We start from the raw sequence: 224,739 nt of genomic DNA, 5'->3' as shown, positions 1-224,739 counted from the left end.
TTAGGACACTATACAATATGTACATAAACATTACTGTCTAATATATTTTTCAGTGTTTTTCAAGAAATTCATTCATATTTTTATATATTATGTTTATATATATTTGATATAGATATGTGTATGTATATATATATGTGTGTAATGTGTATATGTATGTATATTTACGTATTATATGTATATATTATGTATGTACACCTCCATGCCGTCTAATTCTTTAGTCATATCTTTTTCATGCTAGAGGTTGTCTGGAAGAGATCACTCTTTTAGCGATCAGACCGCCTTTTGTACATATCTATATTTTCTTTTACGGTGTAAATTTTTTTTCTCTGATAGTGTACAATAAGAGTATTTGTATTGTATTTTATTAAACTGTTACTTATCTCATAAACAGACCAGACTTGTACAAAACTGGGTTTAAAGATACAGATGTAGAGAAAATATTTTATTGATACCAAACGATATTCTATATAGCCTGCGGCATGTTTGCAGTTTACTACAAAACGAGGATTGTGAGCAACTGTAACAGGTAATTCGCACGGCCCACCTGTCCTGCAGCGCCCGCAGCAGCTCGTGCGCGCTGGCGGGCGGCGGCTGGCCGGGCGCCGCCAGCGGCCGCAGGTGCGCGGGCGCGTCGCCCAGTCGCGGGGGAGGGGGCGCCACCGCGAACGGGTTCAACTCGATGCCTTCACCTGGAATTATTACAAAGAGGTATTTAAGCTTTTGAAAGTACCATACTGTACGTGTCACACATTCAGCAATGTGATTATCTTCATCATTATCATCATTACAGCCTATACAGTCAGTCCACTGCTGGACATAGGCCTCCACAAGTTTACGCCAAAAATAACGTGAACTCATGCGTTTTGCCCATAGTAGGCAGGCGGGTTGGTGACCGCAGTACTGGCTTCGTCGCACCGAAGACGCTGCTGCCCGTCTTCAGCCTGTGTATTTGAAAGCTAGCAGTTGGATGGTTATCCCGCCACCGGTCGGCTTTTTAAGTTCCAAGGTGGTAGCGGAACTGAGTTATCCCTTAGTCGCCTCTTACGACACCCACGGGAAGAGAGGGGGTGGCTATATTCTTTAGTACCGTAGCCACACAGTACACACACACACACACACACACAGTGATTATCTTATAAACTAATAACTTCCTAAGACTATTTCTTACAAAATTGCTGCTTGCCCGATGGCGAATAACGTCTGTACTTCTGTCTATATATACTCAAAATAATTTTAATAAGCTTAGTGTTAGATTGACTTTCATTGGGTTTGGATTCACTTATGACCTTCCCTCACATGTCATCTCTCACTCAACCGTAGACTGTACCATACACATATAAATCTACAGTTATTTATTATTGACTAGCCGTACTGTAAAATCTGCGTTAATTATAACTTCAATTAATAAACTACCACTGCCCAGTTAATAATAGTCACAGCATAATAGCTTTATATAATAAGCTATGACCGAGAATATCAATCATAATTTTGCTAAATTTATCAAATTTGGTAGCTTTGATATACAAAGTTTCATACAAAATGTTTAATGTCTTACTAAATGGACATTTTAAAGAATTTATTAAAATTAATTTTCTTCAAACACCCATAATTGAATAATGTCTCATGTTGTTACCAGTTATATCAGCAATAGAAGGAACAGCCTTCTGCATTTGCTGTTCCTCCCATTCTTCTGCTTCGCTGTTGATCTCTTCATCAGAGAGTGCTGCTTTTGTGCCACCTGTAAATTAATTTTGAATATAAGTGCACGGGCAAATTGTGTTTAAAAAAATACAATTATTTTCTTCTTATGGTTTTAGTTAATCTAAAAGCAAGACTTCCTTTTTCTAAAGGTTGTCTGGAAGAGATAGATCTTTAGTGATAAGACAGCCTTTTGTACACTTTTTTTTTGTTTTTCTTGCACATTCCTATGTTACATGTATTGTTTCTGGTTGTACAATATAGTATATTTGTAAGCTTAACGGCTTTAAACAGCACAGCTTTAGCCATAACTTTTGGACACCTGCAACACCATGTGCAACACAATCACATAGTTGACCCTATCCCTGACCCTTGCTGGAAGCTCTGGCTAACTTTCATACTACAGAAATACAACACTACTTGGTTGACTGTGGCCTTCTGCAAGATAAATAACTTCCCTAGTCAATATATGCTAGTCATAGTTCCCTAGTCAATAGATAAAGTACTTCCCTAGTCAATTAATATTCTTTCTATATTTGAAAATATTGGGCAATTCAGGTCTTTGTTTGTGTAGCACAAGTAACTGACATTTTCTTTCAGTTTGAAAATAGAATGCTTTGAATAAATCACATCTGAACTCTATTTGTTACTCAGAATATTTGAGATTTCTGATTACTACTTAAATTCTGTGTCATATGAATTAATTTTACATTTATATTTTATTGACATATAAATATTAAAATAAAATAAATATCTACACAATACACATACGGTCATCTGTTCCTAAAGTAAGCAACTTAATGCTTGTTTTAAAGGTAACAGCTGACTGGTATAGTATATTTTTTTTTCGATAAACATATTACATATATAAATATATAAAATAATACATATATAAATATATATATTACAACCAGACTCGGGATGGAAACCCACAACCCCCGGAACAGAATGCAGGGTCACAACAAACTGCTAGTCAATTATTATATGAATCTTACGTTTTGGTTTGTCACTAGGCAGTTCCAGACCCCGGACAACGATCCTGCCTTCCTCTTCATCGTCATCTCCATCTTCATCTCGAACAAGTCTCGACCCTGGAGGGGCTTCCGACTGTATGGGCACAAAGTCTCCAAGCTCCCGAGCCTGTAATAATAATACTTTGCTGAAATATCTTCACAGTACACAAGTTTGGTATTGAATTATTGATTTTGATTACCGATATGATAAATATAGTATTAGAAAAGTACAAATATTACACAATTAGAATTATATTATTTAGAATTATAATTTACAATCATTTTTGTTAGTTTCTAGTGTCATTGTTTCTTCCTTAAAACAATCTCTAGCTATCCTTTTTGACACCAATGTTAAAAAATCCAGCTATATAACTATATAATATCTTTTGAGGAGAAACTTTTTACAACATACAGTATGGAGTTTTATTTGTTTTAGTACCTATAATAACCTTTTAATAATTTATTTTTTTTAGCAAAATTCTAAAAGAAATTCTTATTCAATACCAAACGGACATTTACATATACTTTACTTATTCTGTCATATTTTACCACATACACATCACTTACCTAAAAGTCTTAAAGCTGATCTGCATACGTAAATCATTATCACATACATAGCTGTCACTGCTATACTCGATCAATTGCAGAACCGAACCTAAGATCTACAGATTTACCAAATTCACAAATACTATCTCCGGATTGATATTTATCTTTAGCACTGTTGAAATTATAATCGTCGAAAAAATTACGAAGGATTAATTTACAAACAATAATCGGTATTGCAGAGAAGAGTGTTGAAATAATAATCTGCACGGGTTATCAGGCGGCACGGACGAGTGAACCGAGACGGAAGTGACGCAGCGACGGGCGACCTCTAGTCCCTCACCTCTCATACCTGCTGTCGGGTCTTGCGTGCCGCGTGGATGAGCGCCGCGTCGGGAATGTGACCGGGCGCCACGGCCAGCGCCGCGCGCACCGACTCAGCCCGGTACTTGTGGAAACCCCTACTATCCTCTTCTGTGCCACTTTCATCGGAAACATCCCCCGTAGCGTCGGCTGCGAGGGCCTCCCGTCCGGATAGAATCAGACCTTCGAGTGTAATCTTCTTCTTAGGCTTCGTTTTCACAGCCTCCTCTTGTTGTTTTTCCTGTTTTATGAATACAGTATATTTTTAATTTTATTATTATTTATTTTGGGTAGACAATTTGAACTATGAATCTGAGTTCTGGATATTTTATAAAATATAGGTGACAGTAAGCCTTTTCTAATCTATATTAAATTTATAAAGATAGAGCTAGTCGGAGGATGTGACTTTTAGCACTTAGCAAAAACCAAACTGATTTTAGTAATTACTTTTGAGAGAAAATCCTTATATTTTATAGTTGTGTACTTGAGATGGAATGCTGTGTCTATCTACATCAGAAGATTGACACTTCACATTACAGTAACAGTACAGACATAATACAAAACTAGTCTAGTCCTTTACATATTTATATTTGCAAACTACCAATTTAAAAGTCCCCAAGCACCTGATTTATCTCATGCCAAGGAAACCACACATACATATGACGACTGTTTTAAATAAGCTTTCTACCTCTGGTTTTGATTGTGAGCATTAGTTTTTTAACATAACTAGTGGTCACCAAGTAGTAAAATTTCAAGCATAATTAATTTAAATTATATGTTTGAACATTATTAAGGTTCTGTTGTCAAAGACTATACTATAATAATAAACAAAAGAGTATTGTAGAGAGTCATTAAGAATACAAGCGTCTCTGATAACTTACTGGAAAGACTCGGTGATAAATTGTAACAAAGATTATCGAAATAAATGATTTTTATTTTTATTATTTTATTTTTAGTATATATGCTTGTTTTAAATTCAAGGTGTTGCGTAATGTTGGTTTTTATTGATTTATATGCTTAGTTTAAAAAAATATTAGCATTCTGCTCTCCTACTCTATATAAACTATATTTCGCTCACTTATAAGAGTGCGAAATTTCATACTCATCCGTCAGCGCAATTTTCGTAAAAAGGGGTACACAGTTTTTGCTTCACATATTTAATATATATATATATATATATATATATATAAAGATTTGTCTGTGCTTACATCAAAATTCTATCACTAGTAAACAAATTGAAAATCATATTAAAACAGGCTGTAAGAAATGTTAATATACGTACTATAACCTTTATTGCTAACAAGTAAAACAGTGTGTTCAGTAACCATAGCATTGTTAAGATATCTTTAGCATCAGAAATGCAAGTGATATACGCAAAAAAAAACTCTTTTTTACAAGCATTACCTCATCACTATGATTGTCAAATTTATCATTATCACCATCGGGAACCTTTTTTTTCTCTTTCTCTCTACGTTTTGCCAACCTCTTACTTTGTGAAGATTTTTTCACTTGGAATACTTCTCCATCTTCTTCTTCTGCAATTCAAGTATATATAAAATGGAGTAATTAATTACATACACAAAATATATAAATTCAGTGTTGATTAAGTTAAAGGTAACATTTTTAAAAGTAACATCATAATTGAATTTGAGATGGATTTTACTTTAAGATCTTGTAAATTTTATACCAAAATATAAACAAGACAAGTGTAAATAAAATATATATTGACTTAATAGTACAGACAACAAAGTTAGCAATTTTCAAATATTATTGTGCAAAAATTAAGGATCTTAAGGATTAAGGAAATTAAGGATTATCGCTTGCTGAGTAGAAATTTTACAAAAGCAGAGAAATTGCATTAATGGGTTAACAAATTGACGCAGAGGTTAAATTTAAAAGAAAATTTTGTTACTCTGACTGTAAATACAGTATGGTTATTATTATTTACGTAGAAATACGGTTTACTATAAGGGTTCGGTTATGTAGGGCATCATATAAGATACACTATTAAAGTCTATGCAGCATCTTCCAGCTTTGAAGATATACTGCAGCGTCCTACCTTCATCTGCAAAACTTAAAAGCTTAGTGACTTTAACAGGCTTTTCCTTTTTAGTCTGATTGCTAATAATTGGCGGCGGCGGTGGTTCAGGGTCTCCGTCATCGTCATCGTCCGCACAAAATACACGCCTTTGAATTTTCTTCGGCTTACGAAACATTGACATTTTTATACTATTATTTTCGATAGTTCACTATTATTTCTTAGAATATCACATTAGTTGTTCATAATATACTCCCTGTTAATCTGACTTCCATCGAAGCAAAAATTGAAACTTGAAAGTTGAACGTATAAGTGTATAATCTATGCTTGAACGTATAAAACCGTAAAACGTCAAAGTATATACTATAGTGTTGTTACCTTGGTTGCTACCGACTGGAGAGTATCGATAGATTATGAGGGTAAACAAAACCAATAGACTAATTACCAAATAACCAATAACAACTAAAAACTTAAATCTTTCAAGTTATCAATAACATTTCGGCATTCTTATATTTTTATGAATACGATCGATATGAACTATCTATTCGTATTTTAAGATATTGATTACGTGAATTTTTTTGTAAGAATGATATGGTACTGATTTTTTTTTCAAGGTGTGATATAAATAAATGTCAAAAATATTTGCAAAAAATTTCATTTACCGGCTACTAATTTCTTATGAAAAACCTTACCATTTTTTATTTGAATCAAGCTTTATTTTTCATTCATAAATATGCTTTTGATCACCATGGATCAAGAAAAAGTTGCCCGATCATCGATAATGGAAAATTTTAACGCACATGAATTTCAATAGGAGTTGAATAAATGCTCTCTCTGTAACAACAAGTACAATAGCAGTTGAATTTTATAAGTTTACGATATTTATTCAATTTTCTTTAAAACTTCTCCAAATGCAAGTTAAATTTTTGAGTAACATAATGATACTTTTTCATGCAGTATCGGAAGAGAACACGTATAAGCTCGTAAGGGCAACCTCGTTGCAGAGAACCCTAGTCTACCGAATTTCTCTTGTGCCAGTACCAATTTATCGCATCTTGTCTTGGCTGTTTGTCAGGAAAGAAATTTTGATCCATAGTAGTCAAATTCAATAGGATGTTAGCACTGGTTCTATGCAGGCGAACAAAACAAAGCCTCGTCACGAACAGAATTTCGCGGCTCGAAAACATTTTCGGGTGAACAAGTGTTGGACACGTAATATCTGTATGATGTTTTTTTTTTTGAGAAGGGAAGACAGATCGTTTACTTTGAAAATTTAGTTAAGCTTTTATGTATCCTAGAATTTTGAATTGGTAATCCAATATTCTGGGATGGCCACGACACACCGTCTCCCATTCTGTATGCATTTGCGCTGAATGGCATGGTCTGATCTTGACGAATTTTCCGATGTCCCGCAAGCAGAAGTGGTGAAATTCCCAAATTATAACATTGCTGCCGGTCACATCTCGTCGTTAAAAAAGGTCCATGTTCACATAGTTTTTGCAAACTATCTGTTACGTTATTTTGTCACTATTCTTATGATAAATACGATTTAATTTTTTTTTAATAATAATAATATGTTTAGATGTGACGTACACTTTATGTTATATTAATTTAAACATGAATGTTCAAATGTATGTTCGGGGATAGCTTTCGTCGTTTATGAACCGGTTATAATTATTTCTTTGTAGGAAAGAAGATATCCCTGCAGGCCTAGCATGCGCGCCACGACAAAATTTTGTCTACCCCTTTTCTCGTATTATCTCTCTATGTCTACAGTAGCTAACATGCGTGCACGCGATACTCTTCTCGTTACGTCAATAGAAGAGATAATCATTAAATTTTAGTGATCTGTGATATTTATCTCTACGGAAGCTAACATGACATCGTAATTTTGTCGGATTTTGTCGTTTTAGGAAGAGAAACTTCTCGTTTTCAATATTATCGACGAGAAAGACGATAAATAAAAAATAAATAAAACCGGGTGCCTATTTTTTGTATACCATGGCGTTTCCCTATTATAATTATATAATTTCGGTATACGAAGAGTGGGAAATGCGAAAAGTCGAGTGAAGTGTGCCATATAATGACACAAAAAACGTATTTGCGCCCTGTTGCTTCTTATTCTAAATAATAATAATAATAATACTTTATTTCAGACCAAAGTATAAGTCCATATTGGGTTAGTACAACAAGACAAGACAACATTCAGAATAAAAAACAAAACAAAATTATATTAAAAAAATCAATAACTAAAAATAAAATTAAATAGAATAAAAGTAAAATCAATAATCAAAAAAAAAAAAATTCAAAAATTAAAAAAATTTTAAAAATTAAAAAAAAAGCCAAAAGGCCGAGAACATTGTTAAATAAAACATGTGTCACTCGTTTGAAATTATACAAACTTTGGCTCATCCCGGTTTGGCACGATTGGTCAATAACCTTGTAAATTCAACTTTACGACATAAGAAATAAGAATGATATTCAGTTGTGATTATGGTTGATAATGCTTCTCTACTCGACAAGGCGAAGTCTTCGGAAGAGAATTTTGTCTCTCGTAGTGCGCATGTTAGGGTACTCGAGAAAATACTCGATGTAGACATTATCTCTCTCTCTCGTCAAGAGATATCTCGTTGTATGCATGCTAGGCCGGCTGGTGTGGTACCATGATAAGGAAACCAGGATCTGATAGAGGGATCTCAGAGAAATCGAGTGAGTATCTCGAAAATCCAGATAACTTTTTACTGGGTGTACCGATTTTAATGATTTTTAATTTAATCGAAAGCCGATGTTTACTATGTGGTTACATTTAAATTTCACCGAGATCTGATTACAACTTTTGGAGTAATTTTTGATAATGCGTATTTACTTGACTATTTTTTCTTCGATCTACGTACGTACTTGTCGATGTAATTGAAGTCGTTTTTTTTTTCGTTTGCCTACAAACACAATTATTTTTATTTATGTATTGGCGGTCGTCTATATATTTTTACGACAAATAATGGCTAATTTTCAAGGCGATTTTAACCAATACAGCATTAATCCTTATCTCATTAAATACCTTAAATAAATTGTTGATTTAATATAGATCTATATGGCTCTTTACAGCATATGATTTAAATGAATATTTTCGAAGATATTACAGATTTAAAAATTGCGGTACGTAGCGTTTGCGGCGATTCCGGCCAGCTTTTACTCTAAAGTTAACGCGTGCGGGCCACGGGCAGTAATGAATAAATCAAAACTACTGGATCGATTTTAATCATTTTTTCAGTGAATGACATAGGCTATAATTATATTTTATACCTGTGCGAAGCCAGAGCGGGTCGTTAGTTATATATAATTTAATGCAATTTTATTAAAATTAAGCTTGCAATATTATATTATAAAGAAATCAGAATCTCAAATATGTCTCTCTTCTCCTTTGCCTTTGCCGTTTTTATCAATAACTATCTACAAACAAACCGGTAACAACACTATCGCTCGGCGACAGCAACTTCTCTGAAATAGACTCGGATCAGTCGTTTTTGAATATCATAATTATCAAAAATTGACCTTTCCAGCGGTGATCGAACCTGCGTCTCCGACTGACCGTGTTGGCGCTCTAGCCAATTAAGCTATGGAACAATGCACCCGCTAGATCGAAATTTTTGATATGATGATTATATTTTCGGTTTAAGCGGATTTCGAATCAGTCGCTCGTACCATCCGCATATTGTATGAGGGCGAGCGGCCTGTGTTGATAAACAAATCCGACTGCAAACCAATCCGGCTGCAACTAGTTTTACTGTACGCGTAGGACCATTTGGACTTGACAGAGGGGAACGCCTCCGTATTGCTCTATAATAGATTATGTTTTTTATGAATATGTTTATAGTTTAAGATTTCGCCGATGTATACTATCAAAAATGGATTTTTACGATATAATTAGATAAAAAAAATCTTTAAGATTATGAAGTAATATGTATTTTATGTTATGATATGATAATGAAGAGAAAATCGATTAACTTTAATCGATTAATCGTTGATAGCCGACAACGACATGAGATTTACAAATCTTTGACACTGACACCGCCACTTCTTTTTTGTCCCGCAACGCGCACGGATTTGTGCGTTTTGTGTTTTGTCTTGGTATGTGTTAATAAATCTTTAAATATTTTATTAATCTTGCGATAGTCAATCGCGTTAATCAATTTATTGTTTATTGTTACATTGTAATATATTTAAATACTATTTATTTTTTAATTTGATTCAAAAATGTATGTGTTGACACGTATTTTGCTACATCTCAAGCTATTGCTTCATTTCCAGTCCTTAAATTTTTCGAAGTCCCTACACACTTCAAGATGGGTAGGGAGGACAAGGCTACCTGGAAGACCAACTACTTTACCAAGATCATCGTAAGTGTCCTAGTGCATATAACCTATCTGCTTCACATGTTATAAACATGAGGTTTTATGTTTGCCCTGATGAACCAACATACACGCTATCGTCATATTTTTTACCGATTTTATTGCTCTCCTAATCGCTTCTTTTTAGTTTAAAGTTATCAGTTCCTTATTACATTACACTGTAGGTAATTTTTACAGTGAAAACTTTTAAGTAATAGATAAACCGATTGAATTTCACAGCTGTATCAGAAATTGATAATATTATTCGTATATCCCATATTCACATAAATATCCCGCGGTCCTTTACGCGTCGCGTCGTCGCAGGTTTAATCCCCGCACATGGCAAGCAATTGTACAGCCCATACATCTATTTTCATTTATGTAAACTTCTGCATGTGAGTTGTGTAGTATTGTACCCTCGACACAGGAGTAAATTCTCGTTTCGAGTGTAAGGGCATTTATTTATATTTATTTTGTAGAAAGCTTGGTTTTAACATGTTTTTATTGTATTTCAGCAATTGTTAGATGAGTACCCAAAATGTTTCATCGTGGGTGCAGACAATGTGGGCTCGCAGCAGATGCAGCAAATCCGTATCTCCCTCCGTGGCCACAGCATCGTCCTCATGGGCAAGAACACCATGATGCGTAAAGCTATCAGAGACCATCTTGAAACCAATCCTGCCTTAGAAAAGCTGTTGCCTCACATCAAGGGCAACGTTGGTTTCGTGTTCACCCGTGGCGACCTTGTCGAGGTAAGAGTTCTCATTTCATGTTAGTAAGAGAATGTCTTAGAGAATTTAAATATAAGTTACTAAATCAAATTCCCTGGTGTGTAGATGTCAAATATATTAATATATTAATAGTCTCATTAAGGAACTATATATAAGACACTAAATGTTCTATTCTAATTGTTAATGTCTGTTTTAATACCAGGTTACATATATTTTGTTTCCTGGCTTCGCTTTCAGACTAAATTAATCCTTCAAATTTATCCTAGTGTTATTTTTAGTACATGATAATTGCACTGGCATTTTGAAGATACAAGACAATTCAAAGCTAAAATTCTGATAAACAAAACTGTTGATATAAAAAAATAAACTTTCTATAATTTTGTATGTTATTTAGGTCCGTGACAAGCTGCTGGAGAACAAAGTCCGTGCTCCAGCCAGGCCTGGTGCCATTGCTCCATTGGCTGTCGTTATCCCCGCCCACAACACTGGTTTGGGTCCTGAGAAGACTGCTTTCTTCCAGGCTCTGTCCATCCCAACCAAGATTTCCAAGGGTAAGACATTTACATGCAAAAAGTTAAATCAAAAAAGTACAAGCAAATAAAATTAATAAAAACACCAATGTGTTAATTGATTTACAGGTACTATTGAAATCATCAACGATGTCCACATCTTGAAGCCCGGTGACAAGGTCGGAGCCTCTGAAGCCACCCTTCTCAACATGTTGAACATTTCTCCCTTCTCATACGGTCTTGTTGTCAAACAAGTGAGTAATTTTATCTTATTGAATGTTTTTGTTTTGTAAACATTTTTCATCAATTTTCTAATATAAATAGTTTCTTTAAATGTATGCCTTTTTTAAAACTAAATCATAATCCAAAGTGTTGAGTACAGTTTGCACAAAAAGTGCAATCTGATAATTTATCTTTGGTAAAGTAGTTGCTTTTGTATTAAATATAATTTCAGTTTTTCGCTGTAATTAAATCATAAAGCAGACATCTGATCATAATTTTGTCTAAAATCACTTATTGTGAAATTTGATTGGGTATTCATATTAGAATTATCTTACAGGTTTATGATTCTGGTACCATCTTTGCCCCTGCAATCCTTGACATCAAGCCAGAGGACCTCCGTGCCAGGTTCCAAGAGGGAGTAGCTAACCTAGCTGCTCTCTCTTTGGCTATTGGTTACCCAACTCTGGCCTCTGCCCCACACTCCATTGCCAATGGTTTCAAGAACTTGCTCGCCATCGCTGCCGTTACAGAGGTTGAGTTTAAGGAAGCTACTACCATCAAGGAATTCATTAAGGTATATTTCTTTGCATTCTTTATCTGTATAATATGTAATTATTAAAAAAAAAATTATGTTATCCCCAAATGCATTAATTTGAATGTCTTATTTTATATCAGAAAATAAATTATCCTTTTTCTGGCATGCTTATCAGACTAAACATGACATGATAATTGCACACACATTGACAGATATATTCCTACTAGGAGTAACAATAGAAATTGATAGCTTGAGCGTATACATCGTATATGCACCACCCCCAATAGCAATGTCTAATAACTTTAAAATGACAAATAAAACAGTATGGTGTTTCAGGAAACATTTTATACACGGTCACTGGTTAATAGTACGGAATACTAGAATAATTTTGTTGTGTATATCCTAGGATCCCAGCAAGTTCGTCGCAGCAGTGGCCGCGCCCGCCGCCGCCGCCGCCCCGGCCGCTGACAAGAAGGAAGAGGAAAAGAAACCCGAGAAGGAAGAGTCTGAGAGCGACGACGACATGGGCTTCGGACTCTTCGACTAGACTCGCACTAATCTATCCTTGTAACCTACCCCGACTGACATATCATGGATAATGTATAGGTAAGGAGGGGTAGGTTAGAATGGTAGTTTCCAGACGTGGACATCTGGCGTTGTGTACTATACGCCGCCGGGTCTGGACACCCATATGGCGGCTATTTGTTTCAGCGTCGAGAATAAAACCACTTGAAAAAGTATTTAGTTTTGTTTTAATGTTCAGAACCTCTATCTAATCTAATGATTCATTATCTACTTCGAATCTTACAATAAAATATTAGTCCACATTCTTACTAAACAGGAGATCTGCTGCGCCCGACGTTGCATTTATAATGTCATGGCCCTATTTTACAATGATTGCCCTTCAGAGAAATCCTGTAGTCTTCCAATAGCTCACATTTTAACAAACTTGTAAGGTCTGCAAATGTGTAATGAATGGCACTTGAACCCGACCTCCAGAGTAAGTCAGTGCTGTGATCACTGCACCAGTCAACATTTTTAATGCTTTGATACTACATAATTGTTAAACTACCAATTTCAGTAGAAAAGATTATCAAAAGGAATGAATAAAAAAATTGCTTCTTGTATTATTGGCAGGCACGATATTATCCATAATTTATTAGCCATAAAACTAAACTATTATTCATTTCAAAGAAACAGTAACCGTTAAGGCTACTAGACAGTGCCGCCGGCATATACAAGCCGCGCAAAGCCGCCAAGCATCATGCCGGTTGAGTCGTGTAGAATGCTACTGAATTGCATATTTTGTTGTTGGTTATAACGAATAAAGAAATCAGGAGTGCTGTCGCAGTTGTAATTTTTATTTTAATAAGAAAAAAACATAAAAGGAGGAGGTTTTGGGTGCGGCCAAGTTTACAATATAGAAAATGGCAGAACGGTACTGTAATTATAGAAAACTATAAGAGATGATTCCATAAAATATCATTTTTTTTTAAAAAATTCAATTAATACCATCACAGCTTCATCGTCCTAATTATAGGACATTTTAATTTCTTTTAAGCAAACCGCACATCACTCTATGCCAGGAACGAACTGACGCCGGCACACCGCGCAACCCGCCGGGATACCCCGGCGGGTCGTTTGTGCGACAAGTCCGCCGGCTGGAATACCCGCTGGCAGGCCGGAGACATTGTGTGTGGAGACATTGTGCCTTTATGTTACTAAGTTGCTACTACTAATCTATGATAGTTTTTAGTGGAGATACATATATTGGTAGTTAAATAATATAGTCACGTTTATAATAATAATAACAATAATAATAAAATAAATTTAAACTATAAATTCAAAATTAAAATAGACATTTAAAATAATACTAATTTAAAATAATACTAATTTAAAATAATACTAATTTAAAATAATACTAATTTAAAATAATAATAAAGGTTATTTTATTTTATTTTCAAATTTAGAAAACTTACAGCTAAATTACAAATACCTATAAAAAAAAAAACAATAATTAAGTTACGGCCAATTACAAGTTTTTACAAATAGTAATAATGGATATATGGAATAAAATTAATTTAGTACTTACAGGTTCGAATCCTGCTTGGGATGGATATTTGTATTTGTACAAGTACTCCTTTCCGGTTTGGATGATGATTTCTGTTCTTGTGGGTATACCCATCGTGCCTTGGAGAGCACGTTCAGCCGTTGGCCCCGTTTATCATAAACACCTGATAGCGATCGTTACCTACTCATAATATAGTAGGATAGGTACATCTCCGCGATGATACAGGCTGAATGCATCCACATTTAAACTAAATTTACAAGTGAAACAATAATATATATTTTCCTAAAATAGTTTTTATTTGATTTGTTTTAACAGTGGTTTAACAGTAAATATTAGTAGAATGACACAAAATAAGGTCTAAAGGTAAATAATACGATATTTCGCTTGAAACGATTTTATTCTTTGGTTTTATCCAATAGTATGCGACAAATGCCACGTAATAGATCATTATATACCTATTAAGGAGTTTTAAACCAAACCATTTCTAACGAAGATTTTAAAAATGTTACATTTGTTAATATTAAATCTTGCCAATTTTATATCACAAATAATAGACAAAAAAATAACCATTAATACTAGTTGTGTTACACTTTGTTTTTTATTTTATCTTTCAATGTACGCTTTTTTGTGAATGAAAAAAAATATCTTACATTTGTTTCATGATTATAAGTTGGATATTGGTAGTTATAGACTAATGAAGTAAATAAAACTTATGGCTGAATTAAAGAAAAGAAAAAACTTAATCTACAATTCGAAAATATATACATACCTATGCATTTTAACCTGGAGCCAGTTAAAATAAATAATGAAGGAATTTTTTTTTAATGTATGCATAAGAAAGCAGGAAAAACAAACGAAAAGATGCACATTTCTTAGTTTTTAGCGTCTAATCAAATAGTTTTCGCATAATTAAGGTATATTCAATTTAATGTACCTATATTAATTCTTATAAAACTTTATTTTTAAATTTTTATACCGTCATCATCAAAGCTCCAAGTCTAATAAAAGTCCTGCATATTTGTAAAAACTAGTTTAATCTATATTCATGTACAGTATCCTACATATCTAAAGTAAATTACACAATCATTTTATATTACAAATATTTTTGAAGTTTCCTCCTCACACACAGTAAATCGCGTTCAGGGTTCAGAAATTACAAGATGAGTTGTTTGATCGTGAACTGAATTATTTTAAGGATGATGGAAAGTTTGATGACCTGAATCTCGTTTCATCCCAAAAAATATAAATAAAATTCTTGACATATTTATATTCAAGAAAATCCAAGTGTTAAACAATTGCTGTTGTTTCTACAAATAAAATTGTATATTTCATTTTAACAATTAAATGATTAGTTTTTGCAGTCTACTAAGAAGCGAATTTTATCAAGGGCCCGTATATCCGGCATATCTATCCCCGCCCGGTATGAAAAAAATGTGACGAGTAAAATCTAGTGAACGAATGATCTCGTAACGGAACCGATAGATGTCGTTATTTAACGTCATAGATCAATAGGTATTCGATAGATGGCGTTTTTTGATTCGTTTATTTACCATTTGATATGGTATTAAGCTTTTTCTTAGACTAGTTAGCCTTTTTTGTGCCTACTTAGACAGTCGATCTGAAGGAGCAAACTCCAGTAGTGCGTCGGAGATGACATACACTTTTTTTAAATACATTTTCAAATATCAATTACAAAGTTTGTTACTCGATAACTTTAACGGTTTAAATAAGTTTCTTTTAACAATTTAATAGTAATTTTTTCTCTCAATTCTGTCAAGATGAGCTGTTACTAACGAAATAAAAAACTTAAATTTCAGTACGAAAATTTTACGTTTTTCTTTTATTTCTACCTTATATTTTATTAACTCCTACAGTTTGACAAAATACTTAAGATTTATCGCGTTAATTATTTACGGTGGTCTAATTCTAAGCGGAGGTCTACATTAAATTCTATTCGAAACCGTCCATCACTTAGAAATTTATTTTTACCCAATATAATTTCTCTTTCTTCTTCCTTCAGTAATACGATTACAGTTATTATTAAAAAATCAGATTGTAAATGTAATATCATTTCGACGCCAACAATTTATACTAAGCTAACTCATAAAACTAAACTTTAAGGCTTATAAAAGGAAAAAACGTGATACCTTTTATAGTAATTAAGAAACTTATTTGAAATTTTAATAGTTAATTTATTCATTGCAATTTCATATTTTTTTTAGTACATATAAAAACACATTTTATCTAGTTCACATTAGAAAACCAACTTATCTAAAATTCGAGTTGGCGTAGTATAAATTGTTGGTGTCGATTTTTACTTGGGTACAGTCAAAATATACCTACAATTTTTATTTTGTCAGATTTATATAGTTTATCAAATCGTCTTTGTACCTCCTTTGTTTCTATGTTTGCAATAATTGGTAATGGCTGGTAGATATGTGACAAAAGAAATATATATAAGTCGAAAAAGAAGTCCTGCTCTATTTATTGTTACCGAACTGCAATCCAAGGCATATTCCATCCAGTCCATTTTAGTCTTAGGCATGGTCTTATACACAAGTCATGCTATGTCGGCTTAATGGTTTACAGCCGCCAGAGGCATGACGATCGCTGGGTGTGCTTTCTATCACACGTAACGCATTTATGTTTAAAAATGACCAATTACAATAAAACGTCACCCAATATACATATAATACAATTACGATGAAGATTCACTCAACCGGCGTGCACAGCACACAACAATAGCAGTGACGTACAGCGGCATTGACGCGAACGATAAGTTATTACATTATCGCACTAATCTTTCACCATTGAAATTGGGTTTAGTTCCATGACCTGTATATAAGACCGTGGTTATTTAACGCAACACATAATCTATGATCGTCTATTCTGTATAAAAACCGATTTTATCCTATATACAATTTCTAGAATAAATTTCTTTTAATATATTAATTTTTATATCGTTACATCGTTTCATATTAGGGTATTTCGAACCCATATTTTTCTTCTATATACTTAGCTCATTTTCAGGCGTCATATCGAAACTTATTGGAAATTATGAAATTACAAAGTCGATTTTATATATATTTTCGTTTTGTTAGTAAATAATACATTCGCGATAAAAATAAGTGAGTCTGTAACTTTCCTTAGTCAATTTACAATCATTTATAATACATTCATAAATTGATGTGTGTGGGGCCCGCGGGAGGGGCGGGCGCAGGAAGCGCGGCAACGCCTGCAACAAATATTTTCATTACAGATAATAAAATTAAACAAAAAGAAAAAAAATAATTGTCAAGAGGTCATATTAATAACGGATTGCTTGCTAATTATCTGATAATTTTAGAAATGAAATTAGGGTCAGAAGTACAAATATAATATCGTCTGTTTAGCTGTCGTACAATAATTGCACAATTCTCACTATTGGAAGTAACGTAACATGCTTTTGACTTCTGTTAAGCTAAGTATTTTGATCTATTTTTTTCTCAAGTGCGGTCAGCCTTTGTTATTTATTTAAAGAGTAATTTTAAAAAAAGGCTATAAGAAAATAATTTTAAGTGTCTGAAATAAAAGGCTTATATTTTTCTATTATTATAAATACAACAGTCAATCACAAATCTATGTCAAATGTTTAAATAGACGTATTCGCTCACCGATCTCCCCGTGTTCCTGCAGCGCTGGCGAGTCGCTGTCGGCCTGCGAGTTGATGGAGTGGTGCGGGGCGGGCGTGGGCGCAGTTTGGGCGGCCGTGGGCGTGGAGTGGGCGGGCCCACGGGGGGCGGAGCGGGCGCGGCGCGGGCGGCGGCCGCGTCGCCGGCCCTCCGGCTCCGAGCGGATCAGAGGGGCGGACTCGTGGCTTTCTGACACCCTGGGGGGAAGGGGGGGTTAGTGTTTGCAGTTCCATGCATAATGGATTATTTGGTGTGAAACAGGCTTTGCAGAGTGCGGGACCACTGGAAGTTATACAATAGTGTTCATACTCTTAATGAAATCTTAATTTAAAAAAAGAATAAAAAAAAGAAAAGATTTTATTTGAAGTAAAACTTCTTTACGCACGCTTGACTTGGGGAGTAAGCTGGTGAATATGTGTCGAGAGCGTCATGAAAAGTGTGATCGGGCGAGGCGAACTGAGTGTCTGTGCAGTCCTTGTGGGTCTCGCCACCGTGCCTCGGGGAGCACGTTAAGCCGTCGATCCCGGTTGTTATTATGTACACCCGTAGTGATCGTTACTCATATTAGGGAATATATCTGTCGACCCGCATTGGAGCAGCGTGGTGGATTAAGCTCTGATCTTTTTCCTACATGGGGAAAAGTGGGCTATGCCCAGCAGTGGGGTATTACAGGCTGAAGCATATATATCATTTGACTAACTCTTTTCCAAGTATTAACATTAAAAAAATTCTATAATCAAACAAGTAAATCAATGCTTACGGTTCTTCGTTGGAATTTTGTTCATTTTCTTCTGAAGGTTGAGCTACCTAAAAAAAAAGAATAATTTTAGACAAATTTGACTACATATACATATATATTTTTAAATTGTAGTGTCCGAGTATTTACCTCTGCATCACCCTCCCCTCTCTGACTGCGACTGCGCAGTCTAGATATATACCGCGCCGCTCTCACGAATGGGTTCTCTCGCTGTTCCTCGAAAGTACCACCCTGAAATATACATTTTATTTATTTAAAATACAATTTTTTTTTACTAAAAACATTATCATTTAACGGTGTGACAAAAATCATTGTTGATTTATGCCGCACACCGGTAAAATATGAAATTTAATTTAAGTGTTGGGATTGTATCAGTAATAAAACCTATGATGAATGACATTAATATCAATATTATTCGCTTTCAATAAGAATTGAGTCATAATTTTTTTTACATTTATAATAAGGACACACAAACCGTATAAAAAAATTGCCCATTTCAAAATATTTCCTACCAAAATCAATAACTCTAAACATATTATAAGTCGGGGAACAAGTTTCTTCGTATTTTATAGTAATTCAAAGTAAGATTTTACCAAAAATATTTCACAATAACTATAGTATATATGTATGTACCCTATTGTTCGATAACTTGCCGCCATCTCCTAGGTAGTGACAGGATTCCATTGTTGTACAAATTTTGGGACTTCTTATTCTTCTCCTCTTTCTTTGGCTTTAGCACCCTTGCGGAATTGCCAGTATTAGAGTAGATGTCTTCTTATTAAAAAGCCGCGACAAGTAGTTTTGACAGTTCTGTCTTGATGTTAACTTTACATGATCTAAAGAATTTTGAAGAGACCGAAACATCTCATAATTATCTGAGGGTCCAAGTCGGGCAATATGGTGGATGCATTAAGACTTCCCAGCCTCTCAAATTTTGTTGAGTGGTTAAAAAGGTATGTGGTCAGGCGTTGTCGTGATGAAAGACCACACCTTTTTTGTTAATCAATTCTGACCGCTTATTCTCAATTTTTGCTTAAGTCTCATCAGCTGTTGACAGTAGATTCGAATCGATAGTTTTGGCCGGCGTTGAAAGCTCATAATGATGCCCTTCCAATCTCATCATACGTTCAACATCACGTTATTGCGTTTCGACCCTGGTTTCGCTGTCGCCCATCTGTGCAGTTTGACCGACCTTTATTACGATCTCTTTCCTACATTCTTATATTATATTGTAGGTGATCGGTGATTTTTTCGTCACCAGCGATCAATCTTTATAAAAATGGTTCAATATCAATACGTCTTAAGAGAGTATCGCCAATGAGTACACGGTCCATTAGGTTTCATTCAGAGAGTTTATGTGGCACCGATATATCGAGCATTTTTCAAATGGGTCATAACTGTTTTATGGCCAATTCTCAGATCTTCAGTAATATCCTAACTACTCAAATATCGATTTAGCTTCACTTTTTCAAAAATTTCGTCACGTTTCGGATAAAAGACTGAGCAACCAGAGCAAAAGGCATCATTGACATCAAAATTTCTTGACTGAAAACGTTTGAATCAATTTTGTGCTACTCTCACTGACACTGCATTAGGTCCATAAATGTAAGAAATTTTTCTCGCGCAAAACTTTTAAAATGTAGCAAATATTTTCCCTGGATTCATCCATTTTAGGGGACAAAAAAAAAAACAAATAAAAAGTGGAGAGAAACCGTTTATTACTTTTTAATTTCATTTTTAAAATGTCATCTTTTCGTCATATCAAGACAATCCAGTCACAAGCAATAGAACAAGATTTTTTTGCAACTTTTTACTAGAAAATACGAGTAGACCTTTCCCCGACCTACCAATAACGGCATATCGTCGTAGCTGTAGTACAGACAACGAGACAGCAGAGCGGTAGGGTACGGTACCTGCGTGCGCGGCGCGTCCGCGATGAGCGGCTCGCTCTCGGAGTCGGAGTCGTGCGGCGCGCGCTCGCCCGCCGCCAGCACGCGCCGCTTGCACACGGGGCACACGCGCCGGTTGCGCGTCAGCCACGGGTCGATGCACTTGGCGTGGTACGCTGCGGACAACGGCGCGGTACAGCGACAGCATGGCAGCGGGGGCAGTGGGGACACGCGGGTCGCGAGTACAGTTAGCTGCGAGGGACGCGCGCTGGGGGACCAAGGGTGGGGCGCGCGGGTCGCAGTACAGCTAGCTGCGAGGGACACGCGAGGGGGACTGCGGGCGGGGCGCCTGGGTCGCCAGTACAGCTAGCTGCGAGGGACACGCGAGGGGGACTGCGGGCGGGGCGCGCGGGTCACCAGTACAGCTAGCTGCGAGGGACACGCGCGGGGGACCGCGGGTCGCAGTACAGCTAGCTGAGAGGGACACGCGAGGGGGATTGCGGGCGGGGCGCCTGGGTCGCCAGTACAGCTAGCTGAGAGGGACACGCGAGGGGGACTGCGGGCGGGGCGCCTGGGTCGCCAGTACAGCTAGCTGAGAGGGACACGCGAGGGGGACTGCGGGCGGGGCGCGCGGGTCGCAGTACAGCTAGCTGCGAGGGACACGCGAGGGGGACTGCGGGCGGGGCGCCTGGGTCGCCAGTACAGCTAGCTGCGAGGGACACGCGAGGGGGACTGCGGGCGGGGCGCGCGGGTCGCAGTACAGCTAGCTGCGAGGGACACGCGCGGGGGACCGCGGGTCGCAGTACAGCTAGCTGAGAGGGACACGCGAGGGGGACTGCGGGCGGGGCGCCTGGGTCGCCAGTACAGCTAGCTGCGAGGGACACGCGAGGGGGACTGCGGGCGGGGCGCCTGGGTCGCCAGTACAGCTAGCTGCGAGGGACACGCGAGGGGGACTGCGGGCGGGGCGCGCGGGTCGCCAGTACAGCTAGCTGCGAGGGACACGCGCGGGGGACCGCGGGTCGCAGTACAGCTAGCTGAGAGGGACACGCGAGGGGGATTGCGGGCGGGGCGCCTGGGTCGCCAGTACAGCTAGCTGAGAGGGACACGCGAGGGGGACTGCGGGCGGGGCGCCTGGGTCGCCAGTACAGCTAGCTGAGAGGGACACGCGAGGGGGACTGCGGGCGGGGCGCGCGGGTCGCCAGTACAGCTAGCTGAGAGGGACACGCGAGGGGGACTGCGGGCGGGGCGCCTGGGTCGCCAGTACAGCTAGCTGAGAGGGACACGCGAGGGGGACTGCGGGCGGGGCGCGCGGGTCGCAGTACAGCTAGCTGCGAGGGACACGCGCGGGGGACGGCGGGTCGCAGTACAGCTAGCTGCGAGGGACACGCGGAGGTATCTTACCGTGCGCGCAGGGCAGCACCCTGAGGCGCTCGCCCTCCTGGTAATCGTCGAGGCAGATGGCGCACGTGTCGTAGGGGTCTCCCTTGCTGAACTTGCACGTAGGTATCTTCTTCAACGCCCTGTTCGGCAGCCGATGCCGTCGAGCTCGTCTGCGATCTTTTATACATTTTACTATCTGTAATTGATAAAGAACATACAATTTTTAAGCTATATACGAAAAATCAGTCAAATAGGAGGCACTTGTAAGTTGTAAACGTTTCTAACAATTCTCAAAATTAAGGTTTCTTACCATAAATATAAGTATCACAATGAGACAGAGCACCACGACGATGGCGAACGGCAGCAGCAGGTGCGTGTTGATGTTGAACGGCAGGTCTCCGTTCACCATTATATAGTAACTGTAACAGGTTTGTTCAACAACGTGATTCATCATCATCATCACTTCAGCTTATCGCAGTCCACTGCTGGACACAGACTTCCACAAGTTAGCGCCAAAAAATGACGTGAACTCATGTGTGTTGCTCATAGTCAACACGCTGGGCAGGCGGATTGGTGACCGAAGACTGGCTTTATTGCGCCGAAGACGCTGCTACCCGTCTTCGGCCTGTATTTCAAAGCCAGCGGTTGAATGGTTATCCCACCATCGGTCGGCTTTTTAATATATAATATTGGGGCCAGGGCGAGTTAAGCTCGCTACGTCATTGTTATCGATATCATGTAAATAAAAGTGGTCGATATAAATACATGTAAAAATTACCGATTAGTATATATGTACTCCTCGCCGAGGATCTCTCCAGCGAGTTCGCTGACGAAGACAGACGGAATCGTTATACCATCAGGATCCTTCGCCGACATCGTCTCTGAAATGTAAGAAAATAACGTACAACACCTGTATACCATGCCAGTCATGATCTATAAACATATTTTATTCAAGCAGACATCAAAACGGTTATATTCACGTACGCTTGGTTATAACGATACGATATGTTTCGATTCAGCTTGCAACATTCTGCTGGGCATAGACCTCTTTCTCTGAGTAGGGGAAGGAAGGTGTTTATAACAGTGAGGCATTAAAACATCACGTATAATACATAATATTTTTAAGCTATTTACTATAAATCACGCGACGCCGCGTTGGCGCAACGGTTACAGCCATGGATTGTACCTGTTGTGCTGGCGGTTGCGGGTTCGATCCCCGCACACGACAAACATTTGTATTGGCCATACAGGTGTTTGCCGTGGTCTGGGTGTTTGTGCAGTCCTTGTGGGTCTCCCCACCGTGCCTCGGAGAGCACGTTAAGCCGTCGGTCTCGGTTGTTATCATGTACACCTGATAGCGATCGTTACTCATAGTAGGGAATATATCCGCCAACCCGCATTGGAGCAGCGTGGTGGATTAAGCTCTGATCCTTCTCCTACATGGGGAAAGAGGCCTATGCCCAGTAGTGGGATATTACAGGCTGAAGCGTACTATAAATCAGACTAACAAAAGCAGTAGCTCCTGGGAGAGATTGGGGATAGGGTCGGCAAAGCGCTTACGATGCTTCTGGTGTTGCAGGCGTCTATAAGCTACAGTGACCGACGTGCTTAGTATAGTGCCGACCTAGTGGTATAAAAAATAAATATTTGTACTTATTTATGGATCTAAAAACTGTACACCTACACTATTAATATACCATTTTATCTACCGTAACGTTGCCCGGAAGAGGTCGCTCTTTAGCGATAAGGCCGCCTTTTGTATTTATTTCCTTTTTTTCTTGTTATGTTCCTTATTTTGGTGTACAATAACGAGTTATATTATTATTATTGCTATTATTTTTAATATTTTAACATATTATTATACTTTTAAATATGTTTACAAAAAAAGAAACAAATATCTTTGAAAAATATAAAAAAATATTATTATTATTAATGTAAATTCATTTGTGTCTAAGCACAATGTGGTATTAATTGTTCAATAAACAGATTTTTTTTAAATTGTATCGTAATAAAATTCTTTTTTTCGTATTTATAAAAAAATAACGAGTGTGCTTTAGACCACACGACCGTAGTCAAACTTCTGCACAATAGACCAGCACTGTGTCTAAGATATACGAAACGTAACTGGCTAAGAGAGAAAGAGAGGAAAAACGTGTGCTCGCATCTCTCTCTCTTGCTCCGTTCGCCTCACCCGATCACACTTTTTGTAACGCCCTTGTCACGCATTTACCAGGTTACTCCCCAAGTCAAGCGTGCGTAAAGAGGTTTTACTTCAAAAATAGGTTTTTTTTTTTTTAATTTCTCGCTTAATTTTATAGTTTATGATTACGTAAATCACAGTAAAAATAAGTAATCAAATAGTCTGTTTATGTCAGTACAGTAGAACGATTTGTAATCATATACTTTACAAAAACAAAGTTATATTAACAAATTACAATAATTTGCATAAATATTTTTAACCTAAATAAAATATACTAAAATTCTGTATTATGTATAATGACTCTTATTTTATAATTATGAAGAGTATTCAAAAATTTAAACATAATTACGTATAGAATCATTTTATGTCTTTATCAAAGTAAATACAGAGAAAATTAAGCTTTTCCTTTGAAGAAAACCTATTATACATTGATTAAAACCAAATCCAAACAATTAAAAGGAACTAAAATAATAATTATCATAAAGAAAAAATATAGAATAAGGAAGTCTTTTTAATAAATGTCAAATAAAAAAAAAAAATATATATTTTCGAAATTCAAAATTTTTGTCATAATTTCAATTATGTTTTTCAGAACTTTTATTTTAATTAAATAATTTTTTTTTTTACTTACTGATGAATTAACACTTCACTTAAATATGTTATTGGAAAGAGATGTGGGTACATAAAGGTTATCTCAAAATTTACAAACTATTTAACATTACAATAAATACTTCGGTGACACACTCACATGACTAAGGCGATGTCCATCCATTTTTCCATCAATATTAAAATCAGTTTTATTTTGAATTATTATTACTTGATTATCAAGAAAAATACAGATAATATAAGAAAAGTGCAAGAGTTTTGGTTAGACGCGTCTGAAGCTTCTGTGATGTTTAGTTCAATTGTAGTATTATTGCGGATGACCAGATAAGGGTATAAATAATCACTCATTTATCACGGCACTTATAACAAACGCACTTTCGTTCTAGTTCCCGTATTGGAAAATCGCCCTTATTCCTATCACTATAGGTGTCAAAATAAAATAAACCTATTACATTGTTTATGTGTTATTTTTCATTATTATTTATTCTACGTTGGATATTTGTTGTAATTATTTTTAGGTACAATAAACTGGTTCATTAAAATATGTCAATAAGCGAATTAAGATACCATTTGCGTAGAACAAAATGATATTCCGGATCAATATTCTTCTAATTTCTTAATGTTTCTTTATAGAAGAAAAGCGTAAGCAAAGATATGAAATTACGGTTAATAGTATTTTTTTTCAGTATCGCACGGAACCCATGTACGGGTGATATCCAGGACGCCCGGGTAGGCAGAACTAGACCGTATGTCGGCTTCAGCACTTGAGGATGCAATACCGACCAAACCCCTGCAGCAGCCTTCAGCCGGTTTAATTGGAGGGTCCCGGATCTGCAGGTAACAGGATCCCTTCAGCGACAGGCTGGCCTCGGCGAAATGGCCAAACTTTTTCTCCATGGGGACTGTCCAGCTCGCCACTGGACAGTCCCGACGACGTCATGTCTAGCAGGATCGGGTTCCCATCCCGCCACGGGCACAGGGGCGTTACTGGAGGGGCATTAAGAAGCGCCTCCTACACACCCCCGTTCGTCGCCTGCGGAGGGAGGCCTCGTCGGCGGCCTCCTCTCTCATCCGCTCGTCGTTCTCCTTCTAGGACATTACTGTCTCGCAGAAGGAGACTATCGCCTTCCAGGACTCATCGTCGCCGAGCATCGCGGTGATGACACTCGGCAGATGGTTAATAGTAATTAAGCTTATTCTTATTTATTTTTTTAAGACCGAATGGGCCAATATATATGATAACGTAAAAATATAAGTAGGATCTTCAATGAATATTCAGTTACAATAAATAAAATCATTTGGATTTTAGTTCATTGAATTACAATTTCACTCGATAACAGTCTTTTGATAATAGTTTCTATAAACTCATTTAAAATAACGAGACTTCCTGGACGTAATCGTTTTTATGACCTTTTACCTACCTGTTTTAAAATTAGACATCGCATGGCTTTACTTTTTATCAATGTATGATTTATTTAGTGGTAGGTTAAAAAGCCTATATGGTTTTCGGTAGGAGTTTTGCTATTGCCAGCGTTTTTTTTCGAAATTTCAATCAATATTCCTTATCATTGGACTTCCCAATTTTTCGCATTCGCATTCAGCCTGTAATATCCCACTGTTGAGGATAGGTCTTTCTCCATGTAGAAGAATTTGAGCTTAATCCACCACGCAGTTACACTGCGGGTTGGTGGTATGAGTAACGATCGCTATAAGGTATTTATGATGACAACCGGGACCGATGGCAAAATGGGATGGAAGGAAATCTCATATCATTCTGATCAGGTCCAAATTTTCTGCGTTACATGCCTTATCCGGTCCAGATCAGGCATGCCCGGTCCGGCCCTTCTAAGGAACACGAAAAAATTTCTACTCGGGTGACTGACCAACTTTTAAAATATCGGTCATGTAGAATGATTATTTATTATACGATCGACGATATCAGCGGCAAGTGAATTATCATATTAATTATTTATTCAATTATAGTATTATAGAGGTAAAGTTTATAGCTTTGTTTGTATGTAGGGGGTAATCTTCGCAAATGCTGATCCGATCATGAAAATTCTTTCACTTACAGAAAGCTACACTATTCAGGAGTGACATAGGCTATATTTTATTGTAATTGAAAAAAAAAATCAGTAAATAAGAAAAAGATTAAAATATAATATCAAAATGGTAAATAAACTAGCGCCATCTATCGCTATTAGAAAAAAATTATTAGTCTTTCGACGTTATTAATTTAATTTAATTATTAATTTTAGTCTATCGACGACGTTTTCTCGATTTTTGATAGATGGCGTTGGAGCAACATATTATTTATTTGAGTGCTATAAAATTTGTTTTTTAAGGTATGTTATTTGGTTCTGTAATTTCAAAAAAAAAAAAAAAAAAAAAAAATACACGGGAGCAACATATTATTTATTTAAGTGCTAAAAATTTGTTCTTTAAAGTATGTTATTTGATTAATATAAACGCCCAACGAAGTGGGCACGGGTGGGCTAGTGGTAATTATATGTATAAAATAGGCTTAAATATTGCTCACCCAGCTCACTAGAGTTGACATTGTGTACGATGGCACAATCGAAACCCGCTGCCTGCGCGTTCCGGACTTTTACCTCGAAGCTGCAGTTATATCTAGAAATTAAGAAATTGTCATTTTTACCACGCTTTTATTAGCTTGGGTTGTATGTATGTAACGGAATCTTTGAGATTAATTTTCACCAATTTCCAGAAGTTTGATCAACTAACACTTTGCACACGTATCAAGGACCGATGACAATGCAATAATTCAATAACAGTTTCCCAATATCCTAATTAGGACCGCCAGGATTAATAAATTCTTTCGTGGATCCTCTGTAAGCAAGTAAGAGAGATAAAGCTAGCGCGCGATCTGCGCATCCCATGTCCTCAAATTATTTATTGAAAAATCGAACTAAAAAATGAAAAATAAATTATACAATCATATCACCAAACTATAATTTATTTTTAAGCGAAACAGAACAAACAATACAATACATTTTGAATAGTCCGTTGGCTCAGTTTCTAGTGACCCTGCTTTCTGCTCCTAAGGTCGTGGGTTCGATTCCCACCCCAAGTCTAGGTGTAATATATATATTTATATATTTTTTATCGAAAAAAAAAAATCAGCTATACCAGTCGGCTGTTACCTATAACACAAGCATGTGACGACCGTGTGTGTACATTGTAGAAGAGAAATGGTGTCTGTGTACTTCCGTACAAGCCGTCGGACCCGGTTGTTATCATGTACACCTGATAGCGATCGTTACTCATAGTAGGGAATATATCCGTTAACCAGCAGTCCGGCAGCGTGGTAGCTTAAGCTCCAATTCCTCTCCAACACGGAGAAAGAGGCCTAAGTCCAGCAGTGGGATATTACAGGAAAATATATGAATAGTGAATCGCGAATCGTGATTTATTAGGATATGTTTAAGATAAAATTTGTATTAGTCCTGTAGACAAACGTTCGTCATTGACTTTGAAATGTTATACAATGATAAGTAAATTGACCTTCACCTTTATTATATTCATTCATATTGAGATTTACTAAAATGATATCGTTTTATCAAATCGAAATAACTTATGTAAAAACAATTTAAACGTCGACGGTCGCTGGATCGATTCCCGCTTCGAGAATTAGTATTAATACATTTTTTTAATGTTCAATGGTTTAACGGTTAATTTCAAAACAAAGGGTTTTCTTGGTTGTAACAACGTCTCCTATGTAAACGTGATCTTTATTAGTAACTAGCTGTGCCCGCGACTTCGTCCGCGTGGATTTAAGAAAAAAATTGTTCAGTTCGCAGTTACAAAAAAAAAAAACTAAAATAAAAGTAGCCAAGTTACTCTTTATTACATCAGCTATCTGCCAGTGAAAGTCTCGTCAAAATCTGTCCAACCGTTTCAGAGATTAGCCGGAACAAACAGATAGAAAAAAATTATAAAAAAAATGTTATTTAGGTATACTTATGTACCGTTTTCTGTTGTCAGCGTCTTTTCTAGAATTTTCCATTAAATTTCTTTATTTTTATAAAATGCTGTACACTGCGCGCGTTGCTACGCTTTTTATTTTATTTTTGGTCGTAACAACTCAGAAACCTTTATGTGCTCATGTACGACACTTTGCTGAAGATTATGACATGGTCAAATGTATAGTTTACGATTCTATAAAGGACATACAGATAAACATTCATGGTATATATACTAATAATGAATCTCTCAATTAGCGCCTACCCCCATTTCGCGACTTTTTTTTACCTCCCCTCATTTAGTTAGTATTGACTATAGTTTTAGTTCAACATATATTGACATAACAATAACATATATTGATTATATAACATATGTTTGAATTGTTTTAGGTAAAGGTGTAACAATGAAAGTATATTTTGCCTGTTCTAAAAATTTAATTGAGACTGGTATCTCAACCGCACCGATTAATCTCGTTCGTGATCACTTTACGTGACATGGCCGGAATCAATAGTGCACAACTGAAAACTATTAAACCTATCAATCAAACAATATTTTACAGCAACCCTGGCAATCATTCAAAGACTCACCTAGCAACCAAGACAATCCATTTCCCAGTGAAGTTGTCTGTGTTGACGGGAGGTTTTACTAGCGGACTGCAGCCATCTTCCGGTTCGCCCACCACTAAGAACCCTCGCAGTCCGTCCGGAGGCAGCTCGGGCCCGAAGCTGGCTGGCATGTCGCGGAATTCTTCCGTTATCTGAAGAGAAGATTTGGAGTTATTCAGTATAAGATATCTAACGATCAGATTAGTTATACATATAAATTTAGTGGCGCTTGATTTTGTGCGGGACCTATAACTGAATTTTGTAAAATTATAGACAATAAATAAATATAATTGATTGAAAATAATGATTAAGCTACCGCTCTGGTGTGGTGCGCATACTCGCCTAAATATTTATGTATGTATGTATATACTTTATTGCACTCAAAAAATAGATATAAAACATAAAATAATAGTAAGGTTTATGGCAAAGGTGGACTTATCTCTGAAAGAGATTTCTTCCAGTCAACCCATGGTCATGAGTAAGTGTTTCATATAGCGAGGCAAACAGTATAAGAAGTATTCATATAATAAAATAAAAATAAATATTTATTATTATATTTAAGTATAATTGTATTTGTACAAATATTTCTTTTTGGTTTGGATGTCTGTCCTTGTGGGTCTCCCCACCGTGCATCGGAAAGCACGCTAAGCCGTCGGTCCCGATTGTTATCGTAGTAATAGCGATCGTTACTCATAGTAGAGCACATATCCGCCAATCCGCAGTGGAGAAGCCTCGTGGATTAAGCTTCTCTACATGGGGAAAGAGGCCTATGCCCAGCAGTGGGATGTTACAGGCTGAATGTCAATGCAATTGATTAAGTTTCTTGCGAACTTGTCTCAGTAAAATCTATATTCCAAATCAGTGGTAGCTGCATATTTGTGTTATATGCAAGTAATTAATTAATTAAAAATTTACACTGCTTGAATTGACGATTCAAATGTTCCTTTGGAGATCTTGGAACAAAGGCTTTTTTACCGTGTATTTAATTTCGCAATTTTATTAAAGTCTACTTAAATAAACTACAGTGTCAGTTTTGTATCTGACTCATTGGGGTCGTTGGTAGTTGTACATCATTCATCATCATCATCATCATCATCATCATTTCAGCCTACCACAGTCCACTGTTGGACATAGGCCTCCATAAGTTCACACCAAAAATGGCGTGAACTCATGTGTTTTGTCCTTAGTCACCACTCTGGGCAGGCGGGTTGGTGACCGCAGGGCTGGCTTTGTCGCACCGAAAACGCTGCTGCCCGTTTTCGGCCTGTGTATTTTAAAGCCAGCTGTTGGGTGGTTATCCAAGTGCTGGTAGTTGTACAGCTTTCCGCAAATTTTAATACCCGGACGACGAATTAAAAAAAAAACATATTATTTAATAGGAAAGTGTAGAACTTTATTTTAAATACTATTATTTGTCGTTTTAGCGGTCATAGTAATAACTAATACTATGGAATTTTCAAACATCTACTATAGTATTATTATAGTTCCTCGTGCGATAGATATGGTCGAACACATGAGGCGGTTCTTTTTTCATTCAAATTTAATAACTACGTATCACATAAATCGTAAAATCTTAATTAAAAAAAAATGTAGGCATTAAAAAAAGAAAATTCGTCTCGAGACCTGTCAAATACTCGTTTAATAATTTGCATAAAAAACCAGTTATATCAGCACTAAATCGAATATCATCATAAATTCGAATCTCAACATAAATGCATACAAAGCGATATATTCATATAGAATAAAATTAAATCTGAATTTCCAATACATCACAGTTTCGCATTAGAATTTCCAGACGACACGTTGGCGCAACGGTCACAGCACTGGTTTGTGGCTGTTGCACTGGCGCTTGGACCGGCGTTTGCGGGTTCGATTCCCGTACATGACAAACATTTGTATTGGCCATACAGATGTTTGCCGTGGTCTGGGTGTTTGTGCAATCCTTGTGGGTCTCCCCATCGTGCCTCGGAGAGCACGTTACGCTGTCGGTCCCGGTTGTTATCATCTACACTTGATAGCGATCATTATTCATAGTAGGGAATATACCCGCCAACCCGCATTAGAGCAGCGTGGCTTAAGCTCTGATTCTTCTCCTACATGGGGAAAGAGGCCTATGCCCAGTAGTGGGATATTACAAGCTGAAGCGTTCTAATACACTATTAGGATATCAAAGTGTAATGTATGTAATATAAATAATAAAATTAAATGTAATAGTATAGGTATAGGATAATGTAATTGTAATAAGGCTTTATATAATTATGTACTTATTAAGATAGGATTAGTCATATAATATATTAATAAAAATAAAAAAAAAGAAAGTTAAATGGATAAAACGATTTCTAAGCACACAAAAAAAAACCTAACTACTAACAATAACATAGGTTAAGTGTACACTGTAAGTAGCAAATAAGTGTACATATATTGTAGTTAGCAAATAAGTGTAAATATAATAAAAATAATAACTATATAAAAAAAGCAATATGTAGAAAAGTCTTGATCAGTGGACTCGCGTCGACTTTTAGAAATTTTAAGACTAGTTATTAAGATTTCTAGGATTCTAAAGTTGCAGTGAAGTACCGATGCATGTTTAAACAAAAAAAAAAATGGAATAGCAAAAGCAAGGGGCATAATAAGCATGTGGATATAGCACTTAAATTAAAAAATATATATACTATTAGGATGGTCTGGGAAATTAAAATAGTAGTTTTTATATACTTAACAATTTTAGTCACAGTAAAAAGTATTGTTATACTGTTTCTAAAAATTATTAATAGTAGCAGCCTTACTTATCTGTATAAACAACTATGTATGTAATGTATAATTGTCAATGATAAGAGCGACAGAATTTTAAATAAAAAAAAAACATACAAGAGCAAAATAAATGAGTCAGTGCATAAAATACTCACAAAATGCTGCATGCCGACGATGTGCATCACAATTATACTTTTTATAGTTGGTAGCGACATTCTTGATCGTTGAACGACTTATACTAACATCTAAACACTCTCGATACAATTGTTTAGTGTATATTGTCACCCTATACCGCATTTACCGCGTCCCGACAATCTTGCGGTATTCATGTATAACACCAATAGTTCTGAACTACACGTCTGCACAGAAACAAGATTAACACTCAAATCTATAATTCCATAGTGAAATTTAAGTCAGCAGCTATAAGTCACGTTTCAAAATTAAATTGCATAATAAAATGCGATTTAGAATAAGACCGGTCTGTAGACTCTTTCTGAATTCAAATGAATTTTTTTTAAACTAGCATTCGAATTTCAAATTCAAATTATAAAATTAATTTCGTTATAGATTATCTCACATTGTTTAATTAAGTTACAGTTAGACGCATGTTTAATGTCGAGGACTTGCACTTGCCTGGCCTTGGACCTTGCACAAACAGTATTAACACGGATTGTGTACTTGAACAGTCTGACGATGAGTTACATGTATTGACAAATGATAAATCTGCACAGATATACATAAATTGATTTGTTATACATACAATTAACCCAGATTGTATATGTTTTAATTTGTATTTTTAATAAGATATATAGACAATTTAGTAATTAATAACCTAACTATGTCAACTTCTCTTTTTGTGTTGTATAATTTATTAGCTCTTTAAACGATTTGACCCTAGGACTTTTAGCGTTCCCTGCACCTTCCTGGACGACATTTTGTTAAAAAAAATCTAATTTGTTTCAAATACACAGTTTTCTACACAAACGCATCAGTAATTACTCTTATTTCTGATATAGTTCAAAGAACGCGTGATCTGAATTGCAGTGGCCCACTACGTTTGTTCACCGACAAGTCATTTCCCGTAGTACAACTAAAATACGGCTGTTAAAAACATATTAATACGATGTTATTGTCTATATTCCGGTTATCTCGAACGATTCAAAAACCGAACGTTTTAAAGAATAAAATAATTTCAAAAAAATTATATTGAAAACAACATGGAGGCCCAAAAATTTTGCATGTTAGTGTTAATGTATGTATAAGATGAAAAAACTGTATTCTTTGATAAACCATTTTTAAAGTCTTATAATATATGCATATATATTTTTGGTTTGCTGTTCTTATCGAATAATTATTTAATCACTCAGTGGAGCCAACAGATTTTGTTTTTTATCTGTCTCGTAAGTTGTCAAATTCGTGAAGTCGAAACATATCTTACATTTACTGAATTTTTCTAGTTTTTCGCACAATATTCTTAATTTTTTTTTTAATCTGTAAAGAACTCTTTACAATATTTAGTAAAAACTTACGAACTAAGTTACTTAAGGTTTTACTTAAGGCAGAACGTTCAAGATGGCATTAAGACTAAAATTTATTGATGTGTCCTGTTGTAACTCTTACATAGACGTTGGTTTGGAGCTTTTGAATTTACCGTAGCTATCTACGGTAAATTCCATTAAAATGAAAAACTCAAAACATTTAAAAATAATTATACTCTATTAGTACTATTTTTAAACACTTTTCACACTTATTTAATCACAAAAGACACATGAGACGATGCGCCTAGACTCGAACTGAGTGCTTAATGAAACGCAAACTATCAACACCTTATCGTTATTGGTAATATTCCTTGTCGTTAGATAGCTTATCAGGACAACTTGCACATTGTCAATATTTTTAAATATTAAATTAGTATTAATTAAATTAATTTTATTACCAATGAATAAATTATTTTTTTTATGCACATAAAAAAATATAGTAATTTAAATTAATAAATAAGATGTGTTACGATTATTTCTTATCATTTACGTGGGAATATATAAGTCAAAATTATCACACAAAATTTTAAGCACAGGATAATTTTGGAGCTAAACTTAGGCTTACGCTTCAGCCTGTATATGCCTCTTTTCCCATGTAGGAGAAGTACGGACTGTACATTAATTAATAATAACTGTTATTTAAAATAACTTTTCAGGGAAAATTAGCAGTTAGAAGGAGGCCTGGCCGCAGAAGGGTATCGTGGCTAAAGAACTTGCGTTAGTGGTTCGGGAAGACTTCAAGAGCACTGTTTAGAGCAGCGGTCTCAAAAGTTGAAATCGCACTAATGATTGCCAACGTTCGCAAGGAGACGGCACTTTAAGAAGAAGTTATTTCAAAGGAGATACGGCAAACGACGAAAACGATGCATTTAATTTCATAGTTGAGAGACCACTGTATTCGTATAATGACAATCACGTGAATCAGAAATTATATGAGCAGAAGCCGAAGGCGATTTACAAAAGAGCGAGAGATATTGCAGCTACATTACTCACATACATAAAACTTCAAAATATAATAAAATAAGATTTTAAAATTACATATTGAATATTCATGTTAGCGTATTATAAAAACGAGATTGAAAATGGCCATTTCTTCCAGACAACTCAAACCTAAAAATCCGTCATGTCCTACTCAATCCGTTTCTTGAAACTATGTTTTAAGATACAACGAACGAGCAGATATCTTCACCTGTTGTGAAATTGCTACTGTCGCTTAGACATATCTGCAACATTGGAGGACTTATCAGTTTTTAGAAAAGTTGTCAGTGCACTTGAAGCTTGACAGCGTAATCAAACAAACGAGTTTTGCAATTTAAAAAGTTTATTGCTAACAGTTGCCGCCTTGAATATGGGGGCCTCGCACGACCACATTGGCATAGCTAAGTGAAGCGCTAAAAGTAAATTTGATTAAGAGTTAAATACAAATTTACATAGAAACGAGGTTATTTTGTTTCCGTCCTCATTGATAAAACATTAAAGTTCTCACTATCGACACAAAGACATTATTGTAAATAAAGACATTTATTTATAGAAATACGTTTTTATAAATAAAGAAAAAAAAAAAAACAGATAAAAATATTTCATCCGAACGAAGTCGCAAATATACAGTTGTATAGATAAAGAAACGGAAAACGATCGGATGCGAACTATTACAATGTTGCTACTTACATTATTGATAATAATTAATTAGTAGCTCAAATGTTAACAAAATACTTACATAAAATAAAATATAATTATGCTTAATTATAATTAGCACCAACTAGTATGAAATTACAGCCAATTCATTTTATCTAAAAATATTGATAGATCATTAATAGTTTTTTTTTTTTTTATATAACTAAGTCGACAAACAAGAGTAAGGCTCATCTGTTGGTAAGCGACTACCGTAACTTACTGACGTCTACAACACCAGAAGCATAGCAAGTGCGTTGCCGAGCCCACCCCCAATTCCCTGCAGGACCCTTAACTCTTACCTTACTCACCAACAGAACACAACACTGCTTGAAAGCAGTACTAATTAGCTGTGATCTTTTGTAAGGTCGAGGTACTACCCCATTCGGGCTGCTCCATTTTTTTGAGCAAGAAATTTTCTGTTGTGCCCTACCTCAGTCACAGGTTATCAAAAAAAAAAAAAAAAATGAAATTTTCAAATCCTGCCCGTCTTAACCCGTCACTTCTATTACTTTTCATAGTAATAGGTCGGGAAAAAATTTTTTTGGTAATAAGTTGCAATAAAATCTTTTTGGTAATATTGTTTGTAACTGGCGGGTTTTGATACTAGTAAAATGTGACATTTTAAAAATAGAATAAAGAGTATAAAATATTTTCCCGCAACTTTTAATTTGTGTTAATTGAGCATAAAACAGTTTTGACCCATTTGAATATTGATACCAGAGAAATCAAGAGAAACTCGGAAATCCGCATAATTTTTTAATGATAATTTTTAATTTAGTCGAAAGCCTATATTTATCATGTGGTCACATTTAAATTTCATCGAGATCTGATTACAAATTTTGGAGTAATCTTTGATAATGCGTATTTACTTGACTATTTTTTCGTCTACCTACGTCTTTTTTCGTTTGTCTGCAAACACAATTATTAAATAAACATTCGGATTAACGGAAAATGGTTCATGCCAGAAGTACATATAAAAAATTCCAGTGTCCATACATAAGTATATATGACATCACTGTAACAAGTCCGATTCTGCACATAAGAAAACATCAAATCGCTTTATTATTCTTTCCATTTTTTTTATCTGTCTCGCTGTACTTTAGTTGCGCATGACCCTGAAACCTCTGAATTAATTTGAATGAAATTTGTCATGATTTGAATATACCTACGAAGTTTCTTGGGATGAAAATTTAAATATGTTTTCGCAAACTGTATAACGCATGCATATATGAATGTATATACTTTATATACCTAATACATAATTTCAACACATATTTTCGACCGTATGTGTCGTCTGTATCCTGTCTATTGACCTTATGCCATGTATACTCGTACATCTTAATTGTCAACCGCGTCGAAATATTTTAATTGATATCACCTTTACAGTTATAGATTCAATAATTTTAAATTTCTATTCTTTCTATGCTGAAAAATGATCGGAAAGAGACTTTCAACTAGAAGTGATTTAAACTTCTATATTTTGAGAGATTGATTGATTTGAGCCGAAGACGGGCAGCAGCGTCTTTGGTGCGACAAAGCCAGTACTGCGGTCACCAACCCGCCTGCCCAGCGTGGTGACTATGGACAAAACACATGAGTTCACGTTATTTTTGACGTACACTTGTGGAGGCCTATGTCCAGCAGTGGACTGTATAGGCTGCAATGATAATGATGATGATGATTTTGAGAGATGGTCGTTTTCATTTATCTATCTCTGGTTTTGCCTACTAGCCATAGATTTTGACAATAGGTAGAGTATTGAAACGAGCGGTAAAGTTTTAGGCAACATAATATTTTTACTATTACATAGGTACCTGCTTATTATAGATGCGAAAACTATTACTGACATATAATGAAAGTGTCTACAATACAAGTTTTATTTATATACGAAAAGTTATATAAACAAAAAGTAGAACTTTGTTTGCTTTATTTAGCCTATCCTAACAATTTTAAATATATATTTTTAAAAACAATCCAAAATACTTAAAAATATAAAAATAATTTTGCAATAATAATTATTTTAAATTATTTTTTGGTAACGACACGAATTAACGATTAAGGAATTTTAACGCTCAGGCACGCACGCATTAGGGAATTTTTACTATAGTTAATTAGCGGTTAAAACTAGATTAATGTCGTAACAACTTTTACCCTAGGTCAGTTACCGCAATACAATCCCAGACTAAACTAATCGGTGACCGATAACGATCGCAATACTGTCGCCCAGACCTAGTGTGAACGCGCTACAAGTTCATCATGACAATGTAGGTATTTAGTATTTACTGTCCTTTCTTCCGTAAACTATGATTGTATATATACAAAGCATATGATTTGAGATTTTTATTAAAATTTTGTCTACATCATACTATAATAATGTAGTTATAAAAACAGCTTTTATTTTTAGTGCCACAATTAAGAGCCATTTCACAATTTTACGCTCTGCAAGTTTAGGTAAATTTGGTCGCATCGCGCGAGTCGTACGAGCCGCGCGATCTTTGTGCTAGTACGTATAGTGTGACAACCAAAAGACCATCGTGATCATTTTCTGATGTATAATAAAAATTATAATTATGGTATAAAATGTTTTTTACATAATTAATTTGTTAAAAATTTCAAGTATATTATATAACAACAGTCAATAAATTTAAAATAAAAATAAAAAATCAATTTTACGAAACAAATTTTTTTAAATTGATTTAGTTTTTTCAGTTTACGAATGAATCTAATATTTACGATATGAATAAAATAGCATTTTATGACATCGACACCGACAAACATATTAATTAACAAATAACAAGACAAACAGATTGAAATTCCTATTTGTATTGATAATGTGAGAAAAGAAAATTAAATTATACATTTGTTTACTGAAATTATCATTATATTATTTTACAGTCATTTTCGTAATATGTTTATTTTATTTATATTTTATTATAAAAGTATCAAATGCGGTTTATCCGCTATAACAACAGGCGCTTGCCGCGTGTGAGCGAAAGAGACGGCTCCGCAGAATTTGGCGTGGACCTTACCTCTAAGAGCGCTAGCGCTCGACTGATTTACTGGGCTTGATGCGTGGTAATATATACTATCTTTTTATTATTTAATATAAAATGTATTAAAAATGATTACATCTTTTAATTATTTTTTTTGTATTCCTTAATGATGTAAGTTTACTTTGATGAAGATAGTTCGTTAAAATTTCTTAGTTTTCTAAGAGAAATATCGCTTTTAAAATTGTACTTATTTGGAAAATATTCGTAACTTTAAATTTTTTTTATCGTTTAATAGAGATACAAATGGAATAAAAATCTATGATAGTGGACAACAAAATTATATTCCACATATTATGATATTTTTTTAAAATGGTTTCAACGTAGAGGTTATTGAAAAGTAGGACTTCAAAGTATACATTGCGACCGTTTACCCAGGGAGGAGGCTGATGAAAAGGTTAATAATTTTATACACATAACATAAATCAAAATTCTGATCTGACTATGGACTACAACAAAGGTTGCTCTATTATATTTCAAGAATATAAATTACATTATTGCATCCAACACTGAGATTAACGACGTCAAAATATTACAATTTCGCGGATTGTTACCGATTTTTGTGAAATGGCTTTTAATGTTAAATTCGTACGCTAGTGGATCATTATGGGCAATAGGTGATGAAAACAAAATAAAACAAAAATCTTTACACTAAATCGGCCACAAGCCACCGACATTCTGTTTACAGGTATCGGTGACCGATAACGATCGCAATACGGCCGGCAGACGTTATGTAAACGCGCCAAAAACTGAAATTAACTGACATAGCCTGTAACAGAGTGCCTAGTGCGAGTTTTATTCGCAGAAACATGAGAGAAACGCGTTTATACGTGAAGATTATTTTGCATAAGAATTTAAACACTGCAGCCTAGACGATGAATATACGATACAATCGATACAGAGTCATCTAGCGGCAAACGCGAGAACTAGGTTGAAATGCCGAAGGTACTCTGTAAGCACCTTGCCACTAGGAAAAACCCTCCCTTCTATATCGGGGTTAATTACACTGTGGGTTTAAGGATATTGTTCTATAATGTGTAAACAATAACGGTTATTAGGTATATTTTTTATACAACTAGGTCGGCAAACAAGTGTACGGATCACCTGATGGTAAGCGATTACCGTAGCTAATAGACGCTTGCAATATCGCACCAGAAACATTGCAAGCACGTTGCCGACCCATTCCAATTCCCCCCAGGGACTATGGTCATCTTACTCAGCAACAGGAAATCAATACTGCTTTAAGCTGCAGTATTATTTAACTGTGATCTTCTGAATGGTCGAGGCACTTCCTCAGTCGGGCTGCTCCAGATTTTGAGCAGCATACTACCTGCTAACCTTACCTAACAACCGGGACCGGATTTACGCCTCCAACATGCCAAAACTGTCATATTTTATCTGATATCTTCATTTTTTCCGCAATCTAATATTTTATCTCAAAATTGGGTCAATTTATTTTTATACTAGACTTATATAAAAATATGTTTTTATCTTTCTTTATCCATTCAATGTAAATCGTATAATATATTTTTTTGATAATAAAAAAATATTAGTACTAAAATTTTGCTAAAATTTCAAGGCTAAGAACAACAAAACCAATTAAGGTACACTTTCGACGGTGGGAAGATGAGATTAAGAGCGTGGAAATGAAAACATGGACTTTAAGATCGCTAAATAACAGAGTTGAATGGTCTTTGCCAAAGTTGGTCAGACAAATCGTGTAGTTGACGTTGAAGACTCGGCAGAGTCGATAAATTAGGCTGAGAATTATTGTAAGCTGTACGTCCCCAGCCCCGGTCGGGCTGTTCAGGGTTTGAGCAGTATGTTTCGTGCCCTTCTAATTTAATAAAAAATAAATAAGCTTAATCCTATACCCTATTAATAAATTATTATGATTAGTAATCAGTAGCGGGGAGATCAGTCTCCCCGTCATTATGGCGATTGAAAAATTGCCAAAATATAGGGACCTTAACAAAACAATAATTGTGGTAAGCACCTAAACAAATATAAATTTCAATATGAAAAGTGATCGCGTTAGCTTAAAACAATATAGTAGCTATAATATATTGATAACTTACAATATGTGGCAGGTCCTCTGTATATACGATGATGTTTCCATGGACGGTGGTCAGCAAGCCCAGGAAGCCCAGGAGGCAGGTGTGCAGTGTCCGAAGCATCGTCAGCGCATTAATTTGCGCTCCTTTTCCTAAATCTGCTTACTTTGCATAGCGTGGAAGCTTTCATTCTAAAAAAAAAAACAAAAGAAATTAAATAGTTGCAAGAAGAACAACAAAATATTAGACTGCGGGCCGGTTTTACTGCTTAAATGTTATCGTACAGATAAGTTACGTATAGATTTTAACAGTAGTTAGAATAGGCCATTTGGATTTGTTGGAAAAATTGTCGCGCTGAAAAGCACGTGTCGTCTTAAAAAAGAATTCATTTTAGTATTTAAATACTATTTTGAATATTTTTTATTTAAATACTATTTTTAGTATGATAATACAATTTTGAATATTTTTTTTTTAATTTATTGTTACGTACTTATAAGTACGGATTAAGTTGTCGCACTGAAAAGCACGTTTTTATGTTATTTTCCTCGCTAGAGAGCTCCGATAAACACGAGCGATCGCTGCTAATCATAAAGTTCTATAGAGCGAAGCGCGTTTTTTTTTTCGCAGTATCTAGTGCTTTTGGCCCTAGCCGTGAAGGTAAAAGTGGGGCCCTTTAGGAGGGCTCGGGATGTCTGTTCGTCCTAAGGGTGTCTCCTAGCGAGAACGCACCTCGGCTTAGGATAAAGTCGGTGTGGTGGACAAAGCGCGGCCTTCGACGTGCTATTATTTTTATTTATTTAGGCACGCGCCGCCGGCCTCCCAGCCGGTATCGCCGCAACTACCATGTCCCTCCATTTTAAAACAGTAATATCTTCGAAAATATACAAAAAATTTAAATGGAACCATATTGATCTATATTAAATGCACAATGTATTTATGGTACTTAAGGTACGTAAGGTATGGCAATTGGATAAGGATTAATGCTGTATTTCTTAAAATAGCTTCTTTAATAAGCCGTTCTTTCTCGTAAAAAGTAAAGGTTCAAAATGGTTATGGTGAGTTATCCCTAAGAGTTAGACATATACTATCTCGGACTTTTTTGCACATCTTTTTAAAGCGTACAATACTGTGGTACATTATTTTGATCTATCTCATAGGGTTCAGCCAGCGTTTGCAATATTAGCGCAAAAAAATGTGTTTATTTACGACATCACATTAGAAACCTCTAAAACTATCAGTGTTCCTCTACTATATTATGCGTGTATTATACATATAAACCTTCCTCTTAAATCACTATATCTATGAAAAAAAAATGCATTAAAATCAGATGCGTAGTTTTAAAGATCTAAGCAGACAGACAGTGGCAGCGACTTGGCGCGTCTAAAGTAATAAAACACCGTAATAACCGTAACCAAAGTAATATCCCACAGCTGGGCATAGGCCTCTTTCTCCATGTAGGAAAAGGTCCGGACCTTAATCCGAATTACTAATACCTTTTTTTACAATAATGCAGGTATTGTACAAAAAAAAAAAACATTAAAACTGAGTTTGCTCGCAAACGGAATAAAAAACGACTTCAGACATACGCAGATAGTCGATAAAACATTTAATTAAATATGAATTTTTAAGGACAACTCAAAAAGTATTCGTCAGATGTCGATCAAATTTAAATGGAACCCAAATGACAAGCACCAAATTTCGATAAAAAAAATTATCAAAATCGGTATACCTAGTAAAAAGTTAAGAGATATAAAAAAAAAAAAAAACAGAATTGAGAGCCTCCTTTCTGTTAGTTGATTAATATAAAAATACAAAGAATCAATAAATATTTGTTACAAAAGTTAACCCTGGCCTATAACTATGACAATCTGCCTTATTATTATAGTACACTATTATAGCTGACCCCGCAAACATTGTTTTGCCATATATTTTATTAATCTTCTCAATCCCCCCCCCCCCCCCTTATAACTTAGGGGAATGAAAAATAGATGTTGGCCGATTTTCAGACCTACCCGATATGCACACATAATTTCATGAGAATTGGTCAAGCCCTTTCAGAGGAGTTTAACTACAAACACCGCGACATGAGAATTTTATATATTAGGTAAAAGGTGTCGCAGTATTGAACTAGAAGTTATATAAAAAGGCGTGAAGTTCAATCCTTATGAATGGGTTCTACAGAATGAAAAGAGGTTTTATTAGTAAAAAAAAAACTTTTTCTCTTACAATAAATACATAAAAAAAAAACTAATCTTAATCATAATTTAACACTATATTTTTTTTTTTTATTAAAATGCCATATGATGTTTTTAAAATTATTAATTCATATAATTATCATATTGTGTTTATAGAAAGCTATATTGAAATTTTTAATGAATAATCTAGATTAGTGAGATAGAAAATTCAATTTAGTTGGTAATGTGTTTGATTTTCTAAGATTAGGTAAATTTTAACTGAATATTGTATATGTATATTCCACTGACTAATTGAAATTTAAAACAGGAAATCACTTGTTTGTGACTCCCTGCACACGGCAAACATTTGTATTGGCCACACAGATGTATGCCGTGCTCTGGGCATTTGTGCTTGTGTATTGTTTCCGGACCCCCGACACATGAATTTAATCCTAGTAGGGGCCAAGTGGCGAACAAAAGATAGTGATACTAGTATAGTGGGACTAAGAAAAGCGATAATTTACACCGAGACACACACAGTTTACTTTACTGACGGTTGGTAATAAAAGAAATTTTCAAAATCAAATTTTTTAAATAAACACAATTGTATCTTTTTAATAAAAACTTTATAGCCATAATATCACTATATCATATTAAGACTCATATGTTTTATATGAAAACAACATATTTATGAAAGATGCCTTACATAAAAAGGGAAGCCATTGTAACGGAAATTTATACCACAGATGAAACTACGAAGTATGTATATAACCTTATATGTTTTTTTTTTGTCTGATAAAATTATACAAACTTTTTTGAATATATAAATATTTATTTTGAATTTTACATACTTGAGACAAACAACATACGCTCAGCTACTGACGCAAATGTGTTAAAATTTATTTTATACTAGATACTCCTTATCTTTCAATGTCAATGTAAATTTTGAAACAAGAAAATGGGGAAAAAATACGTTTTTACCTGATTTCAAAAACAGAAGAGGTTCAAAATTCGATTGTGTTATTTTATTTTATTTCTGGAGGTACCAATTTTGAAGGCACTTTTTTTAATCGTAAGAAGGTGCTTGTCACATGATCTCGCTTAAATTCGATTGAGATATATCAAGTACTTTTTGAGTTATCGCTAATAATACATATTTAATTGACTGTTTTACCAACTAGCTATGTCGATATAATTGAATTTAGTTTCTTTCATTTGTGAGTAAACACAATTATTTTTATTAGTTCTCGTCATTAAGAACTATCATGGTTTGACATTGACTCGTCCAAGGAATACTATAGTAACGTACCTCAAGGTATTTTCTATCTGTTTAACGAAAACTACTCATAAATTACCACTTTTAGTATTATATTTTTAATGTAATTACACTTGTAATTTATTTCAAATATTTTAGTAATGTAAAATAATAAAAAAAAATATTTGCACTTTTTCTTTACGAGCTTCATTAAGCCTATGATGAACTAAATTGATGTAGTATTCCCTGAGGGCGACAAAATTTAATAAGAAAAATTTGTAAAATTATTTTTTACAAATTACTAATACTTTATATTTTATGAAGACCGCTAAAAAAGTATTTTTAATTGTATTTGTTTTATGAATTGTAAGAAGACTTGTTTCTACGAGTCATTTGTTACCTGAAATAAAGTTTTATTAATTTTTATTTAAAAAAGATATTGTAGAAATTTTTCAAACGTTTTAGCAGACATTTTTGAGTAACTGTACACACTAAGAACCAAATTTTATCAGTTAATAACACTGATAAAGTGTTACCAAACAAACAATGAAGCTTATTAGAAAGAGTTATTACAGTATTAAGTAATGCAAATAGTTACACGACAAAGAAATAGAAAATGAGTTGTGTGGGTGTTTATATAATTAATAAACTTTACTTTAACAAATTATAGAATAAATAAATTAATAGAAATATGTTTATCTCATACAAATATTTAAAATTCTAGCTTCTGCCCGTGACTTTGTCCACATGTAATAGTTACTTTGGGGTAACTCTAATTTTAACTCTCGACTTATTCGTCTTAGCGTGATGATATGTGCCTATAACCTTCCTCGATAAATGAGCTATCCAACACTGAAAGAATTTGTTCATATCGGACCAGTAGTTCCTGAGATTATTGCGTTCAAGTAAACAAACAAACTCTTCAGCTTAATAATATTTACTATAGATAAACAATAGTAATGAAAGAACAGAACTGATACTGTCCTACAACAAAAAGGTTGGATTATTATCTAACACACTCTGTAGGTTAATAGGTAATTTAACAAGAGAATGTATAGTTATAAAGCAATTATGACAACGACCACAACCAACTGCTTTTTATATTCTCTGTGAAACTTTGTGGATACCCAAAATAAAGTAGAACCCAAAACTAATCTTTGTTTAATAATTAAAATACGTTATGTAAATACTCTGCGTTTCAAATTAAGTATCAAATATTTGTTATACTAATAATGTTACTATAATGACATGATATATACCTATGATATCTTGTAATTATCAAATGAAACACATATAAGCAGAAATTAAGTTCACAGAGATAAAGTTAGGGTACTGTGCCAATGTACAGTAAGTAAGCATTTAGCAAATGATAATAAGGTCGTTTCGTAATCAAAACAATTGGCGATTAACGATATAGCTCGTTAACACAGTGCGTCAGATTAAAAGTAGGGATTTTTTAATCAAATAATATAGAGACATATTGTCGGCCTTGGATCACGTGTTAACAACAATAATAAATTCGTTTCTCAGTAATATCCACAACTCCGCATATATGCAAACAAAAGTACTCACAGCAAAAACTTAAAATATACAAACAAGTTCTCCGTCTAGACGTTTGAACGGTATAAACTGAATGTTTGTAATTTAGCACAACACAAAGAATTTTTATTGAGCACCTCGTTTAAATGGAATAAAAAAAGAAACATTAACTAAAACTACGACTGATTCTGATTCACACTTCAGAAAAATCAACTCAATCTCAAAGTAAATGTCATTGGGGGAACGTTTAGAAACATAGTCTCACATTAATCATACGCTCTGACACTTTATTCTTTATAATATATTTTTTCTTTCTTTTAGATCAAATATTCTTTCATTGTAATTATGTAGCTATATTGTTATAAATAATATATGTTTAAAAATATTCAGACAAGATTTCACCCGAGTGAAACAAATTAATGAAATTTACCATCGAAACTTGGTATTGGAACGTTCCGCACGTGCTTTAACGTTTTGGATTTTACAACAGCCAAAATTACTTATTATTTTAATAATGACTACGTAATGATACATTTTTTGTATGTTTTTCTACATAAATTTGTGGAAATAATTTTTTTTTAATAATTAAGTAGTAAAAATGTTACTAAAGTAAATTTTTAAAGAACATCAAAAGCGCCTGTATGTGATAATTAGCACGACTTTTGAATTAAGTCGTAGCTATGTATCATTCATAAGGTGAAATATTCTTTAAATATTTGGTATTATGAGGCGCTGTACGAAAATAATTATTCTGGAAGTCTTAATATTTTGGTCGGCACGGATTTTATCATTTTATAATGGATACAGGACAGAAAATATTTTCTGATACTTTCAAATTTATTCCAATAGGATTATAGTGATCTTCATAGTCTAAGCGCATTTTCAACAGACAGATTTGATTAACTTTCTATCTAATTAGTAGCTATGTTATCCAGACCATTCCAGTGGCGTAGTATGCTTTTGCTGTCCAGAGCCCACCGAAAATTTGGCGCCCTACCAATTTATACACATTGCAGATGCTATTTGGAATTATCTTTTCTGTCAATTAAAAAAATCGTGTTGATTTTACCGACCTCCTTTCGTGTGCCACTCGGGGTCATAGCCCCTCCGGTACCCACCTCGATACGCCACTGGATAATTCCGAAATTTTTGACAATGACCCTGCTAACGCTTGAGTATCTAGGCTGATCTTTAGGACATTTCATAAATTCTCTTTAGAATTCGTATTCTTTAACGAATATAAAATAATCTGTCGAGGGTTAGCATTATGCTTATTTACAACTCGATTTCCTTAGTTTTTCAATGTGCTAACTGTTAGGTACTATTATTAGTTTTCCGTTTGCTTTTAAACCTCACACATAGGTTCTTAAAATTATTTTGTTTCAGACTCGTCATTCTATAAATAGTTACCTATATAATACATTTATGATTCTTATAAAATCAAAGTTTTAGACTTCTTATTGCAAGATAACAATCCGAAGAGAAAAAGAAGCAAAAATAAGAAATAAGTATTTCAAAAAGTTTAAACATTTCAGCGAATACATATAAAAATTCATCGGGGATTTGTACTTGATGTGTCAAAAAATATGATGGCTCCATAAAAAGTGTAAAAAATAGCACTAGCTTAGTCAATATGTATACGTATACTAGCTGACCCCGCAAACGTTATTTTGCCTCCCCCTTATAACTTAGGGGAATAAAAAATAGATGTTGGGCAATTCTCAGACCTACCCGATATGCACACAAAATTTAATAAATTTTGTTAACCCTCTTCCCCCCCCCCCCCCCCCATTATAACTTAGGGGTATGAAAAATAGATGTTGTTTGATTCCCAGACCTACCCGATATGCACACAAAATTTTATGAGAATCGGTCAAGATGTTTCGGGGGAGTTTAACTACAAACACCGCGACACGAGAATTTTATATATAAGATTGTTAGTACATTCTTTTCAAATCAAAGTAACAAACTATAACTAAAATGTCTTATTATAGTTTCATATATTAATCTCCTTCGACTATTCTCCATTCTTCGTCACAATAGCGAAATTATAACGAATGAATGATGGTTTTAGGTAATAGGACGGTACTCATAAAACGAATTTTTTGGATGACGACTAGTTAAATTATAAGTAAAAGTTTATTTCAATAACAACTTTATACTTGGTTATTTTTAACCGACTTCCAAAAAAGGAGGAGGTTCTCAATTCGACTGTATTTATTTTTATTTTTTTTATTTTCGTCTGTACAAAGGTGGTGTGTGCTAATTGGTCCCATTTAAATTTATTTGAGATCTAACAACTACTTTTCGAGCTATATCTAATAATGCGTTTTTACTTGACGCTTTTTTCGTCGACCTACGTTGTATTATACCACATAACTTTCTACTGGATATAATAATAATAATAATAATAATATATTCTTTATTGTACACCAAAATATAAACAAACAGTAGTAATTACAAAAAAAAAAAAGATGTACAAAGGCGATCTTATCGCTGAAGAGCGATTTCTTCCAGATAACCTTTGGGCACAGGACATGATATAGTAGTGACGGATAGGAAGTGTACAATATTCTTAAGGATGAATAAAAATAGTGTATGATAGATTCATTAATTCATACAAATACACATATAAGTACAAATATCCATACATAAATAATCAAAATAGTATTAATATACGAGTATAAATGTAAAATATATATTGATAATATAAAATATGCATGTTAAAATTCTGAATATTATTATATGTTAAGGGACATATAGTACTTCTTTAGACGTTTCTTAAAACAAGCTGGAGTAGAAGCACGTCTTATTGAAAGCGGAAGAGAATTCCAAAGGCGGACAGCTTTAGCAGTGAAGGAATTAGAATAGAAGGAGGATTTATGGGAAGGAACTTTTAGAAGTAAATTGGAATCAGATCTAAGGGATCGCTCATGGGAATTGCAAAGATACGTGAACCGTTCTTTAAGATATTGAGGGGCATCAGGATTGAAAAGTACACAGTAAAGTAGGGAAAGTACATGAGTATTCCTGCGAAAACGAATCGGGAGCCACTTGAGTTTCTTGCGGAAATCGGAGACGTGGTCGTATTTGCGAAGCCCAAATACGAACCTTATACAAAGATTCTGGAGTCGCTCAAGCTTATTAAGTTGCTCCTCTGTAAGATCTAAGAAACATGCATCTGCATAGTCAAGAATCGGTAAAAGGAGTGATTGGGCTAGTGCAATTTTAGTAGGCAAAGGAAGAAAGAACTGAAGACGACGAAGTGACCCTACGGATGCAAATATCTTTCTACTAAGTTCTGTTAATTGAGGTGACCAGGAGAGAAACTGATCTAGAGTTACTCCCAAATTCTTAACATTCTTGCTGTAGTTCAGAATTGTATTGTTAAATACTATAGGTGGTATAAGTGACCAGTCTATACAACTAATCAACTTTGGACTACCCACAATAATGACCTGGGACTTTGAAGGATTGACTTTTAACCCGAACGAGTTGCTCCATTTGTGAATGTTATTTAAGTCATTATTAAGTTGATTGATACCTGAGGGTAAGTCAGCCAGCTTAGAATGGGTATAAATTTGAAGATCGTCCGCATACAGGTGGTAGAGAGAAGAAATGTTTTTGCTGATTGAATTAATAAATAAAGAAAATAGGAGAGGAGACAACACGCCACCTTGCGGTACGCCGGCAACGACGTTAGCCCAGTCAGAGTAAGTATCTTGAACTCGCAACCGTTGCCGGCGCCCATACAAGTAACTGTGAAACCAATCAATGACCGGTGGAGATATATTAAAGGAACGCAAGACAGAAAGCAAAATATCGAAATCCACAGTGTTGAAGGCATTACTGAAGTCAAGTAATGCCAACACCGTAAGACTTCGGTTATCCATAGCATGTCTAATGTCGTCAGAAATTTTGACAAGAGCAGTAACCGTGCTATGACCCCTCCGAAAGCCGGATTGGAAAGGATTTAAGAGGTTGTTCGAGGAAAGGAATGATGTTAGCTGTTGATGTACAAGACGCTCTAAAACCTTGGACAAGAAAGGTAGGATGGAGATGGGGCGAAATTCGGAAAACTCAGATGGATTAGGTTTTTTGGGTAAGGGAATTACTAGAGCGTCTTTCCAGCAGGAAGGAAAAGTACTGGAAGAGAAGGATTCGTTAAATATGTGTGTTATGATAGGAATGATGTGATCAATGATAGGGATAATCATTTTACGACTGACGGCGTCACAGCCCACTGCGCTAGAACAAACTGCTAGTACGTTCTCCTTAACACCACACTCGGATAATTGATAAAAATTAAAGGGAGAAAATTCATATACTGATACTGATAGGATATACTGATTTTGATAATTCTTTTTTTTGTTGGAAAGGAGATATCCCAAGTTTAGTATCATGATAAGGAAACCAGGATCTGATGATGGGATCCCAGAGAAATTGATGGAAATTCTTGAAAATCCGTAATAACTTTTTACTGGGTGTACCGATTTTGATAATTCTTTTTTTGTTAGAAAGGGGATATCCCTGGTTTGGTACCATGATAAGAAAACCAGGATCTGATGATGGGATCTCAGAGAAATCGAGGGAACTTCTTGAAAATACGCAATAACTTTTTACTGGGTGTACCGATTTTAATAATTTTTAATTTAATCGAAAGCTGATGTTTGTCATGTGGTCACATATAAATTTTATTGAGATCTGATAACTACTTTTTGAGTAATCTTTGATAACGCGCAGTTACTTGACTATTTTTTCGTCGATCTACGTTGTATTACTTGTCGATGTAATTGAAGTGGGTTTTTTTTTCGTTTGCGAGCAAACACAATTATTTTCGTCGATCTACGTTGTATTACTCGTCGATGTAATTGAAGTCGGTTTTTTTTTTCGTTTGAGAGCAAACACAATTATTACGACAAGAGAGACGTAATTATACCATGACGTAACACAACCTTAGCCCCTTGTTTTGCTATCACACTCTCCTAAAATTTTCTGCACATTTTTATCAGCGCAGCGATCAGATATTTTTACGGCTGTGTAAATTTATCTTTTTTATAAAATTAGTTATTTCATACAAAATTTTACATATTATCATTGATAAATAATTAGTACATGAAGATATCGTTTTCGTATATCAGGAATGATTTATTCTTTAAACCCATGCGAATACATAGGTGTTTTTTGTACATTCTAATCAATGAGTTTAGAATAATTAATTATTAATTTTTTGACATATTTTATTTAAAAATAAAATGGTAAGTATTGATTATTTTTTTATTTTTTATTTAGTTTGTTTGGCTTATTTCAATATTTTTTTAAACGTGATCTCACGGTTTATATTTGTTTTAGCCTTATGAAAATAGTTAAGAAAAAGTCAAAGCCTGTTAGTAGTTTTTTAAAAATCCATAAATTAATTTTTATTTAAATTTTTCTTTGAGTAATTACTATTTAAGTTTTTAATATATGGATAAAATTTAAGCTGACGAGATGAGAATGTATAAAATAATTACTAAGTTTTGAAATTAGAACTTTATTAAAGTCCGTTAATACAATGAAGATTTTTATAAGAATTTATTTTATAATGTTCAATATAACAATAAGTATCAAAATAAAGTTAAAAATTTTAGTAATATTTTCTGTTTTAAGGAGGGACTGCTTATAAATGTCTCAAAGTTATTATCTCTCAGTTTTATTACACAATATTGAGAAATTAAAGACTTCTAGATTTATATCTAACACCAATCAAACGTAAACCTAAAATCGCTTGAAGTATATAGGGTTACTTTTCCAACTAAGGTTACGCTTCTAAGCCTACAATTATCGAGTAGGTTATTATTTCTTGATTGGTTTAATGGCTTTCAGTTGTGCCAAAGTTATTATTTCTTGGACGTGTAAGCGTTTTTTTTCGTGTTAAAATGTCATGCGCGTTGGTATGGAAATATTCGTAAATCATAGCATTTACAGCTATTTTTTATATTATCGTTCTCTTTGTCATTCCAAAAAAAAATTGCTATAATTTTCGGCAATTAATCATGTTTGCCTCTCTTTTTTTTAAAAAAACGTCACAATTACTCTACATAAATTATATAGCATTTTATAGATAATTGCTTACACTACCGGCATCCACAACTGAAAAATTTAAACTTTTTAAAAAGGAAGGTTAGGTACGTTTTAAGAAGAAGGAAGACTATTTTTTTCCTCAAATCTACGCGGGTGAAACCGCAGGGCCCAGTTAGTTATCTCAATAATTAACATGAGTTTAATTGTAAATTTTGAAACAGATGCGCGTTGATGCATTTTGCAGTGACTCTGCTTTCTTCTGCGATGGTTGTTGGCTCGATCCCTTTCCCCAATAAGGATGTATTACATACTCATTTATTAAACGTATGTCTATTTGTCCAAAAATGTATGTCTTGCTATATAAACCGGTTGTTAACTTAAAATAATTATAAACTTACCTTCCTTACAAAGGCTTAAGTATTATCATCCGTGGAAAATTTAATGGATGGAGCTCCAAGAAAAATCCTACTTATATAAAATTAATATTTTTCTCAAAATTTTGGTAAAAATGTTAGGTCACTTCTAAGGAAGCAGCGTCTCGAGCCGGGGGTTCTGTCAGGCTGGGGGCCCGTGGAAGTTTTGCCAGTTCTGCCACCCACTACTTCCTTAGGAACAGACAATCGTGGTACGATATTGACCATATTATAATAAAATTTTAGGAAAAAGAAATCAAACAAAATACAGATGACGTCGGCCTGGCATTGGAAACAATAATAAAACATGTCGGAGAATTAGGATTGTATCAGGGTCTACTCTTCCTGATTATGATGCCCTTTGGTATGGTGTGGTCGTTCGTTTACTTCGGGCAGATGTTTATAACAGCTACACCGCAGGAACATTGGTGCCGAGTTCCGGAGTTGGAAGGACTTAGTGTGGATATGAGGTTAGTTTCAGCCAAAAATGATCTAAATTACCTTGATGGTAAGATTATTTGGAATTACTCGTAGCAGTGACTCGTGGTTTTAGTTACAGTTTGTGTGTGAACAAAACGATGTGAATATGATTTCACCACAGTTGTTCATTCAGTGCTCCTTTTCTAAAAGATGATTCAAGACACTTACACTGTTTTAAGTTAACCAGCATCTGACTTCTTGGAGTGAGTTCAGACAGATAATTTTCTAAAAATAAAATTGCTTAGTTTCTTTAGCAGTTATAGAAACTCCTAAAATTCATTTTTATTCATTTTTAATATTAAAATAGTTTTTGTAATATTAAAATAGTCGCTTTTCACTAAATGCATATGGATGTATACACGGTACATATAACAAAATAACATTTTTTACAATTTTGCCTATCTGTCTGTCTGTTTGTTCCGGCTAATCTCTGAAACGGCTAGACCGATTTAGACGAAAGTTTCACTGGCAGATAGCCGATATAGTAAGGAGTAACTTAGGCTACTTTTATTTTTAGAAAATTGCACAATAGCGGGGTGGCCTCGCTCACAACAAGGCCACCGTAACTGGGAAAGTACCTACTTCAACCGTACCGAATACTGCTTTCAATAGTGTTGTTTTCCTATTGTAAGTAAAATAATCAGAGTTCATTCAGAGACAATCGTAGGGAACATCTAAACTACTTTGAAAAAATAGCCCGATAACATGTAAAGAATATTCATTTATGTATCATTCCATTGAATCAAATGATTAAAATGATGATACGATCAAATAAATTCTTCAGCCTTGTACTACTAGGAGACTACTGTTACTAGGAGAGTACTGTTCTTTGTTTTTGCTCTATGGTTGTATTACTAGGAGAGAGGTATGGATGTAAATAAAGCAATAAAATTTGAATTAAACCGAATATTTGTTACAGGAGGCTACTGTCTATTCCAAAAACATCAGATAACGGATACGAACAATGTGCAATGTTTGATCGGAATTGGACGCAAGTATTAGAAACTTTGTCGCCTCCAGATCCAGCCACTCCGACCATTTCTTGTTCGAAAGGTTGGGATTTCTTGTTTGAGGATATACCGTATTCTACTATTGTTAATGAGGTCAGTATGATATAGTAAATACTAATAAGTAATTATTTTGTTATTTTTGTAAAAACCTTTAGACAATCTTGTGCTACCCAAATCTCTCGCTTTTGAGTTTAAAAATGAGTTTAAGGAACAACACTTGTAGTATTTGATTTATATTAATACTAGCTGTGTCCGCGACTTCATCCGCGTGGAATTAAACAAAAAAGTTATTTTTTCCCCGTTTTTATCCCGTTAGTAAAAAACCACTTAGATATAAGCAAAGATATGTCCAGGTGATAGTTTTACACCAATATACTTCTAAATAATCACTTTTTGTTGTTTAAGCGAGAATGGGTTTGTGATAACGCTGACTTGGTACCGTGGTCACAATCTATTAGTTTCGTGGGGTCTATTGTCGGTGGAATTATATGTGGAATTTTGGCCGATAGATATGGACGTTTGCCTGCTCTCATGCGTGAGTACCTAATTTTTGTAATACAAATAGGTCGGTTAACAAGCGTACGGCTCATCTGATGGTAAGCGATTATCATAGCTTATACGAGTAGACATCTATGCTGTGTGGTTATGGCAGTAAAGAATATAGCCACCCCCTCTCTTCCCGTGGGTGTCGTAAGAGGCGACTAACTTTGTAATTTAAAAAGCCGATCGATGGCGGGATAACCATCTGCTGGCTCTGAAATACACAGGCCGAAGACGGGCAGCAGCGTCTTTGGTGCGGCAAAGCCAGCCCTGCGGTCACCAATCCACCTGTCCAGTGTAGTGTCTATGGGCAACACACATGAGTTCACGACATTTTTGGCGCGAACTTGTAGAGCCTATGTCTAGCAGTGGACTGCGACAGGTTGAAGTGATGATGATGATGATGATGATGATAGACATCTGCAACAACAGAAACATCGCAAACGCACTGCCGGCCCTACTCTCGACCCTCCCCAGGAGCTGTGAGTGCCTTCCTCACCACAGGAACATAATAGTGCTTGAGAACAGTGTTATTAAGCTGTCATTTTCTGTAAGGTTTGTCGTACTTCCCCAGACTAGCTGTTTCAGATTTTGAGCAGGATTTTTCTGCTACCTCAATACAATTATTAAGTATAATTAGCCTATACTTTTTGTATTTCAAAAACATATAATTCATTTTATGTAAAGGTACAGAAGATTAAAGAATAATGATCTTGAATCCTATGCCTAAAAGTTTATTTGTAAGTCAATATTTTTTTAATTAGTTCTAAATGATTAAATCTCAGTGATGTACGTGTATTCGGAATATGCTCCTTAATATTATGTTTGTCAATCGTGATTGTTGATAAAGTTTTAAATAATTATCCAACGTAACCATGCAACCAAGGCTTTTGATATATATTTTCTTGTTTCATCAACTTTAATTTATAAAAAAATAGCTTTCTTGTAAAGAACGAATTGTGGAAATCAGTTTGATCAAAGTGTTGGAAGTTTGGCATTAATCTACTAATAATCTTGTTTCGTTTTTCTTAATATATCTAGCAACCACATTATTAGAGTAAATGTAGAACCTTAAGATTATTTTCAGTGGCCAACATTTTGGGATGTATCGGGGGCGTCGCGACTATATTTACAAACGAGTTTTGGGACTTTGCCATATGCAGGTTTATTGTGGGAATGGCGTGCGACAGTTGTTTTTTGATGATTTATATACTTGGTTAGTATTGACTTGATTTCACATTTGTTCTAAATAATCATTTTTAAATTTATTTAATTTGAATTTGGCATAATTTACAACCTTAATATTTTAAATACAAAATAAGAATAAAAACCAAGCATAAACAAAATGTAAATAGTAAGTAATAATGTAAATAGTAATCTTTATTTTATATGAAATATATAAACAAATGCTCTATTGTTTATTTTGCTGATTTAAAAACAAATGTTCACACTCATTGCCATTTCCAAAAATTCTTTGTTGTTCGAAAACACAGGAAACACCTATCTATATATACGCCTAGACCTTGACAAAAATCTGAATGGTCTATACAGACATATTCGTAATGAGCGGTGATCGAAACGACTGTTTGCGCAACAGACCATTGCTGCGATCACAGCGCATATCTAGCATCAAATATTAATCCTGATTACAAAATATGATTTTCAATGATCGTTTTTCAGTGTTGGAATACGTGGGTACAAAATATCGCTCTTTGGTAGCTAACATGTCTATAGCTATGTATTTTGGTGGCGGATGCTTAGTGCTACCCTGGCTTGCTTTGGGGATATCCGACTGGAAGAATTTATCGTTGGTGATGGCTTTGCCGATGCTGTTAGTTCTTACTACACCGTTCGTGGTCCCTGAAAGCACAAGGTGAATTGTATTTACAACTATAGCAATGAATAGATTTTCTTACAATAAAAGCGGTAAACGGCATTGCTAATTATATCTGCATTATTGTAAATATATTTAAATGACTACCTACTTTACACGTTCCTTGTTAACCGACTTGAATAACTGTGTTTGCTCGCAAACGATAAAAACCCGACTTCAATTACATCGAAGAGTAATACAACGTAGATCGACGAAAAAATAGTCAATTAACTACGCGTTATCAAAGATTACTCAAAAAGTAGTCATCAGATCTCGATAAAATTTATATGTGACTACATGATAAACATCAACTTTCGATTAAATTAAAAATTATCAAAATCGGTACACCCAGTAAAAAGTTATTGCGGATTTTCGAGAGATTCCCTCGATTTCTCTGGGATCCCATTATCAGATCCTGGTTTTCTTATCATGGTACTAAACTAGGGATATTCCCTTTCCAACGAAAAAAGAATTATTAAAATCGGTATATCCAGTAGAAAGTTATGCGGTATAATACAACGTAGGTCGACGAAAAAAGCGTCAAGTAAAAACGCATTATTAGATATAACTCGAAAAGTAGTGGTTAGATCTCAAATAAATTTAAATGGGACCAAATGACACACACCACCTTTCAATCAACAGAAAATTGTCGAACTCGGTCCACCCGGTCAAAAGTTCTGATGTAACATACATAAAAAAAATACAGTCGAATTGAGAACCTCCTCTTTTTTTGGAAGTCGGTTAAAAAAGAGGGAGTTAAATTCGACTGTATTTTTTTATGTATGTTACATCAGAACTTTTGACTGAGTGGACCGATTTCGATGATTTTTGACGTGATAACGTCATATAAAAATCGATGAACACCAGCTCCATGCACGAAAAAGGTGGCATGTCAGAGCTAGCAGTTCGAAATAATTTAGCTTTAATATTTCAATTCAATTCATTTTTTTATCGATAGGTGGTGCGTATCATATGGTCCCATTTAAATTTAATTAAGATCTGAAAAGTACTTTTTGAGTTATGGCTAATAATGGGTATTTACATGATTTTATTTTCGTTGACCTACGTTGTATTATACCGCGTAACTTTTTTCTGGGTGTACTCATTTTGATGGTTTTTTTAATTAATCAAAAGCTGATACTAGTCTTGTAGACTCATTTAAAAATCGAGATCTAACGACTAATTGTTGAGTAATCTTTGATAACGCGTATTTACTTGACTATTTTTTCGTCCACCTACGTTGTATCCCTTGTTGATGTGATTGAAGTCAGTTTTTTTTTTCATTTTAGATGGTTGCTAAGCAAAGGTAAAATAGATAAAGCCGTGAAGATTTTAAGGAAATTTGAAAGAATCAATAAATCAAAGATACCAGAAGATGTTTTGGAGAAATTTATTGTAAGTGCCTCTTAATTGTGAAATTCTAGAAGAAAAATAAACATCGATTAATATTAATAGATATAGAATATATCTATAAGTATATTATTATTATTTTCACTTGTTTCCTTTCCTTTTCCTGGAATATTTAAATAATTGAACCGCTTGTGGAAGTAAATTGCTTCATCGAGATAAAAATTCAATTTATTTGTAAAAATATACACAACAAACTTACAAACAACGGCTCTTGCTACTAAAGTAAAACTCTGTGTCGAGTGTTCGGAAACACTCAACACAATGCTAGTCGCTTTTACTTCTTAATTTACTTGTTGTCAATTACATTAAGTATTTGAAATAATAATATTTGGATCAATCAAAATTATCTGAACACACACACACACACTTCAGCCTAATACAGTCCACTGCTGGACATACGCCTCCACAAGTTCGCGCCAAAAATGACGTGAAAGGTAGTAGTGGAACTGTGTTATTCCTTAGTCGCCTCTTACGACACCCACGAGAAACGAATGGGTGGCTATATTCTAACTACCGTAACCACACAACAATTACCTGAAGCCTAAGCCTAACTCTAAAGGTTACTACGATTGCTTTGATCATGTATACAGTAATTAATTTTTTTTTGTTCCAAAGTCTGTAGCGAATAAAACTCAAGAAAAAGATGAAGGCATGCTGATGATATTCAAGACTCCTTCCTTACGAGTGATGGTGCTATTCCTGATATTTGCGTTCGTTGGCGTGGCGCTGATGTTCGATAGCCTCGTTAGACTGTCGGAGAATCTTGGCCTGGACTTCTTTGTTACCTTCACCGTAACGTCGGCTACAGAAATACCATCTATCATAATTCTGGTGCTGTTACTTGACAGGTGACATAACTCTTGTTAAAGAATTAAAGTTAAAGAGGATCGCACAGTTAAAAAAAATGCACTCAGTAGAGATGTCCACGTAGGCATTTAGTATGTCAGTATTATGAAACCCAAAAATTTTAGATAAATTAATCTTCAGAATTACCAGCCAAAGACGAAGGTAATTCAGCCTAATAAAAATTAAATAAAAAAAACCCACAGCTGGAAAAATCCTTCTTTCACAATTATAGTGTCGTGTTTAGTACTACGTAGTTCTGTCAAATTTATGTAGCTGTTCTTTTCTTGCTATTTTGATATCTATATTGAAGTTATACTTCTTTTGGGGCGTAAGGGAAAATGATGAGAGTACATTTTTACGATTCGCTCACACCGTGACAAAAACCAACACCCTGAAGTAAGCTAGTCAACGAAGAAGAAGTTAGCAACGTGAAGTTAGCTAGCCAATGAAGTGTAACTTTTTACGTGCGTACATAAGTAGTATACACATACTTATTTATTTTGTTTTTTTTTTAGGATAGCTTACAGCTTATTATAAATATAAGTGATACAGAATAGAAATAAAAAAATTAATGCTATGCTATTGTATATTGATTTATGATGACATATATATTATATTATTTGATGATATTCGTCAATTTACTTGCAAATTTAATTTTGTATATTCGTAATTTTATGATCTACATTATTTTACAACTCACTTCCTCACTTCAGCCTATCGCAGTCCACTGCTGGACATAGGCCTATAGTCATAGGGAAATTGACATTTTTATCTATATATGTATTATTCCAATTAGCTCCGTAGTGAGGTTATATATTTCTTTTATGTCACTAGGTCGGCAAACAAGCGTACGGCTCACCTGATGGTAAGCGATTACCGTATAATTATAAGACACCTGCAACACCAGAAGCATCGCAAGCGCGTTGCCGACCCAATCCCCAATCCCCCCAGGAGCTCTCGTCACCTTACTCACCAACAGGAACACAATACTGCTTGAAAACAGTATTATTTTGCTGTGATCTTCTGCAAGGTCGAGGTACTACCCCAGTCGGGCTGCTCCATATTTTGAGCAGGAAATTCCTGCTGTGCCCTACCTTAAAAGTATATTAGTTAAAGTATAGTAGTTATATGTAGTTAATTGAAAACCGCAGGAAAGTACAGTGACCTTCTAAAAAATTCGCGTTTAGGTTACTATTACGTTAGGTTAAATTTATCAAATATTTCTTTTATTCTTGAATATTCGCCAAGATTAAAGCACTAATATCTACAAAAATTAGTGAAATGAAAAAATCTCATGTATTATAACAAATATTTAAATATACTATTTTTTTTTATATTTTAGGCTAGGTCGTCGATGGTTCGTCATGGGTCCCATGGTACTGTCTGGAGTGCTTTGTTTGATAACCGCTTTTATTCCCCGAGGTTTTATTTATTATTATTATATTTTATTTTGTATTTGTTGTATTATCGATTCCATCAAATATTTCCTTTTGAAATCATAACAAAGTTTGAATAAAAACAATTGAAAATACAATTACAACAAAAAGCTTTATTGATCGTAGTTTTGTATTTCTGTATTTCTAAAATATTCGTGTATTGCAACAAGCTATGTCTTTCAAATAGTTTTAATTAAGGTGACAGTTTAGAAATCGAAGTCAAGAACTCTTCCTGAAATATTAATTTTACCATGTATTTCAATGTCGGTAGTTCATATTATAATTAAACTACTAGGGCTGGATCAATTTTTTTTTACGCAACTCATCTGCATAGTGAGGTATCTGTTATGACATCTGGAGCCTCAATCACTTTTTTTATGACTTGGTCTGCAAACAAGCGTACTGTCCACATTATGGCAAGCGGTTACCGTACCGTACCGCAAGCTCCTTGCCGACCCTTCCCAGAAGCTCTGGCTACCTTACTTAACACAGGAAAATAACACTAACAGTACTAATAGTACTTCAGATAGTGTTGTGTTTTTATAAGTCATAAGACTAATGATGGTAAGCGGTCACAATAGCCTATAAGACGCCTGCAACATCAGAAGCATTGTAAACGCGTTGTTGGCCCTCAGTAGTAGCTCTGGTCACCTCTCTCACCACAGGTACATAACACTGCTTAAGAGCAGTAACATTTAGCTGTGATCTTCTGTAGAGTTGAGGGACTTCCCCAGTCCTGCTGCTTCAGATTTTAAGCAGCAAGTTTCTCGCTGTTTGGGAAGTTTGAAGTAGAATAAAAAAAAACAGGCTATGCTTTAACTGGAAGTTGCTATAGGGAAGTACCTTGACCTTACAGAAGATTACAGTTAAATAGAACTGCTTTTAAGCAGTGTGTTGTTCCTGTGGTGAGTAAAGTATCCAGAGCTCCTAGGAGGGATTGGGAGTTCGATTAGCAATGTGCTTGTGATAGTTCTGATGTTGTAGGTGTCTATAAGCTACGACAATCACTTACCATCAAGTAGCCGTATGCTCTCTTGCCGACCTAGTTGTATATAAAAAAAAATCACCGGCATCTGAATCCCAGTTCAAGCTAGGTTAGTTGAGTCACAGTGTGTCTCCAGTGCGATGTGTGGTGTGCAGGCGTGGCGTCGGTGGCGCTGGCGGTGACGGCGCGCTTCCTCACGAACATGTCGTACGGCGCGGTGACCCAGTGGGCGCCCGAGCTGCTGCCCACCGCCGCGCGCGCCTCGGGCGCCTCCGCCGTGCACCTCAGCACCTTCGCCGCGCTCGTGCTCTCGCCCTTCATCATACACTCGGTGACTGCGCTTACTTGCATCAGAGCTAATAGTTGCCCATTATGTCTAATCTTAAGTATCAGGGTCTTTCACGTGACTTAACGTACTTTACCCTGCGGTCACCAACCCACCTGCCCGACTTGGTGAATACAATACAATACAATACAAATATACTTTATTGTACAACCAAAAACAATACAAATAACATAAAAGGAAAAGAAACAAGCGAGAAATAATAATAATAATAACAAAAAAGGAATGTACAAAAGGCGGTCTTATCGCTAAAGAGCGATCTCTTCCAGACAACCTTTAGAAAAAGGACATGAATATGGGCAAAAGACATGGGTTCACGCCATTTTTAGCGTGTTAGCTAAAATGATGATGCTGAACGTATTTTAATGAAAAAAAAACCCCTGAAAAATTACCCTTTTAGGCATAGCCGAAGTTAGACGCTCAGAAGTTAGACACAGGTTAATATTAATATTTTTCAATATCTATTGATATTATGTGTTTTTCATCAATAAATAAGTCGATCAAGGACGAATTAGAAAACAAAATGCTTAAAGAATTAAATGTAGTTACTTTGTGTCACACACATATGCTGATTTCATCCGTGTTATATCATTTAACTTACTCATCTTATCTTATCTTATACTATTAAACGAGCAATTCTTGTATATATATATCTATATAATCTGAATCTCGGAAACGGCTCCAACGATTTTCATGAAATTTAGTATGCAGGGAATTTCGGGGGAGATAAATAAATCTAGCTAGGATTCATTTTTAGAAAATGTCGTTTTATCCCTGTTTTTAGGCAATGAAAAAATGGCTACAATATCGTCAGAATAAGAAGGTAAATTTCGCATCTGTCAGTAAAGTTGTAGTAGCTCAGGGGAAATCGGCCGATCGCGCTCGCCCGAAAAGATCATGGTTCGAATCCTCAAGTTTTCCAGATCAGATTATCGTTTATTTTTCTTTTTTTTTCTAAAAAAATAAAATCGAAAAATATTATTCATATTTTATCAATATGTAATTCGTATTTAAATATGATTTTCAAAAAACACTATTTATTAAAAATACCGAGCTAAGCTCGGTCACCCAGGTCCTACATATATTATACATAATATACATATATCTATTTTTATTATCTATAATCTATAATAATATATATAAACGCGAAAGGTCATTCATCACGAAATCTCCGAAACTATAACACCTACAAACTTGAAATTTGGCAGGTAGGCTCCTTATAAGACGTAGGCATCCGTTAAGAACGGATTTTACGAAACTCTACCCCTAAGGGGGTGAAATGGGGGTTGCAAGTTTGTATGAACGTCCTATGATTTTAAAGTACGAGACTTGAAATTTAAAATGTATGCTCTATAGATGATGAGAAGGTGTTCAAATAATATATCTTTAGAAATCAACTCCCTTTTGGGGTTGAATCGGGGGATGGTAGGTTGACTCACTCATCACGAAATCTCCGAAACTATAACACCTACAAACTTGAAATTTAGCAGGAAGGCTCCTTATAGAGTGTAAACATCCGCTAAGAACGGATTTTACGAAATGCAACCCCTAAAGGGATAAAACGGGGGTTGGAAGTTTGTATGAAAGTCCCATAATTTTGAAGTAAGAGACTTGAAATTTAAAATGTATGCCTTATAGATAATGAGAAGGTGTCCAAATAATCTATCTTTAGAAATCAACTCCCTTTTCGGGTTAAAACGGGGGATGGTAGGTTTACTCACTCACCACGAAATCTCCGAAACTATAACACCTAAAAACTTGAAATTTGGCAGATAGACTCCTTATAGGGCGTAAACATTCGCTAAGAACGGGTTTTACGAAATTCGACCCCTAGAGGGGTAAAACGGGGGTTGGAAGTTTGTATGAAAGTCCTATGTTTTTGAAGTAAACGACTTGAAATTTAAAATGTATGCTCCATAGATGGTGAGGAGGTCTCTAAACAATGTATCTTTAGAAATCAACTCCCTTTCGGGGTTAAAACGGGGGATGGTACATTGACTCATTCATCACGAAATCTCCGAAACTATAACAGCTACAAATTTGACGTTTGATAGGTAGGTTCCTTATAGAGCGTAAACATCCGTTAAGAACAAATTTTACGAAACTCGACCCCTAAGGGCATAAAACGGGGGTTGGAAGTTTGTACGAAAGTCATATGTTTTTGAAGTAAGAGACTTGAAATTTAAAGTGTATGCTCTATAGATGGTGAGGAGGTGTCCAAATAATACATCGTAATCTATATATATAAAAGAGAAAGGTCACTGACTCACTCATCACGAGAACCCAAAAACAGCTGGAAGGTCCATCCATCTAGGATGGATAAAGATGAAATTTGGCAGGGAGGTAGATTATAGTTAGTAGATAATAGTAGTAGAGTAGAGAGATTTAGCGATATTCCACCGCTAAGGGGGTTTAATTGGGGTTGATAGTTTGTATGAAACATATACAGCCTGAAAATAAAACTAAAAATGTGGTGTATAGAGAGGTTTTATAAAAACAAGTATTAAATTACACTAAATTGTGCCTTTTAAAAAGTTACTCAGTGTGATAAGCATTTCAAGTGACTGAAATAAAAAAAATGCGTTAAACATCTTAATAGTAATGCATATCTTCATAGCCACGCGGATGTAATCGCGGGCAACAGTTAGTGTATTATAAAACAAAGTCCCCAAAAGTGTATGTGATTTTCATGCGGTTCAAGAGGAAAGTTTACGGAACGGCTAAGCCGATTATAATGAGAGTTTAACTGGAAGTGTGCCGGGAAAACTTTGTGACACACTGATTTCAACGCGGGCGAAGCCGCGGGCACAGCTAGTTTAATATATTCTTCATTAGAAACTTGTATAGGTGTAGGCACTATAATATATGTATGACAACAACTTATCTGGCTACATATTAAAACAATGTCAGACGAATTGATTATTTATTTTACGTTTTTAATATTGTAAGTAATTTGTTACGAACACCTGTTAATAAAATTTGACGATCTTCTAAATACCGTTGTTGCTCACTTTTATTATATTTATCTTAATTAATGTTTTTGACGTTAGTTTGTTTTAATTTTACATTTCATAATTTAGTTTCTGATAAGAATTTCTGAATTTAATCTCGAATAATCATTACTGTATGCTACATGGACAATTTTTAATTTGACTTATTTCGATGTTGACGATATTCTTAGTAACTTAAGGACAAAAGTAGGCAATTATATAGATCTCGATGTTTACTTTATTAATTTTGTATTTGTTGTTGTCTACTTGTTGACGTGTTTACTTATGAATAAATAAATAAATAAATAATCTGATTGAGTACAATAATTCATTCACAATTGGATCAAATCACTGTAGATAAAGCCTTATGCTTTAAATATTTTAAATTTGAAAGAGATTCACATAAGAAGTTAGCCTTCGGAAACTGAGAACCCCGCTTTGACGTTTTCAGGATCGCGTATGGGAGGGTCTGTCGCTGATCATAGTGGGGGTGGTGGGGGTGGCGGGCGGTTGCATGGCACTCGTACTGCCCGAGACGAAGGGTCGTCGCATGCCGCAGACTATAGACGACTGGACAAACCTCGCCGCGACCTCCTGCTTCGCTAAGTGAGTCATTTGAATTACACACACACACACACACACACACACACACATCAGCCTATCGCAGTCCACCGCTGGGCACAGGCGTAGGCCTGACAAGCTCATGTGCTCTGTCCATAGTCATTACGCTGGACAGGCGAGTTGATGACCGCAGGGCTGGCTTTGTCGCACCGAAGGCGCTGCCCATCTTCACAGCCTGTGTATTTCAAAAAGAGGGGGTGGCTATATTCTTTACTGCCGTAATCACACAGCAGCACTTGAATTAAGGCTGTGTAAATAAATACCTCAGCCTTACAGGAGATCACAACTAGATATTACTGCTCTTAAGCAGTGTTATGTTTCTGTGGTGAGAGAGATGTCCAGAGAGATCCTTCTGGTGTTGCAGGTGTCTTATAGGCTACGGAACCGCTTAGGCGCTTACCATCATTACGCTTATTTGCTGACCTACAAAAAAACATGCTTTCGAATCTGCTACATTTGTTTACAGTTCGATACAGTATCTTAGTTTCGAATATTATATATAGACAAATCATATAAAAATATTATAAATAGTAGTGTCATGTCGGGCTATTTTGATCGCCTAAAATTAATAAAAAAAAGTTGCCAATTGTACCGTAGCCGTTCTTATACGACTTATCTGTGAATCGCTACTCATTGTAAAGTTGACTACAATTAGACCTGTTTTTAATGTAAATTCAGTGCCTACTTCCTGTTAACATGTTTTTGTTATAAAATTTCGTGCAACATCCTGTGTTTTCGTGGAAAACCGTTTTACAATTGGTTTTGTGAAATGATTTTACGCTATTATGAAAACTATAATATTTTAAATTATTTATCTGAATTAATAATTATAAAAAAGGATCACTCTCAATGGCTCCTAGTAAGATATTAATCTGGTGTCAAGAGTTCGAAAACTGCACCATAATAAACGCTCAGACAACGACAACCATCACTAGGGCCCATAGATTACCTAAATTTGTTTATATGGCCAATACTGCCAATCTTTTCGGATGTCCAGTGTTGGGTCCGTTTCTGGCGACATCACCGTCAAATTTACTGAAAAAGACATTGTCACGGTTATATCATCTATGAAGAGAGGTAAGTCACCCGGCCATGACGGTCTCAGCATTGAGCATTTGCAAAGTGCAGGTGTACACCTGCCTCGAATTTTAGCTATGTTTTTCAACCTTTGTATAAGTCACTGCTATTTACCTGAAGATCTTATGTATACTGTGGTAGTACCAATTGTGAAAAATAAAACTGGGGATGCATCTGATATTAATAACTATCGGCCAATATCTCTGGCGGCAATCATGGCCAAGATACTGGACAGTTTGCTTGACAAACAATTACTTAAAAATGTTAATCTTGAGGATAATCAGTTCGGCTTTAGACCGGGTCTATCCACAGAGAGTGCAATTTTATGTCTTAAGCAGACTGTCCAGTATTATACTAGCAGATGCACACCCGTAATTGCCTGTTTTTAGACCTGTCTAGGGCGTTCGACTTGGTTGATTACGGGGTTTTGTAGCAGAAGATTCATCATGAAACCACATTACCACTTGAAATAATCAATGTCTTTGGTTATTGGTACAATAACCAACTCAACAGTGTAAAGTGGGGGGAAACATTTTCAAATGTTTACCGGTTGGAATGCGGAGTGAGGCAGTTAGGCCTGAGCTCGCCTCGTCTTTTTAACCTATATATGAATCATCTGATCAATGACTTTAGTAACAGTAGCATTGGGTGTCATGTAGACGGAGTAAACATCAATAATATTAGCTATGCAGATGAAATGGTGTTGCTGAGCCCATCAGTCAGTGCATTAAGATGATTACTGTCTATATGTGAAGTATATGCTGAAGCTCAGGAACTCAAGTACAATGCCAAGAAAAGCGTAATTATGGTTTTTAAGGCAGGTGCAAAGGGCTATAAAACCATACCTGAGGTATCGCTCTGCGGATCACCGCTACTTAGGGTGACCAGCTTTAAGTACTTGGGTCATTGGGTAACCGAAAACTTAGGCGATAATAAGGATATAGACAGGGAGCGAAGGTCACTGTCAGTTCGCTGCAACATTCTGGCTCGCAGATTTGCACGTTGTACAGAAGATGTCAAAATAATTCTTTTTAAAGCCTTCTGCCAATCATTTTATACGTGCAGTCTGTGGACCAGCTATGGCTTGCGTGCTTACAGTGACCTCCGTGTACAATACAATAATGCGTTCAGGATACTGTTGGGGCTGCCGTGGCGCTGTAGTGCCTCACTGATGTTCGCGGAAAGGCGCGTCGATAACTTTAAAGCCATCGTGCGCAAGAGGTGCGCGTCATTACTTAAGCGTTTCCGCGGCAGCCACAATAGTATTCTGAAAGTGTTTGTAGATCGATGGGAGAGTTCAATGCTGCGAAATTGGATAAAGCTCCATGTAATTTGAATAGTATAATAGTAATGTAATAGAATGTAAATACAAAAATGTTGTTATTTTAAATTTTCTGTACTAACACTGGGTTATAAGAAACATTGTTACTAACACTATATGGGCTAGTCCTGAAATAAATGTTATTGTTATTATTATTATTATAATAATACAAACATTTGTCACGTGCGCTGATCGAATCGGGGTAGAAAACTCCGGCAAAAGTTTTTACAGATCTTTCTGCAAATAAAAATAAAATTTAAGAAAAATATATAACGAAATTGCATAATAGCGTCCAAAAAATATTTAGCTCAATTGAGATATTTTTACCATTTCAAACATAGATATAGTAAAAAAAAGTAGATAATGCGCGGCCTTTGTTGTTAGTGAAGCCACAAAACTCGGCTCCTTCAAGTAAATACACGCGCTCACGCACACATATGCATCAAACTACGCTCATTTTCGTTAGTATGTCACGAGGCTTCATACAGTAACTTTGCTTGTAAAATGCCGTCTTGTGTGATTAAATGGTGCAAAAACAATACCAAAGTAAACAAAAAATCTGAAGGAATATCGTTTCACACGTAAGTACATATAAAACTTTAAATTTATTGTTATTCCAAAATAATATTGAGGTTATTCTGAACTTATAATTTCAATGTCACGAAATGACGTACCACGGAAGTGTTGCCAGTAGTTCTTTTTTTCAATACCCCAAAATGTGGGTAAGTAAATTGTACGCAATCAGAAAAATAATTAAGTAAAAAGTAGACATAGTTATTGTTTTTTTTCTCGTGTTATTTTATGTTACATAAATTGAAAATAAAAAAATCAAAATATATTTATGAATTATTAACTCGTTTGTTTTATGTTTTAACTTTTTACAATTTTTGAGTAAACTAGGTACCCATATTTTACTATCAAATTTCATGGTTTTAGGTTTCCAACGAATATTTTAATAAGAGGTGAATGGGTAGCGGCTGTAAGACTGAGAAAATGACCACAATTATGCTGGCCATGCGCATAAAGTCAATTTAATACGATTAGTGATTGAAAAATATTTGAACATAAGACTACATCATATTAGTAAAATTCAAACAATGACGATGACTCTGAGTTCTAAGCGACAAAAATTTTAAAAACTTATACAACATAAAGGATTCTAGGTTTAAGAAAAATAGTTAAAAAAAACCGACTGCAAACTGAAAAGAGATAAACAGAGGGGATAGGAAGTGTCCATTCATACGATTATCTTACGAATATATATTTTTTATTATTCTACCGATTTTTTGTTTTATTTTTAGTAAATTTATTTAAAACTATAAACAGGTTTTTATTTTCACATACCCATTTTACCTATATTAAATTAATTGTTTAATAAAAATTTTAGGGACTTTTTTTAAAAGGTGTCAACACTTCATTCACTCACACATCTTTAAAAAAGTGACTTCAGTTTTCTGTTCTAGGTGCGTTATCTACCTTTTTTTACTTGATCTATGATTTCAAAGTTATTGAAGAGTAGTCATGAGAAATTATCAGTCTTTCACATCAGAGAGGACAGTGCGTTGTACACCGGCTATTTAATTTGGCATGGTTTGCTTTTAAAATCGTCATTGACCTTTTCGAGGAAGTTGTCACTGCAACAACAAAAGTTCGCTGGTTAGCGTTAATTGCATTTTTTGTATGTTAAAAAACTCGTTTACTGTCACAAGTGATTATTTATGGAATGAATTCGGGACCGTAACGAAATGTAATTTGTTAACTGGGTTATTTTAGTGCGTTTTTTGTTTTTGTGGATAAATATACGGACGTTTTGTAGGGTTCTAGTCGTTTCTTTTAGACGATAAATTAGCTTAGTCATCTATACTAATATTATAAAGTGGAAAGATTTGATTGTTCGTTTGCATTGAATACGCTCCGAAACCACTGAACCGATTTGAAAAATTCTTTCACTGTTGGAAATTTACACTATCCGCGAGTGATATAGGTTATATTATATTTTCAAAGAATTATGTGGTGTCATGGGACACCAGGTAGCAACGAAGTTCCTTCGGATTGTATAGAAGCAACACAATTTGAAAGAAAAAAAATGTTGAATTTTATATATATTTTCTAGTTTTTGATTTTTTTAAATTTTGTTGGTGGTTTTAATTAAATACATAAAAGTATTTAGGAAATTTAGTATTTTAGAAAATAATAAATACCGTAAAATAAAATAAATCAAACAAAATAATAATAATAATAATAATAATAATTCAAACTATTAAGTGAAATAAAAAAACATGTGTCTTTATCTATTTTTGTCGATAGTATAAAATTACATAAATAATTTAAAAAAGAGTTTACTAGTAATATTTTAGTTTTACAAACGTCATATTATAGATACAGTCGTGTGACTGATATTACGTCACATAGTGTTGCTTTTAGAAGTGTTGTGTTTATATAAAGTCTGATAGTCAGAGCTTCTAAAGAAGCTTGGGATGGTAGAGTCAGTAACGTACCTGCGAAGCTTCTATAACATTCTGTAACCGGTTATAATTGAGTAGACCATTAGCTTGTAAAAAAATAATAATTATATGCTATTTCTTTTCCAGGAAACGTGTTGAAGCCGACAAAACCGAAATCACATGATATTCGGCGAAATTAAAGCCTATTTGTAAATAAGATAGTTCGTATTATTTTATCTCTAACAAAAACACCAATAATTGTGTTTGCTGGCAAACGAAAAAAAAAAAGACTTCAATTACATCGACAAGTAATATAACGTAGGTAGAGAAAAAATAGTCAAGTAAATACGCATTATCAAAGATTACTCCAAAAGTTGTAATCAGATCTCGATGAAATTTAAATGTGACCACATGATAAACGTGATGTGCTGTGTGGCTACGGCACTAAAGAATTTAGCCACCCCCTCTCTTCCCGTGGGTGTCGTAAGAGGCGACTAAGGGATAACAAGGTTCCACAACCATCTTAGAACTTAAGAAGCCGACCGATGGCGGGATAACCATCCAACTGCTGGCTTTGAAATAAACAGGCCGAAGACGGGCAGCAGCGTCTTTGGTGCGACAAAGCCTACTGGCTTGCTGGGCTGCGGTCACCAACCCGCCTGCCCAGCGTGGTGACTATGGGCAAAACACATGAGTTCACGTTATTTTTGGCGTAAACTTGTGGAGGCCTATGTCCAGCAGTGGACTGTATAGGCTGTAATGATGATGATGATGATGACATGATAAACATCGGCCTTCGATTAAATTAAAAAGCATCAAAATCGGTACATCCAGTAAAAAGTTATGAGGATTTTCAAGGGTTTCCATCGATTTCTCTGGGATCCCATCATCAGTTCCTGGTTTTCTTTTCATGGTACCATACCTGAGATATCTTCTTTCCAACGAAAAAAGAAACGACGAAGTTATCTCCGAACATACATAAAAAAAGAAAAATAACAATATATACACCTAATAGCGATCGTTACTCGTGGTAGGGAATATATTCGCCAACCTATTTATGTATGTTTTATAAACCGATTTTGATAATTCTTTTTTTGTTGGAAAGGTGATATCCTTAGTTTACATTTATGATATTTAAATTTCATCGAGATCTGATTACAGCTTTGGGAGTAATCTTTGATAATGCGTATTTACTTGACTATTTTTTCGTCTACCTACGCTGTATTACTTGTCGATGTAATTGAAGTCGGTTTTTTTTGTTTGCCAGCAAACACAATTATACTTATTAGGGTTTTGAATGCACATAACATAAAGAAATATCCCAGCGTTTACGGAAATTTTATATGGTAAATTAATTTAATAGGAGGTTAGTACGTATTACTGAAATTACATCAAATGACTTGAGAAACATGATACGCTTCATTGGGAGCGAGCTTTGCGTGCCAGTCTGGTAGTCAAAGAGGTCATGAATTGTTGTGATATAATGATTATACACTACTATAATGGCTACGTAATATAATCAATTTCTCCGCGAGCGAAGCCGCGGGTAGCCGTTAGTCACTTATATTATCATGAATAGATTGCTCTTATTATAAAATATATTAATATTTTTTTAAAAATATAAATTAGTAATTCTTAAACGGAACATATCATAAAGTTTTTGAGTTTTTACTATAGATAAAAAGTATCCACTGTCCAAGATTGTAGTACCAATATAATTAATGCCAAGTTTCATTCAAATTCGTTGAGTAGTTCATTATTTCTACTGACTTAAAATTGTGCGTTCTATATTTCTGGTTTACAAATACTAGGGACGACTATTTTAGCTATAAAAAATATATTAATGACAGTAACTCCATACTAACAAGCAACATCCCGCGCGGTCATTAGTGATTACGTTTAATGGCTATTTAATTATTTTGTTGTTCTTTTTTCTAACGATTTCGTTAAATAGTTGACACAAGAACAAAGTAAATATACTAAGTGTATCTATTGTATTTATTTACATACGAGTACATCGCCATAAATTTAAAAAGTAGTACCTGGATCTTACAGAAGATCACAGCTAAAAAATACTGTTTTCAAGCAGTGTTGTGATCCTGTTGGTGAGTAAGGTGACCAGAGCTCCTGCGAGGTATTGCGGGTAGGGTCGGTATCGCGCTTTCAATATTTTTGGTGTTGCAGGCGCTTATAACCTACGGTAATCGCTTACCATCATGTGAGCCGTACCACCGTTGTTTTCAAACCTAGTAGTACCTATAAAAAAATAATAAAAAAGGATATTTGAGATAGTATTAATTTTTTTTATATTAGAATGACAAAGAAGCGTACGATCTGCCTGATGGTCAGCGGTTGCCGTAGCCTAGTAGGTACCTATATCCTATATGTATGCCGTAGCCTGCAACACCGGGAACATTGCAAGCGCGATGCCGAATCTACCTTCGCTATCGACACACGGTATTCAGATTAGAATTTAGCATAATTTGTAATACCTATGTCATTCATCTATTTTTTTACTGAGTTAGGGCACAGCAGGATGTCATCACTACAGACTATCGCAGTCCACTGCTGGACATAGGCCTCAACAAGTTAGTGCCAAAAATGGCGTGAACTCATGTGTTTTGCCCATTGTCATCACGCTGGGCAGGCGGGTTGGTGACCGCAGGGCTGACTTTGTCGCACCGAAGACGCTGCTGCCCGTCTTCGGCCTGTGTATTTCAAAGCCAGCAGTTGGATGGTTATCCCGCCATCGGTCGGCTTTTTAAGTTCCAAGGTGGAAGTTGAACTGTGTTTTCCCTTAGTCGCCACTTACGACACCTACGGGAAGAGAGGAGGTGGCTATATTCTTTACTGCCGCAACTACACAGCAGGATATGTCCTGTTCAAAATCTGGAGCAGCCCGATTGGGAAGGTACCGCGACCTTACAGAAGATCACAGCTAAATATTGCGGTTTGCAAGCAATCAGTGATGTGTCCTTGTTGTGTACGGTCTGCACCCGCTTGCGATGCTTCTTGTGTTGTAGGTAGCTTTAAGCTACGGTAATCGTTTACTATAAAGTGTCAAAATTCCCCAAAATCAATTACATCGACCGGTAATACAACGTAGATGAAAAAATAGTCAGTTAATACGCATTATCAGCGATAACTTAAAAAGTACTTGTTAGATCTCAATCAAATTTAAATGGGACCACATAACGCGCCTTTCGAGTTAAAAAAAATATCGAAATTGGTCCACCCAATCAAAAGTTCTGAGGTAACAAAAAAAACAAAAAATAATAATAAAGTCGAATTGAGAACCTCCTCCTTTTTTGACATCGTTTAAAAATGTGTTAATCATCTCATATAATTATTACTTCGACTTTTTGATTAAAGAATGTTCACTAAAACATTACATTGAAAAACAGCGCCAGTACTTCAATATTTAAACAAGAGAGTGGTCCTAAACAGTAATGATTAATTTAAGATTGTCGCGGCCTAATTGCACTTGTGGGCCGTGGCGCTTTATACTCTCTTTACATTATTGATTCCATCGGCTGCCTCAAATGGCGCAGTTAGCAGTTACCATCCTGCTGTCCGTTTTAGGGTTGTAGTTTTCCATGTCGGGTTATGGCGGACTATTATTATACAAGTTCGTATTATATACATATACTTACTAGCTGTGCCTGTCCGCGTGGAATTTAATAAAAAAGTTATTGTTCAGATCGCAGAGTTATAAAATAAATAAATTCCTAAAATAAAAGTAGCCTAACTTACTTCTTATTACATCAGCTATCTGAGTGAAAGTCTCGTCAAAATCGGTTCAGCCGTTTCAGAGATTAGCAGGAACAAACAGACAGACAGACAGACAAAAATTTGCTAAAAGCAGCAGTGCGTATATATAAATAGAAATAACTCAAAAAGTACTATTCTGATTCCTATGAAATTGAAATGGAACCACATGTTTAAAAAAAGAATGGTCGTAATCGGTCTACCCAGTAAAAAGTTCTGAGGCAACACACATAAATAACAGTCGAATTGTTAACCTACTCCGTTTTTGAAGTAGATTAAAAAGAAACAGTCAATAACGCATATTTTAAATTTTCATATCCTTATCCATAGCATTTTAATGTGATAAATGGTTAAAAAAAAAAAAAAAAACGTTTTGTCACTGTCATTACAAAATGTTATTAGATACGTTTCATTATTGCTTTATAAAATACTTTTTTTGCTAATTAAGGGAAATGAAGGTTATGCAATTTTTAGAGCTCAACAAGTAAAATGTAATTCGTTTAATTTTGTAATTATTTATACTAACCAGGTTAAAGAACATAAATAGTCATCATTTTTTGTCAGTTGGAGGTACGTAAAGTGTAGGCATATTATAGATAGTTCAACTTATCGTCAGCTGTGCGCGCGATTCTTGTGTGCGTTGAGATTATAGAGACACAACAAATGTGTGTGCGTGACAAGTGGTACATTTAGACTTAAAAGTGCACTTTAGTATAAGAAAGTCCAATTATTATTTAAAAAATATATTTTATTTTATTTATCGGCTTACCAACTAAAGACATATAATAATTTAATTCTACAGTTTTAAACATTAATAATGGCGTTTGATTACCATTATATGCCATTAAAAATATGCCTATAGGTAATAAAAATAATATATCATAAGTTTTTATCCGTTTGATACCGTCATCAGTCAAATAGCGTTATCGGAAACCGGTGAAACAGGTCCTTGAAATATTAAACTTTGTTTAGCCTGTGTTTTGATGAGATGATTCGTATGTAAAGATTTTAGTAGCAAAATCACTAAAAGTGCTCAAAATATGGAGCAGCCCGACTGGGGTAGTACCTCGACCTTACAGAAGATCACAGCTAAATAATACTGCTTCCAAGCAGTATTGTGTTCCTGTTGGTAAGGTGACCAGAGCTCCTGGGGGATTGGGGATTGGGTCGGCAACGCGCTTGCGATGCTTCTGGTGTTGCAGGCGTCTATAAGCTACGGTAATCGCTTACCATCAGGTGAGCCGTACGCTTGTTTGCCGACCTAATGACATAAAAAAAAAAAAAACTAATGAGTATATAAAGATCTTAGTGACTAAATTCACTAATGAGCACAACATCGGTGAGCACATAAAGGGCTTTGAATTTAAGTCACCCATGAGTACATAAAGAGATTTATATTTAAATCATCATTGAGCATACGTTAATATTATGTTGCTCACGTCATATTTGGTTGACCCATTGTTTAGGCTGTTTGGCTAAGTATGTAGAGGGGTCATTTGTATCATGAGCAAGTGTTGTGCATGTGAAAAAAATTTAAATATGCTGGTTCGTGTTGTTAAAATACGTCGCGCTTGTGAGGTGACAGGCTTATGGAAGGATTCTATTTAAAATTAAGTTCCATTGTTTAATTAATTTTTAATGACGATTTGTTAATATTATCTATAACATACACACACGGTCGTGTGTTCAAAAGGTAACAACTTAATGCTTTTGTTAAATGTCAATTAATGGATATTAAAATAATAATACAAGTATAAATAAATAAATGTATTACACCCAGACTCGAGGCGGGAATCGAACCGACAAGCTCCGGAGCAGAACAAAGAAGGATTCATTAAATATAATATGTTTTAGTACAAAAATAAGTTTTTAAAAGACATTTCTAAGGAATTACTTTACATTCAATTTAATTCGCCTGTCGCTTTTATCATTGTAGTATTTTTAAAACTTCGATTTAAAGAAAATTGTATTCTCAGAAAATTACTTGAATTTGAATTCTTATGTGTATTATTTTTGCAAGCTTTGTAAATATGCGATCTTTGCGATTTTAGGCAGTAAAGACAACTACTGCAATGCTTTGCTTTTTTTATTTACCATTAAACCATGAAATCATAGCTGATGCAACAAAATTCTTCCAAACTGGTCAAACAGTTTGACTGCGGAATCAGTAGTCTCCATACATTATAAATTTTAAGTCAGAAATAGGCACAAATATAGTAATATGAGAACAGGTATCTGCGCAATTTATACTTAAACATATTTTTATTGGTCTCCTGTTGGATATCCTTGGGTAGGCCATTCAGCAAGTATGGTATTCGTTTTTTAAGGTTTAATTTCTTCTTCTAAAATCTTGAATGAATAAATAAATCAATGAATCACCTTAATCTTAATTTAATTTAGGAATAAGTTATGCATAAATCTTTTCATATTTTCTTACTTCCGTTTGGGAATTCGTTAACATTTTAAAACTGATGACAAAGAAACATTTTTTTTAAATATTTTTTTAACCAATATTTATTCAAAATACTCGAGTGTAGTTCTGATTAAATTCTGTCTCACAATAAATTCCTCTTCTTTTTAAGTTAACTGAGTGTTAGAAAGCTCGAGGCAAAGTTGTAATTGTTATAAATTATTTTCCGCTTTCGAGTCGAGAGTAGATTGCGTTTAAAATATTTCATCACCGGCTTGTATAATGATATATAATATAATATAGCTGTATGATAAGAGAAAATCGCTGGTATCAATCACTTGTCATGCAATAAAGGTTAGCAGTAGTAGATTTGTGGGTAGCCAAATAAGTAGTAACGACTAAAATTTCGTTTTCTACTTAAAGTATACGTACTCACTAAAGGTATACTTTTAAAAATCCATTGTTAACGACCAATAAAATTGCAGCATTTGTAGCGCAAAAAATGAAAACTTTTGTTAAACTTACTAGAGCCCTCAGACCACCTTAATCCGGTTCTGTCGCAATATACGTCCTTAGTAGACGTCTACTAAATATAAACAACTCTTCTAACAAATTATATCTTTACAGACTACAGGTTTACCTAATTATTTTATGCATATACAGATAATATCGTTACAATGTGATATTTGTTATGCTGTCCATATGTCACTAAAAATATACATTTTTTTAAATAAGTATCATTTTTATGTTTATTTTAAAATAATATACTATTTGCTTTTCAGTATTACTATCTTATTATACATATTTAAATATTTCGATAAGCCCGCGTGGCGCCGTAATTTCGTGTCGGCCGGCGAATAGTCGATAAAGAGATGGTCGTTTGCTTTTGCCGCATTGCTGTTAAGCATTTCTCACTTGTGAGACTTACTAAACCGTTATTTTTAGCTTTTTACGAAGCTCTGTGACGCACGGTACATATAAAATTACACCATTGATTGAAAACTTTCTATCAATTGTTGTTGTTTTTGCTGTGTTGAAGCAGGGTGTGACGATAATAGCGAAACTATTTAACTAATACTTTCGTTACATTGAACTATTATTACTAAACTAATAATAACCCAATGTTTCGTTATAGATTTTTATATCGTTTAAAAACCATATTTTTTAATATCAATAAATTTTTAATACCATAAGATTAATTTAAATTCATTATTTATATTACAATTTACAACTCTAAAAAATTCATACCTCATAAACAACTAGGTTTAATAGGTATGACTAATTTGTATTGAGTTTAATTAACCATAGTCAAAACCTTATTGAAAAGTTATCTTACCTTTTCATGATACAAAACAAATACTTCAGTAAAGCAATTTGTACTCTGTACCCTTACAATTAGGTTTAAATTATAACGTTTACAAATACCAGTACTGCATTTCACATGAGCATATGGCAGTTCACATTCGTACCGGGGCATCGCACGGTCGCGCCATGTGCTTGCGTCCACATTTAGAAACATAGAAACTTTGTTGTAATTTCGTTAGTGACAAAGGATTGTAAATTGTTATAAAAGCTACGTGTGTGGATATTGAATGAAATTATCTACCAAAATGGTAAGTTGGCCTGCTCCTGTTTTGTGCTAAATTTAGTTTGGTGTTTATTCAAAAATCGTAACTATTTTCGACGTAATCGCATTTAATTTAATAAAACTATAGGGTACGTTACGAAACTTACGAATAGTAATGTACTCTGACGGTCTTTCATGAATGATTCGTACGCTTATTACTAATGATTACAATGAACATATTTATTTTATCTGACAAAATATAAGGACATGCGTTTATTGCATACATATATTATTATGAGTTTATTAAAATAATTTTATTTTTTAACCGACTTCCAAAAAAGGAGGAGGTTCTCAATTCGACTGTATTTTTTTTTATGTATGTTACATCAGAACTTTTGACCGGGTGGACCGATTTCGACAATTTTTTTTAATCGAAAGGTGGTGTGTGTCAATTGGTGCCATTTAAATTTATTTGAGATCTAACAACTACTTTTCGAGTTATATCTAATAATGCGTTTTTACTTGACGCTTTTTTCGTCGACCTACGTTGTATTATACCACATAACTTTCTACTGGATATACCGATTTGGATAATTCTTTTTTTGTTAGAAAGGGGATATCGCTAGTTTAGTACCATGATAAGGAAACCAGGATTCACCAGGATTGTGTTTGCAGACAAACGAAAAAAAAACGACTTCAATTACATCGACAAGTAATACAACGTAGATCGACGAAAAAATAGTCAAGTAACTACGCGTTATCAAAGATTACTCAATAAGTAGTTATCAGATCTCGATAAAATTTAAATGTGACCACATGATGAACATGAGCTTTTCATTAAATTAAAAATTATCAAAATCGAAACACCCAGTAAAAAGTTATTGCGGATTTTCGAGAAATTCCCTCGATTACTCTTGGATCCCATCATCAGATCCTGGTTTCCTTATCATGGTACCACACTTACACTTTATCCCCCTTTCCAACAAAAAAAGAATTATCAAAATCGGTTTATAAACGACGCAGTTATCCTCGAACATACATAAAAAAAATATATATCAGTCGAATTGAGTAACCTCCTCCTTTTTTAAAGTCGGTTAAAAAGCTTAGGGCTTGTTTCACCGGTTGTGAAATTTATCCGGCATATAATTTATGAACAGACTTTTCTAGCAGGAGGTAGAAAAGGTCATGAGGACTTTTTTCTCCTCAATAAACAACAACTTTTAGATTCATATTGGCGAATAGAAATAGTTCACAAAAATTGTGAAATGGCATAAAAGAATAATATATAAAAAACGTTTATCTGTTGTATACCCTCATCTCATTATTATAATATTATTGACAAATTATAAAATAATTGAATTAGAAAACATAAAGTAAAAAGAGTAACGGCACGACGTTTCTTCGATTTGTCGATTTTTTTTTTTGTATCGGACCATGATCTTTCAGTCAAGGGACGACTAATGATTAATTAGGGTTTTTGCTCGAGATGTCTCGAGAAATGTTTCTTTATTAGAAATGAAAAAAAGTTGGGAGGAACTGCTTAAAATATGGAGCAGCCCGACTGGGGTAGTACCACGACCTTACAGAAGACACAGCTAAATAATACTGCTTGCAGCAGTGTTTTGTTTCTGTGGTGAGCAAGGTGATCAGAGCTCCTGGGTGGGATTGGGAATAGGGTCGGTAACGCACTTGCGATGCTTCTAGTGTTGCAGGCGTCTATAGGCTTTGGTAATCGCTTACCATCAGGTGAGTCGTACACTGGTTTGCCGATGTATATATACATATACAGGTTAAAAAAATGAACTTTGAATATTTTGTCAGTACTTTCACACTTTTCGTTATATGCATCGATGCAATATTTAAATTTAAATGCCGTCAGAGAAAGCGAGTGCACAAGTCACGTTGTGTTTCACCTTTTTATCTTTTTGACTTGTTAGTTGTATGAGGTTACAATTAGAAACAATTACATACAGACCCGATTCCTAAGTATATAAAAAAAAAAAAACTATTATAATTTCTAACGACCCGTTAAAAGTTCTAAACATCATCGTCGTCGAATATAAATGAGACAAACGAATAGTTTGGTAAATGTAAGAACCAGGCAAAAGATGATCGTATAAAATAATTCATTTTAACTATAAAGTACCTACTTTTTCAACACTTTTAAATTTTAATTGAGGTTTGAATCTCGACCGCACGGACAATCTCCTTAGTGATTTCTCCAGTCTACAGGTCTTTGACGATATCATACAAGCACTTTTGGAAGACGTTAATTCAAAATAAACCTCTTAGACTAAATATAGCCTTTATATTGTCAAGTATATAGTATTGTATAATATATTATGGTATATTATCTCTGGATCAAAGCGATGGGGTCATAGTTTTATGTATTTCGTGTCACGGTCGCTCACGCTTCGCTCGGTTGGATCGATGTGTTCAATCCTTCAGTGTCCTACTAAAAGCCGGTATTGATATCCGGCGTATAGCAAAATATAGAAACTTGTAAGTAAACACATACTTTTTTTATCGTCTCCTTTTATTTAATGAGTATTGGTTTTTGTTAAAAAAATAAATTGAAAATAAAGAAATAAATTTAGATGTTCGTTGGATATAGTCACTTCATTTTAAAATATTTTTTTATGTATGTTTAATTTGTCATTGTGTCTGTAATGTAAGAATTAGATAAAAGTAAACAATTAAAAATTCAGTAAATTAAATTCAATATGTGTATTCTATAATACATCACATAATAGAGATTAATACATGGACAGAGAAAAATACAGATTATTACACGTGCTTAACGTCAAAAAAAAGAAATTAAGGTTGCAAAAATATCAAGCAATAAAATAAAAATGTACATCTTGACATTAGGTATATTACAAATTTAGCTAATGTATCTTCTTGTTATCACCAACCTTCACAATATTTATTTAACACAAAATCTTAATGTCTCTGTAAACATTACCTTCCTATTATATCATCAGCTTTATTAAATATTACAAGAAATAAAAATTAAGTAATGTACTAAGTGGAGGCCGAGAGCAAATAAGGCTGGGGTAAGAAAAAAATTCGCAGTACTCTTTTAAAATTTAATGTCATATATACAAGAAAATAAAGCAATAGTATGGCCCTGAAATGATCAGGACAAACACGACACATATCATTGCAGTTTTACATTTGGAATTAAAAATTTGATACAATTACTTATTTTTCGATCGCCCTATCGAGAAATAAGCTATTCATGCTAAACCATTTTTTGTTCATCTCTTCAGAGAAAGAGCGTTGTTTACTTCGTCATAGTTTCTTTCTTGTCTACGCAATCTAAATATTAATGAAGTATCATCAGCAAACAACACAATCTCATGCTTCTTCTCCACTAAATATGGTTGTTGATGTATATTAGAAATAAGAATAGACCAAGAATTGGGCCTTGTGGCACTCCCTTATGAGACCCAGCCAACTTACATTTACTTCAACCCTTTGATCTATGATTAAGATAAGTACTAAGAGGTTTTAGTGCGGTATTTTTAATGCCATATTAACTGAGTTTTCTGATGAAGACAGTCAAATGCCTTGGATAAATCACAGAAACCTAAAGCAACTCGTGACTCTTCCCATGCATTGACTACCAAAGTAAAAAGCTCTACACCAGCATGAATTGTTGAACGTCCTCTAATAAAAGCGAATTGCTTGGTATATAAAGTTTATTTCTTGTGAAATGATTTAACTGCTGACCAAGAATCAATTTTTTTAAATACTTTATTACAGCCAGGTAGAATAACTTTTTGTTTTGCTTATGAACAATTTCGTGCAAAACGAAACGCTTGTAAAACGATTTTTATGAATATAGAAACCTGTCTTTAATTTATGTGATAAGTACTTTAATGACTTTGATAAAATTATTTAATTGCTGGTTTATAGATAGTTTACAACATAAAATTAAATTGATCAAAACAATTAATTCGTTGAAATATATATCTAATCTATATAATCTTTATAAATTATTTCTGCCCAAGAAAATAAATTAACTATATTTTATAAAATTAAGTAATTGCCTTTACTAGGTACTAGATATGTTAGTGATGTGTTAAGTTATTAAGCTTCCATATTTTAGAAGGATTACCTTTAAAGAGAAATTGTTAATTTATTACTTGCTAAATTTCGCTTCTTTTAGCCAAATTTACCTCACGACGTGATGAATATTAATTGCCAGTCAAAAGTTACTCGGTCATTACCCTCATGTAATTTTAAATGGAATTTCGTAGGTTTGGTGACTTCGTAATATCTTTTATTGTATTACTGCACGTAACACTAACTTATATTACTTGTTTCTAGAAATTCGTGTCAACAGCATGGTTGTAGAAATAAATTTACGTTTATCCAAAATATGTATTTAGTATGCATAAATTGATAAAAGTTATATCTTGTGGATACAAGTGAGCAGCGCCAACAGCTTAAGTTCAGTTATATACCGATCTGTTACTTATATTTGATTTATGTTTCTATATAGCTTAAAAACGGTATTTCGCCTCTCGCTTGTATCCAACGTGTACAGTATTTACAATCTAATGATAATGTTCAAACAATAATACTTAAATATTTTTAAATGTTTGTGTTTTTTTCGTTATAAATATATTTAAAAATGTATAAATTAGGATAAATAAAGAAATCAATTACATAAAAATGTTCAGTAATATAAACTTAATTAATAATTTTTCAAATTATAATTGAGGATAAAATGATTACAGCATTAAAATGTAAATTGAGTAAATGCAATTAGGCACATTGGCTATTAAACAAAATACATACGAACATAAGAACGTATCTTCATTATTTTATGAATTTCATCGCTGCTCTAAAATTTAAGTTTTTTTTTTTAAATTGTTAATACTTAAAATTCATAATACAAAATTGATATTTTCTAATTAAAATTGAAATATGAATAAAAAATCAAGAATTCAAACACCAATGTTGCCCTAACAATAAAAAATTATTTACATAGACATAGTTCAGCCTTGGGGTTACTAAGACCTGATTGAAAATTCTGCTGCGAGCTATGTTCAAATTGTTATATTGTAATCATCAACCAGAAAAAGAACGGTTATAAAAAGTGTGTAAGAAGGCAATCAAGTTCTATAACAAAAATTATCTTCTACAAAATTTCACACGTAAAATATTTTTTACACAGTACAAGCAACTTCTATGACGTCTGTTGGCCGCCTAATAAACATGCGTGGGATGAGAAGCGGTCTAGATTAATTTAATCTCACACAGTTTTGTTTACCAACTGATGTTAATGACACCATATTGAGATACATAAAAGTATTGTATATTAATATTATGGGTTATCCTTATTTATTTTTCGATAAAAATAGCGTGTGTTATACAGCTTATTAATATATCTTATGTATAAAATTCTCGTGTCACAATGCTAGTTACAATACTCCTTCGAAACCGCTGGACTGATTTTTATGAAATTTTGTGTGCGTAGATATATGTGTAGGTCTGAGAATCGGCCAACATCTATTTTTTATACCCCTAAGTTATAAGCAGGGGGAGGGGGGGGAATTAAGGGGCTTAATAACATAAATGGCACAACAACGTTTGCCGGGTCAACTAATTTGCCCTGTAAAAATATGATATTAATTAACAAAGGTCCTAAGCCAATTTATATCAGCTGATGAGACAACTACTATGTAATTATAGAAAACTAAGCGAAACTGTGCTGAGAAACTTGTGTAATACTCGTTTTCTGTTTAGCATATTATATGAAATCATATTTGAAACCAAATAGGTATAGATAAACCTTGGAAAGGTGTTCAAGAGAAACAACATTTTGTAACTAAACGCATTTCTGGTTTGGCATTTCCCCAAACACGTAGTTTGTAATATAATGTAATAGAATGAGTTACGACTTCTCATTCATAACTTTGTACACGCCCTATTAAAAATTTTAATATCTTCTGGCAATTTAATAAGCGCGGAACTTTAAGGTATCTTTGTTTTTCCTTCAGACAAATCCAATAAGCTTGATTTTTTTGGCTTCTATTACTCTTATCTTGCTAAGATAGGGAATAAACATACATACAGACAGACACAAAAACATACAGACTTTTTTTAAAGTTCCTTTCATATTCATATATATATCTGTAGATTAAATATATGTTACCTAATTTAGCGCGGATGCAAGTGCAATTGTTCGCTTTTAAATAATGATGCACTTCATATGCAGCACAATGTAACGGGTAGGAGTTCTAACTTAAATTTTGTCATTTGTTACAAGACAGAAAAATCGTCTATTAAACCAAAAGAACAAAACAGATAAAAATAACAGATTTTTTTAAATTAAATTTTTTAAATTAAATTAATTTTTTTAAATTAAATTAATTTTTTTTAATTAAAGTGCGAGTGAGGCTAACACGAAATACCAGAATTCTAAAATTGTGTATATTTTAGGGTCATAGGGTTGAATACGAAAAATATTTAAAAATTAGGTCGTAAGTAATTGAGATAAAAATAATGAAAAATTGAACTGAAATGAAAAGAAAAAAAAAAACTTTAACTATGTATTAAATTAAAATGTAATATGTACAAAACTTCAAATAACTTAGGTACTTACGTTTAAAACTATTATATATTATATTGGTTCAAAGCTTAAAATTAGGTTTTACCGTGTATTCTGCATATTAACGATGTATTTAAAAGCGGTATTATTCGTTGCTATGCGGATGACAGCACGGGTGATATGTTATATTAGGCTAATACTTTTCTGGTAGAAATGGAAGAAGGGAACTCCTTAGATCAGGTCTCAAATCGATTATTGGATGTAACTTTATCTAATTTAACCCTTGTTTAATTTAGATTTACACATTTATCACTAAGAAAACAACTTTTACTATAACGTGTTTCCAGAACAGCTTCCTGAATATGAATATTGGGATTCTTGAGGTCAATAATCTAATTTAGGTGACTCATACAAATTAAAGCCAATCTGCTCGAAGATCTGAATTGGGCGGTATAAAACTTCACATTGGGGCATCGGCTTTTGTTTTACTAAATTGGAGTCCATTCCTATTTGGTGTAGGGAGTGCGTTTTTTTTTTTAATTTTTCAAGAATCTACTTTCGGACATCTCTTCCCTGAATGCCGAAAATGCATTAGGAACTCCTTTGATGTTGCAGATGTCCATGAGTGCAGTAATCACTTACATGAGGTGGAACTGTCTGTTTGTTTGCACCCTTCAATTATATCAATAGTAGATCTAAGCCATGCCTGCATATGCATGTTGCCATCTTATATGACGTAATTCTTATATACAATAATTGGTAAAGCTTTAGATTAGGTAAAACCGAATTTCGGGACCGTGGGGGGATGGGGGGGAGAGGGTGGGGAACGCTACCCCTGGTACCACTGTCACACCTCGGAACCCCATGGTTATGGAGATATCCATGGTTAAAGTTTTGAGGTTAGAAGAAGAATTTCGAAAATTAGAGGAACGCTTGGCTCCGGCGCTGCGGGAAGTGCAGCCCTTCCGCCCTTGCGTGCGAAAGCACGCTCACTCATGCTCCGTTCCGCAGCGGAGGCTGGTCGCACGGCGGGCGAGGGCTGCCCTCCCTCCGCGCCTCCGCGGCACAAAAAAAACACTCTAGGGGTAGGACAGACCAAGACCACGTGGACAGTGGGGTGCTCCGATTCGGTTTTGGGTATTTTTCGAATTTCTAAACCTATATTCTAGCACGCAATGTTACTAATTTTATTAGAATATTATGTCTGACGCGTTATTTTGTTTAAAAATGTCGATTTGTCAGTTGTTAAGCGTCAGTTCGTATCGTTTGTTGATCTTGCAATCGAGATCGTTTTTACGTAAATTTGTTCGAAAATAAAATGTGAAAGTTGGTGAATGGAGCATATGAGTGCACTTCCCGCTGCACCGGAGTCAAGGTGGAGTCAGACACGGAGCTCTAAGGTATTGTAATATCTCTGAATCACGTAAAGTTAACCCCAAAACTTCAAACACGATATCTTCGAAACCACGGGGTTTACGCGAAACGCACACTACGGGGGGCTAAAAAACCCACCCTCCCCACCACCCTTTACCCTCCCACCCCCATTTCACCCCATAAATTGGAGGCCACTTAACTAACGATTGACCAATTCTTCTTCTAACCTCAAAACTTTAACCATTGATATCTCCATAACCATGGGGTTCCGAGGTGTGATAGTGGTACCAGGGGTAGTGTTCCCCACCCTCCCCTCCCCCATCCCTCCACGGTCCCAAAATTCGGTTTTACCTAATCTAGATCTTAGCCCAATAATTTTACTAATTTACAGTCATACATAATTGTGTTTGCAGGCAAACGAAGAAAAACCGACTTCAATTATATTGACAAGTAATACAACGTAGGTAGACGAAAAAATAGTCAAGTAAACACGCATTATCAAAGATTACTCCAAAAGTTGTGATCAGATCTCGAGGAAATTTAAATGTGACCACATGATAAACATCGGCTTTCGATTAAATTAAAAATCATCAAAATCGGTACACCCAGTAAAAAGTTATGCGGATGTTTGAGACTTTTCCTCAATTTCCTTGAGATCCCATCATCAGATCCTGGTTTCCTTATTATGGCACCACACTAGGGATATCTCCTTTCCAACAAAAAAAGAATTATCAAAATCGGTTCATAAACGACGGAGTTATCCCCGAAAATACATAATATATATATATATATATTTTTGAAGTCGGTTAAAAATAAAAATAATTTAAGTGCTAATGTTTGTAGGTAACTTATGGCTTATTGAATGACTTAAGGTTTTATTTTAAACAAACTTATCATTAACACAAGTGATATCCGTATTTTAATCCTAACTAAAGCCGTAATAACATGAAGTTGTAAAGAAATTAAATTGGATTTAAGCATTTAATAATACTTAGTTACATTGTAAGCAAATTCGTCACAATGTTCATAACTTAGATGTTACATTATATTTGCCTATGACGTCGCCTGCATTGTTAAATTATATATGTGTATATAAAACGAATTCGTTATGATTTTGCTACAATTAAGATGAAATTATAACAAAATTTAAAGTTAGACCTCCAGAATTAGAATCAAAAAACAGAATCCAATTTAATGCAGAAAAATTGCATGTGAACACAACAAACAAAAATTTTGCACGATGCGACGACAAACCTACAGCAAAACAGACAGTTAGAAGTTCAAAAAGAATGTCATGGCTCCTATTGTTCTAATATAGAGCCTGTAATTTGTTTCTTCTGAAAATCATTTACAGACTTCATGTTAGAATTTTATTATATGTACAGACTTCCGCGTATATTAAAACTTAAAGCAGTTTATTAGCTTCTATATCAACGATGACAAATTTACGATTATCTGCTTATTATTCGAGTTTAAGACAATAAAATCCAAGACATGTGACGTTACTTTGGACACTTTATTTATGCATGTCTGGTATGAATCCTTTCAGTGTACATTATATAATCATGGACTAAAGCAAGGCTTGCGAGTAGACCTTCAATGATATCGTTTTATGGATGTAATCACAGAAATTCCCTCAATTGACGTAACCGCAATGTTTTTCTCGATATTTTACGAAAATATTTTCAGACGTTTCAAGATCATCGCCATTTTTTTTTTTGTTAGATGTGATAGAGATCTTAAAACCAAAATGGGTATTCACTTTACTTTCAAACAAATGTGTGACTTAACATTTGAAACAGCCATATATTCTGGTACCACTAAGCTACTCTGACGATGGAGATTAGTAGGAGCCGAACCCCTAGACTGCCTAGTAGTTAACTGGTCAAGTTTGGAATATTTGTTTAATTTTATTTTGTATTGAGAGAATGGTAACTGCAAATTATCTAATATATAAAATTCTCATTTCATAATGTTTGTTAAAATACTCGTCCGATACGACTAGACAGATTTTTATGAAATTTTGTGTGCGTATCGGGTAGGTCTGAGAATCGGCTAACATCTATTTTTCATACGCCTAAGTTATAAAGGGGGCGGGGTGGTCGAGAGGTTTAATAATACTCGTATATGACAAAACAACGTTCGCGGGGTCAGCTAGTATTATAGTATAATATACGTCCAACAGTTTTGACGTAACAAAACATACGAACATGAACAAAACACTATTGAGTTGAAGGAAAAGCCCAAGGCTGGTTAATACTTCACATACAATACTATCTATAATTAAATAATCCATAAATGAAGATTCATTTTTAGATGATCGTTAATATCGATTCCTCGAAATGTATTTGAATATAAGACGTAATATACTAAGCGCATATCTTTCGATCGACTGCACCCAATCAGATAATTCTTTTTTGTATTCATTGTTGTTAGGAAAAGGAGTATATATATTTATGTACGAAAAAAAGAACGATCAGTCGATTAGGTAGCTTCATTTATTCGTCATTTGGCTTGATAGCTTTCAATACAGTCGAAATAGAGAAATACTTTGGTCAATGCCACGAAGAGATTTACAGATCAGGTTGCCTTCGGTTTCAAAGTAATTGAACCCGCAACAAAAAATATCCGTGCAATAATATATATAAAAAATATATCCGTGCAATAATATAAATATACCTCTTAGGTCCCGATGGTGTGTTAGTTTCACTTTCCGTGTTTCAAAATACGCACGACCATACAAAAATTAATTAGTAGTTATGAAAATTTCGGTGCAGTCATTTTAAACAGTTCAAAAAAAAAAAAAAGAAGAAAAAAAAAAAACAATCTTATCGCTATAAACAATCTTCATATTTATTTATGAATTTTTACTTTTTTATTTTTAAATTCACAATTATAAGTAGCAAAAAAAATCATTAAAATTTGTAAATGTGTATTTATGTACATAATGGTAAAAAACATATATCTATAAACACTCTCTAAAAGATAACTTCTTAAGAAAAATATAAATATAGTGCATTATAACACATGAGAAGTACAAATCAAAGCACAAACCTATATTTAGATATGACTGAAAAACTTTCCTCAGATTGAACAGCGTCGTTGTTTGGCAACCGCCAAAAGACAACAACAGTGCTATTTACGTATTTTGCATATCAATAACGTAGTTTAAATTGACTTTTTAGGTACGCATTTCGACTAAAAAAGGGTGAGGTGTAATAATGCGCACATATACCTATTCCAATATTAGTAACATTTTTTGTCCTTATCTTGTCAATATATCAATCGTTAATCAAATACTATATTCATCCATTCATAATTAAATATATATATATTTTTGTAACTTTTAGTGGATGTTAAAATAGGTTGGTTTCATCATCATCATTACAGCCTATACAGTCCACTGCTGGACATAGGCCTCCACAAGTTTACGCCAAAAATAACGTGAACTCATGTGTTTTGCCCATAGTCACCACGCTGGGCAGGCGGGTTGGTGACCGCAGTACTGGCTTTTTTCGCACCGAAGACGCTGCTGCCCGTCTTCGGCCTGTGTATTTCAAAGCCAGCAGTTGGATGGTTATCCCGCCATCGGTCGGCTTCTTAAGTTCCAAGGTGGTTGTGGAACCTTGTTATCCCTTAGTCGCCTCTTACGACACCCACGGGAAGAGAGGGGGTGGCTAAATTCTTTAGTGCCGTAGCCACACAGCACAGCATAGGTTGGTTTGAGAACTGAATTTTAATCAAAAGTTTTTATCACAAATTTTACAAGTGCAGTTTAATAAAGAAAAAAAATCTTGCAACTGAATTGAATAAATAAACGCCTCATACTCAACGACCCAGTAAAATTAAATTCTGTGTTTAAAATGTGTGTAAAACAACTCAAATAATAGTTTTAAATTTAATGAATATTTTTAATTATTATAATATTTTTTTAATATTTTTTTTTATATATTTAACTGAGGTAGGGAATAGCAGAAAATATCCTGCTCAAAATCTGGAGCAGCTCGACTAGGGGAGTGCCTCGACCTTACTTACAGAAGATCACAGCTAAATAATACTGCTTTAAAGCAATGATTTGTTCCTGTTGGTGAGTTAGGTGTTGTATATAAAAAAAAAAAATGTAAAGTACACCATGGATTACATAATATTGTTACGTGTTAGGGTTCGAAGGATTTGGAGAAAAAGACCTGCTGACTCTTTTTAAGACTTTATTCACTAGCACTAGGTCCAACACAAAGCACTAGGTTCAAACACTAAGCACTCACAATGTCCTCAGTCGTAGCCAATGTCGTAGGTTTCGCTGGTACCACTCTTGATCACTAGTTTTCACTCTTGAAGTCGCCTCGAAGATCGCTCAAACTGAACTGTCTCGCTCGCCTCCCTGCGGCTATTTATATCGGCCGACACGAGGCCCAGACCATTCTGGAAAGTTCGCGCATGTGCCCGGTTTTCGAGACTATACTTCTACAAAGTTCCACAGTAGTTCCTCTAACGCCATCTAGTATTGAGTAGAGAGTTTCATGCGGTCTCTGTCTTTGTGTGGTTTCAACGGTTGCCGCTAGATGGCGCTAGTTTCTTCGAGTGTTCGTAACACTACTCCCCTCTTAGAGATGCTCGTCCCGAGCATCGTTGTTACTGCCATGGTAACGCGCCAAACGGTCTAGGTGTACCACTTTGAATGCCCCTCTTGGTTGCTTTTGAATCCTGTAAGTCACATCATTCAGTCGGGTAACCACTTTGTATGGACCGTCCCACTTGGTCTGTAACTTTGGAGATTTCCCTTTCCGGCGGGTTGGGTTATGCAGCCACACCAGTGACCCTTCCTTGAAGCCGCTCGTGTTCGATTTCCGGTCGTATCGGGTTTTCATGTTCTCACTTGACTGTAAACCATTTTCCCGAACCAAGGCGTGTATATAGCGCATTTTTTCCTTTAAATCGCTGACATAGTCTTGTACGGTATTTGATTCCTCCGGTGACCCTCCAGTCTTGTCCGGTCCGTCTCTCCGGTCCGTCTGTCCGTCCTCTCTCTCCGGTCTACTGGTATTCGTAATTCTCTACCGTAATTGACATACGCCGGGGTAGCTTTTATGCTCTCATGCTCGGCGGTTCGGTACGACAGAAGGAAGAGCGGTATATACTTGTCCCAATCTTTTTGTTTGTCGTCTACCAATTTCGCCAAATGCCTCTCAAGGGTCTGGTTAAATCTCTCAGCCATTCCATCAGACTGTGGATGGTACGCGGTGGTCCTCGTCTTATGCATGCCCAAAATTCTGCATACTTCCTGGAATACTTGCGATTCGAAGTTCCTGCCCTGATCGGAATGGATTTCTAGAGGCACGCCAAAGCGACATATCACTTCTTCGACTAACTTAGAAGCGACTGTTGTAGCTTCTTGGTTTGGTATGGCGAACACTTCGGGCCATTTGGTGAAGTAGTCCATGACGACCATAAAGTACTTGTTTCCCGATTCCGTTACAGGAAATGGCCCCGCTACGTCAACTGCAATTCGTTCCCACGGTGCACCGACGTTATACAACCGCAGATTCCCACGGCTCCTGGTCTGTGGTCCTTTTACAGCAGCGCAAGTAGTACATTTGCGGCACCAATCCTGTACATCATCACGACAATGCAACCAGTAGAATCGTTCTCGCACTTTTGTTAACGTCCTCTTGACACCTAGATGACCTCCTGATACGCCATCATGTATTTCACGGAGAACATCTGGTACTCTCGTTCTTGGGACAATTATCTGAAGGTGGAACTCTCTGCCGTTAGTCTTCTCCCATTTCCGGTAGAGTATTCCGTTTTGAAGTATCAGACTGTCCCATTGAGCCCAGTACGCCTTAGTAACAGCGCCAGTGGGCGCAACCTCACTCCAGATTGGTTTTACGTCACCCCGTTTCTTCCATGTGATGATGTGACGAAGGTCGTCATCTCTTTCTTGAGCTTCCCTCATAGCATCATTCTCCCAGATACCCAAAGGACTTGCTCTTGTTAGCTTTAATGCTACTTCATTAGATTCTTGCTTAACACAATGTTTGCAGTCTTCCGAACACGGTCTTCGTGAGAGTGCGTCGGCATTCCCATGCATTTTTCCGCTGCGGTGTTCCGCCTTGAAGTCATACTCCTGAAGCTGCTCAATCCATCGAGCTACTTGACCTTCTGGGTTCTTGAATTGTAGTAGCCACTTCAAGGCCGCGTGATCAGTTCGCAGTAAAAACTGTCTGCCGATGAGATATTTGTTGAAATGTTGTAGCGTCTTTACAACAGCCAAAAGTTCTCTTCTTGTCACACAGTAGTTTCTCTCTGGCTTGGATAAAGATTTGCTGAAATATGCAATAACTACTTCTCTTTCACCCTGTTTTTGAGATAACACCCCTCCAATGGCCGTGTTGCTTGCATCCGTGTCGACTATAAATCGACCTTCGGTTTGTGGATATCCCAGGATTGGTGTTTCACACAGATGTTTTTTTAGTTTCTGAAAAGAATCTTCACAAGTCCCATCCCAACTAAATTGTCGTTTATCTTCTGTCAGCCGATGTAATGGCTTGGCTATCTCTGAGAATCCCTTAACAAAACGCCTGTAGTATGAGCACAGTCCGAGGAATGCCCGCACTTCGGTTTTGTCCTTAGGGGTAGGCCATTTTTGGACTGCTTCCAGTTTCTCCGGGTCTGTCTGGATTCCATCACTGGAGATAACATGGCCGAGATAACTGACCTTATTCCTGAATAAACAACACTTTTTCGGGTTCAACTTTAATTTGGCCCCCTCTATTTTAGCGAAAACTCGCTCCAAGTTTTGCAAATGGTCCTCGAAGTCACGGCCGACAATGATGACGTCATCTAAATAGACTAAGCAAGCCTCTCCAACTAAGCCTGCCAGTACACACTCCATGAGTCGCTCGAATGTGGCAGGTGCATTGCACAATCCGAAGGGCATGACTTTAAATTGCCATAAACCTTTACCGGTCGAGAAAGCTGTCTTCTCCTTGTCTTTTGGATGAATTTCCACCTGCCAGTATCCAGATTTTAGATCCAGGGTTGAGAACCATTTCATGCCACTCAGGGTATCCAAAGTGTCGTCAATTCGAGGTAACGGGTAACTGTCCTTCTTAGAGACATCATTGAGACGCCTATAGTCCACACAAAATCTCGTGCTACCATCTTTCTTTTTCACCAATACAACAGGTGAGCACCACGGGCTTGCAGACGGTTCAATAATTTTATTCCTTCTCATGTCCTCCAAAAGGCCTTCAACTTCTTTTTCCTTTGCGATTGGTATCCGTCTTGCTCGTTGACGAATTGGTCTCTCGCTTCCGGTATCTATCCTGTGCTGGACCACCGACGTTCTTCCAAGGTCCCCTTCGTGACTGGAGAAGATATTCGCGTAGCGCTGTAAAAACTTCTTGGCTTTCATGCTCTGCGAATAAGTAAGATTACTCTTGCAGTCATCGAGTAGCTCAGTCACTAATTCGTAGTTGTTGCTCTTTGCCAAGTCTGCGCCTGTCATCGAACTACACTTTTTCATCCAGACAACTTCTTCACATTTTCCAATGACGTCACCTTTGTTCAAGCAGATGTCGCGATCATCAAGGTTCAAAACCTTGACCACAGCGTTACTGCTTCCACTAACAAGGGTTCTCGCCGTCATCAGTTTTTGCGCCGATGTCTTGGTAGGTGTGTCTTCGATCAACACGCATCTGTTTGACTTTTTCTTTCCAGTTGTCGGTAGTTTCACCAACACCCGAGCTTCCGCTCTTCCAGGTATAATGACTTTCTTTACACATGCAACTTTCCCGCAAGCACCGCCAAGAATGAAGATTTCTTCTTCACCATACTTGAAAACTCCGTCAGTGACATTAATTCTGCAGTTGTGTTTCTTCATAAAATCCAAACCCAAGATGCAATCATCCATAATCTCAGCCACGATAACGTTATGAGAGTATGAGGACCCCCCTACATACATCGTAACTGACATTTCTCCCAGGACGGGTATTGGCTGACCGGAGGCCGTAAGAAGCCGACAGTTAATTCTCCTCTTGTGTCCCCTTGCGGCTTTTACCAGCTTTGGGTTCACTATTGTTCTAGAGGCTCCTGTGTCTAGAGTCATTTTGCAATCCGTCCCGTTAATAGTCCCCTGAATCGCAAGACTATTCCCGCTGCATGCCTGGGAGATAACAGTTATTGGGGCTTCCTCCGCGTCAGCCAGTACTCGCCCCTTAGTCCTGGCTTTTATTCGTTTCCCTGCTCCTATTTGTTCCTCGATCCTTTTCATCCTCGCTATCTGGGTCTCCTTCTGTGGGCAGTTGAGCTGAAGATGGCCCCTTTCGCCGCACTTGTAGCACATGACTCCATAGCTTTTCTTCGTAGGAGCCTTGACCTCCTTAACTTCCTCAGAGACCTCGCGGATCTTATGGGTCTGCCGTATGTCATGGCGAACAGCCTCTACCTCCAAAGCATGCGCCAATGCTTCCTTTAACGAGGTATGGTGTCGAAGTCTCACTGCAGCTCTGACCTCCAGGTCTTTGATTCCGTCAACAAATGCTTGAACAATATTCGTGTCTACCATCTTGGATTCGGCTCCTGGGTGTGCCTTCCTGACGAGTTTTTCAATTTCCAACGCCCATTGTTGTAGCCCTTCTCCTGAGCGTTGGACTCTGTCACGCAGTTGGGCACGGAACACGTGTTCCAGGTGTCGCTCTCCGTATCGGGATTCAAGTGCCTCCATCAAGCCGTGGAACCCGTTTCCTGTATGTGGCAGTGCTTCCAGAACCGACAAAGCTTGCCCTCTGAGCGCAACAGTGAGAGCGGTCAGGCATTGCTCTTCCGTCCATCCGTTGGCAGTAGCAACAGTCTGGAATTGTTGACGATAAGCGTTCCACGGAGTAGTGCCGTCGTACGGAGGCACTTTCACTCTCGGTCCTTGCACCACTCCGGTACTTCCACTAGACATCGCGACTCCCGTGGTTTCAAGGCGCACTACTTTCTTCTGTAATTCAGTGAGGCCGGTTTTCACATTTTCAACATCCAATCCTAACCCGGTAACTCGTTCTTCCACTACGTCGACATCTTTTCGAAGCTTGGTCACCGCGTCACTAACATCTTTTACAGCCCCAAGCGTTTTTTCTTGGAGCTCTTTTTGTTGCACTTGTAATTCTTGTAAAGCACCACGAATTTCAGCCTTTTGTTGCTCTTGTGATTTTTGCAAAGCACCACGAATTTCAGCCTTTTGTTGCTCTTGTGATTCTTGCAAAGCATCACGAATTTCAGCCTTTTGCAGCTCCATTAATTTAATTAAACTTGCTAATTGAAGAGCCACTTGAGAGTCTGTAGAAGTTACGGTGTCACTGGTGGGCGCGGTAAGGTGGACGGGTCCGGTGGGCGGGGCCTGATACAAAGTGGGCGGGGCCTGAGCCTGAGTGGGCGGGGCCTGAGCCTGAGTGGGCGGGGCCTGACTCGGAGTAGGCGGGGCCTGAGCCTGAGTGGGCGGGGCCTGAGCCCGAATGGGCGGGGCCTGAGCCCGAGTGGGCGGGGCCTGGTGGGCGTGGTCAGTGGGCGGGGCATGATAGGCGGGGTCAGTGGGCGGGGCTTGGTCCACGGTGGGCGGAGCTTGGTCCCCAGTAGATGTGGCCTCCGCAGCTCGTTGCGCCCTTGTCCTGACGCCCTTGACGTCCTTAAAGTCTTCTCTCGGAGTCAATGGCATCTCCAAATCTCACTTCCGACACCAGTTGTTACGTGTTAGGGTTCGAAGGATTTGGAGAAAAAGACCTGCTGACTCTTTTTAAGACTTTATTCACTAGCACTAGGTCCAACACAAAGCACTAGGTTCAAACACTAAGCACTCACAATGTCCTCAGTCGTAGCCAATGTCGTAGGTTTCGCTGGTACCACTCTTGATCACTAGTTTTCACTCTTGAAGTCGCCTCGAAGATCGCTCAAACTGAACTGTCTCGCTCGCCTCCCTGCGGCTATTTATATCGGCCGACACGAGGCCCAGACCATTCTGGAAAGTTCGCGCATGTGCCCGGTTTTCGAGACTATACTTCTACAAAGTTCCACAGTAGTTCCTCTAACGCCATCTAGTATTGAGTAGAGAGTTTCATGCGGTCTCTGTCTTTGTGTGGTTTCAACGGTTGCCGCTAGATGGCGCTAGTTTCTTCGAGTGTTCGTAACAATGACAATGACGTAAGACGCGAAAAACATCAGGTCGAAGGTTAAGCCGTGGTAAATACGTGTAACTATTTGAAATATCCAAAACTATTGCGCTTGTTTTTTTCACGAGAATTTTATTGTTGTACAAACAATGCGACGTGCTTAAATATAAAGATTTATATTGTAGAGATTTCGATTTTCCGATTCGTAGAATTACATTATGGTGTGGTTAAGGAGCGTGATAGCGTGTTTGGATTTTTATCAAAAGACTTTTCTTATTTATTTTTTTAACTCACTAACCGCAGGCTTTTTGGATTAACCGCTTTTTGACGAACCGTATTGATTGATTTTTTATACTTATGCGAAGACGAGATTTTTTTTAAGCACATGACAACGCTATTAATATCTTCCTGGTAATGATTCTTGAAAACACCGGATTTTTGTTGAGGTAAAATCTTTATCAGTAAGATAATATCTCTCATCTGAGCTCGACATTTCGACATAAGCTACGAATGTCTCGTTCACGAGACTGAAATTTGCGGGTAGAACTTGACGGCATTAGCAGTGTCCATACCGGACTACCTCCTTTCTCGTACCGCAAAATGAAAATAAAAAAAAAACACGGTGAATATCCCGTTTTTGAATAATTTTAGCCATAAAAATAACCTCGGTAATTTTTAAATCTTATAAAGATAACAACATGTTGTAAATTCTGTAATTAGTAAAATACAATACAATGGACAGAATAATGGTAACTTCGCCTTTTCTTCACAGCAACCCAAATTATGACATTTAACACTATTTGATAATAGAGTACCTATATTAAAGATATGTATTAATTAATAGCAAAATATATTATCCACACTTACAAACGTACGCTTTTGTACGTCCTAAACGGCTGGTACAGAATTCTTTTAGGATTGCCCCTTTTTACCGTTATTTCAAAATACTGTATCGTGCAATAAAGGCATCAATAACAAAATAAATAAAATGTGGAGTTTTAAACTCGACCTTTCCACTGGAGGTATTTTCTAACGACGTTCAAGTCTTTGTAAGTGGTCTGAATTTATTAGGCGTCGGCTTGTTCAATCAAATCTTGTCTGAACCAACATCCCAATGTGCCAAAGCTATACTAGAGTTTGAATTTAGTAATATTAAGATCTATAATAATTTAGTATTATGACTTAGTTTAATTAAAAATATTAAAAGTGTTCGTTTTATATAGATATGTTTAGTATAGGACTGTCATGTACATAATTATGTATAAAGTCCCTAAAAAAATTAAAAAAAATATATATTTGTAAATAACAAATATTTTGCTTTTTTTTTGTAGGTGTATAATAACTTAAGGATACCAACTTAACGCAAATATGCAGTATCATACTTCTAAGTAGAACCGACCGCAAACATTTTGAATATTAGATTATTCTCAGTAGAGAGATAGATTAATAGATTGATAGATAGATAATTTGAAAGATTTTTGTGTGTGTTGTTGTGTAAAATGACGATTCGAAAGTGCTCTTGGAGCCTATTTGAATAAAGCTGTTTTTTGATTTTGATTTTGAAAATATTTTTTTTTGGAAATTTCGTTTTCACTGTTAGTTAATATCCGTAAAGCTCGGCTATGTGTTATTTTTTGGTGTTATTAATTTATTACTATGAATAAAGCTATTGTTTTAGTTTTAATGTTGCATCAATTGTAATTAAGGGTTCTGACCTTATGTCTACGCTCTGTACCAAACGTAAGACACGTTTGATAGGTCACGTTAGGTCATAGTCGCAGGTCAGGTTTTCAATTGTACGTAGTATTATCGCGTGCTTTGCCGTAAAGCTAAGCAAATGAACGAATTAAATAATTAATTGATATCTGTATTATGAAGTTACTGTCCAAAATAAATGATGGGGGGTAGGGTTTTTTGTAATGTAAGTGATATACGGGCTTATAATGCCCGTGCTTTTGTCATTCCATATTTATTTGGGGATAGGGTTGGCAACGCGCTTGCTATACTTCTGGTGGTGCAGGCGTCGATAAGCTACGGTAATCGCTTACCATCAGATGAGCCGAATGTTTGTTTGCCGACCTAGTCGTATAAAAAAATCGTGAGACCGACAGCACTTCCTATTGATTACATATCCGTATAAAATAAAAGTGATTATAATACGAAACAAATAATTAGTAGATAATCTCCTTTCTCTATTTGTAATTGTCTAAGGAAATCGTGTGCTCAATTTCATATACATTTACTAACCTAAGCTATACCTACATTATTTTTTGTTTTCTATCAATAAAATCCAACGTTTATTTGTTTATAATTTTCCCTCCGTTGATTATTACCGTTTATTATGATTTCAACACTCCTTATCAATTTTTATTGCTACTAAATTTTAAATTCATCTCACTGGCTTTATTCGTTTTTTTATGAATGTAAGAAATACCGATATTTGCTTAATAACCGCCCGCGACTTCATCTGCGTGAAATTTAACGAAAAATTTATCGTTTAGTTCGCAGAGTTTTAAAATAAATAAAATTCTAAAATAAAAGTATCCTAAGCTACTCCTTACTATAATCAGCTAACTCCCAGTGAAAGTCCCGTCAAAATCGGTCCAGCCGTTTCAGAGATTAGCCGGATTAAACAGACAGACAGACAGACACAAAAATTAAAAAAAATATATTATATTTAATGTATATTTATTGTGTATACATTCATATGCATTTAGTAAAAAGCGGTTATTTTAATATTACAAACAGTTACTCCAATTTTATTTATTTGTATACATATTTTTGATGAAGACCGCTCCGGTGTAATGGTGCGTGTATCGTGTCGGCGGCGCCAAAACACAGGTGGTCGCGGCTTCTATTCCAACTCTGAGAGCAAGATATTTGTGTTTAAAGTTTTTTTTATTCCTGGTTTGTTTGTCTGTCCTTGTAGGACACATTATGGCAAGGCCATGTCTCGGGGATCACGTTAAGCTGTCGGTTCCAGTTGTTATCATAAACACCTGGTAGCGATCGTTACTCATAGTAGGGAATATATTCGTTAACCCACAATGTAGCAGCGTGGAGGATTAAGCTTGGATCTTTCTCCTACATAGGAAAATAGATCTATGCCCAGTAGGTTGTTACAAGTCTGAATCGTGATCCGTCATATTTTGCATGACCTGTTAAAACAATCGGATTATTCAGGTTTATTATATTTTTATGAAAATTGAAAGCGAGGAGCTTGTTTTTAAAGTTATAGATTTTAAACAGTAAGCATTACTTTATGTACTTTTGCATTGAATCAAAACTCTTTATCTTAGTTGCTTATATAGCGAGCGGAGAAATAGAAAAGCAGAAATCAAGTATGTTTTGTGAATAGTCGTATTCGTCGTTTACTTCTATTAAAAAAATTATATAATGAATACATGGCCTTCAACGTTTTACGAATTACGCATTCATAAATGAACTTGACAATGAACCACAGCTACAGTCGTAATCACGGTTCTAGCGATCATAAGGTCATGGATAAAGGAAGGACTACGATTAACAATTACTTCAAATTTTATGATAGTTACTTGAAAAATAAAAATAAAAATATAGAACAGTGTATACTCAGAATAATAAAGCTTGTATAGTCGCTGAACCAGCAATGAATCATATTCTGTTTAATACACCCTTGGAATATTATCTTCTAATAATCCATTCGTAAGTTCCCATTTTATATAGATATTCAAGGTAAGATTTTAAATAAAATATTTACATTAATTATAATATATATATACCATTTTGTTCGGTAACTTACGCCGCCATTTCGTGGTAGTGACAAGATTCCATTGCTGTAGAAATTTTGGAACCTCTCATTAAAAAACCGCGAAACGTAGTTTTGACAGTCCTCTCTTGATGTTTCTTTATACTACCTAAGAATTCTGAAAAGACCGAAACAGACGGAATTCCGAGGGTGCAAAATCGGGGCTATATATTAGAATTTGGATGAATTCTGTTCCAGTTTTATGATATCAAAACTAGCCAGTTACAAACAATATAACTAAAATAATTTTATTGCAACTTTTACCAGATAATCGCGTTCGCTCGCAAACGAAAAAAACCGACTGCAATTTCATCGAAAAGTAATACAACGTAAGTAGACGAAAAAAATTAATAAACGCACTAGTCGTCATTACGATTTTCGAGGGTTTCCCTCGATTTCTCTGGGATTCCAACGTCAGATCCTGGTTTCCTTATCATGGTACTACACTTGGGGTATCTCCTTTCCAACAAAAAAATAATTATCAAAATCGGTTGATAAACGACGAAGTGATCCCAGAACATACATAATATATATATAGAGCTACTTATAATATGTCACGACCCTTTTAAGGGGTTGTCAGGACGGGTATGGGCAATCACAGAAAAATATAAAAAAAAATCCATGTTCAAATATTTTGGTTTTTTTTTAATTTTATTATTATTGGTAAAAAATCCCCGAATCTATCACTTTAAAGGGCATTAAAAAGAAATTAATAGACGAATATTCGAAAAAAATGTCATATGTCACACGAAGAGTAGGTATAGCGTATGATGTGTCACCTGTTTCTCCGAACATCGAAATATTGAAAACTCGCATTATTAATGCTGCTGAACAAATCAGGCAAACTTTACGAACAAGTGTCGTAAAAAGCACGTTAAGGAAAAGAATGCGCCTTTGTATTCATAATGAAGGGCCCACATTGAAAATGAATTGAAATAACATCATGTAAGTCTTCTTCAAATTAAGTAACGACCTCGTTTTTTTGTCAAACCTCCTTTTTTGAAGGAGATTAAAATATGAAAAGACTTTCCCCGACCTGTTATACAGGATAGTCGATTTATAAGGATATGTTCTTAGGAGTAGTCGAGCTCTCGACTTTACGTCATTGTTTTTTCTTCTTTCTACAGAATAGCAAGACGTTGAGAACAGTAATATCATCGCTTGATCAATCCACTTCCATTAAAAATTTCTCACCCACTTATTAGGTATATGCACACGGGCAGTTAAGCTGTGGAACGACTTCCTATCATTTACGTTTCCTACCAATTAAAACTAGGGTGCCATAACGAAATGATAATATGTTTTAAGAACACGCAACACAACCTTGAACTTTAGTTTATTCTTTTACTTTCTTTAAGGCAGGACTGTGGTCAAGAGCAAGGTTTTTATTGATGCTATCTTTATGTCTGCGTGTTGATCCACACGCAGTTTAGGGTTCTATGATTGCTGGTATGTAAATTAATGTTCCTATTCAGCTGAGCTGATTCATTAATATAGTAATACAATCAGTTGTAAGTTTTATTAAACATGTAAATATATTTACGTAAACACATATACACAAATAAATATATATAATTTTAATCACGTCTTTCTTTAACCTATTGAGCAATCATATACAAGATGGCGACTCTATTGATATTATATTAGTCAATATTTATTGTTTGATTGTTGTAAAATAAACATATATGTCAGCAGTGGCGGTTGTCGGATGCTGACTGGATAAGAAGGGCCTACTACTGATGGTGATAAGTAACCTATACCTTTATTTAATTGTATTTATTTATTGTTATTGCAAATACTAGAGTAGCACATCTATAAATACGATTTCGACATTGTATGCTAATGTAGTAAAAAACTAAATATTTAAATCTAATAAATAGATTTGTTAGTCAAGAATCGTTTTTTCGTGTATAACGGCAAAAATTGTTATTAAACGTGCTCTTTCTTAATGACTATCATCCGAGCAAACATATGTTGTCATAATAATTATAGGTATTCTCTAACGAGTATCGTTTAACTGTATGCTATGAATTAGAAATTAATATAAATGTAATTATTTCTATTAAATACGTGGGAAAGTAAATTTTTAAATACTTTTTTTTTATGTGGAAATAATTAAAAATGTAAAAATGTTTATTGTTATACGTTTTTGCTTTTAGTATTGTTAATTTCTTCGAATATAGAATTCGTTGCTCTTTTTTTGTATTATGAATGTAAATTCTTACGATAACGGTTTTTTATTACTTAACGGTATTTATGTAAACATAAAATTTTGTTTAACGCTTATCTTGACCGGTATCTTGTATTATTTTTCGTAGGTTATTAAAGTTCTAAAGTTTTTGATTTAGATTTAGATTTGCCTACTATAGTAGAGCATATTCCACAATACATAATTCTTCTAGCGAATTGATAGATATTATTTGTGAAAGCTTTATTTAAAAAAATATTCTTCACAGAAGACAATCAGTATATACTTAACAGAAGAATTATTAGAAGAATAGATACAGATTGTACTTAAGACATAATATAATTCAATATTAATTCGCCAAATTGTAAAAAAGGCGAAATGAACTCGGGTATTTTAATCAACTTATTTGTAACAAAACAAAAGAAAGTTTATTACCTTACTCGTTACTTTTTACTCGACAACAGCTGGCTTCAATTAACTTATTATATAAATCTAGTTGTAGGTTTTAAAAGTTTTTAAGCTCTCACAGTCATTATTAACATTTTTTTACAGTGAGTTTAAATGACATAGTGGTAAGTCTCGTACGGGTAAAGTATTGATTAGTAAATGTTGTTTACATTTGTATAAAACACACAGCTGTTATTCAATTTATAACAGGTAAGTAGGTTACAGGGCCTTAAAAATGATAACTACCAAGTAGGTTACAGATACAAAATACAAAAGAGCCTTGCCTTAAAAATGTCAACAACTTATTCAAAATTGTTTTGAAATAAACTGGGCTTACTACCACGCAAGAACGTTTGTTATGTATTATGTACCATTGTTTAACAATTTATCACGAGACTAGCTGTTCTTCGCGGCTTTGATTGCGTAGAAGTATATCTAAGTATTTTCTATTGCTTTGAAAGGTGAAATTGTTTTTATTTTTAACAATTTTTTTGTAAATTAACTGAATATCCACCACATTCTATTTACTTCAGGGTGGATTAAAAAGACTAAACTAGTAAAAAAAAACTAGTTTAAAGACCCATTACAACACATTACTATTTATTTCTAATTATAATCCCAAAAAGTAAAAACTTATGGTCCATTTATTATCTTTGACGTAGATATATGTAGATAGAGAAAACATTATTACAGAGTCTACAAAAAATAGATTAACACTTAAATCAAATTTATTCAATGTTTCATTCTGTTCAAAGATAGATCTACAAAGAAAACCTGAATCATACATGTTTAATATGTATTATTATTATTATTTATTTATGTATTTCTTATCAAAACGTAACAAAATTAAAGTTTTAGCTTTAAAAATAGCAGAACGTGCGTTATACATTAAGTATGTGTATTTCTATTCAAATAATTGTGTTTGCTAGCAAACGAAAAGAACAACCCGATTTCAATTACATCGACGAGTAATGCAACGTGTACACACTTCAGCCTATCGCAGTCCACTGCTGACCTTAGGCCTCCACAAGTTTGCGCCGAACATGGCTGGGCAGTTGGCTGGGGTTGGTGGGTACCGCAACGTAGGTAGACGAAAGAAATGTCAAGTAAATAAGCGTTATCAAAGATTATTTAAAAATATTCATTAGATCTCGATATTTAAACAGGACCACAAGACAAGCATCAGATTTAGATTAAAATAAGAATCATCAAAATCGGTATACCTACTGAAAAGTTATGCGGTATTTATATTATTAGATATAACTTGAAAAATACTTGTTAGATCTCAAATTTAAATGGGACCACATGACACGCACCACCTTTCGATTAAGAAAAATCATCAAAATTGGTCCTCCCAGTCAAAAGTTCTATGGTAACATAGATAAAAAAAACAATTGAATTGAAAACTTCTTCCTTATCTCGAAAGTCGATTAAAAATGAAACATACAGATTCGATCGTATAATCGTATATATACATTATCTGACTACAGTAACAATAAGTCTATTTATTTAAACTAACGTACCAAAGTACAGAACCTACTTAGTTTGACGGTTGAATACACTTTAGGAGCTCAGCTCAAGAATTTTAAACAACACGCATGCTTAATACAGTATTTATGAATAAGAGGAATTCATTTTGCGCGTTTAAATATAAATGTAATCCGAGACAATGGAAAATTTAAGATTATAAATGAAAAAGGTTAATAGCTCTGCATCTATATTTTAATATTATGAAAAGTATGCAAAGTTAGAAGTCTGTGTCTAGATATACCAGGGATCAAAATTTTAAAGGCTTACGACTTACCAATTTCTCTTTTGAAATATCTGTACGAGATCAATTAACTTTCATTGAGCTGTTCTCAAGTGGTGTCCTTTGGGTTGACAATTGTACGTAATTACAGGAGCAATGGTCAAAACTTGGTCTCATTTATCATTGTAGCTTGAAAGTCTTTTGAGTTTTTAAAATAACGGACAACAACTAGATCCAAATATACGAATCTTCTTAACACTAAGAATCTGCTGATCCTAGTAGGTACCTACTAAGAATATTTGGATTGATATTGGTTTTACTGAATAATACACCACTGATTTTATCATTTTGCTGTGTGGTTACCCTTCCCATGGGTGTCGTAAGAGGCGATGAAGGGATAACACAGTTCTACTACCACCTTGGAACTTAAAAAGTCCATCGATGGTGGGATAACCATCCAACTGCTGACTTTCAAATATACAGGCCGAAGACGAGTAGCAGCGTCATCGGTGCGACAAAGCCAGTCCTACGGTCAACAACCCGCCAGCCCAATTTGGTGACTATGGGCAAAATACATGACTTGGGGAGGCCTATGTCCAGCAATGGACTGTGATAGGGTGAAGTGGTGAATTTTATTATTTTAATGAAGTAATAACTTAAAATTTTGGGTACCGGAGAGTGTAGTCACGGCATCATTATAAATATGTACATATGTATATGTATACAATTATACAATGATAAAGGAAAATTAAATAATGTCATCATTACATATGGATAAGGAATAATGCAGTATTACGCATATTATTACAAATATGACTGTCAGGTTAGTTCAGTTACATAAATTATAGAGTCAACTTTACCACGCGGGTCGATTAAAGTACTTATCATTCGGAATTAGCCACATCTGTCTACAACCTGGTTTGTAAGATGAATGATTTATTGAAATGAAAGTAAAAAGGATGGATGCTAGAGATATTTTAGCATTAAGCCCGCTTTTTGTACAGTTTAATAAGAAATAATTTTACTTAATTGGTATTCAAAGAATATAACTATTGGATAGGTATTCAAAGAATATAGATGCGCGGACAATTGGCTGGACTTCAATAATTTTACAGAACAATGCCCATAGTTTAGTCAGTATACACCACCAAGGTCCAAGAATATGCCACCATAAACCTTTGGGTAGAATAAAATTTAAAATTAAACCGCGATTTATCTGAGAAAAATGTGTTAAAGATACGGAATACTAGATATTTGACTGTTTCGTGAATGTTTGTGTAAGGTTGGCGGCTCTGACATTTTCTTTAAAGTTTGGTTCGGTGTTTTATAAACACGAATCTATAAACGGCTATGTGTGTAATCTATAATATCTATAATAATATATATAAAAGCGAAAGGTCACTCACTCATCACGAAATCTCCGAAACTATAACACCTACAAACTTGAAATTTGGCAGGTAGGCTCCTTATAGGACGCAGACATCCGCTAAGAACGGATTTTACGAAACTCGACCCCTAAGGGGGTAAAACGGGGGTTGGAAGTTTGTATGAAAGTCCTATGTTTTTGAAGTAAGAGATTTGAAATTTAAAATGTATGCTCTATAGAGGGTGAGAAAGTGTCCAAATAATGTATCTTTAGAAATCAACCCCTTTTTGAGGTTAAAACGGGGGATGGTACGTTGACTCACTGATCACGAAATCTCCGAAACTATAACACCTACAAACTTGAAATTTGGCAGAAAGGCTCCTTATAGGGCGTAGAGATCCGCTAAGAACGGATTTTACGAAAATCGACCCCTAAGGGGGTAAAACGGGGGGTTGGAAGTTTGTATGAAAGTCCTATGTTTTAGGAGTAAAAGAAATTTAAAATGTCTATAGATATCGAGATCTCTATCTCTATAGATATCGAGAAGGTGTCCAAATAATGCATCGTAATCTATTTATATAAAAGAGAAAGGTCACTGACTCACTCATCACGAGAACTCAAAAACCGCTGGATGGTCTATCCATCTAGGATGGAAAAAGATAAAATTTGGCAGGGAGGTAGATTATTGTTAGCAGACGTCCGCTTAGAACGGATTTTACGATATTCCACCGCTAAGGGATTTAATTGGGGTTGATAGTTTGTATAAAACATATAGAGCCTGAAAATAAAACAAAAAATGTGGTGTATAGAGAGGTTTTATAAAAATAACTATTAAATTATACTAAATTGTGTTTTTTTAAAAGTTACTCAGCTTGATAAGCATTTCAAGTGACTTAAATAAAAAAAATTGCGCTAAACATCTTAATAGTAATGCATATCTTCATAACCACGCGGACGTAGTCGCGGGCAACAGTTAGTATATTATAAAACAAAGTCCCTAAAAGTGTATGTGATCGAATCGCTCAAAATCTACTGAACGAATTTTCATGCGGTTTCACCATTGGAGAGAGGGCTCCACCATCGGCAAGAGGAAGGTTTACGGAACGGCTAAGCCGATTTTGATGAGAGTTTCACTGGAAGTTTCCCGGGAAAACATTGTGATACACTAATTTCAACGCGGGCGAAGCCGCGGGCATAGCTAGTCCGTTTATAACGACATCTCAATTTGAGTAAATAACTTTTTAGATTTTTTTTTACAAAAAAATTACCATTAATATTTAGTCACATGCCTTATTCCTTTTACAAGAATATTCGAATATAGCAAGCGTATAATATTTGGTTTGTTTATTTATGAAGGTTTTTGTTTTTTATCCAATCATCAACATAAAAAACTAAGTGTTCGACTTTGTATACATGCCATTTTTACGTTACAGAACATAAACAATCTACGCTGTTGTGACACCATTTGATAATCATTAAGCTAAAATAAGTTGAGGTTTATGTTTGTATATACAGATTATCTTTACTAACTCTTATTTATTTGAATAGCTTGTTAATTTATTAAATGACTATAGTAAATTTCTAGTATCTCAAATATATTTTATAAAAGAAAAAAAAAAAATCCATAGGGTTCACGGATATATTTACCATTAGAGGTTTTAAATTCTGTTTGTTATGAACACGATTTACCTTATCATAGTTTTAAGATAATAATTATCTTTGGTACATTAACAGCGAGTTTTACTTATCATAATCTATTTCTTTATTTTTAAACCGTACTTATTCAGTATGAGCACTTGAAACTTTACGAAGAAAATCCATTACATGTAAAACTTTACAGTCTTCTAGAAACATCGAACCTTGAACATCGTTGAGGGTGTTTTATTACAATTTATTAGTGTTAAACTATTGTTAGATTCTTATGAAATTTACTTTTAGTATAGTGTAGATCTATCTATATAAAATATTTTATTTTGAAGTTTACTATTGTATAAATAATGTTGTAAAGAGATTCAATAAACGTTCTAATTTAAATAAATAAAAAATAATTTATTGATGCGAAAACTTTTTTTCAATATTCGAAGCTGTGATTGAAATTAAAAACAAAATATTTTAAAAAAAGAAAACTTCAGATCATTGTCTAAAAATACTATATTTCCATATCGAATAATTTTGCAATTCTTTGTTTTTTTATGCTTATCGATGCACTCTGTCTAGTATCGCTTGACCTGAATAACTTACTATTTTTATTATGGTCACAATAACAATAAAAGTCATTGGTGCAGACCTTCAACTGTATTCATTTAGTTAGTATAATTTATTGAAGTTGAAACTATTGACAAGGCGACACAATCAGCTATTATCCTTAAAATGTCTGTTTAAGGATATATTGAATGAGGTTCTTGTTAATACGTGTTTTGCTTAAAAGGTGTCTCAAAATAGAAACATTCTAAAGGTCTATTCCAACGATTTCTGCTAAAGTTATCTGACGCTACCCAACAGATATAAGTTTACGTTATATTTCTCGTTTTTAGGGTTCCGTACCTTAAAAGTAACCCTTATAGGATCACTTTGTTGTCCGTCTGTCAAGACCCTTTTTCTGATGAATGCGTGGAGGTATCAAGCTGAAATTTATATCAAATACTCAAGTCTAGTGTTCTTTGGAGCTGAAAAAATAAAAGCTTTAAGCCAACGTAATCAAAAGATACAGTCGTTTATGCTGCAAATTTTCAACACTCGCAAGGGAAACAAAACCCTGTTTGTTTACAGGGTACTTCCCGCGAACTCAGAATCTTATAATTTGGTACGAAGCTACGTCTTATAGCACAGATATAGGAAAAATTGCGAAAATCATTTTAGTTACATCATTTAATAAAAAAATTATAATAATTTTATTTGTACGGAACCCTCGGTGCGCGAGTCCGACTCGCACTTGGCCGGTTTTTTTTATCATCAAATTCCACTTTACCTCTTAGAGCTTTTAAATATTTCTGTTCGTAACTTTCAAATCCTAAATTGTCTGTATATTAGTTTAAGTTAAATAGATCCTAAGGACCTGTGTTACTGTCAGCGAATTAATCCTACTAGTACCTAAATATTCCGTTCAACATATAAATCTCGATATCAGTGACCGTGAAAGCTTACAAACTTGTTTTCCTATCCTTATCCAGAATAAGGTACAGCATTCACATCAATAGCAAGAAACGTGACTCACAGATTATTCTAATCTGAAACGTGACAGCAAGACAAAAACAAATTAGAAGAAATCTGAATAAGGTTCAAAGTCCGTGCTATTCACTGTGTTAAAAACACTATATATTATATTGTGACAATGACATCATTAAATTAGTAAAATATATTATATTGATACTAGCGACCTCTATCCGTCTATATGTTTTTACACGATAATCACCAACATATATACTTTAACCTTCTCCGAAACACGCTACATCTTACGTTATAAGAATTATTTCGATCGGTTCAGTAGTTTTCGCAGTATAATCGAACAAAAAAAACGGCTCTCCGTTTATTAGTAAAGATATTTGACATTGATATTGACGTCAATACAGGGCGACTCGACTAACTTTTTAATGAATTTCTTCTAGAAGTTTTGGAAAGAGGCATTGTCGTTCTCTTTTATACAGAGGTATGTATTTCTTGTTACAGCGACAATTGAAGCGTAAAATACAACCCTGAGAAAAATAAACATTCGAATTTTGGTAATGGTTTTATGTTGATGTACTAGATATATTACTTTCATAAATAAATATCAAATATATGTACTACATTCCTTTTCTTAATCCCGCATCTGATATTTCATAGAGCGTTACCGAAAATCGAAATAAAAAAGGTAAAAAAAGGATTGTGTTGTAGACCACACGACTGAAATAAAAATTCTTTATCACCTCAGTAATATACGAAACGTAACTCTTTCTTTTTCTATCTTCACTAACTTATGTCTCCCTCTCAACTTTCGTTCGCCTCACTCGATCACACTTTTTGTAACGCTCTCGAAGTTTTACTTCAAAAAACCTATTAAATAATAACGATATAAATACATCTATAGATTTATAAATACACCAAGCCTAACAAAAATACAGTTATCTGTAGAGTACTCTACAGATAACTGTGTTTTATTTGCATTGTAACTAGGCAATGTAATTAGGCAATTGTGATCAACCTTGTACCTGTAGCACATTGTCACAGCAATCCACATTAGATAACACGCAACAACTGACACGCTCTGCCTTTTTAGGACAAAGTACTAGAAAAGACTTGATTCGTTTTTTTTTTTTTTTTGATATATAAAGTTACGTCCACGGGCTTATAATGCCCGTGCTTTTGTTATTCCGTAGTATCCCTAATGCAGACGTGAGTCCACCGACCAAAATTATGCTAACTTAATTAATATCTTACATGCAAAAAGACAGTTTTTTTTTTTATATTGTTATTATTTTTTATTATATTGCGCCTTACCTTAATTACTATTGTCATTATTATTATTGGAACGAAGTTCCTTACGGCAGGCTTGACATTTGGCTGGGCGACCGAACTGAAAAAAATGTGATACTAAAACCGTAAGAAAAATATATAACGGAAGTGACGTAATATCAGTCACACGACTGTATAATATGATGTTTGTAAAATTAAAATATTACTAGTAATTTTTTTTAAATTATTTAAGTAATTTTATACTGTCGACAAAAATAAATAAAGACATATTTTTTTTTTATTTCACTTAATAGTTTGAATTATTATTATAATTATTTCGTTTGATTTATTTTATTTTACGGCATTTGTTATTTTCTAAAATACTAAATTTCCTAAATACTTTTACGTGTTGCTTCTATACAATCCGAAGGAACTTCGTTCCTACCTGGTGTCCCATGACACCACACAATTTTTATTATTATCTATGTTTATATATACACTTACATGCTATCTATAATATATGTACACTTATTTTCTAGTTAACGTATATTTACACTTATGACCTACTTGGCCTACTTACAACATACACTTAACCTTAGTTTAAATTTAGTTTAAATTATTAGTAAGTTGTTTTTTTCCCTTGGTCCTATTTTTTTTCCTCACATTAAATTACAATTTACTCATACAAATAAGTGTGCTACAATTTATTTTAATATATTAATTATGTAGTGTTGTCTTCACACCCCAACACGTTTTAACATTTCGAGCACACCCTCAATGACGGCGGCATCCCTGTGGTGAATCGCCATCCTGAGGCTGTGCTCGATGATGTCTTTTTTAGAAGTTTCCGTTGCCTTCGCCACAAAGCGACCTGTTGCGTCGTCATGGTCGTCGGTGTAATAGACACAGGTGTTGGTGTTCTAGTCACCGCGACTACTGCGTGAGATGCTGTCGTGGATCTTGAGCCTCCTTGTCTTCGTCTGGAGGACAGTGACGTCCTCATAGGTCTGGTCCTGCGCCTCATGGATGGTTAAGACGCGCGACCCCTCACCGGACCCGTATCCCTGGTCAGTCAGCAATGTCTTCTCCTCTTGCGTAAAGACCAGGTACAAGGTCCGGTTCCTTCCTACAGGAATGCGCGCGCCCGTGAGGCTCTCCACTTGCAAAGATCAGATCTTTGTGCTTGAGCTGTACACGGTCTTGTAAACCTCACTAATGGCAAAGGTGACGTCTTTGGGATTACGATGCGTGCATGACAACTCACATGAGATGGTTGTTAACAGGGTTGGTCTGCGGTATCGCATTTCGAACAGGTTATCCCGATGTACGGCAGCTGATTAATATTTCCAAACAGGACTACCTTTTCTGCTCCCGATAGTCGGGCGGCCATTACTATGGCTACGAAATGGTTCATGAAGGCTTCTTCCACCGATGGGCGTTTGATTTTTGAGGCCTCACGGAAACCATTTACCAGCACGGATGCCATGGTGCGCACTTTTTGTTTGGCTTTGTTACCATAGCGGTGCGCCAGTTTTTCTTTTAGGTCTTTGGCTGCCTCAACTGTGGTCGTAATGACGACCTCCGTGTCCTCATCGAAATCCCTGACCATGCGAGTTGCCTTTTCGTATTCTGGTACACCGTTTATCCACTCCAGCGATGGTAGCCCCCAGGTCACGGACGGTAAACCGGCTTCCTGGTCGCCCGAGATCCCCTAGCATTACTTTCGTGCATCTGACCACTACCACCACCGGGTCCCCTTCGGGTGTGTCGAAGGTTTCTGGCTCCTCGTTACTCCCCTCAGACTCGACCGCGCTCACGAACCCTGCTGTTATGTTATATTCAGCCATATACCTACCCGCCATCTTGCCCTTGAGTATTTGTCGGGTTTCGCTGTTGTATATGGCTGCTTCGGCTTCCTCGAGGTCCACCTCCAGTAACCTTTGGTGATCGTACTGGTAGGCCTGCATGATCTTTTCTATAGGCCAAACTTACCTCGCGGTTTGCCTTTATTATGGCCAGGAACTCGATTAGGGCGTTCTCCACATGTTGAAACGGTGTGGACTAGTTCGAGCGGCCGGTGACGCATCCGGGTGCCTCGGACTTGAACGGTGAACCCGCTCAGCGCCCCCGATAGTCGCTCTCCCTGTTCAGCCTTTTTGGGAGAGAAGTGATGCGGGAGCTTACCTTGTTTCGGAGAGATTGTTGCCTGGATAAAGGTCGCCAATGACATCGAGCTCGGCTTAGACTCAGGTGCGGCCCTTGCCTTGCGTTGTTCAAACTTCTGGCTCTCGATCTTTATTTGTAGGCGCTCCGAGCCACTAGGTGCGGGTTCGCTGACAGTCGGCAATGCGGGGGATGAAGGTGTTTTGGATTTCGGTCTTAAGTAACCAAGGTCCTCCCCCCTGTCTTCGTAAACAATGACCTCACTGTTCTTTGAAGCAACTGTACCTATCCGATACGTTGCCTCTATCATAACCGACTCTCATCGAATCGACTCTGATTCTTTCGGGGATTCCCCCGGGATCTTATCGATTCGATTATTAGGGCCTGTTATATCGATTGCTGGTAATTGGAAATTAGTTTCAGATATAATGTGAATGTATAATGGGTTTTTTTTTCTATGTAAGAATAAACTAAACATTTTTTTTATTCTATTCGAATGCTAGTCAGACGCGCAGTTTTTGATTTATCCGTAATGTTTAAATTCAACTACATTGATTTTTCACGTTTTATTACTTATCACTCAAAACAGAAATATGTGTACTGTATTGAACAATACCTCAGTATATGCAAAACGTTTACATGCATTTACAGTTTAACGACTGATAAAAAGTACTTAGGATAAACAAATGAGTGCTTACTGTCAGTTTACAGTACTAAATAATGTAGTAAAGGATAAACACGTAGTCCACATAACTACACGACATAAAACAGTGAATAACTAACTAGCTCAGACCGCGTGACTAACCTAGCGACCCGCTCCGGCTTCGCATGGGTGCAATGCTGATACTAAAATGATAATAAAATAAATATTTGCAATATATGTGCGTGTTGTGCAATGTTAATTCCTCCTCTTCCTGGAACTACTTTATTTACCAAAGAAAACCGCATCAAAATTCGTTGCGTAGTTTTAAAGATCTAAGCATACAGACAGCCGGAAGCGACTTTGTTTTATGTTATGTAGTGATGATAATTTATAAAATAAATATTGCGATAGCGTTGCTGTCCTTACCTAAAACCATTGTCCCTACGAACTTGGAGTTATTCACCACAGGAATACAACACTACGTAAAACCTACTTAAAAATAGTATTACGTGGCTGTGATCATCTGTGTGAAAGATTAAGGTACTTACCAGTCGGAATACTTTCAAGTTTGAGCTTAATGATTCTTGCTGTACCCTTCTTCTGACAAGATCTTATAAAATTACTTTAAAACGTTTGTGTTTTAAACTAGTTAAATGTTCATCATCATCATCATCATTTCGGCCTATTGCAGTCCACTGCTGGACATGGGCCTCAGAAAGTTCGCACCAAAAATGGCGTGAACTCATTTGTTGTGCCCATAGTCACCACGCTGGGCAGGCGGGTTGGTGACCACAGGGCTGGCTTTGCCGTACCGAAGACGCTGCTACCCATCTTTGGCTGTGTATTTCAAAGCCAGCAGTTAGATGGTTATCCCACCATCGGTCGGCTTTTTAAGTTCCAAAGTGGTAGTGGAACTGTGATATCTCTTAGTCGCCTCTTACGACACCCATGGGAAGAGAGGGGGTGGCTATATATTATTTACTGCCGTAACCACACAGCCTAGTAATACAAACCAAAAGCCCAGAATACATGTTGTCAAAAAAATATAGCTATCGAAGTTATTCATTCTTATATACATAGAAGGTTAGTAAGTGCTGGTTTTATATAAATTTTAAGTATCGAAACACGATTTTTATTAATGAATACTTCGCCATACGAACGTAACATATACAGCTATGTACAAATTCATAGTTAATGGTGACCTTGAATCATCAACTATAAATACGCTAAGGTTAAGATGTTTGCCCCCCTTTTAAGAGAAAACTTCACAATTACTTCACATAAATTATATTTTTTTTTTATAGACAATTACTTACTCTACCGGCATTTACAGCAAAAAATTAATAATTGCATTTTTTTTGTTAATTAATTAATTATTAAAATCATATATATGACGTCTTTAATTTTGAAACAACGTCAACGTGATTGACGTACGGTATTTTTTTTTACTTACTTAGTGCGAATTATTCGCATAGGTATTGCTAGTCAACTATTATCACTTTACAAATTAAATGCGAAACGTGTATTTTTTTAACTACTGTTTATTTTTATTTATTTATTACTTTATTACACATTAAAAATTACTATTACAACTTACTCTACTTGTGATCACGGCCACACGAAAATCGCCCAAGTGCTAGTCGGAGTACGAATTCCCTAATGAACAATCATTACTTATAAATGACTTTTGGCCATAGGAATGGAAATAATTATTGAAGGAAGTCAAACCCGATTTGGGCCACGACGATTAAAGTCTAAACCAACTTTAATAAATGAATTGCTATTCTTTTTCTAGTGAGATAATATTATAACATCATTAGGGCATAGCGTTCATTATTATCAGCCTATCGCTCTCAAAAGACCGTGACAGTAGGATGTTACAAGTAAAATAGCGTTGTGGATATGCCCACAGTGCGCAGAACGGCTTATCCGCTTTATCGGTATTGATATCTGTAGCGGTTTATCCGCGTTTTTGTTGCAAAGGCGGTATTATAACTAAATTATAATTAATTGATTATCCTTTACAGACGACCCTTATCAATAGAGAATACATGTTATCTAATAACGAATTAAATTTACCCGTACCAGCCGGCCTAGCATGCATACAACGAGATATCTCTTGACGAGAGAGAAAGATAATGTCTACATCGAGTATTTTCTCGATTACCCTAACATGCGCACTACGAGAGACAAAATTCTCTTCCGAAGACTTCGCCTTGTCGAGTAGAGAAACATTATCAACCATAATCACAACTGAATATCATTCTTATTTCTTATGTCGTAAAGTTGAATTTACAAGGTTATTGACCAATTTCAAACGAGTGACACATGTTTTATTTAAAAATGTTCTCGGCCTTTTGGCTAAGATAAAAAGTGTATATCTAATTTAAAAAACTCTAATATGGAATAAAACGGCGTAAGTAAATGAATTTAATTATATATGTAAAACAATATGCTCGTGTTGTGCTTTATATCTTGTCGCACATTAGATAATTGTAATTCTATCACGCATTGTTTGTTTGTTTTTTTTTTTTAATTTTTAAATTTTTTTGAATTTTTGAATTTTTTTTTTTGATTATTGATTTTACTTTTATTCTATTTAATTTTATTTTTAGTTATTGATTTTTTTAATATAATTTTATTTTGTTTTTTATTCTGAATGTTGTCTTGTCTTGTTGTACTAACCCAATATGGACTTATACTTTGGTCTAAAATAAAGTATTATTATTATTATTATTATTTAGAATAAGAAGCAACAGGGCGCAAATACGTTTTTTGTGTCATTATATGGCACACTTCACTCGACTTTTCGCATTTCCCGCTCTTCGTATACCGAAATTATATAATTATAATAGGGAAACGCCATGGTATACAAAAAATAGGCACCCGGTTTTATTTATTTTTTATTTATCGTCTTTCTCGTCGATAATATTGAAGACGAGAAGTTTCTCTTCCTAAAACGACAAAATTCGACAAAATTACGATGTCATGTTAGCTTCCGTAGAGATAAATATCACAGATCACTAAAATTTAATGATTATCTCTTCTTGACGTAACGAGAAGAGTATCGCGTGCACGCATGTTAGCTACTGTAGACATAGAGAGATAATACGAGAAAAGGGGTCGACAAAATTTTGTCGTGGCGTGCATGCTAGGCCTGCAGGTGTATGATTAGCAATAGAGAAAAGCGGTAAAGAATATTAAAAAAAAAAAAAAAATTAAATATTCTATAATGAAAAAATGGAACCCTTATAGGATCAATTTGTAGTCCGTTTGTCTATTAAAACTCTTTTTCTCAGGAATACGTTTAGGTATCAAGCTGGATCATATATCATATCAAATACTGAAGTCTACTGTCCCTTGGAGCTGTGAAAAAATTAAACTTCTAAGCCAAAACAATCAAAAGATATTGCCGTTTATGTTGCAAATTTTGACAGTCGCAAGGAAATCAACACCTATCCTAACCTAACTGTTGAATAAATAAAATAACTACATTTTAATCTAACATTAGTATATCCAGCACCTCGCGATTTCACCCGCGTATTTTCCGATCTCATGTGAATGTCGGGATAGAAAGTAGGGTACGTGTTATTCTGGATACCAAGTTTCATTTCATTACAATCGCTTGGGTAGTTTTGAATGAAACATCCACCCTCACAAATTTTCGGAATTTTTATGTTTGTAAGACTCAACAATGCTATACTAATCTATTTATGTATATATAATGAATGTTTGTCTGTATGTCCTATTTATAGAATCGTAAACAATGCATTAGATCATGTTATGATCTTCAGCAAAGTGTTGTGCATGAGCATACAAAAGTTCTACGAACAAAAAAAAAATTAAATAAAAAAAGACGTAGCACACGCAGGGTACAGATAGTACGTATTATATAAAATAAGACATTCACAAAGTATATTAAAATCTCAATTTTGTTACGTTTAATACTATTTTTTATGAGCTTTGTTTAACGTAATTTTTCGTCACGGTCAAAACTATTATAGACAGTCTTGTACATATTTAATTAGGATACAATTAGTTAAGCTTGTCAAAGATGACAAACACTTTTTTTGCCGTTCACCCTTAAACGGTGTGTTAGTTACACGCGCAAATCGATTTATTTCGATTGACAAACAAAATTCCCGATTTGATAATTGTAATTAAATAATCCGTGTTCTGTAGATAAATTCCAATATTATGTTTCGTTCGCTTATCGCAGTCCACTGTTAGACATAGACCACCCAAAGTTCGCGCCGAACATCCCGGTTATCCGCATTCTTCATCCAGCCTTAGCCGGCGAACTTACACAGATCATATTATGTTTATATCAAAATATTCAATTACGGAGTCGTTTGTAAATTTTTTTCCACTTTGTTTCGTATATTTCAGACTAACCTTTATTGGCAAAAAGGTATTTTGACTTCAGACTTTCGTAGCAAAACTAGGAGCTTCAACGAAATGAAATGAACGAAATGACTGAAATGAATGAATGAAATGAAGAAAATGAACAGTATTATTTGACTATGATGTTCTATAAGCATTACGTATTCCTCAGTCGAGCTGCTCCAAATTTTGTATTAGATATTTTATTCTATGTTCAATTTTAATAAATTATTATCATATGGATATTTGTCCTTGTCGGTCTGCCTACCGTGCCTCAAAGAACATGTTAAGTCGTCGGTCTCGCTTATTATCATAAGTACCTGATAGCAATCTTGATTATCATATGTTATTTTTATCCCCATATTAACACGGGATCGGAAGTTACCGCTAAATTAACGAGGTATAGCTTACACAAAACAACACACATTATTATTTAGCCATTTCTTTTATCATACTTATTGTAATGTTTGGAGTTTGTCATACATTGTATACTTAGGTAATTAAATCAAAATTTATTTGCTATAATTAGTTAACAATTTTATCAAAAGTAAATATGTATTCATATTTTATTTATGACGTCCATAATTTAAACATTTCGTATACGCACATATGCATCACATGTAATAGACTGACAAGAGTGATGTTCCCTCTACAAGCGTATAAGTACGTTGTTATTTTTTAGTTAAAGATATAATATGACCTGTGATATGAAAGAACATAAACAATCTATTTAAGGCGAAAAAATTAATTTATCCCAATGTAGTCGTTTCAATAAATAAATAAATAAATAAATAAATAAAATTGAAATGTTTGTTTGTAATATTAAAATAACCGTCTTTCACTAAATGCATATGGATGTACAAACGGCACACATACCAAAATAACATTTTTTTACAATTTCGTCTGTCTGTCTGTTCCAGCTAATCTCTGAAACGGCTGGACCGATTTTTACGGGGCTCTCACTGGCAGATAGCTGATGTACTAAGAGTAACTAGGGCTACCTTTATTTTAGAAATGTATTTATTCAATAACTATGCGAACTGAACAATAACTTTTTTGTTAAATTCCACGCGGACGAAGTCGCGGGCACAGCTAGCTATTAATATATTTTATTTTCATAAAGGTACTATCATTAACTAAAATATTTTTTACGTGTAGTTAAACATCGAACTGTTTTCCGTCCACGACGTTGTTCTAACACCCCAAATTTTTTCAAGTCGAGTGATGATAACGCAAGATAATGTTTTTTTTATCTCGCTTAACTTAAATTTGTCGGTACATCTGCTCAATGAACATTTAGTTATAGGCGTACATGTATGGTGGTTGTGTGTTATGGTGGCATTAACGTGATCTCAAAATGATACTCAATGACTTATCTAAGGTCGAAGTTGACAAGGTTAGTTGTTTTCTTTATTCACAATTCGTTAGTAATTCTTATCGATTAATTTAAGCAAAGCTGTTCAGTGAACTTTGTTTTGAGTTTTGATTTTTATAAAAGTGTGTCCAACGTTCTTGACTGGGATGAAATGTTTTTTTTTTTTCTTTTGAGGTATGGTAACGTTGACCTACATGTTTTGATACAATAAATTCTTCCTAAATCTTTTTTTTAAGTTTTGTTACACTCGTGCAAGATTCATCAACATAGCACAAATAGCAGATATGAGATTGCGGTACGATTTTTTTTTGTATATCGAAGTAAGCTTTTTAAATTAAAATAAATAATGTTGTAATGATTTCGAGTCCTATATAAATAAAATGACAGACATCTCATGCCGTTGTGCGAGTATCGAGTTCGTTTAAAAAAAATACGTTTAAAGAAAAAAAATTGCGGCGCGAACTTATCTGGATCAGCTCGTTTCATATAAAATTATTATAAAACAGCAATACATGTTTAGGGGTGTTAGGAACGTTGTGAGGAACGAACGGAGCCCGTTACAATGCTAGCTCCTTTCTGTTGGGTATTCTGGAAGAGATCGCTATTTAGTGATAAGACCGTCCATTGCACTAAATGTATTTCATATTAAGGTTTGCTATGTAAGCTAGTTTTAGTTGCAAAAAAGTTTTTTATTATTCTTATTATTAGGGAACAGGTTGTGAAGTCCCTCACCCACCATAGAAAGGGAGGATCCTCCAACCGGAGGGATCTTGTGTCTGGTGGGTTGTTGTCGCGTTCTTGTATATATTGTTTAATCGCTGTGATAACTTTGGTATCGCGATTTAGAATACGTCAGTTCTTAGTTCGTATATTGCGCGATATATGTCGTTACATATGTTTTAAAATAATGATAATACTAATAAAACTCTTTATTTGGTCCAAATACTTTCTTACAGTTAATTAACTACTCTTAGCCTGCCAAACTGCGTGACAGTTTATAAGCGGCATTAGCGCTTATCAACACATAATACATAACAAACTATTTTTAGCGATTAAACAATAATTTAACTATTAACAATTAAATCTCTTGTATCACGCAATTACGTCTCACTAGCCCTTGACAAAATTCTTGATCATGCGCGGTAAAGTTTTTCTAGATCATTTTTTTATAATGACAAATTAGATCTCAGTATAAACCCTAATAGAAAAAAGGTCAGGCTCAACCAGATCATGTGTCTGGACCGGATCAGGATAGAATGAGGTATGCCAGATTAGGCAAGCTCTATCAGGACCAGGTCTGGTCCAGACAAGGATAGCCTGATGTAAAATATAATCAAGTATGGTAAGGCATACTGGATCAGGACCCGGTCCGGTCCAGATCAAGATAGCCTGAAAGAAATTACGCGAACTGAGCCTGAATCGCGCTATTAATGTTTTTAAACGCACTTAGTATATATGCAGTTATCAGGACAGTCTAGCAGGGAATTCATTTCTACACAGTGAAGCAGACGTAAGTAATAGGAAATAGTTAATTAGTAGTTAATTATTAATCTCATCTTATCCTGATCAGGTCCAGACCAATCATCTGAGTTACATGCCTTATCTAATCCTGATCAGGCATGCCTGGTCCGGTCCTTCTAAGGAAAACGAAAAAATTTCTACTCGGGAAAATCGCGAGAGTAAGAGCTAATGTCAAATCCGCCGTATACCATGAATATTGCGCGGATATGCTTGTTAAATAAGTATATATGTTATAATAATTTATAAATTAAATAGTAATAGTTAATAATTGTAATACATATAAATATAATATACATAAAAGAAATTTTTTTTTTAATTTATTTTATTTCAATATAATTACAATGGTCTTACAGCTTGATTGTCCTCGCCAAACTTTGCTGTTTGATGGCGAGACACGCTCTTATTTAACACATAACGACATTGTAAATAGGCAAAATATGACATTCTCTTAACTTAATCCAACTACAAACTATGCTTAAAACATAAAAAAATGAAAAATAATTTTTGAAAAACGAAATATTTTTTTTTTATTTTATACAATGACAGGTTTTCTAACTTTTTTCTTTTTTTTTTTTAACTTTCCAAAATATATTGTTTAAGTTTTTTCTTAAGTGAGCCAATACTAATTCCCAAATCTTGTCTTAAAAAATCTATTTTATTAAATACTTTAGGAACCAGATATCGAGATGTTCTTGCCCTATAGTAATTATGTATCTTTGGTTTAATTAATTTATTTTCTCTAGCCCTACGGGTGTTGTACTTATTTTTAACATAAATTTTATATGTATCTTTGTAATAATACTGTAAGCCTAATAAATAATCTACTTTCTTATCTACTGGTATTATTTTACAGATGGAAAACAATTTATCATAATCTTTATTACACTGCCTTTTAATATTTTTATTAACTAGGAACTTTATCAGTCTTATTTGGAGATCTTTAACATCTTTTAAGTAAGTTACAAAGGTTCGGCCGTATATAAGCAGACCATAACTAATGAGCGAGTCGGCAAGCGCGTAATATACAACTCGTATAGTAGATTTGCTTAAAACATTTTTTAGCTGGTAAAACTTTCCTAATACGGACCTTAGCTTATTACAAGTCTCATTTATATGTGACCTCCAATTAAAATGTTTATCAATGGTGAGACCTAAATATCTAAATTTATCGACATAGTTTAATTTGTTACAATTACAGTTTGATTTATACTAATGTAAGCAGTCGTATGTATGTCCTATTATAGTAAGGTCATTTTCACTTACAGATTTGGCATTTTGATTGTATGGAGAGTGTATATGTATACATTTCGTTTTTGACAAATTCAAAATAATAAATGCTTGGTAGCATACGTAATTATTAACGTCAATAATCAGCAATACAGGCAGAATCACGGCTATCCGCTAGTTTTAAATCCTAATCACGTGCATGGATAAGTAAAATAATAAAAGCTTATTTTTATCGTCTGATTGTTCTTTACAACCTGTCTGCTTTTATCTCTGTTAGCTAATTGTTCCATTGGGTTAGTATGCAATTATCTTTTGTTATCTAAAGTTCATTATCAAGTGATGAATAACTTTTTCAATCGACATTCCAAAACATATCAGGTACATCTTCATACAATTAAGCGTCACGTTGTTTGTCAGCGATGGACTCCTAACTATTTATAAAACCGATTTTAATCAAATTTGCAAATCGTTTGTAGTTTGATCCAACTTGTAAATAAGTTATATTTTATTTTGATATAAATAATTATTATATTCACAAAAAAAATATATATAAGTCGATAAGAAGTTCGCGAGGCCAGCTAGTACTATGTACGTTTTCTTTTTAACCGACTTCCAAAAAAGGAGGAGGTTCTCAATTCGACTGTATTTTTTTTTTTAATTTTTATGTATGTGTTACATCAGAACTTTTGACCGGGTGGACCGATTTCGACAAATTTTTTTTTAATCGAAAGGTGGTGTGTGTCAATTGGTCCCATTTAAATTTATTTGAGATCTAACAACTAATTTTCGAATTATATCTAATAATGCGTTTTTACTTGACGTTTTTTACGTCGACCTACGTTGTATTATACCGCATAAATTTCTACTGGATGTACCGATTTTGATAATTCTTTTTTTTATTGGAAACGGGATATCCCCAGTGTGGTACCATAATAAGGAAACCAGGATCTGATGATGGAATCCCAGAGAAATCGAGGGAAACTCTTGAAAATCCGCAATAACTTTTTACTGGGTGTACCGATTTTAATAATTTTTAATTTAATCGAAAGCTGATGTTTATCATGTGGTTAAATATAAATTTTATCGAAATCTGATAACTACTTTTTGAGTAATCTTTGATAACGCGTAGTTACTTGACTATTTTTTCGTCGATCTACGTTGTATTACTCGTCGATGAAATTGAAGTCGGTTGTTTTTCGTTTGTGAGCAAACACATTTTATATGGTCTACAATCATCGATGTTATAATTAAAACAAAAACGTAATCGGTCGATGTCTTTACAAGAAATACTCTTAGAAAAAAAAAATAGTTTTCGCTCTTTAAGGCCTCAATAGAAAACAAAACATTTTTTAAGTTTTTGTCGGAATTAAAATTCATTGCATCAAATTATATGACATTTTAGCAGTTATGACACTGCTGTTAGACAGTTGCTAACATATGTATAACAAATACAAGTTGTATTATTGCTCTTTCATCGATACATATAATAAAAAATGTAAAGGATCGCTGTCTGTCTGTACATGGAACATACACAAGAAAAAATATTATTGGGATCTTTATCAACGCAAATAGCACCCAATACAATGATTGTTAGAATTTTTCTCTGTTTGTCTGTGCGTTTGTGTACCTTAATCTCAGAAACGGCTTATCCGATTTACATGTGGTTTTCACTACTATATTGTGGTAAGCTCAGCTTAACATTTAGCATTTGTTTCATGTCAATCGGTTAATAAATAAAGAAGTTATGCCAATTTAAAGAATCACGTTGAACATTTATAGGTATAAATAACCAAAACGCGGACGAATTCGCAGGCATAGCTAGTATTAAATGTATTTGTTGTTTAATACAATAAAGTTAAAAACATGAGCGCCAAGTCGATGTCAAAAAGTTATTTCTTGAAACGTTGTAGTAATTGTACTACATTAGACATGGAATATTTATAGTAAAAGTATATACCTATTTCTTTATAACTGGCTGACGCGACCTTTGACCCGCCATATTTTTTTCGTAATTTTATCGATTTTTTTAATATTCCTACATTCGGGCATTTCGGAGATTCGTTTTTATTTATATGTAGATTGGAAAAATATTTATAACAAGTATCCAAAACGAAGTTTTCTCACGCACCCACGTGATTCATATTGTTAGAATAACGGTATTTAATTGTTCAGACTAATTCTCCAAAATAAACTCAAATTAGCTGTATATTTGTTTTTCTTTGTAACTAGTGGTCGCCTAGAGGTCGAAATTCAACCACAATTAAAAATTTAAATTAAAGAAAACCAAAAAATTATGAAAATAAAGAAACTTAAAAAAAAAAACTTTTTTTGACTTTGACAATCAACACAAGAGTACAATACGCGTGTGTGTGTCAAATACATGGTAGTGTGTGTAATGTTTTTTTATTTATTTATTATATTTTTATGCATAATTAAAAAAGATATTAGCATTCTGCACTCCTTCTTTATGTGTGTATGTGTATAAATGTACGAAATTTCATACTCCTCCGTCCGCGCAAACTTCGGAAAAAGGGGTACCTACAAAGTTTTTGCTTCACGTATAAAGATATAGGTACTTAAATGATTGTTTTTTATTTAATCAATCACTGTTTGTATGTGTACATGATTAATGCTTACTGTTTGCAATTAATTGAATCTTATAATGTAATATAATATTTGTAAAAACACAGAACATGGTGGAATTATTCTTTTTTATAATTCTACGATAAATTAGCAATGATAGCATCTATTACTATAAAGATAGCTTAATGTTGGAAACATCTACCATCGGTCTACCATCTCAAAAATTATCACGTACAATAATGTAATTGGAAAGCTATTTAGATGGATACAATATAAATCTTTATCAATATTCTAAATAGCTTAGTTACGTTAAGATTATTTTGCACATTATAATAATCCTTATATTATGATAACGTCCACGATCCACGTAATTTAGGTGAACGGAAATGTCGCAAAACAGAAACTGTCGTGCGCGAAAAAAAAAAATGGCGCGTTCCTTACCGATGACAGGATTCGCTTCATGCGACCAGCGACGACACACACCCCTCGCTGTCGCTAAGAATATTAAATGCTAAGAATTTTATATACTACCCGTGCAGAACCACGCTATGTAGGCTAGTAATATACAACTTTTAAGTCTTGCTGAACCATCTAAATTTTGCTAGATTCGCGCCAACGCGATTCTTAATGTAATAACACGTAATTATTTTTCTTGAAATATTGCATATTATTAAGTGATAATTAGCGTTTCCCGTATAAGTAGTCGTAGCATGATGTGTACGAGGCCCTATAATTTGCACAACACATGGACTTTCTTTTCTATTTTGTCATTAAATAAGTAACTAAACTACTCGTATTCGTTGCCTATACCATTGGTATAGATCTTAAATTGTTAAAAAACGACCAGCCATTGAACTTTTAAGAACTTCGTTCCGTTTTGATGGCGTGAAAAGTATCTTTTTTTTTTGTCCAGGACATCAAAGAAGAACTCAACAAGAAGAATCAAGACGATAGTGATGCTTTGGAAAATGTTCTCACGTACGTCGGCGAGTTCGGCCGCTACCAGAAACTGTTGTTCCTGGGCATGATGCCATTTGGCATTTTCTTTGCCTTCGTCTACTTCGTGCAGATGTTTATAACTGCTACTCCGCAGCGGCACTGGTGCAAAGTGCCGGAAATTGAGCATTTGGATGTTGAAATCAGGTAATATTCAACTTTCATTTACTGATAAATGAGTTCACTCTTATTAGGGTTCCGTACCCAAAGGATAAAAACGGAACACTATTACTAAGACTTCGCTGTCTGTCCGTCCGTCCGTCTGTCTGTCACCTTGCTTTATCTCAAGAACTGCTATAGCTAGACAGTTGAAAATTTTCACATACTGTGTATTTTGGTTCCCGCTATAACAACAAATACTAAAAACAAAATAAAATAAATATTAAAAGGGGCTCCCATACAACAAACGCGATTTATTTGCCCTTTTTTGCTCGATATCAATAAAGCCAACAGGTAGGCACTTTAAATATTCACAAAATACTCAGTTGTAATTTTTATTAATAATAAATTATAAAATTAAAAGAAAATATATATTTAGACAAAAAAATTGTGTAAATTTTTTACCTAGTCAATGGTACGGAATCCTTCGTGCACGAGTCCGGTTCGCACTTGGCCGGTTTTATTTATTTTATTTAACTGTCTACAGTAGTAAATTAATTTTAAACAGACGCAAAAATTATTATGTTTAAATACGAATTGATACGAATTTGATTATAGTATTTCTATTAGACATGTCGACTGATAGTTTACTTAGACTCGAATATTTTGTTATTGATTTCAGATTTGGTACTCCTTAAAAGTTTGAGATCTTTTTCGTTATATATGGGTAAATTGTATTTTTATAAAATAATAATAATTATAAAATGCCATTGATGTCTAATTTACATTATTACACAATTAGCTGTTTTGTCCTTGGTTTGGCGGGTATCATATCAAGTGTTTAGACAAGTATCTACTCGGAGATATTCTCGTTTTATTAAATATCAAAGAATCAGTCGGAAGAAATTGTGAAACGAGGTCAATTTAGTTTCTAGGGCATATACCTACTTAACTGAAATTACATAGCTGAGAATCAAGAATAAATAAATTTTCACGGAACGAAAATTTTATTTTATTTTAATGTTTAATTGTAACAACGCACTCAACTTGTTCACAAGACACAGCTATAACGCTTCTCCAAAATTGAATAGTGATGTAGGTGTAGCACAATACTCGTATAATAACCAAAGACAACATAACATCACAAATTCAAATACTAAGCGCTAATGATTTTGTATTAGCATGCTACTTTGAGCAATAATTTGACAAAAAATTTAGTGTGAATTATACTAAAAATCTATGCAAAGAAAAAAAATTGACGTCTACAATCCGTACAAATTAGTGATGGTGTACATAAAATCGGTATTTTTTGTTTTTTCTTACATTCATAGGTCACGTTGTTACTTCTTATTATTCCTCACAATGCAATATGAGACAAAGAAAATAGTCCAATAAAAAAATAGAAGACCGTCAGACGATTTAAACCATTACAGACGTAATCTTACGGCGCCAGGGACGGGGGACGACTGGGAGCGCTGCCTGATGTACAACGTGAACTGGACCCATGTGCTGATCAACAACAGCGTCTCACCAAACACGCCCACCATGCCCTGCAAGGATGGCTGGGAGTTTGAGTTCAAGGATATCCCCTATCCGACGATAGTTAGTGAGGTGAGACTTTTGCAACTAACACCACTAAATATTTCCTACTCTAACGTTACTATTAAAAGCAAATGTTCCTTTGATACGAAACCCTTTTTATTACATTTTAATATATCTGCGTACAGCTTAATTTCGATAATTTGAATATCTCCTTTTAGGGGACCATTTCATTATTTAGGGCGGTAAGTCTTTAGATTAAGAGCCGTCAAATTATCTATGCTCAAAATTTGACCGTTTATCGGCATAATTTCGTGACAAATAAGATGTTTCATAGATAAATCTATATATTTTAATTACAGCGCGGGTGGGTTTGTGAAAATGCAGGCAATATACCCATCGCACAGGCAATCTTCTTCGCGGGCTCCTTCGTTGGTGGGATATTTTTTGGCTGGGCGGCGGACTACTTTGGCCGAGTCCCGGCTTTGATTGGTAAGAAACATTTTACTCCCGTGTCACCGTCTGCATATACGCATGAAAAGTTTGAAAAAGTCTATGACTTTTTTGAGGGGAGTAGAATATACGACAGGAAAAATTTAATGTTTGTTCGCAAATAAGGTGATTTTGGAACAGAGTAAATGAATTAAAATTTTATTTTTAGGTGCCAACGCAATGGCTTTCATCGGCGGCATAGCGAGTATCTACACGACGGGTCTATGGGATTTTGCTTTTGCAAGATTTATCGTGGGAACTTCGTACGACAGCTGTTTCATGACCATGTACATTTTAGGTAAATTGAATGTTACGAGTAGCTCAATCACTGCACACACTTTGAAAAAGACGATGCCATGTGTTATTGGGAGATAGATGTAAATGAAGTGTTAAAAGACAAAATTGATGAACTTTTAATACTAAGTGATCACTTACTGGTGCACTGGAGGACTGCGTCGCATATGAGTTGCTGAGTAAGAAAGTGTTCCCTACACTTTTTTACTATGGAAATTCAACGAAAAAGAAATTTAATAAAAAAAAGCTAAGCTAAGCTATTAAATTTACGAACGAAACACCCAACGAACAACCCGCCGTTTGAACTAGTCGTATTCCTTATGACCATTAAATATAACGCCGTAATCTATCATTATCTGTAACAATCATACAAAATAATTTTAACTTTTTGGAAGAATGTTTTTAATTGAACATTGATCGAACGTGCAGTCTACTCGTATGTATATATATATATGTCTTCGATCCTATGATCGAAGACATTACATAGCTTAATATCGCTAGTCATTTAGTAATATCCGATCCCACAGCCCTCAGTGCTCGAGCGGCATTACTCTACATAGCTTATACCGTTGGTCGTCTGGGAGTATCCTCTTTAATTCAAATCTCCAGTTCTCGAGTACGTGGGTCCGCGGTACCGCACGTGGGTCGCGAACATGTCCATAGCGCTGTACTTCGGCTGCGGCTGCCTGGTGCTGCCGTGGGTGGCGCTGTGGGTGGGCGACTGGAAGAAACTACTCTGGGTCACCACCTTGCCCATGCTGGTGGTTGCCTTCGTGCCCTTCACTGTGCCGGAAAGCGCTAGGTAATACAATACAATACAAATATGCTTATAAAAAATTAATTAATTACTTAAATTGTTTTAATGGTGTTTCTTCAAAATACGTATGTAATAGATTGTGATTTTTAGACAAACTTTTGACGTTAAATTGACATCTATAAGTAGAAAAATTTAGATATACTGCTATCTAATATATAAAATTTTCGTGTCGCGGTGTTTGTAGTTAAACTCCTCCGAAACGGCTTGACCGATTCTCATGAAATTTTGTGTGCATATCGGGTAGGTCTAAGAATTGAACAACATCTATTTTTCATCCCCTTAAATGTTAAGGGTAGTCCACCTAAGATAATTTTATCATCTCAATCATTACAGCCTATACAGTCCACTGCTGGATATAGGCGTCCACAAGTTTACGCCAAAAATAGCGTGAACTCATGTGTTTTGCCCATAGTCATCACGCTGGGCAGGCGGGTTGGTGACCGCAGTACTGACTTTGTCGCACCGAAGACGCTGCTGCCCGTCTTCGGCCTGTGTATTTCAAAGCCAGCAGTTGGATGGTTATCCCGCCATCGGTCGGCTTCTTAAGTTCCAAGGTGGTTGTGGAACCTTGTTATCCCTTAGTCGCCTCTTACGATACCCACGGGAGAGAGGGGGTGGCGATATTCTTACAGCCGTAACTACACAGTTGCCCTTGTACTATGATATAATGTGTAGGTAGGTGTAACGTTATCTAAGTTGCGTACTTATAATATTCTGATGTGACAGTACAAGCTTGAAAGTGTTTGTGTTGTGGCAGTAGGAACATATTTTAATATTGGTACCTGCATCGGAAAAAAGGTGCTTATCTACGTGGTGGCAAAGAATTTGAAAAAAATTAGCGTAACGTAGGCGTTGTGTGGAATTATGTATTCACTAAATCACGCAAATATACGCACTGTCCATTAAAGTGTTATTATTATTCGATTTCTATTTATTACACCGTTCTATCTGTCATCCCTGTTATCTGAAATCATTGAACTTCCTAGGCGGTAAGTTACTTTACCTCAACACAACACAAATGCTTATGTCTGAAATCCTTTTGTACTTTCCAGGTGGCTCGCGTCTCGTGGACGAATCAATGATGCCGTAAAAGTTCTGAATAGATTCGAAAAAGTCAACGGAACAAAAATACCAGAGGACGTCATGGATGAGTTTATCGTAAGAATATAAAAATTACTTTTATTACATTACATAGCCATCGCTCTTGTGTAGTAGTGCGTGCACCGTGTGGGCACCCACACATCGGTGATTGCAGGTTCGTTTCCTGCTCGGGATTGATAATTTTATTTGTACAAAGATTTCTTTCTGGTCTAGCTGCCTGTCCTTGTGGGTCTCCCAATCCTTGGTTCCTTGGAAAGGTTCAGCGTGGTGAATTAAGCTCCGACCCTTCTCCTACACGGAGAAAGAGGCCTATGCCCAGCAGTGGGATGTTACTGGCTGAATCGTAACACAACTAGAATATGTTTAAATGAAATCAAATCAAAACAACGTTTTTTCAAATAAGCTTCAAGAGCACTTTCGAATCGTCCATTTACAAATAAATTTTTTTATAGTGATATTCTTTTTAAAAGTGAAGCTTTCACCGATTCGGAATGTAGATATTGTAGAGAAGAGTTGGCGAGAAACTTCGCAGTTACTTTTTTGAAAATAATATATAAACTGTGTTTTAGTACAATACTGGCGACCCGCCCCGGCTTCACACGGGTGCTATGCTCTAAACCTCTAAAACTATCAGTGTTTCTCTACTATATTATGTATGTATTATACACATAAACCTTCCTCTGGAATCATTCTATTTACTGAAGAAACCGCATCTAAATCCGTTACATAGTTTTAAAGATACAGACAACGGGAAGCGACTCGGTGTATAACCGAATTCCAAAAAAGGAGGAGGTTCTCAATTCGACTGTATTTTTTTTATGTATGTTACTTCAGAACTTTTGACTGAGTGGAGCGATTTCGACAGATTTTCTTTTAATCGAAAGGTGGTGTGTGTCATTTGGTTCCATTTAAATTTATTTGAGATCTAACAACTACTTTTCGAGTTATATCTAATAATGCGTTTTTACTTGACGCTTTTTTCGTCGACCTACGTTGTATTATACCACATAACTTTCTACTGGATATACCGATTTGGATAATTCTTGTTTTGTTAGAAAGGACAATTATTGTTTTGACTTTTCTTTAAAAGTAATTTAAGATCGGTGGTGGTTATACATAAATAATTGTATTTGCTCGCAAACGAAAAAAACCGACTTCAATTACATCGACGAGAAATACAACGTAGATCGACGAAAAAATAGTCCAGTAACTACGCGTTATCAAAGATTACTCAAAAATCAGTTATCAGCTCTCAATAAAATTTATATGTGACCACATGAAAAACATCAGCTTTCGATTAAATTAAAAATTATCAAAATCGGTATATCCAGTAAAAAGTTATGCGGATTTTCGAGACTTTCCCTCGATTTCTCTGGGTTTCCATCATCAAACCCTGGTTTTCTTATCATGGTACCAAACTAGGGATATCTTCTTTCCAACAAAAAAAGAATTATCAAAATCGGTACATCCAGTAAAAAGTTATGTGGTATAATACAACGTAGGTCGACGAAAAATGCGTCAAGTAAAAACGCATTATTAGATATAACTCGAAAAGTAGAAGAAGAAGAAGAAATATACTTTATTGTGCATATTACATAACATACATCTTTAAAAATAAAATTTGCAAAACAATATTATGCACAAAGGCGGTCTTATCGCTAGGTAAGCGATTTGAAAAGTAAGATACTGAAAAGTAGTTGTTAGATCTCAAAATAAATTTAAATGGGACCAAATGACACACACCACCTTTCGATTAAATTTTTTTTTGTCGAAATCGGTCCACCTAGTCAAAAGTTCTGAAGTAATATACATAAAAAATATAGTTGTATTGAGAACCTCGTCCTTCTTTGGAAGTCGGTTAAAAATACAGTACGACTGGTTAGGCTAGTGCCATCTGCCTTCTTTTAAGTTCAAAAAACAATATAGCTCGCAAAGGTCAATAAAGTTAAATTACCGTTTTACGTCAAGGTCTCCGCAGGTCAAACGCGGCAAACAAACGAGTCAATCTGGGACCTGTTCCGCAGCGGTCCTCTGAGGAAGGTGATGATTCTCATGATAATCGTGTACATGGCGTGTGCACTCATTTTCGATGGCCTGGTGCGCATGTCGGAGGGTCTCGGGCTGGACTTCTTCATCACCTTCACTCTCACCTCCGCAACTGAGATACCTTCCGTCACTTTGCTAGCCTGTATCCTCGACAAGTAAGTTCTTCACCGAATGCATGCAATGTGAGATTTCAGAATCAGGTTGTGTTTCCCGAGATCCTAAACGTATCATCGTTATATAAGGAGCTTTACGAGATTTTCTGAGATTGAAAGGTTTGTTATTTTTACATAAAATTAGGTCGGCAATCAAACGTACGGTTCACCTAATGTTAAGCGATTACCCGACCTTCCCCAGAAGCTCTGGTTACGTTACTCCTCACAGGAACATAATACTGATACTGGAATGGAGGATCTATTTTATTGAGGTAAAGCCGACCGATGTCGGGATAACCCTCCAACTGCTGGCTTTGAAATACACAGGACGGGGACGGGCAGCAGCTTCTTCGGTGCCAGCTCTGCGGTCACCAACTTACCTGCCCAGCGTGGTGACTATAGGCAAAACACATGAGTTCACGCCATTTTTGGCTCGAACTTGTAGAGGCCTGTGTCCAGTAGTGGACTGCGATAGGCTGATGTGATGATGCGATAAAGTTCAGCAGGAAATATCCTGCCCAAAATCTTGAGCAGTCCGGCTAAGGAAATATCTCGACCTTACAAAAAAAAACATACCTACTTATTTGTTTATTTCTTTACTAATAATACATTTAAATTGACAGGTGGGGTCGACGGATCCTTACGTGTGGCCCGATGGCGGTGTCTGGAATACTTATTTTAGTTGCTGCATTTGTTCCTAAAGGTAAGCTAAGGTTTTAATTACATTTGTTTTTAGTTTCTTAGAATTTTTACTATCAAATATCAGATTTTATCGAATTATAATAAGATTCTAAAAATGTATTGACTAAGGCCCAAGGACTATTCTTGTTAATGCAACTTTTTTTATATACATAATTATGTATACAGTTATATCCACAGGTTTATAATGCCCATGCTTTTGTTATTCCAATTTTTATTTTTGTTAGTAATCCTTACTTAGTACCTACACCACTGCAGATTACATTAAGAAAACCAATTATTCAATCTAATAGATGTAGATATTTAATGACTACTAACTACTACAATTTATTTGTGTTTTAAACAAATTATTTTCTGTTTGCAACCTGAACGATACGCCAAAAAACCTGCACGAAAAGCTATCCCCACTCTGTGGCGCTGTACATAAAAATATAGATTATGCAGACCAAATTCTCATAGCTACTTATGAGAAGCTATGAGATCTAGTATACAAGGTGAGATCGTGTTGCAGGTGTCCCGCAAGTGGCGCTCGCGATCATGGCGCGGTTCTTCATCAACATGGCGTACAACGCGGCGATACAGTGGTCGGCGGAGCTGCTGCCGACGCCAGTGCGCGCGTCCGGCACCTCGCTCATACACGTCAGCGGCTACATCGCCACACTTGTGTCGCCCTTTGTCGTCTACTCGGTGAGCTTTTTTTAGTATGCTATAGATCTTAACGGCCATCACTATGTCTGCCATTTGGGGACTGTGTACTGAAACCCAGGCGAGAAAAAGTGAGGTTCTTGAAGGGAACTCATAAAAGTAAAAGTTCTAGCGAGTTTAGTGGATATCAACCTAAGGGCCTCGCGTTAGGGCGTGATCGCACCTCGATTTAGAATGAAGGCGGAAGTTGCACGGTGAAGTTCTATATTTCAAGAGTTTGCATGTGTGCTCTATTCGATTCTACTCGATTCTACTCCACTCCACTGCACTCTACTCCACTCTATTCTGTTCTGTTATATTCTGGTCTATTCTATTAATTAATCTAGACAAATAAACAAAATTCGAGTTTTTTACTCAATGCATATATGGATGTATACACGGTACATATACCAAAATCATATTTTTTAAATTTTTTGTCAGTCTGTATGTCTGTCTTGGATTCTGATGGAACTTTCACTGTAGCTGATGTAATAATAATAATAATAATAATACACTTTATTGTACACCAAAAACAGAAATAATACATATCAAAGAAAGAAAGAAAATATTGACAATATATTCATTAGGTACAAAGGGCGGCCTTATCGCTAAAAAGCGATCTCTTCTGATGTAATAAGGAGTAACTTAAGCTACTTTTATTTTAGAAGTTTATTGATTAGGTATATAACTCTGTGAACTGAACAATAATTTTTTTATTAAATTCTTTAAAAAATTTAAACTATTTATTATCAATTAGCGAAAAACTTTCATGTCGGACATAAAACAGAAGCACAGAAAAAATATATAACCAGGAAAGACTACAACTTTACACGGCGTGCTTTCTTTTCTGGGTAAGAATCTATTAGCTCCCAAAGTCCGTGGCATAGCAGTTTTTATTTAGGCTAGGATCCCGAGGTCACATAGACGAACTCATGAAAGTAGATAAGTTTTAATTATTTTCAGTTTGCTAAAGCTTCGCTCACAGTTTGCAAATGTTGTTGGAAACGTGCAATAAATTCTAAGCTATATATACAGGGTGGGGATGACAATACGACAATAACTTTGACATCGTATATGTAATGATATTCCAAGCCCACATACAAAAAATCAATAAAATACATCCAGTAGTTTAGTCAAAAAATATGATTTTTCATTTTTTAAAATTACTACGTGTTGTATAACATTAATAAACGGTCACCCGCAGGTTAACGACCCTTTGAGCGCGATCAGTACAAACATAATATTACGCGTACGCGTAATTTAAAAACGTGCAAAATTGTTATCTATTTTGGTAGGTCAGTGTTGTGTTAAGACATATTAAAAACATTTGTTAAATAGTTTTAATATTCAGTATGATTCTAATAATTTTCTTTTTATAATTGTTTGTTTTTTAAAAATATATTGTTTCTTTTAATGCTTAAATTTTAAATTCTGAAAATCTAAATTCTGAATCTAACATAGTTTTTGCAAGTAGGTAATATCACGGGGAGCACACATGGCATATCAACAATATTTAATAAATTTAAGTATTTCATTGACTATATTTATTTCAAGATCAAAATATTCGCGAAACTTTTGCTCGAGCAGTTCAACAAATGCGATAAAGACAACAAATAACAATAACAACAATTATTAATAATAAAATACCACGTTATTACATTAAAATATTAAATCTTTCAACAGCTGAAAAAAACAATCAACGTGGCACGTGTGTTGCAATGACCCTGAGAACGTCTAACGGTGTAAAGGACTGGCTGTGCCAGGGCTGCTAGAAAAATTTGTCACACTAATACAAAATTTTCTGTGGTCATATTTTTTAACAAAAGAATTTGTTGGCTTAAAATTCGTATCATTTTCGTTTCTTCTTATTAATTGCTAGGCTAATAATGTGCCCTTAAGGGTATCATTGGATAAACTGTTAAAGTTTTGTTCTGATTAAATTAACTTCGCTGAATTCTCGTTCACATTACAGATTGCACTGTAATGGGGAAAACATAACAAATTTAAAGCAAATTGAGCCAGTGTTTTATAATTTTCAAATTTTTTTTGAATATCATATCAAAAATTGACCGCTCCAGCGGGGTTCGAACCCGCGTCTCCGACTGACCGTGTCGGCGCTCTAGCCAATTAAGCTATGGAACGATGCACCCGCTCGAGCGAAACTTTCGATATGATGATTTTTATATTCGGTTTAAGCGAACCGTGGCGCCGTCTATAGTGAGCTCTTTACAGAAACCCGTAACTATTCAAAGTTTCATATTACAATGAAAATCTTTGACAGGAGACGACACCGTGCTATTTTTAATATCTAAGATTTTATTTTTGTGTTACCCACATTAGGAATTCTAAACATTTTTGAATATCATATCAAAAATTGACCGCTCCAGCGGGGTTCGAACCCGCGTCTCCGACTGACCGTGTCGGCGCTCTAGCCAATTAAGCTATGGAACGATGCACCCGCTCGAGCGAAACTTTCGATATGATGATTTTTATATTCGGTTTAAGCGAACCGTGGCGCCGTCTATAGTGAGCTCTTTACAGAAACCCGTAACTATTCAAAGTTTCATATTACAATGAAAATCTTTGACTATAAACGGCGCCACGGTTCGCTTAAACCGAATATAAAAATCATCATATCGAAAGTTTCGCTCGAGCGGGTGCATCGTTCCATAGCTTAATTGGCTAGAGCGCCGACACGGTCAGTCGGAGACGCGGGTTCGAACCCCGCTGGAGCGGTCAATTTTTGATATGATATTCAAAAATGTTTAGAATTCCTAATGTGGGTAACACAAAAATAAAATCTTAGATATTAAAAATTTTCAAATTGTTTTTTATTTCAAAATGTATTTTTTTTTTCAAGTCGCAATTATTACCACAAGATAAATTATAAGTTTCATTAGAAAGCAAACAAATACAGCCTTTATATGATTTTTCAAAGAGTCCTCATTCATATAAAAGTGGTAGGTTCATTCAAGTAAGGGAAATTAACGAAATTCAAGCTTGCCGGTGAATGATGTTTCTTTAATTATGAAATGCTTCCAGGTAATAGGAATATAAAAATCGTACATTTTGCGTATGATTTTAGTCTAGCGATCGTACATGAGTAAAAATTAAAAAAAAAAATCGTATCGATTAAAATCGTACATCTGTCAGCCCTGGTGCGTAGGCTAGCGTAAACAAAACATGTTATAACCTGTTTTTGGTTTTTCCCTGAGTTGCCGCGTACGCGACTAGCGGCCAGTGGTCTCTGTGCCGTTTATTTAGGTACTCATGTTTCTTGATGTCATACGCGTTGATTTGTCAATTTTCTAATTAATTATTGGATTATCTCGAAAGACTTGGAGTGATTGTGCGATATTTTAACGCTTTATTTTTATAGTGACAAGAACATTAACGTAGAATAAATGCCTAATTTAATAGTTATTAGGTGAATTGTGCGAAATTAGGCGCTAGTGTTAATAGTAAGAATAGTTTTTATTTTATTTACAATACCACGTTATAATTACACAGCTTCGGAGTACATGATTTTTGTTTACGGAGAATACAACGGCAAGGCTAATTTAGCAATACAGAAGTACCGGGAGAGATATGGGAACACCCGTATTTGTCCAACCGATGGCCGCACTATTTCAAATGCTTTTCAGAGGATACGGGAAGATCAATGCATTTTCTGTGAGGTTTTGTAACAAACGACTTGTACTCAACAGACGTAAATACAGTTGATGAGTTAAAAAATAGAATTATTAGACCTTTTAATAAATTAAAAAATATGGCCACTAATGGCGACATCATGTCAAAATTAATGAATTAAATTATAAGAAGATAATTATTTTAGATAGAATTTAAAAATTTAGTAACCTACAATGACCGACCAAACAAACCAACGTACCTAGTTCGTAGTAGTTCGTTGTGTCACCGCGCGTCATAACAGGTCAGTGAACCTATAGTCACACATGTTGTAGTATAATTTTATTATATTTTTCTTATTTAGTTTGTTTGAAAAAATCATTTTTTTGATTTTGACGTTAGAACTTTGTTGATGGTTTTGAAATACTCCTATAAACTAGTATTACCTGTGTTATCAATTTTTGTCGTATTGTCATCCCCACTCTGTATATATAGTCCTCCTAATCGATTTCGATGACGCGACCCAGGGAGTCATGACTTATTTCTCTGATGGGCCCTAATATGGCTCGCTAATCCGCATTTAGTTTTAAATGTCCTAGAGCAAGTGCGACAGTAAAGCTGACCCGCAAAGTTATATGTGTCAGTATAGGAGGGCTTAGGTCTCTGTGAGGATAGCTTAAAAATAAAATTGTAAGTATATGTGAATGTAAAATATAGATTAGACCATTACATTGCGCAGCCGGTATGATTATAGTCTCTGTTTATTAACATGGCGTTTTGAATCAAGCGCTAGAAGTAGAGTTAGAGCTATACTGACATTTTGAAACGTTTCTTGCAAGACATGCTTTAACAGATTGTTGTAACAGGTCGGGATTTGATTTTTCTTGATCTTCAAAAATTTACTAGATAAAAATAATAAATAAATATTCTTCATTATACACCAAAGACAAATGCAATATACTTAGATTCACAACATAGTCTTAGCTAAGGTACCATAGGCGGTTTTATCGCTAAAAAGCGATCTCTACTAGGCAACCGTGTTGTGAAGGATATTATACCAGTGAATACAGATAGGCATAGGTCTACTTATAACAAACAGAATAATATTATCTTATACTATTAAACGAGCAATTCTTGTATATATATATATAGAATCTGGATCTCGGAAACGGATCCAACGATTTTCATAAAATTTAGTATATATGAGGTTTCGGGGTAGATAAATCCATCTAGCTAGGATGCATTTTTAGGAAATGTTGTTTTATCCCTGTTTTTAAGGAGTGAAAAAATATCGTTGGAATACGAAGGTAAATTTCGCCTCTGTCAATTTAGTTGCTCGAGCTCGAGGGGAAATCGGTCGGTTCGGATCAACCGAGAAGATCATGGTTCAAATCCCCATGTCCCTGATCAATTATTTTTTCTTTTTTTTTCTAATTGCACTCGTTATTTTTTATTTAAATAGGCAGTCTTATTTTTTATTATTATGTCGGTAAAAATCGAAAAAAAAATATTCATATTTTATCATTATTATTTTTTAATTATTTTTTATTTTTGATTTTTTATATTTTTATCACTGTCGGTAAAAAAAAATATTCATATTTTATAAATATGTAATTCGTATTTAAATATGATTTTCAAAAAAAAAAAAACATGATTTGTTGGAGCGCCTATCAGTTTTTGAGAAGCAATTACTCTCAATCTTGTAATTGTGTATTTTGTATCAAATTTTAATTTATCGTTATTTTTTATTTTTATTTTGCGTTAATTCATTATTAATAATTGTGTTTGCAGGCAAATGAAAAAAAATCGACTTCAATTACATCGACAAGACACACGACAATGTAGGTACACGAAAAAAACGTCAAGAAATACGCATTATCAAAGATTACTCCAAAAGTTGTAATCAGATCTCGATGAAATATGACCACATGATAAACATCGGCTTTCGATTAAGTTAAAAATAAAAATAAACATATATTAATTATAAAGATTCGATTACTTAATAAAATATACGAGATTTAAGGAAAAGAGGCTTCACTTGTTCGATATTTCAAATTCTTGTCTCAAAGATTTGACACCTCCATGAAACTGCCGCCCGGGGCAAGATCCTTAGATTCGGGGCCGTCTTTATACTAGGATCATAGAATTGTGGGTGCGCATTTACAAAAATGATCGAAACTCGGGGGTTGAATAGAACTAAATATAAATTATAGATTTAAATACAATAGTAATGTGCACAGAACAAAGAACTGCCATGAGACTAAAAGATCAAGTTTTTTTAAATTGTAATCACTAAACAATAACACGACGAGTCCGGTGCAGTGCCAAAGCAACCAGCTGTTACGATAGTAGTCGTTAGTTCAATTCTCGCTAATTTCAACAAATTTCATCCACATACAGAATTTCACCCTACTGAAAAGCCGTTGGTGTGTGATATTTATTTAGTTAAATTTACTTTCAGGAACGTGTATGGCGGTCACTACCGCTACTCATTTTGGGTATAACTGCTATCTTCGCGTGTACTATAGGAGTTATGTTGCCGGAGACAAACGGCCGGCCGATGCCGCAGACTATAGAGGAGGGAGAGAAAACTGTTAACAAATACTCTTTGTGCGGGTAAGAAATAACTTAAAGTAACTACGCTTGAAAAAGACCTATGACCTCTATAATAATATTTAAACTAAATTTTAAACTACCTTCATAGTAAGTGACATATAGAATTATAGGACATAGGTCATATCAATGCTTTTACATTAAGTTTTATCTATTTTAATTTTACGACTAATAGTAAAAATATATTTATATCAAATCACTCAGTTGTTTGGTTCCCAAATTTAGCAGTAATTTACGTCTTTAATTTTTTATTTATTTATAATTAATAACATTTTAATTTATGTATATATACTCGTAAAAACAATAGATTCATATAATTGGCTTAAACTTTCAAAATAATTTATTCTTAATCTTTTTTTAGAAAAGTGGAAGACATAGACGAGAACCAAGAGGAAAATGAAAAGGAAAAAGCGCTGATTACTTAGCGTCATCAGATTTGTTGAAAGGTTCAAGATTATTAGGTCGCCGTAGTATGGCAATGCTTCATATCAATAGAACTTGAAACAGCAGCGCGCACAGATTATATACCTTTATGGTATTATTACAGTTTAATGTTAAAATACATTACATATTTTTACACTTTGAGGCTATTTTAATCAAACAAATTATTTATAAATATATATTATATTATAATGATGGTACTTAAAATATAAATTTAATTATAAAACATTTTTAAGTAACAAATACCATTTGAAACTTTAATAATTGTGATGATAGTTTTACTAAAATAATTTTATCATACCTTAATAATATTTATTATATATATGTTGCAGTCAAAACTCTTAACCAGTCAAAAGCACTACTGACTAGCAAAATCAGTCAGAAGTACTTTTGACCGTTTGCTTTAGTCAATAATACTTTTGACTAAAATAACAGTTAAAAGTACTTTTGCCCAATGGAGCTGGTTAAAAGTACTTTTGACTAAATGGTTCCGTCAAAAGTGGTTTTGACTGGTTGTATCAGTCAAAACTCTTAAAAAGTTAAGGTGGTCGATAAAAATAACGACAAACGCACATATAAACTTTTTTTTATAATACTCATTATTAGTGGAGAACGTGCTGATATTAGAACAAAAATGAGTGACTACGAAAAGAAAGAAGGCTTTTTGCAAAGAATTTTAGCGATGGAAGATATGAAAGATAGTCATTTCAATGTGATGACAAAAGAAATATTTAAAAAGTTTGCAATGGATGTGGAAGACGCGAAATTTAATGAAAAGGAAACACCATTACAGTACAGTAGACTACAGCGCTTTAACACATTGAAGTTTGTGATATAAAAAAATTAGTTACAAACACAGAACCTGTCAAATATTTTTGCCGGCTGAGGAAATCTACAACATTATTGATGCTGCTCATATTTCTATAGGGCATGGTGGTCGCGATAGACTTAAGAATGAAACGGCAAAAAAGTACGCTAATATTACAAAAGAAATGATTAATATATATTTATCAATGTGCGAAGGATGAGTCAGGCTTAGAAACCGATCCTGCACACTGAAATGAACAGCCGCTGCCAAGTCGATCTGATTGACATGCAGTCCCAAGAAGATCGTGGGCATAAATTTATTATGGTTTATCAGGATCATTTGACTAAATTTATTCACATCTAACGAGTTAATAGTGCTTTTGACTGACGCTTTTTTGCAGTTTAAAATACTTTTGACGGAGAGCGTCAGTCAAAACTATTTTTAACCGTGAATTTGCAGTCAAAAGTACTAATAACCAATAATTTTCAGTCATAACCACTTTTGACCAACTTGTCCAGTCAAAAGTACTTTTGACTGATTTCGCTAGTCAATAGTACTTTTGACTGGTTAAGAGTTCTGACTGCAACATATATAATTATATTTTTTTTATCAAGTACAGTTAAAGTTATCTGTGATAATTTTGTAATGATGTCAATTTCAAAACGTTAATTTTTAAATATTAAAAATATGTGAAATAATAATAAATTTAAATATTTAATTCAAAATGTAGATAAGTGTAGTAGATACTTATTTTTATACATCAACATGTAAATACACGAATGACGTTCGTACTGCAAACATTACTGTACTTTTAAATTTATGAAAGAATAACTACTTTTTTTACTAAAAGCAGTCGTATTTTTTGTTACTTAAAGCGAATGTAATATTACTATCTATCATAAATTCTCGATACTTATGATAAGTTTAAGTTTGAAATTTACTACTTTATAGTAATAAAGAAATTAAGTACTGCGAAATTAGTACATAGAGAGAAATACAGGTATATATTTCAAGCCTCTTCTAACGATAAGCTGTAATTTTAATTAAGATCGATTTTTTTTTAATAAATGATATTAACTGAGTGATATCAAATATAATCGAAAAAATACCTCAGTACTTAAATGAAAAGTTCATGTTATGTTTTACAACATCAAATTATTCACAAGATTACAAGAATAATTAATTGTTAAATTCGATATAAATTTTAACGATTAACATTTAAACAAATGCAACGTACACAAGTAACGGTTATTAACTTGTGTCTGTGTTGATGTCTGTCTGATTTGTAATAATTTATCTAAATAATTAATTTATAATTAAATAAAATTTATTTTACTGCTGTATGTCATTTTATATTTATCAAACCCTGATTGACGAATTACGTTTATGATTGCCGAGTAGTTGTATATTTGTTACAATGTAGTTAAGAAAACCAATCATTAAATTACGTAATTAACATATTTCTATTAGGCTTGAAGTGTAATAGTTTACTCATGTCAGTCAATTCAGCCTATTGCAGTCCACTGCTGGCTTCCCCAAGTTCACACCAAAAATCCCGGTTTTCCGCAATCTTCATCCAGCCTACACCGGCAATCTTTCGTAGATCATCGGTCCAGCGGGCCGGAGGACGTCCACACTGCGTTTTCCAACCAATTAGATATAACCAATAGGCCAACTTGATTAGACATAAGATCTACTGTTTACTAACGAAACCCTGTGCGATCTACCACTTACATACTTTCTGAAATCTTAAATGAAACAGCATAGTTTAGTAAACAATCATTAGTATTTTTTATTGACCAGTTCCTTTTCATATCACATGTGAGATTGTTTCCTTAAATTTACTTACTTACTTACTTAAATTTACTTTGGAATAAGAGTCTGAGTTGATGGTGTTTAATCAATATACCTATATAGGTCCTATATATTAGTGTGAGCATCGCGTCAGAACATCTTCTACTAGTTTAGCATAATCAATTATGGAAATTGCCAACCTTAAAGAATCCAATGTACGAGCGTCTGTCAAGCGAGAACGGTGTTTATTTTTTGTTTGTTTTAAGTAGGAAAATGCTGTCTCATATAAGTATGTCGAACCAAAACACGTGAAAAAATGAAGTTGTTCAACCCATTTATTCAAATTTGGATATTTTTCGTTGGAAACCAACACCCAGAAATCTTGACCTGAGGATGACCTTGCATTTAGAAATATGTCGCAGCGCAGAGTAATAATTTCATTTTGTAACATCATGTGTTCCATTTGAAATGTATCTGCAAATTTTGCAGCAAATTCATAGATTGATATCTATGAATTGGCTCACTATGATCAATGGAATCATTAAAGAGATAACTAATGAATTGAATCAATTTTTCTGAAATCACTAAAGCGAATTTCGAAGTCTGCTATCACTGCTCTAATTTCTGTCGTTTACTTCTCAGAAATGAAATCGTAGGTAGGATGTTTTTCCATATGATCCTTGATGTTTACAAATTGTTCAAATTTTTTCTTCTAGTTTGACTTTCAAAATGCTGCAATAGAACTCATCATTTCTCATTCACTCATCGTTGCGCAGTCTGGTCTACTTATTTATATTTTTTGCTTTGCCACAATCGACTAGACTAACAGTCACGATCGACCGGGTGGTCAACCCTGGTCTCGACAGTTATACATTCGAGAGTGATGCGCACGGCTGTCGGCGCTGGCTCGATCACTGCGTGACGACCGACGCGGCCAGACGCTCGATTTGTAATGTTGCGATACTGTATGATGTTTACTGTTCTGATCACTTGCCTTTAATTGTTGAGTGTAATTTTCAACTTATAACGCCAAGTTGACATCCCTTAACTGCAGGGTTAATAAAGTTATTTGGGGGGAAAGAAACTCAGAACAGACCAGTATATACTTGAAATTGTGTGTGAAAATGCACCGGTGGTTTCTGTAGTGATATTAAACATAGACACGATTTAAAACGAATGTATGATAACATAGTACAAATACTTCGAGGGGCGGCTGTGAACTCCTATGTGGGCCCTACTTTTCGAAAACATAGATCTGTACCGGGATGGAATATGCATGTCAGTGACGCTCACAGGACGGCACGTTTATTCTATCACGTCTATTCTATTAAAATTGGCTTCTTATGGGTAAGCCAAGGGGGGATCGGTTTATGACTAAATAAGGGAAAGCAGACAGATTTTTAAGTCTAAATTAAGCTTGTGTCAGGAAAAAGAAAATCAAATAAAGTTAGATATAACAGCGCAATATCACGCGAGTAAAAATTTTGGTAAATTTTGGAAGAGAACAAATAAATTGAATCCAAAGCAAATAGCCGTCCTGCGAGCGTTGCTGGGTTTCACGAATCCCGTTATATAGCAAACTTTTTTAGACAACATTTCAAGGTTGATCTATCGAGCAGCTCCGAAATTCGGAAGCTCAAAACTGTGCAACCGAAGTCAATAAGCGTTAGATTTTCCGCTTACGATGTGAAGAGGGTCGTAAGTTAGATGCTACGAGGTAAGTCCGGTGACGATGGGTTCAGTATTGATCATCTGAAGTATGCGGAGCCGGACTTGTCGAGAGTTCTCGCTATGTTTTTTAACTTATGTACATATAAGTCACAGTTACCTGCCGGAGGATCTCATGTACACTATAGTAGTACCCGTATTGAAAAATAAAACAGGGGATGTATCTGATGTTTCCAACTATAGACCAATCTCACTCGCTACGGTCATAGCTAAGGTACTGGACAATCTGCTTGATAAGCAGTTAGAGGGGCATATTAAGCTTCAGGACTCTCAATTTGGTTTTAGACCGGGTCTTTCTACAGAGAGTGCCATCCTATGCCTCAAGCAGACTGTACAGTACTATACAGCCAAAAAAACTCCAGTTTATGCCTGTTTTCTGGATTTATCAAAGGCTTTTACACAATAAGATATGATGTGCTCTGGACAAAGTTAAGGAAGGAGACTGATATATCCTGCGAGGTTGTATCTATCCTGGAATACTGGTACTACAACCAACGGAATGTTGTGAAGTGGGCGGGCACGCACTCAGAAATGTACGGGTTGGACAGTGGGGTGAGACAAGGGGGCTTGACCTCGCCTCGTTTATTTAATCTGTATAAGAACGGGCTGCTTGATAAGCTTAGAAATAGCAACATTGGCTGTCATGTGGGCGTAAATAACATCAGTTACGCCGACAATATGGTACTGTTAAGTCCATCTATAATAGGTGCACTGCGCAAATTAATGCGGATTTGTGAAAGGTTTGTTGAAGCCCAAGGGACTCAGATACAACTCGAAAAAGAGTGAATTCCTAGTCTTTAAGGCCGGCAAGAAAGTCTATGCGAATGTGCCACATTTATATCTTGGAGGTGTTGCTTTAAATAGAGTAGAACGTTTTAAATATCTGGGTCACTGGGTTTCGGACAACCTCAGTGATAATGAGGATTTGGAGCGAGAGCGCAAGGCGCTGGCCGTGCGCTGCAAAATGCTGGCCCGAAGGTTTGCAAGGTGTACTGGTAGTGTGAAGGTAACAACTATGAAGATACTAATAATGGTAACAACATCTTCCGTTTATGGATTAACGAACGAGTTTAACACAACCCGAAATTATTTTAAATCTACACTATGGACCAAAATATATTTTTGATTAATCTAATATTAATTTAACTACACTGCGGGTTCGAATTATTTCTGACACGTGGGTGAAGGTTAATTGTGGTCACTTATCATAGCTGGTCTCCGTGACACGCGGCTCCGCAGAAACTCCCTGGATGATCGCCCGCCAGTCTCTCGAGTTCAGTTGTCCAAACTCTACGACACCATCTCCATCACGATGTCAGCCGGGGTTAAAAAATATTGCTCAGTTCTTTATCGTAGATGTTGGGATCCTAGCAGCTAACTCACAACATATGGCCACGTGGTATCACTGGCAACAACGGCACCGCACGTGTCCGCCACGCCTAGGACCCCAACAAAATCGCACTCTGAACCTGACTGAGGCTGAAGACAACGGAAAAGGAAGGAGCCGCACAGCACCAGCACTTATACAGCTGAGCCTAATCTACTCGCGAACCCCACCAACGACTGCTTCCGCAGCCCAAATACACGAAACACGCTAATAGCGAAACGCCTAGCAATGAAGAATAGCAACTCGACGAACGAAATAATTGTTAAGAGAATGAACAAACAATAAAAATATACGTTACACCAGATAGCTATTACTTTTACTTTTTATTGATTTTATTTGTTATTTGATATTTTTATTTGCTTCTATTTATATTTATATTGATCTACTAACATTAGATGTAAGTTGTTTTTGTAATACTAACATTATGATATGGACTATGTGTGAAACAAAATAAATAAAAAAATAATACCGTTTGTGATAAAGATTAGTTTTCTTGCAAATCGATCTAACAACTTCTATTGCCGCCATTATCTGATTATTGATAACGATATTCATCATCATCGTGATGATATTATTTATACCTAATAGAGTTTAAAATGTCATGATCACGTATGAATACTAATCAATTAGGTTAGTCATTTATATGTCTCTTTTGATAACGTATCTTGTCTTCTTGTAGTTTTCGATGACCAGGAAACTAAATCAAAACTACACTACTTTTTTGGCCGACCGTACACACGCTACATATATCAAAATAATTTTTTTTTACAATTTTCGTCTGTTTGTCTGTTTGTTCCAGCTAATCTTTGAACAGGTTTGACCGATTTGAACAGGACTCATACTGGCAAATAGCTGATGTAATTAGAAGTAACTTGGGCTACTTTTATTTTAGAAATGTATTTATTTTATAAGTAACTTTTTATTGTTAAATTCCACGCAGACGAGGTCACAGCTAGTTATCAATATATTTTATTTTCCTGGGTGACCGAGCTTAGCTTTTACCTTCTTAGAAAATCGTCTTTTTTGGAAATCATATTAAAATACGAATTACATATTTATAAAATATGAATAATATTTTTTTACCGATAATACTAAAAAATATAAATAAATATAAAAAATAAAAATAAAAAAATAATAATGATAAAATATGAATAATATTTTTCGATTTTACCGACATAATAATAAAAAATAAGAATTGGCTATTTAAATAAAAATTATGTGGTGTCATGGGACACCAGGTAGCAACGAAGTTCCTTCGGATAGTATAGAAGCAACACAATTTGAAAAAAAATAATAATTTAATTTTATATATATTTTCTAGTTCTTGATTTTTTTTTAAATTTTGTTGATTGGTTTTTAATTAAGTACATAAAAGTATTTAGGAAATTTATTATTTTAGAAAATAACAAATAAAATAAATTAAAATAAATTTAAAAAATTATTATTATTATTCAAACTATTAAGTGAAATAAAAAAACGTCTTTATTTATTTTTGTCGACCGTATAAAATTACATTAATAATTTAAACAAAGTTTACTAGTAATATTTTAGTTTTACAAACGTCATATTATACAGTCGTGTGACTGATATTACGTCACTTCCGTTATATATTTTTCTTACGGTTTTAGTATCACATTTTTTTCAGTTCGCTCGCCCAGCCAAATGTCAAGCCTACCGTAAGGAACTTCGTTCCAATAAGGAGTGCAATTAGAAAAACAAAGAAAAAAAGATCGATCTGAAAATTTGAGGATTTGAACAGTGGTCTCATCGGTCGATCGTGACCGTCCGATTTCCCACATGAGTTATTACAACTTTATTGGCAAGTGTGAAATTTACCTTCGTATTCTAACGATTTTATAGCCATTTTTTCACTGTCTAAAATCTGGGATAAAACGACATTTTCTAAAAATGAATCCTAGCTAGATTTATTTATCTTCCCCGAAATCTCCTGCATACGAATTTCTTCAAAATCGTTGAAGCCATTTCCGAAATTCAAATTATATATATATATACAAGGACTGATCGTTTAATAGTAGGTATAAGATATTTTTTACGTGTATTTAAACATCGAACTGTTTTCCGTCCACGACTTTGTTCTAACACCCCAAATTTTTTCAAGTCGTGTGATGATAACGCAAAATAATGTTTTTTATCTGGCATAACTTAAATTTATCGGTATATCTGCTCAATGAACATTTAGTTATAGGCGTACATGTATGGTGGTTGTGTGTTTTGGTGGGATTAGCGTGATCTCAAAATGATACTCAATGATGTATCTAAGCTCGAGGTTGACAAGGTTAGTTGCTTTCTTTATTCACAATTCGTTAGTAATTCTTATCGATTAATTTAAGCAAAGCCGTTCAGTGATTCCTTGTTTTGAGTTATGATTTTTATAAAATGTGTGTATTTTTTTTTTCTTTTGAGAGACGGTAACGTTGACCTGCCTACACGTTTTGATCATCATCATCATCATCATCATCATTACAGCCTAAACAATCCACTGCTGGACATAGGCCTCCACAAGCTTACGCCAAAAATAGCGTAAACTCATGTGTTTTGCCCATTGTCAACACGCTGGGCAGGCGGGTTGGTGACCGCAGGCTGGCTTTGTCGCACCGAAGACGCTGCTGCCCGTCTTCGGCCTGTGTATTTCAAAGCCAGCAGTTGGATGGTTATCCCGTCACCGGTCGGCTTTTTAAGTTCCAAGGTGGTAGCGGAACTGTGTGTTATCCCTTGTTTTGATATCTACATTAAATTTTTCCTAAAACTTTTTTTTAAAGTTTTGTTACACTCGTACAAGAAGTTTCATCAACGTAGCACAAATAGCAGATATGGGATTACGCCACGATTTTTTGTGTATTGAAAGTAAGTTTTTTAAATTTAAATAAATAATGGTATAATGAATTCGAGTCCTTTTCGAGTCCTATGTTAATAAAATGACATCTCATGCCGTTGTGCGCGTATCACAGAAAAAGTACTGGATATGTTGAAATCTATCTAAGTCTTCTAAATTATATTTTTTACTTAGTTCGTATTAAAAAAATCTTTATGAGCAAGTCTGTGTTTGTTTGAAAGAAAAAAAATTACGTTTAAAAAAATAAAATTTCGGCTCATGTCGGATCAGCTCGTTTCATATAAAATGTTTTAAGCATCAATTATTGCAGCAGCAATATATGTTTTAAAATAATGATAATAATAATTTATATCCTATTGTAATATCTGCCAACGGTTATATCCCGGTTAGCCTCGCTCACCATCTGAGGCAACTGGAGATCCGGGACGATTCGCTTCCAGCCAGGATGCAGAAGGCGATGTTACTTGACTCGGCTAGGATTGTCCGCCGGTTTCTCAGTCTACAGCCCTAACCCCCGGCCGTTTGATCTCCCTGCCGGGGCGTATTCCTCCACCCGTTTATATTTAATATTATACTACCTCTTATATTTATATAATATGTAAGTATAAGTAAATTTAATATATTATTTATATAAGTATTTATTATAATATATATATCTATTATATATTAAGCGGGTGGAGTGACATCTAGTCACATAATAATAAAATTATTTATTTGGACCAAATACTTTCTTACAGTTTCTTAGCCTTTTTTTACGTAGGGAAAATCCATCATGGATACCCTCCAGCGCGGGGGCTCCATGGGGTTATGTCAGACTCCTACTGACTAAAAAAACCACCACGTGTGAGCAGTCGTCCGCCTGGATGGGGCGAGATGGGGTAGCGCTATTCGCCACCTCGCCCCGGCGGTAACAGTTTCTTAGCCTGCCAAACTGCATGACAGTATATAGGCGGAAGTAGCGCTTATCAACACATAATACTTACAAAATATTTTTAGCAATAATTTAGTAATTAACATTTAAATCCCAGTTCAATTGTTTGCTTAATGGCTTTTAGAAATTAAATCTCTTGTATCACACAATTACGTCTCACTAGCCCTTGTCAACATTCTTGATTATGCGCGGTAAAGTTTTTCTAGATCATTCTTTTATAATGACAAATTAGATATCAGTATAAAAATCGCGAAAGAAAGAGCTAATGTCAAATCCTCCGTATATAACGTATATTGTGTGGATGTTCTGTTAAATAAATATATATGTTATAGTAATTTATAAATTAAATAGTAATAGTTAATACATGTGTCAGTCAGTCAGTTCAGCCTGTTGCAGTCTACTGCTGGACATAGGACTCCCCAAGTTCGCGCCAGAATATATGTGTAAAAATAACATATACATATAGTAGCCTACATAGTAATTAAGCTCAATATTCAGCAATACAGGCAGAATCACGGCTATTCGCTAGTTTTAAATCCTATCACGTGGATGGATAAATAAAATAATACAAGCTTATTTTTCTTGTCTGATTGTTCTTTACAACCTGTCTGTTCTTATCTCTGTTAGCCAATTGTGCTATTGGGTTAGTATGCAACTATCTTTTGTTATCTAAGGTCCATTATCAAGTGATAAGTAATTTTTTCAATCGACATTCCAAAACATACTAGGTAGGTACATCTTCATACATAGAAATTACGCCTCACGTTGTTTGTTCGCGATGGACTCCTAATCTACTTAACCGATTTTATTCAAATTTGCAAACCGTTTGCACTTTGATCCAACTTGAAAGATAAGTTATATTTTATTTTGATATAAATAATTATTATATTCACAAAAAAAGTTACGAGGTACGAAGTTTGCGAGGCCAGCTAGTACTATATATACGTTTTCTTTTATGGTCTTCAATCTACGTCATACATACAACAAAAGTGTAACCGATCGATGTCTTTACAAGAAACACTGTTAGAAACAAAATATCAGTTTTCGCTCTTCACGGCCTCAATAGAAAAAACAAAACATTTTTCTTATCAAATTATATGAGATTTTAGCAGTTATGACACCGCTGTTGTTAATATGTGTATAACAAATACAAGTTGTATTATTGCTCTTTCATCGATACATATAATAAAAAATGTAAAGGATCGCTGTCTGTCTGTACATGGAACATACACAAGAAAAAATATTATTGTATCTTTATCAACGCAAATAGCACCCAAAACAATAATTGTTAGAATTTTTCTCTGTTTGTCTGTGCGTTTGTGCACCTTAATCTCAGAAACGGCTTATCCGATTTAGCGCATTTTTTATACCCAAAACGCGGACGAAGTCGCAGGCACAGCTAGTATCAAATATATTTATTGCAAAATTGTATTAAACGTATCAGGTAATATCAGATAGTGTATCATGGGCATGTAAATCCAAGATTGAAGAACCGCGTGAAAAAGTTGTTGCTTGATACGTCGTTGTAGTAATTGCACTACAGTAGACATGGAATATTTATAGTAAAAGTATATATTTCTTTATGACTGGCTCACACGACGGTTATGGATTTGTTTTATTTTTTATTATTTGTTTTATTCTTACTTTTGGACATTTCAGAGATTCGTTTTTATTTATCTACTTAAATATGTAGAATGAACTAATATTATAACAAATATTCAAAACGAATTTTTCTCAAGCACTGACGTGATTCATATTATTTGAATAACGGTATTTGATTGTTCAGTCCAATTCTCAAAAATAAACTCAAATTTTCAATGTATGTTCGGGGATAACTTCGTCGTTTATTAACCAATTTTGATAATTCTTTTTTTGTTGGAAAGGAGATATCCCTAGTGTAGTACCATGATAAGGAACCCAGAATCTGATGATGGGATCCTAGAGAAATCGAGGGAAATTCGAAATCCCCATAACTTTTTACTGGGTGTACCGATTTTGATGATTAGTTTAATCGAAAGCGACACATTTAAATTTCATCGAGATCTGATTACAACTTTCGTAATCTTTGTTAATGCGTATTAACTTGATTATTATTTCGTCTACCTACGTTGTATTACTTGTCAATGTAATTGAAGTCGGTTTTTCTTCGTTTGCCTGCAAACACAATTATTGTATTTCTTTACAATATAGGTACTTAATGTTTCTTTTTTTTATTTAACCAATCTACTTGCGTACATGATTAATGCTTACTGATTGCAATTAATGGAATCTTATACCTAATGTATATAATATTTCTACAAACAAAGTATTGTGAAATTATTCTCTTTTATAGTTTTACGAAAAAATTTGCAATATCATTATAAAGATATAAATATCATGTACAATACTGTAATAAATAAATCTTTATCAATATTCTAAATAGCTTAGTCACGTTAAGATTATTTTGCAGATTATGATAATCCTAATATTATGATAACTCCACGAGATTTATGTGAACGTATTAGGAAATCGCAAATCAACAAGTATCGTGTGCAAAAAAAAACGCGTTCCTTACTGATGACAGGATTCGCTTCATGTGACCAGTCCCGATACACACCTCGCTGTCGCTAAGAATATTATATGCTAATCATTTTATATACTACCCTTGCACAACCACGCTAGATGGCTAGTTAAATATTACATAACTTTAAGTTTTGCTGAACCATCTAAATTTTGACAGATTCGCGCCAACGCGAATATAATACATAATTATTTTTCTTGACATGATGCATATATCAAATATTATTAGGTGATAATTTGCGTTTTCTGCATATGTAGTCGTAGCATGATGTGTACAAGGCCCTATAATTTGCACAACACATGGACTTTCTTAAGCGAAATTGAATTATCAAAATCTAATACCTACATCTGTCATCAAACTAGTTCATACAAATAAACAACTAAACTATTATTTTTCTACTAGCAATACCCGTGCGAATAATTCGCACTGAATAAGTAATAAAATTATCAACCGTCAATCATGTTGACGTTGTTTCAAAATTAAAGTCGCTATATATATATAATTAATTAATTTACAAGAAAAAAGCAATAATAAATTTTTTATTTGTTGTTGCCGGTATAGCAAGCAATTATCTATAAAATAATATATAATTTATGTGGAATAATTGTTATGCTTTTTCTAAAAAGGGAGGCAAACATCATAACCATAGCGTATCAATATATATAATACTGTTGGTATAGATCTTAAATTGTTAAAAAAGGCTCAGCCGTTGAACTTCGTTCTTTAAGAGCTAAGCTCCATTTTGATGGCGTGAATAGTATCTTTTTTTTTGTCCAGGACATCAAAGAAGAACTCAACAAGAAGAATCAAGACGACAGTGATGCTTTGGAAAATGTCCTCACGTACGTCGGCGAGTTCGGCCGCTACCAGAAACTGTTGTTCCTGGGCATGATGCCATTTGGCATTTTCTTTGCCTTCGTCTACTTTGTGCAGATGTTCATCACTGCTACTCCGCAGCGGCACTGGTGCAAAGTGCCGGAAATTGAGCATTTGGATGTTGAAATCAGGTAATATTCAACTTTCATTTACTGATAAATGAACTCACTGATCCTTATATCTTATATAACTGTATAATTAAATTTAAACAGCCGTAAAAAATATTTTGTTCAAATAAGAAATTGGATTGTAGAATTTCTATTAGAATAACAACCGCTTTGGTGTAGTGGTGTGAATAGTCGCCTAAAACACCGACGGTTTGAGGGTTCGATTCCCGCTCGAGATATATATTTTTGTATTTGTACAAATACTTTTTTCGGTTTGGATGTCTGTCCTCGTGGGCCTTCCCATCGTGCCTCGGAAGTACTGTTTAAGAATTGTTTGACTCCTTTTGACTTTGCTATATTTGTAATTAGAAGCAAAACTGCAAGTTTATTATAAAAAGTGATTTTTGATGTGGGTAATTGTATTTTTTATAAAATAAAAATAATTGTAATATGCCATTGATGTCTATATAATATATGATCAAACGAACTTTCTAATCAACTCTATATCAACACCTGCAGCTCTAGCTGTTGAGGTTGACGCATGTCGCGTACTATGAACCCCGAACACAGAAATATCAATGCCACTTACAGAAAGCACCTGTTTTATCCAACAACTAATGCTTTGGGATGAAGCAGTTTTATACGGTTTTTTACTAGTTAAAATTAAATTATCAGCATTAATAGTTTTTCTTAAGCTTTTAGTACGAGAAATATAATCTATAATAGCGGTAGCTGGACAAATAGATAGACTGCTTTTAAAGTACGGTAACCAAAGAACTGGTTCTGGTCTATTTACTGCAGAAGTTTTAATGTGGTCGGTAATAATTATTTTAATTCCATCCGAATAAAAGTTGATGTTATTCAACTTTATTAATGATAATATTTCTACTCTTTGTGTCGTGCAAAGAGCAAGTAGAGTTTTTTGTTAAGTAAGTTGATAATTCTGTGTTCGCGCCTAACTTTGATATCCATTGCAAGACAATTTGCGGGTCCCATGTATTAGAATATTTAATTTTAATCGGTTTTTGTCTACCCGAGTAGAAATTTTTTCGTCATCCTTAGAAGGACCGGACCAGGCATGCCTGATCAGGACTAGATAAGGTATGTAACGCAGATGATTGGTCTGGACCTGATCAGGATGAGATGAGATTTCCTGATCGGGTCCAGATGAGGAAATCTCATCTCATCCTGATCAGCCGGTTCGGTCCGTTCCTTTTAAAAAACACGAATGTATATTCTTGAAAAAATTGTTTAACAAAAATAATTGTATTTGCTCACAAACGAAAAAAAACCGACTTCAATTTCATCGACGAGTAATACAACGTAGATCGACGAAAAAATTGTCAAAATCGGTACACCCAGTAAAAAGTTATTGCGGATTTTCGAGAGTTTCCCTCGATTTCTTTGGGATCCCATAATCAGATCCTGGTTTCCTTATCATGGTACCAAATTCAGGATATCCCCTTTCTAACAAAAAAAGAATTGTCAAAATCGGTACATCCAGTAGAAAGTTATGCGGTATAATACAACGTAGGTCGACGAAAAAAGCGTCAAGTAAAAACGCATTATTAGATATAACTCGAAAAGTAGTCGTTAGATCTCAAATAAATTTAAATGGGACCAATTGACACACATCACCTTTCGATTAAAAAAAAATTGTCGAAATCGGTCCACCCGGTCAAAAGTTCTGAGGTAACATACATTTAAAAAAAAAAAACAGTCGAATTGAGAACCTCCTCCTTTTTTGGAAGTCGGTTAAAAAAAAGCGAATTGATATTATTGATATGTTAACTTACATAATTATTATAACTTAACATAATTATTATGATATTTGTTTCCGTTTATTTCTTCTAATGTATTATTTATTGATGTTTTAAATTTAGATATTAATTATTTTTATTTATTTTTATGTTATTAATGAATTATTATTATTTATTAAATTTTATTTATTAACTTCTAATAATTATCTACTAATTAACTATTTCCTATTACTTACGATTGCTCCACTGTGTAGAAATGGAGTCCCTGCTAGACTGTCCTGATAACTGTATATATACTAAGTGCGATTAAAAACATTAATAGCGCGATTCAGGTTCAGTTCGCGTAATTTCTTTCAGACTAACCTGATCTGGACCGGGCCGGGTCCTGATCTAATATGCCTAACCATACTTGATTATATTTTACATCAGGCTATCCTGATCTGGACCGGACCGGGTCTTGATCCAGTATGCCTTACCATACCTAATTATATTTTACATCAGGCTATCCTTGTCTGGACCAGACCTGGTCCTGATAGGGCTTGCCTGATACGGCATGCCTCATTCTATCCTGATCCGGTCCAATCAGGATAGATACATGATCTGGTTGAGCCTGACCTTTTTTCTAGTCGGGTATATACACCTTTTAAAAATCGTTTTATGTATTCATTTATTCCGATGTAGCTACCAAATAATAAAGACAGCGCGGATCGGTGACTATAAATTGTCCCATATGAAGCACCTTTATTAAATTGACACGTTAAAAAAGACAAAACTTTACTAACGGAATCGTCTAAAGGACTTACATTAAAACCATAACAACATTCCCACTAGAGCTTATAACAAACGTTATATTGCTTTTTTGTATTGTCAGCTAATGAATATAACATTAAGTCAAAGGATTCTGGAGGGATACTTTGCCGGGAGAAGGGTAACCTGAGAGCCTCGCTGCAGCCAGGGTAAGCTGCTGGTGTAATGGGTCGATCTCGCTATAACAAGACATCAAAAGATTATTATCCTTTTTAAAATATAGAACTTCAGACACTATCATACTTTGTAATAGAGGAAACCACGGTTGCGATGGCCAATAAGAAAAAACCAATATACCAGTTGCCTCATTATCTAAAATTTTTTGTAAGCATTTCATTATCATTGAAAATGGTGGGAAAGCGTAAAAATAATAATTTCTCCGGTTTACTGTGAATGCATCTACCGCTATGGCGTCTGGATCCTGTTTCCATGACATGAAAATGTTACATTTGGCGTTGGTGCGAAGAGGCGAATAAATCAATTTCCGGTTTCCCAAATTTTATAATAATTTTCTGAAAGGCTTTATCTGACAATTCCCACTCTGTATCAGGATTTGTTTTTCTAGATTCAAAATCAGCTTCTTTACTATCGCGAGTATTAATGTAAGATGCATATAACCATATATTACGCGCCTCGCAGCATTGCCAAATGTTTCTTGCTAAATCATTTAAATGAGGATGTTGTATACTCCCCATACGATTGATATAGCTAAGAGCCGTGGTATTGTCAATACGTAAAAGAATATTACAATTATAATGTGATTTTGCAAAACTTTTTATTGCTAAAAAAGCTGCTATTAACTCAAGGTAATTAATACGTTTCTCTTTTTTTTTTTATTCGTCCATCCGCCATTTGCACGCATATTATTACAATATGCGCCCCAACCGGATCTTGACGCATCGGTAAAAACTTCTAAAATATAATTTTGATTACTTTGAATATTGTTATATGTGATTTACGTTTTAGCCTGTAATATCCCACTACTGGGCATAGGCCTCTTTCCCCATGTAGGAGAAGGATCAGAGCTTAATCCACCACGCTGCTCCAATGCGGGTTGGCGGATTATTAAAATAATTTTAACGCCGTTCTATGGTCTTCCATTTTAAAATGACTTTTTGATATCAATTTATTAAGAGGTTTTAGGTTAAGTATAAATCTTTTATCTCCATTAGGTTTTGGGACAAAAAAGGTCTTAGATAAAAACTGGCCGGTTTTAAATGAGCATTGCGAAATTGCTCCTAATCAAACTAATTAGTTTAGATATTGATTTGTTCATAAGAAAATAATCTTTATCATTTAATACTGAAAGCTTAGGAACATTTAATTGTGTTACTTTTTTATCGAACGGTATTTTATAACCATGTCTAATCCAATCCAAGATTAATCGATTTGATGTAATATCACACCAAAAATTGTAAAAAGTTTGAACTCGGCCTGCATGTAACTGGATTATCGCCGCGTTGGGGCACGACTCCTGGTCGTGCTCTGGTACGAAGACCTCGCCGTTGACGCTGGTTGTTGCCGCTGTGGAGATGGGGCAGATCCCTTCTGGCCACCTCGCCCCCCTCCCCGGCTCGTTGAGGGACGAGGTCTGAAGGCGTTTCCCTGACCAATTGTTACTGATCGGGTGTATGTTTGAGTAGGGAAAGATTTAAATGGCTGTGTTTTCTTAAATTGTGAACTTGGTTTTTCAGAATACTTTGAATTTTTAATTTTTTCAGATAGATCATTTCCAAATAATGTATCATCTCTTTTAGAGTCTTGAACAATTCGTTGAAATGATTTGTCTAGTGACATCGTAACCAGTATTCTACGCCATTTTGTTTCGAGTGCATGAAGGTCTAATAAAATTCGACAGCAGTTACTAAGATGTTTTAATGCCACCAGTTTGTCACCATTCGACAGCAACAAGAGTAAAGCTTTATTTGCAGATGTTATGCCCATAGCTAGCTGCTGTTGATTGTTTTTTAATTTCTTATCGCGGGATTTGACAGTCTTCGCTAGAGCTGAAGTAATCTCGGTATTTAAAGTTGGTGGCCTGAGAAACTTAAAATTTTCAGGAACAAGGTATTCCTTGTTCAACTTTTCTTTTGTTTCTTTGGACAAACCTTTTTTAATAATAGGCAACCAACGCTTGGCCAAATCCTCATGAATGCTTTCTCCAAACTCGGGTTCTTCTATAATGTCATTTCCTAGTGCTTGAAGTAATTCTGGTTCTAATTCAAGATTTGATACTTGTATATCCGTATCATTGTTAGATAGCTCCAACGCTTCCTCATTTTCTATTTCCCGTAAATCTATCGGTACCGATATCACTGACTTCACAGCCGGAGAGTATTCATCTGATAAGAATAAATAAATATGTCAATTCTTATTTCAAGCATGAGCCATCGTATTGGGCATAGCCAATCCCCAGGAATAATACGTGTTAATGCGTATTTTTAATCATTACAGCCTATACAGTCCACTGCTGGACATAGGCCTCCACAAGTTCACGCCAAAAATAACGTGAACTCATGTGTTTTGCCCATAGTCACCACGCTGGGCAGGCGGGTTGGTGACCGCAGTACGGGCTTTGGCGCACCGAAGACGCTGCTGCCCGTCTTCGGCCTGGTATTTCAAAGCCAGCAGTTGGATGGTTATCCCGCCATCGGTCGGCTTCTTAAGTTCCAAGGTGGTTGTGGAACCTTGTTATCCCTTAGTCCCCTCTTACGACACCCACGGGAAGAGAGGGGGGCATTGTATTATCGCTCGATATTAAAAATAAAACGCTGTGTAATAATGTGCTGTGTGGCTACGGCACTAAAGAATTTGAGAAACCCCCAGGCTTAAAGTGACAATCACTTTATGTTTAAAATTATTTCTTACCTTTATTTTCGTCCGACGATTCTGACGACGACGTCACTATTCTTCTAACACGTTTATTTAACTTTCTAATTTTTCTCATGTATTTATCAATTTTTTCTTCAGCCGTACGTTTCGGCATTATGACGACTAGCAAGTACACTTACTATTAACTAGGCGTCTTGACGCTGCCTCGCAAGAAAAAGGAATGAAGTAAAATGTGAATGTTCGTAGAGAGGAAAGGTGTAAAGGTGGGGAATCAATATAAGTTGCCGCACAGTTTTATTTTACAAATACCTTCAAAATAAATATCTCTAAAAATAGCGAACGCTGCCTTGTACGTTGGGGGTACTACTCTGTTATTATATCTGAAGAATGAAGCGTTGTAATATAATTTACATTATTACACAATTTGCTGTTTCGTCCTTGGTTTAGCGGGAACCATATCAAGTGTTAAGACAAGTATCTACACGGAGATATTATCAAAGATAAAATATAATCACTTGTAATATCAGTAAAATTATCAAACAAGGTCGAGTTTTAGTTTCTAGGGCATAGACGTACTGTGTGGCTACGGTATTAATGAATATAGCCACACACCCTCTCTTCCTGTGGGTGTCGTAAGAGGCGACTAAGGGATAACACAGTTCTGCTACCACCTTGGAACTTAAAAGCCGACCGGTGGCGGGATAACCATCCAACTGCTGGCTTTGAAATACACAGGCCGAAGACGGGTAACAGCGTCTTCGGTGCGACAAAGCCAGTACTACGGTCACCAACCCGCCTGGCCAGCGTGATGACTATGGGCAAAACACATGAGTTCACATTATTTTTGGCGTAAACTTGTGGAGGCCTATGTCCAGCAGTGGACTGTATAGGCTGTAATGATGAGGCTTAACTGAAGCTAATTAGATAGAATCAAAAAAAAATTTTTTTTCACGGTACGAAGATTTTTATTTTATTTTAATGCTTTATTGTCACAACGCTCTGAACTTGTTCACAAGACACAGCTTTAACGCTCCTCCAAAAATTTACAGTGATGTAGGTGTAGCACAATACTCGTACCTTTTTTTCACGTTGGGAAAATCCATCATGTATACCCTCCAGCGCGGGGGCGCTAGAGAGTTATATCAGATTCCTACTGACTGAAAAACCACCACATGTGAGCAGTCTGCCAACCGCCTGGGTGGGGCGAGATGGAGTTGCGCTAGCATTCGCCACCTCGCCCCGGACTCGTATAATAAACCTAAGATAACATAACATCACGAATTCAAATACTAAGCGAAAGTATGCTACTGCTGTAAATATTAGTATGCTACTTTGAGTAATAATTTGACGAAAAATGTAGTGTGAATTATACTAAAAAACTATGCAAAGAAAAAAAATTGACGTCTACAATGCGTACAAATTAGTGATGGTACACCTGTACATAAAATCGGTATTTTTTGATTTTTCTTACATTCATAGACCAGATCACGTTGTTACTTCTTATTATTCCTCACAATGCAATATGAGATAAAGAAAATAGTCCAATAAAAAAATAGAAGACCGTCAGACGATTTAAACCATTACAGACGTAATCTTACGGCGCCAGGGACGGGGGACGACTGGGAGCGCTGCCTGATGTACAACGTGAACTGGACCCATGTGCTGATCAACAACAGCGTCTCACCAAACACGCCCACCATGCCCTGCAAGGATGGCTGGGAGTTTGAGTTCAAGGATATCCCCTATCCGACGGTAGTTAGTGAGGTGAGACTTTTGCAACTAACACCACTGAATATTTCCCACTCTAACGTTACTATACAAAGCAAATTTTCTTTTGATACGAAACCCTTCTTACTACATTTTAATATATCTGCGTACAGCTTAATTTCGATAATTTGAATATCTTCTTTTTAGGGGACCATTTCAATATTTAGGGCTATTGCTCTATTTTTAGCTTTCAAGTATTCGTTAAGTCTTTAGATTAAGAGCCGTCGAATTATCTAAGTTCAAAATTTGACCGTTTATCGGCATAATTTCGTGACAAAAAATAAATAAATAAAAACTAACCTATCACTAACTTCAAAATGACGGCTCTTAATCTAAAGACTAGCCAACTATTCTAATGTATTTATTTTATAGCATATTCGTGCCTAAAATCTCGCCACAAATAAGATAAATCTATATATTTCCATTACAGCGCGGGTGGGTTTGTGAAAATGCAGGCAATATACCCCTCACACAGACCATCTTCTTCGCGGGCTCCTTCGTTGGTGGGATATTTTTTGGCTGGGCGGCGGACTACTTTGGCCGAGTCCCGGCTATGATTGGTAAGAAACATTTTACTCCCGTGTCACCGCATGCATATATGCATGACAACGGTTAAATACGTCTGGAAAAGTTTGAAAAAGTCTATGACTTTTTTGAGGGTAGTAGAAAATACGACAGGAAGAAATTTAAACTTCGTTCGCAAATAAGGTGATTTTGGAACAGAGTAAACATTTTTAAATTTTATTTTTAGGTGCCAACGCAATGGCTATCGTCGGCGGCATAGCGAGTATCTACACGACGGGTCTATGGGATTTTGCTTTTGCAAGATTTATCGTGGGAACGTCGTACGACAGCTGTTTCATGACCTTGTACATTTTAGGTAAATTGAATGTTACGAATAGTTCAATCACTGCACACACTTTGAAAAAGACGATGCCATGTGTTATTATAAAATAGATGTAGATGAAGTGTTAAAATACAAAATTGATGAACTATTAATAATAAGTGATCACTTACTGGTGCACTGTAGGAGTCGCATATGAGTTGCTGAATAAGAAAGTGTTCCTTACACTTTCTTACAATAGAAATTTAATGAAAATTTGCGAACGAAACATCAACCCATCGTTTGAACCAGTCGCATTCCTTATGACCATTTAATGTAACGTCGTAATCTATCATTATTTGCAACAATCAAACAATTATTATTATTAACATTAATAGAACACGCGAAATTCTACGCGTGAACTGATTCAAAACCAATACAGACACTTTTTATTTTAGTATGCTAGAAGTCTATATGATCGAAGACATCACATATTATAAGATCCGAGCCTAAGTCGATCTTCGCCGAGCTGATAATATAATAAAACATACTTTATAATAAATTTAGTATATAAGACAATATTTTAAAAATGGGTTGCCATAAAAAAATCTGGACTGACTATATAAATTATTTTAATTAAATTGAATATCGCAACATCAAGATAATAAGAAAGTTTAATCCGTCTTGATAGTATGAAACGTACAGAATAGACTAGGTTCGGTTCTTAGACCATACCGCTAGTCATTTAGTAATAATATTCGATCCCATATCCCTCAGTGATGCTGTGTGGCTACGGAATCAAAGTATATAGCAACCCCCTCTCTTCCTGTGGGTGTCGTAAGAGGCGACTAAGGGATAATACAGTACCACCACCTTGGAACTTAAGAAGCCGACTGATGGCGGAATAACCATCTAACCGCTGGCTTTGAAACACACAGGCCGAAGACGGGCAGCAGCGTCTAAGGTACGACAAAGCCAGCCCTGCGGTCACCAACCCGCCTGCCTAGCGTGGTGACTATGGGCAACACACATGAGTTCACGCATTTTTGGCGCGAACTTGTGGAGGCCTATGTCCAGCAGTGGACTGCAATAGGCTGAAATGATGATGATGATGATAATCCCTCAGTGCTTGAGCGACATTACTCTTTATAGGTTATACCGTTGGTCGTCTGATAGTATCCTCTTTAATTCAAATCTCCAGTGCTCGAGTACGTGGGTCCGCGGCACCGCACGTGGGTCGCGAACATGTCCATAGCGCTGTACTTCGGCTGCGGCGGCCTGGTGCTGCCGTGGGTGGCGCTGTGGGTGGGCGACTGGAGGAAACTGCTCTGGGTCACCTCCTTGCCCATGCTGGTGGTCGCCTTCGTACCCTTCACTGTGCCGGAAAGCGCTAGGTAATACAATACAATACAAATATGCTTTATTTTACAATAAGAGAGGACATTTTTGCATCGAGAGAAATAGAGGTTAGTATGAAGGAAAAACATAAACATGTACAAAAGGCGGTGTTATCATTAAAAGAGCGATCTGTTCCAAACAGCTTCAATCATAAAGAGGAGATGAAAAAGAATAACTCGGCATGGAGGTAAGTGTAGAGATCCTGAAGCATTTGTAGATGAGTAGGACTGAATAAAAAAATATGGTAATTGTTTTAAAAGTGTTTCGTCGTAATACGTATGTGATAGATTGTGATTTTTAGACAGACTTGGTGTTAAATTGTCATCTTCAAGTAGAAAAAGGGGTACGAACCTTTGTGGCATATCTAGCTTTTGTTTATAACAATCAATATTTTTATATGTAGTTGCAAACATATTAATAGCTAAATATAGTTGGGGGCTGCTAATATTTTAATGATTTGGTATATCTGTATGGTAAAACCGGGATAGATGCCGCAGTGGGATAGATACCTCATGTTCTAAAAACCTAACATACCGAACTCACAAATAAAAATGAATCGCATAAGTAGGAGTCGAAGGCACCCCGTACCAGGGATATTCCGGTATGGGTTATTTACCTTTATAAAACGGTACTTATCGAATCAAAATAACGGTAAGAGAATCATTCGGTAACCGAATCATATCGGTAATACAGTATCGAAATAAACCGGTAGTAGGCATAACGTTCGCGTCGTAAGTTTAAGCGGGCAATTCCCGTTCTTGTAGCTGCGCTGCGCTAGCTCGGATTGCGGTCCGAACGTACACCATATCTCTATCTCATTCGCTCCCGTGTGTTGCGTGATTTTACTTAAAACTTATTTATTTGTGATAGACGACAGGCCCCGGGCGTGGCGCGAGCAAGTTTTCATCTCTTTTTCGCGTTAATGTTTACATTGCATATAACGAATAATTCAAAACAAAAAACTTAATTACTTTAATAGTTAAAGAAGCCAGTCTTATGAAGAACCAAGCATTATCAATAAATGCAAAGGAACATTACAGATTCTTCATTTTAAACGATGGCTCACAGATTTTGTCACCCTCTGTTACTTCTCCGAATCATTTAAAACCGAAATACATAACGTTATATTTCGGTATTACAGTTTAATCGGTAACCGTTTTATTACGGTTTTGGAACCGAAATAAAACGGTAACCTTTTCAATCGGTATCCGATTCATACGGTAACCGTTTCAAACGGTTACCTTTATGAATCGGTTTGGCGAACCCTGCCCCGTACCTCAGATACCCACAGATATTCGTGTGGCAAGGACGCGTTTGGCTCGTATGTGTAATTGTCTCCGTGGCGAAATTTAGAAACACGTCAAAGTTTTAAAGTTTAGTATTTAACGTTGTATAATTTTATAAATAGTAATAAATTCCGTTATATTTTTTATCACTATACTGGGTCATTGAGTCTGCATATAGTTGTAAATAGATGCTATTTTGTTTATAATTTATTTAAAAAATACGTGGGCATCTATCCCAATCACAAAGGATAGTTGCCCTGATTTTTTGAGGTATAGGTGCCCTTAGGGGCATCTATACCTTCATTCACCATATACAGAGTAAGTTTATATGTTTAATTTTTTTTTGTGTCTGTTATATTTTTTATGTCTTTACGTATATTTATGTTTGGATGTTTTACTAATTCTAGCAGAACTATGCCACGAAAATATAAAAGAAAGGAAGGAATGCGAGCTCGAGTATGTTCTTGGACTATAGAAAACCTAGTCAGCATTCGATGAGAAAGTATGATTGTGCAATGTGCATGTTGACACTTGATATGAATGTTTTAGACCAACAATTAAGAATATTATACTTTTGTTGAATGAATGCTTGTAAAATTTAATTAAATTTGTATATATATATATACATATCATGTTGAAACTTAAGAATTTATATTTTAGTTAAACAAAAGCTTTAAAAATTTTATTAGGTATAGTAATCTGTGTGATATAAAAATTATATTCTAATTATAACAATTAAAAGATATTAAAAAAAAAACACAAAATGTTTTTCTTTACTATGGCCCATGTTTCTTGGAGACAATCGATGTTTTAGGAGTAGAACTACCTAACATTTGGTTTGGGTTTTTCGTTTACACGGTTTAAAAGGTCATCTATCCTATTCACTATTTTTATGGTGGGGCAACTATCCATATAGGTACGCATCTATCCTCAAAAAAAAGGGTTCACGAAAAGCTAATTTCTGCTTAATCTGCATTGGGTAGGTTAAAAAAGAATAGTAATAATTCAACATAAAAGATTGAGCTAGCTACATTAATAAAAATTATTCGTATAAAAATCATATTTTCAAAATTATGTGGCTATTTCAAAAAGTGAGACATCATTCCCGGTTCTCCCCTAAGTCGATTTTCAATGATCGCCTTTGGACACAAATGGCGATCTTTACTTCCAAATATCTCGGAAACGTGACACTTTAGGATACCATGTTATATAACATTTTTTGTTTGTATAAGTGTCCTCTATCCAAATATATCACTTTTATCGTGCTCGGAAATTTTGAAAAAAATCAAGGTGGCGGCAGCTAGATATGCCAGGCTCCATACAAAAATTTTCGAACCCATTTAGACATGTTATTATACTTGTGTGTATATAATTGTTTTTATTTATTATTCGATTTTTATTTATCAAATAATTCTGTCTGTCATTTCTGTTATCTGAAATTATTTAACTGCCTAGGCGGTAAGTTAATTTACCTCAACACAAACAAATGCTTAAGACTGAAATCCTTTTGTACTTTCCAGGTGGCTCGCGTCTCGTGGACGAATCAATGATGCCGTTAAAGTTCTGAATAGATTCGAAAAAGTGAACGGAACAAAAATACCAGAGGACGTCATGGATGAGTTTATCGTAAGAATATAAAAATTACTTTTATTACATTACATAGCCATCACTCTTGTGTAGAGGTGCTCGGGATAGATAGGTATCTGTATGTATTTATACAGATATTTCTTTCCGGTCTGGCTGTCTGTCCTTGCGGGTCTCCCCATCATTCCGCGGAGAGGAGCAGCGTGGTGGATAAAGATCCGACCCTTGTTTTACATGGAGAAAGTGGCCTATGTCCAGCAGTGGGATGTTACTGGCTAAATCCTAACGTAGCTAGAATGTGTTTAAATCAAATCAAAAAAACGTTTTTTCAAATAAGCTTCAAAAGCACATTCGAATCGTCTATTTCATCACAGCAGCCTTTCGCAGTCCACTACTGGACATAGGCCTCCACAAGTTCGCGCCAAAAATGGCGTGAACACATGTGTGCTGCCCATAGTCACCTCGCTGGGCAGGCGGATTGGTGACCGCATGACTGGCTTTGTCGCACCGAAGACGCTGCTGCCAAATAAATATTTGTAATGTAGGCGCAAAAAGAATTGTTTATTTACGACATCACATTAGAAATCTCTATAACTATCAGAGTTTCTCTATTATATTATTATGTATGTATTATATATGTAAACCTTCCTCTGAAATCATTTCTATTTACTAAAGAAAACCATATCAAAATCCGTTGCGTAGATTTAAAGATCTAAGCATACAGACAGCGGGAAGCGACTTTGTTTTATACTATGTAATGATTATTAATATCTTGCATGAAATATAGCGTCACTAAGTCCACACATCTTTATCAACTTTGTAGTCCTGCACCGGCTAGTAGGCTTTATCTATTAATTTATTTATAATAAAAACTTTAAATTTATGTTGAAACGATTGCAAAATTATTTGTTGGTTTTATTATACATGCGAATACAATAAGCCAGAAAAAAGACGTTTACTTTGCTCAGTCGGAAACTTGGAGTTACAATTTTTTTATTCCCTCTCGTGTTTACACTGCTATTATTACTATTTATATCAAAACAATCAATATTCTTGTGAACACACATAATATTATTATAAATATATTGCGACGCAATTGTTAATATTTCCTTATAAAAAACATCCCGCAAGGAAACTCGAGCTCCAAGATCTTAAATGCCACGAATAGCCCTTTATTGCAAAATAAATACAGTTTTTATAACTGTAGCCCAACATTAACAGATCGTAAGATATAACACAATAGAAATAGCTAAAATATTTTAATTCGCAGTAGCAACGGGAATGCTACGGATCTGCTTCATGGATAACAAATGGGATCTCCACTGAAGTTTTGAGTACAAAATTTATCCCTAAGAAAAGTGTACAAGGTATCATTGACAATCTGTCGTAGGGCGGCCTCTAGTAAACCATAACTTTCGTATCTTTAATTTTTGTCAGAACTATATATTACCAATTTTGGAATAAAAATACTTTATATTTATACTGTATAGGTTAATCTTTTTTGTGTAGACTTTTCTCTAAAAGTAATCTAAGATCGGTGGTGGTTATACATAAAAAAAATTCAGTGCGACTGGTTAGATTGGTGCCGCCAGCCTGCTTTTAATTTCAAAAACCAATATAGTACGCAAACGTCAATAAAGTTAAATTACCTTTTTACGTCAAGGTCTCCGCAAGTCAAACGCGGCAAACAAACGAGTCGATCTGGGACCTGTTCCGCAGCGGTCCTCTGAGGAAGGTGATGATTCTCATGGTACTCGTATACATGGCGTGTGCGCTCATCTTCGACGGCCTGGTGCGCATGTCGGAGGGTCTCGGGCTGGACTTCTTCATCACCTTCACTCTCACCTCCGCAACTGAGATACCTTCCGTCACCTTGGTAGCCTACATCCTCGACAAGTAAGTTCTTCATCGAATGCATGCCACGTGTCATGTGCCATTCAGAATCACGTTGTGTTTCCCGAGATCCTAAACGTGTCCTCGTTATACAAGGAGCTTTACGAGATTTTCTGAGATTGAAACGTTTGTTATTTTTACATACAATTAGGTCGGCAATCAAGCGTACGGCTCACCTTATGTTAAGCGATTGCCGTAACCTATAGACTTCCACAATACCAGAAGCATCCCAAGCGCGTTGCCGACATTGCCCCTAATCCTACCCAGGAGTCACTTTACTCATCACAGGAACACAATACTGCTTAAGAGCAATAATATTAAGCTGTGATCTATTTTATTGAGGTAAAGCTCAGCAGGAAATATCCTGCCCAAAATCTGGAGCAGTCCGACTTAGGAAATATCTCGACCTTACAAAAAAACATACCTATATATTTGTTTATTTCTTTACTAATAATGCATTTAAATTGACAGATATGGTCGACGGAACCTCACGTGTGGGCCGATGGCGATGTCTGGAATACTTATTTTAATTGCCGTATTTGTTCCTAAAGGTAAACTAAAGTTTTGATTACCATTGTTTTTAATTTCTCAGAACTTTTACTATCAAATATGAGATTTTATCGAATATTATAAGATTCTAAAAAATTTATCAACCAAGGCTCAAGGACTTAGCTATTCTCTTTACTGCAACTTGGAAACGTAAACAAATGGTTATGTCAACATAACTGATAGTAACTTTTTTTTTTTTTTTTTTTTTTTTATAGTGAGAATGGGGGCAAACGAGCATACGAAGCCATCTGATGTTAAACAGCTACCGTCGCCCATGGACATCTGCAACATAAGAGGAGTTGCAGGTGCGTTGCCGGCCTTTAGGAAAAAGATGCCTATACACTCGACGCTTGAAAACCCCCAAATTATAGCGCTCAGGGAAAACCTCAGGAGGAAGGTCATTCCACAGTTTGCAGGTGCGCGGAAAGAATGCGCGTGAAGCTCGCACATTGGCCGCAAACCATGCATCCAAATGGTGTGGATGGAACTTAGTCCTTCGGCGAAGGGTACGATGGTAACCTTAAAGTAAATATTCGTTTTGCTGTTGTAGAGCGTGTCGTCGTCGAAATTCGACGGTTCGTGACCAAACTAATCGTTACTAACCTGCACGAAAAGCCATCCTGACATTCTGTGCCCGAGAGTTTTTATTTTATATAGATAGGAACCATATGTACCATGTATACATAAAAATATAGATTATGCACTCAAAATTCTCATAGCTATTTATGAGAGGCTGCGAATCTAGTATACGAGGTGAGATCGTGTTGCAGGTGTCCCTCAAGTGACACTCGCGATCATGGCGCGGTTTTTCATCAACATGGCGTACAACGTGGCGGTACAGTGGTCGGCGGAGCTGTTGCCGACGCCGGTGCGCGCGTCCGGCACCTCGCTCATACACGTCAGCGGCTACATCGCCATACTTGTGTCGCCCTTCGTCGTCTACTCGGTGAGCTCCTTTTAGTATACTATAGATCCTAACAGCTATCACTGCGTCTACCATTTGGGGACTAAGTACAGAAACCCAGGCGAGAAAAAATAAGGTTCTTGAAGAGGACTCATAAAAGTAAAAGTTAAAGAATGAAGACGGAAGTGTCATGGTGAGGTTCTATATCTTAAGAGTTTGCATGTGTGCAGTTTAGTGTGCTTGGATAGATTGGATGGCTATCTGTGTGTGAGTAACAGTGACAATGTAAGTGCAAGTGAAATTTTTTACCTCGATAAATGCATATATGTGCGTGTGTATTGCATTCTACGCGTATGCGTAAAGATATGGTTATATTTATACTAATGAAGATGTACATATGTATGCACTATGCATGTGCTCATTAAAGGTCAATAAAGATTTCCAATGTTCTCTACACAGTCCCGGATCTACGATTTTTTCGAACCGGGGCAAAAACTTTATAGTGGCGCTTCCTGCTTTCAACGTTTGAGAAAGACCGTCAAAACTAACAAATGAGTAGCATTTTTTGTGACCATTTGTGAAAATAATAATCTACATAAATAAATATTTCATAAATAAAATGGTTTTCACCTGTCATTAAAAAGACCATGGCTAAACGTGACAGGGTCAAATCAGCATATAAAAAATTTCCAACGGCCGATAATTTATCTAAATATAAAACTCTACGTAACCTCTGCAACAGGATGTTTAGGGATGCAGAACGTCGCTACATTCATAACTCAGTTCAGAATCTTACCCAAGCGCAAGTTTTGAGATTTTTACGGTCGCAAAGAGTGGGCAAACCCTGTGATGCTTTTCAAAGCTCAGTGGATCCTAATATTTTAAACTCACACTTCACTATTCCACCTCTCACCTTAGACACCAATGTTAAATCATCCACCCTTTCCATTCTAAATAGTTAGGCCTACCGACTAAGGTAAGGAGAATAGGTCCTACCGACCTACCTCGATTCTTCTTCAAATCAGTCAATGCAGAAGTGGTAAAAAAGGATGTCCGCTCTATCTCCACCAAGGCCATTGGCAGTGACAATCTCAGTCTTGAGATGATTCTTCCAGTGCTGGAGGACATCGCATCTGTTATCACGCATATAATTAACTTCTCACTGTCATACAATTTTTTTCCTTCGCTCTGGAAGAAAGCAGTTGTCATTCCACTACCTAAAACCTCAAATCCCTCCTGTCCTGCTCAGTATCATCCTATATCTATCCTTCCCATTTTATCCAAAGTCCTGGAATCTATGGTTCACCAACAACTAGATTCTTACCATATTTCCAACTCTTAACTCCCAATCAGGTTTCCGTCCTTCCCACAGCACTGTTGGAGCGCTATTGAATGTGACATTCGGTGGGCTATGGATAACACCAAGCTCACTGCAATGATTTTGTTAGACTTCAGCAGCACTTTTAACTCTGTAGACTATGACATTCTTCTTGGCACTCTTCGTGCAGTTAACATCTCCCCCACTTGCATTGACTGGTTTCACTCATATCTTTCGGGACGTCAGCAGTCTGTAACGACTGATTTTAACTCATCGAATTGGTTGACCCTTACTGCTGGTGTCCCACAAAGCGGCGTGCTTTCTCCAGAGGCCAGATAGACGAACTCGTGAAAGTAGATCGGTTTCAATTATTTTCAGGTAGCCGAAGCTTCGCTCACAGTTTGCAAATGTTGTTGGTAATGTGCAATAAATTCTAAAACCTATACTAACATTTAGAAACACTTCTTGCAAGTCATGCTTTTTCAGATGTTGTAACAGGTCGAAGGCATTTGATCTTTCTTGATCTTCAAAAATTTACTAGATAATAATAATACTTAGATTCATAACATAGTCTTAGCTTTGTACAATAGGCGGCTTTATCGCTAAAAAGCGATCTCTACCAGGCAACCGTGTTGCGAAGGATATTATGACCAGTGAATACAGAGAGGCATAGGTCTACTTTTAACAAATAGAATAATATTATTGTATATTTATATAAATATCTAAATAATAAAAATTGACTTAACTTACATATTTCTTATAATACATATGAGTGACTTACAAACATTTATACTGATACACAGATACACTTAACTAATGTAATCTGGGTCTTGATAAGTGAGACAAATGGATGGGTTATTAAATTTATTTTATTTAATAAATATATTATGGGTTGTATAATTTTGTTTGAATTCACGATGAAATTAACTAGGATTAAGTAGATAAAGGGTAGTTTAAGGAGCGTCTACAAGCGTCTTAAATGTGTTTATTTACTGTGCGCGTCTGATATGAAGCGGCAAGGAGTTCCAAAGCCGAACAGCTTCTACAGAGAAGGACTTAGAATAGAAGGAAGTCTTGTGAGATGGAATTTTTAGAACAGTCTCATAAGGTGCGTTCAAAAATCACTTAATTAGTACCTACGTGTTCAAAAACTAACTGGGCGTATGGAAATACAAAAGTTTGTTTTTAAAACATATTATATTAAGATTCGATTACTTAATAAAATATATGAGATTTAAGGAAAAGAGGTTTCACTTGTTCGATATTTTAAATTCTAGTCTCAAGGATTTAACGCCCCCAAGAGGATCATAATATTGTAGGTGCGCATTTACAAAGATGATCGAAACTCGGTTTTTTGTTTCAAGTTTTTTTTTTTTATTGTGATCACTAATGACTAAACATTAAAACGACGAGTCCGGTGCAGTGGTCAAAGCAACTGGCTGTTACGATAGTAGTCGTTAGTTCGATTCTCGCTAATTTCAACAAATTTCACCCACATACAGAATTTCACCCTACTGAAAAGCCGTTGTGTGTGTGATATTTATTTAGTTAAATTTACTTTCAGGAACGTGTATGGCGGTCACTACCGCTACTCATTTTGGGTATAACCGCTATATTCGCGTGTACTATAGGAGTTATGTTGCCGGAGACAAACGGCCGGCCGATGCCGCAGACTATAGAGGAGGGAGAGAAAACTGTTAACAAATACTCTTTATGCGGGTAAGAAATAACTTAAACTAACATCGCTTGAAAAAGACCTTATGACCTTCACAATAATATTTAAACTAAATTTTAAACTACCTTCATTAGTAAGTGACCTATAGGACATAGGTCATATCAATGCTTTTACATTAAGTTTTATCTATTTTAATTTTACGACTAATCGTAAAAAATATATTCATATCAAATAACAAAATCAGTTGTTTGGTTCCCAAATTTAGCAGTAATTTAAGTCTTTAATTAAGTATTTATTTATTTATAATTAATAACATTTTTAATACTCGTAAAAACAATAGATTCATATAATTGGCTTAAGCTTTCAAATAATTTATTCTTAATCTTTTTTTAGAAAAGTGGAAGACATAGACGAGAACCAAGAGGAAAATGAAAAGGAAAAAGCGTTGATTACTTAGCGTTATCAGATTTGTTGAAAGGTTCAAAAGTATTAGGTCGCCGTAGTATGGCAATGCTTCATATCAATAGAACCTTAAACTGCAGCGCGCACAGATTATATACCTTTTATGGTATTATTACAGTTTAATGTTAAAACACATAACATATTTTTACACTGAGGCTATTTTAATCAAACAAATTATTTATAAATATATATTATATAATTATGGTACTTAAAATACAAATTTATCTAATTATAAAATATTTTAAAGTAACAAATACCAATTGAAAGTTTAATAATTGTGATGATAGTTTTACTAAAATAATTTTATCATACCCAACAATAATATTACATATATTATCAACTACAGTTAAAGTTATCTGTGATAATTTTGTAATGATGTCAATTTCAAAACGTTAATTCTTAAATATCAAAATGTGTGAAATAATAATTAAATTTAAATAATTAATTCAAAATGTAGATACGTGAAGAGTACAAAATTATTTTTATACATCAACATGTAAATACATGAGTGACGTTCTTACTATAAACATTACTGTACTTTTAAATTTATAAAAGAAAAACCACATTTTTTTATAAAAGCATTCGTATTTTTTGTTACTTAACGCGAGTGTAATATTACTGTTTATCATAAATTATCGATACTTATGATAAGTTTAAGTTTGAAATTTACTACTTTATAGTAATTGAGAAATTAAGTAATACGAAATTAGAACATAGAGAGAAATGCAGCTGTATATTTCAAGCCTCTTCTAACGATAAGCTGTAATTTTAATTAGGGTAGAATTTTTTTTTTTATATAAATGATGTTAACTGAATAATATCAAATATTGCAGAAATACCCGAGTACTTAAAAATGAAAAATTCATGTTATGTTTTACAACATCAAATTATTCACAAGATTACAAGAATAATTAATTGTTAATAATTGTGTTTGCTCGCAAACGAAAAAAAAAACCGACTTCAATTACATCGACGAGTAATACAACGTAGATGGACGAAAAAATAGTCAAGTAACTACGCGTTATCAAAGATTACTCAAAAAGTAGTTATCAGATCTCGATAAAATTTATATGTAACCACATGATAAATATCAACTTTCGATTAAATTAAAAATTATCAAAATCGGTACACCCAGTAAAAAGTTATTGCGGATTTTCGAGAGTTTCCCTCGATTTCTCTGGGATCTCACTATCAGATTCTGGTTTCCTTATCATGGTACCAAACTAGGGATATCCCCTTTCTAACAAAAAAAAGAATTATCAAAATCGGTACATCCAGTAGAAAGCTATGCGGTATAATACAACGTAGGTCGACGAAAAAAGCGGCAAGTAAAAACGCATTATTACATATAACTCGAAAAGCAGTTGTTAGATCTAAAATAAATTTAAATGGGACCAATTGACACACACCACCTTTCGATTAAAACAAAATTTGTCGAAATCGGTCTACCTGGTCAAAAGTTCTGAAGTAACATACATAAAAATAAAAAAATAATAAAAAAAAAATAATAATTCAGCCGAATTGAGAACCTCCTCCTTTTTTGGAAGGCGGTTAACAAATGTAACTTTCGTTTTTATTTGATAGTAACGGTTATTAAACTTGTGTCTGAATTTGTAATAATTTGTCTAAATAATTAATTTATAATGAAATAAAATTAATTTTACTGCTGTATGTCATATTTTTATTTATTAAACCCTGATTAACGAATTACGTTTATAATCGCCGAGTAGTTTATATTTTATTAATGTGGCCCAAAGGTATAACAGGCTATAAACTCCAAAAAAAAAATTTTTTTTAATGTAGTTCAGAAAATGAATTTTTAAATTTCGTATTTAACATACTTCGATTAGGCTTGCAGTGTATATGTATTAGGCTTGTAGTAATAGTTTACTCATGTAAGTCAGTTCAGCTTATTGCAAACGACAAAGGCCTCAAGTTCACGCCAAAAAGCCCGGTTTTCCGCAATCCTCATCTAGCCTACACCAGCAATCTTACGTAGGTCGTCAGTCCAGCGAGCCGGAGGACTTCCCACAGTGCATTTTCTAACACGCGGTCTCCACTCCAGGACACATACCCATAGACCACAGAATTAGCAAGTTGAGTGGCAGTAGGCTCGTCACCTGTGTCGCGGGAGCGATGATCGAGCAACAAGTATGAAAATAAAATCTTCACTGATCTAAAAATAAAATTTACTACTGACAAGTACAAAAAAACAAACGGCCGTTTTTAACAAAACTGTTTATTAACAAAGAAACAATCAGGTCGATTTGATACTGAGGTACATCTTGCCGTTAATATTCTGCTTGACGGGATTGATTCTCTTGAGGATCTGCGTCATAGTCTCGACCAGGCGCTCCGAGCTGACGCCTGTTCGCTTGGACTTAAACTTCGTCAGCAACTCGGTTGTGGTCATAGGCTTGCGAGCTAAGTACCGTCGTACTGCTTCTTCTGTTACTCCACATTCACTGAAATATTAAAGGGAATATAATACCGATTTATACTATCAACACTACACACCAGTTACAACAGCAAATTATACAACGAATCAAATAGTTCCATTTTTCATTTTGGTTAAGTAAAATTATTCAAAAGTAAATTAGGATGTACATAAATATAATAACAAACAAAAATCCTTGCATAAGAAATTGGAGTCATGTTCATTATTCCGTGGCGTAAAGTATGTACGTGGTATGTATCCTATACTTTTTTTAAATATATTTTTCGCCCCTTCCCACACCTTCTATATCAGTCCTCTGGCCAAAGCTTGCCTGAAGGAGTTACATGTAGGAGTTACGTCGGCTATTATATAAATGTTATTACAATTATAAATGCAAAGTTTTGACGTATATTTGTTACTCAATCACGCCAGTACGGCTGAAAGGATAGGATGAAATTCGGCACGGCCATAGGTGCCGTACAATCTCGAATAGTACAAGGCTTCTTTGTAGCCTAAGAGCCCGCGAGGCGCAGACCTTCTTCCTTTTAGGAAAGCTGGAAGTTTCTCAGCGCATGCTCCCAGCACCGGTAGGATCAATGGCCAAATATGAAGTTACCTCGGTCCAACATTGGCGGTATGTTGGACTAGACGGGCGGTACTCACGTGTAGGAGGGGTCGAGCTTGGGCCGCTTGGCGGGGTTGGCGAGGTTGGCGGCGGCGTTGGCGGCGGCCACGGCCGCCATCGCGTTGGTCGGCGACGGCGAGCCCGCGCGGGACGGGCCTGCTGCGGACAGGCGCAATCACACGTCACACGTCACATGTTACACGTCACATGTCACATGTTACACGTCACATGTCACATGTTACACGTCACATGTCACATGTTACACGTCAGATGTCACATGTTACACATCACATGTCACATGTTACACGCCACATGTTACACGTCACACGTCACACGTCACTCGGGGCCTTATTGCTACAAAACTACATTAATAACTTATTCTGACTAGTCTACTTGAGTTTAGAAGGTCGTAGCTATCACTTGGCTTAGGGAACGTACTACGTGACCCATTCAAAGAGGTTTTCAAAAATACCGCACATGGTCAGTGGGTTTATTCAAATATTGCGCGCAGCGTTAAGCGCTTTTCAAACTCATAAGTAAGTTTTTTTTAACTTTCTGATTGAAAAAAAAAATTAAATCATATTTCTGGATTACTATGTAAAAATTGGAGATGGGGGTTATAGCAAATACAACGGGTGGTCACAGTGGGCAAAATATTTGTAAAAAATGTAGTAGCGGAACGTTCCCTTATTGTCAGTCACGCTCCTTGCCCAATTAAACCGTAATAAATTGGAACGCCTGTTTGTAAGGCTTACTTCGACTGGTCAATTTGAAGAAGGCGGCAATTAAATGTCAATTAAATCCCAAATATAACATGATCGAAATTTAACAGTTCGTGAGCAAGCAAAAGTAGCACTTACCTGTACTAGAATTCTTTCCATCGACATTTCCATTCTTAGCCTTCTTTGGTTTCTTAGGACTAGTTTCTGGATCTGAGTCCGAATCTGAACTGAACTCGCTACTTGAGTCTGAAAAGAACAATGCAAAACTTTAAAACAATACATCATAAAACTACAATGAAATGTATGTATATTATTTATAATGTCACGCGAAACAACTTGACTGATTATGTTAGAGTGAATACTTAAAAATATATATCTACCTGTAAAAGTAATTCATCATAATATAACAAATGGGTTGTCTGGAAGAAATGGCTAATTAGCCATAAGTCCGCCCATTGTACTTCACTGTCTGTAACTATCTTTATGCTTTGTTTGTATGTATATGTATATATATTTGTGGTGTACAATAAAGTATAAATAAATAAATAAATAAATAAATACTCGAATCTGAGTTACGATATTTTCATAACACCGTATTACTAACACCATTCAACCATACTTTAGTTAAGCAGAGAGCAAACTAGTTGGGTAACTAGTCTAGCAACAGTTTGAGCAACTATTTGGACAGGCGATTGAGAAACCATTCAGTCAATTAATTTGACAACTAATAGGTTAACCATTCGGGCGATTAATCGAGCAACTAGTTGGACAACTAATCAAACAACGATGATGAAGCAAATGGTTAGGTAACACTCAGGAAACTAGTCCTTGTTATAGTTTTAAAATAAATTTTAATAATCACGAATTAAGTTATATCTCAAACTGCATGTCATATACTATTTAAATCTTAACATATATAGTTCTCTTGAACGTGTGTTTGTCACCTAATTTCTCCTAAACGGCTGATTATGGATGGTTTGAAAAAGCAATGGGATCCGGTAAGTGCATAGAGCAAAAACAAACTTTGTTTTTGCTCTATGGGTAGGTGGCGCTGCTGTCGGTATATCAGCAATCGAATTTGTTAGCTGGTACTCCGGGCAGGACAACGTCTGCCGAGTTCGCTAACATTATATATATATATATATATACAACAATGATATAGCATACAGTCGGGCCACTACTCAAAAAGAGTAAAGAAAATTTTTTACATCTACAATTAATATTAAAATTTGTTGACTAAGTTATATCATAAATTGCTTGTCATAGTTTAAATCTGGTTTCAAGCATTTTGTGTATATATCTATCAGTAAATATACGAAATATAGTCGAGCAGTACCTCTTAAATCTAGTATTAGACTTTCTATAATATGCATGTATAGATATGTTTTTCTCCAAACATATATAACTGAGTAAGTATTAACTGGGGTAGGGCACAGCAGGAAATTTCCTGCTTAAAATATGGAGCGGCCCGACTGGGGTAATACCTCGAACTTACAGAAGATCACAGCTAAATAACACTGTTTTCAAGCAGTGTTGTGTTCCTGTTGGTGAGTAAGGTAACCAACCAGTGCTCCTGTGGTGGATTGGGGATAGGGTCGGCCAAGCGTTTGCAATGCTCGTGGTGTAGCAGACGTCTATAAGCTACGGTAATCGCTTACCATCAGGTGAACCGTACGCTTGTTTGCAGTCCAACTATATAAAGAAAAAAATAAGCAACCCGTACCTTTCTTGGCCTCATCAGGCTTCTTCTTCTTCTTGGTGAGCTTGCTGGCGCGCTCCTCCCCGTCCTTGGTGGGCTCGTCCTCTTGCTCCGACTCCGGCTTCTGTTCCTGTTCCTCTTCACTGTCCTCGTCCGATGTTAGGAGTTTTCTGACAGAAAATATTGTAATATTTTACATTTGAAAAAAAACGAGTGTGCTTTAGACCACACTACTGAAAGAAAACTTCGTAAAAACTTAACCTTTCTATCTTCCCTAACTTATATCTCCCTCTCAACTTCCGTTCGCCTCACCCTATCACACTTTTCGTAACGATCTCGTCACGCATTGAATAGCGTACTCCGCAAGTCAAGCGTGCGTAAGGAAATTTTACTTCAATATGTATGTATTATTTATTAATATATTTACGTCAACAAAAAATATGGATGAATCCATACAATAAACAACGTAATGTTCAATTCATGTGAATAGATGCGTTTGTTTCTCTTTCACGCTAAGGTTCTTAACCGCTAGCAGTGAATCTTTGTATGTACACATACACTTAAAGTACGTTTTTATTATGACCTTTCAAAGGAATTTAGACTTACACGTGTAGTGTACGAATCACGAAGCATATGTAACCGGTTATTGTAATTTTATCCCTTACTAACTAGAAAAGAATCTTAAAAACAATAATGATTTCTTACCTTAGCGCGTCTTCCTCGGCGACGCCCTTCAACTCCTTATTAACTTTAGTCTCGTGATCAGATTCGCTAAAACAAAATATTACTAATTAACAGAAGCGAGAACTTGCAAACACGCGGATATTCTCATAATAAAACATAACACATGTCAGACTTTCTTTAGGAAATGTGCCACAGAAAAATCCATCATCCAAACGTCAACCCGACACGATACTGCATTGATAATTGGCGAATATAATATATAATGCTTTCAAGCAAATAAAATTTTAATTAATTCATAATCTACAAAATTATTTTAGTTAAAATATGAATATCTATTTTATTGAGATGGGTCATAGCATGAAATACATATATTCATCAAATATCGACGCTTGAAAGGTTACTTACCAACATAAATCCGTAAAATGAGTTATATATACCATTCGAATCGCCAGATTTTTCTGCGTCTTTTGGTCTATATCTCATAGCTCTACGATGAGATTCGTTATCGCTTAGATATTGCGTGATTTCGGTCGGATCTACATTTTGTGCTTACTAAACAACCAAAAATAAGCTATTTTAAGAATATCCAGCAGTTACGACATTCTTAAACTTAGGAATATGAACTTAGTGTGGTTTTCATGTATTTAATTTTTCATTTATTTGTATTTACGTATTTTCACTTGTTATGAAATTTTCCTTCGAAACCACTAAGTAGATTTTACCTACAGAACTCAAAAGTTACCTGTCAGAGGAGTCGGAGATGTAGTCCCGCTCTCGGCCCTCCTCGTCTCCATCATCACTCTCCTCAAAAGCCTCATCTTCCACTTTCTTCTTCTTCTTCGATGCAGCCGCTGTTAATATGCAATATTTATTATTATTTATTAATTTCATTTCAGTTTTGTAATTGTTGAAATAAATTTAAAATTGCAGCCTTCACTCATAGTGTAAAATTGTTGATTAACATGTTAATTAAATATATATTTTTAGTCTGTGCTCTTTATACTCTTTGTTCCGCTTTAAAGAAAAATTACTATCTATACTTGTCAAGTTGTCACAGTGTTCCTAACTAACTTCTTGTAATTAATAAAACTTACAAACTAAATAATCTGTTTTAATCACAACAGGTTATGGGCCCAGGATGCTCTAATCTATCAATTAATATTGTGCAAGTGAAAAGTCAATCGAAATATAATAATATATATTCGGTAATAGCAATAATACCGTGAATATTAAACCACGTACATAACCTACGTTACCGGTACGCAGATTTTTAATATTTTATTTTGCTGTTACAAATATTAAACAGATAAAAATGAATAACAACAATGCAATAATGTCGATCCCTAAACTCACGGGTCGAGAAAACTGGTCAAGCTGGAGTTTTGCGGTCAAAGCCTATTTGCAACACGAGGAATTGTATGACTGTATACTGACCGAACCAACACCCGATGATCTTAAATCAATGAAGAGAGACGTTAAAGCTAAGTCAAAACTCATATTATTAGTAGATCCAATTATATATATACACATTCAAGATGCTGAAAACGCAAAACAACTTTGGGAAAATCTAACCAAATCATTTGAAGACAGTGGATTGACTAGAAAAGTAGGATTGCTAAAAGATTTGATAAATACAACACTAGAGACGAGTGAAAGTGTAGAAGCATACGTAAATAAGATTATGTCATCTGCCCACAAGCTAAGAAATATGAATTTTAAAGTTGATGAAGAGTGGTTGGGAACACTGATGCTTGCTGGCTTACCGGATACTTACAAGCCGATGATTATGGGTATAGAAAGCTCTGGTGTGAAGATAAGTGCTGATATGATTAAAACTAAACTGCTTCAGGAAATAAAATCAATTGATTCAGACACTACTGTACTTTACACAAAGCATAGTAAGTTTAATAAGCCTAATAATAATAAAAGTCAAAAGAAAGGCCCGAGATGTTTTAACTGCAACCGCTATAACCATTTAAGTAAAGACTGCTGGTTCAAGAGAAATAAAAAGGAACAAAGTAATAATAATTCTGGCTATGTAGCTGTGTTCTCAGCAACAGCTCATAATGATGATGGGTGGTATATTGATTCAGGAGCATCTATGCACATGACGATGAGGCAAGACTGGCTTTATGATGATGTACCCCCACCGATTACAAATATCAAAATAGCAAATGACAAAATGCTCCCAGTTAAAAGGTGTGGCAAGATAGACTTACAAGTTATAACAAAAGAAGGTAAACAAACTATTCAAATAAAAAATGTTATGTATGTTCCAGAATTAGCAACAAATTTATTGTCTGTTAGTCAAATAATTAAAAATGGTTGTTCTGTACAGTTTACTAACAATGGCTGTAAAATATTTAATAATAAGAAAACTGAAGTAGCATCTGCACATCTTATTAATAATATGTACCGGCTGAATACTAATACTATTCCAGCATACAATTGCAAAGCTGAAAATTCAGATTTCTTATTGTGGCATCAAAGAATGGCACATCTAAATTTCAAAGACTTAAATAGAATGACAGACAGTACTGATGGAGTGAAATTAGTTAAAAATACAAACAAAATAATATGTGAATTCTGTCAACAAGGAAAACAGTCAAGACTGCCGTTTCCAGCTGAAGGTGCCCGGGCCAAGAAACCTTTAGAGTTAGTACATTCTGACATATGTGGACCGCTGGAAGTGAAATCACTAGGAGGGGCCAGGTACTTCCTCACATTAACTGATGATTATACCAGAAAAGTTTTTGTTTATTTTTTAAATAACAAATCAGATGTTTTTGGAAAGTTTAAAGAATATAAAGCCTTAGTAGAGAATCAACTTAGTTTAAATATAAAATGTTTACGAACTGATAATGGAAGGGAGTACATAAATAAGGAGTTCTCAGATTATTTAAAGAAATCAGGCATAATTCATCAAACTTCCAATTCATATACTCCTCAACAGAATGGTTTGGCAGAAAGAATGAATCGCACACTCATGGAAAGAGCACGCTGTATGCTAATCAATTCAAATTTACAGAAACACTACTGGGCGGAGGCAGTATCTACAGCTGCCTATATTACTAACCGTTGTCCAACACGTGCACTGTCATATGCTACACCTGAGGAGATGTGGTGTGGAAAGAAACCTGATGTAAGTAATATAAAAGTATTTGGTTGTGAAGCCATGGTTAAAGTACCTCAAGAAAAACTACAAAAACTGGATCCTAAGGCAGTCAAGTTAATATTTATTGGTTATTGTGAAACTACCAAAGGTTACAGGTTCATAAATCCAAAAACTCGAAAAATTACCGTAAGTAGAGATGTAGTATTTATGGAAAACTCAATAAGACAAAACCATGTAGTAGTACCCTTAAATTCAGAAGAAAATAATAAAACAAGTAATGAAACAGAGCCTTTAATGGACAGCACAGAGATGTATGAAACTTCATCTGATAGTTCTCAATCAAATAATATAAGTACAGTAACAAGCAGTGATGATTCATTTCATTCTGATGAAAGCTCTATATATAATCCTGAAAATAAAAATAATAATTTAAAACAATACAGTATTATTCAAACCAGATCAATGAAAACTAAACAAGAAAATAATACTTACCTCTGTACAGGTGAAGTTCCCGATAATGAAAATGTACCACAGACATACTCTGAAGCTATATCATCTAGAAATAAAGATAAATGGCAACATTCAATAGAAGAGGAATTAAAAGCACATGAGCAAAATGAGACATGGACATTGGTAGAGAAACCACAAGGTTCAAAGGTAATTGGCTGTAAGTGGATTTTTCGTATAAAGGACGAGCCATCTGGTGCAGTCTATAAATCTAGACTCTGTGCAAAAGGATGTTCACAGAATTACCTAATTGATTATACAGAAACATTTTCTCCGACTGTGAGATATGATTCTTTGCGAATTCTACTTTCAGAAGTATGTCAACATGAACTAGAAATGTTACAGTTTGATGTCAAAACTGCTTTTCTGTATGGAGACATCACAGAAGATATATATATGTATCCACCTGAAGGAATAAATGCTCCACCTAACTATGTATGTAAATTAAAAAGGTCTCTATATGGCTTAAAACAAGCACCACGCTGTTGGAATAATAAATTTAAAAGTGTACTAAACAAATTTGGTTTTGAAAACAGCCATTCTGATCAAAGTGTCTATATAGGATGTATAGAAGGAACTAAAGTGTATCTCTTGCTCTATGTTGATGACGGATTAATTATATCTAAGAAGAAAGATGTTATAAGTAAGGTAGTGAATGACCTCAAAGCAAATTTTGAAATAAGAACCATGGAGGCAAAAAATTTTGTAGGTCTTCAAATAGAACGGTCTGACAAGCAAATATTTATTCACCAGAAGAAGTATATAGAAAAATTACTGATAAAATTCAATATGAATGATGCTAATGGAAATAGTATTCCTGTAGATCCTCATACAATCTTGGAAAAGGTAGAAACAGCGGCTGAAGAGAATATACCATACAGAGAGGCAGTCGGGTCTCTCATGCACCTTGCAATTGTCAGTAGACCAGATATTATGTTTGGCGTAAGCTTAGTAAGTCGTTTTATGAACTGCTATAATAATACTCACTGGGCTGGTATAAAAAGGATATTTCGATATTTAAAGGAAACCAAAGAATACGGGTTACTTTATTCTTCAATGAAGAACAATATAGTAGAAGGCTATAGTGACTCAGACTATGCTGCCGACACTGACACAAGGCGATCTACTACTGGATATGTATTTATTAAAAATGGAGGAGCTGTAACATGGGCAAGTCAACGACAGCAATGCATAGCCCTCTCCACTACAGAAGCAGAATTCATGGCTGCATGTTCCGCTACAAAGGAAGCATTGTGGATCAAAAGACTACTACTTGATATTGGTGCCTATAATCAGGACACAATTTGTTTATGTGTGGACAGTCAAAGTGCAATATCAGTGATTAAAAATATAGACTTTCACAAAAGGTGTAAACATATTGATATTAAGTATAAGTTTATTAAAGAAAAGTTTCAAGAAAAAGATATAGATGTAAAATACTTATGTACAAGTGAGCAGTGTGCTGACATATTTACTAAAGCTCTTCCTCGAGTAAGATTTCAATATCTTAGAGACAAGTTAGGAATTTGTTGTTATCAATTTACAAATAATAATCCTGTGAAATAGTAGCATACTACATGTGTTAAGCTAGCTATTAAGCAATTTTTGTAGTGTTTAATAATACTGTTACTACATATTGTTAATTACTAAAGTTAGACGAGGGAAGGCTTTAATTTGGTGGGTGTGTTGAAATAAATTTAAAATTGCAGCCTTCACTCATAGTGTAAAATTGTTGATTAACATGTTAATTAAATATATATTTTTAGTCTGTGCTCTTTATACTCTTTGTTCCGCTTTAAAGAAAAATTACTATCTATACTTGTCAAGTTGTCACAGTGTTCCTAACTAACTTCTTGTAATTAATAAAACTTACAAACTAAATAATCTGTTTTAATCACAACAGTAATTCTTTGGCGTTTACGCATACGCATTCAGCCTGTAACATCCTAACTGTTAGGAATAGACCTCTTTCTCCATCTAGGAAAAGGATTGGGGGCTTAATCTAGAACGCTGCTCCATTGCGGGTTGGCTGATATGTTTCCTACTATGAGTAATGACCGCTATCAGATATTTATTTATGATAACGACCAGGACCGACGGCTTAACGCGCTCTCGTGTGATCGTTTTAAGTAGACACATACGGTCATCTGTTCCTAAAGTAAGCAACTTAATGCTTGTGTTATAGCTTGGTAACAGCTGACTGGTATAGCCACATTTTTTTTTGATAAGCATACATAATATAAATAATACATATATAAATAAATATATATTACACCCAGACTTGGGGTGGGAATCGAACCCATAACCTTCGGAGCAGAAAGCACCTGCTGACCTGTAGTCACTACAAACTGCGCCAACAGGCTAGTCAAAAAGGTATAGATGCTTTTAAGCTATTCAAAATTCAACTCAAACGTGTTATATTTTCTATAAATAATTTGATATTTGAATAAAACAAAAGGTAAAAAACATAAAACTATCATCAGCTAACACATTAATAGAAAATTAATAAAAATCAAATCAACTAAAATCAATCAGAGCAGAAATCCAAACCGGAAAGAAATATTTGTACAAATACAAGCACCGTACTCGCATCACTACATCAGGGCGGTTGTTTAATTGTTTTAGAGTTTATTACTTCCATATTAATTGTGTGCTTTTTACTAGAATAAATTGTGTTAAAGTGTATAATTAAAAAATAACGAACGAAACTTAAAGAAGGAGGTTATCAATTAGTTTGGCCTACATATTAGCAACTGACATTTTATAGCAGAGATTTCGAACTACTATATAAATAAAAATATATGGACGAAATGTAATTTTTTTTTTTGTTCACTGTCTGTACAAGAATCTAGAAAACAAACTTTAAAAAAATCACACATTTGATATGCATTTCTCATTTATTCATGCTGTGTGGTTACGGCATTAAAGAATATAGCCACCCCCTCTCTTCCCGTGGGTGTCGTAAGAGGCGACTTAGGGATAACACAGTTCCACTACCACTTTGGAACTTAAAAAAGCTGACCGATGACGGATAACCATCCAACTGCTGGCTTTGAAATACACAAGCCGAAATCGGGCAGCAGCGTCTTCGGTGCGACAAAGCCAGCCCAGCGTGGTGACTATGGGCAAAACACATGAGTTCGCGCCATTTTTGGCTCAAACTTGTGGAGGCCTATGTCCAGCAGTGGACTGCGATAGGCTGATGTGATGATGTGATGATAATATGCATTTCTGAGTCCAAAAGTCTATACTTTTCGAAACACACACAGACGCTAACTACATCTGTACAAACAGAAGTGTTTAGAGAAGAATACACGAACCTTTCTTGTCTTTCTTCTTCTTCTTGGAGCCGGAGTCGCTGTCCTCCTTCTCTTTGTCCTTGTCCACGTCGGAGTCCGACGACTCGTCGTCCGAGTCTATCCACTCGTCCATCTCGGATATCTTCAGATCTGTATGCAGAGGCATTTATAAGCAGTTTTATATTTACTAGTCCTATGTATTCATTCACATTTTTACTAGTCAAATTTTTGATTTTGAATGTATTTAGTTCACCTTGACTGCCTTAAGTGAACAATACAAGCTACAAATGTTAGCAAAACAAGGCTGTGAACGCATAATGTATTGTATGTAAATAAGTAGTATGTAGCGTAGTGATTCGGGACACTTTTACTAAGTGACTCGAGTCACTACAGCAAAATTCATACTCGAGTGAAAATAATTGTATTTGCTTGCAAGCTAAAAAAATTACTTCAATTACATCGACAAGTAATACAACATAGGGACGTAAGGGCTACAGTATAATACAACGTAGGTAATACGTATTATTAGATATAACTCGAAAAGCACTTGTCAGATCTCAATTAAATTTAAATGGGTGTCTACATGACGGGCAAAACCTTTCGATTTAAAAAAAAATCCATCGAAATCGGTCCACCCAGTCAAATGTTCTGAGGTAACATACATTAAAAAAAAAAAACAACTGAAATGGGAACCACCTCCTTTTTTGGAAGTCAGTTAAAATATTGGGTCGAATTCAGGATTGTGAAAATGACTCGAGTGAGTCCTCGAGTGACGCGAAAACCACTCGCACTTGACTATTCGAGTGGCACTCGAGTGAAATTGCAAATTGTTGACCTGAGTACATAGCTGACCTTTCTTAGCCTTGGAGCCCTTGGTCTTCTTGTCGTCGGGGTCGTCTCCGTCTTCGACCGCGTCGTCGCCGCGCATGCGCTTGCGGAACATCAGCGAGAAGAAGTTTATCACTTTGTTGCGTCTGTAAACATGCGATTGTTGCCAAATCAAAAACAACTTCATTCAAATAGGCTTCAAAAGCACCTTCGAATTAAAAAATTTAAAGTGTAGTATAAGTTTTTAAATATTATTTTTATCTAACATATAAAATTCTCGTCATGGTGTTAAACATTGAACTCCTCCGAAACGGCTTGACAGAATTTAATAAAATTTTGTGGGCATATCGGGCAGGTCTGAGAATCGGCCAACATCTATTTTTCATACCCCTAAGTTATAAGGGGGGGGAGGGGATTAAGCGGGTATATAACTATATGGCAAAGAAACGTTTGCCGGGTCAGCTAGTTATTTTATAATATTATTGTTTTTATAATTTTAAACTGTAACGTGTTCGGAATGTAGATTCCGCAGAGAAGAATCGACAAGAAACTCCCCAGTTACTCTTTTGAAAATAATATATAAACTGTGTTTTAGTACAAAATTAGAAATATATTGCATCAAACACAGAATCATATAACGTTGCTATATTGTATTTGTATAGAAATATACCAATCGGATTAAGCGCTCTGATCCTTTTACTATATGAAGAAAGAGGCCTGTCTTGCTATGGGATGTTATAAGCTGAATTTTTTTATTTTTAATATTACGTACGTGTCCATATGGAGATATTCAGGAAATAATAGGACCATAATTTTTAGTTCGAAAATATTTTTTTGGGATTATTTCTTGTTGGTAATATTGAGGTATTTTGAGTTTCCACTCAATAGCGTGCACACAATCACCACAAATTATAACTTACATTTAGATAGTAATAACTGTATTTGGTCGTTAACGAAAAAAAAATCTGACTTTCATTTTTATCGACAAGTGATACAACCTTTTGATTAAAAGAGAATCAATAGAATTGGTAAAAAGTTATAAGGTAACGCACTTGAAAAAAAAAAAATTATAGTCGAATTAAGAACCTCCTATCTATTTGAAGTCAGTTAAAAAATACATGATATTGATGTAGGATACAGCAGGAAATATCCTGGTCAAAACGAGAGGAAACTATAAGTTAGTGAATATACATAGAAAGAGAGTTACGTTTTGTTACTGTAGGGGCAACTAAAGAAGTTTTACTTCTGTTTCTGTTCTGTCTATTCTATTTCCTGCTGTACCTATCTCAATAGAAAAAAAAAAATCAACTGTTTACTATTATTTATAACCACCAATGTATTGTAGGAACTTACCTCCCAAACTCTTCTTCTGCTTCTTCCGCTGACAGGGCTTTGTATCTTTGAATGGGTTGAAAATTGTACCTGGTGAATAGTACATTATATTAGTCACACACGTATTAGTTACACTCGCACTTGCACTCGCACACGCACACGCACACGCGCACGCACACGCACTCGCACACGCACACGCACACTCACACGCACACGCACACGCACTCGCACACGCACACGCACACGCACACGCACACGCACACGCACTCGCACACGCACACGCACACGCACACGCACTCGCACACGCACACGCACACGCACACGCACACGCACACGCATACGTACACGCACACGCACACGCACACGCACACGCACACGCACACGCACACGCACTCGCACACGCACACTCACACGCACACGCACACGCACACGCACACGCACACGCACACGCACACGCACACGCACACGCACTCGCATTCGCACACGCACACGCACTCGCACACGCACAAGCGCACGCACACGCACACGCACACGCACACGCACTCGCACACGCACACGCACACACACACGCACACGCACTCGCACACGCACACGCACACGCACACGCACACGCACACGCACACGCACTCGCACTCGCACTCGCACTCGCACACGCACACGCACTCGCACACGCGCACGCACACGCACACGCACACGCACACGCACACGCACTCGCACACGCACACGCACACGCACTCGCACACGCACACGCACACGCACTCGCACTCGCACTCGCACTCGCACGCGCACGCGCGCACGCGCGCACTCACGACCGCCCGCCCGCCCGAGTGCCCATCATATCATCATCAAGTTGCAGTTTGTTTTCATCGTAAGAGAAGCATAGCAGACTAACAGTAACACGCAATGTTCAGTTCTACTAATTGGGTGAAACATAAAATTTGTTAAGTATAACATAATAATTAAATACCATTCTTGTAGAGGGTAAGCGTCAATGGCTCCGTCATCAGCGTGAGTGAACACATAGTAGGCTGCGTTTTCTGACACGCCACCTTCTCGGATGCCCTTGAATCTGAAATATACACCAATAACCAGATATTACTTAGTAGTATTTATAGAATACTTCTCATTAAAAGTTGTTAACTTTTATTTATTTATTTAAAAAAATTAAAACAATATAAAATAACTAGCTGTGCCCGCGGCTTCGCCCGCGTTGAAATTAGTGTGTCAAAAAGATTTTCCGGTAAACTTCCAGTGAAACTCTCCTCAAAATCGGCTTAGCCGTTCCGTAAACCTTCCTCTTGCCAATGGTGGAGCCCTCTCTCCAATGGTGAAACCGCATGAAAATCCGTTCTGTAGATTTTGAGCGAATCGATCACATACACTTTTGGGGACTTTGTTTTATAATACACTAACTGTTGCCCGCGACTACATCCGCGTGGTTATGAAGATATGCATTACTATTAAGATGTTTAACGCAAATTATTTTTTTATTTCAGTCACTTGAAATGCTTATAACTTTTTAAAAGGCACAATTTAGTATAATTTAATAGTTATTTTTATAAAACCTCTCTATACACCACATTTTTAGTTTTGTTTTCAGGCTGTATATGTTTCATACAAACTATCAACCCCAATTAAACCCCCTTAGCGGTGGAATATCTTAAAATTCGTTCTTAGTGGACATCTGCTAACTATAATCTACCTCCCTGCCAAATTTTATTTTTGTCCAACCTGGATGGATAGACCATCCAGCGGTTTTTGATTTCTCGTGAATCGTGAGTTATTTACCTTTCTCTTTTATATATATAGATAACTATGCATTATTTGGACACCTTCTCACCATCTAAAGAGCGTACATTTTATATTTCAAGTCTCTTACTTCAAAAACATAGGACTTTCATACAAATTTCCAACCCCCGTTTTATCCCCTTAGCGGTCGAGTTTCGTAAAATCATCTCTTAGCGGATGTTTACGCTCTATAAGGAACCTACCTGCCAAATTTTAAGTTTGTAGCTGTTATAGTTTCGGAGATTTCGTGATGGGGGAGTCAACCTAACATCCCCCGTTTTAACCCCAAAAGGGAGTTGATTTCTAAAGATACATTATTTGGACACCTTCTCATCATCTATGAGGCATACATTTTAAATTTCAAGTCTCTTACTTCAAAAACATGGGACTTTTACACAAACTTCCAACCCCCGTTTTACCCCTTCAGGGGTCGAATTTCGTAAAATCCGTTCTTAGCGGATGTCTACGCCTTATAAGGAGCCTTCCTGCCAAATTTCAAGTTTGTAAGTGTTATAGTTTCGGCGATTTCGTGATCAGTGAGTCAACCTACCATCCCCCGTTTTAACCCCAAAAGGGGGTTGATTTCTAGAGATACATTATTTGGACGCCTTCTCATCATCTATAGAGCATACATTTTAAATTTGAAGTCTTTTACTTCAAAAACATAGGACTTTCATACAAACTTGCAACCCCCGTTTTACCCCCTTAGGGGTCGAGTTTCGTAAAATCCGTTCTTAGCGGATGTCTAAGTTCTATAAGGAGCCTACCTGCCAAATTTCAAGTTTGTAGGTGTAATAGTTTCGGAGATTTCGTGATGAGTGAGTGACCTTTCGCTTTTATATATATTAGATTAGAGATAATGTATCTAATATGCATGTCACTTACAAGTGTTCAGAAAACTTTGGAATACACGGATTAAAAACATAAAAAAACCATAAATAATTAAAATATTTGAACTTTAAATTTACATTAATACATGACCAAATGACCTTTATCATCATCATAACAAAAATAGTCAAAATCAAAAATAAAGAATAATTATCATAATCAAAATAAATAAAAATTAAGAACAAATTATTATAATCAAATGTACCTAAATTATTTATACAATTTATATATAAATTAATAAAACTAAAACTTTTTTGAAGTTATATATTATTTTGACGTGTTAGGGAAAAATGATGAGAGTAAATTTTTACAATGTGCACACCGTCACAAAAAAAAAACACCCTAAAGTTAGCTGGTCAACGAAGAAAGCGACGTGAAGTCAGCTAGCCAATGACGTATAACTTCTTATGTGCATACATATGTACACACTAGAGATGCCACGAATAGTAATTTGGCCGAATACCGAATACCGAATGTTCGGCGAGGCTCTTGGCCGAAGCGCCGAACATTCGGCAGCCGAATATTCGGCCACACTTAGTACTTTTCGCGGCGACAAGACACAACTCGTCACCGTACGAGTTTAAGCTTGCATCGCTGAAGTAATACGTACTTCACGGTCGTGTTACAACCTGCTTTATTTGTTGGTCGTTGGTGCATCGTACGTACTGTATACCTACTAAAATATAACATTTAATGTTATTGATTACTATAAGAAATATCACCGTTGATTCGAGTAAAGTTAAATGAATCCAATTATAAGAAATCGCCTATTTGGAACTTTTATGAAATTTATAATGAAGACAATAAACTGGCAGTTTGTTTGTTGTGTTTGTTTCTTACCACTGGTAGATTTTAAATATTAATTTGTTAGTTCTTTTTTGGTTAAATAAATATCTTTGTGAGTAATATTTTGAGTTTTTTCATAATTTATTTGGTAATCCTTACTGTATTTTATCATAAATAAGGAAATAAATCTGTTTATCACGATTTCACGCCCAAACTGCTGAACCGATTTTAATAAAATTTGGTACACAGATACTCTAGAGCCTTAGAAAGGACATGGGCTTTAATTTACGCGAAGTCGCGGAAAAACAGTTCGTAGGAAATAAAAAAATTGCTATTCGGTATTCGGCCAAATGGTTAACCATATTCGGCCGAATACCGAATAGCGAAAAAAAGAGGCCGAATAGCCGAATACCGAATAATTGCCGAATATTCGTGGCATCTCTAGTACACACACACTTTTGTGTACATAAAACACATTACTACAAGACTAAAACCATTACAAAATATGGCCCCGTCAAAAAGAACATAACATAAAATGACCACATAACATTCTTCGTTTGATTAGTTAATTAACTAAGAGAAATATTATTTTGTATCGTATTTTATTTGTCATTTTGTATTTCTATGCGATTATGTAATTACTTTAGGCTACTTATACGTAGTTAGGTTACTATACATACATACTATACATACTTTTTGCCAGTCTTTCCTCCAACTTTCAGAATCCAAGGTTGATCTTCTGGTTTGTATTTCCGGGCGATTATACCAAACTTTTTGCGACGCGCCTCTTCGCGCATGTCGCGACCATACTCTGAGCCAGCACCAAATCTGTGATATCATAAATAAATGTATATAATAAATAAGAAATAAATACACAGATAAACTATATTCCAGCAAACAGTATACAAAAATAAAAATTGACAAAAAAATAATTCATTTCAAAGAAAAAAATTTAATAAAAAATTTTGGCTATCATGTACAATATAGGTAGATTTTTTTTTTTTTTTTTATTACGATATGGGCTTACTCTTGACCTCAGTCTAGCCCTAGAGCACAGACGAGGTCGAAGATGGAGCGAGTTCGCCCAGAAGAAGCCTGTTCACTCGCGCTTTAAATATGTTCGGGTTATATGAACTCGGAAATACAGACGCCGGCAGGGAATTCCATTCCTTGGCTGTGCGCATTATTAAAAAAGATGATTCGAAGCGCTTTGTACGTATGAAAGGTATATCAATCAGGTAGGAATGAAAGCCTGCGGTACGTCTGAAAGTCCGATGGAAGAAAGGAGATGGGGGTATGAGCTCGTGCAGCTCCAGGGCACACTCTCCAAAGTACAACCTGTAAAAGACCGTTAGACTGGCAACCTTTCTTCGGTGAGCCAGAGTGTGAAGAGATTTCACCAAACTGGCATTACCGATAAGCCGCTTGGCTCTGCGTTCCACTGAGTCCAGTGTGGCGAGTTGATATTTGGCTGAGCCATCCCACAAGTGACTACAATATTCCATGCACGATCGGATTTGAGCTTTGTATAGCGTAAGAAGCTGTTTAGGCGTGAAATATCGCTTAACCTTATTTAAGATGCCAAGCTTTCTGGCCGCAGTTTGCGCTTTGGACTCAATGTAATTGCCAAAGTTGAGGTTAGAATTCAACTCTATGCCAAGGAGGTCGAGGGTATCGGACACAGGGACAGGTGTACCACGGAAAGTAGGAGTCAAGTTGAAAGGACTCCGTTTGGTGGAGAATAAACAGGCCTGCGTTTTGGCGGCGTTGAACGTGACCAGGTTGCAATCACCCCATTGGGATACTTGCTCCAGTATTGAATTTGTTCGTTCCACCATGGCCTCTCTCTGAGAACGTATTACGTCCCTGCTGTCTTTTGCGCTGGACAAATATCTCTCAACAATCGTACTGTCATCTGCGTATCCAACAATGCTTGGTCGTAGCATGTCGTTAATATGGAGCAGGAAAAGAGTTGCAGAGAGAACAGAACCTTGAGGGACGCCGGCGTTTATATCCATCAGGTCAGAGGAGCAGCCGTCCACGACCACTCTGATCGACCGTTCACTCAAAAAGTCTGAAATCCAGCTACAAAAGTTGGATGCCGTAAGCAGGAAGTTTGCTAAGAAGACTTGCGTGCCAAACCCTGTCGAAGGCCTTCGAGATATCTAGTGATACAGCGAGCGCCTCACCATGTTTCTCTATGGCTTCGCCCCAGCAGTGTGTGACATACACCAGAAGATCTCCAGTAGACCGCCCCTGACGAAAACCGTATTGGTAGTCACTGAGGAGTTCATTGTGCTCTAGGTAGTTCAGCAATTTGCTGTTAAGTACCTTTTCCATGACTTTGCAGAGCATGGAGGTGATGGCGATTGGTCGGTAGTTGCAGGGATTCACTCGGCTACCCTTTTTGGGCACTGGCTGCACATTAGCCAGCTTCCAAGATTTTGGCACCGTTCTAGTTTGAAGAGAGAGGCGGTACAGGCGCGTGAGAACAGGAGACAGCTCAGGTGCACAGGCCTTTAGGACGCGCGCAGGTATACCGTCAGGTCCACTAGTCTTATTCACGTCAAGGTTCAGCAAAACTCTACGGACCTCTTTATTGTGGATCGTGATCTCTTGCATAGAAGAGTCACATCGAGGCAAGGATGGTGGTTGTGTAGAGCTAGCGTCAAGACGCGAATTGCTCGCAAAGAGAGATGCAAACAAGTTTGCCTTTTCCACTGCCGAGTGAGCTAGCGAACCATCAGGCTTCTGCAGAGGAGGCAATGTAGGGCGGCAGAAATTGGACTCTACTGCCTTCGACAGAGACCAGAATTGTTTACTACCAGGGGGGTAGGAGGCAAGTTTAGCGCCTATACGACGGATATGGTCGAATCGGGCCTTTTGTAATATCCGTTTGCAGGACTTGGCGGCTGAATTAAAAGCTTTCTTCCTCGTGCGAACCCTCCGCGCTCCAGCTTTGGCATCGCGGACTTGTACCCAAGCTTTGTAAGCAGACTCTTTAAGGGCTTCAGCATGGGCGCACTCAGCATTGTACCAAGGTCGGGATTTGTGGTCGAGCGATATGTCGGAGAATGGTATAAAGTATTCCATTCCCTGTCGAATCACGCCCGCAACTGCCTCAGCCGAACACGAGGGGTCACCCGAGGAAAAACAGACTTGCCGCCAAGGGAAAGATGCATAGAAATGCCGCATCTCTTCCCAGTCCGCTAACTCATATCGCCACACCCTTCTTGTGCCCCTTGGACAGTTGTCCGGAGGAGAGGCGGTCGATATGGATTTCACCAGACAATGGTCGGATGATCCTAGAGGGGCAGATACTGAGACCGAGTGTCTGTCTGGATCTGTAGTCAGCAGAAGGTCCAGGCAATTGGCTGTATGGCTAGCAATATCTGGTACCCGTGTTGCAACCTGTACCATCTGGGTAAGATCGAGTGCTAACGCGAATTTGCGCGCCTCCCTCCCAGCGTGGCATGTTTTCTCGTACGGGAACAACCACTGCTCGTGGTGGGCGTTAAAGTCCCCGAGAAAAACAAGTTCCGCCGTCGGATACCGTTGCTGCGCTTTGTCTGCCATCTCTGTAAGGTGGTCGAAGAGCCTGGTTGTCTCCTGATCTCCACTGTGCGACCGATAAACACAGGCGTAGACAGTCTTGTCCACGCCGGTGTCCACTAAAACCCACAATGTAGAGAACCCGGTCGCTTCAAAGCACCGGAGTCGCTTATAGCAAATGTCATTGCGGACGTACACACAGACCCCAGCGTGTTCCTTGAACTTATGTTCTAATGAGTAGCATGGGTAGTTGAGGTACGTCGCATCTGCTGGACATTTGATTTGCGTCTCCGTTAAGAAAAACAGATGCGGCTTCACGGTCTCGAGGTGGTGGTAGACCGGGTCAATATTGGAATGCAAACCTCGGATGTTAATGAGGTGCACCTTCAGTGGGAGGAAGTGCAGCCGTTTTTTAACTTTTTTCCTTCTTTGTGCTTTTTTCGTATTGAGGAGTGATGATGGGAAAGCAGTTGGATGTCGAGGCGCAGCTTTTACCATGCGGATTCCCTAGGCTAAGCCGACCATTAGAGGAGCTCATCTGGAGACTGCGGGGACGCCCGAGCCCCCCTGGAAATCGCCACCGGGTCCTCCCACCCAGTCGCCAACTGGCACGGTGGAGCCATCCCAGGATTTTTCGCGAGGTGGCGGGGCAGCCTTTGCCACGTGGCTGGCGCGCTAGGGCCCCCAACTGCCTGCGGTCGGTCAACGGCAAGACCGTGCCTCGGATCCCGCTACCCTCCAGTATGAGCTACCCGGTACAGTGCAGTCCAAGATTCCGAAAAAAACTGCGCAAGCTGCGCAACTGACACTCTTCTAATCCCCCAAAGGCACTGGTACTCCCGCTCACAGACGGAACGCAGCAAGCTGCTTGGCGTCTGGTTCCGACGGGAGGGTGGTCGTTGCCAGGCGGCCCCTAAGTGGGACCTACCACCGCGTTGTGTGGGGGTCGTTCAGCCGTCACCAAAAGTAAATTAGTGGTGCCGTTGCCCGGGGTGGACCACTAGGAGGTAGACCCCAACCACCCCATAGACCCCAACCACCTTTTTTTATCGGAGGTTAAATTTTTGTTATTTCTGACTCTACCTTAATGCCGATGCTGCGGTAAGTGTACTCATGCTCCGTACTGCGACTATCACGCGTTATTTTCGAACAAATTTACGTAAAAACGATCTTTACTGCAAGATCAAAATACGATGCGAACTGACCTTTAACGACTGACAAATAGACACTTTTAAACAAAATAACGCGTCAGACATAATATTATAATAAAATTAGTAACATTGCGTGCTAGAATATAGGTTTAGAAATTCGAAAAATACCCAAAACCGAATCGGAGCACCCCACTGTACACGTGGTCTTGGTCAGCCCTACCCCTATCGTTTTTTTTTAAGCCGAAGGCGCGGAGGGAGGGCAGCCCTCGCCCGCCGTGCGAAAGCGCGCGAACGAATGCGTAGAGGACCGGCTGAGCTGGCGGAACGGAGCATGAGTGAGCATGCTTTCGCACGCAAGGGCGGAAGGGCTGTGCACTTCCCGCAGCGCCGGAGTCAAGCGTTACTCTAACCTTAAAGGTGGTAGGTTAATTTCATAAAACTTCAACAACGATATCTCTGTAGCAGCGGGGTTTACACGAAAATAGTTGTCCGGGGGATGAAAAACCCGCACTCCCTCCCAATCCCCACCCCCCTTTCCCCCCAACCCCATAAATTTCTCGCCGGGATTGTACATGATTACCAAAATTTTTAAGGGTGTAACACAACTCTGAAATTTTCAACTAACACATTTCTGAATGATTTAAAAAATCTAATTTTCTTTATTTTAGATAATAATATATCTATGAAATAATTTCATTATTTTATGTTTCAGATAAACCTTGAGTAGTTTATGATTCCCGCAGACTGAGAAGGAAAAAGAAACTTGACAGGCATAGATATGTGTATATCATTTTTTTTTTTTTTTTAATTTAAAAAATACAATCCAGTAGCTGACAACATGTACTAAGTATATGTTTCACTACAATATTCATGATTACCTAGTCTTATTTTAGCTTTTCAAGGTGGTGTACACCCTTAAAGTAAATAAAACCGAGCCTATAAAAAAAATCGCCAAATTTGATTGAGGTTAAAAAGAAAGTTTACCATTAAAACAATAAACATAAAAAAAAATACTCTTGTGAGAACAAATTGAAAATTTTCCTTTTTTTGAAAAACTTACTTTGGCATTTCCTCCTCAATTCCCTTAAATTCCTTAATATTGTTCTCTCTTTCCATTTTTACATTGGTCCATTTAGCAAAATCAACATTTAGTGTTGCATTGAACCTCATGACATGATATTTTTTCTTAACATTTTTTGGCACTCTAATTTTGAACTCTTGGACGGATCCCGCTTGCTGTGAAAAATAACTTATTTTCATTTTATTTTAATTTATTTAAATCAGATTACCTGGTTATATCAAAATATCTTAATATTACATAGTCTCTTTCTAAAAGGTTATGTATGTTATTTACAAATTGAAATATATAAAATAGTGTGAATTGGATCAATTCATTACAATAACAAAGTAATCATTACTAGCTGATATTGATAAGGATAGCAATTTAAAATAAATACAAATTAACTAAAATATAAAATTTATTTTTCTGTATATTACAAGTAACATCGTTAGTTTTATGGAGTATTTATACAGTTGATACAGTTATTTCCATTGATTTATGAATTCATTTTAAGAAAAAAAAAAATACACACCGAAGATCCTGGAGTCGTCATCTTTGTGACTTTGTTCTAATTTTGCTTTTGATAAGTAATCTCAATTCTAATAAATAAATAGTTATAATTATCTAATAGTCCTCAGTTTCATTATTAATAATAATGTTTATTTCTATATCTTCTTTTAACTTCTACCTACTGAGTTCTAGCAAAAGTATACTATATACAATATAAGTACGGCATGTACCTATTGTATACTGCATGTATACTGTTTTACAAATGTCTACTTGGCATTACAAGCGAATTTTGTCATTTGTCATTTCATTTGGCAAGATGCGTTTAGAAATAACACTTGTGGACTCTAGTTGAGTGACACTTCACCTAAAATGGGTTCGAACATTTTTGTATGGAGCCTGGCATATCTAGCCGCCGCCATCTTGATTTTTTTTTTCAAAATTTCCGAGTACAATAAAAGCGGTATATTTGGATAGAGGACACTTATACAAACAAAAAATGTTGTATAACATGATATCCTAAAGTGGCAAAGATCAAGGGTCAGATCCAAACGAATACAGAACTGACCGTCCGGGAGCCGTCAAATCAGGACCCTCTGGTATGCGTGCGGGGAGTGCTGACTTGCTACTCTAACGAAGAGATATTGGACCACATAAAGGCCCAAAATAGCCATATTCTCGAAGGTGTAGACAAGTCGTCGCTCAAAATGAAGGTGAGATACAGAAAACGCGCCCGAAACCCGCACGAGTGCCACCCAGTCTTAGAGCTATCTCCAGAGGTCTGGAAAAGGTTTACACAGATTGGTAAAATCTACGTGGGCTTCGGACGATGCTCGGTTGAGGACCAGTCCCCACTCGTCCAATGCATGAAGTGCCTAGGCTACGGCCACACCAAGGCACTCTGTAAGGAAAAGGATGCATGCAATCACTGTGGAGGCGAGCACACGGGGAGAGACTGTCCCTCAAAAGCCAGAAACGAGCCGCCGAAGTGTGTGAACTGCACCAGGGCCAAAAGAATCGGCTCTGACCTGGCACACACGGCGTATAGCGCAGAGTGCCAGGAAAGACTAAAGTGGGACAATATAGCCAGGTCGAGGGTCCAATATTGCTAAGGGCGACCAGAAGGCCAAAGTGGCGGTCCCAAACGAGGAGACGCACAAAACGGGCTGCGGTTTACACTTCATACAGGTAAATCTGCAGCGCTCGAAGCTGGCCACGGACGAACTGTTTCAGGCGGCCTCAAAAAGAGGAATCTCTTTTGCCCTAGTTCAAGAACCGTACATCGGTAGAGCGGGCGAAATGAGACAACGCCCCGGCGCAAACATCATTCAGTGCACCCTGGGCCGTCAAAAACCAGTAAAGGCAGCGATTATTGTTTTCGGTGACTGTGTGGAAGTCATTCACGACCCCCAGATAGTCACTGAAAATGTAGCTGCTGTCTTCGTAAAGGCCGGTCAGCTCGAGCTGGGGTTACTGTCCGTCTACTTCGAAGGGGACCAAGATATGGAAACTTACTTATCCCAGATGAGAGCAGCAACCGCCAATATTCCCACACACCATCTTATAGTGGCCGGCGACGTCAATGCCTGGAGCCACTGGTGGGGCAGCAGCTCCAAAAATCACCGAGGAGCACAATTCCACGGCTTTATCACCGAAATGGACTTCCACATACACAACATTGGGGATATACCCACGTTCGAGACGTTTAGAGGAGGCAAGCTTTACTCGAGCTGCGTGGACGTGACTCTAACCAGTCAGTCACTTCTCGCGAGAATGGAAAACTGGAGAGTGGAACGAAATCTGATCACATCTGATCACAACGCCATAACCTTTAGGCTGCGCACCGGAGGGCCCATAAAACCATTGGAGCCAATTTCGACGCGCAGATACAATACCAAAAAGGCGAGATGGACAGAATTCACCACTATCTTGAGGTCTGACCTTGCAGAGGAAAATGTGACTCTGAGTGGCGTCTCCCTTGTCTCGAGCGAGGAGGAGTTGGAGGAGATGATTAACAAGTACGTTTCTATCATCCACCGTACGTGTGAAAAAACTATTCCGAGGATAAAGCCGCGAAAGGGCGAACCCCGACCACCCTGGTGGTCGGCTGAACTGGATTCCCTGAAAAGGAAACAGCTAAGAGCAAAACGTCGCGTAAGAAATGCTGCACCCAGCCGAAGGGCATACGTTGTTGAGGAATACATACTGGCCAGGGAAAAGTACAAGTTGGCGGCAAGCGAAGCAGCCACCCAAAGCTGGAAGGAGTTCTGCACGGCACAAGACCGCGAGAGTGTATGGGACGGTATTTACAGAGTGATCAGGAAGACCTCTCGCAGGCAGGAAGACATGTTGCTGAGAAGCGAAGCTGGCAAAACACTGTCACCGGAACAGTCGGCTGAACTCTTCGCGAACACATTCTACCCTGAGGACTCTGTAACAACCGAAACCGACTATCACAGACAGGTCCGGGACGCCGTCGAGCACAGAACCCCTGCGGAATTACAAGATCTCTCGGATGAAGACCCACCTTTTACGACGGCCGAGCTGGAACAGGTTCTGATGAGCCAAAATCCAAAAAAAGCTCCAGGCCCGGATGGCTTGACATCAGACATATGTGCAGCGGCAATAAACTGCGACAAAGAGGTGTTCTTAGCGTTGGCAAACAAATGCCTATCGCTGTCCCACTTCCCAAAACAGTGGAAGGTCGCTCATGTATGCATTCTCCGCAAACCAGCTAAAGAAGATTACACCCAACCGAAGTCCTACAGACCTATTGGACTCCTGTCGATTCTCGGAAAGACACTCGAGAAGCTGTTAATAGGCAGGCTTCAGTGGAGGCTCTTCCCTACGCTGCACCATGGCCAGTATGGATTCATGCCACAAAGGGGAACGGAGGAAGCCCTCTACGATCTAGTTGGGCATATCAGGAGGGAAATTAAACTAAAAAAGATAGTGCTTCTGGTATCGCTCGATATAGAGGGCGCTTTCGACAATGCATGGTGGCCAGCTCTGAAAAAACAGCTGATAGAGAAACATTGCCCGAAGAACCTCTATGCCATGGTCGTTTCATATCTAAAGGACCGAAGGGTCATAGTAAACTATGCCAGAGCAACCTGCGAGAAGGAAACGACGAAAGGTTGTGTCCAGGGATCCATAGGTGGACCGACTTTCTGGAATATTATCCTAGACTCGCTCCTTAGGGAGGTACACGGTATGGGAGTGTACTGCCAAGCCTTTGCGGATGATGTGGTCCTCGTTTTCTCGAGCCAGAAAACCAGCAACCTGCAAGCCTCGGCCGAATCCACCCTAGCTGCCGTACAAGACTGGGGTAAACGCAATAAATTGAGCTTCGCACCACATAAAACCAATGCGATGGTCATGACCAAGAAGCTCAAATATGACATCCCCATAGTCCATATGTCCGGCACTCGCCTGAGGCTTGTAGAAGAAATAAAACTGCTGGGGCTCATTTTGGACTCTAAGCTCACATTTAATGCGCACGCGTCCGCTGTGTGTAAGAAAGCGGCGAACATATATAAACATTTAGCACGCGCGGCAAAGGTGTCTTGGGGTCTAAACGGAGAGATAGTACGGACCATATACGTGGCGGTGATAGAGCCCATCGTCCTGTATGCGGCAAGCGCGTGGTCTACAGCAGCACAGAAGTTGTCCATTAGAAAACAACTAGACTCACTGCAGAGAGGCTTTGCGCAGAAGATCTGCAAAGCGTATAGAACGGTGTCTCTAGCATCGGCACTCATCCTATCAGGCTTACTCCCCCTTGACCTTCGGATCCGAGAAGCGGCCATACTTTTCAAGACCAAGAAAGGTCACTGCGAGGACTTTCTTCCGCCAGGTAGAGAGCTGGAGCGCAAGGTGGGCCCGATGCAAAATCCCCATCCATCTCTACTCATGACAACCGAGTACGAGCGCTTGGAGAGTCTGAATCCCGAAGACATGGAAAAACACCACATCGTCTGCTCACTCATCTACACTGACGGTAGCAAAATCGAGGGCAGAGTAGGAGCTGCCCTAACCTGGTGGGACAAAAGTAGGGAACTCAGATACTCCACATTCCGGCTAGAACCGCACAATACCGTCTTCCAATCGGAGATGTACGCACTCTTTCGAGCTGTGGACATGGCAAGAAAGTCGAAGGAGGGCTCTATTAACATCTTGAGCGACTCTAGATCGTCACTCGATCTACTTAGGAGTCCTTCGGCAACTCACCCTCTGGCCATTGAGATGAAGAGTTGCATCAGGCAGATCCATGAGGAAAATAGGACAGTGCGGTTCTTTTGGTTGAAGGCTCACGTGGGAACACCGGGCAATGAAAGAGCGGACGAATTGGCCAAAAAGGCGGCCCTTACTAAGAAAACAGCCCCTGACTACGATAAAGTACCTATATCGTACGTCAGACGGCTGATACGGGAAGAGACCGTCAGATTGTGGCAGGATAGATACAATTCTTCGGAAACTGGATCGGTTACGAAAATATTCCTACCAGATGCAAAGACCGCTTGCAAACTGGTAAGGAAATCGGCGCTAACACCTGTCGACACACAGATTCTGACCGGCCACGGAGGATTTGCGGCGTATCTTCACAGATTCCACCTCCGAGACGGTCCTTCGTGTATTTGCGATCCGGATTGCAAGGAGACGATTCTACATATCATATTGGAATGCCCGAGATTTAGCAAAGAGAGACTTGATTTGGAAATAAAACTCCAGAAGGGACTAGAGCAATCTTCGCTCCACACCATCATGGAGAATGATGCCGAAAGGGCTGTCTTCCTCGCATTCGCAAGAAGCGCCGCATCAAGGGCTGCCAAAAGAAATGGCTCAACCGCTCTACCTCTAGCTGTGACATCCGTACCACAGACCACACACACAGTCACCGCAAATACAAATACAATTACACATACACAAACACAACAAACAGATCGGTCGACTACCGTGCCTGTCATTCAGTGCCCACAACCCCGAACGCTGCTGGGCCACATCACCCAGACCATCCGGTCTCCTCTGCTGAAGATTATACAGAGGAGGGCCAATCAAAACGCACCTCCGGAATCACCTGCTCCGAGCAAGACGATAGAGTCCCTACTTGGAGAAGGCAACCGTAGCGGAGAAGTGGGCATAAGCACCAAATGCATAGCCCTCTTCATGGACAATGAAGCGGAGAGATTGGGAGTAAGTTTCTGTCGCTTCGAGGGGCGGGATCGACTGGTGGTTTCCCCGGGGCTCGCCCTGCTGTTAAAAGGTAGCACAGAAAAAACAAGCGTTAAAAAATCAAAGATCGATACGCTTGCGCAAAAATACGGGGACGACTCTACCTGCCGTCTGGTGCAATTGCACAATAAAGCGATAGTGCTATTCGAGTGGGGGGAGAAGTCAGCCTTTGCGCAGGCCAGCTCGTGGCTGCAACAGCTGGGTGAATCCTCCGGGGGTGTCCCTGGAAAAATCAGCGTGGACTCTATGAGAGTTGGTTACGATAGAGGTGGCGTATCGGATAGATACGGCTGCCTACTAGCGTCAAGACACCACCAAATCATAGCCTATGAGGACAGGGGGGAGGATCTGGGCTACCTAAAGCCCAGATCACAACCACTTTCACCCCCTGCATGGCCGACTCTCGAGGAGACTGCTCTCAGTGGCTCGGAGCGACTGCAACAAAAGGCTGAGGCGAAAAAGAAAATGGAGGGACGACGCGACCCCGAAGATAATACTCAAAAGGCGAAGCCCCGACTGATGGTGATAGCAAAGTTCGTCCAGGGTACCATCTCCCCCAAAAGAGGTAAACGACTGTCCCACCTTTCCCCAAAATTGGCGGAAACGAGTGAGCTGCAAATGAAAGCAATAAGCAGATTTACCAAGGACGAAAGTCCGAGGTACTCTCAAGCACCATCAGCCACTCGAACGAGGGCCGACATGGGGCAAGTAACACCACCCAGACTTCGACCAGCCCTTATGAACCATTTCGGAGCCATAGTCATGGCTGCCCGGCTATCGGCAGCAGAAGAGGTGGTCCTCATCGGAGACGTAAACCAGCTGCCGTACATCGACAGGGAAAACCTGTTCGAGATGCGGTACAGCAGACCTTACCTGACAGTAGGTATCTCATGCGAGCTGTCCTGCACGCATCGAAACCCAAAAGACGTTGCTTTCGCCATCAGTGAGGTGTACGACGGGATCTACAGCTCGAGCCCGATCATCCACTCGTTGCGCATGGAAGGATTCACCGACTCACGAATACCAGCAGAACAAGACCGGACCCTGTACCTGACTTTCACGCAAGAGGAGAAGAAGGCGTTGATAGGTCGGGGATACGGAGCTGGGGAGGGGTCGAGAATCCTGACCATTCATGAGGCGCAGGGACAGACGAGTGAAAACGTCATTGTTATCCAGACGAGGGCGGAGAGGCTTCGAATCCATGATAGTGTCTCGCACGCGGTGGTCGCGGTGACTAGACACACTAACACCTGTGTCTATTACACCGACGACAAGGACGACGCAATTGGCTACTACGTCAGAAGGGCGGTGGAGGCGAACCGTAGGCAAATTCTCGAGCACAGCCTCAAAATGGCGATCCATAATAGGGATGCGAATGTTATTGAGGATGTGCTCGCGAAACTGGCGGCGGGCGCTGGTTTAGAAAAATGAGAGTGGTCGTCGACAATGCGGTAAATTAACAATGTAAGTCACACAATGTAAATTATAAAGCATGTAGTGCATTACAAAATTAATGGAGCATGTACAAAAAAAAAAAAAAAACCATAGTCGTAAGTGATTATTCTAGTTATTGTTATTTAATTTAATTCTAATAATTATTCTAATTATTATTATTATATAATTATATATATCTCTCACGGTCAGTTTTGGACTCACTACGAAATAGAGAAAATAAGCTTTAGTTCGTAATTCGAATGCAATGTTGAAAATAATACGCCTCAATACTTGAAAATTAAAAAAATTTAAATAAAAAAAGGCATGGGCACTCAAGAGCCTATGGATGTTAAAATTTAAATAATAAAAAAAAAGATATCCTAAAGTGTCACGTTTCCGAGATATTTGGAAGTAAAGATTGCCATTTGTGTCCAAAGGTAATCATAGAAAATCAAGTTATTACGCGCTGACGCATTGGCGTATTGGCGTGTTGGCGTGTTGGCGTGTTGGCGTGTTGGCGTGTTGGCGTGTTGGCGTGTTGGCGTGTTGGCGTGAAGGCGTGTAGGCGTGTTGGCGTGTAAGCGTGTTGGCGTGTTGGCGTGTTGGCGTGTTGGCGTGTTGGCGTGTTGGCGTGTTGGCGTGTTGGCGTGTAGGCGTGTAGGCGTGTTGGCGTGTTGGCGTGCTAGCGTGTTGGCGTGTTGGCGTGTTAGCGTGTTGGCGTGTTGGCGTATTGGCGAGTTGGCGTGTTGGTGCATTTTTGTTAAATTTGTTTTGTCAGTTAAGTTTGTTTTTGAGTATTTCATGATTAAGGGGAAATAACGTTACAGTATAAAAATAAGTTATTCTAAATTTAAATTTGCTGTTGGTTACGGCATTAAAGAATATAGCCACCCCCTCTTTTCCCGTGGGTGTCGTAACTTAAAAAGCCGACTGATGGCGGGATAACCATCCAACTACTGGTTTTGAAAGCACAGGCTGAAGACGGGCAACAACGTCTTCGGTCCCAGCGTGGGGCTATAAGAAAAACACATGAGTTCACGCCATTTTTGGCGTGAAGAAGAAGAAGAAGGAGAAGAGGCGCGAACTTGATGAGGCCTTTGTCCAGCAGTGGGCTGCGATAGGCTGAACTGAACTGAACTGAGGTCACACTGGTTAATAACAATGTAAGCTAACGAGAGGTAGTTATTAGTTAGCGGAAGGAGACTAACTCCTTAGCATTCGATGGATTCACCGTGGTGGGTGCCGGATCCATCGTGTGGCAGAGGGAGAAACTCAGAGCAGTTCCTAGGACTTCCACCTAGGTGTAGGTTAGATCGTACGTACGTTACGTACGTTTACGTCGTATCATAATATGTAACAATTAATTCGTTTGCACAAATTAATTATTGAAAGAGTCTAGGTTAAGCTACTAGCAGGATATAACAAGTGCACCGTGCCAAGTCAGGACCAAGACTGCTTTAGCCGTGGTTGCTCAGGACGTTTTATACACGTCAGAATGACTCGAGTAATAAATTGAGTCAGGGTAGATGAGTATCGAACGATATGCTCACGCGATCGATGCCTCTGTTTATAATTCACCTATTTATAAATCTCGAGAGTTACCTACGAGAGCACGGGTGCTGGCATACATTATATATTTTATACATTTTTCTATTCATACTATTACTATAGTTTAGTATTACTACTTTTTAAACACTGTATAAGTTTATGGTCCTGATGATAAGTGGTTATCATAGCCTATGAAAGCTTGCAACATTAGGCTAACAAGAGTATTGCCAGCCTTACTCACCACAGGAACACAAACACTACTTGATTTTAATTTATTTCCTTTCTTCATCTACAGATATACAGAATTCTCGAACACAAACTCAAACAGTACCGAGGCCGGTTATACTCAAAGCATTCAAAAGTTTACAAGAATTAGAATATTAATAATGCCAGTAAAAAACATCGACTCCATATACAGTATAGAAACAACAACCGGTCGGGTACAAAAAGAATATAAGTTATTTACTTTAACATTCTGGTTGAAGATATAAAGGAAGCAGAGAGAGGGTTTAAGGCTCTGCCGACTGAAATCAATCATTGGTTCAATAGTTCTGTTTTGTAAATAAATTTTTGTTTGGTATTTGTTTTTTTTTTCTTTGAGAGTACATTGTCATAAAAGATGAGGGTGTATAGAGAAAAGAGATGAGTGAGTGATATTAAATAGAAAGTGAAAATATGAAGAGTAGATAATGAATGAACTGAGAAGGTGGATACAAGGAATACTATTTCGCGAGTTTTTAAATAATTAACCCTTTAACCGGCAACAGCGTAATATTATTAGTGCATTCAGCAAATTGTAAATAATTTTATGGTTATTACCAAACCAGAGTGCTGTGTGGCTACGGCACTAAAGAATTTAGCCACTCCCTCTCTTCCCGTGGGTGTCGTAAGAGGCGACTAAGGGATAAAAAGGTTCTACAACCACCTAGGAACTTAAGAATCCGACCGATGGCGGGGTAACCATCCAACTGCTGGCTTGAAATACACAGGCCGAAGACGGGCAGCAGCGTCTTCGGTGCGACAAAGCCAGTACTGCGGTCACCAACCCGTCTGCCCAGCGTGGTGACTATGGGCAAAACACATAAGTTCACGTTATTTTTGGCGGAAACTTGTGGAGGCCTATGTCCAGCAGTGGACTGTATAGGCTGTAATGATGATGATGATGATGATGATGACCAAACCAGAAAAAATCGAATGTCGATTTTCAAAGGTGAAATATCGATTTACTTAATCGATTCAGTACAACATAACGATTTAAAAAATCGATTTATTTGGTCCGAGGAAACGATTCTTCGATTAATCGATTTCAGATCGCTATGCCTACTTTGTCTGTCCCAAAAGGGGACCAAATGACCTACCCCACCCCAGCCCGCAAAATAATGATATTTGTAATAAAAAAAATACTAATTGATAGATTTTGAATTGCTCAATTCAACTACGTTGTCCTTTTAAATTGCTCACCTCAAATTATTTAATTAAAAATCAAAATTTAAAAAAAAAATCAAATATTTTCAAACTCCTATATCTTTCGATGTATACAATATTTTAAATTGCTCAAAGTGTTAAAAAACTGCTCAAGTTGCATTTATAATTGCTCAAGTATAGTTTGGAACAGATCCACTTCCCTTAATCTATAATATATATAAAAGCGAAAGGTCACTCACTCATCACGAAATCTCCGAAACTATAACACCTACAAACTTGAAATTTGGCAAGTAGGTTCCTTATAAGACGTAGGCATCCGCTAAGAACGGATTTTACGAAACTCGCCCCCTAAGGGGGTAAAACAGGGGGTGGAAGTTTGTATGAAAGTCCTATGTTTTTGAAGTTAGAGACTTGAAATTTAAAATGTAAGCTCTATAGATGGTGAAAAGGTGTCCAAATAACATATCTTTAGAAATCAACCCCCTTTTAGGGTTAAAACGGGGGATGGTACGCTGACTCACTCATCGCGAAATCTCCGAAACTATAATAGCTACAAACTTGAAATTTAGCAGGTAGGCTCCTTATAGGTTGTAGGCATTCGATAAGAACGGATTTTACGAAACTCGACCCCAAAGGGGGTAAAACGGGGGTTGGAAGTTTGTGTGAAAGTCCTATGTTTTTGAAGTAAGAGACTTCAAATTTAAAATGTATGCCTTATAGATGATGAGAAGGTGTCCAAATAATGTGTCTTTAGAAATCAACTCCCTTTTGGGGTTAAAACGGGGGATGGTAGCTTTACTCGCTCATCACGAAATCTCCGAAACTATAACACCTACAAACTTGAAATTTGGCAGATAGGCTCCTTTTAGGGCGTAAACATTCGCTAAGAATGAATTTTACGAAATTCAACCCCTAAGGGGGTAAAACGGGGGTTGGAAGTTTGTATGAAAGTCCTATGTTTTTGAAGTAAGAGACTTGAAATTTAAAATGTACTTTCTTTAGATAGTGAGAAGGTGTCCAAATAATGTATCTTTAGAAATCAACTCCTTTTTGGGGTTAAAACGGGGAATGGTAGGTTGACTCCCTCATTACAAAATCTTCGAAACTATAACAGCTACAAACTTGAAATTTGGCAAGTAGGTTCCTTATAGGGCGTAAATATTCGCTAAGAGTTGAATTTATGAAACACGATCCTTAAAGGGCTAAAACGGGGTTTGGAAGTTTGTATGAAAGTCCTATGTTTTTGAAGTAAGAGACTTTAAATTTAAAATGTATGCTCTATAGATGGTAGAAAGGTGACCAAATAATGTATCTATAGAAATCAACTCTCTTTTGGAGTAAAAAAGGAGTGAGGAGGTGTCCAAACAATGCATCGTAATCTATATATATAAAAGAGGAAGGTCAGTGACTCACTCATCACGAGAATTCAAAAACCGCTGGATGGTCTATCCATCCAGATTGGACAAAGATAAAGTTTAGCAGGGATGTAGATTATAGTTAGCAGACGTAGTCCGCTAAGAACGGATTTTACGATATTCGATCGCTAAGGGGGGTTGAAACATATACAGCCTGAAAATAAAACCAAAAATGTGGTGTATGAGGTGCGATGTGGTGAGAGGTTTTATAAAAATAACTATTAAATTATACTAAACTGTGCCTTTTAAAAAGTTACTCAGTTTGATAAGCATTTCAAGTGACTGAAATAAAATAATAATTTGCGTTAAACATCTTAATAGTAATACATATCTTCATAACCACGAGGACGTAATCGCGGGCAACAGTTAGTGTATTATAAGTCCCCAAAAGCGTATGTGATCGATTCGCTCAAAATTTACTGAACGGATTTTCATACGGTTTCAACATTGTAGAGAGGACTCCACCATTGGTAAGAGGAAGGTTTACGGAACGGCTAAGCCGATTTTGATGAGAGTTTCACTGGAAGTTTGCTGGCAAAACTTTGTGATACACTAATTTCAACGCGGGCGAAGCCGCGGGCACAGCTAGTTTTTAAATAAATATAAATAGTTTGCACAAATAAAATATTGATATTTGTAAAAAAAAAAAAAAATACTAATCGATACATTTTCAATAGCTCAATTCGACAACGTTGTCCTTTTAAATTGCTCACCTCAAATTATTTAATTATAAATTAAAAGAGTCGTTGAAAAATATTCATTTATCAAAATTTTCAAACTCCTGTATCTTTTGATGTATACAATATTTTAAATTGCTCAACGTGCTAAAACCCTGCTGAAGTTGCATTTATAATTGCTCAAGTACAGATTTGAACAGCTCCGCTTTCCTTAATTTTTAAATAAATATATAAAGTTGGAACAAATTTAACGTTTATATCGATAAAGTGAGCGCTGCAGATGCGCATAGACAATGATGGGGAGCCAAAAAAATTGCGGATATTCGTAATAAAAAGATGCTAATCGTTCGATTTTCAATAGCTCAATTCAACTACGTTGGCCTTTTAAATTGCTCACTTCAAATTATTTAATTAAAAATCAAAAAAGTCGTTGAAAAAAATTTATTTATCAATATTTTCAAACTCCTATATCTTTTGATGTATACAATATTTTAAATTGCTCAACGTGTTAAAACCCTGCTGAAGTTGCATTTATAATTGCTCAAGTACAGATTTGAACAGCCCCACTTTTTTGGCAGGCAGATTTCATACTTTCCTCGTATAATTAAAATAATTACCTACTTTTATTAGTTATCAGGATTCACATACATTGTTAAAGTAACATTACTTTCCACTGTTATCCTCAATTGCCGGTTGCTTCTATTAAATAGATTAAGGTGAACAATTTAAAAGGACAACGTAGTTGAATTGAGCTATTGAAAATCTATCGATTAGTATCTTTTTTATTACGAATATCCGCAATTTTTTGGCTTCCCATCATTGTCTATGCGCACGCGCAGCGTATATACACCTGTCTTATGATATAAACGATAAATTTGTTCAAACTATTTATATTTATTTAAAAATTAAGGAAAGCGGAGTTGTTCAAAACTGTATTTGAGCAATTATAAATGCAACTTCAGCAGGGTTTTAACACGTTGAGCAATTTAAAACATTGTATACATCAAAAGATATAGGAGTTTGAAAATATTGATAAATGATTTTTTTTCAACGACTTTTTTGATTTTTAATTAAATAATTTGAAGTGAGCAATTTAAAAGGCCAACGTAGTTGAATTGAGCTATTGAAAATCGAACGATTAGCACCTTTTTATTACGAATATCCGCAATTTTTTTGGCTCCCCATCATTGTCTATGCGCATCTGCAGCGCTCACTTTATCGATATAAACGTTAAATTTGTTCCAACTTTATATATTTATTTAAAAATTAAGGAAAGCGGAGTTGTTCAAATCTGTACTTGAGCAATTATAAATGCAGCTTCAGCAGGGTTTTAACACGTTGAACAATTTAAAATATTGTATACATCAAAAGATATAGGAGTTTGAAAATATTGATAAATGAATTTTTTCAACGACTTTTTTGATTTATAATTAAATAATTTGAGGTGAGCAATTTAAAAGGATAACGTAGTTGAATTGAGCTATTGAAAATCTATCGATTAGTATCTTTTTTATTACGAATATCCGCAATTTTTTGACCTACCCCACCCCAGCCTGCAAAATAATGATATTTGTAACAAAAAAAAAACTAATTGATAGATTTTGAATTGCTCAATTCAACTATGTTGTCCTTTTAAATTGCTCACCTCAAATTATATAATTAAAAATCAAAATTAAAAAAAAAATCAAATATTTTCAAACTCCTATATCTTTCGATGTATACAATATTTTAAATTGCTCAAAGAGTTAAAAAACTGCTCAAGTTGCATTTATAATTGCTCAAGTATAGTTTGGAACAGATCCACTTCCCTTAATTTTTAAATAAATATAAATAGTTTGAACAAATAAAATATTGATATTTGTAAAAAAAAAAAATATTAATCGATACATTTTCAATAGCTCAATTCGACTACGTTGTCCTTTTAAATTGCTCACCTCAAATTATTTAATTATAAATTAAAAAAGTCGTTGAAAAATATTCTTTTATCAATATTTTCAAACTCCTATATCTTTTGATGTATACAATATTTTAAATTGCTCAACGTGTTAAAACCCTGCTCAAGTTGCATTTATAATTGCTCAAGTACAGATTTGAACAGCTCCACTTTCCTTAATTTTTAAATAAATATATAAAGTTGGAACAAATTTAACGTTTATATCGATAAAGTGAGCGCTGCAGATGCGCATAAACAATGATGGGAAGCCAAAAAAATTGCGGATATTCGTAATAAAAAGATGCTAATCGTTCGATTGTCAATAGCTCAATTCAACTACGTTATCCTTTTAAATTGCTCACCTCAAATTATTTAATTATAAATCAAAAAAGTCGTTGAAAAATATTCTTTTATCAATATTTTCAAACTCCTATATCTTTTGATGTATACAATATTTTTAATTGCTCAAGGTGTTACAGAACTGCTCAAATTGCATTTATAATTGCTCAAGTACAGTTTGCAACAGCTCCACTTTCCTTAATTTTTAAATAAATGTAAATAGTTTGAACAAATTTAACGTTTATATTATAAGACAGGTGTATGCTGCGCGTGCGCATAGACAATGATGCGAAGCCAAAAAATTGCGGATATTCGTAATAAAAAAGATACTAATCGATAGATTTTCAATAGCTCAATTCAACTACGTTGTCCTTTTAAATTGCTCACCTCAAATTATTTAATTACAAATCAAAAAAGTCGTTGAAAAATATTCTTTTATCAATATTTTCAAACTCCTATATCTTTTGATGTATAAAAAAAAATGATTTTTAATTATATAATTTGAGGTGAGCAATTTAAAAGGACAACGTATTTGAATTGAGCTATTGAAAATCTTTCGATTAGTATCTTTTTTATTACGAATATCCGTATTTTTTTTTGCTTCGCATCATTGTCTATGCGCACGCGCAGCGTTTATCTGTCTTATGATATAAACGTTAAATTTGTTCAAACTATTTATATTTATTTAAAAATTAAGGAAAGTGGAGCTGTTCCAAACTGTACTTGAGCAATTATAAATGCAACTTGAGCAGTTCTTTAACACGTTGAGCAATTTAAAATATTGTATACATCAAAAGATATAGGAGTTTGAAAATATTGATAAAAGAATATTTTTCAACGAGTTTTTTGATTTATAATTAAATAATTTGAGGTGAGCAATTTAAAAGGATAACGTAGTTGAATTGAGCTATTGAAAATGTATCGATTAGTATTTTTTTATACAAATATCATTATTTTATTTGTTCAAACAATTTATATATATTTAAAAATTAAGGAAAGTGGAGCTGTTCAAATCTGTACTTGAGCAATTATAAATGCAACTTGAGCAGTTCTTTAACACGTTGAGCAATTTAAAATATTGTATACATCAAAAGATATAGGAGTTTGAAAATATTGATAAAAGAATATTTTTCAACGACTTTTTTGATTTATAATTAAATAATTTGAGGTGAGCAATTTAAAAGGATAACGTAGTTGAATTGAGCTATTGAAAATGTATCGATTAGTATTTTTTTATACAAATATCATTATTTTATTTGTTCAAACAATTTATATATATTTAAAAATTAAGGAAAGTGGAGCTGTTCAAATCTGTACTTGAGCAATTATAAATGCAACTTGAGCAGGGTTTTAACACGTTGAGCAATTTAAAATATTGTATACATCAAAAGATATAGGAGTTTGAAAATATTGATAAAAGAATATTTTTCAACGACTTTTTTAATTTATAATTAAATAATTTGAGGTGAGCAATTTAAAAGGACAACGTAGTCGAATTTAGCTATTGAAAATGTATCGATTAATATTTTTTTTTTTTTACAAATATCAATATTTTATTTGTTCAAACTATTTATATTTATTTAAAAATTAAGGGAAGTGGATCTGTTCCAAACTATACTTGAGCAATTATAAATGCAACTTGAGCAGTTTTTTAACACTTTGAGCAATTTAAAATATTGTATACATCGAAAGATATAGGAGTTTGAAAATATTTGATTTTTTTTTAATTTTGATTTTTAATTATATTATTTGAGGTGAGCAATTTAAAAGGACAACATAGTTGAATTGAGCAATTCAAAATCTATCAATTAGTATTTTTTTTCGTTACAAATATCATTATTTTGCAGGCTGGGGTGGGGTAGGTAATTTTTTGGCTTCCCATCATTGTCTATGCGCACGCGCAGCGTATATACACCTGTCTTATGATATAAACGATAAATTTGTTCAAACTATTTATATTTATTTAAAAATTAAGGAAAGCGGAGTTGTTCAAAACTGTATTTGAGCAATTATAAATGCAACTTCAGCAGGGTTTTAACACGTTGAGCAATTTAAAACATTGTATACATCAAAAGATATAGGAGTTTGAAAATATTGATAAACGAATTTTTTCAACGACTTTTTTGATTTATAATTAAATAATTTGAGGTGAGCAATTTAAAAGGATAACGTAGTTGAATTGAGCTATTGAAAATCTATCGATTAGTATCTTTTTTATTACGAATATCCGCAATTTTTTGGCTTCCCATCATTGTCTATGCGCACGCGCAGTGTATATACACCTGTCTTATGATATAAACGATTTGTTCAAATTATTTATATTTATTTAAAAATTAAGGAAAGCGGAGTTATTCAAATCTGTACTTGAGCAATTATAAATGCAACTTCAGCAGGGTTTTAACACGTTGAGCAATTTAAAATATTGTATACATCAAAAGATATAGGAGTTTGAAAATATTGATAAATGAATTTTTTCAACGACTTTTTTGATTTATAATTAAATAATTTGAGGTGAGCAATTTAAAAGGATAACGTAGTTGAATTGAGCTATTGAAAATCTATCGATTAGTATCTTTTTTATTACGAATATCCGCAATTTTTTGGCTTCCCATCATTGTCTATGCGCACGCGCAGTGTATATACACCTGTCTTATGATATAAACGATAAATTTGTTCAAACTATTTATATTTATTTAAAAATTAAGGAAAGCGGAGTTGTTCAAAACTGTATTTGAGCAATTATAAATGCAACTTCAGCAGGGTTTTAACACGTTGAGCAATTTAAAACATTGTATACATCAAAAGATATAGGAGTTTGAAAATATTGATAAATGATTTTTTTTCAACGACTTTTTTGATTTTTAATTTAATAATTTGAAGTGAGCAATTTAAAAGGCCAACGTAGTTGAATTGAGCTATTGAAAATCTATCGATTAGTATCTTTTTTATTACGAATATCCGCAATTTTTTGGCTTCCCATCATTGTCTATGCGCACGCGCAGTGTATATACACCTGTCTTATGATATAAACGATAAATTTGTTCAAATTATTTATATTTATTTAAAAATTAAGGAAAGCGGAGTTGTTCAAATCTGTACTTGAGCAATTATAAATGCAACTTCAGCAGGGTTTTAACACGTTGAGCAATTTAAAATATTGTATACATCAAAAGATATAGGAGTTTGAAAATATTGATAAATGAATTTTTTCAACGACTTTTTTGATTTATAATTAAATAATTTGAGGTGAGCAATTTAAAAGGATAACGTAGTTGAATTGAGCTATTGAAAATCTATCGATTAGTATCTTTTTTATTACGAATATCCGCAATTTTTTGGCTTCCCATCATTGTCTATGCGCACGCGCAGTGTATATACACCTGTCTTATGATATAAACGATAAATTTGTTCAAACTATTTATATTTATTTAAAAATTAAGGAAAGCGGATTTGTTCAAAACTGTATTTGAGCAATTATAAATGCAACTTCAGCAGGGTTTTAACACGTTGAGCAATTTAAAATATTGTATACATCAAAAGATATAGGAGTTTGAAAATATTGATAAAAGAATATTTTTCAACGACTTTTTTAATTTATAATTAAATAATTTGAGGTGAGCAATTTAAAAGGACAACGTAGTCGAATTGAGCTATTGAAAATGTATCGATTAGTATTTTTTTTTACAAATATCAATATTTTATTTGTGCAAACTATTTATATTTATTTAAAAATTAAGGGAAGTGGATCTGTTCCAAACTATACTTGAGCAATTATAAATGCAACTTGAGCAGTTTTTTAACACTTTGAGCAATTTAAAATATTGTATACATCGAAAGATATAGGAGTTTGAAAATATTTGATTTTTTTTTTAAATTTTGATTTTTAATTAAATAATTTGAGGTGAGCAATTTAAAAGGACAACGTAGTTGAATTGAGCAATTCAAAATCTATCAATTAGTATTTTTTTTATTACAAATATCATTATTTTGCGGGCTGGGGTGGGGTAGGTGACCAAATGAAAAAAAAAAACAACAACAACAAACACATGTTTACCTTTATATACTCTTTGCACGTGTTGATGACTTATCGTTAGACAGAAAAACAATTTAGTTTTGCCGTATATTATACAATATAACACAATGGGTAAGAAGAAAAATAAGAATAAAGTGAGCGGCGCAGTTAAAACCGCTGCAAAAACGGAGAAGAAACTTGCAAATAAACTTAAAAAGGAACTCGCTAATTTGGGAGAGGTTAGTAATTACCGAGTTTATTTCCAATTTATCCCGAATCGGTCAATCGGTCCCGAAATTCGGTTTTACCTAATCTAAAGCTTTACCCTAATTTTTTTTTTTCGTTATTATTGTGATGAACATACTTAAAGCACAGCAAAAAATCCAGTAGTTTTGTGTTGTGTGCTTTTTGGTTTTAAGTTAGTTAAATTATTACTATATTAAGATGTCTATAAGCATACTACATTATGTAATAGGTACTATTAGTACCATATAAAACACATCAATACAAAAGTCTGTAACATTCAACTTTTGACATAAACACATGTGATTAATTATAACAGTATTTAAATTTATTTAATTATAATAATTGTAAAACAAATTCTAATTAAAATAATATCTCTATTGATATAAAAAATGCTAATTTAAACTAGTATAGATAACATTTTTGAAATTCACAATAAATCTGTTATAACTGTTTTAACTTCCGATCACTGCGGTCAAAAATTCTCTCTTAATGAGAAAATTAACATAAATTCTCGAAGAATTACATGTACACCAATAACGGTAAAGAGAACGAACAGTTTTAGGGATATTGTAGTGCAAAAAATATGTAAAGTAGATATGATGGCACAAGATCCAGATGTAATCTATAATTCAGTTTTCAAATTAATTTTAGATGAATTCTATAACATTTTTAAACTTAAAACTTACGATGTAAATGTAAACTTAAAATTTAGTGAATGTGCCTCTCAAGGTATCTATAAGAGTAGAAATAGGTTGTACGAACTGTACAGTATGAAGCAATGGAAGCAGGAGACTAGATTTTTGAATTATGTAAAAGAATATTCTAAAACTTTTAAAGCTGTTTGTATGGCTACTAAATCAAAATATATCAAAGATAAAATTATTAATTCTGATGATAAAATTAAATGCACATGGAATATAATTAATAGTATCTGTGGGAAACGTAACAAGCAAACTATACCAATCGAATTAAATATAAATGGTGCTGTTGTAAGCTCGGGTGACATGTTGGCTAACGTATTTGAAGCCTTTTTCGATAAAATACCCATTGACTTAACTTCTCGACTGAATTCATCTTCAACTGATTCTACCCAACTTCTTAAAAATAACGTAAGCAAATGTAATTTTGATTTTTCATTCTCGCAGGTTGATTCTTTAGATATTCTAAAAGCTTTTAAGAGTCTTAATATTAAAAAAACAAATGATCTGTGGGGCATTTCAGTTTAATTAATTAGTTCTATCATTGATGACCTCGCCCCGTACTTAGCTTTAATTTTTAACAATGCTATTAAAGTGGGGTCTTTTCCAGATTTGCTAAAATGTAGTAAAGATTTACCACTTTTTAAAAAGGGAAATCGAAGTGATCCCTGTAATTATAGACCCATTTCAATCCTACCGTCCTTAAGTAAAACATTTGAAAAAATTATGCTAAATCAACTTCTTTTCCATTTAAAAGTTAATGGAATTTTTCACAGTGAACAATATGGTTTTACTAGAGGTCGCTCTACTACAGATGCTGATGTGGCACTTCTCAAACATATATATGACGCTTGGGAGAGATCACAAAATGCTATTGGTATATTTTGTGACCTATCAAAGGCATTCGATAGCCTGGATGTTAATGGTAAAGCTCTTAATCTAATTGCTTCATATCTATCTAATAGAATTCAACACGTATCAATAAACGGAACGAAGTCTTCTGGATCTGTGCTAAAAATGGGCGGTCCACAGGGGTCGATTCTGGGTCCATTTCTTTTTTTAATATATATAAATGATCTGCCATTTTATGTTAAATATATTTGTGATATAGTGCTATTTGCAGATGACACTTCTCTAATATTTAAAGTTGATAGGAAAAAAGTAAACTATGATGACGTGAACGCATCTTCGCCGCGAATTCAAAATTGGTTTAAAATAAACAACTTGGTTTTGAACACCAAAAGAACCAAGTGCGTTGTGTTTTCGTTACCTAATGTTAAGCATCCAAATTATAATTTTATAATAAACAACGAGAGGCTTATTATCAATGATACTACAGTTTTCTTAGGGATACATTTGGACTCAAAACTTCAGTGGAATTCCCATTTGTTATCCTTGAATGGTAGACTCAGCTCCGCGGCATTCACAGTTAGAAAAGTACGACAACTGACCGACGTTGCAACTGCACGCTTAATATATTTTAGCTATTTCCTTAGTGTTATGTCTTACAGCCTGTTACTGTGGGGTAATGCTGCAGATATTGAGACTATATTTATCTTGCAAAAAAGGGCTATTCGCGGCATTTACGATCTTGGAGCTCGAGTCTCCCTACGGGATGTTTTCCAAAAGTTGGATATATTAACGATCGCGTCGCAGTATATTTATAACAATATTATGTATATCCACCAAAATATTCATTGTTAGATAGATAGATAGATAGAATATACTTTATTGCACACCACTCGGAAAAAAAAAACATTACATAAAACAGTTATTTACACATAGAGATAGTAATGTACAAAGGCGGTCTTATCGCTTAGTAGCGATCTCTTCCAGACAACCTTTAGATATAGGATAATATGCATTGAAAAGGTAGCAGCGCAATTATCTGTATAATTTGTAAATTCAACATTATGCATGCAAACATGATGCATTTTCGTTCCCTACTCAAAAAATATAGAAAAAAAAAATACTTCATACATAGGCATATATACATAAAATATCTACATACATACAAAGCATACGTACTTACATGCAAACACATATACATATATACATACATACATACATACATACATACATATATACATACATACATACATACATAACATGTCGTCACAATTTAACAAAGTTAATAGAAATAGAAGATAAAATAAGTAAAAGTGATGCATTGATCATTGTTTTGAAATAAATAGTAATAATCGCAGTTATCGCGCTCCAAGTTTCCGACTGCGCAAAGCAAACGTTTCTTTTCTGGGTCATGGTATTCGCATGTATAATAAAATACCACAAACGATTTTGGAATTGTCTCAACATAAATTTAAAGTTTTTATTAAAAAAAAAATTAATAGGTAAAGCTTATTACTCGGTGCAGGATTACATAGTTGATAAAGATGTGTGGAGGACTTAGTGATGCTGCATTTCATGCAACATGTTTCTAATTTTGTACTAAAACACAGTTTATATATTATTTTCAAAAGAGTAACTGCGGAGTTTCTTGCCGATTCTTCTCTGCAGAATCTACATTCCGAATCGGTGGTAGCTTCAATTTTACAAAAATAATAATTTATTTTTAAAGTTTTAATTTGTAAAATGACGATTCAAAAGTGCTCTTGGAGCTTATTTGAATAAAGCTATTTTTGATTTTGATTTTGATTTTGAGTACTTAATAAGCATTAGATGTTACAAATTATTCATTTAGCACTATCACAAATACTCAAGATAATAATATTGAACAGAATTAAAAATTAATTTTAATTAAATAATTACTATAGTCTCTTTGATTATTGTGTTATAATTCTAATGCACATGTGGAAGATTATCTCTACAATTTTTTATACCAAGTTTGTATGTATAAAGTACACACAGTAACAAAGTATAATGTGACGCCGCGTTGGCGCAACAGTCACAGCCATGGATTGTACCTGTTGCGCTGGGGGTTGCGGGTTCGATCCCTGCACATGACAAACATTTGTATTGGCCATACAGGTGTTTGCCGTGGTCTGGGTGTTTGTGCAGTCCTTGTGGGTCTCCCCACCGTGCCTCGGAAAGCATGTTAAGCCGTCGGTCCCGGTAGTTTTCATGTACACCTGATAGCGATTGTTACTGATAGTAGGGAATATATCCGCCAACCCGTATTGTAGCAGCGTGGTGGATTAAGCTCTGATCTTTCTCCTACATGGGGAAAGAGGCCTATGTCTAGTAGTGGGATATTACAGGCTGAAGCAGGAGTATAAAAAAGCGGGTTTATATCAGGATGGCAATAAAATTTTTGAATTATACACAATAACAGTGTTGTTTTGATTGGTGAATGTGGCTTGTTATTGATAAGAATTAGTTAAGCAAAATGTGAAACTACCCCATCTTTAATACTACCCAACTTTACAATCATGTTTGTCTGTATTGATACAATAATTCGGAATTTAAGCACTACACAGTATGTAACTATTTTAAAACTATTTTAATTATGTATTTATGGTGTACTATAGAGTAAAGATAATAAATTTTAGTTAATTGTTGTAAATCAGCCTTTCCCAAAGTGGGTGATAACGCCCCCTTGTGGGCGCTGTAGGCATAAAGGGTAAGGGGTGGTAAGAGACCCAGAAAAAATTGGTGGCATTGTGTAGAGGCTTGGGATTAAAATCATCCTTAACATTAGTTTTTAAATTAGAATCGATTATATTTGTTTTATTTTGAATAAAAAATACTTGAAAAAAGGGGGGGCACTATAAAATAATTTATTCTAAAAGTGTAAAGTAGACAAAATAAGTCTGGGAACCCCTGTTATAAATTAATAAATAAATACTTAGAAGTACACATTTTCCGTATTTGTGGCTGTGTGGTTATGGCAGCAAAGTATATAGCCACCCCCTCTCTTCCCGTGGGTGTCGTAAGAGGCGACTAAGGGATAGCACAGTTCCACTACTACCTTGGAACTTAAAAAGTCGATCGATGGCATATTCAACTGCTGGCTTTGAAATACACAGACCGAAGGCGGGCAGCAGCGTCTTCGGTGCGACAAAGCTAGCCCTGCGGTCACCAACCCGTCTACCCAGCGTGTTGACTATTTTATATACTGATTAATTAATATTTGCAGGAAGATATAGCCAAAGTTATAGCAGAAATTGAGAGAGAAGAGGCTAAACGAACAGCAGCGGCAGAAAAAGTACTGCCCAATCCACCAACAGCAAGGGCGTATGCCTCTCTGACTCCTCACCCCACTAATAATGAACTGATCTTGTTTGGAGGGGAGTTTCATAATGGAAAACAGGTAATTTATATTTTCCACTATTATAGCATATTACATAAGCGATAGAAATGTATTTATTATGATTTAATAATTCTATATAATTATAATGATTTAATAAATATAATTCTAGACTTTTGTTTGGGTCATTTTATCTCAAAAAAAAAAAAAAAATTTTTATACATAAATCTATCTCCATCCAAAATTATTTTGTGAATTGTCATATATTAGACAGACATATTATGATGTTGGTAGTTCTATTCTTGCTCACGATAGACATTTGTATTAGTACAACATTTTTTCTGATTTATATGTATGTACTTGTTGCTCTCCCCGCCATGCCTTGTTAAGTTGTCGGTCCCGATTGTGATCATAAACACCTAATATCAATTGTTACTCATAGTAGAGATTAAATTGTGTGGATTAATCAACCCTTCCCATATATGGAGAAAGAGGCCTATGCACAGCAGTAGGATATTACAGGCTGTATTAATAAATAATATATAGAAAAATGACATCTTACATTTATGAATTTAATTATTTTACAGACAGAAGTATACAATGACTTACTCTTCTACAACGCTGCCAATGGTACTTGGAAACAAGTGAAAGCACCTGGGGCTCCTCCACCCAGAAGTGCTCACCAAGCCGTTGCCACCCCAGCTAACAAGTAAGTCAATAACAACATAATTATACTGAAACAACAGAGTTGGATTGAGGTAAGTCACAGCAAGATATGTCCTGTTCAAAATCTGCAGCAGCCTATCTGTAAGTACCTTAACCGTACAAACGATCACAGCTAAATAATACTTCTCTCAAGTAGTGTTGGGTAAGGCTTTAGATTAAGAACCGTCGAATTATCTAAGCTCAAAATTTGACCGTTTATCGGCATAAATTCGTTACAATAAAAACCCTAACCTATCTAACTACCAAATTAGACTGTTTATCGACATAATTTGGTTGCAAAAAAAAAAAAAAAACCTAACCTATCTAACTTCAAAATACGGTTCTTAATCTAAAGCCTAGCTTAGTGTTGTGTTCCTGTAATGAGTAAGACCCGGCCAGATGTAATGGGTAGAGTCAGTTGTAAATAAAAATAAGTTCGCTCTTGCCAACTGCCATTGTATTAATATTTTGTATGTTATTGCACTTAAAAACACATATACAATTGAAACTTATTTACACTTTATTGTACACCAAACAAATAAAATAAACAAGCAACATTAACAATAATTTGTAGAAAAAAAATGTACAAAAGGCGTCCTTATTGCTTAAAAGCAATCTCTTCTAGGCAACCTTAGGGCAAAGGAGATATTTAGAGAGAGTTACTGTATTCTCTTTCAATATCAAACAGTTGACTACAAAAAGTATCATAATTACCTTTGATATGAAGTACATATGTATATACTGTAAGAATAAGAGCAAATTATTTCTATTCAACAGAGGTGAGCTGTGGGTGTTTGGTGGAGAATTCACAAGCCCCACCGAGACACAGTTTTATCATTACAAGGACTTGTGGAGGTTTTCTCTAACCGAAAAAAAGTGGGAAAAGGTTAGAATTCATTATGATTTTAAACAAAAAAAATTGTCTCTGATTATCATAGTCTTGGATTTTTATTCGTAAGATTCTGACTTAAATTATGATGATTTTTTTAATATTTTTTTGATTATGTGATTTATGACACAAATGAAATTTTGTCAATAATAAAGCAATTTAAGCAATTTATTTAACGAAAAATAAAATAAAAGTCAATATTTAATCGAATAATATTTCTTTTTTTAAACTCAGGTGATTGCACCAAATGGCCCGTCACCGAGATCAGGACACCGCATGGTGTTGCTGGGTAGAAAGTTGTTTGTGTTCGGAGGTTACTGTGACGACGGTAGAGAATGCAAATACTTTGACGACTTGTATACATTCTGTCTGGACACAAGAGAATGGAGCAAACTGACGCCGAGTGGCCGAGGGCCTACACCTAGATCTGCTTGTGTGATGCTCCCCGCTGGGAATGATTCAGTAAGTCATTTACTGTAATGTAATATTCTTTTGACGCAGATGCTCAGCTTTGGAATATTTACGAGTTTTTCAATCAATCAATTCATCTCGATTGTATCACTGCTGGTTACCCAATTTCGTACTGTCTAAAACTTTTTTAAAGAGCAAGTCAAAAGTTCTTCAATGGACATAATGATCTTAATCTCTCATTTTGGGTGGCTCTAAATATAACTTCTTTTTTCTTTGTTTTCAGTTAATAATCTACGGCGGTTTCTCTCGTGTCCGCGAAGGTCGCTCGGAGCGCGCAGTGACGCACCCGGACATGTTCCGGCTGAGCGCGCGCGGGACGGGCTGGACATGGCGCACGCTGGGAGCGGGGGCCGCTCGCGCGGGACAGGCCGCCGCCGCGCCTGTCTGCAGCGCGCGGGCGTACGTGTTCGGGGGGGTCGCGGTGAGTGACGGGGGGGAGGGGGGTTGTGTGTATGTGGCTGTGTGTGAGTGTGGGGCGGGTTGGGCGTGGCGCGTGCTGGGCGGTGGCGCCGCGCACGCGGGACAGGCCACCGCGCCTGCCTGGAGCGCGCGGCCGTACGTATTCGAGGGGGTCGTGTGTTCGTATGTGCGTGTGTGCGTCTGTGCGTCTGTCCGTCTGTGTTGTGTGGGGGGGGGGAGCGCGGGCGGAATGGGCATGACGCGCGCTAGGCGTATAGGCGCTAAAATTTGTATAATAGAAAAATAAGAAAAAATCGTTAGTTTAAACATTTGAACATGAACTTTAATTTATTACCAGGATATCGAAGAGACGGAAGAAGAATTACGGGGAGAGATGAGCGATGAGTTGAAAGTGTTAGACTTAGAGACGTGTCGCTGGCATCCCGTTCTCCTACGGAACGCGTCGACTGAAACGAACGAGAAAACCATTCAACAGGCGACGGAACAGACGGAGCAGACTGAAAAGGAAGAAATTACAGGTGGCTACTGGTTTTTTACACTATTATGATGACATGTAAGCAATAAGTCTACCTGATGGTGAGCTGCTACTAAAGCAAGCCGACGATGCATTTGCACTGTCACATTCACTGTCACAGCACTGGCTTATGGCTGTTGTGATGGTGGTCGGGTTTGATCTCCGCATGTATTGGAGTTTAGGAATACCGTGTCTTAGTTTTTCTTCAGTCAGAGAGAGTTTTAACTAGTATAATCCGGTCTAATTTTAATGTTAAAAAACGAGTGTGCTTTAGACCACGCGACTGAAGCAAAACTTACGACATGTAACTCTCACACAAATACAAGATAGGAACTATCTTCACCAACTTATAGCTCCCTTTCAACTTCCGTTCGCCGATCACACTTTTCTTAACGCATTTACCAGTTTATTCCCCAAGTCAAGCATGTCTAAAGAAGTTATACTTCAAAAATTATAACAACGTACAATCTCCGCAGTGGTGACGGACGAGGTGTTCAGCATGCGGCTGAGCACGAAGGCCCCGCCCCCCGGGGCACAGCCGGCCCCGCCCCCCGGGGCACAGCCGGCCCCGGGCGCGGTGGGCGGGGCGGGGGGCCGGCCGGGGCGTGGCGCGGGCCCGTTCGGGCGCATGTCGGCCGCGCTGGCGGCGCAGCGCTCGCAGCTCTACGTGTACGGCGGCGTGCTGGAGCGAGACGACAAGCAGTTCTACCTGGGCGATATGTACTCGCTCGGTCAGTGCACCTTTTTTTATATACAGCTAAGTTGGCAAACAAACGTACGGCTCACATGCCGTACCTGATAAGCTCGAAATACGTCCCCAGTTGGGCTGCTCCAGATTTTTGAACGGGTAATTTCGTGTTCATTCGTTATGAATGAACCAGCTATCTGTGTTTTTCTGCTAGAACCAAATCATCTAATCAACTTATAATCATTGCATAGTGGATCATTAGTTCCTAAACAAGCTACTAGAGGGTGCTGCTAAGTATAAGCTGCAAACAATACTTTTAAAGGAATGCGTGGCTTGCACTTTTTGGATTTTTCCAAATATTTATGTTTTGTACGCCACAAATCTATATATGTAAAAATGAAATGTCAAAATGTGTACGCGTATAAATTTTGAAACGACTGCACCTAAGCGGAAAATTCTTTTAGTGTTTCAGTACCAGGCAAACTTGTCTAAAAACAAATGTGTCATAAACTGACTATTATAGATTTTTAAAAATAAATAAATATAATTACATAACTCTTCTATGCTTTTTTAATCTATAATTTTACTTACAGATTTACACAAACTAAACGAGTGGAAGACAATCATCGAACAGCCAACATTGCCCGACTGGTTCGGTTCCGATTCTGAAGATGAAACCGATTCGGCAAGTGAAACAGATGGTAGTGAGGATTCAGAGGTCTCAGGAGATTAGACAAAACTATTATGTATATTAAGTATAAAAAGCTGACAAATATTAATATGAAATTTATAAATCTAGTTGCAGATGAAACAATAAGTTTCCAATACAGTAACAAGGAATCACTAGTATGTTACTCAGTTCATTGTGTGCGGTATTTATGTTTTATATAATTAAGGTCTGAGAAAATCTTTTCACATATCTTGAACCAAAACTATTTAAGAACTGTAATGCAATTTGGTTGGTGTGTACAGAACTTGATTGTGCGGGACATTTGTGCCTTGCGGGGCTGGGCATCCTTCCTATAGACGATACTATCAATGTTTAAAAACACCATTTTTTTCGTCAGCTCCTTAAATTTGTGTAATTATATTATAATTACAATTTCATTATAAAATGTAAGTGATATTTTCTTCATTGTTACAATTTATGTGTAAATAATGTAAGAAATAAATGAATTTAGTTAAAAACGGATATACTTGTTTTTATTTTAGTTCTTTCTCTGTTAAATTATTTAAGTAATGTTTTATTGCGGAATTTGATAAACTATACATTTGATAAATAATATAATTGAATTGTAAATAAAACTCCCAAACATACATGATAATTTTATTACATATTTACATATTGTCTACAATGTAGTGTCTATATAATTTATATATATATAATTCATGCAATGATCGTTATACATTCAATTGATTACAACAAGATCTAATTAATTTCGGAGAGAGAAAAGAACGATTTAATATATGAACAGAGCTGGATTTAGAGCACTGGAGGCCTCGGGGCAATAAAGGAATGGAGGCCCCCTGGCCCCAAATTATTTTCCAAATAAAATAAACAATTTTTTTTAAATGGTGAAAAGAGTAAAAAAATATAAAATATAAAGTTGTTTACTACTTTTTACTACTAGAATATTAATAAATAGTATTCACTAGTATTTGCTACTCTGAATTTGAATTTTTTCCGAAGTCTATGGTGGGGCCCCTCTTTTGTGGAGACCCGGGGGTGTGTGCCGGGGGGTTACCCCACCCCCCTCCCTAAAACTGGCCCTGATTATGAAAAATAACATATAATGTATTTTAGTAATTTCACATAATGACATTATTTATGAAAAGCGTAAACAATAGTCACCAGTTTTAATTATTTAAATCAGACCATTATCAACCGGTAAATATCAGTAGTGTTAGAGGTAAAGTGTAATCTTAAAATGTATTTTTAAGTTTTAAGTAGGTTTACGCAAGCTTCGGTTAGAAATTTTTAGAATTAATTTTTCCTAGCGTCATGAAGTTGTATTACTACTCGGCATTTCAAGTTTCTACTTGATTTAATAAATCGTTGTTTTTCTGACATGTGACATAATTGGTAATTGATAAGTTAGTATATAAATTTTTGTGTGAACTAAATGATAAGGTTCAGTATCTATAGTAAGACTTTAGATTAAGGGCCGTCGGATCTAAGCCAAAATTTGACCGTTTATCAGTAGAATTTCGTTACAAAAAAAAAAAAAGAATAACCCTAACCTACCTAACTTCAAAATGACGACCTTAATCTAGAGACTGGGCGTATCTATTACTTTTACACATTTTGTCATGATCTGACTTCATTTTAAGATCACTCTAAATATAATTGGGAAAGCATTTCTGACTATGATAATTTTTAAAAGTTTTAATTGTAAACTGAGAATTATACA

General features: G+C 35.8%; 8 protein-coding genes and 2 long non-coding RNA genes across 10 annotated transcripts in view; 5 read left to right on the top strand and 5 right to left on the bottom strand.

Moving 5' to 3' along the window:
* LOC123659737 (PAX3- and PAX7-binding protein 1) overlaps positions 1 to 6,018 on the bottom strand; it is an 18,549-nt gene extending 12,531 nt beyond the window's left edge. Inside the window, exons 1-6 of the mRNA XM_045594921.1 lie at positions 5,677 to 6,018; positions 5,022 to 5,152; positions 3,607 to 3,858; positions 2,694 to 2,838; positions 1,634 to 1,738; positions 545 to 689 (exon numbers count right to left, since the gene is read on the bottom strand). Of these exons, the coding sequence (XP_045450877.1) occupies positions 545 to 689; positions 1,634 to 1,738; positions 2,694 to 2,838; positions 3,607 to 3,858; positions 5,022 to 5,152; positions 5,677 to 5,839 (941 nt within the window). The 5' untranslated portion in view covers positions 5,840 to 6,018. The remainder of the gene's footprint in view (positions 1 to 544; positions 690 to 1,633; positions 1,739 to 2,693; positions 2,839 to 3,606; positions 3,859 to 5,021; positions 5,153 to 5,676) is intronic.
* Positions 6,019 to 9,711: 3,693 nt separating this feature from the next.
* On the top strand, positions 9,712 to 12,780 carry LOC123663046 (60S acidic ribosomal protein P0). Its single transcript, XM_045597789.1, has 7 exons — positions 9,712 to 9,783; positions 9,964 to 10,052; positions 10,559 to 10,795; positions 11,169 to 11,325; positions 11,413 to 11,537; positions 11,843 to 12,079; positions 12,447 to 12,780. The coding sequence occupies exons 2-7, from the start codon at positions 9,999 to 10,001 to the stop codon at positions 12,585 to 12,587; spliced, it is 951 nt and encodes a 316-aa protein (XP_045453745.1). The 5' UTR covers positions 9,712 to 9,783; positions 9,964 to 9,998; the 3' UTR covers positions 12,588 to 12,780.
* A 4,394-nt stretch (positions 12,781 to 17,174) lies between these two features.
* Positions 17,175 to 17,897, bottom strand: LOC123659730. The gene is made up of 2 exons (XR_006744076.1): positions 17,765 to 17,897; positions 17,175 to 17,346 (listed from the first exon to the last, which is right to left on the bottom strand). It is a non-coding gene; the product is annotated as an uncharacterized LOC123659730 (long non-coding RNA).
* Positions 17,898 to 17,912: 15 nt separating this feature from the next.
* LOC123667131 (E3 ubiquitin-protein ligase RNF13) lies at positions 17,913 to 40,514 on the bottom strand (the record flags this gene model as incomplete). Its single annotated transcript, XM_045601109.1, has 10 exons — positions 40,295 to 40,514; positions 29,186 to 29,355; positions 27,154 to 27,245; positions 22,587 to 22,689; positions 22,119 to 22,227; positions 21,830 to 22,004; positions 20,453 to 20,604; positions 18,669 to 18,770; positions 18,543 to 18,589; positions 17,913 to 17,979 (listed from the first exon to the last, which is right to left on the bottom strand). Coding segments are annotated over exons 1-10 (1,116 nt in total), but the record flags the coding sequence as incomplete, so codon positions are not given.
* An 802-nt stretch (positions 40,515 to 41,316) lies between these two features.
* On the top strand, positions 41,317 to 69,307 carry LOC123667120 (carcinine transporter-like). Its single transcript, XM_045601099.1, has 12 exons — positions 41,317 to 41,325; positions 51,961 to 52,184; positions 53,114 to 53,297; positions 53,610 to 53,739; positions 54,832 to 54,960; positions 55,425 to 55,617; positions 56,907 to 57,012; positions 57,643 to 57,875; positions 59,216 to 59,295; positions 60,450 to 60,625; positions 64,079 to 64,233; positions 69,238 to 69,307. Exons 1-12 carry the CDS (start codon positions 41,317 to 41,319, stop codon positions 69,272 to 69,274), a joined length of 1,656 nt encoding a protein of 551 aa, XP_045457055.1. The 3' UTR covers positions 69,275 to 69,307.
* A 7,420-nt stretch (positions 69,308 to 76,727) lies between these two features.
* On the top strand, positions 76,728 to 138,533 carry LOC123663041 (organic cation transporter protein-like). Its single transcript, XM_045597784.1, has 12 exons — positions 76,728 to 76,881; positions 123,706 to 123,935; positions 125,321 to 125,498; positions 125,789 to 125,918; positions 126,088 to 126,216; positions 126,822 to 127,014; positions 128,082 to 128,187; positions 130,099 to 130,331; positions 130,952 to 131,031; positions 131,539 to 131,714; positions 137,800 to 137,954; positions 138,313 to 138,533. The coding sequence occupies exons 1-12, from the start codon at positions 76,861 to 76,863 to the stop codon at positions 138,374 to 138,376; spliced, it is 1,695 nt and encodes a 564-aa protein (XP_045453740.1). The 5' UTR covers positions 76,728 to 76,860; the 3' UTR covers positions 138,377 to 138,533.
* Positions 138,534 to 143,037: 4,504 nt separating this feature from the next.
* Positions 143,038 to 170,490, top strand: LOC123667107 (solute carrier family 22 member 3-like). Its single transcript, XM_045601090.1, has 13 exons — positions 143,038 to 143,269; positions 143,463 to 143,700; positions 151,213 to 151,461; positions 158,423 to 158,600; positions 159,034 to 159,163; positions 159,355 to 159,483; positions 160,628 to 160,820; positions 163,631 to 163,736; positions 165,358 to 165,590; positions 166,059 to 166,138; positions 166,907 to 167,082; positions 169,923 to 170,077; positions 170,427 to 170,490. The coding sequence occupies exons 1-13, from the start codon at positions 143,038 to 143,040 to the stop codon at positions 170,488 to 170,490; spliced, it is 2,163 nt and encodes a 720-aa protein (XP_045457046.1).
* A 2,226-nt stretch (positions 170,491 to 172,716) lies between these two features.
* Positions 172,717 to 195,752, bottom strand: LOC123663027 (general transcription factor IIF subunit 1). The gene is made up of 13 exons (XM_045597772.1): positions 195,501 to 195,752; positions 194,969 to 195,144; positions 189,899 to 190,033; positions 186,711 to 186,812; positions 185,765 to 185,833; positions 184,436 to 184,557; positions 183,605 to 183,733; positions 177,405 to 177,513; positions 176,684 to 176,749; positions 176,003 to 176,148; positions 174,418 to 174,525; positions 173,596 to 173,716; positions 172,717 to 172,960 (listed from the first exon to the last, which is right to left on the bottom strand). The coding sequence occupies exons 1-13, from the start codon at positions 195,519 to 195,521 to the stop codon at positions 172,753 to 172,755; spliced, it is 1,512 nt and encodes a 503-aa protein (XP_045453728.1). The 5' UTR covers positions 195,522 to 195,752; the 3' UTR covers positions 172,717 to 172,752.
* LOC123663036 lies at positions 180,053 to 180,652 on the bottom strand. Its single transcript, XR_006744607.1, has 2 exons — positions 180,270 to 180,652; positions 180,053 to 180,186 (listed from the first exon to the last, which is right to left on the bottom strand). It is a non-coding gene; the product is annotated as an uncharacterized LOC123663036 (long non-coding RNA).
* Positions 195,753 to 213,499: 17,747 nt separating the features above from the next.
* On the top strand, positions 213,500 to 223,520 carry LOC123659719 (kelch domain-containing protein 4). Its single transcript, XM_045594905.1, has 9 exons — positions 213,500 to 213,729; positions 218,531 to 218,704; positions 219,229 to 219,350; positions 220,124 to 220,232; positions 220,470 to 220,697; positions 220,930 to 221,127; positions 221,464 to 221,644; positions 222,117 to 222,371; positions 222,922 to 223,520. The coding sequence occupies exons 1-9, from the start codon at positions 213,619 to 213,621 to the stop codon at positions 223,059 to 223,061; spliced, it is 1,518 nt and encodes a 505-aa protein (XP_045450861.1). The 5' UTR covers positions 213,500 to 213,618; the 3' UTR covers positions 223,062 to 223,520.
* Positions 223,521 to 224,739: the final 1,219 nt, after the last annotated feature.

This window comes from Melitaea cinxia, chromosome 2 (assembly GCF_905220565.1).
Source record: "Melitaea cinxia chromosome 2, ilMelCinx1.1, whole genome shotgun sequence".
NCBI classification, from domain to species: Eukaryota; Metazoa; Arthropoda; class Insecta; order Lepidoptera; family Nymphalidae; genus Melitaea; species Melitaea cinxia.
The sequence above is the reverse complement of the archived record's forward strand: the minus strand, read 5'-3'. Positions and strand labels throughout refer to the sequence as shown.

Coding starts and splice junctions, on each gene's coding strand:
- LOC123663046 (XM_045597789.1), top strand. CDS start 9,999: ATGGGTAGGGAGGACAAGGCTACCTGGAAGACCAACTACTTTACCAAG. Junction 11,326..11,412: donor CCCAACCAAGATTTCCAAGG/GTAAGACATTTA, acceptor ATTGATTTACAG/GTACTATTGAAATCATCAAC. Junction 12,080..12,446: donor CCATCAAGGAATTCATTAAG/GTATATTTCTTT, acceptor TGTATATCCTAG/GATCCCAGCAAGTTCGTCGC.
- LOC123667120 (XM_045601099.1), top strand. Junction 53,740..54,831: donor ACGTTTGCCTGCTCTCATGC/GTGAGTACCTAA, acceptor GATTATTTTCAG/TGGCCAACATTTTGGGATGT. Junction 55,618..56,906: donor GTGGTCCCTGAAAGCACAAG/GTGAATTGTATT, acceptor TTTTCATTTTAG/ATGGTTGCTAAGCAAAGGTA.
- LOC123663041 (XM_045597784.1), top strand. CDS start 76,861: ATGAAATTATCTACCAAAATG. Junction 127,015..128,081: donor ACTGTGCCGGAAAGCGCTAG/GTAATACAATAC, acceptor TGTACTTTCCAG/GTGGCTCGCGTCTCGTGGAC. Junction 131,032..131,538: donor TGCTGCATTTGTTCCTAAAG/GTAAGCTAAGGT, acceptor ATCGTGTTGCAG/GTGTCCCGCAAGTGGCGCTC.
- LOC123667107 (XM_045601090.1), top strand. CDS start 143,038: ATGCCTCAAGCAGACTGTACAGTACTATACAGCCAAAAAAACTCCAGT. Junction 159,484..160,627: donor CATGACCTTGTACATTTTAG/GTAAATTGAATG, acceptor TCAAATCTCCAG/TGCTCGAGTACGTGGGTCCG. Junction 160,821..163,630: donor ACTGTGCCGGAAAGCGCTAG/GTAATACAATAC, acceptor TGTACTTTCCAG/GTGGCTCGCGTCTCGTGGAC.
- LOC123663027 (XM_045597772.1), bottom strand. CDS start 195,521: ATGACGACTCCAGGATCTTCG. Junction 190,034..194,968: donor ATTGAGGAGGAAATGCCAAA/GTAAGTTTTTCA, acceptor ATGATATCACAG/ATTTGGTGCTGGCTCAGAGT. Junction 186,813..189,898: donor GGAGGAAAGACTGGCAAAAA/GTATGTATAGTA, acceptor TGTATATTTCAG/ATTCAAGGGCATCCGAGAAG.
- LOC123659719 (XM_045594905.1), top strand. CDS start 213,619: ATGGGTAAGAAGAAAAATAAGAATAAAGTGAGCGGCGCAGTTAAAACC. Junction 213,730..218,530: donor AACTCGCTAATTTGGGAGAG/GTTAGTAATTAC, acceptor TAATATTTGCAG/GAAGATATAGCCAAAGTTAT. Junction 221,128..221,463: donor ACGTGTTCGGGGGGGTCGCG/GTGAGTGACGGG, acceptor ATTTATTACCAG/GATATCGAAGAGACGGAAGA.